This window comes from Lethenteron reissneri, chromosome 54 (assembly GCF_015708825.2).
Source record: "Lethenteron reissneri isolate LAM-NWPU_2019-01 chromosome 54, ASM1570882v1, whole genome shotgun sequence".
Classification (NCBI taxonomy): domain Eukaryota; kingdom Metazoa; phylum Chordata; class Hyperoartia; order Petromyzontiformes; family Petromyzontidae; genus Lethenteron; species Lethenteron reissneri.
Window position 1 is genome coordinate 2,950,426 of NC_083832.1, and position 286,811 is coordinate 3,237,236.

The 286,811-nt window shown below is 48.5% G+C and overlaps 7 protein-coding genes, 1 long non-coding RNA gene, 2 other non-coding genes and 1 pseudogene across 14 annotated transcripts in view; 3 read left to right on the forward strand and 8 right to left on the reverse strand.

The window, feature by feature from the left end:
* LOC133356435 (general transcription factor II-I repeat domain-containing protein 2A-like) overlaps positions 1 to 11,634 on the reverse strand; it is an 11,774-nt gene extending 140 nt beyond the window's left edge. The window contains exons 1-3 of one of the 2 annotated variants that reach the window (XM_061573964.1): positions 10,334 to 11,634; positions 6,020 to 6,090; positions 3,015 to 5,290 (exon numbers count right to left, since the gene is read on the reverse strand). In XM_061573964.1, coding sequence (XP_061429948.1) covers positions 3,285 to 4,760 — 1,476 coding nt within the window. In that variant the 5' untranslated portion in view covers positions 4,761 to 5,290; positions 6,020 to 6,090; positions 10,334 to 11,634 and the 3' untranslated portion in view covers positions 3,015 to 3,284. Of the gene's footprint in view, positions 5 to 3,014; positions 5,291 to 6,019; positions 6,091 to 10,333 lie in introns of those variants that run through there. The other variant, XR_009756848.1, reaches the window with a different exon arrangement.
* LOC133356622 (U5 spliceosomal RNA) lies at positions 1,088 to 1,203 on the reverse strand. The gene has a single exon (XR_009756872.1). It is a non-coding gene; the product is annotated as a U5 spliceosomal RNA (small nuclear RNA).
* LOC133356623 (U5 spliceosomal RNA) lies at positions 7,017 to 7,132 on the reverse strand. Its single transcript, XR_009756873.1, has one exon. It is a non-coding gene; the product is annotated as a U5 spliceosomal RNA (small nuclear RNA).
* Positions 11,635 to 18,367: 6,733 nt separating the features above from the next.
* On the reverse strand, positions 18,368 to 26,251 carry LOC133356495 (uncharacterized). The gene is made up of 2 exons (XR_009756852.1): positions 26,056 to 26,251; positions 18,368 to 22,316 (listed from the first exon to the last, which is right to left on the reverse strand). It is a non-coding gene; the product is annotated as an uncharacterized LOC133356495 (long non-coding RNA).
* Positions 26,252 to 29,224: 2,973 nt separating this feature from the next.
* On the forward strand, positions 29,225 to 61,383 carry LOC133356503 (ubiquitin-like modifier-activating enzyme 1). Of its 3 annotated transcripts, none has more exons than XM_061574046.1 (25): positions 29,226 to 29,661; positions 32,556 to 32,611; positions 33,885 to 34,053; positions 35,035 to 35,169; positions 36,103 to 36,209; positions 38,150 to 38,237; positions 38,875 to 39,007; positions 40,078 to 40,175; positions 41,284 to 41,424; positions 42,564 to 42,731; positions 45,180 to 45,290; positions 45,650 to 45,730; positions 47,851 to 47,991; positions 48,478 to 48,643; positions 49,328 to 49,524; positions 51,663 to 51,727; positions 53,255 to 53,417; positions 54,725 to 54,778; positions 55,191 to 55,296; positions 55,935 to 56,026; positions 56,654 to 56,740; positions 57,151 to 57,342; positions 58,044 to 58,133; positions 59,905 to 59,990; positions 60,461 to 61,383. In XM_061574046.1, exons 2-25 carry the CDS (start codon positions 32,562 to 32,564, stop codon positions 60,588 to 60,590), a joined length of 2,850 nt encoding a protein of 949 aa, XP_061430030.1. In that variant the 5' UTR covers positions 29,226 to 29,661; positions 32,556 to 32,561; the 3' UTR covers positions 60,591 to 61,383. The 3 variants fall into 3 exon arrangements, 2 of the variants coding, with proteins under 2 accessions (XP_061430030.1, XP_061430031.1); XM_061574047.1 differs by having other exon boundaries at positions 60,464 to 61,383; XR_009756855.1 differs by having other exon boundaries at positions 29,225 to 29,661; positions 58,044 to 59,990; positions 60,464 to 60,521.
* Positions 61,384 to 62,464: 1,081 nt separating this feature from the next.
* On the reverse strand, positions 62,465 to 95,162 carry DNAJC16 (DnaJ heat shock protein family (Hsp40) member C16). Of its 2 annotated transcripts, XR_009756856.1 has the most exons (18): positions 95,098 to 95,162; positions 90,669 to 90,803; positions 89,639 to 89,705; positions 88,702 to 88,862; positions 79,325 to 79,488; positions 78,014 to 78,198; positions 77,074 to 77,178; positions 76,536 to 76,694; positions 75,610 to 75,740; positions 74,514 to 74,676; positions 73,667 to 73,852; positions 72,419 to 72,495; positions 71,020 to 71,100; positions 69,824 to 69,907; positions 68,787 to 68,945; positions 67,770 to 68,038; positions 65,997 to 66,247; positions 62,465 to 63,378 (listed from the first exon to the last, which is right to left on the reverse strand). XR_009756856.1 is itself a non-coding variant. In XM_061574048.1 (17 exons), exons 1-17 carry the CDS (start codon positions 95,109 to 95,111, stop codon positions 66,051 to 66,053), a joined length of 2,337 nt encoding a protein of 778 aa, XP_061430032.1. In that variant the 5' UTR covers positions 95,112 to 95,162; the 3' UTR covers positions 62,465 to 66,050. The 2 variants fall into 2 exon arrangements, 1 of the variants encoding a protein (XP_061430032.1); XM_061574048.1 differs by having other exon boundaries at positions 62,465 to 66,247.
* On the reverse strand, positions 79,572 to 84,954 carry LOC133356506 (uncharacterized). The gene is made up of 2 exons (XM_061574049.1): positions 83,965 to 84,954; positions 79,572 to 80,147 (listed from the first exon to the last, which is right to left on the reverse strand). Exons 1-2 carry the CDS (start codon positions 84,937 to 84,939, stop codon positions 80,133 to 80,135), a joined length of 990 nt encoding a protein of 329 aa, XP_061430033.1. The 5' UTR covers positions 84,940 to 84,954; the 3' UTR covers positions 79,572 to 80,132.
* A 6,286-nt stretch (positions 95,163 to 101,448) lies between the features above and the next one.
* On the reverse strand, positions 101,449 to 136,359 carry LOC133356418 (endosome/lysosome-associated apoptosis and autophagy regulator family member 2-like). Its single transcript, XM_061573936.1, has 23 exons — positions 136,215 to 136,359; positions 134,564 to 134,824; positions 128,104 to 128,224; positions 127,301 to 127,499; positions 126,014 to 126,161; positions 123,882 to 123,971; positions 122,537 to 122,642; positions 121,602 to 121,754; positions 120,891 to 120,979; positions 119,979 to 120,159; positions 119,355 to 119,483; positions 117,645 to 117,735; positions 116,419 to 116,515; positions 115,498 to 115,635; positions 114,576 to 114,863; positions 112,664 to 112,837; positions 112,005 to 112,185; positions 111,176 to 111,272; positions 110,248 to 110,349; positions 109,510 to 109,636; positions 108,794 to 108,972; positions 106,695 to 106,866; positions 101,449 to 105,214 (listed from the first exon to the last, which is right to left on the reverse strand). Exons 2-23 carry the CDS (start codon positions 134,699 to 134,701, stop codon positions 105,152 to 105,154), a joined length of 3,063 nt encoding a protein of 1,020 aa, XP_061429920.1. The 5' UTR covers positions 134,702 to 134,824; positions 136,215 to 136,359; the 3' UTR covers positions 101,449 to 105,151.
* Positions 136,360 to 142,763: 6,404 nt separating this feature from the next.
* Positions 142,764 to 172,740, reverse strand: LOC133356493 (sodium- and chloride-dependent creatine transporter 1-like). Its single transcript, XM_061574024.1, has 14 exons — positions 172,598 to 172,740; positions 169,817 to 170,068; positions 167,996 to 168,127; positions 164,694 to 164,985; positions 155,247 to 155,379; positions 152,271 to 152,405; positions 151,254 to 151,357; positions 150,606 to 150,730; positions 149,862 to 149,974; positions 149,164 to 149,301; positions 145,547 to 145,649; positions 145,107 to 145,207; positions 143,851 to 144,021; positions 142,764 to 143,050 (listed from the first exon to the last, which is right to left on the reverse strand). The coding sequence occupies exons 2-14, from the start codon at positions 170,061 to 170,063 to the stop codon at positions 142,949 to 142,951; spliced, it is 1,896 nt and encodes a 631-aa protein (XP_061430008.1). The 5' UTR covers positions 170,064 to 170,068; positions 172,598 to 172,740; the 3' UTR covers positions 142,764 to 142,948.
* Positions 172,741 to 191,408: 18,668 nt separating this feature from the next.
* On the forward strand, positions 191,409 to 211,606 carry LOC133356441 (serine/threonine-protein kinase TBK1-like). The gene is given in 16 exon segments (XM_061573971.1): positions 191,409 to 191,677; positions 195,829 to 195,951; positions 197,340 to 197,480; positions 198,471 to 198,600; positions 199,088 to 199,269; positions 199,881 to 200,041; positions 200,616 to 200,726; positions 202,074 to 202,253; positions 203,595 to 203,806; positions 206,280 to 206,341; positions 206,596 to 206,640; positions 206,642 to 206,688; positions 208,472 to 208,573; positions 209,526 to 209,604; positions 210,446 to 210,567; positions 211,522 to 211,606. Coding segments are annotated over 15 exon segments (1,746 nt in total). The 5' UTR covers positions 191,409 to 191,677; positions 195,829 to 195,864.
* Positions 211,607 to 229,389: 17,783 nt separating this feature from the next.
* LOC133356413 (ras association domain-containing protein 1-like) lies at positions 229,390 to 266,203 on the forward strand (annotated as a pseudogene).
* Positions 266,204 to 286,811: the final 20,608 nt, after the last annotated feature.

Consider the following 286,811-nt stretch of genomic DNA (forward strand, 5'->3'; position numbering starts at 1 on the left):
AAATCTTTAGTAAAGTTTAGTTCCATCATTCGTAGGTACTTATCAGAGCACATTTATCCTATGGGACCTGTTCTTCGCGATTTTAGTAAAATTATAACGTCCTTTGATACAACTTAAAATCAGTGATGATTTAATTTCCATTCATGTTTTTACATGAGGGTTATTACAGTAAAGGTAATAGTATACTGCACATAGTATACTTCACATTGTGTTCATTGTACATAATTCCAGTATTGGTCCAATGGAGGACCCGTAAACATGGCCCAATAACTTGGTCAGCATCCGTTAGCTTTTTAAAATACTGTATATTTTAACAAATATATTTTAATAAATATACTGTATTGTCATTTATTATATGTATTATACATTCCAGCTGTCATCTATTATCTACATATGGTGCTACATGTTTTCTTTAAACACTAGCCTTTTGCCCATCCAAGGACGGGTGTATTGTAGTAAATCCGAAACGTGCAAGCGAAAGCAGACAGCAAAGTGATATTCATTGCATTAATGCGTGTGCAATTTGTAAGGGAGCGATGACAAATACCTATTTCATTTTAAGGTTATAATCCCTTGTTCATCATGACGTCCTTTTTACTCTGATGTCGCAATAGCGTTACGGAGATCGCATGACGTGAGGGTTCTGCCTTTGTAGTGAGGGTTGTAAGTTGACGCCGAGGAGAGGGGAGGGGGCCCCTTGGCACCCATGTGGAGTGACGTCAACCGCTAATAATTATGAATGGGGGGGGGGGTGTCCATTTGGAGGATGTCAGCTGCTCTTGAAAATTAATGAGGGTGGCTGGTCGATGTGGAGTGACTTTACGAGAGTTAAGGACAGACATTACTGGGTGATTATAGTAGGTATTCGGGGGGGGGATGCGTCAAGCGTACGTACGCAGGTGGGGAGGAGGGGTGTAAAAAGTACGCGTGCATACTGGGAGGGGGACAGGGGATGGACCCTTAACTGCAATACACCCATCCTTTGACGGGCTTTCAGCGCATCAGATAATAAATAGCTGCGTAACTTTGTCATGACGTGAAGAACCCATATCCAGCAAACCTCAATCTTTTTTTTATTTCAAAGGAAACCCTGCCAGAGCAGGGTTACGAAAAATAGTTTAAGACTCATTAGAGTGTTCCTCTCCACGGAAATCTTTAGTAAAAGGCGAAAGATTTATTCGCTCTGAAGAGAAACCAGAGTAAAGTTTAGTTCCATCATTCGTATGTACTTATCGGAGCACCTTCTCCATTTATCCTATGGGACCTCTTCTTCGCGACTTTAGTAAAATGAAAACGTCCTTTGATACAACTGTAAATCAGTGATTATTTAATTTCCATTAATGTTTTAAAACGAGGGTTACTCAAGTAAAGGTAATATTATACTGCACAGTATACTTCACATTGTGTTCATTGTACATAATTACAGTATTGTACCAATGGAGGACCCGTAAACATGGCCCAATAACTTGGTCAGCATCCGTTAGCTTTTTAAAATACTGTATATATTAACAAATATATTTTAATAAAGATACTGTATTGTCATTTATTATATGTATTATACATTCCAACTGTCATCTATTATCTACATATGGTGCTACATGTTTTCTTTAAACACTAGCCTTTTGCCCTTCCAAGGACGGGTGTATTGCAGTACATCCGAAACGTGCAAGCGAAAGCAGACAGCGACGTGATATTCATTGCATTAATGCGTGTGCAATTTGTAAGGGGGCGATGAAACAGACCTATTTAATTTTAAGGTTATAATCCCTTGTTCATCACGACGTCCTTTTTACTCTGATGTCTCAATAGCGTTACAGAGATTGCGTGACGTGAGGGTTCTGCCTTTGTAGTGAGGGTTGTAAGTTGACGCCGAGGAGAGAGGAGGGGGCCCCTTGGCACCCATTTGGAGTGACGTCAATCGCTAATTATTATGAATGGGGGGGGGGGTGTCCATTTGGAGGACGTCACCTGGTCTTGAATATTAATGAGGGAGACTGGTCGATGTGGAGTGACGTTACGACAGTTAAGGACAGATATTACTGGGCGATTATAGTAGGTATCCAGGGAGGGGGGGGGGTGGTGCGTCAAGCGTACGTACGCAGGTGGGGATGGGGGTGTGTAAAAGAACGCGTGCGTCCAGGGGGGGGAAAGGGGATGGACCCTTAACTGCAATACACCCGTCCTTGGACGGGCTTTCGGCGCATCAGATAAACAGGACCCTGCGGGGTGGGCTGGTAGGAACGAATAACCAAAGAATATAAACATAATGTATTATTACACTTGTTTAGCCAGGAAAGCCCCACTGAGTCTAAAGGTTTTTGTAGGGTCCTGCCAAGTGTTTGCAATAGGGGGCGATGTTGCTACACCGAATCGGACGATACGAAGGGAGAGTGTGAGGCCTAGTTCTAGGCTTTAGGCCTAGCTGTAGGCATTAGGCCGCTGTGAGTTAATTTGTAATTTAAATGTTTTAATTATTTAAGTAAAAGCTTTAAATGTAAATGTTTCTATTTAAAAACATCAGGGAATGTAACATTGTAAAACATTAACTCCCTTTCACACACGCGGGGGTACGATACGAAGGGAGAGGTTGAGGCCTACTTCTAGGCTTTAGGCCTAGCTGTAGGCTTTAGGCCGCCGTGAGTTAATTTTATAATTAAATGTTTTTATTATTTATGTAAAAGCTTTAATTTTAAATGTTTCTATTTAAAACAGGGGTCTCAAACTCAAATTACCTGGGGGCCGCTGGAGGCAGTATCTGGGTGAGGCTGGGCCGCATCAGGTATTCCACACAAAAAAACTTTGCTAAAAAAATCCAAACTTCTCAAATGTCATTACTAACAGTTATTTAACTTCAATGGGTTCTTCTGAACATGAATAGAATATTGAAGAACATGAACGGTTCTTCTGAACATGGTTTATCTTGCCTACTTCTTGCTGCCAGAGACCTGGCAGCGCTTCCTCTCACATAGCTGAGCCACATTTGGCTTGAGAGAGGAAGCAGTTGAGACCCTCAGTATGGCTTGAATATGATCATCAGTAAATCTGGACCTGTACTTGGACTTATTGAAGTTCAAGGTGGAGAAGTGCTTTTCACACAAATATGTGCTCCCAAAAAGGCACATGGTCCGCTTGAACATTCGGGAAAGCTCAGGGAAGTTGGGGTTCAATTCTCGCAAAAAATGCCCAAGCTTGTCTTCTTTTCCACTCACCTCCCTGAACTTGGCTTTGAGGTCAGAGTTGCACTGCAGGTCAATGAGCTCTATTTGAAGCACAGGAGGGGCATCTTACACATCAAAGGAGAAGGGATCCGCAAAAAATTGAAAAGTGGCTCTGTGCGTCTTGAAGTCTGCAAATCTGTGATCAAATTCCTCCTGTAGCCTCAAAATGGCAGCAACATACTTCTCACCACTGAATGGTGTGCCTGCATTCAGGAGTGCCTTGCATGCTGGGAAATGGCAAAGGTTTGTCTGAGAGAGCTGGGCTTTCCATAACACAAGTTTTGTGGAGAATGCTCTCACGTTGTCATAGGCAGCACTGACGAGCTGCCCCTGGCCTTGTAACTTCTTGTTCAGTACATTCAGCTCATGCGTGATGTCAACAAGAAAAGCTAAGTCCATGAGCCATTTGGGATCACTTAGCACAGGAACAGCCACCCCATCCTTCTCCATGAAGGCTTTCACTTCTGCTCTCAACTCAAAAAATATCTTCAAGACGTTTGCCCTGCTGAGCCAACGTACCTCGGTGAAGTAGAGCACATCCTCATATTCTGACTCCATTTCCTCTAAAAAAGTACGGAACATCCGGTGCTTTAAGCCCCTGGATCTGATTTGGTTGATGCATTTCACAACAACAGACATCACATTGTCAAACTTCAGGCATTTGCTGCAAAGGGCCTGCTGATGGATGATGCAGTGCAGAGCAATGGCCTCCTCCACACGCTCCTCTTCTAGTTTTCTTTGAACAAGTGCCACCAGTCCATTTTTCCTCCCTGTCATTGATGGCGCTCCGTCAGTTGTTATTCCAACAAACTTCTTCCATGGCAAACCGGCATTCACAATGGCATCACACAGCTGGCAAAATATCTCCTGAGCGGTGGTGTGGCCATGCATTGGAATTACTGTGAGCAACTCCTCCATCACTTCAAAATTGTCATCAACACCACGGACATATATTGTGAGCTGGGCAGTGTCAGTGATGTCTGAACTCTCGTCAAGAGCGACTGAGTATGCATTGAAAAATTTGGCTTTCTCACGCAGTTGATCATAAATGTCACTTGACAGGTCAGAAATGCGCTCTGCCACGGTGTTAGCAGAAAGGCTGATGTTGCTAAACTGACCTTTCTTTTCCGGACAGACTATACTTGCAGCCTGTAAGATGCACTTTTTGATAAACTCGCCTTCTGTGAATGGCTTTCCTGCCTTAGCTATCATCTCACTAATCACGTAGCTTACTTCGACTGCTGCATTATTCTCTTTGGTTGCTTTCTTGAAGACATTTTGTTGCCTCAGTAGACATGTTTTAAGATTGGCAACCCGGTTGGCTCTCTCATCTCCCTGGTATTTTGCATACTCCTCAGCATGTCTAGTTGAGTAATGACGTTTGAGGTTGTATTCCTTGTGCACCGCAACTTTTTCTATACAAAAAAGACACGTCGGGGTGCTCATGTGCTCAACAAAGAAATATTGCATCTCCCACTTTAACTTAAATTGTCTGTGCTCGTCACCAACCTTTCTTTTCACTGCAGGCTTTGAAAAAGACATGATTGGGGCTGTGTGACAAGATATATATTTATTCCACTTGCTGTCGCTCACGCAATAAAGTTTTAGTCAATTGTTTAGCCAACCAGCGACGCACGGAGACGTAATTTCCGCAAATGTACGTCATTTCCGCTTTTTCCGGTAACAACAGGTGCGTAGATTATGGGGGGAGGGGGGGTAATGCGTTCCCATCAGATTTCGTCCCCACACCCCACTCACAGGCAGACACAGCTGTAGCGGCTGCTACTATACACGCTTCTCTGTTCAAAGCACGGGGATCTGAGCCGGGATGAGCTGTGGATCTGCGCTTTGACGCGCTCCGGTGCGCGCACAGTGGAGAGCCGAAAGAGGGAGAGGAGAGGACTATATGAGGCAGCGTCATTGTGTGACCACGGGGTTCAAATGCTGCTGGCCACTGTCGGGGCTTTCGCTGCCTTCAGTCACATCACATTTTTCTATACATTTTTGTGCTTACTTTGTGCCGGCGTGTTGGCTTGCCTGCGTTCCGGGACTTATTTGAGCAGATCCGGTACCTCTCGTATCGAAAAAAATATGAATATTAAAAAAAGTTTTTTAATAAATGATTAAAATAAAATATAACAATATAATGTAATCACTAGAAAATTACGGAGCCCCTGTTGACATCGGTGGATGAATTACTAATTTGTGGCCACGCAATAACAAGATAATCTAATAAGTTATATATAAAGCTTTCTTAACAACAGCATCACAATTTCATAAAATAATAACAAATGCAGACTTCTAAGATGAACCAAAATAATGATGCACATCGTCATGTACAGTCTGTGGCTCGGTGCGTATATGTCACCACCAGAGGATAAGGGAATTTAAATCATTAAAATTCATCCACACATATCAGGTGTAAATAATAATGTAAAACAGCCCAGACTGTAAAATATTGATATTAGCTCAATGACGTGTTATAAACTGCTGCGGTTTAGAATAATCCGTCAGCGTAAAGAAGCTCCCAAAACCTCACAGCGCAGCGTGTGCGTAAAGGAGCCGTGGTGTCCCTTGAATTTGCCTTCAATTTAACAAATTGTGTGTGTGTGTTCCGTTCGTTTTCTCCGCTGGACACAGAAGTCGCCTTTGCTCAAGATGCCACTTTATTAATCACTGACACAAAGACTGATACCGTCACTGCAGTATAGCCTAAATAAGTCCCCCTGCATTGTAAGTGTCATGTGTGTGCTGTTTTAAGCGTCGTTTTACGTGCGTTCCGGGACCTGTGCTCGTCGTACCTGCGCTGTCATAGGTACTTAGCGTTCCGGCACCTTGTGATTTACAAATGAAGCACTGGATACATCATGATCTGCGCGAAAGAGGGCGGAAAACTATGAATTTCACCCTCCTGCTCTCCGCACATCCAAAGCCACTCTTTTCTCTCCCGGCTCTCTCTCTCACTCACTCTCACACGTACACAAACACACACACACGACCCCACCCCCCATGACACTCACATGCATGCCGCATTCACTGGACAGGCACACAGTAGGAAACCAGAGCATCATAACATTGTTCCACACAGCAGCTAACAGCGGGGTTGCTACAATATAAAACTCGCGGGCCGCACTAACATTAAACTTTCATATTAAGGTGGGGGCCACAAAATATCGTCCCGAGGGCCGCAATTGGCCCGCGGGCCGCGAGTTTGAGACCCCTGATTTAAAAGCATCAGGGAATGTAACATTGTTAAACATTAACTCCCTTGCACACACGCGGGGGTACGATACGAAGGGAGAGTGATAGGCGTAGTTCGAGGCTTTAGGCCTAGCTGTAGGCTTTAGGGCGCTGTGAGTAAAATTTGAATTTAAAAGTTTTAATTATAAAATTTGAATTTAAAAGTTTTAATTAAAAGCTATCTCAGGGAATTATAAGGGAATGTTACACTTGTTTAGCCAGGAAAGCCTCATTAATTTAAATGTTTTAATTAAAAGCTATCTGAGGGAATTATAAGGGAATGTTACACTTGTTTAGCCAGGAAAGCGTCACTGAGTCTAAAGGTTTTTGTAGGGTCATGCCAAGTGTTTGCAGTAGGGGGCGATGTTGCTACACGGTCGGAAGGACGGTCGGACGGACGGACGATATAATCTATTGTAGGCTGGTCCACTTCGTTCCTACCAGTATAAATAGCTGCATAAAGTTGTCGCCATGAACACAAAGTGTCCCACCCCTCTCGTTACATGACGTGAAGAACCCATATCCAGCAAACCTCAATCTTTTTTTATTTCAAAGGAAACCCTGCCAGAGCAGGGTTACGAAAAATAGTTTAAGACTCATTAGAGTGTTCCTCTCCACGGAAATCTTTAGTAAAAGGCGAAAGATTTATTCGCTCTGAAGAGAAACCAGAGTAAAGTTTAGTTCCATCATTCGTATGTACTTATCGGAGCACCATCTCCATTTATCCTATGGGACCTCTTCTTCGCGACTTTAGTAAAATGAAAACGTCCTTTGATACAACTGTAAATCAGTGATTATTTAATTTCCATTAATGTTTTAAAACGAGGGTTACTCAAGTAAAGGTAATAGTATACTGCACAGTTTACTTCGCATTGTGTTCATAGTACATAATTACAGTATTGGACCAATGGCGGACCCGTAAACATGGCCCAATAAATTGGTCAGCATCCGTTAGGTTTTTTAGATAAAGTCTCTTTTAATAAATATACTTGAATAAATATACTGTATCGTCATTTATTATGTGTATTATACGTACCAACTGCCATCTATTATCTACATATGGCGCTGCATGTTTTATTTAAACATTCGCCTTTTGCCCGTCCAAGGACGGGTGTATTGCAGTAAATCTGAAACTGGCAAGTGAAAAGCAGACGGCGACGTGCTATTCATTGCATTAATGCGTGTGCAATTTGTAAAGGCGCGGTGACACAGACCTATTCCATTTTACGGTTATAATCCCTTGTTCATCATGACGTCCTTTTTACTTTGATGTCTCAACAGCATTACGGAGATCGCGTGACGTGAGGGTTCTGTCTTTGTAGTAAGGGTTGTAAGTTGACGCCGAGGAGAGGAGGCCCCTTGGCCCCCCATGTGGAGTGACGTCAGCCGCTAATAATTATGAATAGGGGAGGGGGTGTCCATTTGGAGGACGTCACCTGTTCATGATTATTAATGAGGCTGGTCGACGTGGAGTGACGTCACGCGCGGGACACAGACATTCTTGGCTCATGATAGTAGTAAACTAGCTTTACTACTCGGCTTTGCCCGGGACTTGGATTCACCATGCCCGTCCGCCTTTGTCTCCCCCGTGGCGATGTTCACACACCACACCAGTTACTCGTTTGAGGCTGAGTCGACTTAGGGGAGGCCCAGGACCGGTTCAAATAATCGTCACCGGTGGTGGCCGTGAGTGGGAATCGAACTCGGGTCGCCGGGATCGTAGCGCAGCGCGCTAAGCACTGCACCACCGCTCCCCCCACACACACGCGCGTCCATAGGTACACATACACGCGCTTGCTGCACACACACAACTTTCAGGGTGTGTACGGCAGTAAGCGACTGAAATAATAAACCAATGCTGCGCGAAAAACACCTTAGACCTGCAACACATTTGTATTTCACTTTACCCGCAATCAGCAGGCACACTCCGTTACGCTTCCGCACACGGGTCACATGACAGATGTGACGTCACAGCTCACTTGCCGTGCAAAATATATGCATTATTGCGTCCCTCCCCCCCCCAAAATAAAAAAAAGTCCACTTTTATAATTTTTGCATGGTGTACAGTCTGGAAAGTACCCACATGGCAAATTGCAAGTTTGTTGCATGTCGGGAAGTAGGCTAAACATTTTGAACAGACACACATAATCACAACTTTGCCTTTTAAATATATGGAGATATGTGCACACAGAGGCGGAGACAGACACATGGATGTTAGCGTAGATACAATGAGATACACAGAGACACACGTCGTTGGAACACAGCAAGTGTCCTGCACACGTCCAAGGGACTTGCAGTAACTTAAAATATTACCCCCCAAGACTTTTGTGCATTCTGGTTTCTGAAACGGTCTTCCAATTTTATGGCCACATTAGTAAAATTAGGGGGTGTGGAGGAAATGTATCCAATTACCCAGCAGGGGTTTTTATACACGCGCTTTTTGTCCCCCCGGACGCAACTCCGCAATTACCCGAAACTGTTTGGCGAATATGAGTTGATGTAAAATCCTTTAATTATCCCCCCCCCCCCGCACGAATGTACGTCTGCTTTAGTCTCCACTACACATTACCACGGACAAGTGAAGTTTCGCTGTAGTTCATTTCATGGAGTCGTGCTTTGTGATCATTGGTGGGTAGACCGTGTTAGTAACTGTGTCACGGTTGACGATAGCCCTCTGGCATTAGTCAGGGTTCACTAAAATAAAATTATTAACACTTTGGCGTCGAATACATCCAACACTAATTTCGTTCACAAAAATAACACCGATGCATCGCACTGGTCCACACATCCAACAACAAGAAACCCAAGCATCCACACATCAGAACACCCACACACAAAAGACAAAGATCTCCTTACTCCATAGACTTTAACAGACTATTGGGGTAAGGGGCCATCCATTTAGTACGTACGCATGGAGGGTGGTTAACCCAAATGCGTACGCTTGCGTATGGGGGGTCTACTGACAAATGTACTCATAGGAAACGGGAGGGGGGGGTGAAGCCTCGATAATAGTTTGTCTACATTGGCCTTAAAATTAGTTAGATAGTCCGGCGGTGGACTGTTTGCTTAAACACGTTCATATTAATCCTTGATCGTTTCTGCGTGGATTAAATCTCGGCCGTTCTATAGGATTCAGGGCGTGTAAAAAGTCCGCGTGCGTTCAGGAAGGGGGTTAGGGGTCAAGTTTTGACAGATTTCAGCGTGGCTACTAAATTGATGGCCCCTAAGTGATTTTTAGCGAGCACCTGTCGTCTGGCAACACGCGAAGCGATGGACATGTGGTCAACACCACGCCCGGCCGCCTTTGTCTCCCCAATTGCTGATATTTACACACGCGGCACACCAGCTTACTCATTAAATCGTGAGTCTACCCAGGGATGGCCCAGAACCGGTTCAGATCCGTATTCGGTTACGGTTACAGGTTGTGCGCGTGGATCGAACTCGGGGTCGGTCGCGCAGCGTCCCAACTATTGCGCCACCGCTCCCCAGAACCCACAAAGACAAATATAACCCGTGTTGTATTCTAGATTTGAAGTTTTCGTGACTGCAATGATCCATACTTTGTTTTTATCGGCAAAGTCACGTAGGTAAAAAATTATAAAAATGAAAAAACTAAATTAAATCACAAATGAAATAAAAATATTAAAAATGGAAAAAAAAATTGTGATTTCATTTAGTTGTTTTCATTTTTCTTATGTTTTACCTACGCGACTTTACTTGGCCAACACCACGCCTGGCCGCGTTTGTCTCTCCCTCTCCCAGTGGTGATGTTTACCCACCACCCCATACCAGGTACTCATTTGAGGCCGAGTAAACCTACACACACACACTCACACACCAGACAGCACATCTCCCTCACACGCCACAATTCTCACCTGTCCAAGGCGGCTGGGGAATCCAGGCGGTCGTCCCTCGCGTCTCGACTCACTGAACGAGGAGGAAGGTCTTGAAGAAAACCATGCCCGGCTCGCGTGTACGAATCGCCACGATTATTACTGCACAGCTTCTCACCCCCCCCCCCCACGCCTTCGGGAAAGCGAGACAGTGCTCGTCCTGATTGTGTTTATTTATATTTTTAAAAAAAGGCTTTAGGAGAAAGATGTGCGATCGATGAAGAGCCGTGAGATTGTCGATGTGCGTACAGAGTGGCGTCGTTATGTGTACAGGAATAATCTAAGACAGTGGTGTGTGTGTGTGTTTAACATTACACAATGTCACTATAATTATCAAGTAGCTCGGAGTGTTAACTGCACCCCATGAAATATATCAGCAACTACACAACAGCTTGTAAAATAATTGTATACATTGGGTTTTTTTTCACGAGTACAGCATCTCGAAATATGCGTCAGCACCTCTACCGATAACTGTGACCACAACTATATTAGTCTATAATAATTTAAGAACTACACCAAGTACCTGTCTCCACCGAAACTATAACTATCTCTATGCAAGCCCTCCGTATCTATTCATGAGCACTGGTGTCTCTTATAAATGCAAATACATATTTAGCAGTATCTCTTATTATACCACATCTATTATACTCGACACATATCTACATTGGTGCCTGACAGTGATGTGTTTCTTTACAAATTTTCCTACGGTAACAGATTTACTCCCATCCCTATGTCGAATGCATCTACATAATTCTATAACAATATTGTCTGCGACTCTACACATTCCTACAAGTCTCCACTTCCATAAGCCTACAGCAATCCCTATATCACTGTACCCCTTTTCCCTTGTGTGCATAACCCTATCCATACATAACTTTACACGAACCCTATCTCTGTCTGCACCAACAGCTGCAACACATCTCTTAACCCAGTGTCCCCATGACTCTACACGTCACAATATACATCCCACACGCAGGAACGACACGAGGCTGTCCTGTGTCCAACTCTATCCACGCATTGCTATTGCATCTCTTGCGCACCACGTCTCTCAATACATCACCGCAGCACGCCGGTGTCATCTATCGCGCTTATCGATAACCTTCGATTAGCATCGGTTGTGCGACGTAGTGTGTGAGAACCAAGTTCAACGCACGTACGTAATCGTCTCTACGATAGATGCGCGTCTGTAAAACTGTGATCTATTTAATTTGTATCTCTCAACGCAAAGCCTCTCCCCTGCCACTGGGCCTCTCCCCCCTGTCAATGGGGAGCCGAAAGCGGAAGTCGAGCCGAACAACGCCGTCACCGTCCGCGATGACGTCGACACGTCGGCGCATGGATACTTACAGGCGGCGACGCACACACAAACAAAATTAACCCGTAAAAACCAAGTTTTTCACTATAAATCCTTTATATGCGTGGCATCGGTTTTATTTTATTATTCATTTCTGTTTTTCTTGAGTAAGAGTTTCATTTTTTATCACATTGGTATTTTAAATTAAATATGAAAAAATGTTTTCCTAAAAAGTGAAAATTTTGGAAAAAAAATTTCACGAAAATAAATTGTCACGCACAACGAGTCTGTGTGCAAAATGTCAGCTCGATTGGATCACGGGAAGTGGGTTAAAAAACGACCGAAAGATTTGCACGGTCGTAAGCACGCAAGCAAGTGAACTTAATATAAAGGATTTAATAAAAAAGAGAAAATAGTGCACGGTCGCGTACCACGTGATCCGCGAGGGCCAATCGCGGATTAGCGTGGGGGAGGGGAAAGCTTTAGTAGTAGGTTTTTACCCTTTTAAACTGGTACAAAACTGACACCTTTATTCAAGGCATCATGTTTGCAATAACCACAACACAAGTAGTCAAAAAAGCAAACAAAAAGAAGCAACTCTGATAATGATAATAATATGCACTGTCCTTGAAGTTGATTAGTCCACACCCGAGACGGCTTTCTTTAGAGCCTAGTCCCCATTGGTGTTGGACCAGATGACACCAGAAGGCGTACAACTCACAGTGCAATATCAGAGTATTGAGAGCTCGGGGTAAGCATTTACACTATGAGATCTCTTTTACCAGTGCTTTTTGGACTACTGCTTTTTTGACTACTTGTGTTGTGGTTATTGCAAACATGATGCCTTGATAATTGGTTCTTTACCCTTCTATCTGGCAACAAAACTGACACCTTTTTGCAAGGAGTCATGTTTGCATAGACCGCAATACCTGCAGTCATAATACAAACAAAAGAACATAACTCTGATAATGTGCACTGTCCTTGAAGTTGATTGGTCCACACCCGAGACAGCTTTCCTTCGAGCCTAGTCTCATATGGGTTGGACCAGATGACGCCAAAAGGCGCACAACTCAAGGACAATGCACCATCAGAGTATGAGAGCTCGGGGCAAGCATCTACACTATGGGGACCTCATTTGCCAGTAAAAATATGATAATTGGTTCTTTACCCTTCTATCTGGCAACAAAACTGACACCTTTTTGCAAGGAGTCATGTTAGCATAGACCGCAATACCTGCAGTCATAATACAAACAAAAGAACATAACTCTGATAATGTGCACTGTCCTTGAAGTTGATTGGTCCACACCCGAGACAGCTTTCCTTCGAGCCTAGTCTCATATGGGTTGGACCAGATGACGCCAAAAGGCGCACAACTCAAGGACAATGCACCATCAGAGTATGAGAGCTCGGGGCAAGCATCTACACTATGGGGACCTCATTTGCCAGTAAAAATATGACTCCTTGCAAAAAGGTGTCAGTTTTGTTGCCAGATAGAAGGGTAAAGAACCAATTATCATATTTTTACTGGCAAATGAGGTCCCCATAGTGTAGATGCTTGCCCCGAGCTCTCATACTCTGATGGTGCATTGTCCTTGAGTTGTGCGCCTTTTGGCGTCATCTGGTCCAACCCATATGAGACTAGGCTCGAAGGAAAGCTGTCTCGGGTGTGGACCAATCAACTTCAAGGACAGTGCACATTATCAGAGTTATGTTCTTTTGTTTGTATTATGACTGCAGGTATTGCGGTCTATGCAAACATGACTCCTTGCAAAAAGGTGTCAGTTTTGTTGCCAGATAGAAGGGTAAAGAACCAATTATCATATTTTTACTGGCAAATGAGGTCCCCATAGTGTAGATGCTTGCCCCGAGCTCTCATACTCTGATGGTGCATTGTCCTTGAGTTGTGCGCCTTTTGGCGTCATCTGGTCCAACCCATATGAGACTAGGCTCGAAGGAAAGCTGTCTCGGGTGTGGACCAATCAACTTCAAGGACAGTGCACATTATCAGAGTTATGTTCTTTTGTTTGTATTATGACTGCAGGTATTGCGGTCTATGCAAACATGACTCCTTGCAAAAAGGTGTCAGTTTTGTTGCCAGATAGAAGGGTAAAGAACCAATTATCATATTTTTACTGGCAAATTGGGTCCCCATAGTGTAGATGCTTGCCCCGAGCTCTCATACTCTGATGGTGCATTGTCCTTGAGTTGTGCGCCTTTTGGCGTCATCTGGTCCAACCCATATGAGACTAGGCTCGAAGGAAAGCTGTCTCGGGTGTGGACCAATCAACTTCAAGGACAGTGCACATTATCAGAGTTATGTTCTTTTGTTTGTATTATGACTGCAGGTATTGCGGTCTATGCAAACATGACTCCTTGCAAAAAGGTGTCAGTTTTGTTGCCAGATAGAAGGGTAAAGAACCAATTATCATATTTTTACTGGCAAATGAGGTCCCCATAGTGTAGATGCTTGCCCCGAGCTCTCATACTCTGATGGTGCATTGTCCTTGAGTTGTGCGCCTTTTGGCGTCATATGGTCCAACCCATATGAGACTAGGCTCGAAGGAAAGCTGTCTCGGGTGTGGACCAATCAACTTCAAGGACAGTGCACATTATCAGAGTTATGTTCTTTTGTTTGTATTATGACTGCAGGTATTGCGGTCTATGCAAACATGACTCCTTGCAAAAAGGTGTCAGTTTTGTTGCCAGATAGAAGGGTAAAGAACCAATTATCATATTTTTACTGGCAAATGAGGTCCCCATAGTGATGATGCCTTGAATAAAGGTGTCAGTTTTGTACCAGTTTTAAAGGGTAAAAACCTACTACTATATTTTGCCACTGTTAAAAGAGATCTCACAGTGAGGGGAAAGCTGTTTGCGATCACGTGACCGCGCGAGGTAAAATAAGTAGTGCGCGCCGGGGGAGAGGAACGGGGTGGGGGGCGATCACGTGATCCGGGGCTTTAATAGGGCCACGTGATCGGCGCGCGCGTGTGTTTGTCGGCGGTCACGTGATTGTGGGAAAAAAATAACATTCGTGCCACGTGGCCAATCAAATGGCGCTCAGGCTAATTGGTCATCTTCCTTCGAACGACTGATGCATCAGAATCAGTATTTATACCGGAGAGAAATCCGATGAGCTGAAAAGCTTTTCTTTCCACAGATGTCCAGTAGGGGCGGGTCAGAACGTTACAACAACAAACAGCACAAACAAACGATTGGAGTGCAACGTATAGGAAAGGTAAACAAATAACTGAAACAAAATATACAAATAAAACGAAACTATTTTTTATTTTACCAGGTAAGGCCCACTGAGCTACTGTGTGGCTTTTTTCAGAAGCGATCTGACCACAAATGATAGCTCAACAAAGGGGCCGTCCTTTTATGACGTCACGCGATTTTGGACGATTTCTGACCCCCCCCCCCCTTCCTAGTCACACGGCGTCACAAAAGTCAGACCCCCCCTCAAATATGACGTCACAAAACTCTGCCCCCCCCCCCAAATAAAACATGCTTCAAATCGCTTTAAACTATTGTCATTGTAGTGCATATTAAAAGTATATTTAATTAAGTAGAACGTGTTGTCTGTATTTATTTAAAGTTGCGCATTTTGATGTGACGTCACATTTCTCAACCCCCCCCCCCCTCCTCGTCACACATCGTCACAAATGTCTGACCCACCCCCCCTAGGTGCGTGATGTCATTTATGGACGGCCCCAAAGTGGCTTGTCATGTGGAAATTTATAGCAGAGCAACAACTGCAATTTCGCATTCTGGTGGTCAAACCAGATAACCGCGTCAGGAGCAACGATGTGTATCGCGATGATGTCTTCTTCGTATTTGTCGATCGGACACTGGAGATTTCTTTATTTTCCATCTGGCATCCGCATCTGTCATGAATTGTGCACATGCGGTTTAGGGTGGACCATGAATTTCGTGGAAGATCAAATCCAGGGATCTTCACTCAGGATGATGGCTGGACGAAATGGTTCTACTCCACCGTGTCGGGAGCAAGCTGTGTTGTCTCTTCTCCCATTTATGAACTGGCTTTGGCCCTCCCCTAGATCTACTCAGGCTAAAATGAGTACCTGGTGCAGTGTGAGCATCGCTACTGGGGAGACAAAGGCGGTCGGGCGTGGTGCTGACCACCCACCACCTCGTCCACCGTTCCAGCCTCTCGAACAGCACCTGCCCAACAGTTTGTTTTAGGCTATGTAACGTCACCTAAATTTGACTATATAAACCGAGAGAGAATGCTTGACAATCGTGTATGTTAGAACCCAAATGGATGGAACACAATGTCATAAAATATACTGCTTCAAAATTGGAACAATCGGTAACGCGAGAATACGTTTTCCCCTTTTTATTATTACACGCTTTTCATTAACCTCAAATCTTGTCACTTAATTTTTACCCACTTACCAATGTGGTATCGACTGCAAACATGGTATACTTATGTCATACTGATGACAATACTATATTCTATCATAAAAAATGTAAACATATATTTTAAACATTTGTTATATGTTATGTTTCGGCGTGGGTCTAATAGTCCACGCTCAACTGACGTTGGCTGTAAATCACCACGGTCCCTGACGTTGTGGCAAGCTTCGGGGACACTTCCTGGAGTCGTAGAGTTCTTCCATTACTAGTACGGTACATTTCAATAAAGCGTCTTTAAAAAAAGGTTTTAAAAAACATATTACTTATTATTCTGTTCAACTCCATTCATTGCCCCAACTGATAGCCTCGCGGCTGTCCGTCGATCACACTCCACGTCACACCCACGAGCTGCAGTGGCGGGTCTCTGTCCACATTCAGCACCACGAGTTGTGGAGTCTCATCCCTGCAGTTCGCCGTTATGGTGTTGCATCTCTTTTATCATATAGCCTCTCAATTTCTTTATACACGCGGCAATATCTTCATGAGGATTGTGTTTCACTACAAGCTATACACGGGGGAATCTCTGGTAGACGCGTATACAAACGCCAGCCATGATCTCTCCACTACTGGGCACGTATTGCAGTGAATCTGAAACTTGTAAGCAAAAAGCGGACCGCGACGTGATATAATCCCTTGTTCATCATGACGTCCTTTTTACTTTGATGTCTCAACAGCGTTACGGAGATCGCGTGACGTGAGGATTCTGCCTTTGTAGTGAGGGTTGTAAGTTGACGCCGAGGAGGGGGGAGGAGGCGCCTCGCCCCCCCCCCATGTGGAGTGACGTCACCCGCTAATTATTATTAATGGCGGGGGGGGGGGTGTCCATTTGGAGACGTCACCTGCTCATGATTATTAATGAGGGGGGTTCTTCATGCGGAGTGACGTCACCCGCTCATGATTATTAATGAGGGGGGGGGTCCATGTAGAGGACGTAACTTGTTCATTATTATTAATGAGGGGGGCTGGTCGACGTGGAGTGACGTCACACGCATGACACACAGACATTCTTAGCTCATTATAGTTGTTAATGTAACACATTCCTGCGGAGGGAGCTGGTAGGAACGTTGGGTTGCTCGGTCAATGGCCAGGGTCAACGGCGGCGTGGTGTATTCCGCAAATATGCCCGACTGTGAGGGCGGGCACAAGCCAGCGTGAGTAGGTTAAACGTTGAGTTTTATAAGGGCACCACGGGGTGACCAGCCCCTCCCCACCCAGCCCCACCCCCACCCAGCCCCACCCCCCACCCAGCCCCTCCCCACCCAGCCCCTCCCCACCCTCCCCACCCAGCCCCTCCCCACCCTCCCCTCCCCACCCAGCCCCTCCCTCCCCACCCAGCCCCTCCCTGCACGACGGGCGGACAGACACAATAATCCCCTGTGGGTTGGTGTAACCACGAGGTTCCTACCAGTAAAATTGTGTCCATGTGTAATGTAGCTCTCAGAGACACCGTCTTTCTTCATGAATATTCATTACGAATAAAGTCCGCTGGCAATTTCCCGCGTGACCGCGAGTGACTATATACACTTGGGTAATTAGACGACTATTTTGAGACAATGTAACTCTCGCCTCAAGACTACTCCCGTTGGGTCCCATGCTAACCCAACGTGACCCTGTAAACGCTTGTCTTATCAATCATTAGCACGTCAATTAGTAACCATAGTCCCGGGGAGCCATACTGTCACTCTATCGCCCCGTACTGTCTTTACACATGCAACCCAAACGATTAACCATATAGGAAACCATAGCAGTCTTCGCTCCTTCAATGAAAGAATAGCAAAACTGCACAAAACTCTTTCCTGAAGCCCTCTCGTGGCTTACAGACCTCAGCAATATTTAGCTCCTGAACACAGTCGTAAGCCTGAGTAGAATGCAATGTTTTTTTTCAAGTTTCATGCCTTCCAGTGATAATTCCCTTTGTTAGCTGCTGGATGAGAGGGGGTAAGGTTAGGGTAGAGTTGGGTAGGGAGGGGGGTCAAGACCGTTTCAGATATCACTAAAAGGATATTTTTTCCCTGGGTGGGATATAAACTCAAGTCTACCAGGTTCGCGGCAGTGTGCCAACTACTGTGGCACTGTTATGAAAAAACGTTGAAATCTGCATTGGTCAAACTAAATGATCCTCCAGCCCAACTGCAAGTAGAATTCATGACTTTAAGCATTTCGATGTTTACAATGTAATGTTTCCTATCCCAGCTGATAATTTTGTTTCAAGGTTTATCATCTTAGGGATAATGGGTTGATGAGTTTAATTACAGCAATAATTCAAGCCGAGTTCTTATACATTTCAACCGCTGTATATTTTATTTCACAAGACAGTACTGTGGAACACACATTCTAACACGCATTAGGATGACGGCTATGGTTATACAATAACAGTTCTCCATGGATAGGTTACAAAAGGTGTTAATACATACACTCTAAAACACAAACGAAAGCATTGGCGAAAACCACACTTAAGTAAATTAATCATTTCGATATCTAGCACTTGCTATGTACTGTATATCAAATGTGTACACTTCACACAAATATATCAAAAAGCTTGCATACCACGATCAACAACATGGTAACGAACTTTGCACTAAAAACACATTGGTATATTGATTGAATAAACATACATTGAAAATATTTCCGGCCCTTTCCCAAACTAAACGAAACTCATGTTTTTTTTACCACGTAAGGGCTACTGAGCTATGTAGCTCTTTTCCAGAAGCGAGCTGGCCACAAATGATAACTCAACGAAGTGGATTATCATGTGGAAATGTATATCAGCCAAATACTCGGAATGCACGTTGATTCTAAATGAGGGAACAATCGGAGGACGCGGAGAAAAATCCACGCGGTCATGGGGGGAACATGGAGCCCAGGATGGTGAAGGGGCTTATTCGCACGATTAGTGACCGAGGTGTCTGATAACACTGGTCAACAAAAAAAACATTTTTTCTGGCCTAGACTTTTGCAGCTGTTTTAGACTAATTTCAGGGTGCTGATTCCAAATCTGATCTCAGATTTTCTCTATCACATCTCATTTTATGCTATCGGCATACCCCATTTTCATTGATTTTACCCGAAATTAACTCTGTCACTTATGATTGCAAGTTGTTGCGAGTCAGTGACTGCTTTAGTGTTAAAATATAGTGCTGTATTTTTAGGATAGTGTGTTTATAATATAATTTTATGTAGATATCCACATTTATTTTATATTTTTCTTCTGCAGTTTTTATTGAAAATGCAATATTTAACATCTCAAAAACCTGATGTGATAGACAAAAACTGATGCCAGATTTGGAATCAGCACCCCAAAATTACCTTAAAACCGTTGGAATACCTTGTGCCAGAAAAAGTGTGTTGACCAGTGTAATGTGACCTGCCAAAGGTATTTTGCAGCACGTTTCATTTCAACCAATCAAACCCACGTACACACTGGACTCACAATGTCCACGGTGTCACAAATCCACTGTTAGATAAAGGCTGCTTCACATCGTAATTGTCACTGGGGGTTGTTGGGCCATACTTCACCACACTGGTCAGTGTGGGGATGGTGAAAGGGGTGGCCAGGACTGGTGCAGAGTTCACTCTCAAATGATGGTAACCTTGTCAAAGGTTAAAACTCGTCGAGTGTGCACACCACAGCAGCACCACTCCACACAGTTTATATCGGTATGATCATATTCAATGATTGTTGAAAATATATTATGAGCCACTTGAGACAAAATTCACACGATCACAGAATTCACCTTTAACTGTTGTCCAGAGGTCAGTTTGTCACCATCATTCTCATGACAGGATAATTCTTTATAACATTACCGCATGACAGGCTGCTCATATCTGCCATTACCTTGACTTTAACCAACATAACATGCAGAGGCAAACACAACAGAAACTGAAAGTGACCTTGGGGTAATAGGACTTTACGGAGAGCCTGTATATGAAATCAATACACACAATTCCCACACTGGGATGCACAAACACGTTCACTTAATATTGATAAATGTGTTAAACGATTCGCCAAAATTGTATATTAATTTAGATGCCAAAAACAAATACAGTAACTCCCCCCCGCCCCCCACTTACCCCCAAACACATACACAACGTGTCCTTGAAATTCCAGGCTAATTCAGTGGTGCAGTGCCATAGTATATACATTTTCTTAACAAAACCCTGGTATTTCCATGAAGACCAATTTAGCCCATTTAGAGCTTGGAACGCCGCATATCCAGTATTGCTCTTTTATTTAATAATATAAATAGAAATATAAAAGAGAGAAAAAAACAACACTGAATATCACAAGGCAATTCTGCACTGGACAAAGTAGCAGCTGTTAAGTACAAAACCAAACTGGGACTGCTTCGCTCGTGACATTTCTGCGCAACGTGGAATTGCAGCAAACGACTTGACATTGGTCTGCGCACTGTTCAATTTCAGCTTCGTGAGCGCGATTTTCAATTTCTTTTGACATAGTTGTCCCTAAAAACCCCTGCTCTATTTAGAGTCATGGTTTACCACATAATTTTGAGGACACACTGTGCAGTTATGCATTTTGCAAATGTGCCACCCAAAGACACCGATGCCAAACGTATACGTGTACAAATCCACATTCAATCTCTTAGACACACACACAATTTATGTACAAATTAAGGCAACGTGGAACGCCGAAGGCTTGAAAAGCCCAAGTATGGAGTGACTTGCACTCAATGTCTAGTCTCTACAGCCTACATTCTACTTTAGCAATATTACAACTCAACGATGTTTTACTTTACCAGACAAGGTGCACTGAGCTATATAGCTCTTTTTCAGAAGCGATCTGTCCACAAGTGATAGCCCAATTTATAGCAGCCAAATATTCTAAACGCATGCTGATTCTAAATGTGGAGGGGAAAACCGGCAGACCCAGAGGACAATACACACGACCACGGGGAGAACATGCAAACTCCAAATATACAGGTACCAGGGTCGGGATTGAACCCATGGCCTCCTGTATACCAGGCAAAGTAGTTAACGTCTCACCACCGAGGAGCTCAAATATTCAACTTCACGTCTATTAGCACACAATCAGTAGAACTCTTTGTCATTGATTGAAATGTCCATGCGTATTATTTACTTCTCATCTAACTTCCATATAAATGTAAATTATTTGTTTCCCTCGCAATTTTAGATGTAGTTAAAAAATCTCAAACCCACCCCTTCTCGCCAACTCTTAGATTTTTTATCCATCTGTACAACACCTTGAGCTGCAGTTGCATTTTGCTACTTTATAATTAAACATTTGCATTTATTTTTTAATAATGAATATACCAAAATTCACATGACATTTGTGTGAAATACTCCTTCACAAAAAAACGTAAATTGTGCCTCTGCATTAGGTTGCATGCCACCAGGGAGTCACATTTTGATTATTCTAGATTCTTCTTTTGTACCCCCCCCCCCAAATTTTGTAAGTGGCTGAAAGTTACCTTTTATTATTTTACGTAAAAAATATAAAAACTGCAAAGTCTGTTAATAATTAAGCCAGTGTCAATGGACTCACCAACAATAACTCTTCAGCGCCATCTATTGCCATTTTTGGGAAGTCCAGCCGGATTCAGGACGACCTGCAGGTACATTTGAAAAAACTGTGGCCCTTTAAACATCTATGGCAGTGGGATTCAATATGACAAACTGCCCACTAGTTTCACATTTACTAACGGTCTTTAGTGCAGCACAGCCCATGTGCATGAGAAGCCCCTTGGTTAATTCACTGTGTGATAAGGGCCTGATCTCCACACCGTGCGGGTCATGAGGGCTACGCCTTGACCATACTTCACCACACTGGTCAGTGCTGTGTGCTAAAGGCGCGGAGCATAAACGTGGGAGCACAGCAGCACAGTACAATTATGTTTTTTGCAACACTGCTCTTTGCTGACCACCACGTAGCACAACCACGCAGCCACTTATGGCAGACTGTTTGTGCGTGTGGTCGCCCATCCAAGCACTATCCAGGCTCAAATCTGCTTAGCTTTCGAAATCTGCCAAGATCTGACAATTGTATTTGGCTCAATGTTGGTATCACAATGTTAGTTGAGCCACATGTGACACACACACACACACGTGAATTGACGAGGACTTGGGTCTTGGAGTTGAGTTTGGAGCTGCAAATTCTGGAGGCGTAGCAGACGATTTATTCCAAGGCTCCAGACAGCTCAGACAGCTCATGGATCGATGTTATCACCATCACTTTCTTGCACCTCTTTAAATCTAAAATGGAACAAAACAGGGAAAGCAAAGTATATTCTCACAGGCAAGATTAACAACATATGCAATGGGACAAATATCTCAACAAGCTCTCGTACATGTATAGCCCTTTATCAATCCACTGCTGGATGAGGGCCTGAATGACGGCAGGTCGTGGACATTATTTGGCCATACTTAGTGCGTGTTGGTGAACGCAAGGAGTATAGATGTAGGAGCATAGAAGTACATGACAACAATAGATTTATGATAAAATATGAATAGGTTTTACCTTTTCTGGAAATAAAACAGGTGTTAAGATGTTCAAACACCAAATAGAAACCTTTTGCAAAGAAATCAAGGTCGAATTATCCACACTACTTGTAGTGAACATGCAAACGAACATGCTCTGATAACATAAGCATTGTCTTTGAAACTGATTGGCCTACACCAGAGACAGCCTTCTTTAGGGCCTAGTCTCACCAGTGTTAGACCAGAGAACGCCAAAAGGCGAACAGTCCAAAGACAACGCACTATCAAAGCATATATAGCTCGAGGTGAAAAATGGGACCTTTTTTCAGTATCAAAGAATGAAAAAATAAAGAGATTTGGCTGCAGTCCTCTAGTGCACACCACACAGCCCCACTACGCTATGGCAACCTGGCTTGCAAGGTGGTGGGGTTGCCCATACCAAATACTATCCAGGCTCAACCGCGCTTAACTTCCAAGATCTGAAGAGCGGTGTTGCATTTCGGGTGATTTTGTCATATTGTGCCATAATAGGAGTGTAACCACGTTACCATAAAAGCGTGGACTCAATCATCTCTGTAAGACGTCAGTGTGACATACCTGACAACCCCATATCAGTGCCGACCTTATCACATACAAATTCAGACCTTATTGGTCTCTCCGTGCCCTTATAAATCTCAATCGTCATCCTACAAAGTCCCATAACAAGGGTGAAACACAAACAAATAGACAAAAAGTGTGCCCATATTCAACTGGCTGTACGCCGTATGGACCTGAAAACTAAATTTCCCTGTACAAGAATATGGAGTAAACCGTATGGGTTGACAGCTATGAGTGTGTTTAACACGTAGGCTTTCGAGACCAATATCATCCATAACACAGATTTTTTTTTGGGTTAGATCGCGTAAATGAAAGATGCGTCGTTAAACTCGCCACCACCCGACAGCCAATTAGTAAGGTTTGTCACGTAAATAGAACATGCCAATTCGTCACTAGTACAGCACTCCGGTATGTTGGAGAGCAAATCCATAACATTTACAATCCGAGTACGACGTTTCGCCAGTAATTACAACTAGCTTCATCAGGCGACAGATTCGTGGAAAAATTATCCTGTTTCGTTCCTTGAATACATGGGTAGATGTGATGGCATCACTTGTGAGCACTTCTTGAGTGATGTTGGGGGGGGGTTAGTTAATGCATATTTATGACAATGGGTATACATTGCCGATTGGGTTATTTATATGGTAATCAACGTACGTTATGCATGCACAATATGCGAACCCATAGTTCTTGTACCTCCTGTCGATTGTGTGTACTAAGAGAGCCATACCAACAGTAATCCCTCTATAGGCATGCATTTAAACAATGTATTATTTGGTGATTCGCTTTCAAGCAGCATTAAGTCTGTAGCTACCCGAACGGTTAGAATGATTGTTATTGCTCTCAATTTCGATGAGTGTCCATCTTCCAACCGGCTAGCTAAAGGATATGCACCTATGAGCGCTGATCTATTAGCTGTATCTGGCAGGATAAAGTACTTTATAAGTGGGGCAAATTCTACAGGTTACAACATCATAGCTGTTAATCCTTGGGATGGAGATAGGGTCTTCCTGGTATACCTAATATACATAATACATGCATCATTACATTTGAAATGAGGACTGTATATAAAAGAAATCGGGCCTTTCGATTGAAAAATATTGTTAACTCGAATTGATACTATGTTCTCGGAAACATATAACTTCAACTGGAAACCCAATAGTGTTGCCATGGAGAATACACATTTCAGATGTGATGTGTTTACATCAGTGATTACTGTTATTTTGGCTCTTGACATCATTGCCATCAGCCATTACGAATACAATGTTGGATGACGTCCTCTCCAATCAATAATTCAGTAGAAATGACGTTGGGTGAACGTGGCTGTTTACCGTTGGATTAACGCAGGGATGGGGAACCTTTTTTCTGCCAAGGGCCATTTGGATATTTATAACATCATTTGCGGGCCATACAAAATTGTCAACTTAAACATTTGCCTGTTATATTTGGTCAAACATTTAATTAACTCACCCCTAATGCGATGGCCTGGAACTGCTTCTCTTTGGCGAGGCGTGTGATGTTAGCTGGTATTGATGATGTTGCTACTCGAAACTGCTTTTTCAGGTTTGCTCCTAGATTTATTGAATTTCGAGTCCTGCCTGCGGTTGCCTTGGCTGGGCCACACCAAATGATTTCGCGGGCCTTATTACGGCCCACGGGCGAGACGTTCCCCATCCCTGGACTAACGGCTTACCCAACCTTCCATGTTCACTGGGTAGACTAAGTATCGTAACATCTAGGATTAATGCGTTAGAATTACAGCACAGAACTTGCACAACACTTCCACGCGCGATCTTCGTCCATGTATCGTTTACAATCAAAGGTGGTAACTATAAATCACAGAGGTGAATCGTTATACGAATTGCAATCATCCAGGTAATCAGGTTGTAATATGGCTGGGCATTGCCTTGAGTGTTGAGAACAATAGAAGGCGTGGCTCATGTCAAACCCTCCACTGCAGCAATAGCCGCCATGCTTGGTGTCGCATTTAACAACCGCCACCACCGTGAACAATGCAAAGCACACTCTTTTTAAGTATTTACAATAAAACAACTCAACATCCTGACTTCACGTTGCCTGTGTGTGTGTTGTATATTACGGTGTGCTTCGCAAGACCAGCTTTGCATTGTGTGCGAAGTAATGTCAATAACAACAAAGGCACGTCGCGACAGTCGGTAACGTATACTAAATCGGGCGCACGGATTAATTTAAATCTAAGGGAATATTCAACGAAATTATATTTTAGACTTTAAATCCGTATGACGATATGGGGGGGGGGGGGGGGCTAGGATTCTGGATGTGGCATAGATTCGACTAGGGGGCGATCCATTTACCGATTTCTGACCATCGTCAAGAGGCGACTGGCCATTTTGTTAAAGAGATGTCCCCATATCACACAGAATTACACGACGTAATACGTGTATACAGTATCGGTAGATAGGTACAGGCTTTGCATTTAAATGTTAGGCTGTCTCTTTGTTTCACTAATGTAAGTGGGGTATCCGTAAATGGATCACCCTGTTTTTTCTTCGCTGGTGTAACTCTATGCCATCTCCAAACCCCAATAACCTCCCCCACCAAAAGCCCGACTAACCCTCCAAACCAGCTGAGCGAGCTCGAATCCTCGCTGTAACACAAAGTTCAAACCGTGGAGACAAATGGATTTGGGCAGGGCACGTCGCGAGAAGGGGCGATGGCCTGGTGACGGCGGCTCGGGAAGACCTCCATCCAACAGTGGATCGATTGCAGTGGGTTATCGATAAACGGATCACCCTGTACATTCTCATCCAACTGCCCAAACCAGCACCACCCCCATCCCTCCCCCCAATTCTGAACGGATTTGAAATTCCAGCGACGCAAGCACAAAACCCCGCGTCTCCTTCCACCTGTGAGTGTAAGGCGAGCGAGCCTCTCTTACCTGTCCCAATACACCTGTACTCGCGTTTCACCTGCTTCGTGGGGGGCTGTGGTTGAGGGAGTCTTGAAGGGGTGGGGGGGGGGGCGTTAGTGGGGGGCTCGGACACCCCCCCACCTTCTCCTACCCCCCCACCACCACGACTTCACTGCTTGATGAAGAGCTTGCGTGTCCGCACCTGTGTGCGTGTGTGCCGGTCTGGGTGATGGGGGCGTCATTGCCCAGGTGGGCTGGGACTCGGGCACGTCATGTGACTTCCACACGGACAATCGCCTGCCTGTCTTGCGGTTATTCATCAGAGCGACCCATCATCATGTGTAGATAACTCCCGTGCAAATAATATATATGTGTATACGTAAAACAGCTGCAGAGAGAAAAACAACGTTGTGTTTAAAAGCCTCGAACGTCTCCTTGTAATCTCATTTAACTTATGTAATTTTAACATCTCTGCATACCTGTCAACTCATACGGTTTACCCGTATTATTTCCTGTACATGGAAATTGAGTTTTCAGGTCCATATGGCGTACAGCCGTTTCAAAACGGGCAAAAAATGGTGTCTATTTCTTTGTTTCTCTCTTGTGATGGGACTTTGTAGGATGAACTTTGAAATGTATAAGGGCACGGGGTGACCAATAAGGTCTGAAATAGGTCTGTAATAAGCGAGGCACTGATAAGGGGTTGGCATGTATGCCTCTGTGTGATATACTACGCATTCGCTTCACAATACAGAACAGTTACTCATCAGGCACCTGTTGAGAAGAGGGGAATTCAGTGCAGTAAAAAACACAGTGGCCCGACTTACGAACCGTCCGATTTACGAACGCGGCCTCGGAACTGTTCCCGTTCGTGAATCGGGGAGCTGTATTATAAAAAATGGATCACCCTGTATATTTAAATTAATCGGTAAAGATCAATACAACCCCCCGCCACCACGACTATCTTTCGTGGTAACAAACCCACCCAGCCACCTGGACACGGTCTGATTTCATGACTCCATCTCCTCGAGTTGGGCGTCCCTCTCGGCTGCGTTACCATCCCCCTTTACAACAATTTTTTTGTCATCCACTGTTGGATGTGACGTTTTTATCCCACCACGCCGTATCTGTCAGTCGTGGGGGTTGTTTGACCATGCTTCACCACGCTGTATAGATCTTTTTCAAAAGCAGAATCAGAAAATGTATTTACACTGGAAGAATCCGAAGAGCTATCAAGCTCTTTTTCACGTGTCCAGTAGAGGCGGGTCAGAAAGTTACGACAACAATACACAACACGATAGGAGTGCAAAGGAAAGAAAACGTAAGCAAATTACAAAAAAACAAATAAAGATACACTATGTGTGCAGCCATTGGTGACCAAACTAAGACTGTTAATCTGAGAATAGGTGTTCCCCTTTTTTTCTGGCAACAAAACAGGTGTTAAGATGTTTAAACACCAAACTGAAACCTTTTACAAGGAATCACGTCTGCATTAACCACAATACTTGTGTTCAGAATGCAAACAAAAAACGTACTCTGATAATATATGCATTGTCTTTGAATCTGATTGGTCCACACCAGAGACAGCTTTCTTTTGAGCCTATTCTGAAAACGGTGTAAGACCAGAGGACGCCAAAATAAAAAAGGGGAAAACCTATTCTCAGATTTTGGTACTGGCAAAGGAGGTCCCATGATGAAATAAGACTGTTAACTCGCTACACTTGAGAATCCAGATTAAACTATTAAGCAACAACTATTTTTTATTTTACCAGGTAAATCCGACTGAGTTATTAGCTTCTTTTTCAGAAGCGACCTGGCCACAAATCATAGCTCAACGAAGTGGCTTATCGTGTGGACATTTATAGCACGGTAAGAGAGAGAGACACGCAAACTCCAAATATGCAGCATGCACCAGGGTCGGATTCGAACCCCAGACCTCCTGTACACCAGGCGAGGTAGTTAACATCTCTACGGGGAGAGAGAGAGAGAGATACAAACTCCAAATATACAGCAGGCGTCAGGGTCGGGATCGAACCTACGACCTTTTGTATAACAGGCGAGGTAGTTAACATCTCGCTATTGTGGCGTCACGACTCTCCATACTGATTAGGGGCCGTCCATAAATGACGTCACGCACCTAGGTGGGGGGGGCAGACATTTGTGACATCAAAATGTGCCACTTTAAATAAATATAGACAACACGTTCTGCTTAATTAAATAGACTTTTTAATAAATGTTTCTCCTACAACATCAGAGTGCAGCGCCACATTAAATACGCACTACAATGACAATAGTTTAAAGCGATTTGAAGCATGTTTTATTTTGGGGGGGGGGCAGAGCTTTGTGACGTTATATTTGAGGGGGGGGGTCTGACTTTTTGTGACGTTGTGTGACGAAGGGGGGGGGGGTCAAAAATCGTCTGAATTGGTCTGTGACAAGGAGTTGACAGCAAGGCCGTAATTATAATATATATTGGGGGGGGGGGGGGGGGACACATCACCCCACTATTCAAATATGCTCAAAATGTCCCCTTCCAATATATTGATATAAAAAAATTGTTATGCTATGTAAATAAAAAAAACAACAATTTGCTAAACCTTGGCCACAATATCTAGTCTTGTCTTCATATAACAATGTTTATATGATTGTGGTTATGGTTGTACTTTATGAATCCCTAATCTCTGTCATCACATACAATGAAACAAGAAAAGGTAAAAAAGTTAAAACAGAGCAATGTAATACAATACACTATTAGACATTATTGTAAAATATAAAAACTCCATCCCGTGTGTTAGTGAATTTTTAAAATATTTTAGGCAGGAAATGAGTTTTCAAATATAGATATTTTTTTGGGTTGGGACCCCCAGACCCCCTGGAAGATTTGGTCCCCCCCCAATGTTGACTCCATGCCTACGGCCTTGGTTGACAGGTATGTCGTGGTGAGTGTACTCGTGGTGAGTGTACTAGTCGTGAGTGTCTATTTGTGTTTCTCCCTTGTGGTGTGACATTGTAGGATGAACGTTGAGATTTATAAGGGCACGAGGGTGACCAACGAGGTCTGACTGATCTGTAATAAGGTGCTGACGGGCACGAATGCCGATAATTCGGCACCACCCGCAGTTCACCATCACTTCTGGGAAGCGACGCGAGGTGGGGGAGGGGTTGGGATACGTCACGGGGAGGCGATCGGAAGCGAAACAAAACACACGTCCCTCTCTCACGTGACAACACTCGGCATCCTCTCAAGTTCCAGAGGCTGTTCACGTCTCGTTTGCCCTCTCTGGACATCATCATCATCAACAACTTCATTACTCTCATCAACATCATTACCACCATCAACATCATTACCATCATCGACATCATTACCATGATCGTAAAGTTCATTACCATCAATATCATTACCACCATCAACATCATTACCATCATCGTAAACTTCATTAACGTCATCGTCACCACCACCAATTATCGTCGAAATAATTACCATCATCACCGTCATCCAAATTCATCATCAATAGAATCGTAATTTAATTTTATATCGCGTCATTCACACAGTATCCCACATATCGTTGCCATCACCATCAATATCATCATCAATACCGTCATCAATACCACCGTCAATATCATCATCACAAGGTGAGTGTGCTCGCGATCAAACTGCATGGCGATCCATTTATAGATACCCCACTTTGTTTAGAATTTTACCCACCTCGTTTTGGCCATCAGCAAGGCGATGGAGTCGACGTATCGACGACTTTGACAGGCGATGCGCCTCTGCTGTGTTTACGAGAGGAGAGTGCGAATAATAAACAGTTCGTAAGCGTATTGGGATCGGTGGGAGACTACGCAAATGCTTGGAAATACAAACATTTTACTGTAATACTGCACAGTTTCCATACTAATTTGGTGGGGTATCTATAAATGGTTCACCTGTACACGGACATGACTACATGTACATTACACATGGACACAATTTTACTGGTAGGAACCTCCTGGTTACACCAGCCCACAGGGGATTATTGTGTCCGTCCGTCGTGCAGGGAGGGGCTGGGTGGGGAGGGGCTGGGTGGGGTGGTGCTGGGTGGGGAGGGGCTGGTCACCCCGTGGTGCCCTTATAAAACTCAACGTTTAACCTACTCACGCCGGCTTGTGCCCGCCCTCACAGTCGGGCATATTTGCGGAATACACCACGCCGCCGTTGACCCTGGCCATTGACCGAGCAACCCAACGTTCCTACCAGCTCCCTCCGCAGGAATGTGTTTGTTAATCCACTGCTGGAAGAGGGCCTCCCCCCAAACACTCGGTGGGCGACAGAGAGAAATGGAGCAAAATCAGTTGTGCTGTATTCTATGCTCCCAGTGCTTCTCGCCTTCAACCAGCACTTAACCAGCGTGGTGAAGTATGGTCAAGTAACCCCCACGACGGCGATGACGTCCTCATTCAGCAACGGATTGTCACACAAGGGCTGGTTACATACAATTCGATATACTAAAGAGTCTGCACGTCTAAAGTTGTGGCTATGTTGACATGGGCTCGTAATTTTGTTGGCCACAATTTGATGAAGAGTTCACGTGTTTAAGCAGCGTTCATCACCAATTCTCAGGCGGGCGGCACTTTCGCAGATAAGGGACCGTCCATAAATTACGTCACGCACCTAGTGGGGGGGGGGGGGGGGAGGGTTCAAACATTTGTGACGATGTGTGACGATGGGGGGGGGGGGTTGAGAAATGTGACGTCACCTCAAAATGCGCAACTTTAAATTAATATAGACAACACGTTCTACTTAATTAAATATACTTTTTTTATAAATGTTTTCTCCTACAACATCAGAGTGCAGCGCCACATTAAATACGCACTACAATGACTATAGTTTAAAGCGATTTGAAGCATGTTTTATTTGAGGGGGGGGGGGTCTGACTTTTTGTGACGCCGTATGACGAGGGGGGGGGGGGGCAAAAATCGTCCAAAATCGCGTGACGTCATTTATGGACGGCCCCTAAGACATTATCAGTGTGAGAGCGTCCACACCATTTGAAACCATTGGGGGGTTTGACAGCAGCACGATGATCATGGGGAGGTGTCACAATGTGTGTATTTTGGGGGCCCCACTAAAGGCCACTAGGGGCCCACCAGTGAGTGGCCCGCGGTGTCCTTCCAATGAAGAAAACTGCTCTAGAGGTTTCGTACCTAGTGTGGGACCACCAACGCGAGAAATGCAGCGCCTGCCCTTGGGCTCTTGAACAACAGAGCCCCTGTGGGGGTCTCCTTGTGCCGCACAGGGACAGCTGCCACTTGGGGTGCCCCTTAAAAATGTATTGTTGGTGAGATGTGATGTCAAAAAAAGCACTATTGAGACACACCTGCGCATAGGAGGGGGCTATGTCTATATCACTACTATAATGAGCCAATAATGTATGTGTGTCCCTCGCGTGACGTCACTCCATATGCCGCACCCCCCCATCATTAATATTCATGAGTGGGTGGATTTTTACACTCACACAGAAGGTCGAGCGGAAATATTTTTTCGGAGCAAATTCAGTTTAAGTTTGACGTTTCTTTATTGAAAGTTAATCTAATAAATAATTGTACGCTGCAACAAAGTGGAATTGGTGTCTTTATTTCTTCAGCACTTGAGACAAAAGGTATGTCTAAATTATGCTTCTACATTATGGTAAAATAGACATTTCTCGGTGATTTTCCAGATATTGTATCGATTTCCAATTTATTTCAACCCCAGCGACCGAAAGCAGAAGAGAATAAAGTATTAGAGCAGTGAATTTGAACAAATTGAAGGTCAGTTATATACAGTGCTACAGTGACATGAAGTGAGGTGTTTTATGACGTAGTTTTGTGTAAGAATCCCTGCCATTAATCCAGTGCTACAGTGAACTGCAGTGAAGTGTTTTACGACTTTGTTTTGTGCCAGATTCACTGCCATTAATGCAGTGCTACAGTGAAATTCAGTGAAGTGTTTGATGACATACTTGCAAGATTCAATGCCATTAAATTTACACAAAATATTATTATACTTTGCAAAAAAAAATTCGTAAATATTACAGCTTCCGTCCATGGACGGCCAAACAAGCTAGTAAAGTAAATAATTTGGGTATGATTACGTTGGCTGTAGGTACAGAAGCCCTGCTTTGACACAAACGTTCTAACATGGATCGTTTGTAATGATCAACCCATACGGTTTACCCGTTTTCTTGTACAGGGAAATTAAGTAAAAAAACATGTTTTGTATATTTGTTTGTGTTTCTCCCTTTTGATGGGACTTTGTTGGATGAACTTTGAGATTTATGAGGGTACGGGCTGACCAATTAGGTCTGAATTGGTCTGTAATAAGGTAGGCACTGATAAGGGGTTGACAGGTATGTGATCATCGGCTTTTTAAGTTCCATGTCTGAAAAAAAACACAAGTAGCTGTCCAGCATTAACACACATATTGAGCGAGTGGGAGCCAAGTCGTTTGGACCATCACTTGAAGTTGCCTCATGATGTTAAACTGAATGCCATTTTTTTTATTTCAGGTCAACATGTCTGCCAATATAGAAGATATTGATGAAGAATATTTCTCCAGGCAGTTGTGAGTATTTGCTTTACCCTGGACATGGTACACATCTTACAAAGCAAGGAAGAAAATGTATGCATATGCATGGATTCGGAAGTATTGAATTATTTTGATTCATGTACTACCTGCTATGTGGATCAGAAATATGGACATTACCAAATAAAATTATATATTTTTTTAAAGTGCATAGCTTAATGGTAAAAGTAGCACGTGTAATAGGTAGCATATGAAAATTAGAGACGGCATTTTGAATTAGGAAAGTAAGTGAGCATGGGCAGGATGTATGAAAAAATAAGAATAGGATTTACCCTTCCTAGCAATATAAAAGGTGTTCAGATGTTCAAACACCAAATCGAAACTTTGTGCAAGGAATCAAGTTCTGCATTAGCCACACGTACTTGTGGTGAACACGCAAACAAGCATGCTCTAGTAATATATGGCATTGTCTTTGAACTGATTGGCGTACACCAGAGACAGCCTTCTTCAGACCCTAGTCTCACCGGTGTGAGACCAGAGAACGCCAAAAGGCGGACAGCACAAAGACAATGCCACTATCAGAGCATTTATAACTCGGGGTGAGCAGCTACAAACTGGGACCTTTTGCCAGTATCAATACTGGCTAAATAATACTAATACTTGCAAAAAGCTCCCATTTTATGGTTATGCTGCATGGCTAGAAGGGTTAACAAGACGTCAGAGTAACAGCCAAAGGAGACGACATGGTGCAGTAAAATCAGCTCGTGTGCAAGCGTTATATGGATCGTTCCATCACATTGTGACCGTGATTGATGGCGAAAGCTTGGAAAGACCTTTATCTATAGAGCTGATGAATTAACTTTTTCTCATGGACGCTTAGCATAGGCCCAAAGGTGCAAAATATCAAGCTTCCAGCAAGAACAAGCAGAGGGAAAAGAGACGATGGGAGAGAATTCCAAAGTCAAGCAGTGTAGGGGGAAGAAGCCAAAAGGGAAGTGATTTGAGCTGCAGTAACTCTAAATATGGAACTTCAGGCCAGTGTTGGATCAATGTTGGTCCAATGGTTTTAACCACATGCCAACGTTGGCCCAACGTTACATGTTTAGGGATGGTGATTGAACATATGATGATGATGGCTGAAATTCGGATTCAAACCGACGATCGCAGCAGTGCAACGACGATCGAAGCAGGCTCATGGCTTTTGAGCCACTTGGGGGACCACCTGTTGGGTTTGTTGGTTTGTAAACGTGCCTCGAGGTGAGCGCATCGCCTGCTGATGTTGCATTTCTGTCGCGCCACTCCTCTGCATAAGGTACGTGCTGGGGCACGAGGCCACGCGGCGGATACAGGAGACCCATGTGCTCGTGAGCGGGATGCATGGCCTCGGACTGGAGGTCGCTAAGAACGTGGTGCTGGTCGGTGTAGGGAAGGTGACGGTGCACGACACGCAGCCACTCACCAGGAGAGACCTCTCCTCACAGGTGAGGAAGGCATTGGGGGTGGAGCAGAGGTATCCGGTTATCGGTATCACCGTCAGGTGCATCGTGCTGGGAATGTTTGTTGCAGGTTTCCCACCTTCGAGAAGCAGAATATGGGGGCAGGCACCATTTTTAAGGAACCCGAGTAAATAGAACGCAAAAAAGTAGTCAATTACGTTTTTAGTCTGATGAATTGACCAATTATCCCAGCAGTAGTTTACTGACAAGGTCCCCTTCCTGTACAAGTATCGGCACAGCTGTGGACATCCTTGGTGAACATTATTTTGGCCGCGCCTCCATTATTGTTTACCATCGCCATCAACCCTCAAGAGACACTTAAAAACTCACCTCTATAACCATGCTTTGCGAACGACTCTGAGCTTTGCTCCGCGCCTCTGAGTTGCGGCCATTACGTCCACAAATTTGCGCGCGTTATAAATTGCATTATTATTAGCGACGTGCCCTGGCCAAACCAACCAGCTTTTCTTAAAAATTTGAATCGTGTCATTAATCAGCGTATATTCTCTCATCCATACGTTCCTCTTTTTGTCCCTCGGTGTAATTCCGATAATTACAGTATGCATCTCCATGCTTTTTGCACACTCTTATTAGTTTTTTTGTAGCGTTTACGGCAGTGTTTTTCACTAATTTTCAGAGGGGTGGCCACTTCCGCCGATAAGACATCATCAGTGGGAGGACTGTCACACATTTGAAACCATTGGGGTTTGACAGCAGCACGATGATTATGGAGCGTGTTTTCACATTTGCGTGTTGTCAGGGCTGCACATCAAGGGCCACACTAAAGGCCACCAGGGGCCGCCAGGGGCCCGTGGGCCTTGCAAGCCTTGCAATGATGAACACGAGTTTACACGAACGACCTTTGTATTCTAACGTATAAATGGAAAGGAATGCTCATGCTTCCACTTTGGAATCCCAGTTTAAAAATAATCTTTGTATTGACGCGGATGCTCTGTGCACTGGCAGTTTTATGGACGGGAGAAGGATCTGCAGAGGAATCGTGCTCAGCTGTCCCAGTCCCACTTGAAGCAGCTGAACGAGTTTGTGCGCGTGTCGGATTACAGCGACTCACTCACGGAGGAGTTTCTCTCGCAGTTCCAGGTGAAGAACCCCTCCCCTCCCCTTTTGAAAGGACAAACGGCAGATTTCATGTCGCTAGTGTAGACAATCCCAGCTGTATTTTTTTCATTGTCAGGGTGACAGCCACCTCGTCGGCAGTGTGGAGGAGAGGAAGAGGGGGTGGTGGGGGGGCGGCGGCACTGAGACCAACGTAGAGTTTGGTCAGGGGGCTCCCGTTGACAGTGTGCATCACGGTCTGTCACCGACCGCATCCACTCAGCTGTAAACACCAAACACAACAACAACCCCCATTCGTCACTAGGTGACGGCCACGTCACCACGGTGTTTGTGCCAGGCTATGTGCACTTTAAGGCCACGTGAAGTGTTGAACGCCCGCTGGCAGGAGGTTATGGGACAGACCCAAGTGCCATGGGTTGCCTGAATGACATTACTGGCACCTAGACACCCTGGCCAGTCACACTGCGTGGTAACAGAACATATTTTGTGGAGGTAATGTTTTGGGTAATGGCGATTTTAGTACAGAAACAAGTCAACCAGAAAATATTTTTTATGTGACTTTGATAGCAACAATGTTTTACTAGCATTTAAGATAATCATCGTGTCAACATAGAGCATTCTAATGCAATGTACAGCCCTTTCTCAATCATACATTACCACACTGCTCACTACAGATTGGTGAAGAGGGGGAGGCCTAGGACCAGTTCAAATATATATGTGTATAACTTCCACTCTTGTTAGCTGTATCCGGGAATAAAATTACAGTTACCGGGCTCATAGAGCAGTGGGCTAACCGCGGCGCAACCACTCTGGTGGAGGATTATGGGTAGTAAATTATAAATAAACAGACACCACGTAAAAAAAACAACAAGTTAATCCATCAGGCTTTGGGCCAACGTTTTCCACATCCACGTTTCTCAGCTCACGACGATGCCCGGTGTTTGCTGATTGGTGCAGGTCGTGGTTCTCACCAACTCCTCCTTGAGTGAGCAGCTTCGTATTGGGAGCATCTGTCGCGCCCATGGCATCAAATTCATCATCGCGAGCACCCGCGGCCTGTTCGGGTAACCCCCACACCGCCAACGGCAACACCCCCGTACCTCCGATTAGCACGGTCGACTATGTACGGTGTGAAAGAAATTGAACGTATGTACCACTCGGCTGACATGAAGCAGTGCGACCTTGCTGCACTAAACTTTCATGGGCGCACGTACCTGGCTCTTCCTGCTCGCTGCTTTCAAACTGTTTCCTAAAACCTTCCTCTTCAACCACGTCTTCATACCCCCTTAATTGCTTCACTTCTCTCCTTCCCTTGCGCGGTCAATCCTGCGTCCTCCGGCTCATGCCGTGTAATTCTGCGCTCTGAGATGTTTGTAACGCGATGGGCACATGACAGTCGTTCGGTGTTTTGCAATGCGTTGTGCATAACTCGAAAAAAATTAATCCGTTTTTGCAGCCACGTCGCTCATTGTTGAGCCATTACGACGAAGCATGGTGTATGTGGTAGTCCCTTGGTTAACAGTGACATCGGTTAACAGTCTTCCAGTTAACGTTTCGCCTCCCAAAGGACCCCATGGTTTTGACTAATATAAAAATGTTGGTTTAACGATATGTTTATGTTATGCACGCGGGTGCCAATTTGGCCAATCCGAGCGCTCGTAAGTGGGATGAACATGCCTCAGACAATAAATTAAGCCCATTTATGAGCGTTTAGACCGCGGCTGGATTTGTTTACATTATGTTTTCTGTTTTGGCAGTGGAAATAAAATCTAAACTATATTTTTATGGTCAAAAATATCAATTTCCGATCGTCTTGGAACGGATTCATACTTTCAACATGTAATTTCTTTATGCCATTAAAAGTAATTTCGGTTGACAGTAGTTTCGTAGAACGAATTAAAAACATTAACCGAGGGACTTTTGTATATGAAACAAGCTTGTATAGTGCAAGCCACGACTGCCCGCCCTTGCCTCTTGCTTGGACCATCCAGCCCAAAGAGATCGTTTAAATTAGGCAGGGCATCTGGGAATGCATTGGGGCCTGCTGAGGATAAGTAAACAACAAACCAATCCAACTAGCACCTACATCATGTACTGATTTCATTGTTACATCTCCTTAGCGGATGTAATCTCGGACATGTTCCTCTCCTTGGCTGCCACTCGGTTATTATTCTTGACCAGTGATGTACCTTAGCCAAGCCCAATTACTTTGCTTAATAGTTTGAAGGAATGTGTATATATGTGTTGCTAAAAACACAAGACGTGTATTCCAACCCATTTAAATATATGTGAACTGTGACTAAGCGGCAGTAATCGGAGTCGCGGACAAGTCGGGCTCTCCAAGTGGAATTCTCCATCACAGCAAGTGTCATGGTGTCTTGGTGCAAATTGTTCTTACGTCTGTCGCATAACAAAGCAAACCATTTCTTGTGAATTAAAATATTTGGCGACGCTGCTGTTGCTGCAATGGCATTCGGGCACAAGTACAACACAACCAACAAAAACACTGAACACATTCACCAATAAGACCGTGGCCATAAAAATAAATAAATACACGTGACATTTTGGGCAATGTGCTGTTAAGAATGGAAACTGTAAACCCTAATATATTTATTCTTTGAAGGCCGCAATGTCATTGACGAATGTGTGGAGTTAATTTCTGGTGAGAATAGTTGCGTTTGGAGCCATTGAACCTCCAATTAGCACGGTTGGCTACGTACGGTGCGAAAGAAGTATGTGTTAGCAGAGCTACAGCGGGACTATCCATATGTATGTGTGTATGTTACATTTTTTTCGCACCGTACGTAGTCAACCGTGCTAATCAGAGGTGCGGGGAAGGACAATGAAGTAAAAATTTCGTGTGTTACATTGACATTGTCACACATAATGGGTTGCTTCTGCCTTGAGATGTATTTCAATGTGAAACAAAAATCAATCTACGCCTTTGCGGATATTTATGATGATGATTGTGGTTTTGGTGATGATTATTTTTTGTCATTTGTAGGCAAATATTCTGTGATTTTGGAGATGAATTTGTTGTGGAGGACCCAAGTGGAAAGACTATCACCTCCACCGTCGCATCCATCAGCAAGGTATGGGAGGCTGCAATCACCAGTCTGTAGAGATGACCTCAAGTAGTTGTTTTTACATTAAATTAAAAATATATCGTGGCAATGCCATCACTTTGACCAATTAATTAATGCAGTAGTAAAGCGTGGCTGTAACTACTAATAAGAAAATCACTCTTTAAGCAATTGGCCAAATGATCCAATGTACAAAACCCTCCTGAACAACAAAACGTCTTCAGGTTCGACAATAGATACAAGTTATTGATGGAATCCAGGACAAAGAGTGAGAGAAGAGTTAGTGGGGAGATGGATACAGGACAGAGAGAGATGGAGCATTCAGAGAGAGGTTGAGATGAGCATCTTGCGATCAAGCGGAGTAATAGTCATGAATCTGTAATGGACCGCTTGATATGCTCAATTACACAGGCCCCTATAAAAACAGCAGCTTCCCCCGTCACCTTTCCTCCCGAAGGCAGGAAACCCCCTCGCAAATCCCCGCCCACCCCCACCCGAGCATCAACGCATTTGGAGCCATTTTTTGTGACGAGTCGAGCATCCGAACCGATAATCGATCGAGTAATTCGATTACTTAAATAATCACATAGTCTCTCTGTATCTCTGCTAACACTGACCCACTGTGGTGGGCTGTTTCGCACCATAGGAGAGCCCCGGTGTGGTGACGTGTGCGGAGGCTGAGGGCCACGACTTTGAGAACGGGGACCTAGTGGTGTTCTCCGGCGTGCGAGGCATGACGGAGCTCAACCGTGGCCGACCCCGCACTGTTACGGTCATCGGTAAGGGAGCTTCGTTTTATGCACCTCCGCGATCGGCACGGTAGGTTACGTACAGCGTGAAAGGAGTTCAACCTGCATACGTACGTAAACGCAGCCCATGGACGCGGCTAGTCCACGGTCTGGTTTGGAGAGCCAGGTGCAGTCAAGCTCTTGCCTAGTTGTGACACTCACCCATAGGTGATCACAGAGAACAGCATATATGTATCGTGATTGTTCTGTGTGTACATTTTTTAAGTTTAGTTGTACAACAATAACAAACACGATTTATAATGCGCGCATATTTCGGGAATCGGGATGCAAAGAACTCAGAGGCACGGAGCCAGAGCTCAGAATCCCTCATTTGCCAACCTGAACAGGTGAGAGCCTTTATAGGCGAGAGCGCCTGAACAGATGAGAGCCTGGACGGGTGAGAACCTGGACGTGTGAGAGCCTGAATGGGTGAGAGCCTGAGCGGGTGAGAGCCTGCACCGTTTGAGAACCTGAACAGGGTGAGAACCTGAACCGGATGCACCTTCAGCTGTTGCTAAAGGTGGGTGGTCATTGGATGCAGTGCTAGTGCAGTGGCAGAGAGTTTCCGATGGCTTCTGGTGAAGCTGCGGAGAAATAGCGCTCAGCCGGGATGGTCCTGGTTCTGAGTATGATGAGCAGGTTAATACTTCCAGCCAACTCTCAATTATCCGGGGTGATCGGGGGGGGGGGGGGGGGGAAGCCCAGGTTCCCCAGACAAAACAAAACCACGGATAATGCAAATCATATGTAAGTTAGGCTAAAATAAATATAATCTACTGAGCTGTATAGAATGGGACGGTACAGATGTAGAATGTCGTCATCTGTTTTTATTGCTTTTTAAAGTGATTGGTTGTTAGCGGTAGTGATACAGATTTGTATTTTTAGTGCATGGTGTACTGATATTTTGAAAAGGAGCATCGGGCCAATTGTGTTTCGACCGTCGTTTTCCGAGATTTCACGGACATTATATTCAAATTCAGGATTTTCCATGACTACACCGTGAGCTCCGTGTCCTCCTTGTCAGTGCTTAAGCCATCGTGTCTTGTGTGTGATGTGAACAGATGACAAATCCATCAGTGTTGGAGACACCAGCGACTTATCCGACTATACCGAAGGAGGGGAAGCGATCAAGGTTAACATTCCACAGACCATCAAGTTTGTAAGTTTATTTTTATTTACGTTTTATAAGGTGCAGTAGACTCAACAAAAGGGCTTCAGAGCGCCAAATAGTAAAATGTATACAAAATAAAATACATCTCCAGTTCACCTGACATTTCCTAGGAAATTAGTACATTTTTAGTTTCTTTCTAATTGGGAGTATCTCTGCAGTTCTACAAGGCAGAGCGTTCCAAATCTGAGAGCCAAGGACCGAAAAAGCCGGAGCTCTGAAATGTTTTATTCCGAAAGTGGCTGACAGAGGAGCCCGGTCAGAGAGTGAGAACCTCAAACTCCTGGAAGGATTGTAAAGCTGCAGAGTGCTTTGTGAATCAAGCACAGTAATTTTAATCATGCACGGAGCTGATTTGGAAGCCAGTGTAGGTGCATGAAAGTTTGGGAGATTGGGTCCCGACGAAAACGACCAGTCGGTCAAAAGTCGTGCACAGGAGTCCTGAATGTTCTGCAGTAGTTTAACTCGACCCAGTGGAAGACCCACGTACAGGACATTGCCAAAGTGGAGACCATATGTGACAAGGGCATTCAGGAAGGTAGCATCATTTCCATCAGTGAGCTTATTTCATATGTACATTATTTAACATGTAAGGGTGGAGTGGTGGTGCAGTGTATACCACACAGCGGCTACGAACCCGGCGACCTGAGTTCGATTCCAGGCAATGGCTAATGTCGGTGAATTTTACAACGTCGGTTTAACGGCTCTGCAATAATAGACAACATTTTTATTTATTTAACAAAGAACATGCTTTAACTTCAGCGTCCAACACAAGCCTGAAGCAGCTTTAATATATATTTAAGATAACAAATGTTAACCCTTTTCCGTTCCGAGACATCTGCAAGTTGTAGGGTGGGTATCCCGTTCACTGCTGAATCTTGGAACATGCAAGCAGTTAGCGTAATTTATTTTTAGAGAGGCGTAGCACCGTTGTTTTTAAAGATATTGTACTCACCGTAGATAATTTTAGCGACACCACCACGTTCTACGATAGACGACGTACACATAAGTCATCGGAATGAGTTAAAACACAAACCTACGAGTGATCACTTGAGCATCATCGCATTCAGAGCATTGTCCTTGCCTGTCCCCTGTGCAGTTGCCTTTGCAAGAAGCTCTGGTGAAGCCCAGGTTTCAGGAGGGATGTGACCAGACTGTGGCCCCCACCCTGCACAAAGCTTTCCAGGCCCTGCACAGGTTTCAGCAAAAGCATAACCGTTCGCCACGGCCGCACAACCAGGTGCGTACGGCAATCGCACGCAAGTCGCTCGCCTCATCTTTTCGCATCACCATCATCATTATTCTCCCGATTTTTTTACCCTCCCAGTTGCGGTGCTATCAGCGTCATGCCCGCCCCCCCTTTCCCGATCCCCACCCTGACGCCTGTATATTTGTAGTTTGCATGTTCTCCTTGTGGTTTGCTGGATTTTTCTCCGGGTCCTCTGGTTTTTCCCTCCACATTTAGAATCGACATGCGTTTAGAGTATTTGGCTACTGCTATACATTTCCATTTGATAAGCCACTTCGTTGAGCGATCATTTGTGGCTAGGTCGCTTATGAAAAAGAGCTACCTGGTAAAATAAAAAAAATAAAAAAAGTTTTTTGAAGAATGTTGAGTGGAGTGGTGTTACATTGGTAACAGTGGTAAGCGCGCTGCTGTGCTCTGAACCCGGCCACCCGAGTTTGATTCCCGGCCCCAACCAACATCAGTGGCGAGCGTTACCCGAACCCACCTTAACCAATACACCATGCGGCAACCTGCATTGACAAGCGTGGTGAAGTATGGTAAAAAAAAAAATAGCCAAACCGACACGGCATGGGGAGGCCTTCATCTGCTGGTGGATTGAGAAGGGCTGGAAGTAATTTGTATGATTTGACATTTGTAGAAGAGTTTAAAAAAAGGGGGGCTGAGCCCTCAGTATGGCGGGGAGCCACTGGAGGGGCACTAAGCCCCTCTATGAACTATAAAACTATATACTATTTTTATTTAATCACGTAATGCCCACTGAGCTATATAGCTCATTTTCAGATGCTACCTGGCCACAAATGATAGCTCAACGAAGTGGCTTATCTCGTGGAAATTTATAGCAGCCAAATACCCTAAAAGCGTGGTGTTAATTTTAAATGTGGAGGGTAATACCGGAGGACCCGGAGTAAAATCCACGCGACCACAGGGAGAGAGACACACAAACTCCAAATACACAGGCGTCAGGGTCGAGATCGAGCCCACGTCCTCCTATAAAGCAGACAAGGTAGTTAAAGTTTCAGCACCATGGCGCCCCCCTCCCTGCCCCCCCACCTCGACGCCACAGGACTGAAGGGGACCGTCTCAATCCTGACATAAACCAACGTGTTGTTGCCGCTCCCCTCTGCCCCAAGGCTGACGCGGACGAGGTTGTGAAGGAGAGTGCAGGGGTGGAGTTGGGGGTGGACGTGGGGGTGGAGCTCCAGGAGTGGCTGGTGCGACGATTGGCATTCACGGCCCAGGGAGACCTGGCTCCACTCAACAGCTTCATCGGTGGGGTCGCCGCGCAGGAGGTTATCAAGGTGGATACGTCTCTAGATTTGAAGCTTTCGTGACTGCAAGGATCCATACTCTTTGGTTTTTTCGGTAAAGTCACGTAGGTTAAAAAAGAGAGAAAACAAATAAATTAAATCACGTTTCGGAGGCAACACAAGCCTTCGTCTTCAGGTGGCACCGTCACAGCAAAAATCACTGTATCAAGGGACCTGAAGACGGAGGCTTGTGTTGCTTCTGAAACGTGATTTAATTGATTTGTTTTCTCTCTTTTTTAACCTACGTGACTTTACAGAAAAAAACAAAAAGTATGGATACGTCTCGTTTGCCTGCAGGCGTCCATCTGACTGCCTTTTAACTATCCCAAGAACAGGGATAGGAATAGATGACAAAGCTTTTGCCCCGTTGCAGCACCCACGTTTTGGAACAACCTTGTTTCGTCCCTGAACATCGTAAATCTTCCTTCGAAAAATATCCTAAAGCAGAAGATTAGTGCTGGATGCAAGCGCATTTTCAAATGTGATTTGTAACTTTTATTCTTACCAGTGTACTGATATGAGAATAGGTTTTTCCCTTTTTTTCTGGCAACAAAACAGGTGTTAAGATGTTAAAACACCAAACTGAAACCTTTTACAAGGAATCATGTCTGCATTAACCACAATGCTTGTGGTCAGAATGCAAAAAAAAAAACGTACTCTGATAATATATGCATTGTCTTTGAAACTGATTGGTCCACACCAGAGACAGCTCCAAAGAAAGCAGAGACAGCTCCAAAGAAAGCTGTCTCTGGTGTGGACCAATCAGTTTCAAAGACAATGCATATATTATCAGAGTATGCTTTTTTAGTTTGCATTCTAACCACAAGCGTTGTGGTTGATGCAGACATGATCCCTTGTAAAAGGTTTCAGTTTGGTGTTTTAACATCTTAACACCTGTTTTGTTGCCCAGAAAAAAGGGGAAAACCTATTCTCATATTTTGATACTGGCAAAGGAGGTCCAATGAAGTGTACTGATAGTTCAATTTTAATGTGCAGTTGTATTGCGGGACTGCGAGTTGTCTTGGTGTGGTTGTGAATGTTCTTGCTGTTTTGCTGCCTTACCCAAGTTTGGGAATCGGAGTACTTAGGCAATTTATACTTATTTTACGTATTTATTTTTAGTGATTTGTATTCCTTTCCTACACTTTGAGCTCTGATCGATGTTTTGTATTGTATGCTGTTGTAACTTTCTGACCCGCCCCTGCTGGACATCTGTGAAAAAGAGCTTTAGAGCTCATCGGATAGCTCAAGGATAAATAAAGATTCTGATTTAGCAGTCCACGGTTGGGAAAACTTCTTCCTTACTGAGAGCCGATTAGGACCTTTGGACACATTTGGTGTGCGACCATACGTTACCACATACCTCGGTCTTGTCCAACAATAATAATAATCTTCTTGGTTCTTTCGGTAAAGTCACGTAGAAGGGAAGTAATAAAATAATAAAAAATAAAACAAAATAAAATTATTCTCACGACGTTTCGGCCACAAGGCAAGCCGAAACGTCGTGAGAATAATTTTATTTTTTATTTTTATTATTTTATTACTTCCCTTCGACGTGACTTTACCGAAAGAACCAAGAAGATGAATCCCTGCAGTCACGAAAGCTTTAAATCAAAATAATAATAATAATAATAGTTTTTGAATTAACGTGCGTATTGACCGAGTGTAATTAACGTGCCCTTGCAGTGACAGAGGTGGCTTCACCTTATCCATGGGTGTGTTGGAATAGCAACGATTGCCAATGTAAATTCATGCCCAGCGTGTCGCATATGGTGATGCTGATAACTTCACCAAGCCCTGTCCGTTACCTCCCGTGCAGCGGCACACGTGGGGACAGGCGAGACCATTTTTTTTCCTCCTCCCCACTAATCTGTTGTTATCCGATTACACTGGTCAACTAATTTCAGGGTGCTGATTCCAAATCTGATCTCAGATTTTCTCTATCACATCTAATTTTTATGCTATCGGCATACCCCATTTTCATTGATTTTACCCGAAATTAACTCTGTCCCTTATGATTGCAAGTTGTTGCGAGTCAGTGACTGCTTTTGTATTAAAATATGGTGCTGTATTTTTAGGATAGTGTGGTTATAATATAATTTTATGTAGATATCCACATTTATTTTATATTTTTATTCTGCAGTTATTATTGAAAATGCAATTTTTGATATCTCAAAAACCTGATGTTGTGATAGACAAAAACTGATGCCAGATTTGGAATCAGCACCCAAAATTTCATTAAAACCGTTGGAATACCTTATGCCAGAAAAAAGTGTGTTGACCAGTGTTAGTCGAGTAATCGAAACCGATAATCAGTGGTGTGATCGATTACTTTTATCGAGGGATTACATTCCGGGTTTAATCAATTTGGGTTGCAGTTGGTCGCAGAGGTGAACTTAGAACTGTGCGTGTTTGCGGCAAACTCTCTGCATCTCCTAGGCCTGCACGGGCTCCTTCATGCCGCTCAATCAGTGGATGTATTACTCGGCGGCAAAGTGCCTTCCCGATGAGGGCACGGGCACCGTGGATATGGAGGAGGCCTGCAAACCGGTATGTTATCTGTGTGTGTGTGTGTCATCCACACTCGGGGGTTCTCAAAAATGTTCACGGTGCCTATCGCAATGGTGACAACCAAGAGTGGTTGGTGTTAAGCCAACCGTGGTCAGTGTTGAATGCACAAATGGTCGGGTGATGAAATACGAATGGCCCCTGTAGCTCCGTATCCGCCCTTGTAACTGTTGCAAGAGTTACTCTGGACCCTGTAAACACTACGTATGTACGTATGTTAAAGTTCTTTCGCATTATTATTATTATAACAAACTGCTTAATCTGGGGGTTCACAGTCCTTTGTTTGTTGACTCTGTTCTCTTTCCCCCACCCGTGCACCTTGATGCGTTTGTTCTTTGCAGACGGACAGCCGCTATGATGGCCAAATCGCTGTGTTTGGAAAGAAATTCCAGGAAAAACTTGCTTCCCTTAAGTACTTCTTGGTAAGATTCAGTGGAACGGTGACGGTAACTGTCTGGGTGTGTAAGCGGTACAACTAAACTTAAACTAAACTATTTTTCATTTTACCAGGTAAGGCCCACTGAGCTATACAGCTTTTTTTCAGAAGCGACCTGGCCACAAATGATAGCTCACCGAAGTGGCTTATCGCGTGGAAATTTAAATCAGCCAAATACTCTTAAACGTACTTTCCCAAATGTGGAGGGAAAAACCAGAGTCCCTGGGGAAAAATCCACGTGGCCACGGGGAGAGAGACATGCAAACTTCAAGTATGCAGGCGTCAGGGTCGGAATTGAACCCACGACCTCCTCCATACCAGGCGAGGTAGTTAACATCTCACCACCGTGGCGACTGCACTGGGGCCCACAGAACAGGGAGGGGGGGGGGGGTCCAGGTACCGGGCTACAAAAATAGGGAGGGTAAACTGGACAAGGGCCCATTTCATGCCTTGCAACGGGGGCCCATGCTGGCCATACTACACTACTGCGATAACAGGGATTGCCGGAGATAACTTCACTTACTGTGGAAGTTCCGTAACAACTCCGAAATGTTTATTCAGTTGATCGTATCAACATTTTTTTCTTTTTTCGTAAGCATTCAATCAAAGTTTTTTCAAGGACCCAGAATGCAGTTGGAACATCACAATTAGGGAGGGACAACACGTAGCGTATGACAGGCCGGCCGTAATGCACCCTCATAATTCGGGAACGAACGAGGGCATCCGGGCTCGCCGGTAACGATTGGGAAGAATGTATTCAAGGGGGAGGGAGGAAAATGTGAAAAAAGAGGGGGTGGTCGGGGACAACCCATGTTATATTAAATCGAGATGCAAGCCCAAGAAGAAAAAAAACACAAGCTACTTTTGTTTCATCAAAACAACATCGATCCACTTAGTGGCTCTCGTGATGCACCGCACGTTGTGACGGCATTGCGATGAGTTTTCAGCTTTCACTTCTTTTGAGGATTTTAAGTGATTTCAGCATTTTTTGTTACGGCTAACAGGTCGACCCTGGAACGACGTAGCCTGCTGCCACAGTTAACGGATCTATACTTCACGATGGTATCCTGTCATGGCGGCTGACTTTCGGATTGGTGACCTGCTTTGTTTGTAACGCGTGGTTGTCTTGGAGCTGCTGACACCATCTCGCGTCGTAGACGCATACGCCAACCCATATACTCATTAATTGGCTGAAAACATCTCAATCTAAGCGCCTCCACGTGTGCTGATTACGCTGCATTATGAGATGCAGTTGCATGAATGATACACTTTATTATTGTTGCGTAGTACTTGTTGACGCCAAGGGGAATTGTAGAACCAGACGGAGACGAGGATTCTTACTTAAGGCTGCTTGCCGTTTATTCACACTCTTACACACTCTGTCCACTGTACACTCACTGGTTGTTACACTCTCTGAACTCCACGCTTACACCCGTTATGGCGCACGTCAGAACTCTGTCCTTTACGCGGACAACCCTCCAGCTATCTAAGCCCCGGTACGGCTCCCCTTTGTCTACCCCCTCGTCTGCACCGGGCGGGGGATCATCCAACACTGCCCGGCGACGAGGTGAGACCTCTACATCTCGAGCCCTTCTTCGGCGGCTGGGATGTTTTCCACGTAGGCTCTCGTTCCTCTGCCAACGGCGACGACTTCACTCTCCCTATGGCGACCACCTCCCTCTCCCTATGGCGACCCCACCGTCGTCACGGGTCCCCCTTAAGTAGCCCTTGGCGGCTCCTCCCCCTAGCTCGGATCCCGTCTTTGTTTCACAAAGGCACCCCCCCCCCCCCTTACAGCACCCGTGACATGACGTCATTCTCCGCTGTCAACTCGCTCGCACCTCCCTGTGTACGCTCCCTCATGGTTGCTCACTCTACTCCTCTACATTATTATTAAAAAGCTTTTGCTGTCACCCCACCACTGCACGCTCCTTAACGCCGCGTGATTACTGCTTTCAATTATTGTTTCTCATTAACAGTTTGCGTTACACAACCTTGGTTCAGTGAGATGAGGGCCGTACGTATAAGTATTTTTTTCTGTGGTTGCATATTTCTTTGAATGCATGCCCACGAAACCCAATGCAAGGGCTCCCCTTTTTATCCCAGGTGGGTGCTGGGGCCATTGGCTGCGAGCTGCTGAAGAACTTTGCGATGATGGGACTGGGTGAGGTGACTGTGACCGACATGGACCACATTGAGAGATCCAACCTGCATCGCCAGTTCCTCTTCCGGCCTGGAGATGTCAAGGTGCCGTGCACGGCTTTTTGCGATGGACGCGTATGAAGTTAAGACCCACGACGTCTCTGGTTTCCCATTGCGCCATCGACGCAGAAAATTCGATGTAAACAACACAACCGCATAAAATAATAAATAATAAAAATAACAAAAGTCATACGTTAGTTTATATTGTACCCAAAATAAAATTACATATCTCAAAGCGCATTTTTTTTTTGCCGAGGGTATCCCCTAATAGCAGCTTGTCCCTTATATGGCACAAGGTGAACAGAGGACAGACGACATGTAGTAGACATCATAACGTCCATCCAAGTGACTTATAGCATCGCGCAGCCTGCAAGGACACGCTCATTTCTATTCTGTGGCCCACCATAAAAGAGGAGTTCCAGAACCCGCCCTGGTGGACACCGGAACATGTGCTCGTCCCAGAAGCTCGCCCTGCCCATGCCTCTGTGCGCCTCCGCCCCCGTGCCCTAACGCCCACGGTGTTGCCAACAGAAGCCAAAGTCGGAGGTGGCGGCGCGCGCCGCTAGCGAGATGAACCCCGATGTGCGCATCAACCCGCACAGGCTCAGCGTCGGTCCCGCATCGGAATCCGTTTTCGGCCAGAGCTTCTTTGACGAGCTGGACGGCGTGGCGACCGCCCTGGACAATATCGAAGCACGTGAGTGGAGGCTGGGGTCACTGTGAATTGTTTTATTGTTATTATTGTAAAGCAAAAATGTGGAGCTTGTCCACAAGGTGGCTCGAGGTGGTGTGATCTGCCTCACAATCAGAAGGGTGTGATTTCAAATCCCTGGTTGGGGGTTGACTCAGCCCATCACCTCTCCGGGGCTTGATAAAACGATGATCAATTTGTAGGGAAGTCAACGGTGGTTATTCTGTGGATATGCTCAGCCCTGCGATAGGAATTTGCAATTGCCACCAGTGGCTCTGCAGGGCTGTATACAGGGGATGAGCACTAATGCCTCAATGCTGCTCATTTGAGCAGGAAATCATCATTTTGACTTAACTTTTTTATTTCACCAGGTAAGGCCCACTGAGATGTGTAGCTCTTCTTCAGAAGAGACCTGGCCATAAATGACAGCTCAATGGAAATGGCTTGTCACGTGGAAATGTATAACAGCCAAATACTCTAAACACACATTGATTCTAAATGTGGAGGGGAAAACCGGAAGAGCCCGAGTAAAATCCACGCGACCACGGGGAGAGAGACATGCAGACTCCAAATATACAGCAGGCATCAGGGTCACGATCGAACCCGCGACCTCCTCTATACCAGGTGAGGTAGTTAACATCTCGCCACCACGGCGACTTCCACTAACGAGCGTGTGCGATCTCTTTCCAGGAGAGTACGTGGACAGGCAGTGTGTGAATCACCGCAAACCTCTGCTGGAAAGTGGCACGGAGGGGCTGGAGGGCAGCGTGCAGGTGGTGGTGCCATTCCTCACGCAGTCCTACGGCTGCGTCGCCAACCCGACAAAGAAAACCATCCCTTTGTGCAGCGTGCGCAGCAATCCCAGCACCACCGCGCACACTCTGCAGGTATGATGAGCACATCGTCATCATCGTCATTCTCATCATCATCCGGCCGGGTGGTTCAGCGGTAGTGGCTGGCATTCCGAAGGTTGCTAGTTTATATCTTGGATGTGGGAAGAGTTGGAGGGGGGGGTTGACTCAGCCCATCCTCCCTACAGGATTGCTGACGTAATTACCATTTGGTAGGAGAGGGCAACGGTGGTTGTCCTACGGGGAACCTCGCCACCGTCATAGGGATGTGGAATTTAAACTATTGAGACAAATTACCCAGTCCCTGTCCACTTCCAACAACACTCCACGTAATTGGCCGTACATCCCAAGCAAGGTTCTCTTGAAGAAGAAAAGTGCCACGATTTGGTGAGCCTTTTCTGGAAGACCGTTACAATTAGTTGATGAAAGCGGCTGCCAGGAGTGGTCAGGAGCCTGTTTGGAGCCTTGGAAATGATAAGAGAGCTTATAAATTACTAGCTGTGCTACCCGGCTTCGCCCAGGACTTGGATCCACCACGCCCAGCCGCCTTTGTCTCCCCAGTGGCGATGTTCACACACCACACCAATTACTCGTTTGAGGCTGAGTCGACCTAGGGGAGGCCCAGGACCGGTTCAAATAATCGTCACCGGTGTTGGCCGTGAGCGGGAATCGAACTCGGGTCGCGGGGTTCGTAGCGCGGCGCGCTAACCAATACACTACGTTGCGTTACGCTTCCACATGCGCGGGTCACGTGACAGATTTGACGTCACAGCTCAGTTGCCATGCAAAAATATGAATGCATTATTGAGCTCCCCCCCCCTCCCAAAAAAAAGAAAGTGTATTTTTATAATTTTTTCATGGTGTACAGTCTGGAAAGTACCCACATGGCAAATTTCCAGTTTGTTGCATGTCGGGAAGTACGCTAAACATTTTGAACAGACACACATTCACAACTTTACCTTTTATATACATGGAGATTATACATTATGGATGACCAGGTGGCGCAGAGGTCAGAGTGGTGAGTTATCACTGCGGAGTTCCTGGGTTTGAATCCGGGTTGGAGTTGCCACGGTGGCTAAGAGATGTTAACTACCTCGCCTGATCTACAGGAGGTCGTGAGTTCGATCCCGACCCTGACGCCTGCTTTATACTTGGAGTTTGCGTGTCTCTCTCCCTGTGGTCGCGTCGACTTTTCTCCAGGTCTTCCGGTTTTTCCCCTTTACATTTACAATGAACGTGCGTTTAAAGTATTTGTCTGCTATAAATGTGCACGTGATAAGCCACTTCTGTTGAGCTATCATTTGTGGCCAGGTTGCTTCTGAAAAAGACCTGTATAGCTCAGTGGGCCTTAATAGGTAAAATAAAAACATGTTTATTAAGTGTACTGAGTTAACAGTCTTAGTTCAGTCACCAATGGCTGCACACACAAAAAAAAAATCTTGTTAAATTTGAATTTTCATTCACGTTGGCTAAATTTACAAATATTTGTTTTTCAATTCGACAAATATTACTCTCTGTGGCAGGGTAGGTGGAAATTGCTGCGTCATTGTGTCGATAAAATATCACATTAACAGCTTTTGTAAGTTATTCTGTGAACATCCTTCCGTGGACAAATTCTATAACATGGGACGTTGCACTGCACACAAGAGCGTGACACCACTCGCACAGTCAGGATACAGATACAAATTGGGGACAAAAACGTGAAAAAAATTGTCTGCAGTGAAGTGCCGTTGAAAATGGGGTAGCTCCAGTGCCGGATGAAGCTAGTGCGGGGCCTGTGACATATGTTATAAAGGGGCCCTAAATTAAAAAACATAAATATTACAACACAAATTTGTAACTTGCATAGTAAAGTAATTATATTTTTTCACTTGCTGTACAGCCAGATAATACGACAAATCGCTAACCTTATACACATAAAAGTTGAAGGCAGTGTAGTACTATAGTAATAGAACGAGTTTAGAATTACTGAACCGGAATTTATAGCTTGAAAGCATTTAGTGCGGGGCCCTTGAAAGTGCGGGGCCCGTTGCATATTCTACTTTTGCTCCTAGGATAATCCGGCATTGGGTAGCTCGCAGGGATCGCGTCAGTGAGGGGCAGCCCTCTCTTGATCCCTGTCTCGCTTGCCACCCCTAATCCCCTCATCCTTGAAACCCCTTGAACCACTGCAGTGGGCGAAGGAGGAGTTTGAGGAGCTGTTTGCGGTCCAAGTGAAACATGCCAAGGAATGCGTCCAGTAGGTGGAGAGGCACTGCATTTATGGCATTTTACACAAGCACAATCATTACCTCTCGCACGCACGTGCAAACAAACACACACACATGCATAGTGCCCGAGCAAGGGCAGGGTATGTACATGTTTTGTTGAACTTCTTTCGCACTGTACATAGCCAACTGTGCTAATTGGAGGTGCGGGACAGGGTGGGGCAGGGTGGGGCTGGGTGGTGGTAAGGTGGGGTGGGACAAGGCAGGATGGGCATGGCTGGACAGGGTGGGACACGGTGGGATAGTGGGGCAAGGCGGGCCTGGCAAGGCAGGATGGGGCAGGGTGGGATGGTGAGGCAAGGCGGGGCATGACAAGGCAGGGTGGGGCAGGGTGGGTTGGTGGGGCAAGGTGGGACATGGCAAGGCAGGGTGGGGCAGGGTGGGATGGTGGGGCAAGGCGGGGCATGGCAAAGCAGGGTGGGGCAGGGTGGGTTGGGGAGGCAAGGCGGGGCATGGCAAAGCAGGGTGGGGCAGGGTGGGTTGGTGGGGCAAGGTGGGACATGGCAAGGCAGGGTGGGGCAGGGTGGGATGGTGGGGCAAGGCGGGCCTGGCAAAGCAGGGTGGGGCAGGGTGGGATGGTGGGGCAAGGCGGGGCATGGCAAAGCAGGGTGGGGCAGGGTGGGTTGGGGAGGCAAGGCGGGGCATGGCAAAGCAGGGTGGGGCAGGGTGGGTTGGTGGGGCAAGGTGGGACATGGCAAGGCAGGGTGGGGCAGGGTGGGATGGTGGGGCAAGGCGGGCCTGGCAAAGCAGGGTGGGGCAGGGTGGGATGGTGGGGCAAGGCGGGGCATGGCAAAGCAGGGTGGGGCAGGGTGGGTTGGGGAGGCAAGGCGGGGCATGGCAAGGCAGGGTGGGGCAAGGCAGTATGGGCATGGCTGGACAGGGTGGGTTGGTGAGGCAAGGTGGGACATGACAAGGCAGGGTGGGGCAAGTCGGCCACCCCGGGCACCCCTCTGACCTGAATGGGAAACCAAAATGTTGTAAAAGAAGACATCTATGGTGGTGCTGGTGCTACAGCAGCTGAGAGGGGCGAGGAAGGGGGCGTTGGAGGATGGCACATTGTCGCTGGCACCATGTCCAGCTATGGTTTTGCACACACACACACACATATAGCAATCAGTGGGTTTGTTATAAATATTAACAGCTGTTGTTTACCATTTTCCCTTAGTGACTGTTTGCTTGCTTGTTCATTAATTACATTTTATATGACTAAATCGCCCAGAATGTGCCCCATTCCATACAATCGTATAAGCTAAGCAGATGTGTAAGCCTGGATAGTATTTGGGGAGGCCCTCATCCAGCAGTAGAATTGACAAAAAACGGGTAGCTGTGCAGGTACACGTTGAATATTCTTTTTTTGGTTTAACACAGGTTTTAGCGACCAACATTATCCATAAGAGAGCTTTTTTTTACGGGTTAGATCGCATAAATATAAATGTGTTGTTATAAACCTGCCACCACCCAACACAGCCAATTGTTTTATTTTTGTTAACGTCCCATAGAAGTGTGCAGGCTCTTGGGGAGAGGGTACAATCCCTTTCACTTGGGCAGGCGAGCGGAGGCGACGCCAGCCTGGAGGGGTGTGTGGCCTGGGCTCGGCATCGCTGGCTACAATCTTACCACGACCACCGGATACCGCCGCCGCCGCCAGCGACGACGACGACGGTACCAGTTCACTCGCCCACTGCCTCTCATCCAATGATGCATCGTTCATTCATTCACTTCCTTTTCCTCTTCTTTCCTGTTTTTGTAAAAAAAATGCATCTGTTTTATTCTGGTTGTGCTTATAATATCATAGAATTACGTTGTCTAGGTGGATTTTAGTTTCTAAAACTAAAATAAAATGGGGTTTATACATACTCTTTGGTTCTTTCGGTAAAGTCACGTGGGTATAAAAATAAAATAAATCACGACGTTTCGGGCGCAACACAAGCGTCCGTCATCCCACCTGATGACGGACGCTTGTGTTGCGCCCGAAACGTTGTGATTTATTTTATTTTATACCTACGTGATTTTTTTTGGTAATTGTCTGTGGCAGAAAGGAAACTGGCAGCTAGCAAGGAAAGAGATGTAGAGGGAGACACAGACCATCATCCTCTTGTAGAGCAACAACTGCAATTTCATATCGACGTGGTTAATGAGCCAGATTATTGCGTCAGGAGTAGCGGCAGAGGGCATCGCTGTAGCGACGCCCTCTTCGTGTTTGCGAATCGGGCATTGAGTCGTTATAAGTCCCATGAACAAAGACCGAGATGGATTGATATTTTAAATAATGCCATTGATCACAAGGGCCCATGTGTGACTGAAGTAACATAGTAGTGTATCTGTCATTTTCTCTAAATGTTCAGAAATCTGACCTTTTCACCTATCCGCCTATACCCCAGTCTCCAGTCAGTCGGATATGGGACAATGTGCCATGTGTGTAATTTACTTGTGTGTGCGTGTGCGTGTGTGCATGTGTGCGTGTGTGGCAACAACGACAACTGCCATTCGCCACTAAGTGGCGGTGACGTCACCACGACGCTTGTGCCAGGCCATGTGCACCTTGAGGCCACGTGAAGTGTCGAACGCCCGCTGGCAGGAGGTCACGGGGCAGACCCAGGTGCCACGGGTCGACTGATTGAGATGACTGACAATGGCGGTTGTTGTGCATAGTGGCACAGTGGTAGAGCAGCGGATAGCATGCTGCGCCACGAACCCACCGATCTGAGTTTAATTCACCCTGATGGCCAACACCAGTGACGATTATCTGAACCGGTCCTGGGCCTCCATTAGTTCGACTCAACCTCAAATGAGTATAGCTGATGCAGTGTCTAAACATTGGCACTGGGGAGACAAAGGTTTGGTGGGCTGTAATATTGCCCACCCACTTGCTCGTGTGCCGTGCCGGCCTTCATATAAGTGCGACTCGCTAACAGCAGTTGCCCCAACAGGCTGTTAAAAACTATACCAGGGCCTCTTTGTCTTTGCAGCAAACCTCTTCCAGCGTACGCAGCCCCAAGTGTCTGGTGTTCAGCAACACAAATGTGAGTCCTCCAAGCGACCCGACAAACAGCAGACGCTCGAGCACTCGAGAACTCCTTGCTTGCAGACTCCCCTTGCTAAGTGTGGTTGATCATAAGACCGTGGTTTAGCAGTTACAATTATCGAATCCTAAATTATTGAGGGTGTATTGGGACTACGAATGTGGCACTCCTAGTTTTGACTTCCATTCACGGCTCGCGTCAGCGGCGAGTTATATCTGAAACCTGCACTGGGCCTCGCCCAGGTAGACTCAGCCTTTAGATTGAGTACCTTGTGCAGTGTGTAAATGTCGGCACCGAAGAGGCAGAGGCGACCATCGTGCGCGCCGTGCCGTCACTCCGCGGTGCTCGCTAGCAGCACTTGCCCCAATGGTCAGGGCGATACCGGGGCATCGTTGTCTCTGTATAAACACAGGCCCTGCACGTGGACTACGTGGCGGCAGCAGTGAAGCTTTACGCTCGTGTGTACGGGTTTCCGGTGCCGACGGACCGGGCCTCTGTGGAGCGGGTTCTGCGGGAGGGTAAGAGTGCACCAGCATATAGAGCAGTGTTCTTCACTAATTTTCAAAGGGGTGGGGAGGCCACTTCCGCCGATGAGACATCATCAGTGGGAGGGCCGCCACGCATTTCAAACCATTGCGGTTTGACAGCAGCACTATGATGATGATGTTGATGGGGGGTGTTTCCACATTTTGTACATTGTCAGGGAGTGGGGGCACACGTCAGGGGCCACACGTCAGGGGCCACACTAAAGGCCACCAGGGGCTGCCAGTGGCCCGCGGGCCTTGCAATGAACAACACCGATATAGACACTCGCGATTACCGGTACGCTTCTCTAACTTTTTTCCACTGCACAACCGAGCCATGCCGGGGCCGTGCCAAGCCAGCCGAGCACCGATCAGGAGGTCGATAAGTTTGCTTTTTTCCACTGAAACAAACCGAACTAGTCCTCCGACATCGGACGCAATGAACCGATATGCTCCCCACTGTCTATTCTCAATGCCTTCGCCAACCCGAACGAAACCGGCTCGGCAAAGCACGGTCAAACCAGTCCCATGCGGCGTGTGGGGAGGCGATCGTCCAGCGGCAAATATTAAAAGGGCGTGATACGTTGTACTGTACACACGTGCGTGATGGTGACGGCTTGCTGACCCAACAGATGGATCGGCGTCAGAGGAGGGGCTTGGTGCTGAGTTGCCAACCCATGAATCTCTGGGACAGCTCGGCATTCAACCACTCGTGTTTGACAAGGTGACTCCCTCTGGTGGTGTCAGCACTTAAGCATTTTACAATTCACATCACGACTCCATACTAATAACCCAACACCCGATTCACAAATCCGAAGGAGGCAACCCACCAATAACACTCCGCTATTGCTGATATAATTATCTACTCAGCCACCCGTACTCTTGGGTGTGCTCCTGTCCTGGGGGTGCTACGAGGTTGTTAGTCTCGGCCACCGGTCATCGACCCTGCAAGTGACATATTCCTGCTGAAGGCCACTGACTTCTCTTAGCAGTCCAAGTGAACTGGAAGAAAAAATTATATAATTTTATCGGTACCGAGGCTCCCGCAAGGCCATATGGCACAGTTTGGCGCCAGCTATCATAGAGTGCAGTTGTGTCACTAAAATTCTCTGCGGTGAGTGCAATGTCTTTTAAAAACAACGGCGTGATGCCTCTCTAAATAGAATTAACGCTGAAGCGCTTGCCCGTTCCGAAATTCAGCGATGAACACCGACTCTGCAGCTGCAACTGGAAAGGGTTAACTTGCAATGGAATAGATGAATGGACATGTGCAAAATCGTGCAAAAATCGTGGCGGAACGAAATCAGACAAGCGGTGTTTGCACCATTTTCTCGCCGCTCTGTGTTTCTAGGATGATGATGATCACATGAACTTCATTGTTGCTGCTTCCAACCTAAGAGCCGAGACATATGGAATCTCCCCAGCGGACAAACACAAGGTGTGGTTTCACATCCATCACTCGCAGGGGATCTCCGAGGAACTCTTGGTTGGGGGGAGGTTAACTCAACCCATCATCCCTCTGGGGTCAATAAAACGAGTATCACTTTGTATGTATGTTAAACTTACGTAGCCAACGGTGCTAATTGGAGGTGCGGGGGAAGGAAAACAAACAATAACAAAAAGCAGTTCTTGAATGAGTTATCAATTTAGATTGAAAAGTGCATAGCTCCAATGGCTCCCTAATACCGAAAGGAAGAGCGTTCCAGACGGCCGCAGAAGCGCATCTGAAAGCTCGCGATGCGCTGACCGTCGTCATTGTTCGATGGCCAGCCCGAAAGAAGCCGTCACTGCTGCCGCAAGGATGACTGGAGTTCGTGCGACGGTTTTGTGTTCTGTGCTCGCGCGCAGAGCAAGAAGATCGTCGGCAACATCATCCCCGCCATTGCCACGTGCACGGCGGCCGTGGCGGGGCTGGTATGCCTGCAGCTGTACGCGGTGGCGCAGGAGCGCGGGAACAAAAGAGATTTCCACAACGCGTTCGTTGACCTGGGGAGGTGCAAGTTCTCGATGGTCAATCCTGCAGGACCCACCGCTCACCAGGTGTCTCATCAGCGTTTTCTTCTTTCTTGTCGTACGGCTGATGTAGATGACTTTTTTTTGGTTAGCAGGTAAGGGCCACTGAGCCATATAGCTCTTTTTCAGAAGCAACCTGGCCACAAATGATAGCTCAGCGAAGTTGCTTATAACGTGGAAATTTATTGTAGCCAAAAAGTCAAAAACGCATGTTTCTAAACATGGAGGGAAAAACTGAACCCAGAGAAAACATAACCACGAGGAGAACACGAAACTCCAAATATACAGCAGGCGTCAGAGTCGGGATCAAACTCACGACCTGTATACCAAGCGAGGTAGTTAACATCTCGTTACCATAGCTGTTGCAGAGCAGAGCAACAGCTACAATTTTACATTCAGGTGGTCAAGCCAAATAACCGTGGGATGGATGATGTCAGCCTTCTCGTGGCCCATCCTGTTACGTGAACAAAGCATACAACGAAGTTCACAATGCCCTGTACGTAGACGACCGTGCTAATCGGAGGTGCGTGTGTTCCTGTCTGCCCCTCGGTGCAATTCCACGCGAATATCTCTCAACGATTCGTTTCAAACACCTCGACTTTTATTTCCTTTACTTAGGCCGTGTCCGTTTTCCTAATCCATCTGTTGTAGCAGGGTTAATATTCGTCAATTGAAAACCTCGTTTTTTTGCACCCTTGGTACGTTTCCTTGTGCTCGGTGTGCCACAGTATCTCAATAAAGAGTGGAATGTGTGGGATCGGATCGAGGTGGATGGGCGACAGGACATGACCCTACAGCAGTTCCTGGATCACATGAAGGTGAGATGGCGACACAAAAGAATGAGGCCAGCGGTGGCCAACCGGCATCTCCCGAGCCGCACGCGGCTCTTTAGTCCACCGCATCATGTGGCTCTATCGAAGGGGTATAACGTAGAGCGTACTCCTATGACAGTAGCAAAGAATAATGAATGTCTCCCGTGCTGTGCCGAAAACTGTCTATACATATACATACATGGCTCTTTGCAGATCTCACGGGGTTGGCTACCCCTGCTGAACTAGGGCGCTTATATAAAAATTAATGTTGAGTGACAATTGCGATCAATTCTTGGTGGGGGGAGGGGGTGCTTTTTGTTAACGGGGTATTTGTTTAAAAGAGCGCACACACACGGCTGTCGAGATCAGTGGCGTGGGCGTGATTGGCGTGTGGGCCCCGGGTTCACAGAATGAAATAGGGCCTTCTGTCCCAATTTCCCTTCCTCTTCGAAGCTCAGAGCCTGGGCCCTTTCGCCGGCCCTTGGGCCTCGGTGCAGTTATTTTCTTTTAAACACAAGTTTGCTGAGCACAGGTCCAAAGGTTTAAAATGCCAAGCAGACAGCAACAAACTGCACTGTCAAAGCTGCAATAGATAAAGAGCGGAACGCATGTTTGAAATGAGCGAGATTATTACGAGAGCTTGTCCGACCTGCTGTGTGGTGGATGAGTGAGTGGGTGAGTGAACCTGTTGTTCTGACCCGCATCGTGGTGTTGGTTACAACACCACATGACATGAAACGGTCTGTCTGGCAGACCGAGTCTTCAACATGGGTGATGGAGGAGGAATCGACGAGTGAAAGTTCACAGGAACAGTAACCATGGTCGTAGTAGTAGCGATAGAAGAGTGATAATGAGACGACTTACCGCCGGTGAGCGTATGACTGGAGTCAATCAGTAAGTGCTGGATCATCATTCAACTGGATTATTTTACGTTAAATTATATCAGGTGCGGTGAGGTAGGAATTGGGTCCTCCATCCCAGATATGAGAGCAGTTTTCTAACTTTGGCCGATTTGTGCTTTGTATAGTGGTATTAATTATTCAGAGTTAAAGGAGACTTTGGCAGACAAGAAAGCCAAAAGTTTATTCGATGCTGCCTTAGCCAGATTAGTAACACAGCCATTCCATGACAGGTGACATGAGATTGTTGCGCCAAATAGATTAATGACTTTACTATTATGGCTAAAAATATAATTGTTACATATGATGGGAGGTAACCGTGGAATTGGCAGTCTTACGTGATATTATCATTGTTGTACTGCCTGCATGCTCAACACCTATGCCACTGGTTCAGGCTCAAGTCAAAATCTGTCCGGAGTTTATCATGCTTAAACAAATGGTTACTGGCAAACATTGGCACAGAGAGGTACACACACTGTACTGGCGGTCTGCTCTCTCACATTCCTCACCTCCCAGCATGAGAGAAACTAATGCTAAACCGAACTATTTTTTATTTTACCAGGTAAGGCCTACTGAGCTATATAGCTCTTTTTCAGAAATGTATAGCAGCCAAATACTCGATAAAAGCATGTTCCTAAATGTGGAAGGGAAAACCGGAGGACCCGGTGAAAAATCCACATGACCACGGGGAGAGAGAGACACGCAAACTCCAAGTATACAGCAGCCGTTAGGGTCGGGATCGAACCCACGGCCTCCTGTATACCAGGCGAGGGAGTTAACATCTCTTAGCCACCGGGGCGCCCCCAAAGTTCTAGTTCACCGGTCTGTCGAGTGCGCAAAACCACCTCAGTAATCTGACTTTGAATGTCCCCTGACAGGCGGAGCACGAGTTGGTGGTGACAATTATACTCTGCTCTGGACAGTTGCTTTACCCGCCGTTGAACGATGATGACCTCTCAAAACCGTACGTATAATAATAGCCTGTTTTTTCGTAACGCAAATTTGATATACAACGCGATGAATGTTTTAGGGAACACATTGTTTGTAATTAGGGATGCGAATAGTATAAACGCGATTGAGTAAATGGAACTACGTCACGCGAGTAGGAATAAGCGGCCATACGGCTGCCTCGGTGTAGCGACCCACACGCCTCAGTCTTTGTTCGGCCTTTCATACGCATTTCACGTGTTATCGTGGACTGTGCTTTACCCTGCATGTCGCAGTGTTCTTCAGGAACGCAACCACCGCGTTATAGAACACTGTGGTAATAATAATGAGTTGCCTCTGATGGAGCCACCCTCCTTCAGGCTTGCGGCATCTTGAAGCGCTCTACACGGGATTAGCGACTCGCATCAACCTCCCGTCTCAAGACATTTGAAAGTTGGATCGTGGTGCCACGCGTGCGTTGTTGCTGAAGCATGTGTTTGTTTTTAGCAGGCTTTCTCAAATGCTGCCAATGCCGGCCGTGCCCGGTGCGAGATACTTGGAGCTCGTGGTGGCTTGTCACGGCATCGACAGTGAACAGGAACTAGACGTGCCACGCATCAAATACATCTTAGCCTGAGTTCATCAGGTGCGCAGGAGTTGCAGCAAACGGACAGCACCACTGTGTGCTTGTGTACAGCGAATGAATGATAGCGTCGATCGTGGTGAGGCTGCCAGGCCTGATACTGCACTAAAACAGATTAAAAGCACTCAAAATTTATTTTGCTGTAAATTTAACGAAATGTAAAATTGTGCACTTTTGTTATAATTCAAACATAAAAATGTGGGGTGCATTACAACAAACATCGCCGCCAAAGGTTTAATGTTTGCGAAGTACAACACGAGGACAGGTAGTCCTCTACTTATGATCGAGATGCGTTACGACGACCCCATCGTAAGTCAAAATATCGTAAGTCGAAGATGGCCTAGCCTACCCAGGAGTCTTAAAGAATGGTGATAATTTATCAACAGAGCAATTTACAGTACTGTACTGTATAAACTATATACTGTATGTATTTATTCATTACAATATTGTATTGCACAGTAAAATGTTAAGTAAAAAAAACAAGGTATATTCTTAGCCTACCTATATGAACTGCAACTTAATAGAAAGTTTTTTCAGGAAACAATCCTATCTGCGATAAAAACGTTTCACATGCATTGAACGTATCGTATCGTGGTAACCCTAAAATGAAATCGCTAAAGCTACGTATCATACATGCATTGAACGTACAGTATCGTACCTCGTACGTTGCTGTTTGCCTGCCACGCGAAATTTAAAATATTTTACAATTTTGTCATCGCTATCGCCATCGTAAGATCAAAATATCGTAAGTCGGACCATCGTAACTCGGGGACTATCTGTACATCGATTATACCATAATAAATATTAAAATACATAATGGTGTATTTTACTGCAGCGTTCACTTCAAGTTTTCACCATCCGACACTCGCCAACAGCGTGTGGTCCTTTTAAACAAATGCCGCTGCGTTTCCGCAAAACCCGCCTGGCGCAGTGCAGCAGCAGCACTTGATGGGAGCCAAGTTCACTGCGAGTGATCCCTGCACTTGTGCGGGGGGGGGGGGGGTGCACTTCCATGAATAAGTGATTCACCCTGCAGAGTCGTCAAGCACAGCAAGAGAGGGCTGACAGACCCCAGGTGCCGTTCGAGAGGAACCACCTTAAACAGACTGTTGGGGCAAGTGCTGTTAGCGGGCACCTATTTCATGTACGTAGAAGTTCTTGTAGCCTAGCGGACCGCCAGAAGTCCACGGACCACAGATTGGGAACCGTTGGTGTAGGCCAGTGTTGATAATTGTTTTTTTACCCTTTTATCTGGCAACAAAACTGACACCTTTTTTTACAAGGAGTCATGTTTGCATTGACCACAATACCTGCGGTCGGAATGCAAACAAAATAACATCAAAAAAGATAAAAGGGTAAAAAACCAATTATCATTTTGCTACTGGCAAAGGAGGTTCCAATGGTGTAGGCCAGTGTTCTTCATCTGTAAGGACTACGGGCCACTCGTGGCCTTTCGTACGGCTTCTGATGTGCCCCCCCCATTCCCAACAATACACAAATGTGAAAACACCCCCAATCATCAACCTGTCAAACCCCAATGCTTTAAAATGTGTGGCGGCCCTCACACTGATGATGTCTTATCGGCGAGAGGCGTACAGCTGAAAATTAATGAAGATGAAAACGGTGTAGACAAGTGAGTGGTTGACCGACATGCCTTGAATGCCGTGAATACACCGTAACATCGCCATCTACTGGCAGCCGAATGTGTAAATACCGTACCCTGCACAGGGATAGCTGCCGCTGAGGGCCCCCCCCCCTGGCTAGACACTGTAGCAGGGCATTGCGATGGTTGAGATGAGGCGTACTAAATCTAACATACTTTACAAAGAAGCACTAAGCAAAATAGACAACGGTGGTTTCATTAAAGCTTAAAAAAAACCGCAACACTTTATTTACAGACAGCGATTTCATTACGGATGACACACGGTTTTTGGATCGACTCTTTTCCACAATGTAAAATATACGATGTTAAATCACAGCAAACTTTGTTAGCAGACGAAACATCTACACCATGCACGAGGGATGAGTTGGACTGGAGGCTTCAAGGACGATCGTGCATGGTGCTGCCAAGCGGTGTTACTGGGGCAGTAGCTATTCCAGCGTAACTACCATTTGTGTTAAAAACATATACAGTAAACCTTGGATTGCGAGTAACTTGGTCTGCGAGTGTTTTGCAAGACAAGCAATTTTTTAAATAAATATTAATTTGATAAACGAGCGAGGTCTTGCAATACGAGTAGTACGTGTATACGTTGTCTACCGAGCATCACGTGATCACAACTGATATACGAGTGCTTTGGATTTCAAACACGTTTCCAGAACGAATTATGCTCGCAATCCAAGGTTTTACTGTATATATGTTGGATGCTTGAGATGAATTGACTGTAAAAGGGTGTTAGGGCGGCAGCAGCAGTAGGTTAATAACGGGCTGTCGAGTTATGTTGTTAGATGTACCAGCTGAAAGTCACACGCACGCAGCAGTGAGGCAGCATCACACGTTGTCGTGCGGACTCTCCACCAAGACTAAAACTGATCTCAGCCGGAGTCACCTTAGGTAAAGGTGCAGCCCTGCAATCGCGTACTTGCGCTACTGCTGGCGGGAAGGGCCTCCAACAATTGTCAATGCTCACGCGACGTACCGATTAACTGTGGTTGATCAGTTTTACACTGCCGCTTGGAAAGAAACTTGCCCCGTTGTTTGCAGCTGCCGCGTCGCGAAATCGAACCAGCGACCTCTGGATCGCCTCCGTGTGCGAACCATGACACCACAACGGCAGCATGCCTGGGGGGATAGGGGGGGGGGTTACCTCGCCACCGCACGAATGTCAAATTATCAGAATTTTGCCGTTAAAAGCAACCATACAATTACTGCTTGGATCTAATGGCCACGCTAAGTTAGCCACGGGTGCATGGTGTAGACTGACACTCAACCACGTTTAAGTTATTTACGTTCAATAAATACCATTTTTACCCATATACATTTATATTTTTCCATGTAAACATGAACACACACGGACACGTGACAACCTTCAAAGTGGATCGCAGGAGGACAGCGGTCAATTGTATCTGCAGAACGGCAATGGGAAGACTTGCGCCTGCCATTAACGAGGCAGGAACCACTGCAGCTACTTTTCTACGATGCTTTGTGCCCGTTCAATGTTTCCATGCTAACTGACCATATACCAACATCATTTTTTTACATCCAATTTGTATTTGCACACAATAATGCTCCACTAACAGGCTGCAGCTGGTGCAAGAACCATGACACAACACCACACCTGCCTAGTTCTCCATTGGCTGCCTAATAAGCCACGAACAAAGTAAACAATTCTGTATCTCATCATTCGACCTCCTTTGCCAGTACCAAAATATAATAGGGGTTTTCCCCTTTTTTCTGGCAACAAAACTGAAACCTTTTTACAAGGATTCATGTCTGCATTAACCACAATACTTGCAGTCAAAATGCAAACAAAAACACACTATGATAATATATGCATTGTCCTTGAAACTGATTGGTCCACACCAAGGGACGGCTTTCTTTTGAGCCTCGACCCAATTGGTGCTCGAGCCGTCCCTTGGTGTGGACCAATCAGTTTCAAGGACAATGCATATATTATCAGTGTGTTTTTTGTATGCATTTTGACTGCAAGTATTGTGGTTAATGCAGACATGAATCCTTGTATAAAGGTTTCAGTTTTGTTGCCAGAAAAAAACCTATTACACAATTCTGCTTCTCACCTACCGAGCCCTTCGCGACGTTAGCCCTGCATACCTCACTGATCTACTAACCCCACAAGCTCCTCCGTGGAATCCGAGATCCTCCGATTCTGGTGTTTGTTCCTCTTATCCTTTAAAGAGGCCTAAAAGAGGCAACTACCCTGGTTGTAAGTCTAAACTAAAGACGCAACTTGTTCTCTCTAACTTTCAATACAATTTGTAGTCCACCGCCACTCTGTGATTTTTTCACTTCATATCCTTGACCTCTACATTTATTCTCGTAATCTACTGTGCAAGGGTAGTAGACTTTGTCAATACATTTCTGTCTTTAGCCATTGCCACGACTGCTCTTATAATTTCCCCAAAAATTTGACTTAAAAAAGGGCATTCCATCGATAAAATGACTATGGATTAGAACACGTTCCTTCGGAGTGGGCAGGTAGGAACTTGGTTGGACAGCGCATTCGTGCGATCCGTGTCATGCGGCGCGTCACGTGGTGCCGAGCCCGCCCGAAGCGCTCTATGAATTACGAATCGAGGGTGTGGCTATGCATGACAGACAAATAATCCCTGGTGGGCAGTGTGGAACTGTTGCTCCTACCTGTAAAATTGTTCCCCTCTATCTTGCACCATTTGTAAGGAAGACAAGATAAGCTGTTGAGTCGCCACTATTTGAACAGCCACAGGTGACAAGACATGACATCGATTTCCCATTACAATGGACCGATGACAAACGTTTTGTCACTTGCTAGCGCAGCCCTCGCAGTAACTGGCTTGCCGAGTGATGGCGCCTTTGGAATTGTCGCCGTGATTTTTTGAACGCAGATGCTCCGCAAGCCACGCCAGGCCCACGGCGCTGGTGAAGCGCCTCGGTGAAGGTGTCCCTTGGGAGCGTGGCTGCATCCCAACGAGCCCCTATAATCGCGACAAACTTTGGCGTTCGTCTACTCCTGCATCGTGGCGAGATGTGCAAGTGGGACAGAGGAACGTCACTGACGCACATTACAATCGCGTTTCAAGCCCAGAAAATGACTGCGGCCTGGATACTTCCTCTGTGTACGTCACATTCCTCTGTCCTGTCGTACACCCCCCCTCCCCCCCCATATCTACCCAGTGGCAGACAAACACCAAGTTTTGTCACGGGCACTCAACTGCTCCGTCATCTCCGTTTAACCTCGTCAACCACACGTCATAACCTTCCACATTTGTCCGCTCTGCCAGTCCTGGACCGAGCTTTCCCCTTCCCTTTCCCTCTCTCCCCCACACCCGTCTCCTCTCTTATTATTCATATTATTGCTCATATTATTGCCCATCCCTCTAACTTCTTACAGCCTCTGTTGTTTTTGAAAAAAATGTTTGGATGAATCAAAATTTTTGCGGGCATTCCCTATTTATATATGACTGAGAGTAGTAAATCCCTCTGCAGGAAAATCGTGAGACTCAAAAACTTCCTTATGATGACCGAGTGTGCTTCTTTCTACAAAATAAATACGCACCGCCGTTTCCGTGGAGCATCTGGAGATGCGATGGCATGTATGTATGTTGAACTTCTTTCGCACTGTATGTACCCAACCGTTGATAATATGGACGTTAAATAAACCCACACCGCATTGTGTAACGGTACTGTTAAAAAAAATATGGGAGGCAATCACCATGACGAAAATGTCTGCCAAAAACATTCACCTGGTGATGTTAGAATGGAAAGACAAGAACGTTCGTTTGAAGTGTACTTCAAAACTACATGCCGGGCCAATTGGACACGTAGTATCTGGGCAAGGTTCCTTCAAAGAGACGCTCCATCCACGTGTCCAGTCCGGTCAGTGCCCACTCCGGCCGGAACAAGCTGCCTGCGGAGATGCCTGCCGACTGCTGACGAGCAGATTTCTCGTTTCCGGGTTCAGACGACGATGTGGAAGAGGAGCGACGACGTTCATCTGCGGACACAGGCGGCGGTGTTGATTTTCCGCTGGTAAAACGTGTAACGCACACGCGCGCGCACGCGTGCGGCATCAAGCTGAACAACGTCACTTTTCGTCAGAGTGCTTTGGGAAGTGCCCTCTGCAATCACTGCGTGCGTGGAACAGAGATCAGAGAGCTGGACGCCAAACTTAAGCGACATGTAAATGAGTTGTTGGTCGATGCAGAAGTCTGGAAGGGAACTTGTTAGGCAAGTTTTGTAGGAAAAAGTGGTTGCGCTTGGTAGGATAGTTCTCTTGCTTCACCAGTTAAGGCCCACTGAGCTATAGAGCTGTTTTTCAGAAGCGACCTGGCCACAGATTATAGCCCAATGAAGTGGCTTATCGTGTGGAAATTTATAGCAGGCAAACACTCTAAACCCATATTGACTCTAAATGTGGAGGTAAAAACTGGAGGACCCAGAGAAAAATCCACGTGACCACGAGGAGAACATGCAAACTCCAAATATCCAGGCGTCAGGGTCGGGACGAACCCACAGCCTCCTGTATACTAGGCGAGGTAGTGGACATCTCGCCACCGTGGCACCCACATGTTACCGTGACAGGCACGAGAGTGGTCTCCAGAAGTCTGGTGACCAAGGGGGAAGTCCTAGGAGAGAGGCAGTCAGTTATGGGCCAGAATAAGTGTGGACTTGAACAGGAGCAGGGAGTCAACAGCATGAATGGATGGGGGAAGGGGGCAACCAAGGAGTTTGAGGTGACCTCCCACTGGGCGAAGGTCGACTGGGGGCTTCGATAGAATGTCGTGTTTGCTGAAGCGTAGAGTGTGTGGAGGGGAGTAGAGTGAGATGAGAGGGGAGAGATAGGAGAGTGTCTGGAGGGGACTAGAGTGAGATGAAAGGGGAGAGACAGGAGAGTGTGTGGAGGGGAGTAGAGTGAGATGAAAGGGGAGCGACAGGAGAGTTGTCTGGAGGGGACTAGAGTGAGATGAAAGGGGAGAGACAGGAGAGTGTGTGGGGGGGAGTAGAGTGAGATGAAAGGGGAGAGGTAGGAGAGTGCGTGGAGTGGAGTGAGATGAGAGGGGAGAGGTAGGAGAGTGCGTGGAGGGGACTAGAGTGAGATGAAAGGGGAGAGACAGGAGAGTGTGTGGAGGGGAGTAGAGTGAGATGAAAGGGGAGAGGTAGGAGAGTGCGTGGAGTGGAGTGAGATGAGAGGGGAGAGGTAGGAGAGTGCGTGGAGGGGAGTAGAGCGAGATGAAAGGGGAAAGACAGGAGAGTGTGTGGAGGGGAGTAGAGTGAGATGAAAGGGGAGAGGTAGGAGAGTGTGTGGAGGGGACTAGAGTGAGATGAAAGGGTAGAGACAGGAGAGTGTCTGGGGGGGAGTAGAGTGAGATGAAAGGGGAGAGGTAGGAGAGTGGACGAAGGAGAGTAGAGACAAGAAGTGAGAGGTAGGCAGAAGTGAGTCCATAGGATATCCTGAAGACTTTGATGTACGTGAAGCAGTGCATTGACCCAAACTCCAATTCACTGGATTAAAATACCTTTCAAAACTTTATTCATGACAGCAAAAGCCATCTTGTCATCGTCCGTGCTGGCCTGCTGCGATATCCTCGACTCCAGGTTGGAGCGCATGATGCAGAAGTACCGGCGGTGCGGATTGATGGCGATCACGCACACGGGCGCGTTCCTCAGCGTGATCTCGGCAGGGTCACACCCTGGCAGGGACTCGCATCCCGCGGCAGAGAGAACCGCGTTCACCCAGTCGGCGTGCTTCTTCAGAGATACAAAGCCAAAGTGCAGGTAGCGGTTGCTAGGGTTGAAACACAAGACACAACGGAAGTAACGGTGAGAATTGCACATTTGCAACCGTTTATATTTTCGCAAGCGTCAATATTTTGCGTCTTCACGTGCGTGCAAAGCAATTTTAATTTAAGACGAGTAGGCATTTGCGACCAATATTACGGTCCACAGTTGATTTTCAGGACGGATCCCCATAAGGAAAATGGTGTGTCGTACAGCTTCAACCATCTGACACGGCCAGTGAATAACGAATTGGCATATTCTGTTTAAGTGACAAACCTTACTAATTGGCTGTGTCGGGTGGTTGTGGGTTTAACGACACATTTATATTTACGTGATTTAACCCCTCAAAAAAGAACCTATATTACCAATGAATAAAGTTGTCACGTGAACAAATGCTGCCAATGTATTACTGTTTCAGCACACCGGTGTGTCGACGAGACATTCACATACATATAAAATTAAGTTTTGTATATACATGCAAACTAGTTACACTAATGTTTGTGGCCCCCATATGCGAAGAGTTAGGAGAATGACGCCTTGATATGGCCTTGTATGGCTTTCAACAGTGGTAGAGTCACGGGTGACTTTTATCTGCGCACTTGCAAACGTACAAGAGCAGGTTATGAACGTTCTAACGGGAATGAGTAAACAAGGCAGAATATGGAAGGACACTCGACTCTTGACAATAACACTGTGTGTGGCGATAGCAGATTGCGTCACCGCTTGGATTTTTGAGGAGCAGTCCCAACACTCACCGGGAAAACGGTTTCATGATGGAGGCGAACACCGAGAGATAGTGATGCGGTGCCATGGCAATCAGTAGCACGGTCATATGACCCGGACGAAGGCCACCCAAGTAGCTCGAGCAAAGGTCGCCCGTCAGCTCCGTTAGTTCCAAGTTCTCTCCGCCTGGCCTGCGCATCAACCGTCGCAGTGAGCGCTTGTGACCAACAGGGGTAACAAAAGTAGCCGAGCATCGTCCCGCAAAAAATGGCACAAGAAGAGCACAGATGTGCACATCGTACCTCAAACTCAAAACTGTACTGAAAAAATCACAACAAAAATCCCGCGCTCAATTGCTTTGAGATGCGATTCAACATCTCTCTGGCGTCCCCCAAAGCAAACACAGAATTCAAGAGATGGCCGGGTGGTTCGGCAGTCCAAGTGCCGAGCTGACGCCGCTAGGATCTTGGGTTCGTATGCAGGTAGGCACCTGTGATTCAACTAAGTTGTCAGTCGTGGTGGAGTTTATTGTCTCGGTCTGGTCACTAAGTACACAACAAAAACACGTTTCTTTCTGCATGTAATTCGATTAAAGGCCAGCTCTCAGAATTCAACAAATATTGGGTTGACTATCATAAAACAAACTTTACTCTCAGTGGCAAAGTGCAAAGTGCTGCCCCCAGCTATGCACATTGAACTTCCTTCGTGAAAGAAGTTCAACATACATGCATTGAAGGGATCTCAGAAACAGCCCTGCGATATCCGCTAATGTGATGGATTGCACGCTGCGATAGGTCCAAGTGGATTTTTCTATCTCATGACACAATCTGGCAATCGTACAATCAGGACATCGTTTTGACTGTTAACATAAGTGGACTTGGGTAGGATGCATCGCTAGAAGGAATGACAGCTGGTGGTCGAGACTAACAAAGGAGTGGCAGCCAAAGGCCAGATCGCGCCCAAGACAAAGCAGCTCTCGTGCAGAAGCTATCTTGACCATTTCATCAAAAGACTGTGATACCTTGAGAAAGCCTTTATCCAGCAGTAAGTTGATCGTGTGGTAACTCACGGTGTTTGCGAGGAGGTTGCCGGCCGTGGTGAACTCTGAGGGCTCTGCCTCCGTTCCCTCTCCCTGCCACTGCTGGGTGTGTCACTGAGATACGCACATAGAAAACACGGCGAACAAATATACACAAAGGCACGTGTACAATCATCCACGCGCGGCCTTTACAGCACAATGGGCAAATGCTGTTGGTGACCACCCATTGTTGTCGGCAGAGTGCACGAAGGGGTCGCGTGGTCAACACCACGTCTGGCCGCCTTCGTCACCCCAGTGCTGATGTTTACACACCACGTCAAGCAAAGTACTAATTTAACGCCGAGTCGACCTAGGGGAGGGCCCAAGAGCGGTTCAGACATTCACCACTGATGGTAACCGTTGCCAGGAATTATACTTAGGTATTTTGAGTTCATAGTGCTAACCACTACTGCTCCATGCAAACACACACGTGAAACATGCATGCGCAAACCTTGAACATGTGGTCTGCTGGTCATGTGACGCATGGGTCGACTCACGTGTGAGAATCACTTGCAACTTAGAGCAAATTACGTACAACTCATATGCCTATGTTGCATTCATGCTGTAGTTCAAAAAGAGGTACAAATGGGACAAACTCCACCGCCCCCCTCCAACCCCTCCCTCAACCCCCTCCATGAAACATTACAAACGGTATGGCAAAAGTAAAACCGGACAAAATCCATTCTTGAACCAAACCGTGACCCCGAATCGTGACCCCAAAACCGTGACCCCAAAATCGTGACCCCGAATCGTGAACCCCAAATCCGTGACCCCGAATCGTGACAAAACATTGAAGCGCTGGAGGAGTGAATCGTTAACAACACTAAAACCAATTGGCGCTTTGTTCTCCGAGCGCACTGGCTCCCGTTGGAGAAATGGGGAATTTCCAGAACTGGCCCAGGAACTCCGGTCAAAGGTCAGTGGTTTACTAGAGCCTGGAGATGCACCTACACATTTCGTTAGAGAGCAGGCGTTTTATGACCCTGAATGTTATGTGAAGCAGTGGAGTGGGGACAGCACTCTTCTGTGAGCATACAGTGACAGCAGCCATGAATGAATCAGGATATTTATTCATACTGGAGGAATCTGATGAGCTATAAAGCTTTTTCACAGATGTCCAGTCAGACTATGCAGTGGCTTCCGTAATAGTATTGACACGATGCATGCCAAATGTGCTTGGCGAGTACCTGAAAGCATTGATGATGAAGGTTCCAAAGAGCACAAAGAGGACAGAGAAGACGAGAGAGAGCACTGGCATGAGCTCCCGCCTGAATTGGGACAAAGCACACACACACACACAACTTTACTTGTGTTGTCTTAGAACTAAACCACAAGGAGACGTCTGCTGGAGGCAACGCGTTTATTGTAACAACTCTTAACACTCTGTTAACACTACTCTGTTAAACACTACTCTGTAACACACTACTCTACAGGAAGGGGTACGGCCCCTTTCACCCGATAGCCTAAGGGAGAGACAGCCTCCCTTCTAGTGTCCTACACATGTCGGGCTACGCTACACGCCAGCTACGCTACACGCCGAGCTCTTGCGACGGCGGATAGCGGAAGACTGGACAGACCCATCCCGGGGTACGCAGGGTGTCCGAGCTACCTCGGCTCCGCTACAACCGGCTCCAACGAGAGCCTCGGTTGAGGGTCCCCGGGTGCTGGTCCAGTCTTCAGGTCTTTAGATGTCTTCAAGCTTGAGTTGGCGAACACTGCCCGGCCCGTCCAGAGGGCTGGCCTTGTATCCCCAGGTGGGGGTCAACCCTCCCCTCATGACCCCCCCTCCAGAACCTTCTAGAAGGTCTTAGAGGGCCTTAAATCTTAAGGGGTCTTATGAAGTGGTGGGGGGACCCCCCCCCCCTCAGCCCCCAGCCCCTGGGGGGTCTGGGGTGTCAACCTCCGGTCACCGGGGGGGGGGGGGGGGGGCGGGGGTTTGACCTTCGGTCAACCCCTACGCACCTCGCTCTCTCTCGGCTGCCCCCTGTCGGCCCGTGAGCAGGTCAGCTACCTACAGCACCTTATGGCGCAACACTTGCAAATGCATTTGACTCGTGCATCCGTGTCTGTTTATACATGAGTACAATAATCGCCCGTATCTAATCAAATTATTACCTTTATATAGCGTCGTTCGTGTAATCGCTGAGGAACCACAGACAAGAGCTGGAAGGCTGCCAGGCGGTGAGACGTCGCCAACAATTGTTTTTCAGTTGTCTATCTATGAAGTTATCAGCCAATTCGGGACAGATCCGCATAAGGAAATGTATAGATTTCAAGCCACAACTGGTGAGCATTTCAAAGGGATGTATGACCTGCAGGCCTGTGGCTGCTGGCAATCTTGCTGTTTGTATAATTTCCACAATTAATGACCTTTATGGTTTATTTTCAGAATTTTATTGTTTTACAAAGCTTGAATGTCAATTAATACTTCCCCCCAAAACATATTTTCGCGAACATTAATTTGACTAACACCAAATTTCTGCTGAAACAAAACTCTTGACTTATGGAATGTAGCTCACTGCCGCAGATGTACCAATAATTATAAAGGAGTATTATTGCGTGTGAAATAAAACAAAAACCACCTACCATCGGATCAGATGCATTTCTGACCAAATGTCCGAGAATATATCTTCAAGTGCACGATACCAACGAACTATTATATTCTGAAAGGCAGCATGTGCACATGAACACAACGATCGTCGGTTAGCCTTACAGAACCATAAAGGACAAGGTGCTGTGGGTTAAGCACCCATTAAGGATTGCACGGCACGCGTGAGTACGTACTGCAACAACACCATGCATGTCCCGCCGACCTTTAACCTCTCTCCAGTGCCGGTGTGATCCCACCGTACAAGGTACACATTTAAAGGCCGAGTTCACCTTCAGGAGACCCTAGGACAGTTTCAGACTCCGCTTGGCCAATGTTGTGGAAGGTAGGGGAATAAAATTTGATGGTTGGGATCATTGAACTAACCACTGCACCATCACTCCTTCAGGACGTACACAAAGATACAGATGGTCCGCCACGTACAGCCAATTACCCTGCAGGGGTTTATCCTTGTGTTTTGACCGCCGTGACTTGTGCAATTATCTGCATGTGTTTAGCGGATAAGAGTTGATACAAATTCCTTCAATTATCTGCAATTTATCCCCCCCACCCAGCACCCCACGAAAATTCTTGGCTCTCCCAGCAGATTCTAAGTTGTGTGATTTTATTTCCCCACCCCGTCCACATAACCAGTTCTGCTGTAGTTAATTTCATATCGTCAGTCATGCTTTGTGATCATTGGTGGGTAGACCGTAGTAACTGTCACGGTTGATGACAACCCTCGAGCATTAGTCAGGGTTAACTAGAATAAAATACAAAATTATGCATTTAAATTTGTTTACACTGATGCATCACACTGGTGCACACATCCAAACAAAACATACATCCACACTCATCAGAACCCACACACAAAAGACAAATATCCCCCCGTATAGACGTTAACAGACTGTTGGGGCAAGTGCTCTTAGAAGGAGCACCTGTGAAGGCTGGCCCTGCACGAGGACTTGGGTGGCCAGCACCATGCCTGGCCGCCTTTGTCTCCCTAGTTGCGATGTTTACACACCGCACCAGGTATTCATTTGGATCGACCTAGGGGAGGACCAGGACCGGTTCAGATAATTGTCACTGGTGTTGGCCGTGATCGGGAATCGAACTCGGGTCACCGGGCTCGTACCGCAGCGCGGTAACCTCTACTACACTACCGCTCCCCACCATAGCCCCAAACCACGCTGACACACACACAGCCTTTCCACAAATACAGCATGAGCAAGGAACACGGCACATACCGGAGTGTTCTCGTCGTGTAGATGTGGCAACGTGGCCAAGTAAGGGAGCTTTTTCATTCCTCTGCCGACGATGTCATCGACGCGTTCCAGCAGGAAGTGCACATCCCATTCCAGGCCCTTCCAGTGGTCGGCCACCAACTCGCAAGCAGCCCTGCCAGATGGACTCTCTCGCCAAACGGCAATTACCTGGCGGCAGGCGAGGCGAGAGAAAGCAGTGCAGAACGTGAAATAAAATTGAACGGCTTAGTAGCCCCGAAGAATGAATTACATCTAGGCACCAGTTTATACTGTTGTGGCTATTTTGTCAATCCACTGCTGGATGGATGAGGGGCCCTAACCCCGTCACGGTGGTGAGTGCGGGTTGGGGACGGCATTTAGCAAAGATGTGAGAGCGTGGTACAGTACAACTAAAATCTGCTGGCAACGTGGCCCCGGTCAAGCTACACGCATGAAACCGTATTCACGAGGATCGATCATTTACGACCTATTCAAATTATTATCGCCAGTTACACTAAATCCGTTACATTTCATCACGGTACAAACAAGACAATATCAGGGCTACTGGGCTGCAGGCCCAATGCTCTGACGTCATTGCACCAAGGCTTCATCAACCCGCACCGAGCTGCGTGGTGAATGACAGTGGCGCTGTAGGAGGGCTTCGTCCACAGCAGTGGATCGACAAAGGATCTGCGCATCATGGTGTTTGAGTATTGGCGTGTTCGCGTGTGTGCGAGCCTGCATGTGTGCGATTGTTCGCCTGTGCGCGTGTTCGGCTGTGCGCGTGTTCGAATGTGCTCGTGTTCGAATGTGCGCGTGTTCGCCTGTGCGCGTGTGCAAGTGTGCGTACGCTGTTCTCCCCGGTTGCGCCCACAGCGTTGGCGAGCGCCCTCGTGAAGTCGGGCTGCGTGTCCCGCGACACGTGGATGAACTGCGCCTTGGCCTGCATGGAGGCTGCATTGAGAAGCCCAGAGATGAGCGCCAAGTCTTCCGACACCAGAACCACGCACGGCCTAGAGGAAAGGGATGCATTCGTTAACTTCCGTCGAGAGAAAACGCACACAGCTGAATTTTAAAATGCTTTCAAGTTCAGGTTGAAAGCGGAATTTCATTTAGCTACGTCTGCCTGTCCGTCTGTAAAAAGGGGGTTACACAATAACTCTCATGAAGACGATCCAATATAATTTAAACTTATAGTGTGAAGTTGCAATAAAAAAACTTAACTAAAAGGATGGATTTGGCGTGCCAGGCCATAGCAGCCAAATGCTCTAAATGCATGTTTCTACATGTGGAGGTAAAAACCAGAGGACCCGGAGAAAAATCCACGCAACAACAAAGAGACATGCAAATTCAAAATATATAAGTGTTAGGGTCGGGATTGAACCCACGACCTCTGGTACATCAGGTGAGGGAGATAACATCTCACCACCGTGGCGCCCTATACATATATATGTAACGTGCCAAACACATTCCTGCGGAGGGAGCTGGTAGGAACGTTGGGTTGCTCGGTCAATGGCCAGGGTCAACGGCGGCGTGGTGTATTCCGCAAATATGCCCGACTGTGAGGGCGGGCACAAGCCGGCGTGAGTAGGTTAAACGTTGAGTTTTTTAAGGGCACCACGGGGTGACCAGCCCCTCCCCACCCAGCCCCACCCCTCCCACCCCCCACCCTCCCCACCCTCCCAATCCAGCCCCTCCCCACCCTCCCCACCCAGCCCCTCCCCACCCTCCCCATCCAGCCCCTCCCCACCCTCCCCAACCAACCCCATCCTCCCCACCCAGCCCCTCCCCACCCTGCCCCTCCCCACCCTGCCCCTCCCCAACCAGGCCCTCCCTGCACGACGGACGGACACAATAATCCCCTGTGGGCTGGTGTAACCAGGAGGTTCCTACCAGTATAAACTTCAACGTGTGTCTGGTCACATCTCCCCGTGTTAGGGAGGCACCTGTTCTGCTGGAAGGCCCCTCGAGCAGGGCACAGCTCCTCAAAGACCTTCTGACTGGTCAGTCGGGGAACCACCAAGAACTTGTTCCTCGAGATGATTTCATCCAGAGCCTCCCTGTTGATGTCTTTCGTCTGAAAAAGGGAAGGTTCAATTCAGGTGCAGTCCTGCAAATGCCTGCTCATGCCACTGCTCAGATCCTCAACTAAAGGGAGCTCTACGGGGTGCTTGGCCTACTCTTTCGCACGTTGGCCAGACATCTCGGAATGTGTGGGAGGACCAACGCTTTACCCCACAAATGACAAAACACCCCACCGTCCTGTCAGAACCAATGGTTTCAAATGTGTGGCGGCCCTCACACTGATGTCTTATCGGTGAAAGTGGCCCCCTTCTAAAAATGTGTGAAGAACACTGGTTTCGAGTATTTGGCTGCTATATATTTCCACATGATAAGCCTCTTCATTGATCTATCATTTGTGGCCAAGTCGCTTCTGAAAAAGAGCTACGTAGCTCAGTGGGCCTTACCTGGTCAAATAAAAATTATTTTTTTAGTTTAATAGTTTAAGGATTTTTGATGGATTATCGCATCGCAGGACCACGAGAGATGGCGGCGGTGGATCGAGCAGTGGATCGATCATGCCTGATCATGATGTAAATTGATGATGCTGATGAATAGTGAAATGTTAACACAAACTCGTCGAATCGGGACACCTGAGTGAGCAGCCTGGAGATGTACTGCATAGAAGGAGCATGCTGTGAGTAATCGATGATGACAACGATGACGGTGATGATGACAAAGACGACAACGATGACGACGATGAAGATGATGACGACGATGAAGATGATGACAATAATGAAGATGATGACAATGATGACGACGATGATGACAACGATGAAGAAGATGACAACGACGACGGGAGCGGCGAGACCTGCAGGATGTCGGCGGGCTCCACGGGGCTCTCTTTGAAGAGCAGCAGCGTCGGGGAGAACGCGTTCACCCCGAAGCGGCGCAGAGTCTCCTTGTGGTGTCCCCCGGAACCGAAGGCGAACCCGAACCGCACGTAGTCCCAGTACGCGAATGCCGTGAGCTGGCGGGAGAGGCATAGTCCGTTCGGTCACTGGCAACACCCGACTAGCCCTGGCATTCAAATCCGTGGTTGTACTGTCGTACGGCTCTCTCCCATGAGTTTCTTTCGGGCTAAATCGCGGTGTTGTTTAAAATAACGATGTTCGACGTTTCACTGAATAAGCTCTTGGCACACATTGCGGGGGGGGGGGGGGGCGCGCGAAACGTAGAACGTCACGCAGAACAACACGGGGTTTCAACCTGAAAAAAAAAATTCATCGGGAGAGCCAGCAGCGGGAGAGAGCTGACAAGAATAAAAAAACGAAGCGGATAAAACGTCGCGAAGGCCACAATCAACACGGGTCCTGGTGTGCGCGATGCACGGTGTAAACGTGGCCCACCTTGTAAAGCAGGGACGGTGTCGTGCGTGCGGAGAAGAGCAGAGCGCGCGGCTTGCTGTCACTCACGGCACCCTGCAGGAACGGCTCGATTGAGTCGGCATCAACCTGTGGGGCGGTGAACACGAACGTAGAGAAGGGTGAGTGGGGCTCGGGGCGGGAGCCATCACGACGAGGGATGATGGCCCGGCGGCTCGGCACTCAACGACGTGGAGTGGCGGACAGAGGAGCACGACGCGCCCGGCAGAAGGCCCAACGCGGAGATGGTGTGATAAAATCACGTCGCGTGCAGGAGCTAGACCAGCGGTAGGCAATCCCTAGACGAGTCGGTGGGCCACAGGAGCGGCCCCTCCTTCGCCTCGGTGGGACGCAAGCTTGACATCTTGCTTGTGCACTAATCATGACCTCACGCGACATCCTAGACTGGTGTTCTTCATTGCAAGGCCCACGAGCCACTGGCGGCCCCTGGTGGCCCTTGACGCGTGGCCCCTGACAATACACTAATGTGAAAACACCCCTTGCAGGCAGTGTGGCGGCCCTCACACTGATGTCTTATCAGCAAAAGTGCCCCCCCCTCTGAAAATGTGTGAAGAACACCATAGACATACTGACATCGGGCCACCACAAGGGGTTCCAAGGGATGCGTGCAGCCCGCTGGTCGCAGGTTGCCCATCACTCAACTACATGGATTGCTGTGTAGATCACATGCACCCACCCAACCACCCAATCCAACCACCCCAACCCAACCATCCGCAACCCACCCACCCCAACCAATCCCAACCCTCCCAACCCAACCCCACCCAACCAACCAACCCACCCACCCAACCCACCCCACCCCAACCAAATCCACCCCAACCAAACCCACCCCACCACAACCCCCCAACCCAACCCACCCGACCCCAGCCAACCCACCCACCCCACCCGAACCAACCGACCCACCCACCGTCTGCACGAGCTGGGACGGCAGCAGCGAGTCGAGGTAAGAGAGCAGCGCATCGCGGGAGAGCGTCCCAGAGAACACGTGGCTCTTCCCCGACAGGACCGCGACCACGGCGGGGACCGTGCGCACGCCCAGCCTCATCACCAGGCGCGCATCCACGTCCCCGTCAACCATGCCCACGCCCACGCCTACAAGAGCGAGCGAGCCACACAAAAGCGTTCTCGTGCAGCACGGCAGGGTCTCGGACACGGACCTCTCGGAGAGATCCAATTGGCTGAAGCGGGTTAACCCTTTTCTCGTTCCGAGACGTCTGCCAGTTGCAGGGTGTGGGTCCCCTGTTCACCGCTGAATTCTCGGAACGCGCGAGCAGTTCAGCGTTAATTTTATTTAGAAAGGCGTAGCGCCGCTGTTTTTAAAGCTATTGTTACTCACCGCAGAGAACTATAGCGCCACGACCGCACTCTATGATAGCTGGCGCCAAACTGTACCACAGGCCCATTTAGGTGTTTTCGGCCAATTAGTTAGTGTTTGCACATCTGGGAGGGTAAAAAGAGCACCTGGAGAAAATGCACGTGTCATGTTGTTGGCTGTAATCAGAAGGTATCATACCTTGGCTTGCCAGGAGAAGCCAGTACAGCAAAGATGTGAACGATACCTGTTCGGTTTGTGTGGGATACAGCATTTCCCCCTAACATGCATGGGTTTTCTTCTGGTGCTCCGGTTTAATCCCATATGTAAATACTCCAAAATTGGACGATAAAGCGTTTAAATATATAGAGGACAGCAGAGTTCGTGCAATTGTTGGCAAGGGTTCCCACTCGTCCGTGGTTCCTCGCGCATCCGAGTAGTTATCTCTCTACGAGAGTGAGCAATTACTGTGCGTCGCATTGTAAGTTATTATTATTAACTTCTGGGTTGCCACGGTGGCGAGATTTTAATTACCTTCTAGGTATACGGGAGGTTGTGGGTTCGATCCCGACGCTGACACCTGTATATTTTGAGTTTGCAGATCCTCCCTCTGGTTACGTTAATTTTTCTCTGGGTATTCCAGTATTTCCCTCCACTTTTATAAACATGCGTTTAGAGTATTAGGCTACTATCAATTTCCACGTGATAAGCCACTTTGTTGAGCTATCATTTCTGATGGCCAGGATGCTTTTAAAAAAGAGCTATATAGCCCAGTGTGGCCGTACTTGGTAATATAAAAATTTTGTTTAATAGTTGAGTTTATTATCATCAACAACAATCAAGAACCCGAAGCCATCAGGAATCCTAACCCAGGAAACCCACGAATGGGAATCCACTCTGCCTTACCATAGCCAAGCAGCGTCGGAGCTGTGCTCTTCCACATAGGCAGCATTTGCCGGCAGGCGAGGCAGGCTCGTGACGTCACACGCAGCATGAAAGGCCGCTGGGAGCTCGCCTTGAGCAGCCTCCCCTCGAACGCACGCCATCCGACCTGCTCCTCTCCGTCCAGCCTGTTCCCGTGCGACACGACGCATCGCTCAGACCCATTCAATACTTATGTTGTATCGTAGACGGAGGTACTCGGAGACGGAGGTTGAGTTAGGGGCTTCCGCCAGGGTTTATTAACACTTATCACTATCCCTGGTTCCCTCTTTACCCCTTCCACTATCCCCGTTCCTCCAGTGACCCCGCTTACGTTACGGGGTCTCCCTTATATACCCTCGGAGGGGTGATGTCGCGTGCACTGCCCAGCGCGTGCGACCCCACGTCCCGTGAGGTCACCGCACCTGACAGCGCACACGACGCCACCACTCTCCACTACTCCTCTACATCACCCCCCCCCGTAAAAAAAAAACAGCCGACCCGGCTGCAATCAACCTTAGGGCAGCACGGCCCTTCAAGCAGAACAGTAACAACAAAAAAACAAAACAAATAGAGCCCGAAGGCCTCATCCGCCGGATAGCGCCGAACGGGCGCCAGGGGCTAGGCCCGCTGAACGGCCATCAGGGCCGTCACCGGAGCCGCACCCCCCTCGAGCGGGTATGCGCTGCTGGCCCGCTCCCTCGTGCGGTGTCCGCCACCCGTGCAGGTGGGCCGTCAGCGGGCAACAGGCCCACCGCCGTGGCCTCCGGTGCCTGGGGGGTCTCTGTCGGCCTCACTCGGGAGGGGCCTGGGGGCACACACACAGGTCGGACGTCACCTCCGTCAACGAGACCCGGCCGGTCAGGCACGCCGGATACATCATCAGCCGGCCGCTCCGGAATTGGGGGTGGATCCCCCAGGGTAGATGGAACATAACGTTTGAGCCGGGACGGGTGCACTATCCACTGCCTGCGACCGAATCGAATCCGGACGCATTGCGGCCGGCGGACCTCCACAACCTCCACGGGTCCCTGCCAAGGGCGATGCAATTTGGCCGATGTGCCAACGGGGACCTGGGGACAATGCAGCCACGCTTTTTGACCCGCTACCCACGGGAGGCCAGCTGCCTGGTGTTTTGGCAGCCGCTCATTAGCCGCCTGCCGGCTTGCGGAATTCTCGGCAGCGGCCTGTCGCGCCTCGCGCAGCCGGTCAAGTGCGACCTTCAAAGGGGTCGGCACCGACGACCCCTTCTTGGAGGAGCCAACGTCCATCTGGACGTGCACCGGGGGCTCCGGTTCCCTACCGTACATTAAATAAAAAGGCGAAAATCCCGTGGAGGCATGAGGGGCCAACCGATACGCCGCCAAGACCCCCGGGACGAACAGGTCCCAGTCTGACTGGGACGTGTTCACCTGGTGGCACAGCATGGACGTAAGGGTGCGGTTCAAGCGCTCTACCATCCCATCTGACTGGGGGTGGTAGGGCGAGGTGCGGATTTTCTTGGTGCCAAGGAGGTCACACACCTCCTTGAGCAACCTAGACGAGAAATTCCGCCCCTGGTCAGTCAACAATTGTTCCGGCGCGCCCTTGTCAAACACGTATCCCTGGACGAAGGCCTCGGTGATAGAAGAGGCCAACTGATCGACCAAAGGCCATGCCATGGGCCAACGTGTGAGGTACTCAACGCCCACCAAGAGGTATTTGTGGCCCCGTTGGGATGCAGGGAATGGCCCCAAAATGTCGAGCGCCACGAGCTCATTAACGCGAGAAACCCGGATGGACTGCAGCGGGGCCCGGTCCTGGACAACTGGGGCCTTCCTCCGCGCGCAGTCGTGGCAACCCTTCAAAATCAGTGCTACGTCACCCTCAACACCCGGCCAGTAATAGTCCCGCTTAAGGGTCAATAAGGTCTTGTGGTAGCCAAGGTGCATAAGCTTCTCGTGAATGGCTCGGGTTAATTTACCACGCAGGCTAGTGGGCACAACCACACAATAGCGTTCCAATTGGGCATCCCAACGCATGAGTAGTCCGTCATGCACGGCGATCGCCGGGGCAGCCGACGAAGCTAAGCTCCGGGCGTTATGTCCGACACGGCGCCGTAGCTTCAGCAGAGAGGAATCCTCCATCTGCAAGCCGGACCATACCTCCCGGGGAAGTCCAAGGCCGAAATCTGCGGTCGACGCCGCACCTGGAGGGGTGTCCGCCTCGGCCGACGCGACCAACTGGGCCGCGGCGTCCCCTGGGGCCTTGCAACGGCTAGAGCCCAGGGCGCAAGCACACCCGCCGCCTGCCGGCAATCGGGATAAACCGTCCGCATTTCCATGCTGTGTCCCCTTCCTATGGATTACATCAAAAGGGTAATCCTGGAGCACTTCGAGCCAGCGAGACAGCTGACCCGAGGGCTGACTAATCTTCAGCGAATATTGCAGGGCCGCGTGGTCGGTTCGGACCGTAAACAGCCTACCGTACAAATATGGTCTATACAACTGAACAAAATAAACTATGGCCAAAAGCTCCCTCCGGGTCACACAATATCGCTGTTCCGTCGAGGACAGAACGCGACTGCCATAGGCTACCACCCTCTCAACCCCGTCGACCACCTGGGCCAGGACAGCCCCAATTCCCGTGTCGCTGGCATCGGTATCGAGCAGGAAGGGTTTCGTAAAATCCGGGTACCCCAAGGGCGGCGCATCCGCCAAGGCCGTGCGAAGCGCCGCAAAAGCCGCCTCCTCCTCCGCGCCCCAGTGAAACCTTTGTCCTTTGGCGGAAAGGGCGTGCAGTGGCTTCGCAATTGTCGCAAAATCGCGGACAAACCGGCGATAGTACGATGCGAATCCAACGAAGCTACGCACCTCCGCGACAGATGTGGGAGTCGGCCACGTCCGGACACAAGCCGTTTTATCCGGGTCCGTGGCGACACCTGACGTGCTAACAATGTGTCCCAAATACCTCACCGATGGTTGTAGCAAGTGGCATTTCTGGGGTTTGAATTTCAAGCCAGCAGCACGCACTTTGACGAACACCGCCTCAAGGCGTTGCAAGTGCTCGCCAAACGTACGGCCAAAAACAATAACGTCATCCAAGTAGATTAGACAAGACTCCCACTGCAGCCCCGCCAAGACCATCTCCATGAGACGCTGGAAGGTGGCCGGGGCCGAATGGAGACCCATAGGAAGCCGATTGAACTCGAACAACCCCTGGGGCGTGCGGAACGCTGTTTTGGGTCTAGAGGCCTCATCCAGTGGCAATTGCCAGAAGCCGGAGAGCAAATCTAAAGTCGAAAAGAACCGCGCGCCCGAGAGGGCGTCCAAGGAATCATCCATGCGAGGCAATGGATATGCATCAGCCACCGAGATCTTGTTCAATCTACGAAAATCGACGCAGAACCGGAGACTCCCGTCCCGTTTCTTGACTAGCACAATGGGGGCACCCCAAGGGCTAGTAGATGGGGAGATGATGTCCGCCGCCAACATTTCCTCGACAGCCGAGCGGACATGATCTTTTTCCGCTGGGCTAAAGCGGTGGGAATTAAGTCGAATGGGGGCCGCGTCGCCCGTGTCTATGTGGTGGTCCAAAAGAGTAGTGCGACCCAGATCAAACTTACTTTGGCTGAACACATCGGTGAACCGTTCGATGAGGTCGCGGAGTTGCCGACGTTCCCCGAAGGACAACGAGGCATTCTCGTCGCACAACGTGGCGATCCATGATGCGTCGGGGTCCCCCGTGCGCATCACGCCCGCCACGACCCCTCCATCCGGGGCAGCGCTCTCGGGTGGAGGAGCCGGGGTTGCGTGTGCCAGGACGGCGCCGGCCGGGACTATGACCGGCAAGGGTCCCGAATTGAGGACCTGCAAAAAAAGGTCCTGGCCCCCCGACACGGCTGTCAAGGCGCCCACCAACCCCTTCGTCCTTGAAAAGTAGCTTGACGGGGACAGGAGGATACCCGTCTCCGTGGAGCCCATTTCGAGCGGTTTGCGCAACCTAAGGGGTATCAGGATTTGTGACGCCGGTGGTACGGTCACCGGCACTTTATTCAAGGCCCGTACACCGGCGACCAAGGGAGACAGGACGGTAGGTGATTGTAGGAATTGCAGCCGCCTCCCTGACGGCATTTCCACACAGCCCTGGTCAACGAGAATTCGGATGGGCATCCTAGACAAAAAGTCGGTCCCCAAGAGGCATGGCACTGCCAAGGTCCTGGAGACCAAAATCGGCCCGGCCAACTCAATCTCGTCAACCCGAACCGACGCTACAACGTGGCCCAGGATGCCCAAACTGCCGCCGTTCGCGGCGACACAAGCCCCGCGAACCGGCCTTAATGGACCCACGCTGCGGGGTAGCAGCCCAAAAATGGCCTCAGAAATAATGGTGGCCGACGCCCCCGTATCCACCAGGAGGCGAACGTGCACCCCTTGCACATATCCTGCCACCGCTGAGGAGCCGGCAGCTGCCGCCACCATCCTATGCGCAAGCGCATCCCAGTGGCGGGTCTGTCTGGGCCATTGAGGGGGTGATGACGATGGTGCACCCGACCCTTCGAGGACAACCCCATGACGATGGGCCCTAGCCCCGCTAGATGCATGAGGTGAAGGGAGCGGCCGCGCAGATGATGCGTCGCGACTCGCCTGGGGCCCCGAACCCGATGCCAAGGAGGGTCTGGGAGAAGGTGGAGTCCCTTTTCCAAAGGCCCCCAGGGCATTCCGGCAGCCCCGCTCAATGTGGCCCCGCTGACCACAGCGGAAGCAGGCCACCGTGTCCGCCTCCTGTGGACGGGAAGGTCCCGGCCGCCCCCGCTGCTCCGGACGGCGACCACCCGTCCCCCTTCCTCGACGATCGGGCATCGCCAGGGCCGCGAGGGTGTCCCCCCCGTCCGGCGCCAGGATCCCCGCACACGCCGCCATCTGAGGCCGTTGGCGGAGGGAGAGGTGCGCCTGAATGTTTTCTGCGACCGCCAAGGATGTGATCTGCCGATCATTGTTGATCGACAGAGCAATTCCTAGCTCCCTTGCCAGGTCAAGCAGCTTCCCCAAGGCCATAGAATCAAGTGCCCTGCCGTACAGGTCAGGGTATGCAGCCTGCGCCAGGGCCAGGAGCGAGCAGCGGAAGGCCAGCGGCAGTTCCCCCTCCTCCCGCCGCCGCAATGAAAACTTTAGCTGCGCGGTGGACGGCGGCTCAAAAACGTTGGCCATTTGGATATAGGCCGCCGGGAGTGTAGCCCGATTGGCCGGATGGATGGACTTGAAGGCCTGCAGAGCCCTTTCGTCCAAGCAGGTCGGAAGCGCCGGCAAGGCCTCCTCCATGGACCAGCCGACCGACATGTATGCCGCGTCGAACCGGTCCTGGAAGGCCGACCAGTCGCCCCCTTGCGCGACAAACGGCGCAACGTCGGGTAACCTGCGCTGCCATTGGCCGCGCGGCGCCGCGAGATGTGGAAGCCAAGCGGCACCTGCGGGCCACCCAGCGGACGCGACGTGTTGCGGCGGTGGCAGCATTGCGGCTCCCGCGGGCCACGCCGAAGACGCGGAAAGGTGCGGTGGTGCTGCGGCCCCCATGGGCCACGCCGTAGGCGCAGCGAATTGTGGCTGAGTTGCGGCCCCCATGGGCCACGCCGTAGGCGCAGCGAATTGTGGCTGAGTTGCGGCCCCCATGGGCCACGCCGTAGGCGCAGCGAATTGTGGCTGAGTTGCGGCCCCCATGGGCCACGCCGTAGGCGCAGCGAATTGTGGCTGAGTTGCGGCCCCCTTGGGCCACGCCGTAGGCGCAGCGAATTGTGGCTGAGTTGCGGCCCCCTTGGGCCACGCCGTAGGCGCAGCGAATTGTGGCTGAGTTGCGGCCCCCATGGGCCACGCCGTAGGCGCAGCGAATTGTGGCTGAGTTGCGGCCCCCATGGGCCACGCCGTAGACGCAGCAAAGTGTGAAGGCGCCTGCGCTTTCGCGACCCACCGGTCAGCGGCGGCGTACGAAGCCACGGCGTCGTCCCGCGACGCGGCGAGGGACCACGGCGTTGTAGCCTCAACGGGCCACGCCGAAGACGCGGCGGTGTAATTCGGGCCTGCAGCGGCCCCCGCGGCCCACCCCGCCGGCGCAGCGAGGTGCGGGACAGCGGCCGCAGCCGCGGCAACCTCTCGCGATGCGGCGAGGCACCACGGCGTTGCGGCCTCCCCGGGCCACGCCGTAGACGCGGCGGTAAAACACGGAGCCGCGGTGGCCCCCGCGGCCCTCCCCGCCGGCGCAGCGAGGTGCGGGACAGCGGCCGCAGCCGCGGCAACCTCTCGCGACGCGGCGAGGCGCCACGGCGTTGCAGCCTCCATGGGCCACGCCGAAGACGCGGCAGAATAACACGCAGCTGCGGCGTCATCCATGAGAAGGGACGCAGGCACGGCGAGGTGCAGAGCCGCGGCATCGCCGGTGTCCGGCCCCGTGAGCGCAGCGACAGGTTGAGCCGCGGCAGCACCCGCGGCCCATTCCGGCGGCACAGCGATGTACGGGGCAGCAGCAGCCGCCGCTGCCCACCCCGGCGGCCCGGCGAGGACGGCACGCGCGTACTTACCCTGGGCCCCCCCGGCGGGCGCCGCTTGATGTAGAGCCGCGTCGTCGCCGGCGGCTGGTCTCGCAGGAGCGGCGTGCCGAGAAATCCCGGCCGCGTCGGTGGAGAGACGCGGCGTCGCGGTCGCCATGGCAGCCGTAGCAGCGGCCGCATATGGCTCCCGAGCCAACATGGCCGCCGCGGATTGCGTCGCAGCCAACATGGCGGCCATTTCCGGTGGAGCGGTCGCTGGGGCCCCCCCGGCGGGTGCAGCTTGATGTAGAGCCGCGTCGTCGCCGGCGGCTGGTCTCGCAGGAGCGGCGTGCCGAGAAATCCCGGCCGCGTCGGTGGAGAGACGCGGCGTCGCGGTCGCCATGGCAGCCGTAGCAGCGGCCGCATATGGCTCCCGAGCCAACATGGCCGCCGCGGATTGAGTCGCAGCCAACATGGCGGCCATTTCCGGTGGAGCGGTCGCTGGGAAAACTGCGGCGCTTTCAACGTTGGCAGTTGACAGTTGCTCCCGTCCCGCGTGCGGGGCGGTTGGCTGCGTCCGCGCCTCCACCTTGGCCAACCTGGCGGTCAGCTGCCCCACCGCCTGCAGGAGCTGCTGCAGCAGAGCTGCGGGGACGCTCTCCGTCTCTGGCGGCGGCGGTGAGCTGGCACTCCCCGCAGCCGACTCCTCCCGCTCCGGCCCGCTCGTCTCCACGGGAACCGTCACCGGGGTCCCGGGCTCCGGGGTCACTGCTGGAGCCTCCTCTCCGCCTTCGGCGCCCTCCAAGTCATGTGCCGGTGGGTTCCTACGCCGTGCGCCCGCTTTATACATGTTGGCGACGGTGTAAACTTCTGACACCAGTTGTTGTATCGTAGACGGAGGTACTCGGAGACGGAGGTTGAGTTAGGGGCTTCCGCCAGGGTTTATTAACACTTATCACTATCCCTGGTTCCCTCTTTACCCCTTCCACTATCCCCGTTCCTCCAGTGACCCCGCTTACGTTACGGGGTCTCCCTTATATACCCTCGGAGGGGTGATGTCGCGTGCACTGCCCAGCGCGTGCGACCCCACGTCCCGTGAGGTCACCGCACCTGACAGCGCACACGACGCCACCACTCTCCACTACTCCTCTACACTTACAACGAAAGTGAATTTTTGAACAAAAATCACAAATTTTAAGCAGTACGCGCCGCGTGCGCAACACGTGAGCCCCGCAGAGAGACAGCCAACCCCAAAGCTGCCCTCTTATTCCATGCAACTGTTGCTTCTATGAAGTAAGGTCAGCTGAAGACCGCTCAGGTTGTGGCGAGGTTAACAATCGAAGCCTCATTAAGGGGCCCACACCGCTGCTCCGCACGGCCTTGGGTCTGCCAAGAAAACTGTGGTGGCTCCTCCGTCAACCGCTGCAGAACATTGACTACTCACTGCTGCTGCAGCTGGTGTTGTGCACGTCTCTTGCACGCGTGGGATGCTAAAGAAGAACCCCACAGTGCCGGTGACCGCAGCTACCAGAACCACACAATGGGCCACGTCGCAGTGACAACTGCTTCGTTCCACTTGGCCTGCTCTCCGGCGGACTGCACAGCACTTGTTGCGCTACTCCCAAAGCTATAATCACATGGCTCACAAACTGAAACCTGCACGTATAATTTACACGTAACTTTACCATGTGCTAGAAGAATGATTGCGAATGGTTTCAGAAGCTAGATGCCAATGTCGAGGTCTGCTACTCGCCACGACGAGGAGGGTTCAGGAGAGAGAGTTTGTGTCGTTTTGCGGTTCCTCCTCCGTTAAAGAAGCACACACTACAGCGGTCCATAGTTTGGGTTGTTGCGTGGCCACAACTGCACAACTGTTACTTGTCTTTCATTTTCTATTTAGGAAGGAGGCGTGCGCAATGGCCTGTGGTGTTCTGGAACATGCAGCTGGCACGCATGTTGCTACGCTGCCGTAGCTGTGAAGGCAGCACCACTGCGCCGATCATGAAGCCCTCCAGCCAGGCAGGGTTGCCAAACAACAGAAATGAGATGCTGGCAGCAACCACGCCAGACTGCAGTTAATGTTAACCTACATGTCTTTACCAATCTACTGTTGGATTAAGGCCTTCTAATGTCATGCCTGTCTTGCCGTGCTGGCTGACCATTCTTCACCATGCTGGTTAGCGCGGGATGGTGAAGGGTAAAAGGGGTGGTGGGGGGATCGAGCAGGACTGGATTAAATATAATTCTTCACCAATCTATGAGGTTGCCAGGTTTTTTGAGCATTGCGCTAACCACTGCGCTGCCGCTCCGTTCAATGCAATCATCACAAGCGGCCAATCGCAAAGCGGGTCGGACTCGGATGTCACCGTGCCACCGGGAGGGATGCACGTCATTGGCTGGGCAGTAACTACAGGTACCGCCCACTCCGGTCTCAACCAATCAGCCCTTAGGGGCCGTCCATAAATTATGTCACGCGATTTTGGACGATTTTTGACCCCCCCCCCCTCGTTACACGACGTCACAAAAAGTCAGACCCCCCCCTCAAATATGACGTCACAAAGCTCTGCCCCCCCCCCCCCAAAAAAAAAAACATGCTTCAAATCGCTTTAAACTATTGTCATTGTAGTGCGAATTTAATGTGGCTCTGCACTCTGATGTTGTAGGAGAAAACATTTATTAAAAAGTCGATTTAATTAAGTAGAATGTGTTGTCTATATTTAAAATTGCGCATTTTGATGTGACGTCACATTTCTCAAACCACCCCCCCCCCTCGTCACACATCATCACAAATGTCTGACCCCCTCCCCCCCCAGGTGCGCTGATGCCACAGCATTCATCACCGGGAACTGGTGCCCCCCCCCACCTCTCATCCTCTTGGAAGAAGGAGCTGAAGTAGGGATGTGCGAAGAAGGAGGAGAACGGGTCGTGATGATGGAAGTTGCCGCCCTGCTGGAACTGAGCCCCTCCGCCATGTGCGCTGCCAAACCGGTCGTACTGCGAGCGCTTCTCCTCATTGGACAGGACCTGCAAACAATCAAAGCAGCCGTGAGAAAACGCCATCTTCTCCGTATGGTTCGTGTGACTAAACTAAAATTTGTAAAAAATTATTTTTTCTTTTTCGAGTTAAAGCTTTCGTGACTGCAGGCATTCATATTAATGGTTCTTTCGGTAAAGTCACATAGAAGCGAAATAATAAAATAATAAAAATATAAAACAATACAATTTTCACGACCTTTCCATTGCAACACAAGCAATCATCATCAGGTGTGAAAACCACAGCAAGAACATTTTTCAAAAAAATTCTTGCTGTGGTTTTAATAATTTTTATTTTATCAGGTAAGGCCCACTGGTATGCAGGAGGTCGTGGGTTCGATCCCGAACCTGACGCCTGCTATATATTTCCGTGGTCGCGTGAATTTTTGTCAGGTTTTCCCCTCCACGGTTAGAATCATCGTGCATTTACAGTGGTTAAGCTGCTATACATTTCCACATAGTAAGCCATTTCGTTGAGCTATCATTTGTGGACCGGTGGCTTCTGAAAAAGAGCTACATAGCTCAGTGGGGCCTCACCTGGTAAAATAAAAATAATTTTAGTTTTCAATCCATTGACTGATTCAGCACGCTTGGCTATGGACCTCTGAACTTTAACCCCAAACTTTGCACAATTTCACGCTCCCCTCCTCCCCCCCTCAGCATCATTAGCCAATTCAGACCTTGCTTTTTAAATCTTATCCGTTTTTGTCATGTGGCTCTTCGGCATCACTGCCTCACTGGTGGAAATGTGCGTACGTCTCTCTCACCTCGTAGGCTTTAGTGATCTCCACAAACCGGTCTTCCGCATTCGGATCCCGGTTCTTGTCTGGATGCCTGTAAATAGACGTACAATCATACGCCCGATTTACATCTTACCCTTTTTATTTCACTTCGCAACTACGTCATCAATTTTTTAATACCGCTACCCAATTTGCGTCGCCCCAACCACACACTTATATCACTGACAGCATCATCCGACCATTCTGGTATCCATCGCCTCAGCCTTCACCGCCACCTACCCTATACATGAGCTACTTTGCGTCGTGCAAAGTAGCTCGTGTAACTAACTATTTTTATTTTACCAGGTAAAGCCCACTGAGCTATATCGCTCTTTTTCAGAAGCGACCTGGCCACAATTGATAGCTGAACGAAGTGGCTCATCATGTTGAATTTGTATAGCAGCCAAATACTCTAAACACATGTTTCTAAATGTGGAGGGAAAAACCAGAGGACTGGGAAAAAAGCCACGCGACCACAGGGAAAAAAAGCAAACTCCAAATATACAGCAGGCGTCAGGGTCGAAATCGAAACCAGGCGAGGTAGTTAACATCTCGGCACGGCGGTCTCGCCACTGTGGTACTTTGCGGGACGCTGCCATGGAGAGATGGCTATCACGCCGGACTAGCAATCCAGACGTCACCAGTTCGATCCAATCGCCCGGCAAGGCAGTGGAAAAAAAATCACACAAAATTATCAAATCCCCAACCACAGCTCTGTCCCCACAGCAGCACAAATGGGTGCAACCCCAGTTTGTCGATTGGCAGGTCATGTGTGGCGAGTAGGCTGAACGCGAAGGCATCATATCCCCTGCAGAGGGGCACGACAGAGCTCCCTCTAGTGGATGGCCTTCCACCAGCAGTGGGGCACGAGCAATACATTGCAGGGCTGCACCTTCATCTCTTCGACTATAACTTCGTATCCAGCCTTGTAGCTGTGCTACGCTTGGCTTTGTATCCGGTCACAATGTGCCGCCGAATCGGTTCCCGTCTCAGTGCCGCTGCTGGCTCTGATGCGTACCACTCGCGGGCGAGCGCCTTGTAAGCCTTCTTGATGTCGCTCTGGGGTGCGGAGCGAGCCACCCCCAGGACGGCGTACGGGTCAAAATCCAGGCCAGAGACCCGGGGCAGAAGGCACAGGAATATCCACACGAGCCTACACACACACACACACGCAGATGTTTATATACCAATATGTCTGAGTAAGGATGGTTTTGAATGATGTATTCACGAGAAATATGGACACATTGAGAGACAGAAAGAGGCACAGAGGTTAAAGACATCATGCTGACTTTTAATATCCTCCCACATCTATACTTTCCGCTATCACCAACCCGCACACACCAGCGTGATGAAGTATGGTCAAACAGCACCCATCATCTGCGGCCTGTACGGCATGGGGGAGGCCCTCATCCAGCATTTGGAATTGATGAAAACGGTGGCCCCGTGTGTAAATACGACACTTTCCAGTGCAGTGCAATTCTGCTTCAGCCGCATTGGAGATCCAAGTGGTCCTCTGTGCTGAACAGGCCGTGCATAACGCTGAGCTCAGCGACGGTCCTGCACCGGTGAGTGAGGTTGGTGTGAAGATGACTGTGAGCAGTGAGTGGACCGCTGTGGAAGAGCGCTGCAGGCCTGGCGGCATAACATGGTCGGCAGGTCACCCTGGTGCAAATAATTTAACGCGGGTGGGAGAGGGCCTGCAGGATTAAATTTCCCCACCCTCTTCGTAGCCCGGCGCCCGAATCCCTTCGCTTTGCCCGTGGGCCCCGTTGCAGTTGCACCGCCTGCACCCTCGATATCAACGCCACACGGTCCCCTATGTTAGTCTACAGCTCCCATGCCAGTCTATAGTTCTATTTATGGGTCCAAGTGGTATAGGGTGATTCACATGGGCCCTGGTGTAACAAATGAGACCCATCCCCTGTCAAATTCCGCCCCTCCCACCACCCCAAACTACTCCCCTTTCGTGGCTTGGCACCTGGGCCAGCCCCAATGTCCCCTGGCGCAGTTGAACCGCCTTCAAACTGGGTCGCTCCAGCACTGCTGCAGGCAGCCACGCAGGAGGTGCAAATTCCTGCTGGAGTGAGGCGCGAATTTCTGGCATCTATTCGAAGAGACGAGCCGACTTGGCGGACATGGTCGTCTGCTTCGTACCAACGCGTGCACCGCACCATCTGCTACTTCATTACCAGGCTATATTTAACATTTCACAATTTGTTTCAACTGAGTACCACCTTGCCTGGCCCCAACATGGCTCTGAGAAATGAATGTGTGAAAATGTAAAATCAATAATGCACAATGAGTGCGACGGACTAAGACACATTTTAAAATCGCCTCACGTACCCCCTTGGACATTCTGGGTCCGCGTACCCATGATTGAGAACCCCATGTCCCACGGTGTACAGATACCGTGATAAGAAGCATTGCCCAACGTATTCCGCGTCCTGGATATGCATGGATGTACTGTAGTCTTTATTTGTGACCAGGTGCCAACCCACTGACACAAGTCTCCTGTTCAAGCGAAACGTGGATTAAAGAAATAAACAATAACTGGCACAACAAACACCATCTTGATCTGCAGCTGCATTTAGACACGAGGTCCACATGTACAGCCGTTGTCGATCCACTGCTGGATGAGGGCCTTTCCACGCCGTTGATGTCGGAAGGAGGGATATTTCACTCAAGCTTCACAACGCCGGTCAGATTGGATTGATTGAAAGGCAGGGAGCATAGAAGTGCAGTACAACCACTGATGTTGCTCCGGTGCCCTCTGCTGCACAAGGTTGCTTCGTAAGCATTGAATGTCTGTTTTTGAACGGTGGTCGCCCATTCAAGCACTGTCCATGGTCAAAGCCTAGAGCCACACTCGGATACCCGATAAATTATGAGGGTTCAGTGTTAATGCCAGAGGCTCATAGAGCCAGACTCAGGCTCACACAGGGTTCAGTGTTAATCACTGAGGCTCACAGAGCCAGACTCAGGCTCCTTCCATCGGGTTCGGTGTGAATCACTGAGGCTCACAGAGCCAGACTCAGGCTCACACAGGGTTCAGTGTGAATCACTGAGGCTCACAGAGCCAAACTCAAGCTAACACAGGGTTCAGTGTGGATCACTGAGGCTCACAGAGCCAGACTCAGGCTCCTTCCATCGGGTTCGGTGTGAATCACTGAGGCTCACAGAGCCAGACTCAGGCTCACACAGGGTTCAGTGTGAATCACTGAGGCTCACAGAGCCAAACTCAAGCTAACACAGGGTTCAGTGTGGATCACTGAGGCTCACAGAGCCAGACTCAGGCTCCTTCTATAGGGTTCGGTGTGAATCACTCAGGCTCACAGAGTCAGACTAAGGCTCACACAGGGTTCAGTGTGAATCACTGAGACTCACAGAGCCAGAACAAGGCTCACACAGGGTTCAGTGTGAATCCCTGAGGCTCACAGAGCCAGACTAAGGCTCACACAGGGTTCAATGTGAATCACTGAGACTCACAGAGCCAGACTAAGGCTCACACAGGGTTCAGTGTGAATCACTGAGACTCACAGAGCCAGACTAAGGCTCACACATGGTTCAGTGTGAATCACTGAGACTCACAGAGCCAGAACAAGGCTCACACAGGGTTCAGTGTGAATCCCTGAGGCTCACAGAGCCAGACTAAGGCTCACACAGGGTTCAATGTGAATCACTGAGACTCACAGAGCCAGACTAAGGCTCACACAGGGTTCAGTGTGAATCACTGAGACTCACAGAGCCAGACTAAGGCTCACACATGGTTCAGTGTGAATCACTGAGACTCACAGAGCCAGAACAAGGCTCACACAGGGTTCAGTGTGAATCACTGAGACTCACAGAGCCAGAACAATGCTCACACAGGGTTCAGTGTTAATCACTGAGGCTCACAGAGCCAGAACAAGGCTCACACAGGGTTCAGTGTTAATCACTGAGGCTCACAGAGTCAGACTAAGGCTCACACAGGGTTCAGTGTGAATCACTGAGACTCACAGAGCCAGAACAAGGCTCACACAGGGTTCAGTGTGAATCACTGAGACTCACAGAGCCAGAACAAGGCTCACACAGGGTTCAGTGTTAATCACTGAGGCTCACAGAGCCAGAACAAGGCTCACACAGGGTTCAGTGTTAATCACTGAGGCTCACAGAGCCAGAACAAGGCTCACACAGGGTTCAGTGTTAATCACTGAGGCTCACAGAGTCAGACTAAGGCTCACACAGGGTTCAGTGTGAATCACTGAGACTCACAGAGCCAGAACAAGGCTCACACAGGGTTCAGTGTGAATCACTGAGACTCACAGAGCCAGAACAAGGCTCACACAGGGTTCAGTGTTAATCACTGAGGCTCACAGAGCCAGAACAAGGCTCACACAGGGTTCAGTGTGAATCACTGAGACTCACAGAGCCAGAACAAGGCTCACACAGGGTTCAGTGTGAATCACTGAGGCTCACAGAGCCAGACTAAGGCTCACACAGGGTTCAGTGTGAATCACTGAGGCTCACAGAGCCAGACTAAGGCTCACACAGGGTTCAGTGTGAATCACTGAGACTCACAGAGCCAGACTAAGGCTCACACAGGGTTCAGTGTTAATCACTGAGGCTCACAGAGCCAGACTAAGGCTCACACAGGGTTCAGTGTGAATCACTGAGGCTCACAGAGCCAGACTAAGGCTCACACAGGGTTCAGTGTGAATCACTGAGGCTCACAGAGCCAGACTAAGGCTCACACAGGGTTCAGTGTGAATCACTGAGACTCACAGAGCCAGAACAAGGCTCACACAGGGTTCAGTGTGAATCACTGAGACTCACAGAGCCAGAACAAGGCTCACACAGGGTTCAGTGTTAATCACTGAGGCTCACAGAGCCAGAACAAGGCTCACACAGGGTTCAGTGTTAATCACTGAGACTCACAGAGCCAGAACAAGGCTCACACAGGGTTCAGTGTGAATCACTGAGGCTCACAGAGCCAGACTAAGGCTCACACAGGGTTCAGTGTGAATCACTGAGGCTCACAGAGCCAGACTAAGGCTCACACAGGGTTCAGTGTGAATCACTGAGGCTCACAGAGCCAGACTAAGGCACCCTTAGGGTTCTCAGGATTCTGTTATAAACACACGCGTTTAAAGAGAGGGCGCAGCCGACAGTATCCGCCTGGTTACATTGCTATAATGGTAACAACTAGCAGCAGCAACAATAATAATAATAACATCAAGGTTGATATGTTGCTAAGGTTGAATTAGTATTATCAATGACAGCCACCCACACCGCTTGCGCCACCCCCGCTCATCGTTGCCGCGAGCCTCTTCGTTATCTCGGCTCGGTGTGACAGGCGCAGGGAGGACGAAGAGGAGAGAGATAAGAGAGAGAAGAGGAGAGAGAAGAGAGAGAGAAGAGGAGAGAGAAGAGAGAGATAAGAGAGAGATAAGCGGAGCGAGAATGCTCACCTCATCACCTCCATCGCCGCCTTCTCCACCCCCCCCGCGCCCCGCCCCTTGGATCGTCACGTGACCCGCCCCGCCCCTTGGATCGTCACGTGACCCGCCCCGCCCCTTGGATCGTCACGTGACCCCCCCCTCCCCTTGGATCATCACGTGACACGCCCCCCCCCTCTCCCCGTGCCTCGAGCACAGTGGATGCCAGATTAGAGGGTCAGAGCTTTTCTTTATTTTAAACTTCCTTAACCACTCGAGGTTAAATAACATTCGAAATAACATTCGTGCGTCCCGCGGTCTGCCCACTGCTGGATGATGCACGCGTGGTTGAACTTCTTTGGCGCCGTACGTAGTCGAACCGGTTCATTTGACCGTACGTCGTCATCCTGCTTAGTTTAGGGGCCGTCCATAAATGACGTCACGCGATTATGGACGATTTTGACCCACCCCCCCCCCTTCGTCCTACAATGACAATAGTTTAAAGATTTTTGAAGCATGTTTTATTTTCAAAATGGAAATATGGTTTTGGGAGGGAGGGGGGGCAGAGCTTTGTGACGTTATATTTGAGGGGGGGGGGGGTCAAAAATCGTCCAAAATCGCGTGACGTCATTTATGGACGGCCCCCAATGTCTATCAACTGCTGGATTATGTAAAAATGTTTAATTTCTTTCGCACTGTACGAAGCCGAACCGTCTGGGAAGGGGTTTATTTGACCGTACGTCGTCACCCTGCTTAGTTTAGGGATGGCCAAATTCCAAGATTTGTTTGGAGTTTAAGTGGCTGTTGCCCAGTGAAGTAACGAGCGTGGGGGCAAGGGGTGCCATGACCCCCCCCCCCGCCCCTGGTGCCAAAGGCTCTGAGTTGGGGCCCCTTTGACAATCACCACGAGATATGTTTTCAACAGTTTAGTATTGGAAGTAAGTTTTTGTTACGTAAAGAAACGCAATGTGACGTAACAGAATTCGCTTTGAATGGCAGCATCTTGAGTAAAACAACTTTGGACATAGAACTCCGTTTGCTGTGATATTTATTGCATCAGATACGCGTCAATGATATTGCAATGAGGTACTACTACCTGGCTGAAGTGGAGCGCCCCTACAGCGTTAAATGTTCGAGACCGTAATGATGTGATTAGGCGAGAGCCGCGATATGTAACCTAACTAGGTGCGACCGTGCGAGACAAATCAAATATTTGGGCCCCACCTCACCGACTGCTGCACACCCTGAACTGTTAATGTCAGGGGTCCTCAAACTTTTTAAACAGGGGGCCAGTTCACTGTCCCTCAGACCGTTGGAGGGCCGGACTATATTTAAAAAAAAAACCATGAACAAATTCCTATGCACACTGCATATATCTTATTTTGAAGTGAAGAAACAAAACGAGAACAAATACAATATTTAAAATGAAAAACAAGTAAAGTTAAATCAACAAACTTTCCAGTAAAGTTAAATCAACAAACTTGCCAGTATTTCAATGGGAACTATGGGCCTGCTTTTGGCTAATGAGATGGTCAATGTCCGGTTCCATATTTGTCACTGCTAGTCGTAACAAGTGATGCAAGTGTGCATCCGTTAGTCTAAATCTGGTTGGAGATTTCAAATGTTTCATTCTGGAAAAAGTCTGTTCACAGACATAAGTGCTGCCAAAGATGGTTGCCATTTTGAGTGCATGGTTCCTGAGATAAGGATATGTCTCAGAGGGGAGAGATGCATAGAAATTATGAAGGCTGCTTGACTTGAATGCGTCTTTCAGAGAGTCAAAATTCTGCAGTTCAGCCAGTTCCATTTGGTAAATTGTATCCACATTTTCAATGTCAATAGAAAATGGGTTACGGAAAAGCTGTATGTCCTGTTCATGGAGATGAAGCTCTTTAAATCTAAATTGGAACTTCTTTTGCAATTTTTCCAGTGAATCCGCACATGTTTTGTTTGGGAATGCAACCAATGGTTTTTCCGCTAACAGATTTTTAGTTGTGGGGAGATGGCAGAAGTTTTCCTCCTTCACTTGTTTGATGAGGAGGCCTAATTTTACTTCAAATGCTTTGACATGTGATTGCATATCACAGATGAGCTTCCCCTTTCCTTGAAGGTGCACATTGAAACTGTTGAGTAGCTCTGTTACATCTGTCAGAAAGGCAAGGTGCCATTTCCATTCTGCATCATTGAGCTCTGGTACTTCTTTGTTTTTTTAAAGCAGAAAAGCTGTAATCTGTGGAAGTAAGTCATAGAAACGTTTTAAAACTCTCCCTCGACTCAGCCAACGGACTTCTGTGTGATACAGAACATCTTCATAGTCAACATTTAGCTCAGACAGAAATTCCTGAAATTGTCTGTGGTTTAGTGCATGACCTCTAATGAAGTTAACACAAGATACCACAAATTTCATAACAGAGTCCCACTTCAGTGATTTACTACACAGCGGTTGTTGGTGGATGAGGCAGTGTATGGCTATTGGATGAGAATGGTTATGTTTGTCCATCTCTTGGTTAATGCGAGCAATTACTCCTTTCTTAGACCCCACCATACTAGGAGCACCATCAGTTGTCACACTGGCTAGTTTAGCCCAGTTCAGCTCCAAACCATTCACAGTTTGGCAAACCTTTTCATAGATATCCTCTCTTCTTGGTTCTTTCGGTAAAATCACGTAGAAGGGAAGTAATAAAATAATAAAAATAAAATATAATAAAATAATTCTCACGACGTTTAGGCCACAACGCAAGCAGCCGTCCTCAGGTGAAAACCAGGTCTGTCGGGGAGACAGCGTCTGAATGAAACAGCACACGAGCTTGGAGCATATATAAGCTGGGTTGGAAACGGGGGAAAGAGCGCCCTGACAAAAGAATTTGCATATCAAGAGGAATTTTGCATATTTATGGGAAATGCAGGAATGTGATTAGTACTACATATGCAGCACGGGCATATGTAGTACTAATCACATTCCTGCATTTCCCATAAATATGCTAAATTCCTCTTGATATTGAAATTATTTTGTCAAGGCGCTCTTTCCCCCGCTTCCAACCCAGCTTATATATGCTCCAAGCTCGTGTGCTCTTTCATTCAGACGCTGTCTCCCCAACAGACCTGGTTTTCACCTGAGGACGGCTGCTTGCGTTGTGGCCAAAACGTCGTGAGAATTATTTTATTACTTCCCTTCTATGTGACTTTACCGAAAGAACCAAGAAGATGAATCCCTGCAGTCACGAAAGCTTTAAATCGAAAGATATCCTCTCCTGTAGTTGTTCCTTTGATGCTTTGCAGTGCAGCAAGCTCTTCTGTGACTTCGAAATAGTCATTCGTCGCACGAATAAAAATTTGAAGTTGTGCAGAATCACGAACATCATTGCTTTCGTCGAGTGCCAAGGAAAAATAGGAAAGTTTTTTTGTGGAGTTTTGCAAATGCTGATGCAAATTGTCTCCCATTTCTTCAATCCTCCGTGTAATTGTAGGTCCTGAAAGACTCACTGTACTAAATAAATCGGCCTTCTCTGGACACATCTCTTTGGCAACAGAAAGAAGGCATTCTTTAACAAATTCTCCCTCCACGAATGGTCTGCCAGTGCATGCTATTAGCTTGGCAACTTGAAACCTTGCTCGCAGTGATGAAATATTTAGCTGCTTCTGCTTCACAAAACTATTTCGCTGAGTTGTTAATGTATTTTTCAGTTTTAATATTTTATCTTTTCTCACTTCTCCGACCAAACAAGCAAATGTATCTTTATGTTGAGTTTTATAGTGTTGACGTAAATTGTATTCTTTGAACACAGACACTATATTCTGGCATATCAGACACACAGCTCTTTCCTTGTACTGCATGAAAAAATAATCATAAGTCCACTGTTCTTCCTACACTCCGAGTCAATTTTTCTCTTTCTTGACATCATTGTTTCCTAGGGAGTCAAAATTGCTATTAGTAAAATACCAATATATACAGCGCTACAAAAACAATATACCAGCAATAACTTTGCCCACACAGAGACATACAGACTGCACTGCCCATCAATGCAGTCTGATTGGGGGAAACTCCGCCCCCTCTCCCTCTTCCACCAATGACCGTCCTTCTCATGTAGAAAAAAAGTAACAGACAGGCAGCGGCGGCAAAAACACCCGGCGGGCCGGATAAATGTCCTCGGCGGGCCGCATGTGGCCCGCGGGCCGTAGTTTGAGGACCCCTGGTTAATGTCGTCACGCCACTGATCATATGGTCTATCCACACTGCTGGATGATGGGCTCCCCCAATGCCGTGTGGGGTCGAGGAGGGTTATTTGACCATACGTCATCATCCTTCGTTTAGGGATGACCAATTCCAAGATCTTAAATTTTGATTTAAAGCTTTCGTGACTACTTGATATGCAAATTGATATGCAAATTATTTTGTCAAGGCGCTCCTCCCCCCTCCATCCCAGCTTAAATAGTCGCTCCAAGCCTGGGGTGTGTCATTCAGACTCTGTCTTCTCGACAGTCCTGTTCTCCACCTGAGGACGGCTGCTTGTGTTGTGGCCTAAACGTCGTGAGAATTATCTTATGTTTTTATTTTATTATTTCCATTCTACGTGACTTTACCGAAAGTTCCAAGATCTTGTTGGTGTCGATTCCGAAATCGATGGATGTCGTTCCTGTCTGACAAAAGCTTTGTGTCATGTCTGTGGCTAAATATGGACAGTAACAATATTGTAGTGTCAACTGGCTCTGGTAAAGTCGCCCCGATGCCGGGATGTCACAGAGGCAGGGCCACGGGCCCACAACGATCCTGCACGCGGTAAAGGAGGGCATGCCGGACTGATAGGTGAGGAAAGTAATTGGTGGAAAATATTGGTTATGTTGCAAAAACGAAATGGCCACTTGCTGTCTTATGATTTTAATGAGGTGGGTAAAATTGGAACCCTCACCTCACAGCCAGCAGCGTGAACTCTTAGCATACAGATTAGAGAAACATCAAAGTAAAACAAAAACCTCTATTATGGTTGTTATAAAGAGTTCTAAGTATATGAATGCTTTTTTTTACAGATACTTAAGATGTGGTATATTTAGATGCTTTATAAATGCAATTAATATGACTATAAATGGTATGTCATGCAGGTTACATCATTCAAATATTTACATATTGAAATAATTATTTTACAAGTACATAAAGTACATCACATGGGAGATCCACTGATAAACCCATTATAAAATGAGTCTCCTTATGCACGCTGATCAGTCCTGCGAATTAAATATATGCACTTTATTTTTTGTAATACACTGTACAGTACATTTAAATAACACAAATAAAAAGCTTTTTTTTTTTTTCTAAAGCGATGTTGAAAAATATTTGGTGGACCAAAACTTCCATGACATTTACCACAACGAAGACCCAACAAAACTGACCGACTGCGTGTTTTAAGCAGGCCAAAAGACAATCCATTTAAATCTCCACTTTTGAAGTGCACAGCAGCACCTAGAGGCATCACCAACAGGTATCTATCTACACTATGGGAACCTCATTTGCCAGTAAAAATATAATTGTTTTTTTTTTGTGCGCCTTTTGGCGTCATCTGGTCCAACCCATGTGAGACTAGGCTCTAAGGAAAGCTGTCTCGGGTGTGGACCAATCAACTTCAAGGACAGTGCACATTATCAGAGTTATGTCTTTTGTTTGTATTATGACTGCAGGTATTGCGGTCTATGCAAACATGACTCCTTGTAAAAAGGTGTCAGTTTTGTTGCCAGATAGAAGGGTAAGAAACCAATTATCATGTATCTATCTCTGTGCACCAACCAGACAGTGCCTTCAACTCTGCTAGGACCAGATTCCATCTCGCTCTTGCACCGCTGATGAGAGTGGCGTGCTAAAGGCAAATTGTGCTAAGCCCAAATCTCCTCTTTTCTGTCTTATTAATTATAGGTCTTTTATCAACAGACCAAGAGACAAGAATCGAATTGACTTGCATGTGAACATGAGGAAAAATTCACCTGGATTGTGCCCAGTCACCTGATATCTCGGAAGTTAAGGGGCCATCCATAAATGACGTCACGCGATTTTTGACCCCCCCCCCCCCCGTCGTCACACGGCGTCAAAAAGTAAAACCCCCCTCAAATGACGTCACAAAGCTCTGCCCCCCCCCCCCCCAAATAAAAAACATGCTTCAAATCGCTTTAAACTATTGTCATTGTAGTGCGTATTTAATGTGGCGCTGCACTCTGATGTTGTAGGAGAAAACATGAAAAAGTCTATATAATTGAGTAGAACGTGTTGTCTACATTTATTTAAAGTTGCGCATTTTGATGTGACGTCACATTCCTCACCCCCCCCTCGTCACAAATGTCTGACCCCCCCCCCCCCCCAGGTGCGTGACGTCATTTATGGACGGCCCCTAAGCTAGCTTGAGTCTGCAAAGTACTTGCCTTGGCTGCTGACCGTGCAAAAAAAAATGGGTTAAATTATCAGCAATTGCGGGTTTACATTGTCGGCAGCAGATGGCAGTGCAACATCATCAATCGTACGATACTATGCTTCCACGTCCATGCTGATCGGCATTCATCAACCCCCACTGACCTTAGGTATGGTCAAATAAACCCCCTGGCCCACACGTGACGAGGCCTGCATCCAGAAGTGGATTAAACAAAATAATGCACAGTATGTAATTCCATTGTCTGTTCATCTATTGGATTGAGTGAACTAACAAATGCTGTACATCTGTTTTTTTCAATCCACTGCTGGATGAGGGCCCTCCCCATGGCCTCCGGGTCAAAAGGGGTTAATTTACCGTACTTTACCGTGCTTGTCAGCGTGAGTCGGCAGCATAGACATGGGGGCATATAAGTACAGTGCTGTACAAGAATGTATTGTGTTGCATTACCAAGCCATATGGCAATGTTTGTGCATGGTGGTCACTCACCCAAGCAATATATCCATTCTCAAGCCTGCTTAGCTTCCGAGATGAGGCGAGATCGAGTACATTCCGGGCGATTTGGTCATACGTGGAGCCCAAATCTATATAATATGGTTATAGCCTTGCCTCTCTAATGACATCTCACCGTTTACAGGCCCTGAAGGAATTACGCTAGAAACTGACCCAGAAAACAAAATCTGTTATAGCAATTTGCAAAAATTCAGGATCGCACGGCTTGAAAGGCTTGGCTGCCTTGTGGCCAAACCAGGCTGCTACACATATAGTCATATTTATAGAGATGATAATCATACTTAACATTTAACAAAGCACCTTTCTACAAGGCACTCAATGCACTGTATATCACAAACACTGATTAAATTAAGTTATTACATCGTTGGTCTCAGGCAGGGGTGGGGAACGTCCGGCCCGCGGGCCGTATGAGGCCCGCAAAATCATTTGGTGGCCCTGCCAAGGCAACTGCAGGCTGGACTCGAAATTCAACAAATCTAGGAGCAAACCTGGAAAAGCAGTTGCGAGTAGCAACATCATTAATACCAGCTAACATCACACGCCTCGCCAAAGAGAAGCAGTTCTAGCCCATCCCATTAGGGGTGAGTTAATTAAATGTTTGACCAAATATAACAGGCTAATTTTTAAGTTGATAATTTTGTATGGCCCGCGAATGATGTTATAAATATCCAAATGGCCCTTGGCAGAAACAAGGTTCCCCACCCCTGGTCTAAGGGGAGGAAAAACTAAGTTTTGGCTGGCTGTGACCAAATTTCATCTCGGAAGCTAAGCAGGTTTGAGCCTGAGCATTTCTTGGATGGGTCACCACGAGGCGTTATTTTTTGGATAATGGGAAACAATACAAATGAGACGACACGCATGACACAAAGCAGAATCGTTTTTAAATCAAAACGCAATCCCCCAAAGCCTCAATTCATCAAATAAATTGGGCGATAAATCATTAAAATGCCAACTTTTGATACTTCACGGAAACCTTTAATCAACATACATGGTAAATCATGCAGCAAAGTACCAAGTGACGATGAAGGGACAACGCGTTTCAATGGGCACTCACCTGGCTAAGGATATTTAACGATGACAAGGCAGTGCTCATGAAGTACGGTACTCAAACATCCCGATACTGCCCAGTCACAACTTAATCACAGACTCCTGCCTATCGTTTCACTACGAGTTTTGAGTCGCACATTACTGAAACCATAAGCAGGGCGATGATGAAAACACGTAAATTCAGATGCTTGAGCCATCTTCATGATAAATATAATGAGCAAGAGGTAGTGGTCATATGCTCTTCATAGCCCTGCCCTTAGTGATGACAATTCCACATTCACGCGGCAGGGACAAGTACATTCACAGGAAAATCACTTAACTTCCCACAGGGCAGTACTCGCAGAATAACGGACTGCACTGAACCCTTACCCGCATTTACCAATGCCACCCGGCCATCATTCTCAATAACTGCTCGCATGTCATTGCCGAAAGCTGTAAAAATAACATCCAGGCGGTCTCCCTGAATTTTGACTCCTTACTAAAACAGCCTGCGACGTTACAGGGAGTGTGCCTGAAATTCTCGGGTGAATGGCCTGAATCATGTTCAGTGTTGACTGCAAAAGGGCCCTAGACCACCTAGGAATGCCCTGGGAATCATCGGTGCTGCCTTGGCTGCTCAGGGTGTCGTCCTTGGGGCTCGTTGGCATTGTTGTTTTTGCTGGGGCCTGGGGCTGTATCGCAGAGATGCCCTCTCCTCTCTCCCCCGTGTGTCCCCCGTCTTAACCTCCTGCCCCTTCCTCCACGTCTACCAAAATGCTATAAGCTTAATTTTTGTCAAGTGTCTTGAGATACGACTGCTTTAGACACGCCACATACAATGAAATTGTCGTTTTATACACATTCACAACTAAAGTTCAACTCTAACAACTTTAAATAACACACACAAGTGCAAAACATAAATATTCACAGATTGTATGACAACAATAAATAAATCACATTCAGAAATACAAATAACTGCTGATAAAAAAAAGTTCAAATATTTGTCGAGAGAAATATGTAAAAATAACGTTTTATGGTCAAGACAAAGTCAGCAAATAAAGATGTGACGTCTTCTACATCTGTACGAGGTGATGCATTGTCACAGGGGACAGCTACGAAATTGGCCACCCAGTGCGACTCCTGGCCATGGCTAACGTCAACGGCGAGTGACATCAGACACCGGTCCTGGGCTGCCACCACCACAACCACTTACTTCCTCAACCTGCACTGGCCAGCGTGGTGAAGTATGGTCAAACAACCCCACGACTGACATGGCTTTTGATAGACCTTCATCCCATCCAGCATTGGATTTTCAAAGGGCTGTAACTTAGTATTGTTACATCTGCATCGGTAATCTAGACTTTTCGATTCTGAGTGCAGTATATTTAATGGCGGACATACTGTATTCTCCAGATTATAAAGACACACATTTTCCCTCTAATTTACAGCAAAAGTTGGGGGTGCACCTTATAATCTCATAGCTCATTAGATTCCTCCAGTCTAAATAAAAATTGGTTCTGAATCTGGTACGCGTGCGTTTGTGCATGCGTGCGTCCATATTTCTATAACTTTACTGACACAGGGCACAGGTTATGGTGGTGTGTCTTACTCTCCGGAGCAGCTTGCAATCCGGTGAGAAAACGGAATGTTGCGTCTATGAATGGGCGAGTGCACATGGGGTGCTACCTGCAGTTGAACGCTATCCTTGATGTAAGCGACCGCACAAGAACAGCAAACCGCCAGCGCTCCTCTGCGTCGCGAGACGGCGAAAGCCAAGCTACCACGCAGATATGGTGCAAAATCTCACTCAACTAAGAGCCGCATGGGTCATCACACTGTGGAGGACGCCGACGCCATCACTTCACCGACCGGTGGCCCTTTTGACTCGGTGCCCACTGGAGGCAATGTGGAATTTCCAACACTGATTCAGGCCCACCGAGTAAGATACACACTGCGCAGTGCTTGACTGAGCAAAAGGGATACTTTGAATGGATTCTGGGTGGCTCCTGTTGAGTCCACACTGATGGGAGATGCGGTACTTTTGGTTTGAATGTAACGAGAGATGGGCGATATGGAACGAGAGACAGGCTGGGTCCCACAGTTGTGGGCTCTTTTGTGTGGAGTGTTCATGCTGCCGCCGGCTATATTGGGCCCTGACTGTGGGAAGTCTTCAGCTGCACCGATTCAAAGTCGTTGTCTTTGTCCTGTGAACAGAAATTACGAGTTACGATAACAGTTATGCCCACATTTCGTAAGTAACTGTTTTTCTCCTTCACATAAAGCTTTGTTTCTTCGATACCATTCTAAGAAAATGGAACCAAAAGCTGAAAAGTGCGCAAAGATACGTCGTTGAAATGTGCGCACTTGGTATTACACCAGCAGGATTAGATTTGAGAACACATGCAAGTTCGAGACATCATATTGACCAGTAAGAAGTCGTGCCTTTGGCAGGATATAAACTGAACTAAACTATTTTTTATTTTACCAGGTAATGCCCACTGAACTATACAGCTATTTTTCAGAAGCGACCTGGCCACAAATTATAGATCAACAAAGTGTCTTATCACGTGGAAATTTCAAGCAGCCAAATACTCTAAACGCATGTGGAGGGAAAAACCAGAGGGCCCGGAGAAAAGTCTACGTGACCACAGTGAGAAAAATGCAAACTCCAAATATTCAAGCATCAGGGTCGGGATCAAACCCACAACCTGCTGTTTACCAGGCGAGGTAGTTAACATCTCAACACCGTCACACATATGTCATTCCACGGAGAAAGGAATGATGGCTTAGTGGCAGAGGTCGCTAACGGGTTTTGATTCCTTACCCATACCCGTACCCGGCCGCACCAGGGTCGCAAACCGGTACCCGTACCCGGCCGGGTAGGGTACGGCTACCCGTACCCATACCCGATACCCGGCCGGGTACGGGTAGCCGGGTATCGGGTAGGGTACGGGTATCGGATACCTGATTATGACCTCTGGGATGAAGCCATGTTGCAGGCGCGGGTGGGTTGATTCTAGGAACTTGAATTGTGAGAAGAGACAAGACGTTGGGAAATGAGTGACAAACGGTTACTCACCAGTGACTCATGGCCTACCTGTACCCGGCTGCACCAGGGTCGCAAACGGGTACCCGTACCCGGTCGGGTACGGGTAGCCGGGTATCGGGTAGGGTACGGGTATCGGGTACCCGATTGCGACCTCTGCTTGGTGGTCGACACTGAGGACAGAGTGGCCATCCGCCATGGAGAAGGAGCAGAGAAACCAGTTCGTGTGCGGCACGCTAGGTGGAGGGTTACGTCTCTGCACCGCGAGAAATGACGATGGCTTTGCGAGGGCACCTCATCCGGTCGGCAATTGATCATGGCTCTCACGACACCGACGACCACAGCTGTTTGTCACCTGATGAAGCTAGTTGTAATTATTGGCGGAACGTCGTACTCGGATTGTAAATATTGTGGCTTGGCTCTCCAACACACCGGTGTGATGTACTCGTAACGAATTGTCATGTTCTGTTCACGTGACAACCCTTACTAATTGGCTGTGTCGAGTGGTGGCGGGTTTAACGACACATTTATATATTTACGCGATCTAACCCAAAAAAAACCTCTATTATGAGCGAGACTTATGTTCGCGTTATGGTACACCCCTTGCACCGGGTGATGTGCCTGCATCAGGAACCCACCTTCCTGCCCATGGCCTTGAGCTTGCCGAGCAGCGACCGGGTGCCGTTGTTTGATATGAGAACCTCGTCCTCCATCTCCTCGTCCTCCATGACGCCGCAGCTGTCTGCCACGGGCAGACCTCCGTCCTTGGTGCCGGTGCTCATCACCAGCCGCGAATACTTGTGCTCCAGCCTGCAGACGGAAAAGGTCGCGTCGTAAATTCACGTGGTGGTGGGGGGGGGAGGGGCAGTTCAGAAATAGAATATTTATTTAGACTGGAGGAATCCGATAAGCTATAAAGCTCTTTTTCACAGATGTCCAGTAGGGGCGGGTCAGAACGTAACAGCAACAAACGAATCAAAAACACGATTTGAGTGCAAAGAATAGGAGAGGTAAACACTATCGCTTAAAAATATACAAATACAGTCATAGCTCGGTATACGACCGCTTTGGAATACGTCGAATTTGGTATACGTCGTGTTTTGACGAGAGAAAAAATGTCTTGGGATACGACGTCTTGCTTGGGATACGACGCGCTTGCTAGAACTTGTATGGGTCGGGATGAGTCACCGCGTAGACCCCGTTCACGACTGAAACAAAGCGCCGCTCCTCAGTCTGCCTGTAGATCTCGTTCAGTGCACAACCCTTGCTATAACTCTGTGAATTTTCACGTGTTTTTGTCATTTTAATTTATGTATGCATTTTAGTAATAAGTAGTGTCTAAATTATTTTATACAACCTCATTAATGTATAATATGCCATATAAAATCAAATTTCTCATACTCTGGAACGGATTATTTCCTTTCCTTTATTTCTTATGGGAAAAATTCGTTTGGTATACGTCATTTTCGGTATAAGTCCTACCTTCTGGAACGAATTAACGACGTATACCGAGGTACCACTGTACAACTAAATAATGTTTTATCTTACCAGGTAAAGCCCACTGAACGATTAGCTTTTTTTCGGAAGCAACTTGGCCACAAATGATTGCTGAACAAAGTGGCTTATCATGTGTGGGGCGCTCTTAGGGATAGCAACCAGCCAACAATGTCACCTTAACCCTTGTTCCTAAACGCCAACGCTGATAACACCGGGTAGTTGGAACAAAAACAGCGGGCAAATTTAAGGGTGAATTGCCCCCAACCACTTGCCCCACCCCGTCACTAACACGAGACTAAATGGGAGCCCATTTACAGCTCGTTATTTTGTGTATTGAGCATTCAAGACTTCATATTAAAACGCAAATAGTATATGATATTAAGATATGAAGTTTTTAAAAAATGCAAATGTAACTGCCCACCTCCCACCCTTCTTTCTCCCTCACCTCTAGCAGGTTTATTTTACGAAAGGTTCAGCCAGCCCTCTGACATCCCAACAATTAGCTCCGTGAATAAGCTGCAACGTCGGGCAGTGTGTCAAGTGTCGGAAAGTGCCACCCGTCGAACATTTGAATGAAGAGAATCTTTAAAAATAAAAGCAATACAAGAATTTGGTCTGGAGGTGTGATGGAGTGGTACTCTACTGCAGTTACTGTAGATTCCAGTATCAAAACTGAAAGATAAAATTCACACCCACTGGGCATCAAACAGATTTTTATTTATAAGAGCATTGTATTTCACAAATACAAACAAGACAGAGATCCCCCATATAGCCTTTAATAGACTGTTGGGGCAAGTGCTGTGGAGCAAGCGCCTATGAAGGTCGGCACGACACACAGGGGGATGGGTGATCAAGACCACGCCTGGCCACCTTTATCTCCCAAATGCAGATGTTTTTACACACTGCACCAGGTACTCATTTAAGGGTGATTCGACCTAGGGGAGGCCCAGGGGGGTGGCGCTTCGATATTTGTCACTGGTGTTGCCCATGAATAAGAATCATAGCACAGCGTGCTGACCGCTACACTCCCGCACAAAAACCCCTGTGTTGCCCTAAAAGACTGTTGGGACAAGTGCTATTAGCAAGCACCTATGAAGGCTGGTATGGCACACGAGGGGCTAGGTGGCCAGCACCACACACAAAGATCCCCTGTATAGCCTTAACACGAACACCGCAAGAGCAAGTGCTGTTAACACACACACAAAATAAAAAGCACGGCTGTTCTAAAAGGTCAGCGTACCTTTGATTTTTCTTCCAGAAGTGGCAGATCAAGGCGACGAGAAGACAAGCGGTGAAGGTGGCGATGGACAGGCCGACCTTTAACCAAAAGCCGATGAGCTCGCACGCGACCTCCAGCTCTGCGGGGAAGCGCACGCCGTCCCGACAGATGGCAGTCTCCCTCAGCACATAGTGCTTCTTCTACGAGGGCACGCGGGGGGGGGGGGGGGGGGAGGTGGGGTGGGGAAACAGGGACCACATTGGCAGGGCACGTCAAGCGCGAACGTAATGCACGCACGCAATTGATGTAAAACTATTGAAACTATATTTTATTTGACCAGGTAAGGCCTAATGAAGTGACTTATCATGTGGAAATTAGTAGCGGCCAAATACTCTAAACGCAAGTTTCTAAATGTGGAGGGAAAACACAAGGACCCGAAGAAAAATCCACGTGACCATGGGGAGAACACGCAAACTCCAAATGTACAGGCGTCAGTGTCGGGATCGAACCCATGACCTCCTGTATATCAGGTGAGGTAGTTAACATCTTTCCAGCGTGGCGCCCACGCATTTTGCAGGGGCGGTCAAACCACGGCTCCAGAGTCGCGGTGTGGCTCCTGGGAAGTTTAAGCGCGGCTCATATTGGGGACGCAGCCAGGTTTTAACTTTTCAACGTCACTTTATTCGGATAGGGGATTAAATCCACGCAAAAGCCCCCAAGGGGCGAGCGTCGCGTGCCTGGATGCCGTTGACACAGCTGCCGATGATCTCGCGGTAGTCGCCCTTGGAGCAGAGCGGGCAGGCCTGCCGACTCTCCCACAGGAGGTGGAAGCTGCAGCCATCACACGTCCCCTCCGGACACTTGCTGCGTCATAAAACAAGGAAAGAGAAAACATGCCTCGATGCTCATTTGAGCAGAAGGTCGCTTTGAATGGCTTAGACTGGTCCTGCTTGTGTACTTTAGCTGTTGTATTTAATGTTCTTGGTGACAAATTGCCTCCGTTGACTTATTTAAGAAGCAATGGTAACAGCCTACTGAAGTATAGAGTCACTGTTAATTGTATGAATTGTTTGTAATCAATTGAGTGGCACACTATCACGCTAGGTCACGAGTTAAATATCTGGACATCCATGAACCCGTAATATTATCTGTTGGGGGTTAAAAATGAATAGGAAGGCATTCGTTGTCAACGTTTTGTCTCGTGGAGACAATGAGTCCCTGTCATAGCAATGCATAATTTCCCCAGACTTAAAAAAAACAAAGACCCCTTCAAACATTTTTTGGCAAACATCCCAATGCAAGACCCCCCACCACCCCGTGTCTTGAGACCCAGGGAAGGCTCTCCGTGGTTTAATAAATCACGTTTCATCATTGGCCCCTGTCAATCTAACATCAGTTATTACTGCTCAGTGACTGAGTATGCAAAATACAGAGAGTTTGACTTTGCAATTGTGTGACTGAGACTGCATCCGTACCTGGGCAAAGACACCACTCCTTTTCCGGGCATCTGCAGGTTGCACCGGAGTTGGATGCTTGAGGCTCGTCCAGTCGGGCATGACGAGGTATAATCTGATGATCTATTCAAGCACGTCCGCACGTAGTTTTCAATGCATTCGACACCATCACCGTCATTAGTCATTATCGATCCACTGCACTGCTGGATGAAGGCCTCCCCAAGCTATCGTTAACTTTCGTGGTCCTGCAATGTAACAATCCACGCAGCACCTGTACACTCCTCTATGGGACGTCTGCCTAAAACATTACCAAGCTGCAGCATTTACAAAATTCCTTGGCACGTGTTGTGACGGGTACTGCAAGATCCGACCATGTACGTCCAGTGCTTGCCGAGCTGCATCTGATTCCGGTTGCCGAACAAATACACTAAGGCCACACTCATTACACAAAAAGCGCTTGCCACAAATAAACCACAATACCTTGTTGATCTCGTCAAAGAGTATAAACTGTCACGTGAACTCTGGTCATCCTCGCAGCGACTTTTTGCTTCTACGGCCGTCTGGAATGCTCTTCCTTCCGATATTAGGAAGCCACTGGAGCTATGCACTTTTAAATATAGATTCAAAACTAATTTTTTTAGAACTGCTTTTTGTGTTTAGTTTGTTGCCTTCCTCTCACACCTCCGATTATCACGGTTGGCTACGTACGGTGCAAAAGAAGGCCAACATGCATATTCATACACAGCCTGAGTGGCCAGCGTATTGAAGTATGGGCAAGTAACTCTCACGACCAACACCATAGGGAGAGGGACCCTAATCCAGCGGTGGATTGACAGAAGGCCTGGACAGGGATACACGCAAACACGAGATGCGCAGAGTGTAAACTCGTAAAGCCTTTTGGGCTGGCTTCGCATACCGACACGGAGGCTCGGGGCCTTCTGAACGTCACCTGAAGTAGAAGACGACGTCTGGCAGGTCCTGCACTGTGTCCGGAAAGAGCGTGGGGTCGGCCGTGATGTTGTCCAGGACGCGCCGGATGCTCACGCCTACAGCATAAGCACCGCAAAGAGAGTTCTTCGCCACATCTGTGCAACCCCCTGACCCTTGATGCCCCCAAAGCGTTGGATTACAGGACACGTGCAAAGCCACCTACCCCCCGGCAAATCAGGGTAAATGAGGGTATAGTAGGCCCCGGGTAACGTTTTTAATCCATTCCACGAGAAATACTGTGAATCGAAATAAACTGTTAATCGAATTCACTTCTAGGTTAAAAAATAAGTAAAAAATCACTGAGTCTGCAAGAGAGCTGTTTCCACTCCCAAAACCGAAAACAAAGTAAACAAAGTCAGTTGAGGTCTAAACACTCATACATAGGCGTCGCTGATTGGCTGAGGCACACTCAGCCCCACTTATGAGCGCTCGGATTGGCCAAAATTGGCGACCTGCGTTCATAACATAAACATACCGTTAATTATAATTTTTTACATCAAGTCAAAACCATGGGAGTCCTATGGGAGGCAAAACGTTAACAAAAAAAAACGTTAACTGATGTCACTGTTCACCGAAAGACGACTGTATTGATATTGGCTAAGGGCACGCAGAGGCTGCAATTTATCCTCATTGATTTAGTGGGATACATCTATACGTGGCTAGCCCTTCTTTCCGATGAGACGTTACACGGTTGGTGGGACCTCTTCAATACAATTCCCCAGCCGAGTATTTGCCTTCCGTGTACGCGCAAGAAGGAACCGGCCGTATCAGTTGGGGCGCCGTTTTACCTATGATCCTGTCGGCGAGGCTGACGGGGTGCGTGGACAGCATGGCGCGCGCGCCCATCAGCTTGGTGGGCATGAGCGTGGAGAAGCAGACATGCGCCATGACCTGGCTCTGCCCGCTCAGGTCAAACTGCAGCAGGTGGCTCGAAGTGACGTTATCGGCGCAGAGCGCCAGCTCCCGGGCCTGCACAAACGCCACACGCGAACAGCACCTCCCGGTCAATCGCGTACTGGGTGCACCTCGCCGTACACACGTACATGTGGAGTCCGCTCCCCTGCCACCCCCACCACTTTGTCAATACACATTTATGCAGACTCGTGAATCTATTGTTCTTATCTTCGGCACGTAAATTACTGTACTGGAATCTATGCAGCAATCATCACCCCCTACTACAAAGACTTGGCAGGGGAGAGGTAAGAGAGTGCGTGCAGGGGAGTAGAGTGAGACGAGAGAGGCGAGGTAGGAGAGTGAGTGGAGGGAGTAATGTGAGACGAGAGAGGAAAGGCAGGATAGTACGTGTAGGGGAGTCAAATGAGATGAGAGGGGAAAGGTGGAAGAGTGCGTGAAGGGGAGTAGAATGAAATGAGTGAGGGGAGAGGAAGGCGGATGTGAGTCCACGGAGGATTGCGAAGGCGGTGACTGTACGTACGCCCTCACTTACTGGGCCGCCGCACAGGCTGATGTTGAAGTGGTGGTAGTACGAGGTGCCCTTGGCGGTGAAGCTGGGGTGGCTGGTGACCGACGCGATCTCCCGGAGCTCTGAAAAGTCGTAGGCGTACGGCACGGCATCATGGCGCCAGGAGAAGGTGCAGTTGCTGTAGCAGTACGACCGGTCCTGCAAGCAGAGCATACTTTAGCAAGAAACCATGGCAACGGAGTTTGTGTTACACTTGGCTTGGGAAAAAAAACCTGCCGAAATGTATTAACAAATATTCAAATTAATGGAATCCCGCGGGGGTGAGGGGGGAGGTGAGGAGGGAGTTGGGCATAGGGTTGAGTGGTCTCTCGCCCAAGAGGACGTAGTATTGATGGAGATGGAACGATGAAATCCACTTGCGTGTGGATTGTTACAGGAATCCGAGGTATGGTGACAACTCGAGGGAGGCCTTAATCCCTCAGTGGAGTGATTGTGACTAACCCACATACTCCTCCTCCTGTCTCTCATAGAAACTACACCACTGATGAACGATCCTGTTCACGTGAATATAGTGTACCGTCGCATGTCTGACCCATTGGGGCCTGAGGCATAGGCGGATATGTGAAAAGGTCAGATATTTTTACAATTAGGGTTACACTAACAAGTCCACTGGACAAAAATAAACTGCAAACTACTCTCTGTCCTTTAGAAATGAGCAAATTTACACGAGATTGAGAATACATGACTGGACATGAAATTGCTCGGATTTGTGAACATCTGTGGAAACTCTGATTATATCACCAAGGACAGATGACTGCACTGAGTGTGGGTGGTTAATTGGTTAGGGCGGATATGTGATGGTCGGATATGCGGGGGGCTTAATGTCAGCCGGAACAGTCCAAGATGCTGTTCCGCGAATTATTTTCAAGCCCAGCCACATCCGTCTCGCTTTATGATGAAGAAAATGATGTACATGTCGTTCAGGACAGTACTGATATTGAACTTCCTTGTCTTTAAGATCAACGGTCCTTAATGAGGATGCGCAGATGTCCGACGTCAAATCACGCGGCGCAAGGGACGTCAGCCCATCAGCATTACGGAAAATATAACGTGAGAAATTGAGCCCTGGATACACGACATTGTACTGTTACGGAAGGAGGAGTGTTGATAATAATAATTTCAACTGTAACGTGCCGCCACCGCACAGTATTCACACTTTTGGAGACAGAAAACGACTCGGGGGCATGAGGGGGAAGCACAGACAAGCGGGAAGACAGCCACATGGCGAGCCGGCGCCAACAACTGCCCCAGCTCCACGGTCACCTATGCATCAAGGTTTTATCGGCCAATTAATAAGTGCTTACATGTGGGAGGACACCAGAAGATCTGGAGAAAACCCACGCGTACGAGGGGGAAACACTCTATCCCGTACAGACGGAATAGGTGGGAGGTCCACATATCTGCTGTACAGCCTTCTGCTGGCGAGCCAGGGGTACGGCTCAACGACGCCCACGCGAAGGGAGTTCCGCAACATTCGTCCAGAGATCCACACCAAACCTCGCTGCTGCCTCCACAGGCACGCTGGATTTACAGGCAGCGACATGCAGCAGCAACGTAGGGCACCACGGTAGCGAGATATTAACTACCTCGCCTGGTATACAGGGGATCGTGGGTTCGATCCCAACCCTGACGCCTGTTGCATATTTGGAGTTTGCGGTGTCTCTCCCCCGTGGTCGCTTGGATTTTTCTCCAGGTCCTCCGGTTTTACCCTCCACATATAGCATTAACGTTTAGAGTATTTGGCTGTGATAAATTTTCACGTGATAAGCCACTTCGTTGAGCTATAATTTATGACCAGGTCGCTTCTCAAAAAGAGCCCCAACTGGTAAAATAAAAAACAGTTTAGTTTAGTACACGCCACCGGTGATGGCCTCACCGGCGAGCTGACGGTGCCGGGCCCGCACCGCACACACGCCGCTTCTCCGCTCAGCCTCGACGCGCCGAGCGCGGTGCCGGCGGGGCAGGCGCGGCACGAGCTGCTCTGGCGGTGGACGAAGTGGCCGGGAGGGCACGCGACGCACGCCGCACCGCCGAGGGACAACGGCGACGATAGCGATGGAGGTCCCAGGGCGCAGGGCCGGCAGCGCGAGGCGACGCCGTCCAGCGCGCCAGTCACCTCCACCGAGAAGATCTGCGCAACGTCCCTGTGGAACTTGCGTCCCGTCTGGATGGTGGGGAGGGGGGGAGAGTCGCCATGCGGGAGGGCGAATGGGTCGCTGTACGGCCAGGACCGGAGAGAAAACCGCGCAACTTGTCACGTATAAAACTATAAGAGTGCCTCTCAAATGCTTTCACTCTCGAATATAAAATAAGACACATGGGAAAGGTAGCCAATGTTAAATAACCAAAATATATAAATTTTTATAGCCACAAAAACCTACGTGTTGCATAAAACTATCATTCTTTAAAAAAAAATGTTTTTTTAACTACGCCAAGCACCTCCAGGAAAATCCAGGAACTCAAAATAAAGTTCCACAAAGTCAGAATAACCGCATCACCTGATCTTGCTTGTTAAACAATCGTCATGACCTCACAGGAACCATCCATCAGATGTAAAATAGATAACAACCAGAACAAATAACTTTACTCTAATTTGATTCGAATGTATCTGGGCCAAGTGATTACAAATTACACTGCAATATGCACAATAACTTCTCGCAAACGAATATACCCGCCCCGTAGCAGGATAACCTTCATTGACGGCGCGGTGCCAAGTGGCGGAGACACGTGCAGCGAGATTGCCTGGGCTTTGCGCTGCGTGAACACGGAGCACAGCGTAATCGTAGGCTGGGGGATACCCGCGAGAGAGGCACCGCCGTGCGCTGGAAGGCCCAAGTGAAGGTGAGCGACTCGTTGCGCGTCACGATGTGCCGGTAGGCCTGCCTGGGCTGAGTCCCGCGCCACGACTCCACCACCGCCGTCTTCTTCCCCATGTCCTGGCGAGCAAGCGGGCCGGGTGTATGGCAAAGCCATTGGGGGGAAAAAAGTATCCGTTTGATCACTCAAGTGTCGTGGTGAATGAATTATACTTGTCAGTGATTAGAGCACAGAGCTCACACTTTGAATGTTGTGAGTTTCAATAAAATAAATTCCGCCAGTAAATGAGAGCACATTGCCCCAATAATCGGTTCGTTCCACTGGCTACCAATCCTGTACCAGATCAATTTTAGGATCACACTCACTGCCTTCATACTTCTTTACCTCTCAATCTACTACCATCCACGAGTTCTACCTCTCCCCTCTCATTCCACTCTGCTCCCTTCCACGCACTCTCCTATCTCTCCCCTTTCATCTCACACATTGAAAACCGGCCACATTGATCACAGGATTTCCCAAAATGCAAACCAGTGCAAAAATTATGATTTGCATATATGCACATGAAGTTTGCCCTGCCAGCTGTCTGTCGCCTTCCATACTACTAAGTATTGCACAGCGTTTCATGAACCACGCACACGTATGATATTTCTAAACTTCTCCAGTGTGAAATTGCCATGGCATCTCATATTGCGTTTGGGGCGCTCAATAAGATGCCTCGAGAAATGGTTCAGTAATATGACATTCAGGGGCTGTTCTTTGACACATAACTACATCAACGATCACAGCTAGAGTTCCAAATGGGAAATTTGTAGTTTCATAACAAGACACTTAAGGCACAATTCTGGAATGATTGCAGATTTTTCATAAACCTAACAAGTAAATGATGCGGCCATGCCTCTCACCAGCATAAAGTGGAGCTCACAATCCGCCAAGCACTGCATCTCAAACACAAACGTGATGCTCGCTATGTCCGACTGCCCGGCGCCGAAGCTCGGAGTCCTGAAACGCAAACACGGATCAATGTCTCTACTTCCGGTTGTCCACCGCGTCTCTCTCCGCTCTCCTGTCGCCCTGCACTACAGCTCATGGTGGAACTCTCTGCAGCAGCAGCAGCAGCATCAGCACAACTCACAACCTCCTCCTCCCCTATACACCAAGGACCAGGACCGTCACTGGCGGGCGTCATTTCTCCATGGTAGCCCCCTCCATCTGGAACACAGTGATCATCGTCCCACTGCAAATTTGCAGCAGCATCAGTCAATCCACATCGACTTGGAAGAGACACTTGAAGGCCCCACCTCTCTCGCCTGGCTCTCGACGTACACCGAGCTTAGCTCTGTGCCTCAAGAGTCATGGTCACTTATGTCCGTGAAATAGTAAGCAGGTTACATTTGAATTTGTATTACTATCGTCATCATCATCAGCCATGATCAATCCTCTGCTGGATTAAGGTCTTCCTAAGCTATTGCCATCTTTTACAGTCACGCGAGATAGATATTGGTGAGTATAATGTACCAACGAGTCCTAATAAGAACGAAACCGATCCACGGTTGTCTATCATTGCATCACATTTTCTCAAATTAGTTTTTTTCTAAGTGTTCAAAGACAAGAGGACCACAATGCACTTCTTCGGGAAGTGCTGATGGGTTTATTTTTTGCATAATGCACACATGCAGTGTTTTTAACATGTGCGTATATGTGCATTGTTTAAAATGTACTGCATACATGTACCTATGTTGACCTTAATTCGCACCTTACGTAGCCAACAGTGCGAATCGGATTTGTGGGGGAAGGACAACAAACTAAACACAAAAACAGATGAGTTTTAAATCTAGATGATTTAAAAGTGCATAGCTCCAGCGGGTTCCTAATCTCGGAAGAGCGTTCGGGACGGCCGCGGAAGCGCATCCGAAAGCGCGCAATTCAGTGACCGTCTTTGTTCGATGGCTAGCCAAAAGCCGTACTTAGTACGTATGTATATATGCTGAACTTCTTTCGCACCGTACGTAGCCAACCGTGCAAATCGGAGGTGCGAGTACGGTTCATCCACCGGGTGATGAAACCTGTTGATCACATCGCTTGGTTGGAACACGCTGCCTGCTGGGCCGTGGCCGGGTGGGACCGTCACCTGAAGCCTGCGACGTGAAGGAAGAGGATGAGGTAATCGTCATCATTACTGCCAGCCCCACTGTAGATGTGGTCTCCAGCCACCTCCCAGCCTAGGAGGGGGGGGGGGGGGTTAAGGTCAGAAACATAATCATCACCGTTATTTTCTTCATCGTGATTACCACCATTATCGACACCTTCATTCACACCATCGTCATAGTTACCATAATTGTGATTGTAGTGTACTAATTCACAGACACTAGTTGGAGGTAGTCTCTCTCTCTTTTATTCCGGCCTTCACAGCCTTAGGGGATAACTACACACCGGGTCGGGACAGCCAACACGCTGCCAGACCCACGGCTTGAAGAGGGCGAAGATCACGACGAGTTCCATTCCAGATCGCAGCAGCCCCAACTGTGAGTCGGAGCTCGCCTTTTATCCTGCCCAGCGTGGCCAGACTCCGACCCTCGGCCCTGCACCCCTCTGGATCCCACAGAGGGCTCCGTGCCTTGCCCACAGGTCCAACTGGTAGAACGAGCTGCTACCCCTAATTCCATTGTCTTATAATCTCCCAGCGGCACGCACTACAGTGACTCATTCAATGTCACTACATTATCACGATCAACATCATCCCGCACATCTCCGATTAGCACGGTTGGCTACGTGCTGTGTGAAAGAAGTTCAACATAAATGCATCATCATCATCCTCACTGTCACATCATATTGTGATCTTTTTCTCACCATCATCACCAGTCATCATAAAAATTATTAATTATATAGTGAATGATTAATCTGTTGAAATGTCACTGGCACAAATCGCGATAAAAAAAATTACGTAAAATATAACTGAAAATTTTTTAAACTTTTTAGAAATAGAACCGTTGTTATTTCTAATTTCTGCACGAGAAATATGAGTTTCACTCCATTATTTCAGAACCACAAATGTAAAATCACAGCTACCAAAATGCATTTAATTTCACAGACCATTACCTGTTAAAACATCAAGGGATTATGAAAAAGTCATGCAAGAGTTTAAGACAAATTATGAAATGATACAAACGGTATTCACAACTAACATGATAGTAAAACTGATTTGTTATACTGGCGGTCGTGTCAACAAGGTCAGTGTTTAACTGCGTAAATACACACAAAGTCTTTATCATTAACGAAGCTTCAATATCGCGATGGACAGCTCCCCGGATACACAACAGATCTGTAAATCTAAATCCCCTTTGAACAATCACCTCTGTAAATTACGAAAAATAATATTACGACATGAACGTTCATGCAGGCTGCAAACAAGTAAATTGAACAACATGCAAAAAGCGTGCAGCACTGCACGCGCTCTCAGCCTTATCCAGACCACCGGCTCAAAAGAACTGAACGCGTGGCCGTGCTGTGATTTACAATCAGCAAATCATAGGGTTGAGTCTGAAGACGTCTTCCACGTTAATGCGGGCACAGGTACCCTGTGCTGACACATCAAAGCCTTCATATAACCTCTCACATGTAAACACTCATTCGTTGGACGATAACACCTTCATACACAGAGGACCGCAGAGCTTGGGCAATTGTTGGTGCTGGCTCACCACGAGGCTGCCTCCCCGCTTTTATGTAGCTCCTCGTGCCTCTGAATTGTTCTCTCAAAAGTGAGTGGCTCCTATGCGGCAAGTTACAAGTTGAAATTATAGTAACTATTATTATAACGATCGGTAATATTTTGCGGCCTCACCGTTCATGCTGTCGCACCTCTGGTTGCCCACGTTGAAGCACGTAGTCTCCATGTTATCAGGCAGCATGTTCCACCACTTGAAATCAAATCCCAGCACGGGTTCCGTGCCAGCTGGGCACGGAACGCAATCTGAACACGCACACACGTACACGGTTCGCGATAAAAAAAAAAACACACACACAGGACGGGTTGGAGGAAAATCTCGGTCGAAACAGCGCCGGACAAAGAGAAGCGGAAAGATCACTGCAGGGAGATCGACCACCGGGGAAAGACCACTGTGGAGCTGAGGTGGCGAGATGTAATCTCTCTTGACTTATATGCAGGGGTGCAGGGGTTTGACCTCGACCCTGATGCCTGTTGTATATAGTTGGAGTTCATGTGATATCCCTGTTGTGGATTTTTCTCCAGGTTCCTCCGGTTTTGCCCTCCACATTTAAAACACATGGGTTTAGATTATTTGGCTACTGATGTAAATTCCCATTTGTGTGGCCAGCTCACCTCTGACAAAGAGCTACAAGCTCAGTGGGCTTTACTTGGTAAAATAAAACAGTTAGTTATTTAGTTACATGGGTGTAGAACAAGGTGCCAAGGGACTTGGGAAGGGAAGAGAGCGCCAGTGCCCACCACTGGTGCCGTTGGAGTAGGTCCCAGTGGGGCAGGGCACACACGTGGAGTTGCGTGTGTTGTAGAAGCCTGCGTTGCAGGGAGGGCAAGGCCGCTTTGCTCCCGAGACGGGCAAATGAGTTGCCCCCTTCAAATCCTCGCGGCAAATCTTGGGCTCAATCCACCTGAAAATCACCTGCGTCTGAAACCCACGCACATCACACGCAGCTGCACGATGGTACATAATGCACGATGCTACATGCAGCATGGTGCTACATTTGTCACAATGATGAAATTTATCGGTATACAACACTACAGCCTACGACCAAATCACACCCGATCTTATCACATCTCAGAGATTAAGCGAGGTCTGAGCCTGGATAGTGCTTGGCTGGTTTACTACCATGTGTAACAGGCGCTATAGACTCCGGGGCTACATGGTCGGCAGCAGGGGGGCGGAACAGTAAATTAATTGTTTACTGTATTTCAAAGGTCTCACGACTACGGCTCCCCGCCTTCACTAACCCTCACTGACCTCTTGTAAGACCTGACCTCTTGACCTCATGTCAGTGTGGGTGTATGAAGTCATCTTGTTCTAGGCCACCAACACATTTGCTCAAATTTATTTGGATGGCGACCCAAGACAAGAGGACCACAATGCACTGCTTTAAGAACTGCTGATGGCGTTTGCCACGCGGACCGAGGCCGCGAGCTTTTTGTACACGTTTGTGTGTGCGATGTCTTAAACTTATGGCTGGGGTTCGACACCGTCAACTTTGTGTAGCTTTAGTGGGCGAATGTAGCCCATCCTCACCATCCCTTGCAAAGCTCTCCAGCCTTGGTTGTACTGTTGGTTTGTACTTAGTTGTAACGTGTGAACAAAAGGCATTGTTAATGCCTGCGATGAAACACGGACACCGTGGACTCACTTACCTGCCCATTCTCATCGCAGCCGGTGTGCAACTGGAAATAGTCATTGTCGGTGCAGGGCGGCTTTAGAGCACAGAAGGCGGAACCGATCTCTGCAAAGACAAAGATCCCCTGTATAGCCTTTAACAGACTGTTGGGGCAAGTCACACGAGGGAGTGGGTGACCAGCTGATGTTTTAATTAAGGCCAAGTCGACAGAGGAGAGGCCCAGGATACGGTTCAAATATTACAGGTAGGAACAACAGTTCCACACTGCCCACCAGGGATTATTTGTCTGTTGTGCATAGCCCCTCCCAAACATGTACGCTCCCGGCTTGGTTGAAGTGCGTCACGTGACCACGAGCTTTCTGTCGTGGACGAATGCGCTGTCCAACCAAGTTCCTACCTGCCCACTCCGAAGGAACGTGTTCGCTCGCCACTGTTATTGGCCCCAAGTGGAAAACGAACTCAGATCACCAGGTTCGTAGCGCAGCACACTAACCTCGACACTACTGCCCTATACTGTGTTAGTGAGTAGTGAGTGTCTCTAAGCTGTTTAAGTGGCTGTATACTTTGTTAGTGAGTGAATGTCTCTAAGCTGTGTTAATAAGTGAATGTTTTTATGCTGTGTTCGTGAGTGTCTATGCAGTGATCGTGTCTATGCCATGATGATAGTGAGCGTCTATGCTGTGTTAGTGAGTGTCTATGCCTCGCTAGTGAGCGAGCAGCTGCGAACCTGCGTAGTGCGTGGTTGTGTTGCACGGGGTGCAGGCGTGCGCTCCGCGTGGGGAGAACATATCCCTGGGACACGCGGTGCAGGTGCCTGCGCCCGGCTCGGCGCTGCAGGTGCCCGGCTTGCACGGGAAGCACTCCGACGTGTACGACACCCCTGGGGCAGAGGGCACGTGGCACAAGGTCAGCACAACGCGAGGAGAGTTCATACGGCATCTAAATGCGACCACATCTCAGCCGGGAAATGCCACGTGGATTCATATAGCATCTAAATGCGACCGCATCTCAACTGCACAAATCGACGTGGGCTCATTCAGCGTCTAAATGCGATAGCATCAAAGACGCCGTATAGAATTAGAACATGTACATTTACAGGCTTTTGTCAATCCACCGCTGGACGAGGGCTCAGCACACTCTGTGTGGGTCACTATGTTTGCTTGACTGTACTTCACCACGCTGGTTCAGATGTCCAACACAGCAACGGATTTTGCTGTGCCATCCTCTGCTGCCCACTACTCCTCGCCTGCTACTGTCGATGAAGCTCGGGACGAGGTCATACGGAAAGCTCATCATGGATCAATGCAACGGACATTTTGTTACGATTGTGCGACAGCTGCTTCATCGTCAGTGTGGAGCGGGGGGGGCCTGAGATCACCAGGGGTCACTCGTCGACGTTGTGTGCGACGTCATAGTCTATCGCTCGCCACATCTACAGAGTGGATTGTGCGTGATCACGTGGTGGTCCCCAGGTGTGGGAGGGAGGTTGGCTGCACACGAACCCTAACCGGTAAGGAAACTGGCTGGCATGGACCCCCCTGACCGGTACAGACCTTGGCCTGTACGGATTCTACAGAGCAGGGCCCACAACTGGCGTGGCAAGTGAACTGATGGAAGTGGAGGCACCGGCTTCCACCTGTGCCCATGCGTGTGGCGCTTCACCTGTGATGTGCACGTTGCGCACTAGGACAGGGTTGGGGATCTTGGTGCCCAGGAGGATGCCCGTCGTCCTCCAGTAGAGGACGTTGTTACCGGAGTTTAGCTTCACCTGCATGACGACACGAGCCACTAAGAATCAACCACACAGAATTATAATAATGGGCAGGAGTGCGTCCGTGTGTTAGCTGTGGTCTGGTTGTTATTAATCTGAAGTTAAACAGATAATCACTGGTTTGAAGCTTTTGTGACTGCAGGAATCTATACTCTTTGGTTCTTTCGGTAAAGTCACGTAGGTATAAAATAAAATAAATCACGACGTTTCGGGCGCAACACAAGCGTCCGTCATCAGGTCTGTGAGTTGCTTGATGACGGACACTTGTGTCGTGATTTATTTTATTTTATACCTACGTGACTTTACCGAAAGAACCAAAGAGTAATGAATCACTGGTTCTCTTTTTTTTTGGTATGGTGCCCCCCACCTCCTCCTCCCCCAATAAAGACCAACCCTGCCCTTATGTGCGAGTGTGTGCGTGTCCATCTTCTATATGGGGAGCGGTAACTGTAGCGGTTGGCGCTATGGGGAGTGGTAGTGTGGCGGTTAGCGCCCTACGGTACGAACCCGGCGATCCGAGTTCCGATTCCAACTCACGGCCACCAACACCAGTGACAATTATCTCAAGCAGTCATGGGCCTCCCCTAGGTCGACTCAGCCTAAACTTAGTACCTGGTGTGTTGTGTAAACATTGCAACTAAGGAGACAAAGGCCAGTGCTTTCTTTAGAAATGTTTTCTATTTCATTTGTTATCCTTCCCCCGCACCTCCGATTAGCATGGTTGGCTACGTACGGTGCAAAAGAAGTTCAACATACCTACATACAGCTGGGCATGGTGCTGGCCACCCACCCCCTCATATGCTGTGAGCGGCCTCCAGAGGTGCTAGTCACTAACAAGCCTTGCCCCAACAGTCTGCTAAAGCTTTGTCTTTATGCATCTCAACACGTTTTAGGGGCACGGCTCGGCTTCTGCAGCGGCGATATGACCTGGCGCCTCATCGATTCACAGTAGGGGAATAAAAGAGATTTTAGTTTCGTCGACGCAATGTGGCACCGACGACGTTCTCCACGCACACGATTGAAATTTCTCCCGCACGATGATCACGCCGCAGTCTGCGGTCTCCCCCCACGCCACCGCCCCTGCTCCCCACCCATGCATTAGCGTTTCTGTTGTGATGTTTTTTTCTCGTCATGTTTATATTTTTTTAATGAGCACCACTAGAATACTGCCACGACGCCACGGGTGCGAGAGGCCACGCGGTTGTGACACCAAACCTCTCATGGTGCCCACCTCACCGTGTGGCTTCTCCAGACGCCACCTTTGGACTTGAGGAGGAATTTGTTACTGTCGTCATTCTCCGTCGCCTGGCACTGGTCGTTCTGGACCTGGGTAAAACACAGCCGGAATGGAAAAAAACACAGCCAAATTGGGCCACGGTGTGAGAGTCGGGCATCAACACTCATGGACCGTAACACTGCGAGCGACGGGCCGTACGTCATCACACTTGCGTGGCAGCGTCGTCATCATCAGCCGTGATCTATCCACCGCTGGATGAAGGCCTCTCCCAGGTCGTCGCTATCACTCACGGTTACACAATGCACTCGAGCCGATTTAATTGCTCCATCTCCGCGCTGTGTGTCCTATCGGGCGCGTTCCCTCGCATGGCATTCAATGGACATAATACTCACTCGTCAACAACAGTGCGGCCTTAACAAAAACAGGTAATTGGTGACGTTTCGGGCAATGGTCCTCCCTCATAGCACATAAAGAAAGCGGCCAGAAAGATGGAGTTCATTAATAAGGCTTGGAGACTGCACTTAACACCAGAGGTCCTGATGAGAAACTTTTTCTTCTTCTGATGACAAGTTTTTGAATGGGCTGATAGTAGCTATTTTAGCTGGTAGTAGTTATTGAGCGCCGGACAATACAATAGTAACGTTTGAAAAAGTAACCCAAGGCGGCGAAAAATCGACGTTGGTGATAACGCAGCCAACAGCGATTGGTGAGAAGCCATGGGGAGCTGTAGTTTGCACAACATGGGTGGTGAATAAAGAGCAAGATTAGAGGAAGGCGTGATCCCAACACGGCTCTAATCTTGTAGATACCCACCTAGACTGCCGAGTCCTGGGCTGTCTAACACAAGTCTGAAGCGTCGATAACGGGCAAAAAAACAACCCATTTCAAGTACAGGTCAGAAGCGTTTTGGCAGTGTTTTACCATGGTGATGTATTAGCGAGCATGGCAGTGAGGCTAAAACTAAACTACTTTTATTTTACAAAGTCAGGCCCACTGAGCTGTGTAGCTCTTTTTCAGACGCGACTTGGCCACAAGTGAAAGCGAAAATAAAGTGCCTTATCAGGTGGAAATGTTTGGCAACCAAATACTATAAACACATCTTTAGAAATGTGGAGGGAAAATATACTCTTTGGTTTTTTTCGGTAAAGTCACATAGGTAAAAAATTAAATAAATGAAAACAACTAAATTAAATCATGACGTTTCGGGCGCAACACAAGCGTCCTTCTTCAGGTGGGGACAACGTAGCGAAAGGAGGGAAAAACCAGAGGACCCGGAGAGAAATCCACGCGACCACGGGGAGAGAGACACGCAAACTCCAAATATACAGGCGTCAGGGTCGAGATCGAACCCACGACCAGGCGAGGTAGTTAACATCTCAAGCAACAGAGAGGTTACAAAAGCGTTGCTGACATTACCTGTAAAGCTGTTTTCTCATTAATGAGGGTTCACATTCATGTTCAACAGCCCAGGACAAGCAAACCTAACAAAAGAACTGAGTTTTTTTCTTGTTGTGAATAATCTGTTAAAATACGCAGTCTTTCCCCCTAATTTTATTCCCATTGTGATATCGGCATCACGCCATGAGACGAAGTATCAATTAGGAACTCTCGCAGAATAGGGCAGCCCTTAGCCTCAGAAAATGGCCCACAGAAGCAGATATCGCAGAGCTACCTCTGATATCCCTTCCAAACGACCGCTGTTCTACACAGTAGGGGGTAGCACTTTCCCACCCACGCTGCCACAGAGTAATTTTCGCCAAATGACAGACCGATACATTTTTTATTCTCAGCTGGAATTTATCCATATTAATTACAGGACCAAGTTTAATGAAATGTCTTTTGTGACCGTGCTGAGATTATCACCTCGCTGCATTTGAGAACCCGGTTACAGGCGGCTGCCTAAAGATTAAAAACTCAGTGATGCCAGCTCAGTACTTTCACCTATAAGCCACCCAGTCATCTCCAATAACAATAAATGTATCTGCTTTGTGCCATCCTTTAAAGAAGCTCGGAGAGAGAAGACTGAGAGAGAAGCTGAGAAAAAGGTGGACTTCAACACTGTCGGCAGAATTACACACCTAAAAAAATAACAACCATATATTGGTTACAGTACTCAAGATGTTTTTCTTACAAAGAACTCAAAGAGGATGCTGGAGTCCGGGTACTGGTATTCGAAGGAGACCTCGCCGGACGTCTTCAGAGTGACTGCATAGACAAGGGACGCCATGCATTCGTCGCGGTTGGACATGATGAAGTGTCTGTGTGGAGTCCACACCGACCTGCCGGGAGAAGAGCAACGAGGTTTACGAGTGAAGTCGTGGGGGGAGGGTGGGGGGGGTTTGCACGCAGCCCGACAATTCCTGTGCTCTGCCCGTGTGTGTATTGGTGGTGGACTGAAGCGGGATATTTCTGCCCCAGCTAAACAGAGATAACTAAATATTATTATTATTGAGATCGTCTTCCGTATGGGCATGTTGCGGAGATGAAAAACTGATTTTGACGTCTGAATTCTGCAGCCATTTGGCGGCATTGCCTGTGAGCTGGTGAATCGCTTCGGTGCTACCACTACATGGTCTTGACGGTCAGTCAGCAGGTGACCACGTGCTCAATCGTTTGTTCCGTTCCGCGGCTGCACGTGGAGCTATCGTTATCTTACACTTTTGTAGGAGATAAGCGCATCGGCCATGCGATGTCCAAACGTGATTCAACGTGGGAAGCAAGAAGCCAGGAAGGGGTTCGGTTGGGCTCACATATGATCGTTGAGATGATAGCGAGATAAACGAGTGAGAGATCAGAGAGCTGGAGACAACAGCTACACATCAGCGGTCACATTATAGAACCGTTAAGACCACGTGACACCACGTGACATCGTAACATCTGTACGTGTGACATTACGCCACTGTGTGGCCCACGGGCACGCACCAATGTCTTCATGCGGCCCATCGAAAAACACAGGTGAAGAACCCTGCTCTAAACTACAGCACATGCATGTATGGACTGCGTGCTTCGCTTCGCTCACTGGCTTGATCCGTTTTACCCCATTGCGTACCTACCACCCATAACTCACTCTTCTCTCTTTCTCTCCTCTCTCTCCCCGACTTGATATATTTAAAAATCAGCTTCATAGCTCATCGGATTTCTCCAGGATGAATAAAGATTCTGATTCTCTCTACTCCCTCTGCTTCTCTTCCCTCCCTTAGATCGCAACCCGGTTCCTCTCTAGACCCGTAACTCTTTTCCCATCTTCGGCGATCTCTTTGTGCACCCCCCGGTTCCGTGTTGCTACGTTTTTTTAAAATCTTTGCTCAAAATAAAAAGAGAACGAGCAAGAGGTACAAAACGATGTTTACCGAACGCACACCCGGCGGTGTACACAGCGCGATTGGTCGATCGCCGGCCCCGCTGCGGGACAACTCACTGGCGACACTTCTGTTGGACCAGCGCGGCGGGCGACTGCCCGCCCGAGTCCACCGTGCTCGTGTGGACCGCGAAGCCCGGGGGCAGCTCGTCCCACTCGTCGAAGCGCACGCCGCTGCCCAGAGAGAAGGTGCCAGCGGCACACGCGCTGCACTCCTGAGAGCGCAGGTCCAGGTACTCACCCACCCCGCAGGAAAACGCTGGGGGAAAAACGTAAACACCGTCAGCATCTCCGCCGCCTGTCGCTCCTGCGCATCAATGATTAAAGTCTTATTTTAAATATCGTCGTTCATGGAGCTTGCATCCCAAAACACTGTCCAACTCGTCACGTGCGTAGATTTTGTATGGGAGCGAGGGCAATCACAGGCAAGCGGGAAAGCAAAAACGGTGCCGATAACTGACCCAACAAGCTCTGTGGTCTTATACTGGCATATGGGGGCGCCGCAGTGGTGAGATGTTAACTACCTAGCCTGGTATACAGGAGATCGTGGGTTCGATCCCGACCCTGACGCTTGTATATTTGGAGTTTGAATGTGCTCTCCGTGGTCGGGTGGATTTTTCTCCGGGTTCTCCGGTTTTTCCCTCCACATTTAGAATCAACATGCGTTGAAAGTAATTGTTTGCAATACATTTCCACATGATGATAAGCCACTTCGTTAAGCTATCACTTGTGACCATTGTCGCTTCTGAAAATTAGCTATACAACTCAGTGGGCTTTACCTGGTAAAATAAAATAGTTGAGTTTAAATAGTTGAGATATTTGGACAACTCCAACTAACGAGCATTTATAAATGTGTCACTCACTGCACTCGGTGCCCCGGACGGGCTCTGGGAGACCCGTGCAGAGCCCCGGCGTGTGCGGCACGGCGACGCGCCACCGCAGCCCGCTGCTGTCGCACTCCGTGTACTCGAAGTAGTAGTCGAGCTGCAGAACCGTCGTGGCGGGCAGCGGTGAGGTGGGGAGGGGGGGGGAGGAACGATCAGACAGAGAGACATCGATGGATTGTGCTTTCTGTTGTGTCTGAAGATCACTACGCTGCTCAGAGTACGATATCGAACAGAATGGAAGGGCGTTTTAAAACCTCCAGCTGTAAATCTGATTTTAAGACAAAGGGAAAGATCCCCATGTTCAGGCCTTCCTTTAACTTTTAAGGCAAGTACACTTATGACGTTGATATGTATGACAAGATCACCCAGAATGTACCTGAACTCATCAGATCTTTAGAAGCTAAGCAGAATAGAGCCTGAATAGCGCTTCGATGAATGGCCACTAAGCTGCTGTGGAGCTGCATGTTAGCAACGAAGAGCAATGACGCAAAATTGTTGTACAGTACTGTACATCTATTCACCCTCATCTACGCTCCCTGCCTTTGCCCCACTAAGGCTTGGCTTGACCAGCATGAAGCGTGATCAAAATAGATCAACGATGAACCCGCATGGCGTGGACCAGTTCAAATATCACTCCCCACCGCTGATGCGAGCCATGGCAAAGAGTATAAAACTCAGGTCACCATGTTCAAACGTATTTTTGGATTGTATTTAAGAGAAATGTCGAGATAGGTTAACAACAACAAAAACACAGCACCAATACCACAGAAATTCACGAGTCAGGCCTGGGACTGCACTGGCGACGTTTCTATGCATCGTGGTGATGCAGCAATAGCATGGCAGCATTGATTTGCATGCACCTCTTCAGCTTCGAAAGTGCTATTTACATATTTGTTTTTATGCAATGTTTTCAAGTATGACCTCAAAGACTTTAACATCATCGTCAATGAGTGAGAAGCTCTGGTGAAAAAAAAAAAGGAAAACTGGCGCAACAGACTCTGGGTGGACCACACGGGACGAAGACGCGAGATGGTTTCAGAAGATCTGGGAGAAGTGCATGGTGCGTACGAAGTGGGGCACAGGCAGCCAATCAGAAAATCGGCAGCCATGACAGAACCAGAGTCAAGTACAGATGCGACAACTGCAGCGGTAGCGGCAGCAGGATCAGCATGCTCCGTTGTTCCAGGATCAACCTTTTCAGTCATGACAGGAAATGTCCAAGTAATTTTAATCCTCTTGAAAATATTGGAAAGCTGAAAACCCATCGTCTTCCTCTCAAGAACGGATGCCATGAATGACGCGTCCCCAATAATAACCCCCTTGTGTGCGGGTCACGGTATACCCGCTCACGTTTTTTCGAGGACACGATGAATTGTTCATGTTTTTGTTTATTGTGGTTGCACCCGATTCAAGAGCCGAATGGCTCACAGGGCTATACCAAATGAATTAAACTGAAAACTGAAACTGAATTCACCATACTGTGAAAACACGAACCCGTTACATTTGCAATTTTCAAAGCAGGGAACGCACTGTCCACGGTCTTGGCAGGAGGTGGGAGAGGCGTGGGCGGTGGTAGCCTTAAACAAAAAGGACGCCAGATGGCCGAATGAGTATTGATTTCAAGGAGAGATATTGGATGGGGGTGCTTTGTGGGAATAGACACTGCATTGTAAATGAATGCATAGCTTACGTCTGAGAAGCAGGTGTGCCCCCCATACAATGGAGCCACAGTTAAGTGAAGCCAAGAACAGAGAAGGGGGTAGGGGGAGGATGAAGACTGAAAGGTGGATGGGTGGACAAGCCAATGATTTAATGGAACGGACGCACCAGTGTGGAGAGACATACACGACCGCTTTAGAAAATATCAAAAGGCCCTTCAAAGGGGAATTGCTACGCATTGATGCTACTAGTCCAACGATTAGCTTCACAGGAGCGTATCTCGGTACATGACTAACAGGCTGTGTTGTACATCCCAGAGTCAGATAAACCTGAAATGAATCACAACTCATTCCATGAAAGATGAGAAACTCAACAAAGCGTGTGAAGGGTGGAAATAAATAAGAGTACTGTATTGTAATAATGATACAGTACTCAGGGTCCCCGACGCGTTCAAACTAAACCATGACGTTGAAGCACAGAGCCCCCCCAAACCGCGGGGCCTAGGGCAGTCGCCCCGATTCTCCGTACCCTAGGAACGGCTCTAACAATACTGCGCATGCAAGAGGTCATATATAGACTAAAAAAAGAAAGGAGCAATTGCGACTGTAGGATTGGTTCCTCCCAGAATCCCTTCCATGTCATGTCACATGACCAAACTGCGATTGAGTATAAACTCTTAAGAATTAACAAGAATGTTGAGTGTACAGGATGCTATGCTTTTCAGCCCTCTAGAATATTTCCAACTATTACTATAGTACAGTGGATCCAGAGGTCTAAACTAAGACATGTTCTATTTGACCAGGTAATGCCCACTGAGCTATATAGCTCTTGTAATTTAAAAGCGACCTGGTCACAAATGATAGCTCAACGAAGTGGCTTGTCGTCACGTTCAAATTTATATCAGCCAAATACTCTAAACGCACGTTGATTCTAAATGTGGAGGGAAAAACCGGATTGCCCAGAGAAAATTCCACACAACCACGGGGAGAGAGACACATACAAATTCCCAATATACAACAGGCATCAGGGCCGGGATCGAACCTCACGAACTCCTGTATACCAGTCGAGGTGGTTAACATCTCAACACTGTGTCGCCAGTTCAATCTCCTGCAGGCGTGACAGTTGAAACAATTGTGAACGTTTCTTAAACCCCCCACACCCCACTGCGTCTGTCCACCCAGACAGTATAAACAGGTTGATCACAGTCGATCGGTAGGTCACGTGTGGTGGGGTAAAGTAGGGGTACTAGCACCTCTTCCAAGGCTTCTGGCCAGCGTGGAAGAGGAGGCCAAAATAGCCTCAAGTGAAGGCCCTTTCGGCAGCAGCGGCGCGAGTTAGTAAGGCAGCACTAATTATGTTCGTGGCGTACTCTATGCATGGCTCAACCCCTGCATTGCCGTACGTTTCCATAAGTTTCCACGTACACGATGAACTTGCAAATGCGTTGTTATCGTGACGGTGGTGGTAAATGGACGTTGATAACGATGTTGACGTGAGCAGGTGTGAAGTGACAGTGTGTGCAAAGGAGGGAGCTCACGCGGGCTTCCACAGCGACACAATTCGGTCACCGTAAACACGAGCACGGTTCACTCGGCTGTCTGCAGGTGTCCGGGATAAAGCACACGATCTGCTTGGCCGTGAGAGTTATAATTGTCGCGAGGAGGTCGGCTGACCTCCTAAGCTTATCAGCGGCTGTGAGATTGCATTCTAGTCATGCAGCACACACACACACACATGGACTGGTGGCCCAGTTTAGAGCGTTGCAGTGGTTGGATGAAGCCAGCGTACTGTACAGCCTCGCTGCAATTACATTAACTGTAATGTAAAAGCAATATAGTAGCCTCAACAGGGCCTCTTATTAAATATTAATGTGAACAGAGCAAGCTCAACGGAATTAATTTCAAGCTGTAACTTTGCCACGGATGAGGCTTAAAAGCACGTGTGCATGTGACAGACATGTACAAGCCTTTGGCAATCCACTGCTGGGCGAGGGCCTCCCCACACTGTATGGAACGTGAGGATCAGTGGAATATACTTCACCAAGCTGGGTCAGTACGAGTTGGTGAACGCGAGGAGCATGGGAGAATAGACGTACAGAACAGAAATAGATTTTCCTGCATTCAGAATAACAGTATTTATACTGGAGGAATCCAATGAGCTATAAAGCTCTTTTCACAGATGTCCTGTCGACGTCTGTGAAATTGCCCTCTGCTGCCCAAAACATAGCCCCACATCCTAAAACACCCGTTACGCATGATGGTCGACCATCCAAGCACTGTCCAGGCTAAAAGCCTGCTTAGCTTCAGAGATCTGATGAGATATGGTTCATTCTAAATAATTTGGCCAAGGTCACAAATACACTGTGTGTCAGATATGTGCAGACGAAGAGGCTGTCCTCTACAGATAAGGCCCAATACAATAACCACAACACTCAACCTATACGGCCAGTGGACGTAATACTCTACAGTCCTTTATCAATTCGCTGCTGGACGAAAGGCTTCCCCATGACTTTCGATAATGGGGATTGTTTGACCATACTTCACCACGCTGATCAGTGCTGGTTGGTGCAGGGTGGGGGCCTCGCGACCGGTTTAGATACCACTCGCCGCTCATTGGGAGCCGTGGGTGGTAATTGAACTTAGGTCACCAGGATCACGGTGAAGTGTGATAACCACTATGCCACCGTGCCACCGATTAATACTGTTTCATTTATCCAGACAAGACCGCTCACTTGAAGTGGCAAAACCTTAGTGGTACCAGTACCTTTATATTGGCAATAAAACCGAATTATTCATTAACCAGTTTTAAATTGAGTGGTTCCTCACGTCATCATCTGTTACTGAATATATAAGCAAATTGGTGCCATAAAAACTCAATAACTAAGGCACAGCGTTTGCAATGGTGGACAGTACAATTAACAACTCATGACCATCTCATAGTATGTAATGCTTCATCATATAACCTGGACATAGGAACCATTTTAAAATAACAAACGAAAGCTCGCCTATGACAAAATCACCCATCAGATCTTGGAAGTTGAGCAGGTCTGAACCTGGATAGCACTCGGATGAGTGGCCACCATTCGTAAACCAGGTTCTCATGCGGCGCTATGGTCAGATGCATGGTTAGAGTGTAATTCTATGCTTCAACATCTACGCATTTCACCTTCACAAAACCTGGACTAACAAGTACGGTAAGATAACCCCCATAGCCCGCAGTGGAATGGGGTTGCCCTTACCCAACAGTGGATTGACAAAGGGTCATGTGTGCATGTACCAATACGTGTAATAATACTGACATCAACTTCATTCATATTTCCCACTGTTTGATTTTCAATAACTTCGCTCATCAGCCTTCTGAAGAAGTGATTCAAGGCATTAAACTAAGAGTTCTAATTCAATATGTCTGCCCTCGCCTCGTGAATAATGGTGGGGATTTTTTTAAATCCGTCTCACTAAAGTGTTTCCACAACAGGACACTACCACTGATTTCCACTGATGCCTGTGCACAGTTACGAGTGAAATGTAATGTATGTCTCCTCTATAAATTAAACATCATAAAAAGAAGCAGCCCCAAAATTAAGAGGATACATTTTGCTCAATATTTCCATGGAAGTGAAATACCTCAATCAATTGAATGATGCTTAAGTTATTATTTTGCTCGATAAAAAGAGATGATAAAACTGCATTGCCACTTCCTCTAAAGTCTCCTGTATAAATCGACGTCAACTAAGCGACATTTGACCCGAAGTGGCTTGATAGGCAACTGACCCGTCAGAACTACTGCTTAATTTCAGCCGGATTGGCAACCTGGAAAATATTTCCACGCCTGGCACACCGCATCCAGAATACTTCTCGCCTATGACTGTGGCCACAAATTACGTTCCACATCCCCAGTGGTCACCCAGAACGGACCATTAAAACACAAAACGACTCAATGCCGCATTTACAAACACGACGGAAGCATCACCACAGTGACACACGCCACTGTGCCACGTATGACGCTATTATCTGGCCCAACCACCTCAATGTGAAATACTGTATAGGTTTTGCTCGACATCAATATCAGCCATACGAAAGAAGAACCGCCCAGTCTCACCAGTGCTCTGTAGAATATTTAAACAAGTTGAGCGCTGGCCTCCTGTTAAAATTAGCATAACTGGCCAGACATCATCACCTCAGCAGTTATGTTAAACCAACCGACAGACACCAGTGTTTCCCAAACCTCTGCGAAGCAGCGGACTCCCTGATAACTCCAAAAATACATATATGTATATAAATTCACAAATCCATTGTTCGTGAAAACAAAACCCGTATCTGCAACAGTTCGGCGAAACCACTGTTGTTGCCACGGCCTTGCTGACCCACCAGCGGACCACAGGGGTTGGCAACCACCACCAACCACCACAATCACTGCCAGATTAAGCTAGTGCGGGGCCTATAGCATATGTTCTAAAGGGGCCATACATTTTCTAAAAACACACATTTTTAACTGGCATAGTAAAGTAATTGTATTTTTTTCATTTGCTATAGTCAGATAATACGACAAATCGCCAAAACACCCAGTCGTTCATAAAAGTCGAAGGCAGTATAGTACTATAATAATAGAGCAAGTGCAGAATCACTGAACCGGAATTGATAGCTTGAAAGCATTTAGCGCGGGGCCCGTAGCACAATGTAGTAGCTACTTTTGCTCCGAGCATAATCCGGCACGGACCACAACCCGACCATCACTGGGAAAGAAAAATGCGAAGCGACGACACCACAACGACCCTTGCCTTGCCGCAGGTCCGACGCCGCGAGACCTCGGGCTCGAACTTGACCCCGCGCGTAGCCGGGACCAAAAGAGGCTCCGCTAGCAACAAGAGCAGCACCAGGGACAGCAGCAGCAGCCGCTGCGGCTGTGGTGCAAACATGACGGACGCGATCAGCGGTGGGTGGCGGCTCTTCTTCCCCTCCTCCTCCTTCCTCCTCCTCGTCGTGCTCCGGAACAGTTGTGTCGCCCTGGAGATGAGCAGCGATGGGGCAGACGCGAAAGGCTGAGAGTGAATCCACGGACACACACAGAGAGAAGGGAGGGGGAGACACAACACAATGGAGTGGGAGCAGAATCAAACGAATCCGTATCCCTCTTGTAAATCCTAATCTGCCTGTCTCTCCCTCCACGAACATCTCTCTCTCTCTCCAATGTGTGGCTGCCTCTCTTACGGTCACCACCTCCATTCTTCAACTTGTCCTTCCCTCACCCCATCCCTCACCAACCTGCCCTCCCCTGCCAACTTTTACCCCCTGGCTCAGCCTCCCTCCATCAGCCAACTACCATCCATCCAGCTTCTCTCTCATCCTCACCATCTGCCGTCTCTTCCTCGCCCATCCTGCCTCCTCACACGACGTCGCCCATACCACACTCACTCACCTCCCCATCTACATTTTGTGTTTTTAAATTATACGACTCTCATCTCCAACCCTCATTCGTCTGCTTGCTCCTTTCCCTCACACCCCCTAGTCTTCATTTCTCTCGCTTCCATCGCCTCGTTCTCCCTCGCCACCTCCGATTAACACGGTCGGCAATGTACGGTGCGAAAGAAATTCCAACATACGTACAATGCGTATCCCCTCAACCTCTGCGACTCTCACACCTGTCATCGACCCCTCAACATCAATCACCCTGCCTCAGCTCCCTATCCTCTCTCATTCACCCTCACCTCCCTCTCGTCCCACCCTCTACTCACCCATCCCTCTCATCCCACCCTCTACTCACCCACCCCTCACCCCTCCTATCTTCCTCTCTCATTCACCCTCACCTCCCCCTCTCCTCACCCACCCCTCACCTCCCTCTCATCTCACCCTCTACCCCCCCCATCTTCCTCTCTCATTCACCCTCACCTCCCTCTCATCCCACCCACCCCTCACCCCCCTATCCTAATTCACCCTCACCTCCCTCTCGTCCCACCCTCCCTCACCCACCCCTCACCCCTCCTATCTTCCTCTCTCATTCACCCTCACCTCCCCCTCTCCTCACCCACCCCTCACCTCCCTCTCATCCCACCCTCTACCCCCCCCCCCCCCATCTTCCTCTCTCATTCACCCTCACCTCCCTCTCATCCCACCCACCCCTCACCCTCTACTCACCCCCCTATCCAAATTCACCCTCACCTCCCTCTCGTCCCACCCTCCCTCACCCACCCCTCACCCCCCCATCCTCCTCTCTCATTCACCCTCACCTCCTCCTCGTCCCACCCTCCCTCACCCTCTCCTCACCCACTCCTCACCCACACACTCCTCTCCCCACACCGTTGTTATGGCCGATGCAAGGCACTGGACGTCCAGCCACTCACCCACCGCCCTCTGCTACAGCTGCACCCCCACGGCTGCGGCGTATGCCACCCCCCTCCTTCCCCTCCTCCCCTCCCTCCCGCAGTTGAATGCCGAACGTGATGCTGCGAGTCCGTGGTTGCGATCGTCGAGTGTGGGGAAGAGAGAGGGGGGGTGGGGGGTGAATAAAGGCGCCGGATAGAGGCGATGTGGATGGATGCGATCTCTCCCCGCGCACGTGAGCGCAGTGCTCTCCTCCTCCTCCGTGAAGCTGCGGGGGGGGGGCTGCAGCTGCAACGGGCGGGGTGGTGGTGACGTCACCTCGGCGGGGCCACGACGTCAGGCGGATGACATCACAGCAAATACTCTTCGGTTTTTTTCGGTGAAGTCACGTAGGTAAAAATAATAATAATAATAATAAGTAAATAGTACAAATATATAATAAATATAGATATTAATATTAAATCATAACAATAAATTATAAAAATAAATATTAAAAATATCTAAAATAATAATAGAAATAAAATAATAAATCACGACGTTTCGGAGGCAACACAAGTCTCCGTCATCAGGTGGGACCGTCACAGCTAAATTTACTGTATAAAGTGAGGAAAAAATCCAAGAGACGGTCCCACCTGATGACGGAGACTTGTGTTGCCTCCGAAACGTCGTGATTTATTATTTTATTTCTATTATTTCTATTATTTTTATTATTTATTTTTACCTACGTGACTTTACCGAAAAAACCTAAGAGTATGAATCCTTGCAGTCACGAAAGCTTCAAATCTAGAATCACAGCAAATGTCTCGCTCGCTCGCTGACAACAATCAATTTCAGTTTAATTTATTAGGTATAGCCCTGTGAGCCATTCGGCTCTTGAATCGGGTGCAACCGCAACAAACAAAAAACAAAAATATGAACAAGAAAACATCTTAAAGTGACTATGTGACTAAGTGCAAACAGAAACCCTAAGAAAAGACAGCAAAATATTGCAGAAAAAGCACCGTACACCAACGCTGTGTGCAAGAATCCCAGTGGGATGCAAGTCAAACAACAACAACAACCACAAGACAACTTAGATTAAGGCCATCAGTCTAACTCCGTACTACAACAAACAAACATGGCCGAACCAAAAAACTTTTCGAAATCACCAAAATAAAGCCATAAAAGTAATGTAACAGTGATCATAGGAACTGTGACTGGAAATTTCACAATAAACGACATAAACAACATGTACCACCAAAACCCTGCAGCCATAGCTGGCTGCATGAGTCACTCCACAACAGCAGGAGCATCAGTCAAACGTCGAAGAGCAACACAAACAAGTATAACCCGTAAAAACAAAGTTTTTCACTATAAATCCTTTATATGCGTGGCGGCTAGAGTCCTCTCGTCCTCTGGCTTGAGATGGCTGCCACCTATGGGTCAGATGATTGCATTGCACCATTAAGCAATTGGTAATTAAATATAATATTTTTGTCCTAAAAAGTGTAAAATTTTGGGAAAAAAATTTCACGAACATTAATTGTCACGCACAACGAGTCTGTGTGGAAAATGTCAGCTCGATTGGATCACGAGAAGTTGGTTAAAAAACGACCGAAAGATTTGCACAGTCATCAACAAGCAAGCGAACTTAATATAAAGGATTTAAAAAATCGCACCCATCGCGAAGCCCTCTAACAACACCGAGGACTTTGTTGTGGTTGTTTGCTGCAAGTGCTGTTTGAGCGAGAGCACCTTTGGTGGCCGACATCCATGCCCGGCCGCCTTTGTCTCCCCAGTGACGATGGTTATACATTGCACCAGGTAGTCATTTGAGGCTGAGTTGACCTAGGGGAGGGCCGAGGACCGGTTTAGATAATTAATCGTTACTGGTGTTAGCCGTGAGCAGGAATCGAACCCGGGTCACCAGGTGCATAGTGCAGAGCGCTAACCACTACACTACCGCTTCCCCACCACTACCATCCCCATCCCACACACGCAAATATTCCACCCCACCCTGGTTCGTCTGTAACAGACTGTTTCGGGGGGGGGGGGGCAAGTGTTGTTTTGCGAGCACTTTGGAGGTCGGCACGGGTTGGGTGGCCAGCACCACGCCCGGCCATCCTTGTCTCGCTCGTGGCAATGTGTTTTTCACACGCTGCACCAGCTACTCACTTCAGGCTAAGTCGACCTATGGGGAGGCCCAGGATCTCGTTCAGATGTACGTCACTTGCTGTTGGCCGTGAGCCTCGCCGGGTTCGTAACTCACAATCTCATACTCATGTACTTGTGTTGCCAGAGTTGGGGGGGTATTTTTCATTGTTAAATATGTAGGGAGTCATGCACAAGCACATGTAACATTTTTTTTCCAATTGTGTCTATCACACTATGGCTTTAAATAGAAAAATATAAAAGATGACGTTTCGGGCAATGGCCCTTCATACCATTTATGATTTTTGATTAATTTAACCTATAAATTGCTAAAGTTCGTGGCCACCTACCTTACTGTCAACTTCATTCCTCTTCAAGTATTTCCCTCCCTCCCTCACCTGCTTCCCCCTCACTCCCCTTGCCTGCCTCCATCACCTCCCTGGCTCAGCTCTGTCCGTCACCACCCCACATCCCCCTACCCTCACCTTCCCTCCCACCCTTACCTGTAATGTCTCCTATCCTCATCATCTGCCGAATTATGAGGAAGCCACTGGAGCTATTCGGAAGCCACTGGAGTTCTGCACTTTTAAATCTAGATTGAAAAACTCATTCTTTAGAACTGATTTTTTTTTATTTTGTTGTCCTTCCCCCGCACCTACGATTAGCACGGTTGGCTACGTACAGTGCGAAAGAAGTTCAGCATACATAAACACACACGATGCCCCTTATTTATAATACATGCAGTAAATAATTTTTCATTAACATATATATTTTTTAATTTAAAAAAATATTAATATCAACATATATGCAAGGTTTTCTTTCTTAATTCATATGCATATCAAGCAACAATCTTTTGCGTGCTAGTGTTACATTTGTTTACCCAGGAAAGCCTGAGTCTCAAGCCCCCTTTAAAGAAAGGGGGCCTACCAAAATCTGTGCTGCAGTATACTGGAATAAAGTTCAACACAATACCAGATCTCAGTACAAATCAGTTCCTGCCACCCAAACACAAATTAAACACAATGTTTGTGGCAAGCCACCCAAACACAAATTAAACACAATGTCTGTAGCAACTCTATTTTAGATTGATGTTATTAAATCATATGTTAAGGATGTTTATAGAAGTTAGTTTTTAAGGTTCAGGTTTTCAAGATTAAATTATTTTTATCCATGGCTCGATATCAGGCAGACCTGCTGTGGACATGAGTTCTGGAAAATATTCCATGAAAATGTAACCTTGGCGATGCTTTGGAAACTGAATTGAGCATCAATGTATTATTTAGCATTAATGTTCGTCTCTTTGTGTAGTCGTATGTTTCCTCCAATAATTAAAGTCTTTCGTTTTTAAATTATATAAGTTTGTCTGCCCCCAGCATTAACATTGAACTTCATATTCCACATCTGGTAACAATTAGTGACCAATTGCAGTTTATTCACAAGTTAACTCTGTGCAATGGACCAGCACCTTCAAATAAGCATAACACGCATGTACACACACACATAGCCATATCCGAGTTATTTAATGTGCGTATGTAATGACACGCTTGATTGTCCACCCTGATGGAGACAGACTCGTGGATGTATCAACGCTGGCATTGGGTAATGTCGTACAAACAGAGGCAATTTCAGTCGTATGTTGTCTCATGCAAAATGTATTTATTGAGTAACTTTCTGTTGCAGTGGCCACTTACCTAGCCACACAAAATTATATCAAACGCGAAGCTCAAGGAAACCTAACTGGCATCGGGTTCTATCGCACGAGTGATTGTGGATATGTAAAGATTTGTTTTCCTGTCCGCAGAAACACAAAAAGTATTTCCCATTTAACAAGATTGAGTTTGGCGTCATAATGTGTGTACGTGGCCATCGGAGCTTCGAGGGAAAGACAAGAAACTAAACACAAAAAGCAGTTCTAAAGAAATTAGTTTTCAAGTCTAGGTTTAAAAGCGAATTGCTCCAGTGGCTTCCTAATATCGGAACGAAGAGCGTTCCAGGTCGGTCGCAGAGGCGCATCTGAAAGCCACGCGATGCGGTGACCGTTTTTGTTTGATGGCTCTAGCCAAAAGCCGCTGCAAGGATGGCCGGAGTTCGCGTGATGGTTTATGCTCATTGGCGAGATCAGCAAGGTATTGTGGTTCATTTGTGGCAAGCATTTTGTGTGTAATGAGTGCGACCTTAGAATGTATTCGTTCAGCATAGGCCTCGGCAAGGTTAAAGGTAAAAACAACAAGCCTACCTTTACCATATCTTTTACCTTACCACAATACAATCACTCTACCCTTACCTTTTACTCTTTAGCAAGGTAAGGTAAAAGGTCAAACGCAACGAGCCTACCTTTACCCTACCTTTTACTCTTACCCCATACAAATTCCCCGATTACAGGGTAATTACTGGGGTACTACACATGAAAAAGGTTTACAACCGGTAAATTCTAGGTAGAGCGCTTTATTCATATAGAATACTCTCAATGATTCCAATTTTAAATGGAGGGCCACGGACTGCGTCACGGAGTTTTTAGCGAGCGGTAAACAAGGTACCGTAATTACCGGGTAATACTTCGCGCTACCTTTACCCTACCGGGTAATTCTTTCGAGCTACCTTTACCCTACCCTTTACCTTACCCCTTGGCATGTCGACACCTTTACCCTTTTACCCGGTAAAAAGGGTAAATTACCTTACCTTGCCGAGGCCTAGTTCGGCAACCTCAGCAAGCTCCATAATCCTTGTCATACCACAATGCTGTACGTACTGACATGTGGCAAACAAACCCAGGAACAATACAAGTGTGATGAGTGGAGAGGGTTGATCCATGACAGTAACTCATCTGAAAACGTGACTCAACGTGCACACTCACCCCCGGGGTTGAAAATAAAAGCAGTGGGTGCGTCTTCCATCGTGAGCCACATAATTGTTTGAGTTAGAAAATACAAGACACCCAAGTTCATGAGTGTGAATTGGACTCCTTGCATCGCCGTGGCCCCGAATGAAGACGTCTTTTGGGACCTGCACCTGTGCTTATTACCTCCTTTAGGGGGGGGCAGAGGATAGCCACTGTTAGTCAGCTGGTCACTCATATTTTCACAAGCGTTCATTTGCTGTATTTAAAAGTATCGTGAAAAATGTTATTTTTTGCTGCGAATCCTATAAGAAAAAAAGTGAAAATAAATATGAAATCATATACACCGTACACACACGTGCGATCTAAACTGATACATAATGCGAACTATGATGTGTAACACCGGGTCTCCCATTGAAAACGCTTTTCACCACGCCGTCTATGAACGTGGCGGTGCCTCCCGACCTCCGCGCCTGTTTGTGATGACCTCGCGCCATTGTTGTTAATCTGGATGAGTTTAATTTACAACTTGCAATCAATTCCCGAATTGGGGGGAGGTGGTTTGGGGGGCATCTAAAGGTAATGGCACTCGTCAACAATAAAAATTTTCCCACCCAGCAGCGAGAATCATCTCTTATAATTTTTACCTCCAACATTTAACACGCTTCGTCACAGCCTGTATCACTGGTCGAGCATGAGGCCCGACATTTTTAAACAGGTCCAAAAAATGACCGATTTTCACAAATGCTTCGAGAAGCTGAAACCGGGACTGTCCCGGCCAAACCGCGACGTTTGGCAGCTTTAGAACTATGTCACCGTATTCTACAATCGTACAAATTGCCAAAGTCGCACATCGTTCACATGTCTTGTCGGTGAAGATCACTCGGGACAATTGCCCTGACATTGGCCCCGAGTGTCCCAGTTCACAGAAATGCCTCGGTTTACATCGGGGATGCATTCCTAAAAGGTGCGAGGACGAATATTGAAACGACGTACATCGAATGAATTTACAGGGTAGGTGGAGGCAAAGACCGAGAGGCGACGGATATATGAGAAAGGATGGATGATGCTGTCAGCGACGTATGTATGGGTTGAGGCGACGCAAATTAGATAATGGTATTAATAATTTGCGACAAATGAACCTTATGGCGGGACCCCGGGGTCCCGAATAAACGAAAATAAAAATCGTAATTTATTTATTTTTGGCGACTCCGTCCCACCGCGCAACATAAACGCCACGACCCACCTGGCGCGGGTCATTCTGTTGTCATGTCGTCCAAGCGCAGCGGCGAGGACGAATGTGCAGAAGAAACAACACGTTGAAAATGTGATTAGCGCATCGTGTAGAGCTCGTCGAGAGGAATAGATTGCCGTATCGTTCACCTTAAACAGACATAAAATGACGTCGCAAGGCAGTTAATGCGAGAGCCGGGGGCTTATGGGTCCCCGGGGTCCCCGCCATAAGATTCAAATGAACCACAATACCTTGCTGATCTCGTCAAGGAGCATAAACCATCACGCGAACTCCGGTCATCATCACAGCAGCGGCTTTTGGCTGGCCATCGTACAAAGACGGTCACTGCATCGCGGGCTTTCAAATGTGCTTCTGTGGCCGTTTGGAATGCTCTTCCTTCCGATATTAGGAAGCCACTGGAGCGAGGCACTTTTAAATCTAGATTGAAAACTCATTTATTTAGAACAGTTTTTTTGGGTTTAGTTTGTTGTCCTTCCCCCGCACCTTCGATTAGCACGGTTGGATACGTACGGTGCGAAAGAAGTCTAATATATATGCATACAAGAAAGTGACGACGATATTTCGCTAAACAACAGTACAAAAGAGGGGGAGATGTAAATCGGGGTATTAACTGCAGTGTGTCCTTCAGGCTTTAGCCGAGCGTAACAGAGGCAGCTCAGAGGGTGGGCTCTGATGGAAGTGGATGGGCAAATCTGCCGACTGAGGCGACGTTAGGTGGCGCCAGCGCTGTGGTGCACACAACCACGCAGACACACAAACACACGCGGCCCAATTAATACGGGCAACATTATTATCGGAGCAACTTCAAACGTGTTGTGCTCGTTAATTTTTGTTTTAAAAAGTGGCATGTTAATACAGCACACTGAATACACGGCACGTGAACAGAGACACACACAACGTTCGTAAATAACAAAATAATACAAAGCTTAGTAATTCATGGCTTGTCTTAGTAGCCCATACCTGTAATCCTGCAGGTTAAAGCAAGCCTAGAATTTCCCCCTGACAACAAAACGTTGCTGAATAATATTAGCCTAGAATGCCTGATAGGCTGATGAACTAAATCATTTCATTTTTTACTGCACTTTCATTTAACTCACTTTGTCTGTTGTCGTTGTTGTCGTTGTTGTATCCTCAAATCGTGTAACTCAATTCTAACCCACTTCCCAATGTGGTATCGACTGCAAACTTGGTATACTTATGTCATACTGATGACAATACTATATTCTATCATCAAAAAATATATATATTAAACATTATTTTGTATATGTTATGTTTCGGCTTGGGTCTAATTGTCTACGGTCAACTGACGTTGGTGCTTTGCCACGGTCCCTTACGTTATGGCAAGCGTCGGGGCCACTTCCTGGAGTTCTTCCATTACTAGTACATTTCATAAAAGCGTGTTCAAAAAAAAGTTTTTTTTTTATATAACTTTTTTTCCGCGCAGTCAAAGAGTGTTTATTAGGGTTGTTAATGTTGTGAATAGACGACAGACGTCTCTCCACCTTGAGCCCACAGGTGCCTCTCACCTGGGCGAGGCTGCCCCTGGCCCTGAGGAGTTTGAAGAGCGCCACAGCCGGGATGCACAGCATGGAGGAGAGTGCCATCAGCCAGCCCAGAGCCTCGGCCCAGCGTGGGTACACGTAGCGGTCGTTGTACGTGAGCCGCTCGTAGTGCACCAGGTGGAACAAGAAGATACCCTAAGCACAAAGACAAAGGCCCCCCGTATAGCCTTAATAGGATGTTGGGGCAAGTGCTGTTAGTGAACACCTATGAAGGCCGGTACGGTACACGAGGGGAGTGGGTGGCCAGCTCCATGCCCGACCGCCTTTGTCTCCCCAGTGGCGATGTTCACTACACACCGCATCAGGAACTCATTTGAGGTTAATTCAACCGAAGGGAGGCCCAGGACCGGTTCAGATAATCGTCACTGTTGCCCATGAGCGTGAATCGAACTAGGGTCGCCGGGTTCATAGCGCAGGGCACTGACCACTACACTACCGCTCCCCTATACGAGACTTTAGCACCTATGAAGGCCGGCACAGCACACAAAGGGGGTGGGTGGCCAATAGCATACCCTGGCACACACACACAACAACGCAGAGGTTGTGGTGTCATAACCACAGCCACAACCCATCCTCCGGCAACAAGACGAGGCGGAGGAGCAGGAGCTTCCATCTGCCAGCTGATACAGCAGAACAATATTATATTGGAGAGGCAGTGCGGCATGTGAGAGTTAGTTAGTGATATCATTCAGAAGCTCTGCTATGCATGATCTGTATTCATAGCCTACACAGCGGTTATGCACCTAAACTATTTAAAAAACTAAACGTGGCTGTAGGAATCCATACTCTTTGGTTATTTCGGCAAAGTCACGTAGGTATAAAAGAAATCACGACGTTTCGGGCGCAACACAAGCAGTCAGTCATCAGGTGGGAAAAGCTTTTCTGCGCCCGAAACGTCGTGCTTTATTTTATTTTATACCTAGGTGACTTTACCGAAAGAACCAAAGAGTAACCAAACGATTGTTATTTTACCAGGTAAGGCCCACTGAGCTATGCAGCTCTTTTTCAGAAGCGACCTGACCACAAATGATAGCTCAACGAAGCGGCTTCTCACGTGGACTATTTATAACAGCCAAATACTCTAAACGCGTGATGTTGATTCTAAATGTGGGGAGGGGAAAAACCGAAGGACCCGCAGAAAAATCCACGATTGACACCTAGCTTATCACGGGCAACATCGCCGTGGGTTGACGGTGGAGGGCGGCCGCTGTGGTGCGTACCAAGCACACGGCAGGGCTGACCACGCTCCAGCACCACCGCACCCATGCGTGCGGACGGAACCCGAGCATCGCCGTCAGGTCCTGCATGAACCGATTGGCTCCTGCACTCAACGGCAACAGCGACAACAACGGCATCACGCCTGCAGCGATGTTCCGGCATACGATGTCTCGGCAAGCAGAGTCCAGCGTTTGCTTGTCTTGAATCAATGCCGCTGAACTTATGCGCCTCCAAGAAAGGTCGTGCGGTCGATGGGTTGCGTAAGAAACGCTCTTTCATTATTTACGTGGAGAGTCGGATATGAGAGGGAGGCTGATAGTCCGCTCATCCGTTTTGTTATTGATGTTCTCCACAACGACGGTGATGATAATTGAGAGCTGTGCGTGGACAGGTGAGTGAGGAGTGGACGATTGAGTGGGTTGCCCGAGCGAGCCTGCTCTACCGTAAACCCAAGCCACAGCGATGCATTCCCAGCCCACGAGCCACAGCATGGAGATGCCGCTGGACGCGTAGTTGTCAAAAAGCTGGAACACGTACACGCCGCCCTGCAACACAATGCAACAATCGCCGTCAGAGTCACGTGGAGGGCTGAGTTTGTTAACGTCAGAAAGGAGATTAAACTGAATCCATCAATCTATAGGCATTCTTCTAGATCAGGGGTGGCCAACCTGTAACCGACACGGAGCCAAAACGTATCCATGAGTTCTGCAAAGAGCCAGGTGTTTAAACAAGTGTGTTGTATATTAACAGTTTTCGGCACACCATAGGAGACATTCATTATTCTTTGCCACTGTGATAGCGCGTTCTACGTCATGCCCCTTCGATAGAGCCGCACGTGGTGGATTAAAGAGCTTCACGTGGTCGATTAAAGAAGTGTACGTGTTGGATTAAAGAGCTGAATGTGGCTCGGAAGACGCCAGTTGGCCACCGCTGTTCTAGATTAACGTTACCTGAGAGAATTTACTTATCAGGCGAGGCGAGTACATTCATCGTTTTAACTTGACCAGGTCTCATCCAGCAAGGTGCAGTATAATTGTACGACGAGGCTGCAAATAAAGTACAGTATTGCACAATTGTCTATCTTAGTGTTGCTTGAAGTGAAGTGTGGAGTTCCACAGGGGTTTAATCCTCCGTCCAATTATCTTCAGTGTCTGCATTCTCTCTGATTATTTTTAGCACATATAATCTTGGACTGTCACTCTCGTGCCGCTGATACTCCAAAAAAACCTCAACACATTCGTTAATACGCGTTTTATTACTGAAGGGTTTGTCCACTACTCAATAGCTACTACTAAGTAATTATAATCTATGTGCCAAGTTAAAAACGTCGTCATTAAACATTTAAAAAATGTAATTCTTATCAAACCCCATGGTGCAAAATGCAAGATCCAACTCTTGTTATCCACTCTATCTCTCAGGCCCCTCTATCCATGTCCATTGGTTTCAAACAGAGGTCGCAACCGGGTACCCGATACCCATACCCTACCCGATACCCGGCTACCTGTACCCAGCAGGGTACCCAGCAGGGTACGGGTACGGGTAGGCGTTTGCGACCCTGGTGCGGCCGGGTACGGGTACGGGTAAGGAATCAAAACCCGTTTGCGACCTCTGGTTTCAAACGAGACACAAAATTGTATAGAAAGCACACCGCCTGTGTTTACATGCAAGCAAAACAACCCGTCAACATTTCCTAAATAAATGCATTATGGTCCTCAGGAAATGCTGATGGTTATATTTTGCATATGCTTTTGCACATTTTTGGTTTTACAACCCACACCCACTACGATTCTGTTACCGTGGGTTTTTCCGATCATTAACAGATTTGATGAGAAGGGGCCGTTGGCAGAAATGCCACCCATTTTATATTTTTGTCCTTGTAAGGCCACACTGTTAGTGACCCATTTGCCGAGTTTTTTTCCATGTGCTTGTGCTTCTGTACCACTGCCAACGCAGCAGCAGCAGCAGCAGCAGATAATTCGTTCAATAATGAACATCATCATTAATAATAACAAAATGATCATATCTTAGCCACAAACTGGGTGAAATACACCAATTGATGATGTCACGTTGGCAATGTTAAAAAGGTTCCTTGATGTTTCCCTGGCAGAGCATTTAGCTGGTTTAGTGGAAGTAATGGCATCATTCCTAGCAACAGCTTTTACGAAACTGAGAGTTATGATCTCACTATGACTACACTATTTGCATTGACTTACAATATGTTTTCTCTTATAGATTTTTTGCCCGCCAGACTTACAACTAATCTTAATCGAATGTTCTATACCCACATTATCTCTGTTCTAAGGTATGACTGCTCTGTTATCAGGTGCAACCACGCTTTTTATAACATGTGGGTATCCAAGCACAGATCTGGGGCCAGAGTACAGAAAGTTCACTTAAAGAGTTGTCATAAAATGTTGAGATGTTGGTTCATAATTTAGTTAGTTATTGGTTCGATTATTTTAATCCTTTGTTTATTGGCCTTTCCGATTCGAGAGATGAGGCAGCTCCAACTGGTTAAGAAAGCTGCAGGTGCCCAGTCAACAGCGCGCAACATTGATCCAATGTTAGCATATAGTAGGAATTGTTGGGCCAACGTTGGCTCAACATCACTGGCGGAGCCAGTGGGGGGGGGGGGGGGGGCAATGATCCGATCTAAATCCCTAATTTCGATCGGATCATTGGGGTTTTTTAGTAATAAATCGCCATTTTGCGACCCCCACTGCTGCCGTGTAGCATATTGTTGTGCGCCAGGGACTCTATGAGATGATAGGACAATATTCTGAGTCCATAATTGGCAATAAGTAACGGCAAAGCAGTTATAAGTGACTCAGAATTGTGCACCGTTGCGTATACAGTACACACGACTTCCCTGAAGGCGACTTCCCTTCAGCGAGCACGATGCCGATCACACACGGTTCGAATTCGACCCTTGATCGATGGCACACGAGTCAAATAAAAAGCAAGGGACAAGTCCTTACTTACTCACAACTCCTATCATTTTTCATTGCTGGAGGGGTTGCCCCCTCTACTTGAAAATCCTGGCTCCGCCATTGCTCAACATTCCATGTAAACTAAAATAAACTTTTAAATTATCTTTCATTTTACCAAGTAAGACCCCACTGAGCTGTATAGCTCTTCTTCAGAAGCGACCTGGTCACAAATGATAGCTCAACGAAGTGGCTTATAATCACAAGGAAATCTATATCAGCCAAATACTCTAAACGCATGCTGATTCTAAATGTGGAGTGAAAAACCAGAGGACCCGGAGAAAAATCCATGTGACCACCGGGAGAAAGAACATGCAAACTCCAAATATACAGCTATTAGGGCCGGGATCAAATCCACGACCTTCTGTATACCAGACAAGGTAGTTAACATCTCGCCACCACGGCGCCCATGTTAACTGGGTAGAGTGCTTACTCACATACACACACATCATGGACAACACAGTATTCCAGCTTTTACATCAATACAGTGGCTTCCTGTGAAATCCAGAACCGATTTAAACATTTCTAGTTACTACTTATAAGGCCATTCGGAGTCTTGAGCTCTCACTCACAGGATCGCTTGTGACACCATTTGCTCTTAAGTTGCACGTTGAGATCAGTGAATATTGAACTTTGGGTGGTTCCTAGAAGTCTTTAACATCACGAGACACAAGGGCGTTTGGTTGCCAACAGTATGTGGTCGGAAACCTTGGACCAACGTTGCCCCAACGTTCTATATTTACTAGGTCTCTGCCTCTGTTACTCTATCCCAAGTGTAATCAGGGGATGCTAGAACGATCAAATATTTGATGTAGAATGTTAAAATAAATTTGATTGCGTTGTTTATTTTATTAGCTTTATTTATTGATCAATTACTCTGAATCTTTATTTACTTATTGCAAATAACCTTTGGGTGGCAATGCTTGTTTCTACAGGCCAAATAAAATGTTGGCACCAACACATTTCTGGAAAATACATTACTTCCTCAATTCTTTTAAAATCTTCAATTAAAAGTCAATGAGTGTTATTTGCTGGCCCAACTCCAGGCCATAAAAAATGGCGTCCAATATACCTGCGTCACCATGGTGATGGAGAGAAGGAAGCTGACAAGGCAACACAGGCCCGTGAAGACCTCCCTCCGCATCTTGCCGCTCAGCTGGGACGGGAATATGTCCATGACCCCTGTCACGAACCCCTCCATCCCAGCAAACTGAAGCATAGTGAGATGAGGGACAGAATAAATGTCAGTAAACATGGAACGATGCAGTTCATAATTTAGCAATTATGTAACGGTAAAAGACTTCGAGTGTCACTCTGGAATGGAAGAGAATACAATTCAGCAGAACATTTCGCTTCTAAAAGTAAACATACCACCACTAGATCCAAATTTATTTAACATCTCACCACCCAACTTCAAACAGCAGCTCAAGACTCTCACCTAGTTCAGGCTCTCACCTGTTCAGAGTCTTACCTATCCAGACTCTCACCTGGTCAGCCTCTCACCTGTTCAGGGTCTCAACTGTCCAGACTATCACCTGGTCAGGCTCTCACATGTTCAGGGCCTCACCTGATCAGGCCCACACCTGTTCATGCTGCATACGAGGGACTTTGAGCTCTGGCTCCAAGCCATCCAAGTTCTCGATCGAACAATTGCGTCCAATTCCCGACATATATGCCCACGTTATAAATTGTGTTGTTTATTATTATTATTACTACAGCCAGTGGTAACGCGTCGTTTGTGCAAGGGACAGCTTGGGCATAGAAACTCACTTCACTGTCCACGCCGAGCAGGATGAGCATGATGAAGAGCAAAGCGGCCCAGACAGCGGGCACGGGCAGGAGCGATATGGCGCGCGGGTAAACCACAAACACCAGCCCGGGTCCTGCGCAGACAGCCCCCCATGGCCCACGCGACACAATTACACACGTGGCTGTGAAGGAGATCTCCGGGTAATCGCTTGATAGAAAAGGCTCGAATGAATTGCCCCGACCCTGGTTCTTTCACAATATTTTCGTGTGGGCCACATAATAGAATTTGCATGTGACGATAGGTCCCGTGACGTCATAAAGTTAGTGTAAAAAGAGACATTTTAATGACATATAGCCCGTACATGTGACAACCAATCTGTATCTCTTACCTCCAGGTCTGTCATATCTTGTTTATATTATGTTCATCTCACTATTCATGCCTTGTCTACAGCTCTATTATCAATGTTACATATATTTCATCCCACTAATCTGTATTTCTTGTTTACAGTCATCTCATCTCTGTCTCCAATTTCTCTTCCCTCTCAGTAATCTGCATTAATGTCTCTGCACGACAAATCACTCGGTGGGCCACTCCAAGGCCACATAGGGGCCCACGGGCTGCTAGTTAAAGGTATCCCGATAACCAGGCAATAACTCAAAAGAATGGACTCGGTTGAGGATCTGCATTAAGGTGGCCCATTTGTAAGGTAGTGTCTAGGAAATTGGATCTGTCTTCAGGGTCACTGGGGGATGACCAGGCCGCACCTGCTTCAGCAACGCTGGAAATGTCAACGCCTTGCTCCTGCGCCATGAAGCCCAGGAAGGAGAACACGACGAAGCCGGAGAAGAGGCTCGTGGCGCTGTTGATGAGCGTCAGCACGATGCTGTCCCTGAAGCCACCGCCGGGAAAGCACACGCACGCACACGATGGTCACCATCAGATGCTGTCGAGACCTTGTAAATGCAGCGCCGCAGGCCCCGGATGAGTCAGGCGATTCGGGCTCCGACACTGACCTTCAGGCCCAAACCAATCCCCCCATTCGTGCAGTGGATCCATCGAACGACACTTTTTTTAGGGACCGGGTTTGTGCCCCGTGGATGTCTCTTCATCATCATCGTTATCATGGTCCGTGGGCAGATGGCCCGTAGGTGCTCACTGCACATTTCGTCATTTGTTTCCACTGTCTTGTGCCGATATGCTCAAGTAGTGCACATTTTTCTGGCACCATTCTCTTATGCCGTCGTTAAACCATTCTCTGTTAGGTGTCTGTTGGGGGAATCGTAATGACTGTGTTCACACGCTAAGCCTGCAGCACTGGGTTATGGTCCTGTGGCCCCTCAATTCCTCTGTCGGGGCACTATTGCCTGATAGTAGGAGACCAGTCTTAGGCTCCACGCATCGCGCAGCCTCACCGGTAGCAGTTGTTGTGAAATTTGTTGTAGCTACCGAGAGCAGGCAGCACCCCAAGACCAACGCCATAGCAGTAGAACACCTGCGTGCTGGCCTGCACCCACACCTGTAGCACAGCGGCACACACGTTCACAGTGTGTGAAAAGGTCTATTCAGTCATTTAGTCTAAAGGTGTCACACCTGTTTCATCCCAGTGGGCCATTGTCATTTAGAAATGCATCAGACTCTGAAGACATGGACCGAGATACAGCACTTAACCGTGTGACGGTGTATCAATGGGAACACCACAATGGTGAGTTGTTAACTACCTCTCCTAGTATACAGGAGGTCGTGGGTTCGATCCGAATCCAGACGCCTGTATATTTGGAGTTTGCGTGTCTCTCTCCCTGTGGTCGTGTGGAATTGTCTCCAGGTCCTCACGTTTTTCCCTCCACATTTAGAAACAACATGCGTTTAGAGTATCTGGCTGCTATATATTCCCATCTTTTCTTTTTCAGTTGTCCCTTCCTTTTAAAAGCCAGTGTCAGGTTGTCACCAGGTTGTCACGTTGCCACAAAGAGCTCGTCGAGAGGAATAGATTGCCGTATCGTTCACCTTCAACAGACATACAATGACGTCGCAACGCAGTTTATGCGAGAGCCGGGGGCTTATGGGACCCCGGGGTCCTGCCATAAGGTTCAAATGAACCACAATACCTTGCTGATCTCGTCAAGAAGCATAAACCATCACGTGAACTCCGATCATCCTCGCAGCAGCTTTTGGCCGGCCATCGAATGAAGATGGTTACCACATCGCACGCGTTCAGATACGCTTCTACAGCTGTCTGGAACGCTCTTCCTTCCGATATTAGGAAGCCACTGGAGCTATGCACTTTTACATCTAGATTAAAACGTCATTGCTGTTGAACTGCTTTTTGTGTTTAGTTTGTTGTCCTTCCCCCGCACCTCCGATTAGCACGGTTGACTCCGTACGGTGCGAAAGAAGTTCAATATACACACACATACATACCAGCCGCTTACCTGCGGCGTGGCGAGCTTAGTCCAGTCTGGTTTGAGGTAGAAAGTTAAACCGTCCAGGGCGCCCGGCAGCGTGACTCCGCGTACTAGCAGCACCAGCAGCAGCACGTACGGCAGAGTGCCGGTCACGTAGACGACCTGAGGTCATGTGCACACAAAGACAAACGTCCTCCGTGTAGTCTTAACAGACCATCGGGGCAAGTGCTGTTGGCGAGCATCAGCGCTTAGGAAGGCCAGCACGGCGCATGTAGGTGGGTGAATCGCCAGCAGCACGCCAGAAAAAACGTAGGTCCCCGAGAAAAATTCACGCTGCTATGGGGAGAGATAATTAGATCTACAAATATACAACAGCCATCGTGAGGGTTGGGATGGAACTCACGACCTCGTGCATACCAGGTGAGGGAGATAACATCTCACTACTGTAGAGACTTACTACTCCATATTTTTTTGTTTCCCTCGAAGGTATAAAAAGTTTTCTCCTCTACTCACCTCACCGACTCCCACCAAATCCCAGTTTATCTCGGCCAATTCTGCTTCCAGTTCAGAATCAGAATCAGGTTTGACTCACGAGGTTTGATTCACCCGACAGAGTCTGCGTGTTGTACGTAAGCAATGGTCAAATCCGGGTGGCGGTGGTGGCTCAGCACGCGGCCCGTAATCCAGCACTGTGGACGCAGCGAGCGTTTGTGGATCACTGCAGAAATGTTGCGAAACTTCCCTCTCGTGGTCCTCGAGGATGAGCCATGCCCTGGATCGCCAGGAGAAGGCGATACAGCTAAAATGTTGGCTCCACCTGTTCGGTCTGTGTGGGATAGAGTGTTTCCCTCCTCGCACGCGTGGGGGAAAACACTCATTAATTTGACAATAAGACCTGAACACAGTGTGTTCTCATGTAACGCGGTAGTTGCGTTCCTGAAGAACACCGCGTATTGGAAAAACCGCGTTATAATAAATAATATACTCTTTGGTTTTTCAGTAAAGTCACGTAGGTATACAAATAAAATAGATTACAACGTTTCGATTGCAACACAAGCAATCATCATCAGGTGGGAAAACCACAGCAAGAAAAATTATTTTGCTGAAGTGGGAGAGAGATGCCAAAGAGTATGGATTCCTGCAGTCACGAAAGCTTCCAATCTATAATAAATAATATATAATGCATGGTCAAGCTGAACAAAGACTGAAGCACGTGGGTAGTATCTAGAAACATCCAGCAGCATCCCACCTTTTATGACGCTATGCCGAGGCAGCTGTACAACTGCTTATTCCCACTCGCATGACGTAGTTCCATTCACTCGATTGCGTTATGTAAAATTTGCATCCGCGTTATAAAAAATGTGTTCCCTAATACATTATGAAAACATGCGAATCGCTACAGGAGAACAAACTGTATAGAGAGGACTGCGGAGTTTGCACAATTGTTGGCTCATCGCGTGGCTGCCTTCTCTCTCCCCTGTGGTTCCGACAAGAGATAAAGTGACGAGAGATAAAGTGACGAGAGATAAAGTGACGAGAGATAAAGTGACGAGAGATAAAGTCATGAGAGATAAAGTGACGAGAGATAAAGTGACGAGAGATAAAGTGACGAGAGATAAAGCGACGAGAGATAAAGTTAAGAGAGATAAAGTTAAGAGAGATAAAGTGTTGATAGATAAAGCGACGAGAGATAAAGCGATGAGAGATAAAGTTAAGAGAGATAAAGTGATGCGAGAAGGTGAAGAGATAAAGTAATGAGATAAAGTGATCATGCGCAAGCATCATTATAATTTAAGGTAAGTGAATTTATAAATTACTATTTAATGTCTTATTTACGTATTTATTTGATGCAATTTATTCAAAAGATATCATTACGTATCCGCCACAATTTGCTATTCACGAGCTTGGTCTTGAAGCTCGTCCCTTCCCTCGAACGTCTCCTCCCCTCGTGCTCTCCCCTTTTATAGCTCTCGAGCCCCCTTTCTCGAATGTTCCCTTACTATACTCTTTGGTTTTTTCGGTAAAGTCACGTAGGTGAAAGCAAAATAAAATAAAAAAATAAAACAACTGAATTAAATCACGACGTTTCGGAAGCAATACAAGCATTCGTCATCAGGTGTGACCGCTCCAGCAAAATTACTGTAGCGTATGAAGAGACACGTGTTTATATAGGGTACTAAGGGGGGGAGGAGCCAAGGGGTGGGGGGGGGGCATGCGGCAGGTCGTGTGGCGTCGCGGGGGGTTGGGCAGGGGATTAGCTGAGTTAAGCCGATAGATAACCATCTTTTTTCTTTGTGATGCCAGGGGAGGGGAGGGTGCATGTACGACAAATGTGGGGGGGACGGGGAGGAGGGGGCAGGCGGGGGAGAGTGGGATGGGGGGGATAATTTTTGCACTATTGAAACACTGTTGTACATAAATATTTCCTAGTGATGGTGGTGTATCAGGCTGGGAATAAAAGGCTGGAAATATGGATATGGCTGTAAAATTATAAGGCAGCTAAAATTTGACTTGGTTGATGACATCCTTCCTAATGATTGCTTAATTTGAAACCATCCTCTTGGTTGAAGTTGTGTCTATGTTTGTATATCTGGATGGCTTCATGGACACATCTTTGGTAGTATCCAGACGGCTTGCAGAGTACTTTGGTATCGGAGAAAACAATATCATGAGAACCCGATGTGTTGAAACAATGATCAGCTACGGCAGAATTCGTCCTACCGTGTTTTAAATGTGACTTATGCACACATGCTTCCTTGTAAAAAGGTTTCAGTTTTGTTGCCATAAAAAGGGGAAACCCCTATTATTATTTTAAATAAACTTGCTAAACGGGCTAAAAAAATAATTTATTAGGCAATGCTCATTTCCGCCACCCCCTTTGCACTCAGACTCAGTTGGTCTCGACCCAGATCTCTGGGTGACAGGCGGTGGGGCGGAGGTGCACATTTATGAATGACCCCATTCGTTTCTTTACATTTCCAGCTCCCGAGTACGAACATGTACCTTGCCGGAGAACTTGATTCCTTTCCACACGCAGAAATAGACGACGATCCAGATGGCCAGCAGGCACAGCAACATCTCCCAGTTCACCGAGCCCAGGTCGTGCAAGCCCGTCGACATACGCAGCACGTTGCGCCTGCACGTGTTCACAGAGGCACGTGTTCACAGATGGCACGTGTTCACACAGACACGTGTTCACAGATGGCACGTGTTCACACAAGCACGTGTTCACACCGGCACATGTTCACAGATGGCACGTGTTCACAGAGGCACGTGTTCACACAAGCACGTGTTCACACCGGCACATGTTCACAGATGGTACGTGTTCACACCGGCACATGTTCACAGATGGTACGTGTTCACACCGGCACGTGTTCACACATGGCACGTGTTCACACAAGCACGTGTTCACACAAGCACGTGTTCACACATGGCACGTGTTCACACATGGCACGTGTTCACCATTCGACAAAATGGTTGCTCCGACGCCTTCCTGACCCGGTGGCGTCGCGTGGTTGGGCACAGGCTCGGGTCCAAGGAATTAAATGGTTCTCGATTTGAAGCTTTCGTGACTGCAAGGATTCATACTCTTAGGTTTTTTCGGTAAAGTCACGTAGGTAAAAAATAATAAAATAACATTATAATAAATGAAAATAAACCACGTAAGTGAAAAATAATCATAAAATAATAAATGAAAATAATGTAATTAAATAAAAATACATGGAAATACATCAATAATAAAATTAATTATTCTCATTCTTTTTTACCTACGTGACTTTACTGAAAAAACAGAAGACATAGGCGTAGCTAGGATATTTTGCGCCCGGGGACGAACTATAAAATTGGCGCCCCCCCCCCCCCCCCCCCGTTTAATTACATGGCTCACTCAGTCACTGTCGTAGACTGGTTGACATAGTCTAGAAAAGATTACTTTTTCTTGATTTCACTGTCGCAAACTGGTCAATCACGTAATAAAAATTTGTTTTTTCCAATGTTTCTCTTTCAACGCTAAGAAGAGCAAGATCGCTGAGACGATCTTGTCCCTTTGAAGCACGCAAATACGACAAATAAGTTTCAATTTGCTGAACGACCGCTCACAGCTTACAATTGAAACTGCTATTGTTATAAAATTTGCAGTGAAATTCGCAAATTCGGAAATATGTCGTCTCCATAAAATACAATAAAACCAAGAAGATCCAAAGGAGTTTCTGGTAGAACTTCATTCTGGTTACTGAGCAGCATTTTGCAATCTCCAATTTCTGTGAAAAGTTCGTGGCCATTGATGTCGGTGTCATCGAAATTTCCAAAATCTGTGCAATTTCCAGCAGAAATACAAATTTTGTGTTCAGGTCTTTTAGTCGTAAAAACCGTGTTGACATCTCCTGTTGAAGTCGATAAAATACGCTTTTCATAACGCGCAGAATTTCTTCTTCTGCTGAAAGTCTTGCAACTCTTGTCAGTTCCCCCTTGGCATCTTCCGACGTCGCCTAATTCTTCTGTCCACATCGATCCCCCAGGCTGTGCATCTTGTTTTGGCGTTTTCTACAGCAACTTGGCTAAAATCATCACGAAGCTTGACAAATTCATGCTCCAAAGATTCAAGATCAGTTGCTGCTTCCTTGAAATTCATAGTAGGATCCTGTAAGCGCTTCTGAACACGATCAATTTTTCCAAGAATGACATTCCAGAAATGTAATAAAACTAAAATTTAATACGCATGCCTGTAAGTGTTCTGCATCACTTCTGGTTTCAGGCGTCATAGTTACGTCCTCCGATATTTTGTCTAGCAGCCCTACTAGTTCATGCAGCCCTTCATAGATAGCTTTAACAGCTTCTGATCGTGCACTCCAGCGTGTTTCAGACTCACGCTTTACTGTGATGGGCACAGCTTTTTTTTAACTCTTCCCAACGAATTGTAGAACGAGAGAAAAACAAATATATACTTTCAACTGTTCCAAAAAATGTGACGATAAGTGGATCCTGTTTAGCTGAGTGTACTCCTGCTAAGTTTAAGCTGTGGTTGTCACAGTTGACAAACAATGCTCTGTGATTGTTGTCACATATTCGTTGTTGAAGGCCGGATATATGCCCAGTCATCACAGCAGCATTGTCATAGCATTGTGCCCGACAGTCGGCTAGAGGTATGTTAACAGATTTCAGTCTCTCGACGATGACTCTTTCTAGGCTTGATGCATCTTTTGCATGTGTAGGGGTGTTAAAGAGAGGGCCCGTTATGCACGGCGACGCGCTCGCCGCCCTCACATCGGCGCCGAGAGAGAAGCGGTCTACGTTACCGATGGCACTACAGCTGCTGGGCGGGGTCTATGGACCATCGGCTGAATGCCGACAGCAATTTTACGACCGCAAGCGGGGTGAGAAGGAGTCGCCCCTAGCATATCGGACGAGCCTCCTGGCGATGGCTAAGTCGGCCTTCCCTCGTATGGACGACGACGGCGTGGACGCGATGGTCACGGAGAAGATCCTCCTCCTGGCAGACGACCTTGACATCGCGGTCGTCGCCCGGGAGGACGAGGAGATGACATCGCTCCAGGCGGCGCGGCTCCTCCACGCCAACCTCCTGTCACTGCGGCGGAAAGCCAGCAGGGCATCGGCGGGGCGTGCGGTGGCTGCAGCCACCATTCCGACGGAGGAGCTCTACGCCGTCGACCACCGACCGCAACAGGCGACAGGAGCACGGTTGGGCCGGGACGGGCCGGGCCGTTTCAACCGTCCGTCTCCTCCAACGGCGCTCCCGCGGTGTTTCAACTGCGGCGTCCGGGGCCACGTCGCCTCGGGGTGCCGCGCTCCTCGACAGCGCGGGACGACACCTCAACGGGACGACGGGCCTCATCACAAGCTCCACCATCATAACCCGGCGAGTCGCGGCACCCCACATGTTTGGCCCACGCACACACCCGTCACGCACTCAAACACCGCAACGAGAGGGGGGCCGATATCGCGCACCATCGCACCATCACGCACCACCCCGGGTACTCATATCGAACCCGGCCAGTGGTCCGTGCTGGCCGATCGTATGGTAGCCGCATCGTCGGGGTCGTCAGCCGTTGTGGGGCACATCGACGGGGTTGAAGTGCGCATCCTGGTCGATACGGGAGCATCGGCGACCATTATTTCGGAGTTGATTTACAATATTCTCCCTGTCCGGAGTCGTCCTTTGATGCCTGTTAACGTACCATTCTATGCGGCTAACGGGGGCTCACTTGGCATCATCGGACAAATTCGTGCCCAAATTTGTATTGGGGAAATTAAATTGTCTGGGCCGATTTTTGTTTCCTCCTCGCTGGCGGTTCCGTGCCTGCTGGGGACGGACTTCCTGGCCAAAATGCCGATTAGGATATTGATCGACCAGGGATGTATTGAGCTCCCGTCGGGCAGACGCATGGCGTTTCTGCCATCGCCTGTTACGACTCGGACGGCGTTCGCGACGGTGCCGGCATTCGTAGAGAGAACGGTGCGCGTCCCTCCGGGGGCGCAAATGTTGATTCCCTTGAAACTTCGGCGGCCCTTCGCTAAGGGTGTTGGGGCCCAAGGGGTTCTGCTGGGGCCGTCTAGGGCCGGGGTTAGTGGACCTCATTTACTTCCGGCCCAGACCATAGTAAGAGGGGACGGTGAACCCTTCATCGCGGTCCTCAATGTGGGCTCGCAGACGGTGGTGGTCCCACAGGGGACCGTGCTTGCTCACGCAACGCCGGTGCCATGTGAGGAACCCGTCGCAAATCACGTCAGCGTTGTCCCTGCGCCGCGACCGCATTCGGACAGTGATGAAGGGTGGCTCGAGGCGCTTTGTGCGGGATCGACGGACCTGTCAGATTCAGAGCGTCAACAACTTAAAACTCTACTGCGGGAATTTTCCGACGTTTTTAGTCGGAATAAATACGATTTGGGTTGTACTCACCTGCTGCGTCACCATATTGACACGGGTGACAGCGCGCCAATTCGTCAAAATCCGTTTCGGTTGAGTCCCGCCGAAAAGGACCATGTCAAATCGGCTGTTGATGACATGTTGGCCGCCGACATCATTTCTCCTTCCACCAGCCCTTGGGGAGCGCCGATCGTCCTGGTTAAAAGCAGGACGGTTCGTTGCGGTTTTGCGTTGATTTCCGGCGTCTTAACAAAATTTCGGTTGCCGACGCATACCCGCTCCCTCGGATGGATGAATCGCTGGACGCCTTGGCGGGAGCGCGATTCTTTTCCACACTGGATTTACTTTCGGGATTCTGGCAGCTTCCTCTGGACGATGATTCAAAGCCTAAAACTGCTTTCCGTACACCGCATGGCCTGTTCCAATTCAACCGGTTGCCGATGGGCTTACACTCAGCGCCGGCAACTTTCCAGCGTTTGATGGAATTGGTTTTGGCTGGATTGCAACGGGAGTCGTGCCTCATTTATTTGGATGACGTTATCGTCTTTAGTAAAACTTTTGACGAACATCTCCAGAGGTTGCGGGCGGTTTTCCTAAAGATGCGGGCTGCTAATTTGAAATTCAAGCCCCAAAAATGCCATTTGTTGCGCGATTCGGTGCGTTATTTGGGGCACATCGTGGGACGCTCAGGTATTGCTACCGATCCCGCCAAAACGCAGTGTGTCAGCTCCTGGCCGACTCCCACCTCGGTGGGAGAGGTCAGGAGTTTCATTGGGTTCGCGTCGTATTACCGACGGTTCGTCGCTGATTTTGCGACAATTGCAAAACCCCTGCACGCTTTAACATCTAAAGGGGTTCGGTTCCACTGGGGTCAAGAGGAGGAGGCTGCTTTCTGCTCCCTTCGGGACGCCCTGGTAAAAGCCCCTCCCTTGATTTACCCAGATTTTTCTAAGCCCTTTTTGCTCGACACCGATGCGAGCAACACGGGTATTGGGGGTGTGCTTTCCCAGGTGGTTGATGGCGTGGAACGGGTGGTCGCGTACGGTAGTCGGGTGTTGTCTCCTGCGGAGCAAAGATATTGTGTCACCCGTAGGGAACTGTTGGCAATTGTCTATTTCATCCAACAGTATCGCCCATATCTGTACGGTCGGCATTTCACCGTCCGCACAGATCATGCGGCACTACAGTATGCCCTGCGAGTTCAACAACCATCGGGACAGTTGTCTCGATGGTTGGAGGTTCTCCAGGACTTTGATTTTGAAACCACCTACCGTAAGGGCGTTCGCCATACGAATGCGGACGCTCTGTCGCGCATGCCAACCACCTCCGAATGTGCATGCCTCCTGGGGTCGGGACGTTGCAGCCACCGACGACGACGAACCATTGGTTACTAATTCGATCGAACAACAGGGAAGAGATTCCCTGTTGGGGTTGCCCGTCACTGAATGGGGGCGCCTCCAAATGGAGGATACCTCCCTCCTCGGGTGGCGTCGTCGCGTCGGGGGTGCTGGGTGGGTGAAGGGTGATTCGGATGCATGGGAAATGGTGCAAGGTCTGCTGATGCATTGGGACGGCAAATCCCAGCGACATCGGCTGGTGGTCCCTTCTGAGTTGCGAGGCAAGGTGGTGTGGGCCGCGCATGAGCGCCTATTACACCTGGGGACCCAAAAGACTCTTGCACTGCTACAACTTGATTTTTTTTGGCCTGGTATGACGAGGGATGTTGGGGATCTATTGGGATCATGCCCTCGGTGTGCGCAACGGAAACCGCCGGCGCGGGAGTCTAACCCGCCCTTGCAATCGATCAAAGTATCCAGAATAAATGAGCTTGTCGCGCTGGACATTTTGGGCCCATTTCCTGCCACCCCCAGGGGCAATAGGTATTTGTTGACAGGTGTCGAGTATTTTACGCGCTGGCCTATGGCCTGGCCCCTTGCCAACCAGTCGGCAGCAGCCATCGTGGAGGCCTTTGTTCAGGGATACGTCCTAGACAAAGGTGCTCCGGAGCGGCTGCTGACTGACCAGGGCAGAAATTTTTCCGGTAAATTACTCAAACAAGTCTGTGACCTCTTAGGCACGAAGAAAATTCGTACCTCCCCGTATCATCCGCAAACTGACGGAATGGTCGAGCGCCTGCATCGCACCATTACGTCAATGATGTCACAGCAGGTCTCGGACTCGCAGACTGACTGGGACCTGCATATTCAAGGGGTCTTGGCGGCATACCGGATGGCACCCCATGCAGCTACGGGATTTTCCCCCTTTTACCTCATGTACGGTCGCGAACCCGACCCGCCTGTTCGCGCCCAGCTGCAGATCCCCGACCCGCAAGGGAAAACTAAATTGGTTGACCACGTCAAATTTAATCTGGCCAAATTAACAGAGGCGCGGGATGCTGCTATGCTAAACTCGGACCTCTGTCAAAAAGCGAATGAGCGCCTCAGGCTGGGTCGGGCGCACGTGATACAGTGGAAGCCGGGGGACAAGGCATGGTTGCACTGTCCCCAAGTGCCCCTGGCTACCTCCCCTAAGCTGGCGCGGCCGTGGCGGGGCCCTGTGGAGGTGGTCGAAGTTTTGCGACCACAGTGCGTGCGCATTAAATGGAGGAAGCGGCGATGGTTCGTGCACCCCTCTAGGTTAAAACCCCTCGTTGCGGTACACAAACCCACTTCACACATGCGTGGCCAAACGTGTGGGGGGTCGACCGACTCACTAGGTCCGTCTCCGTCGTTCTCACCTAATGCCTTGCCGGCCGTGCCACCTCCAGGTGCATCAGGACTGACGGGCTCACGCCCGACCACCCCTCCTGGGGATACCGACGGTCGCGCGGCATCGGATGAGGTCTCACTCCGGGACGGACAATTGCCACCTTACGGTCCGCCACCCGGGGTTACCCCGTGTGAGGGGCCCGCTGCAAGGACGCGCGCAAAAATGCGCAGACTGTTATGAGGCCGGAAGATGTGTACATAGGTTGTGTTCATCGTGTGTTGTGTGGGTGGTGTGTTCCCTGCCCATTGAAATGTACATACGTTGGGTTCACCTGGTGTTGTGTGTATGGTGGGTTCCCTGCAAATTGTATATAGGTTGTTTTTTTTACGGAATTCGTATTTATTCAAGGGGGGGTGCGTCGGGTTGTTTTCTCTTCTTGCTGTTGCATTTTGTTGTGTTCTTGTTGCTGTTCTTGTTATTGTTGAAAAATAGTGAGGCACACGCGCGGTCAAGGGGTAAATGCACTTTTATTGTCATTTTTGTATGTTGGCAGCCGGGACGGCTGCAAGCTATGCGGGGGGGGGGGGGGGGGGGTGATGTAGGGGTGTTAAAGAGAGGGCCCGTTATGCATGGCAGCCTATGGAAAACAAACACAGTGGGCGGGGCTACGTAAGTGCACGAGCAAGTGCTCTCTACGACGTCCGAGCCAGACACCCTGGGGGGGGGGCTGGTTCGAACGTTATGATCCCCCGGGGCCCCACCCCTCAGGGAGGGGTTGGGTATAAAAGGGGATGTTTCAAAGGGCTCGGCAGTTATGTTTTAAGCTAAAGGAAGAAGACTGAAGACGTCTTAGATAGAGCCCTGGACTCCCCTAGTTCGATGTCCTTTTCAGGGCCGGACAGGACTGAGCCAGCGGCGTGGTCCCGAAAGCCAGAGCCGGTGCTCTTGTAAGAGCTGGTCTGGAACTCCGGGTACCGGGCCCGACTTACCAGTGTCGGGCCAGATAGCCTCCCCTAGCCCATTAGTGGAGGACTCGGGGCTAGGACAGAGTCTGCTAGGGGTGTATCCCGAGTTATACGGGTGAGGGGGCCGATACCCCCTCGAGTGTTATATGCCCACTGTCGTATTGTGAAATAAATATACGTGTGCCTCAACCTCGGCGTCAAGCGTCTTCACCGGTACTTCACATGTATCTCGATATAACCTAAACATGATTCTTTGATAGTTACTTTTTTAGTTTGAAAATCTACATCCACAAATCTTATGACCTGAGAAAGCTGTTCCCGATGTCCTAGATCAGGAGTTGAGTCAAGTAAGATACCGTAGTACTTGTTTTTCCTGATATCACTCAACAATTGGTTCTTTACAGTCGACACAAGTACGTGGATAAATTCATTCTGGATTTCCGGTGACAAATAAGAAACTGATCCCGGATTTTCTCCTGCGTGCTGTGCGTGTTTTGCTAACAATGGGTCATACTGAGCAACGAGTTTGATCAGCGCGAGAAAGTTTCCAACATTTTTATCCTCATCCGCATTCAAATTTTCCTCATGGCCACGTAGTGCCAAATTTTGTGAAACCAGAAACTTAATACAGGTGAGTATTCAAATATAAGATACGAGCGACGTACATGTATAAGTGAGCCTTGTAGACATTGCTGCTAAATGAAGGCCACGCTACGTTGACGTGCGTGGGCTGCTCCGGCTGCTGCAGCCGCCTGGAGCGTGGTGGTGTCACTAATAAGAACTCAAAATAGGCCGTCGTAGTTTCCGCCACCAAAAAACAGGCCAGTGACTAAGGCTGAAAGACTGCGCCTGTCTGTTGTTTGGGACGTTCTTCCATGTAAGTTCTTAATAGGCGCGCGTACCAAAATGTAATTACATGACATGTACGCTGTGTGTGGCGGGATATATAAACTTTTAGGTTGAGGTGTAGATTTGTGCAGTAGTTTCAGGCTGCCGTGCCCGCCGCAATAAGTTATAATGTAACGTTGTAAGCCTCATTTTGGCGGCCCTTTACCTTGGCGCCCGGGGACATATGTACCCCCCTGCCCCCCCTAGCTACGCGTCTGACAGAAGAGTATGAATTAAATGGTGCTCCGAGTAGAATATGTAATATTAAAAACTTTTTTTTAAACACGCTTTAATGAAATGTACCGTACTAGTAATGGAAGAACTCCACAACTCCAGGAAGTGGCCCCGAAGCTTGCCATAACGTAAGGGACCGTGGTCAATTATAGCCAACGTGAGTTTACTGTGGACAGTTAGACCCAAGCCGAAACATAACATATAAAAAAAATGTTTAAAATATATATTTTTATGATAGAATATGGTATTGTCATCAGTATTACATAAGTATACCAAGTTTGCAGTCGATACCACATTGGGAAGTGGCTTAAAATTGAGTTAAAAGATTTGAGGATACAACGACAACAACAGTCAGAGTGAGTTAATAGAAAGCGTGTAATAATACACAACGTACATGGGGGTCCATTCCTAAACCTTAAAACAGTCAAATAACCTGAGCCCAGAACGGCAATAACCTGGCCAACCCCACCCCCCTCTCTCCCAAATAAATCCATTCCTCCCTCGCTCCACCTGCTCTGATGAGTCCTGTAATACAACTTGGGTATGTATGTACGTTGAACTTCTTTCGCACCGTACGTAGCCAACCGTGCTAATCAGAGAAGCGGTGGGTAGACAACAAACTAACAACAAAAAGCAGTTCTAAAAGATATAAGATTCAATCCTGGCTATTCAAAAGCACGTAGCTCCAGTGGATTTCTAATATCGAAAGAGCGTTCCAGACGGCCGCAGCAGCGCGTTTGAAAGCGCCGCGCGATGCGACGCTCCACTTACTCCCAGAACTCTGTGGTGGGTGAGCTCCTCTCGGGACAGACCGACTCTGCTGCCTTGCTCCCATTGCCGGCTCCCTGGCTCCGGGCGAGAGAGACGTTGCTCGCCGTGGCGTTGGTCGGGCACGACGAGTAGGTCTCTGAACAGGCGGCCGTCACCCACCAGCCCCGGCAGTGGGTCCAGGGCAGCTGAGCCGTGGTCAGGCTGTGCAGGAGGTAGTAGAGGGACCAGGCCAGGATCACGGCGTAGTAACTGCAGCTGAGGAAGATGATCACCATCGACGCCACGCCGATGCCTGAGTGGTTCAAACGTTAAGGCAAACAGCTCAGATCAGGATCAGATCAGAAGATGTATTAATACTGGAGAAATCCGATGAGCTATAAAGCTCTTTTTCACAGATGTCCAGTTGGCGCGGGTAAGAACGTTACAACAACAAACAATACAAAAGCATGATAATAGTGCAAAGTACAAGAAAGGTCAACAAATCACACAAATACAAATCAAACTAAACCATCCCCATCCTACCAGGCAAAGCCCACTGAGGTGTTAACTTATTTTTCAGAAGCGACTTGCCCACAAATGATAGCTCAACAAAGTGGCCCATCATTTGGACATCTATAGCACCAAAATAATCTAAATAATCTCAATGCACGTTTCTAAAAGTGCAGGGGCAGTCACAGAGGGTTGGAGATTTGGTTTGCCCACCTGTACCTAACTGTAGATATTCACACAATCTCAACACACGCATTAATAACTCTGCCCTGAAGAGGAAAACAAAAGATCTATAATCGGTGACGTTTTGGGCTATAGCCCGTCTTCCTCACAGAGCGATAGGCCAGATATATTTTAGTGAATAGGTGATGGAGACTGCAATATTACACCATGGGGCCCTGGTAACACGTTCCTTCGGAGTGGGCAGGTAGGAACTTGGTTGGACAGTTGGACAGCGCATTCGTGCACGACAGACAGACACATAATCCCTGGTGGAGAGTGTGGAACCTGTTGTTCCTACCTGTATAAGTGTAGTGTATCGTGTATAGCGTAGTGTGTAGGTTAAACGTTGAGTTTTATAAGGGCACCACGGGGTGACCAGCCCCTCCCCACCCAGTCCCACCCCTCGCACCCCCCACCCAGCCCCACCCTCCCCACCCAGCCCCTCCCCACCCAACCCAGCCCCTCCCCACCCAACCCAACCCCTCCCCACCCTCCCCTCCCCACCCAGCCCCACCCCTCCCACCCCTCCCACCCCTCCCCATATGCACGACAGACAGACAAATAATCCCTGGTGGGCAGTGTGGAACCTATTGTTCCTACCTGTATTAATTTCATTTGAAATGTCTCTCAAATAAAAGTTTTTATACTGGCATGTGGGCCATTAGAATATGTCTAGAAACAGACACATTATTTAAAAGTACACAAAATATGAATTAACTAACTTGTATTAAAATTATCAACATATTCTGACATTACATCATGGGGACCGGTGTTGTGGTTTGGAATCGTCTTGGAGAAATAATTAATTGTCTACTTGGTGACTCATTCCTGGGCCAAGCATCTTACTTAGTATTATAATTGTTTCAAAATAAGCTTTCAAAGCTTCCACTGCACGAACACAGTTCGACATTCTCCACACCTCCGATTAGCACGGTTGGCTACGTACGGTGTGAAAGAAGTTCAACATACATATATAACTAAAAAAAGTAATAAGTAATATTAAAAAAAACTTTTTTTTTAAACACGCTTACATGAAATGTACTAGTAATGGAAGAACTCCACGACTCCAGGAAGTGGCCCCGAAGCTTGCCATAACGTAAGGGACAGTGGCCAATTACAGCCAACGTCAGTTGACCGTGGACAATTAGACCCAAGCCGAAACATAACATATAAAAAAAAATGTTTAAAAATATATATTTTTTATGATAGAATATAGTATTGTCATCAGTATGACATAAGTATACCAAGTTTGCAGTCTATACCACATTGGGGAGTGGGTTAAAATTGAGTTACAAGATTTGAGGATACAACAACGACAACAATAACAACAGATAGAGTGAGTTAAATGAAAGCGTATAAAAAAGAGAGACCTCAAAGCCGCCAATCTCAAGACTGTCACAAACACCACTGGCTTGCCGCCTAATAACCACAACTAAATATTGTAATCACCATCCGTGAAGACCTGCAGTTGTCAGAGGCAGAACATTCAGTATTATCCAGTGGTCTAGGCCCTAGGGTATTACGTTGACTCGAGCATCCGAATCATTCCCTCGTTTTAATTATGAATATTCACATTGGACTCCACTGGAGGGACAGTTCGCATTTCATGATTCGTTCATTTATCTTTGCCATCAGCAAATCAATCACTGTCCGGCAAATCGCAATCATTGCATCGCCGAAAACGGACATAGGCCAACATTCACCAGGATGCCATCGTTATGAAAAAACAGTCAGTAAACAAGGTTGCAGTGGCTGTCTGGCACAGATCCGTGTAGGCAGAAAAGACTCGATGGTGACCTCGTTTTTACCTCGTTTTACCGTGAAGTTGGTCATGACTTCATAGCAAGCCACCAACGAGCAGTCAAATACACCGTACAATCAACAAACCTCATATATCAAACCCATTGGACAGCAACCATCTATTTATTACAACAGTTAACGCAAAGCCAACAATCCAGGTCATCCTCTAATTTGAGCCTGTAATCTCGCCGGACTAATCTATCTATTTGCTTAGGGGCCGTCCATAAATGACGTCACGCACCAAGGAGAGGGGGGGTCAGACATTTGTGACGATGTGTGACGAGGGAGGGGGGTTTGAGAAATGTGACGTCACATCAAAATGCGCGACTTTAAATAAATATAGACAACACGTTCTACTTAATTAAATATATTTTAATACATGTTTTCTCCTAAAACATCAGACTTCAGCGGCACATTAAAGCGATTTGAAGCATGTTTTGGGGGGGGGGAGAGGCAGAGCTTTGTGACGTCATATTTGAGGGGGGGTCTGACTTTTTGTGACGCCGTGTGACGAGGGGGGGGTCAAAAATCGTCCAAAATCGTGTGACGTCATTTATGGACGGCCCCTTATCATCGTGCATTTCCAACCTACAGTCAAAGACACCAAACCGTGCACTCCAGTTCTTTGAACACCTTGGATTTAGTGGTTCACCGCGTTTGTTTCTGTTTTAACAGCGGACATCAGTTGTCTCCACGAATCGAGGCCGCAGTCGATACCCCTCTGGCGGGGGCCGTATGATAGACCCCCCCCCCCCCCTCCTCGGACCACGCTACCATTGAAAACGCCGTACCAGTGAAAAGTGGCGCGATCTTCCACGCTCCAATGCCACCCTGTTGAGTGAGCTGCCCCATCGCCACCTCCAAGAAGAAGAGGGGGATTCCGGTGCAGATCATGGTCAGGCCATACGGGACGAGGAAGGCTCCTGGCAGAGACGCACAAAGACAGGAAGCACGGGGAGACGCGTGGATTTTGTTTATTTTTATTACACGCTTTTATTTAACTCACTCTGTCTGTTGTTGTTGTATCCTCAAATCTTGTAACTCAATTTTAACCCACTTCCCAATGTGGCATCGACTGCAAACTTGGTATACTTATGTCATACTGATGACAATACTATATTATATCATTTAAAAACAAATTTAAACTATCTTTTTTACATGTTATGTTTCGGCTTGGCTCTAATTGTCCACGGTCAACTGACGTTGGCTGTAATTGGCCACGGTCCCTTACACTATGGCAAGCTTCGGGGCCATTTCCTGGAGTCGTGGAGTTCTGCCATTACTAGTACATTTCATTAAAGCGTGTTTTAAAAAAATTGTTTTTTAATATTATTTATTTACGGGGAATGACGCCCGCCTCTGTAAGTAATTTGTGCTCAGGTGAGGTCGTTACCATCTCGCCACTTTTACCGTCTGCGCACTCGACATCCGTGGAGTCGACTACAGAATAAAAAAAATATATAGAAATAATAGAAATAAAATAATTGTTATAATTATTATAGAAATAATAGAAATAAAATAATTAATATCATAGTTATTCTTATATAATTATTTCTATTATTTTTAATAGTATTATTATTTTTTCCCCTACGTGACTTTACCGAAAAAAACCTAAGAGTATGAATCCTTGCAGTCACGAAAGCTTCAAATCTAGAATCGACTACAGAAATCGAATGGAGGATACAGGCGCTCGATTGATTGTAAATTTCCCCCTGAAGACTGTTTGCTGATGATAGACTTGAGAATTTGCATCATCATTTAATCTCCAGCACCTTTCGCTCCAAGGACGCAGGGTGATTGGCTGATTGCAACAAAAACCGAACGTGCAAAATAAACTTGTGAGTGAGTAGAGCATCAAAGGCACGACTTTGTGTCACAACTCTGTCGAAACAAAGAATGGCATTGCACAATGAGCATTCAAACACTGGTGATTAATACACTGTGGAAATGTCGTAGATTCAACAGGAGCCAGCGATTAGCACGGTTGTTTACGTACAGTGCGATATAAGTTTAACAAAGACAAAGATCCCCCGTGTAGCCTTAACAGACTGTTGGGGTAAGAAGGGGTGGGTGGCCAACACCACGCCCGACCGCCTTTGTCTTCCTCACAGCGATGTTTTACACACCATTCGAGGCTGAGTCGACCTAGGGGAGGCCCAGGACCGGTTGCAATATTCGTCACTGGTGTTGTCCGTGAGCGGGAATCAAACTGGGGTGACCGGGTTCGCAGCGCAACGCGCTAACCGTTACTCCACTACAATATGGGACCTTTCTTGGCAGTATTAAAATATAACAATGGGGTTTCCCCTTTCTGGCAATAAAACACGTGTAAAGATGTTAAAACACCAAACAGAATCCGTATTCAAGGAATCCTGTCTGCATTAACAGCACGTACTTGTGATGAACATGCAAACAAAAAGCATCCTCTGATAATATAAGCATCGTCTTTTAAACGGATTGGCCCACACCATACGTTACTACACTCCCGCTCAAGCTCAACATACACAATCAGAGTCAGAATATGTATTCATACAGGAGGAATCCGATGAGCCACACATCTCTTCTTTCACAGACGCCCACATCCACACGTACAACAGGCCACACAAGCTCACCGCCGCCGTTCTTGTAGCACAGGTAGGGGAAGCGCCAGACGTTTCCAAGACCCACACCGAAGGCCACCCCGGACATCAGGAAGTCCATCTTGTGGCGCCAGTTCTCCCTCGTAGGCAGCGCCCGTTCGGATGGCTCCTCCAGACCTCCCTCAGCCAATCTTCCTTCTGCGTTGTAGTCCACCGTAGCTGGTTGCTCCAAGCTCTTGGCGTGTGTCCTTGCGGCCGCGGTGTTGCACGCGGCCAACATTTCTCCTGAGGTTCAACGAAAGAAAAACGAATTACAGACGCCATTAATTCAGCTGCGCCACGTGCTGTGAGTGAAGTGGCCATCACACAGCACACGGCTTCACATTGTGCTGGAGAACCAACCAACATCGCAAATTGTCAAACAGCGCACACTTTACACGTGAAATTAATTCCACAGATAACCCTTCATTGGGCTTTTTCGACATTTTCGTTGTCCTGCTTGGGATGTCACTGTCCGTTCATTTTTAAGATATGTTCACGTTAGACAACACCAAGTTTGCCTGGGATTTTGTTTAAGTTTGCCAGTTTTTGACAAAACTGTCATTTTAAGCCCGGTGGATATGCACGTGGATCACCGCACGAATGTTGTGAAACACCCTTCCCGCGTGCGTCGAGGAGGTGCCAAGTAGACTAGTTGCCATCTGTTTTCATCTGTACGGGGATAAAGTGTTGTCCCCTCGCACTGGGCGTGGCTAGGTTCTGCAGATGCTCATGTTTCCTCTCGTATAATAACAAATACGACTCATCATTAATTGGGCTGAAAACATCTTACAAATACAAATTCAATACAGGACCCTTCCTGAGGATGAATCTCGTGACTGTATTAGAAAGATAACTTAGTGAAGTCCATTTGCACAGATCCAGGCAGAGGCGCTGACCATACATCAGATGTTTGGGTACTTAGGTAAAACAAACCCGACACAAAATATCTGTGGGACCTTTATTCCAGTATCAAAGTATGCAAAAATGTATAAAAAAAATTTGTTTAATACCAAATAAATACATTGCTACCTATTTTATTGCCAGAAAGGGTAACACCTATTTTTATTTTACATTATAACACAAGATGTTTAAACAGTTTAAAGTGACCATATTTATCACCATGCCCTTCTCTAACCTACCATGTTTTATGCTCCTTTCTGCCTTTCCTTCTCTGGCTGTCCCCTGCCCTGACTGTCTCTCTCGGCGTGTCTTTTGTTTCTTTTCTCTCTCCTCGTCTCCACGCCCCGATCTGTTCGAGCCCAAGTCGTGGAGGTCCACTTCTTTCCACCTTGCGATTAGGCACGGTTGGCCACGGCGCACGGGTGCGAAACAAGTTCAGCATACACACGTAAGGTGGACGTGTCTCAAAAAAGCGATTGCTCCAAATTAAAATGATTGGCAATCGTTTTCCAGCCGCTCGGCTCCACCCGAACCCTCTTCCACTGTCAGCCGCTTAGCGAGTGCCCAAATGGGTGCAGGAGGGCAGGATGGCCCCCGTATGTAATTGTCAAAAAAAAACAAGGCTGATATTCCTCCTAAAATTACCGACGTTCCATCAAAAAATGTGGAATAGTCACAAAATCTACACGAATCGAGGCCTGTGTAAGTGTATGTCTGTATGTGCGTCGAGCTTCTTTAGTACCGTACTTAGTCAACCGTGCTAATCGGAGGTGCGGAGGAGAGACAAGAGACTATACACAAAAAGCGGTCCTAAATCAATTAATTTTCAATTTAGATTTCAAAGCGCACAGTTCCAGTCGTCTTCTGTCATAAGGAAGAGTGTAGCGTTGATCTCCATTCATCTGCCTGTTTCTTTCCGTGACTTTTCGCGTCCCTGTATCTCGATCGAGATACCATGAGCAAGCGCCGAGGTGGCGAGACGTTCACGACCTCGGCTGGTCTGCATGAGTTTCAATGTCTCTCTCCCCAATTGTCGCGTGGATTTTTCTCAGAGTCCTATGGGTTTTTTTCCCTCCACATTTAGAATCGTCACGCATTTAAAGTACGCGGCTGCTATACATTTCCACGTGATGATAAACCATTGCGTTGAGCATTCCATTTGTGGCCAGCTCGCTTCTGAAAACGAGCTTATATAGTTCAGAGGGCCTGACCTGCTAAAATCAATAAAATAATCTGGTCTCTTCGTGGTTCTCTCACCGTATCTCTCTGCGTATTTGCCTGCTGCGTCTGTCTCCCCATATCTCTCTCTTCATATCTCTGTGCATCTTCCTCTATATTTCTCTCTCCGTGTAATCCTTTTTTTCCCATGCTGTTATTTTGTAGTGCATCTATCTGTGTGTGTGTGTGTGTATGTCTTGGTGTGCTTGTTCATCCGTGTGTGATTTTTTTGTTTTTCTGTGTGTTTGTGTCTGAGCATGTGTATATATGTATCATAAAATGTAGTTTTTGTGTGATCGTCATATGTTGTCCCTCTATTTATGCGTATTTACGTCAGTTTAAAATGTATACCGTGAAAGTAGAGAGATGGTGCGATATTAATTAGACCTAACCCTAATTAAGCTCGTATTTAAAAAATATCATTTATAGCTGTTCAACTTTGGTTTAAAATGTGCATGCTCTCATATGCACCCCATCTCTCTCGAAGAGGAGGAAAGTAATGGAAAGTATATAATATAAACCAATGGCTAAATGCCTGAATAGAAATTGAAACGATCAGCCATTCTAAAGTATAAACAAGAGTGGTCAACGATAATAACTTTCCAATACGGTAAATGCCACACTTCTCGAAACACGAGTGCCCAGTTGACTTACTGCGACTGTGCTGCGCCTCGCAATGAGAGTTCAAGAGGCACCACGAGCACGGAGGACAGCTTCAACTCTGTCGCAAAAACAAAAATACGTGGATTCCAGGAGTCCAACTCGCGCGCGATGAACTGGGTGGCCGAGGTGAGACGGTCGAGAGAAGGAGGGTGAGGGAGGGGTGTTGGCTGGCCTTGTTTATATATTCTCGCGCATTAAAAATATTTACATTTGACAATGAACGATGAGCTTCGTGGCCTTGTTCTAAAACCCTAGGGGGGGTAGTGTGACATGTTGGTTCACGTCCTCGCAGAGGCCGGTGCCTGGATTGACCCGTCCACTCTACACACCGCCACCTTTGTTAATCGGCGTCGTTTATTTGTGGCACAAATTCAAGGCATCCAAAGCGAAATTCCAAGTTTGCACTTGTTAAGGTGGTCACTAATTCTGTACATAGCGTACTTATATGCTGGCTGTACACAGGGTGCTTCAAACACATGTGTAGTGGTGTATTCACACCAAGGCCGTAGCCATAGAGTCAACATTGGGGGGGACCAAATCCAGGGGGTCTGGGGTCCCCCCCCCCCCCCCAGAAAAATAAAATCTAAATTTGAACGCGAATTTCCTGCCATTTCCTGCCTAAAAGATAAAAAAAATCACTAACACATACGATGGACTTTTTATTAATTGTTTTAGAATATTGTCTAATAGTGTATTGTATTACATTGCTCTGTTTTTTATGTTTTACCTTTTCTTGTTTCATTGCATGTAATGGCAGAGATTAGAGATTTAGAAAGTACAACCATAACCACAATCATATAAACAGAAATCTATTTTATAGCAATATATTGGGGGGGACATTTTGAGCATATTTGAATATTAGGGGGGATGTCCCCCCCCCCCCACATGGGGGTGTGAGGGTCACGTGACGTGGACCCAGGGTCCCTCCCGAAGGATCTGGAAAGGGGCGTGGCCAAGGGCAGAGCCGGCCACGCCGGAGCGGTTATAAGCCAAGTCCCGGGAGGGAGTGGGGCTGTTCTGCTGGGTCAACTCTGGTAAGGAAGCCGCCATCTACGGTCCTCGGTCTCCGGTCTCCGCTAGTGGACCAGGCAGCGTGATGAGCTGTCCTGGTACGGTAATATAGTATCCCCCGTGTGTTAGCTAAGTTAGGAGCGGTGGTTACCACCCTATGTCGTTATCCTGTTAACGTTAAGAGTAGCTGTTGTGTTATTTAATCAACGTGTTGCCCCCAGTTCTAGTGTCGGCCTCAATCGAACCCACTACATTTGGTGTCAGAAAATGTGAAATTGCTAGGTGTTAGCCGAGTGTAGTAACATGCGCACATGTAGAAAACAACTGACCTGGATGCCGTCATAAAACGAGGACGGCGTGACGATCATTCTCCAGACAGCCCCGGGGATTGCAGCCCCGGTGAGAGAGAGCGAGATGGCGCTGCAGGCAGAGCGGCGGGACAGGTCATCACGCCGCTGCTTCGCCGCCGTCGGGGAGGGAGCTCCGGAGCCGCGGGGAAAGGACGCCGCCGCCGCCGCTGCTGTTTCCCGGGTGGGAAAGCCCGGGCGAGAAAGCCCGGGCGTTGCCTCCAGTTCTAGTGTGCGCCCCAATCGAACCCACTACACATGTGTAGTGGCATATGACGTCACTACTATGTCGGGACTGTACGAGCATAGGGACATATGACATCACTACTGTGGCGGCTCGGTATGGGGGCTGTAGGTGTGTGTCACGGGGGTCGTGTCAGGTCGTGGCACTCAACAGGACACGTGACCGGATAAAGGGGGATCAGGAGCCCCAGGGGAGCAGCTTGGGGGTCACGTGGTTGGGGGTCCGGACCTTCCCAAAGGATCGAGAAGGGGGGCGTGGCCGGGGGTGGAGTCGGCCACGCCTGAGCGGTTATAAGCGGAATGTGAACAGTGAGTGGGGCTGTTCTACTCCGGGATGAAGACACCATAAGAAGTCGTTCGTGACCAAGCAAGTTCAAGTTCAAGTTAATTTATTAGGTATAGCCCTGTGAGCCATTCGGCTCTTGAATCGGGTGCAACCGCAACCAACAAAAAACAAAAACATGAATAAGAAAACATCTGAAAGTGAATATGTGACTGAGTGCAAACAGAAAATCCAAGAAAAGACAGCTAAATATTGTAGAAAAAAACACCGTACACCAACGCTGTGTACAAAAATACCAGTGGGATGCAAGTCAAACAACAACAACAACCACAAGACAACTTAGATTAAGGCCATCAGTCTTACTCCGTACTACAACAAACAAACGTGGCCAAACCAGTAAACTTTTCGAAATCACCCAAATAAAGCAATGAAACAGTGATCATAGGAACTGTGACGGAATTTTCACAATGAACGACAAACAACATGTACTACCAAAACCCTGCAGCCATAGCTGGCTGCATGAGTCACTCCACAACAGCAGGAGCATCAATCAGAGTATTATAATTTTTCAATGCACCTTTAAGATCAGCACACTAAATAAAAACACAGGTCATACTTTGCAGCGATCATCCGGAGCGAAACATTTTATTTTAGGCCACTGAATAGCACTGGCAGCTCGGGGTGTACAACTCCTCTAGAGCAGTCCCCCTGCCATGGTCACGCTATGTAATGCTCCCGAGTGTTAGTGAGAGTAGGAACGGTGGTCACCACCGTATGTATAGTGTCCGTGTTAATGTTACGTGTTAATAAATAGTGTTGCCTCCAAGTTGAGTGAACCCATTACACATGTAAACATTTCTGAGAATTTGCAACAACACCACGAGAAATGTGCCTCCGGGCTCTGGAGACCACCTGGAGAAGATTCCAGGCGCGCGTTGACAACGATGGCGAACAAGTGGAGACTCTTTGACTTTTTGAAGCCATTCAAATTACGTTTGTTATAATTTTACAGTGTATTATCCGTTCTTTTTCTATTAAAAACGGTAGTCCCATATGCACTTGTTAAGCTGGTAACTAATGCCAGAAATGCCCAGAGAATATGAATCCCATATAAGTGTTAACATTATTTTTAAGCACCCTGTACAGATACCGACCACGCTCATTTGAGTTTCATCCGACGAAGGCAAATTCTACACTCGCGTAGTTGGCCACATTCTCGACGCGTTTAAGAGTAAGATTGAAAAAGAGTTCGCACGTTAAATACTGCACGTTCAGTCACGAGCAGTTGGCTAGGGGGTTAGGGGTTAGGGGTTGGGTGGGTGGGTGGCAGCATCATAGCTTAACCCCACGTAACGATGATCCCCAACATGAATGAAACTCTATCGTGTCGATGCTGTTGATCAAAGCGGTGTCCACAGCTCCCTACAAACACCAGCGAATAAAATCATTTTTCAAATTATCTTCAACTATATTTTTATGGAGGGTCCAGCAACGCTTTCGCAGAAAGGGCCGATGTTGCTACGCTGTGTGTCATTCCACATGAGTAATTTTCACGTATTTTTTTTTGCATTGTGATGTTTTTTGACCAATTCCAGTTACAGTGTATTGTTTTGTTTTGTCATAGCAATGGGAAGAAAGCAGATATCCGGGAGAAAACCCATGCAGGACGGGGAGAGAACGTACAAACTCGACACGTTTAATGCGCCCGAGTCAGGAATCGAACAGAGGCCGTTCTCGCTGCGAGGCGGCTCACTGAGCGAACCACCCTGCCGCTATGGTCACCATCGCCGTCGATTGTCGAGGTGGCCTGGTGGCTCAGCGGGACGCCACGAGGTCAGAGACGCTGAGTTCAACACCGCTGAGACCCTGGGCTCCAATCAGTAGGGTAACCAAAACGTTTTTTTTTTATTTTAGCAGGCAAGGCCCACTGAACTATGTAGATCTTTTCAGAAGTGACCTGGCTATCGCAAATGATAGCTCAACGAAGTGGCTTTTCATCACGTGGGGATTTATAGTAGCAGCCAAATATTCTAAACGCGCGTCGATTCTAAGGGGCCGTCCATAAATGACGTCACGCAATTTGGGACGATTTTTGACCCCCCCCCCTCTACGTCACACGGTGTCACAAAAAGTCAGACCCCCCCTCAAATATGACATCACAATGCTCTGCCCCCCCTCCCGAAAATAAAACATGGTTCAAATCGCTTAAAACTATTGTCATTGTAGTGCGTATTTAATGTGGCGCTGCACTCTAATGTTGTAGGAGAAAACATTTATTTAAAAGTCTATTTAATTAAATAGAACGTGTTGTCTATATTTATTTAAAGTTGCGCATTTTGATGTGACATCACATTTCTCAACCCCCCCCCCCTCGTCACACATGTCTGACCCCCCCCCCCCTAGGTGCGTGACGTCATTTATGGACGGCCCCTAAATATGGAAGGGAAAAACCGGAGGACCCGGACAAAAATCCACGCCACCACGGGGAGAGAGAGAGACATGAAAACTCTAAATATGCAGGCCGTCAGGGTTGGGATCTAACCCACGACCTCCTGTATACCAGGCGAGGTATTTAACATCTCACCACCGTGGCGCCCTCTAGCGTGGGGGGCAGGTTTTGCCTTGCCCCACCCCTGGTGGCGAAAGCACCATGAGATTTGTTTTCAACAACAATGTAAGAGAACACAAACTTGTACTGGTAGGGACGTCCTGGTTACATCAGCCCACAGGGGATTATTGTGTCCGTCGTGCAGGGAGGGGCTGGGTGGGGAGGGAGGGGCTGGGTGGGGAGGGTGAGGCTGGGTGGGGAGGGGCTGGGTAGGGAGCGGCTGGTGGGAGTGGGAGGGGGCTGGGTGGGGAGGGGCTGGTCACCCCGTGGTGCCCTTATGAAACTCAACGTTTAACCTACTCACGCCGACTTGTGCCCGCCCTCACAGTCGGGCAAATTTGCGGAATACACCACGCCGCCGTTGACCCTGGCCATTGACCGAGCAACCCAACGTTCCTACCAGCTCCCTCCGCAGGAGGAATGTGTTTTTAAATATTTCTTTTTGTTGTTGAGGCAATGTGCGGGCCCGAGACACATCACGTGGTGACGCACGTGCGCACACCGCCAACGTGAAGCCAGACCGGTTATGAAAAGCAGCGGATAGAAAGATGGGGAACGGGCTGGCTGCCCCACACCGTACAAGGGAACCTACCCCACCGCGAGGGGAAGAACAAAAACCCGTTTAAAACGCGGTTTAAATTCATCTCGTGAAACATTTTTGCTTCCGAAATAATTTGCCTTGAACCGCAGTCACTTGAGTAAAATAACATTGTACGTAGAACGCCGTTTCTGGGGTATGATATTTATTTAATTCGATACGTGGCAATTATATTGCAAAGTGGTACCAACTACGGAGCTGTAGTATCTGCTACTTTTGCTACTAGGATAATCAGGCACTAGTAAATAACAAGTACTGTACTCTGTTTTAGTGTCTTCAAAGTTAGCCTTCATTGCGCATTGCATTTCCCGCCATTGATCATCTACGGCAGGGGTCGGCGACCTTTGAAGGCAGAAGAAGAGCAAATTGTGTTTTGTTTTAGTGTTTAGGGCCGTCCATAAATGACGTCACGCACCTAGGGGGGGGGGGGGGTCAGACATTTGTGACGATGTGTGACGAGGGGTGGGGGGTGTGAGAAATGTGACGTCACGTAAAAATGCGCAACTTTAAATAAATATAGACAACACGTTCTACTTAATTAAATTGACTTTTTAAGAAATGTTTTCTCCTACAACATCAGAGTGCAGCGTGTTGTATGTGTTGTGATTATGAAATTTTGATAAAAATAATAAAAATTAATAATTTTCCGAAAAATGCGCAAATCGCATTAATTATGATAGTGTGTGTATTAATATGCATAAATTATGATAATGCGTGTGATTATATGCATAAATTATGATAATCGTAGTAATTTATGCGGAGGCTTGCGATTATGTTAATGTGTGAAGTTATGATAATTTGCTTAGTTTCGTTTATCCAGAGTTATCAATCAGGATAACACGATTATCATAGATTCATTTACCGATTATCCTAGTGTGTGTTATAATATTTTAGGTCTCCATTTTCATATCTCATCACAGGATACAGTTGTCAAGAATAAGACAGTTTTGCATGGACTTGGAAGGAACACTCGATATGCTTCTGTGATAACAATTTTATTCTAACAAGCACGTGACATTCTATCATGCAGGTCAAACATGCGTCAATAATTCATGGGCAAGATTATGCAATTAACTAATATGAACGACAAAAACTTATGCAGTTGCGAAATTATGCAATTATGCAATATGAATAACGAAAACTCTTATGCATTTATGTAACTCGACGGCAGCAACTGCTTTGCACGATCAGTTGATATTGAACGCACCACCTCGAAATGGCAACCCTTTTTGAAACGCAAAGATCACTTTTTGAAAGTCTTATTCGTGTGCGTGCTGTGTGTGCGTTGTCCTCTCGTAATATTAATTGTGTCGTTAGCTTGTGTGGTGTGGGAGGATACGAACAGCTCCTGCTGCTCCCTCGCTCGGCGTGTCGCTCGGCTTTTGCTCTCTCTCTCTCTCTCCACTGCTGGATTGAGCGGCGTTGGCACGATGTTCCTTGAAGAAACTTGCTTGCTTGGCGCTTGATGGTTCCGGGGGCTTGGTGCTGCTCGTGCGCTCTCTCTTTCTACTGCTAGATGACGAGTTGGCACGATGCTGTCCTTGAAGATGCTCGGTCGCTCGTGTCGCTCGGTGTCGCTCGGTGGCGCAAGGTGTCGCTCGTTGTCGCTCGATGGCGCGCGGTGGCGCACGGAGGCGCAAGGTGGCGCACGGTGGCGCAAGGTGGCGCACGGTCAGCGCTCGTTCAGCGATCTCCGCCTTTCCTGCGGGTTGTTCGCTGGTCGTCACTCTGACGAGGAGCGGTGCTTCGTTCGTGGCAGGGTGGACGTTGGCGTCTTTGTTGGCTTCACTCGCAGCTCTGCGACTCAGAGTAGCGATTCTTCTCAGGTGGTGCAGACCTCGGCTTTTAGCTACGCGTCGCTACTCCGCAAACCTCGTCATTCTGAATGACAGGAGCTTCTTCGTTGGCGGCGACAAGGAGAGATGGAGCCACAGCCCTGGAGATCTGTGATGGGGGCCAGAGCCCCTGTCGATCTGTGGTGGAGCCAGAGCCCCTGTCGATCTGTGATGGAGGCCAGAGCCCCTGTCGATCTGTGATGGAGGCCAGAGCCCCTGTCGATCTGTGATGGAGGCCAGAGCCCCTGTCGATCTGAGTTGTATGGATTTTCCCTCGGTTTATATCGGAAAATTCCACTCGGCTTCCCGAGTTGTTCAAAAGCTGTGTCATAAAACCTTCCTGTGGGGGTGGACCATCTGCGTCCGTGTGTGTGTCCGTCCGTGTGTTTCGCGTGCGTGTTTGTCCGTGTGTTTCGCGTGCGTGTTTGTCCGTGTTGTGGGGAGACAAAGGCGGTTGTTTCCACGGTGGGAGCACCCAGTGCATGCGCTTATTTATTCGAAGACGTGTTAATTTCCTTTGAGCCATTGCCCCCTTTATGGGTGTCATTTCCTAGCTTTGTGCCTGCGTGTGGAGATCCTCTCGGAAAGACAAAGGCGGCCGTGTTGCTCGCTTCCCATGGGTTGTTGTGTTTGGTTAATTTTGAGAGCCTTCTCCGCCCTTGATTCCTCTTCTACTTTAATTCCGTACTTATTATTTGACTTCTTGTGATTATTTAATCTGATATCCCGGCTAGGAATTTTGTTTTGGAGCGAAATCGATGCCATAATTATTCTTTGATGCTTCGGCCCGGCCGTGTAGATATTCTTTAAAGGTAAATAATGTCAGTATTTATTAACAATGATGGGTCGCGATTCTGGTTCAGATTGTCGTCTGGTTTTCAATTGGAGTGAGGATGGATACTGTTTGCTTAATCTTTATGGTTAAGTTGGTAACTTGTGTATTTAACATGGTTCAAAGACCCATCTGTGCTTTTTGTCGTCGATGCTGTTTCTTTGTTAAGAATATAATTATCTCTTCCTCCGTGTCTCCTGGTTCTGCAACCCCCCGCCTGCAATTCCCCCCCTCCCTTGTTCCTCTTGTGTGAATTTAGGGGAGTTTTTTTTTATTACCTTATTGCCCCCCCTTTCATGTCCTCTCTCCTTTGAAATGAGGTATGCGCGCATCTGTGGAAGTGTGGGGGCCTCTGTGGAAGTGTGGGGGCGTGTTCGTTCCCACGTGGCCGCGTCTATTAAAAAAAAACGATATTATCTATGTTGGCAGAATAATTCTTAAAAAAAAAATAATATTAAAAAAAAATAAAAAGGGGGTACATACACAACAGTCCGCCCTTTTGAAAATTATCAGGGGTCGATTTGGCCACTGGCGAATTTTCAAACAAAGTAATGCCCCCTTTTTATGTCATGCATCCCATCAGCCGCCCTTACTCTCGGCGGTTATTTCTTACGACGCGCGTGCACGTATTACGATCTTAACCTGGTTACATCTGAAATAAGCAAAGAAAATAACAACACGTTAACATCGATATTGCGTTACATCGGTTCTCATACATCATAACTCTGACGAACATTCATTTTTGTTTTTGTTAAATCCTGGTTACATTTGAATTAAGCAAAGAAAATAACACACGTTAACATCGATATTGCGTTACATCGGTTCTCATACATCATAACTCTGACGAACATTCATTTTTGTTTTTGTTAAATCCTGGGAAACGCTAGGTAGCGGTTTCGAACGCATTTATGCGTTACCTTCCTCATGTTGCCTGGTTTACCACTTATCACTTTGATAATTTGATCACGGTTTTCGGGTTCGTTTTTGTAGTTTCCTCTCTCACTCTCTCGCGTCGTGGGAGTGTGTGGTGAAAAATTGTGCTGCACGTAACCAGAATTCGCGCACACGACCCACTTTGACACTTGGTTCGTGGCATTCGCTCTCTCTGCGATTACATGCACATTTGCCGAGTCAGTGTGTCGATTTAATTCTGTCCTTCGTAATGTTGCCCTCTTTGTTTTTACGAGTGTGTTGGATTTCAACACCATTCCCGATACGTCATGGATATTCGTCTCCATTTTAGCACTCCGATCCACATAATTTTTGGTTTCCCTTGGATATTTTCCATTCAAAGGCTCACGCCTGCGCTCCTCAGGGCGTGTCTCTGTGTTCTCTCTTTGTCTCTGCTGTCTGCTATCCACCGTCCGATCACTCTTCCATTCAGCCCTGTCACTTGCAGCCTGCTCAGGGTTTAACACCTCAGCGGGTGGGGCGCGTGTTGGCCGCTCGCTCGCACTCACTGTGGATGGTTCATCACGTATTTGGACCGCATTCTGTGTTATTCCTCTATTCCCTCCTGGTATAGCCGGTGGAGGAATTGGTCGGAATTGGATCGATTGTGTTTGACCTCCCATCCTGCGATTCTCCTGAATGTTCGCATCCATACCTCCGCGGTCTGTGTAACACCTTCCCGCTAGGTGGTTATCTTCCCATCTCTGTGCGTAATTTGAACCTTGCGTGTGTCGTGGGATGGGGTGTTGATATGGTTCTGCTCTGAACCTCTCCCTCCTGCGATTCTCGTACATTTTTAGCCCAGTATTTCTCCCATTTGGGTGCCAAATTTTTCCTGGATTGTTACCTCGCCATCTTTGTGGGTAATTTTGATCTTGTGTGTGTCGTGGCATGGGGTGTTGGTATGGTTCTATTCTGAACCTCCCCCTCCTGCGATTCTCCTGAATGTTCGGCTTTGTGCCGCTCTCATTCTCGTGCCAACCTCTCTCTGGGTTATTTTGCCATGGGTGCGTGCGTTTCTGCTCTGTCCTGCATTGTGGGACTGCTCGGTGATTTTTATTCCTCTCTGAGAGGCTGGGTTCCTCATCCCTCTCCCTGTGTTCTGGATCCGAATTATGATTCTTAGCTCTGTACAACCATGCCATGTACGCCTTGCTCTCTATGCGGCGTAAGGATGCGGTTTCTGGATTCAAAACCATCCTCACCCTTTCTGTAATCTCTGGGCTCAAGGATTCAAAAAACATAATTTTGAACATTTTATCTCCTTCGTGGTATTGATTCACATCGCCTGCATAATACGCTCTTTTAAATTGGACGAGGTAGTCACGTGGATCTTGGTCCATGCCCTGGGTCATCGATTTTACAGCATAAAACCCCTCAGTGAGTGTCGAATATTCTCCAAACTTCCGAATCACTGCCAGGCTCAATTGTTTAAAATCATTTCTAACCTTGTGTGGTAGTGACTTTACCCATGGAATAGATTCTTTATGTAAGGTCCGTTTCAACAAACTCGCTTTTTCATCCCGTCTCCTCAGCCCTCTAATCATTGCCTCCTCTTCTACGGTTGCGATATGTGTGTGGATATCCATAGTCTTATTGTGGGGGTCAAAATCGGGAATTCTGACTAGAGCCTTGTCCATCAATTTAAGGGTTTTACTGGTGAATAGGTATTCCGAAAGTTGATTGCCGACAGCGTCATCATCAAACAAGTTATCATCAGGCAATCTGTCACTTTGGTCTGTGCTGTGTCGCTTGTGTTTAAGTGGTGTGCATTTTCTGTGTGCGCGCCCAGTGCCGTGTCGCTCGTGTTGCCATTTCCCTTCAGTTTTTGCCTCTGCCCTTAGTGTACCATGTCCTGGCGATTTTACTTTAACATTTTTCCTCCCTCTATCTGTGAAGTTGTCAGTCTCACATGTTTTTGTTTGCATATGTATCTCTCCATCCCTTCTCTCGAATTGTGAGGGTTTCCCTTTGTCAATGATTTTTTGTTCGATATCCATAATTTTTGTGCGATCAATCCCTGGACTCTGTCCACGTACCCAAGAGTGTGATTTAATGTCACTTCCATATTTATTCTGTGGATCCACGTCTGTGAGTTTCGCTGGTGTCGCGAGCACTGATTTCTCTCCCGTTTCCTTTCCAAATTTTCCCTCATTCCACAATCCCTGTCTGTATGCCTGTGTGAGAAGGAATGAGTCCTGTCCTGCCTTCTCTGCAGTTTTTGCATCGTGTTCGCCTTCGTTACCTTTTATCCAGTCAATTAGTTTCCCCCGAGGTGTGTTCGTGTTATCGATACAGCTCCCTTCCCATATGTCTCTCTGACTGTACTGCTTTGTAACAGATTGGTCGGTACGTTTAAATACGAGCTCCCCGTATCCCGTAACCCATTCAAAAATTATTCTCAATCCTAGCATCTTAGGTATGGCGGAAGTTACTTTGACATTTCTTTTCAGAGTGCATATAAAACAATTATCTCACAGAGTGTAGTCAATTTGACTCGAGCTATCTGTTATTTTCCGATTCAGAGTGCGTACCTCTAACACCATTTATCAGAGGATGCAATTGGTTTGATACGATATTATCTTAATTCCACTGTCTCTGTTTTAACCTGCTATTCTGGGTTTTAACCTTAGAGGGCGTTTTTTTGTTTTCCGCCCGTTCACAATCACCATGCAATGTTCGATCCTGATATTCTGGTTAACACGAAGTGATTCATTCCATCATCCATGCAAAACACTGTCTGCGAGAGATCCCGGACGGGCCACCCATTATGTTTTATGTGTTGTGATTATGAAATTTTGATAAAAATAATAAAAATTAATAATTTTCCGAAAAATGCGCAAATCGCATTAATTATGATAGTGTGTGTATTAATATGCATAAATTATGATAATGCGTGTGATTATATGCATAAATTATGATAATCGTAGTAATTTATGCGGAGGCTTGCGATTATGTTAATGTGTGAAGTTATGATAATTTGCTTAGTTTCGTTTATCCAGAGTTATCAATCAGGATAACACGATTATCATAGATTCATTTACCGATTATCCTAGTGTGTGTTATAATATTTTAGGTCTCCATTTTCATATCTCATCACAGGATACAGTTGTCAAGAATAAGACAGTTTTGCATGGACTTGGAAGGAACACTCGATATGCTTCTGTGATAACAATTTTATTCTAACAAGCACGTGACATTCTATCATGCAGGTCAAACATGCGTCAATAATTCATGGGCAAGATTATGCAATTAACTAATATGAACGACAAAAACTTATGCAGTTGCGAAATTATGCAATTATGCAATATGAATAACGAAAACTCTTATGCATTTATGTAACTCGACGGCAGCAACTGCTTTGCACGATCAGTTGATATTGAACGCACCACCTCGAAATGGCAACCCTTTTTGAAACGCAAAGATCACTTTTTGAAAGTCTTATTCGTGTGCGTGCTGTGTGTGCGTTGTCCTCTCGTAATATTAATTGTGTCGTTAGCTTGTGTGGTGTGGGAGGATACGAACAGCTCCTGCTGCTCCCTCGCTCGGCGTGTCGCTCGGCTTTTGCTCTCTCTCTCTCTCTCCACTGCTGGATTGAGCGGCGTTGGCACGATGTTCCTTGAAGAAACTTGCTTGCTTGGCGCTTGATGGTTCCGGGGGCTTGGTGCTGCTCGTGCGCTCTCTCTTTCTACTGCTAGATGACGAGTTGGCACGATGCTGTCCTTGAAGATGCTCGGTCGCTCGTGTCGCTCGGTGTCGCTCGGTGGCGCAAGGTGTCGCTCGTTGTCGCTCGATGGCGCGCGGTGGCGCACGGAGGCGCAAGGTGGCGCACGGTGGCGCAAGGTGGCGCACGGTCAGCGCTCGTTCAGCGATCTCCGCCTTTCCTGCGGGTTGTTCGCTGGTCGTCACTCTGACGAGGAGCGGTGCTTCGTTCGTGGCAGGGTGGACGTTGGCGTCTTTGTTGGCTTCACTCGCAGCTCTGCGACTCAGAGTAGCGATTCTTCTCAGGTGGTGCAGACCTCGGCTTTTAGCTACGCGTCGCTACTCCGCAAACCTCGTCATTCTGAATGACAGGAGCTTCTTCGTTGGCGGCGACAAGGAGAGATGGAGCCACAGCCCTGGAGATCTGTGATGGGGGCCAGAGCCCCTGTCGATCTGTGGTGGAGCCAGAGCCCCTGTCGATCTGTGATGGAGGCCAGAGCCCCTGTCGATCTGTGATGGAGGCCAGAGCCCCTGTCGATCTGTGATGGAGGCCAGAGCCCCTGTCGATCTGAGTTGTATGGATTTTCCTTCGGTTTATATCGGAAAATTCCACTCGGCTTCCCGAGTTGTTCAAAAGCTGTGTCATAAAACCTTCCTGTGGGGGTGGACCATCTGCGTCCGTGTGTGTGTCCGTCCGTGTGTTTCGCGTGCGTGTTTGTCCGTGTGTTTCGCGTGCGTGTTTGTCCGTGTTGTGGGGAGACAAAGGCGGTTGTTTCCACGGTGGGAGCACCCGGCGCATGCGCTTATTTATTCGAAGACGTGTTAATTTCCTTTGAGCCATTGCCCCCTTTATGGGTGTCATTTCCTAGCTTTGTGCCTGCGTGTGGAGATCCTCTCGGAAAGACAAAGGCGGCCGTGTTGCTCGCTTCCCATGGGTTGTTGTGTTTGGTTAATTTTGAGAGCCTTCTCCGCCCTTGATTCCTCTTCTACTTTAATTCCGTACTTATTATTTGACTTCTTGTGATTATTTAATCTGATATCCCGGCTAGGAATTTTGTTTTGGAGCGAAATCGATGCCATAATTATTCTTTGATGCTTCGGCCCGGCCGTGTAGATATTCTTTAAAGGTAAATAATGTCAGTATTTATTAACAATGATGGGTCGCGATTCTGGTTCAGATTGTCGTCTGGTTTTCAATTGGAGTGAGGATGGATACTGTTTGCTTAATCTTTATGGTTAAGTTGGTAACTTGTGTATTTAACATGGTTCAAAGACCCATCTGTGCTTTTTGTCGTCGATGCTGTTTCTTTGTTAAGAATATAATTATCTCTTCCTCCGTGTCTCCTGGTTCTGCAACCCCCCGCCTGCAATTCCCCCCCTCCCTTGTTCCTCTTGTGTGAATTTAGGGGAGTTTTTTTTTTATTACCTTATTGCCCCCCCTTTCATGTCCTCTCTCCTTTGAAATGAGGTATGCGCGCATCTGTGGAAGTGTGGGGGCCTCTGTGGAAGTGTGGGGGCGTGTTCGTTCCCACGTGGCCGCGTCTATTAAAAAAAAACGATATTATCTATGTTGGCAGAATAATTCTTAAAAAAAAAATAATATGAAAAAAAAATAAAAAGGGGGTACATACACAACAAGCGCCACATTAAATACGCACTACAATGACAATAGTTTAAAGCGATTTGAAGCATGTTTTTTTGGGGGGGGGAGGCAGAGCTTTGTGACGTCTTATTTGAGGGGGGGTCTGACTTTTTGTGACACCGTGTGACGAGGGGGGGGGGGTCAAAAATCGTCCAAAATCGCGTGACGTCATTTATGGACGGCCCCTTTCACCAATATAGTGTGGGAGCCGCATCACACGCAGAGCCACACAACACACAGCAGCAGATGACAAACACACAATTGTGACAAACAAAATCGGTGATGGAATAAACTTCGTATATTTAGTCCCCCCACCCCTAGTTAATATTTAACAATACGGTGACTGTACTGTTCATTTTGTTGCCACCAAGACATTCCATAGTGACACCCCATTCTCTTCATGCAATTATTTTGAGACGTCATTTAAAATAACGTCTGGCAACAAGGGGGGTGGTCAAAGAGCCACGAGGGGAGTGGTCAAAGAGCCACGAGGTGAGTGGTCAAAGAGCCACGAGGGGAGTGGTCAAAGAGCCACGAGGTGAGTGGTCAAAGAGCCACGAGGTGAGTGGTCAAAGAGCCACGAGGGGAGTGGTCAAAGAGCCTCAAGGGGAGTGGTCAAAGAGCCACGAGGGGAGTGGTTAAAGAGCCACGAGGGGAGTGGTCAAAGAGCCACGAGGGGAGTGGTCAAAGAGCCTCGAGGGGAGTGGTCAAAGAGCCACGAGGTGAGTGGTCAAAGAGCCTCAAGGGGAGTGGTCAAAGAGCCTCGAGGGGAGTGGTCAAAGAGCCACGAGGGGAGTGGTCAAAGAGCCTCGAGGGGAGTGGTCAAAGAGCCACGAGGTGAGTGGTCAAAGAGCCACGAGGTGAGTGGTCAAAGAGCCACGAGGGGAGTGGTCAAAGAGCCACGAGGGGAGTGGTCAAAGAGCCTCAAGGGGAGTGGTCAAAGAGCCACGAGGGGAGTGGTTAAAGAGCCACGAGGGGAGTGGTCAAAGAGCCACGAGGGGAGTGGTCAAAGAGCCTCGAGGGGAGTGGTCAAAGAGCCACGAGGGGAGTGGTCAAAGAGCCTCAAGGGGAGTGGTCAAAGAGCCTCGAGGGGAGTGGTCAAAGAGCCACGAGGGGAGTGGTCAAAGAGCCTCGAGGGGAGTGGTCACAGAGCCACGAGGGGAGTGGTCAAAGAGCCTCGAGGTGAGTGGTCAAAGAGCCACGAGGGGAGTGGTCAAAGAGCCTCGAGGGGAGTGGTCAAAGAGCCGCGAGGTGAGTGGTCAAAGAGCCACGAGGGGAGTGGTCAAAGAGCCGCGAGGGGAGTGGTCACAGAGCCACGAGGGGAGTGGTCAAAGAGCCTCGAGGGGAGTGGTCAAAGAGCCTCGAGGGGAGTGGTTAAAGAGCCTCGAGGGGAGTGGTTAAAGAGCCTCGAGGGGAGTGGTTAAAGAGCCTCGAGGGGAGTGGTTAAAGAGCCACGAGGGGAGTGGTTAAAGAGCCACGAGGGGAGTGGTTAAAGAGCCACGAGGGGAGTGGTCAAAGAGCCTCGAGGGGAGTGGTCAAAGAGCCTCGAGGGGAGTGGTTAAAGAGCCTCGAGGGGAGTGGTTAAAGAGCCACGAGGGGAGTGGTCAAAGAGCCTCGAGGGGAGTGGTTAAAGAGCCACGAGGGGAGTGGTCAAAGAGCCTCGAGGGGAGTGGTCAAAGAGCCTCGAGGGGAGTGGTTAAAGAGCCTCGAGGGGAGTGGTTAAAGAGCCACGAGGGGAGTGGTCAAAGAGCCTCGAGGGGAGTGGTTAAAGAGCCTCGAGGGGAGTGGTTAAAGAGCCTCGAGGGGAGTGGTCAAAGAGCCACGAGGGGAGTGGTTAAAGAGCCTCGAGGGGAGTGGTTAAAGAGCCACGAGGGGAGTGGTCAAAGAGCCTCGAGGGGAGTGGTCAAAGAGCCTCGAGGGGAGTGGTTAAAGAGCCTCGAGGGGAGTGGTCAAAGAGCCTCGAGGGGAGTGGTTAAAGAGCCACGAGGGGAGTGGTCAAAGAGCCTCGAGGGGAGTGGTTAAAGAGCCACGAGGGGAGTGGTCAAAGAGCCTCGAGGGGAGTGGTCAAAGAGCCTCGAGGGGAGTGGTCAAAGAGCCTCGAGGGGAGTGGTCAAAGAGCCTCGAGGGGAGTGGTCAAAGAGCCTCGAGGGGAGTGGTCAAAGAGCCTCGAGGGGAGTGGTTAAAGAGCCTCGAGGGGAGTGGTTAAGAGCCTCGAGGGAAGTGGTCAAAGAGCCTCGAGGGGAGTGGTTAAAGAGCCTCGAGGGGAGTGGTTAAAGAGCCACGAGGGGAGTGGTCAAAGAGCCTCGAGGGGAGTGGTCAAAGAGCCTCGAGGGGAGTGGTTAAAGAGCCTCGAGGGGAGTGGTCAAAGAGCCTCGAGGGGAGTGGTCAAAGAGCCTTGAGGGGAGTGGTTAAAGAGCCTCGAGGGGAGTGGTTAAAGAGCCACGAGGGGAGTGGTCAAAGAGCCTCGAGGGGAGTGGTTAAAGAGCCACGAGGGGAGTGGTCAAAGAGCCTCGAGGGGAGTGGTCAAAGAGCCTCGAGGGGAGTGGTTAAAGAGCCTCGAGGGGAGTGGTTAAAGAGCCTCGAGGGGAGTGGTTAAAGAGCCTCGAGGGGAGTGGTTAAAGAGCCTCGAGGGGAGTGGTCAAAGAGCCTCGAGGGGAGTGGTCAAAGAGCCTCGAGGGGAGTGGTTAAAGAGCCTCGAGGGGAGTGGTTAAAGAGCCACGAGGGGAGTGGTCAAAGAGCCTCGAGGGGAGTGGTCAAAGAGCCTCGAGGGGAGTGGTTAAAGAGCCTCGAGGGGAGTGGTTAAAGAGCCTCGAGGGGAGTGGTCAAAGAGCCTCGAGGGGAGTGGTCAAAGAGCCTCGAGGGGAGTGGTCAAAGAGCCTCGAGGGGAGTGGTCAAAGAGCCTCGAGGGGAGTGGTTAAAGAGCCTCGAGGGGAGTGGTTAAAGAGCCACGAGGGGAGTGGTTAAAGAGCCTCGAGGGGAGTGGTCAAAGAGCCTCGAGGGGAGTGGTTAAAGAGCCTCGAGGGGAGTGGTCAAAGAGCCTCGAGGGGAGTGGTTAAAGAGCCTCGAGGGGAGTGGTTAAAGAGCCACGAGGGGAGTGGTCACAGAGCCACGAGGGGAGTGGCCAAAGAGCCACGAGGAGGGGGGGGGGGGGCAAAGAGCCGCTGGATGCTCCGGAGCCGCGGGTGGCCGACTCCTCGTGCCATGGACATTCACGTATCTCGTCACTTCCCCGCACAGCCCCAAGTCACGAGACGTGACAGCCACTGACTGCCACTGCGAGCAGTGCGCGTGCAGTGCGCGTGCGCGGTCGTCGTCGTCGTGGGTATTTTCCAGCTGTATAAATAGAAATCCCTGCCCGGGGTACATTGCTGCCAAATCGGTCTGCGGTCTGCGAGCCCCCAAGTTGCGTGAACGTCGGCGGTGGGAAATCCCCCACGGCTTGAACTGCCGAGAAACTGAACTCCTCCCGCTTGTCACACAGAGTTCCTCGTTACTGTGTGACACCGCACGTCCAGGCACGCACGTACGTACACTTCGTTTCGCGATCCACTGCTCGATGGAGTTGCCACCCCTTCCCCTCCCGCCGTAAGCATGCCAACGTTTGGGTTGTAAGGGTGGCATGCGATTGACCCCGTTGCATCAACGCCGGCCCCGACGTTCCATGTTTATTGGGGTGGCAGTGCTGGATGAAGCAAGTGCGGGGCCTGTAGCATGATGTTATCACATTTTTATTTTAACTTTAATATTAAAACACACATTTTTAACTTGCACCGTGCAATAATTGTATTTTTTCATTTGCTATACAGCCAGGTAATACGACAAATCGCTAACCTTAAACACCCAGTCGTTCATAAAAGTCAAAGGCAGTATAGTACTATAGTAATAGAGCAAGTGCAGAATCGCTGAACCGGAATCGATAGATTGAAAGCATTTAGCGCGGGGCGCCGTAGCATTTGCTACTTTTGCCACTCGGATAATCCGGCGCTGTGTGCATGGATGTTGAACTTCTTCAAGTGCGATGATCCAGCAGTGTGGGGGGGGTGGTTGATTTTCGGCACTGCGCTCAGCTGGCCGCGACGCAACAGCGGCAGGAGGCGTGGGCAGTGCGTGGTTTATAGGGTTGCAGACCGTATCGCCGAACCCCTTTAAAGTTTAATAAAACATCAGCGGTGTAACTGGTCTCAGCGTCACTGAACTTCTGAACTCGTCGGTTCGATTCGCTTCGATCTCCGGGCGCGGCAGCACGAATGGGTTCGCCACGGTTGAAGAGTCGGCCGATGTGGTGGGGTAGCATGTGGTGGGGTAGCATGTGGTGGGGTAGCATGTGGGTATGCTCCCTTAGCCATCCTGCTTCAGACGTCTGGGCCATGGTGGAAGAGTAGGCCAAAAATTACCACTTAGGATGTGGGGTGAGGGGGTCTCTATCGGACGCTCCCTTGAGTGGCAGCATTTTCCGCGAGCAGTGGCGTGAGCCCAGCAATTGCAGGGCTGCACCTTTATTTTGTTTACCCAAACAACCAACAACAACAAGAAGCGTTGATGGCCAAAGATAGAGAAATCTAGCGAACAGTGTAAGTTGGTGGCTTTCTTTGTTGAATTGCGACACGGGCTGTGGTACAAACAAACAAGGAAAAACCCAACAGATGAACAGGAAACAGACGTGTGTGTGTGGCCGGGTAAGTCGCCCTCTAAACCGGTTGGTGGAGTTTGTGGCTCGGAGCCGAAGCGATCAATCCAAAACCTCCCTCGGATGAGGAAGTTCCATCGTCGGTGACGCTTTCGGTTTGGAAGGCGAAGTGTCGCCAAAGTCCATCTGAACGGGTCCTTGGCAGTGTCACAAAGTCCATGATTGCGACACTAACTCAACCAGCAGTGTTCACGCACGCAACTGACCTCCCCCCCCCCCCCAGGGACCTAGAGTCGAACCTATGCCGACAGTGTATCTTCTCTCCCTTCAACTCGCAGACGTCGTCGCCTGCGTCGTGTGTAGAGAATAAGAAGAAGAGCTGCCGGCGATCGGTGAGTAAAGAGCAGAGGATGGATGGGAAGGAGACCCGCCGCGTTTGATGAAGGTCTCTTCGAGATTGGTCGGGCACGGGGCTTCTTCGTACGAGTAGATAACGCGGCGAGGTGCGTGTACCGTAAGCCGCAATAGATTGGACTTCACCGCATGTCATTAATATGGGCCGTTGCGCGAAACGTCGCCTGTAATGTGGTTGTACGTATGTACGCGTTTGAGCAGTGTTAATCGCAGGTGCCCTGAAGGTTCATACCACGTTTAGGGCAGTTTGTTAATGGACGTAGTGTTAAGTTGTTGTTTGTTAGCAAGGCAGTTTCACGCGCAACGAATGTTGTCACCAGTCGTGCGTGGAGCGGTGGCGCAGCGGTTAGCGCACGGCGCTACGTTGGATTCAGCCCGGCTTATTCGTGATTCCATTGCCGGGCACGGCACGCATCTGAACCGCTCCTGGACGTTAGCCCCGATGGCAGGGGTGGAGAACCTTTTTTTATAACATCATTCGCGGGCCATACAAAATTATCAACTTAAAAATTAGCCTGCTATATTTGGTCAAACATTTACGGTAATTAACTCACCCCTAATGCGATGGGCTGGAACTACTTCTCTTTGGCGAGGCGTGTGATGTTAGCTGGTGTTGATGATGTTGCTACTCGCAACTGCTTTTCCAAGTTTGCTCCGAGAATGTATTGAATTTCGAGTCCCGCCAACGTTTGCCTTGGCAGGGCCACACCAAATGATTGCGTGGGCCTCATACGGAGGATACGTGATTTGTGTGCAGTACACAAATACTCTCTCTGCAGTACACAAATACTCTGTGTGCAGTACACAAATACTCCGTGTGCAGTACACAAATACTCTGGTAACCGGCAGCGGGAATTGACACGATATTTTTGGCTCGGCTTTGTTGTTGAACCAAGGCCGTAGCCATGGAGTCAACATTGGGGGGGACCAAATCTTCCAGGGGGTCTGGGGGTCTCCCCCCCCCCCCCCCCCCCCCGCCAGAAAATAAATACATTTGAAAACTCATTTACTGCCTAAAATAAAAAAAAATCACTAACACATGGGATGGATTTTTTTTTACAATAATGTCTAATAGTGTATTGTATTACATCGCTCTGTATTTACCTGTTTACCTTTTCTTGTTTCATTGTATGTAATGGCAGAGATTAGGGATTAATAAAGTACAATCATAACCACAATCATTTCAACATACATCTACGCATTGATTTATATGAAGACAAGTCCAGATATTGTGGCCAAGGTTGAGCAAATTGTTATAGCATAGCAAAACATTTTTAATAGCAATATATTGGGGGGGGGGGGGGCATTGTGAGCTTATTTGAATATTGGGGGGGGATGTGTGTCCCCTAATATATATTGTTATTACGGCCTTCTTTTGAACATCTTTCGCACCCTGTACGTAGCCAACCGTGCTAATCGAAGGCTTTGGCGTCACACTCACTCCACGGGAGGCGAATTACTCGGTCCACCGTTGAAACGTGGCTTGCTTGCTTGTCATCAGTTGTTGGCGCGAGACTTGTAGCAATGTGGACCTTCAGGCAAAGCCAGGGGTCCAAGTTTTATGATGTTTCTCCCGCCCGATGTGTCTGTATTACCATGATGTTGGCGTTGATGACGCTGATTGTGGTGTTAACATTGATGACGCTGATTGTGATGTTGACATTGATGACGCTGATTGTGATGTTGACATTGATGACACTGATCGTGGTGTTGACATTGATGACACTGATCGTGGTGTTGACATTGATGACGCTGATCGTGGTGTTGACATTGATGACACTGATCGTGGTGTTCACATTGATGACACTGATCGTGGTGTTGACATTGATGACACTGATCGTGGTGTTGACATTGATGACGCTGATCGTGGTGTTGACATTGATGACGCTGATCGTGGTGTTGACATTGATGACGCTGATCGTGGTGTTGACATTGATGATGCTGATTGGGGTGTTGACATTGATGACACTGATCGTGATGTTGACATTGATGACACTGATCGTGGTGTTGACATTGATGACACTGATCGTGGTGTTGACATTGATGACGCTGATCGTGGTGTTGACATTGATGACACTGATCGTGGTGTTGACATTGATGACACTGATCGTGGTGTTGACATTGATGACGCTGATCGTGGTGTTGACATTGATGATGCTGATCGTGGTGTTGACATTGATGATGCTGATCGTGGTGTTGACATTGATGACACTGATCGTGGTGTTGACATTGATGACACTGATCGTGGTGTTGACATTGATGACACTGATCGTGGTGTTGACATTTATGACACTGATCGTGGTGTTGACATTGATGACACTGATCGTGGTGTTGACATTGATGATGCTGATTGGGGTGTTGACATTGATGACACTGATCGTGGTGTTGACATTGATGACACTGATCGTGGTGTTGACATTGATGACACTGATCGTGGTGTTGACATTGATGACGCTGATCGTTGTGTTGACATTGATGACGCTGATTGTGGTGTTGACATTGATGACGCTGATTGTGATGTTGACATTAATGACACTGATTGTGGTGTTGACATTGATGACGCTGATCGTGATGTTGACATTGATGACACTGATCGTGGTGTTGACATTGATGACGCTGATCGTGGTGTTGACATTGATGACGCTGATTGTGATGTGGACATTGATGACGCTGATCGTGATGTTGGCATTGATGACACTGATCGTTGTGTTGACATTGATGATGCTGATTGTGATGTTGACATTGATGATGCTGATCGTTGTGTTGACATTGATGACACTGATCGTGGTGTTGGCGTTGATGACACTGATCGTGGTGTTGACATTGATGACACTGATCGTGGTGTTGACATTGATGACACTGATCGTGGTGTTCACATTGATGACACTGATCGTTTTGTTGACATTGATGACACTGATCGTGGTGTTGACATTGATGACGCTGATCGTGGTGTTCACATTGATGACACTGATCGTGGTGTTGACATTGATGACGCTGATCATGGACGGGGGCGATATTTACCAGATAAAATACATAAATATGTTTCTTTCTGTTCATGTAACACCTATTTCTGTCATTTAGTGTTCTCATTTATTCTGTAATCTTATGATTATTCACTGTCTCATCTTCTTGCATCCTTTTCTTTATGTGTTTGTATTACTTAACGAGTGTTTTTACAAGATTTGTCTGTGTTAATGTTTTGCTTTATCTCAACTTTGTGTGATGTGTCCTTGAACCTTGTGGTAGGAAAGGCACTCTATGAATACATATTATCTATTCTGATGATCTTTTTTTCAAAGCTTTAAATTTCTGGATCACCTCCCCATGGACAGTTTCTTGAGCCACTCCTGGGGAGATCGAGATGTTAACAATAATTGGGACCATGATGGTGCTCATGAAAGATCATGATTACAGTGATCTTAAAGATAGCGACCTTGTCTATAACCACCTAGCATATCACCAGCATTGATTGAAGCAAAGCTTGACTCTGCTGATGAGACCGTGTGTGTCAATAACTTGGTCCAGAGCTTTGCTCGTCTTGAATCAATACTGCTGAAATTACATCAGTCTCAGAAGACATTGCAGCCGATGGGTTACACAAACAATAATAATAATGATACCAACTTGGGACTTTGTCTGCTTATAAGCCAACAAAAAAGAAAAAAAAATTCCGGCCTGGACTTTTGCAGATTTTCTCTATCACATCTCATTTTTATGCTATCGGCATACCACATTTTCATTGATTTTACCCGAAATTAACTCTGTCACTTATGATTGCAAGTTGTTGCGAGTCAGTGACTGCTTTAGTGTTAAAATATGGTGCTGTATTTTTAGGATAGTGTTTATAATATAATTTTATGTAGATATCCACATTTATTTTATATTTTTCTTCTGCAGTTTTTATTGAAAATGCAATATTTGATATCTAAAAAACCTGACGTGATAGACAAAAACTGATGCCACATTTAGAATCAGCACCCCGAAATTACCTTAAAACCGTTGGAATACCTTATGCCAGAAAAAGTGTGTTGACCAGTGTTATCCTTGGTATTTACATTCTCTGCAATGATGCAAACGTATAATTTCGAGTTTACGATAACATCGACGGCGATCGTCCACATCTCCCCAGCAGTGTGCTTGAGAGGTGCGCGGAGCTCCGGCGAGGATGCAGCTCTCCCAGAACTACACGTGGTTGCTGACGGACGTCCTGGGACGAGGCTCCACGGGATGCGTTTACCATGGGCGCCATCGCGTACGCACGCACGCCCCCACCAACGCCCCCCACTAACTAGAAACTACACAAACCAGTAAACTACTTGTTATTTCACAATTGGAACCTCATTTGCCAGTCAAAAATATGATAATTGGTTTTTTACCCTTCTATCTGGCAAGAAAACTGACACCTTTTTTTACGAGGAGTCATGTTTGCATAGACCACAATACCTGCAGTCATAATGCAAAAAAAAACATAACTCTGATAATATATGCACTGTCCTTGAAGTTGATTGGTCCACACCCGAGACAGCTTTCCTTAGAGCCTAGTCTCACATGGGTTGGACCAGATGACGCCAGGTACTCAGGCCCACTGAGTTATGAGCTTCTTTTTCAGAAGCGAACTGGCCACAAGTGATAGCTCAACGAAGTGGCTTATCTATTCATAATCAACGTTTTTGGGGTTTAGATCGCGTTATTTATAAATGTGTCGTAACCCTCCACCACCCGACACGGCCAATCAGTAAAAATGTGTCACGTTGACAAAGACAAATAGTTCACTGCTTTAGCCCACCGGTGTGTTGAAGCCACAACATTTACAATTTTTACTGATTGGCCGTGTCGGGTGGTGGAGGGTTACGACACATTTATAAATAACGCGATCTAAACCCAAAAACGTTGATTATGAATAACATTGGTCGCGAAAGCCTCCGTGTTAAACTGGCTTATCTATGTATGTTGAACTTCTTTCGCACCGTACGTAGCCAGACGTGCTAATCTAAGGTGCTAATTAACATGTTGAAATGTATAGCCACCAAATACTGTAAACGTGTGATGTTGATTCTAAATGTGGAGGGGAAAACCAGAGGACCCAGAGAAAAATCCACACGAGCATGGGGAAGAGACATACAAACTCCAAATATACAGCAGCAGGCGTCAGGGTCAGGATCGAACCCACGACCTCCTGTATAGCAGGCGAGGTAGTTAACATACCGCCACTGTGGCGCCCCAAAAAAGAAAAACGCCGAACCAATGTCTGCCCCTTATCACCGTGCGTGACTGTGCGATCGTCATATTAACATCGCGCAGTGCCAGTTTTCAGTTGGAACAGCCATAAAAGCTGCTCTGAAAATGTATTTAGGCCACGTCGCATACATTATACCTAACTTTGTCCTCAGCCTGTTTCAGAGGATCATAAGAATATAGGCAGGTACAAATGTATACGGTGATTATTGTGAATAGGCTTATTTAGTACTTCACTGGAAGTGCTTACACCGACGACAACCCCTACTCTCAAGCCGGCGTGGCAGCATTACAGAGTGGGAAATTTGGCCCCGATCTCAGGGCGCTGTGTTGGCTTGCGTCTGACAAGGACGCTCGTCAGAGGCACGTTTCCGGCGGTGGAAACCTTTTGCCTTTTCGCTGCAGACGACGGGAGCGCCCTCGGCCATCAAGGTGCTGAGCGTGGACGGGATGCGGCGCCCCCCGGAGCTGCAGGAGCGGGAGAGCCGGGTCCTGGCCGAGCTGGACCACCCCAACATCGTTCGTCTCCTCGCCGTCGAAGAGGAGGTGGGTAGCGGTGAAGCTGCGAGTGTTCGGGCTGCTGCTGTACATTTCCACGTGGTGATGATGATGATGGTGATATCGGCCACGTCGTTGCGATATCATTTGCGATGGCCGGGTCACTTCTGAAAAGAGCTGTATAGCTCAGTGGGGCATTGACCTGGTACCAGCAGTGGCGCTCGGGGGAGGCCTTCGTCATCCAGCAGTGAATCAATCATGGCTGATGGTCAGGCGCAGTGGTGGTGTTGGCCCGCTATGGGGGCGAGATGTTAACTACCTCGCCTGGATTGCAGGAGGTCGTGCGTTCGATCCAGACCCTGACGCCTGTATATTTGGAGTTTGCATGTTCTCCCCGTGGTCGCGTGGATTTTTCTCCGGATCCTCTTGTTTTTCCCTCCGCATTTAGAATCAACATCATGCGTTAAGAGTATTTGGCTGCTATTAATTTCCACATGATGATAAGCCACTTCGTTGAGCTATCATTTGTGGCCAGGTTGCTTTTGAAAAATAGCTCTATAGCTCAGTGAGGCCTTACCCAGTAAAATAAAAATAGTGGAGTAATAGTTTATATACTCTTTGGTTCTTTCGGTAAAGTCACGGAGGTAGAAATAAAATAAATAAAATCACGACGTTTCGGGCACAACACAAGCGTCCATCATTAGGTGGGACAACCACAGCAAGAAACAATTTTGCTGAAGTGGGCAAAAGGGGCTGCTGTAACAAGAGGATATATAGGTAAGAGAGGGGGAGAGGGGGAGGGGCAAGGGGGGAGAGATAGAGAGGAGGGGGGGCACCTGATCAGGGATGCTTGTGTTGCGCCCGAAACGTCGTGATTTATTTTTTCTACCTACGCGGCTTTACCGAAAGAACCAAAGAGTATGGATTCCTGCAGTGACGAAAGCTTCAAATGAAAATTTACGAGTTTATAGTTTTTTCTTGTTCGCTTACGCCTTGCGCCGCGGTGGTGAACAACACCGGCTGGCGATGTCTCCTCAGAGCGTGACGCGGCACCGTGTGGTCGTGATGGAGGTGTGCTCCGGTGGGAGCCTCCACTCCATCCTCAACGAGCCCGAGAACGCCTACGGGCTGTCCGAGGACGACTTCCTGCAGGTGCTCAGTGACGTCGGTGAGTCGCTGCCCACTTGCTTTCCAACTACGGGGCAAGGATTTTCACTGAGCGCTCAAATGCCCTGATAAAAGACAAAGATCCCCCGTGTAGCCTTAACAGACTGTTGGGGCAAGTGCTCTTAGCGAGCGGGGCCTATGAAGGGCGGCACAGCACGGCAGACAAGGGAGTGGGTGGCCACCACCACGCCCTGCCACCTTTGTATCCCCCAGCGGCGATGTTATACACACCGCACCAGGTACTCACACATGCACACGGACAAGCACGTTCTCCCTCCCGTGTTATTACGAGGTCAGCCGTGCGGCAGCCAGCGGGGCTGGCGATGGGAACACGTTACTGGGGGATAACCCATCGATGCCCCATCCCTACCACGCAAGACGTGAACCCTACCGACTCAGAGACCCCGACTGAGACTCGGCGACTCCCGATAGTGGACCTGTTCCGTCGATTATCTCCGCTGACGCCGGTGCCGCCGGTGCCGCCGCAGTGGCGGGGATGAACCACCTCCGCGAGAAGGGCATCGTCCACCGAGACCTGAAGCCCGGCAACATCATGCGAGCGTTCCGCGCCGACGGCAAGGCCACCTACAAGCTCACCGACTTCGACACGGCGCGCTGGCTGGAGGACGGCGAGCAGTTCGTGTCGCTGTGCGGCACGGAGGAGTATCTGGTGAGCGGCGTCACATGCAGTGCGGGGGGGGGGGGGGGGGAGGGAGGGGCGATCTGCCGTCCCACCCCAGCAGAGATCGGAGCCTCGATGCTCATTCAAGTAGCCATCTTTTTTTTTGTCATATATCTGGTTGGTCTATCTGCCTTTATCATTCTGTCTTCATCAGACCTCCCGTGTAGCCTGCAGTCTTCTGTCTGTCTAAAGACCTAGCAAGTTGGCACTGTGTGGAGCGCAGTTGGGGCATGGGCCGGTCGTCTCAGTCGGTCAACCCACGGCACCTGGGTCTGTTCCATGACCTCCTGCCACTTCACGTGGCTTCAAAGTGCATCTGCCCTGGCCTGGGTGACGCCACTGCCACTTAGTGGCAAACGGCGGTTGTAGTTGTTGTTGTTGCTCACCCGAGCAAACCGCTAGGGTGAGCAACGGTGGGTATAAGTGTAAACTCGACACCGACATCCTTCCTTGGCGCTCGTTCTATCAGTACGACCTGGACCCCAGGAATCGACGGTGATCAGTCGCTGATGTCGACCCGACACTACGGCTCTGACATCACCTGCTGATGATGATGATCGTGATGGTGATGTGAACGATCCTCGCTCCCCCCCTCGCAGCACCCGGACATGTACGCACGCGCCGTGCTGCGGACGTCACAGCCGCGCGCGTACCACGCCACCGTGGACCTGTGGAGCATCGGCGTGACGATCTACCACGTGGCCACGGGCTGCCTGCCGTTCCGCCCGCACGCCGGCCCGCGGCGCGACCAGAAGCTCATGTAAGCGGCGAGCGCGCAGTGGGGGACGTAGCGCGTGTGCGTGTGTACGTGTGTACATGTGTGTACGTGTGTACGTGTGTTTACGTGTACACTAGGGAGACAAAGGCGGCCAGGCGTGATATTGGCCACCCACCCCCTCATGTGCAGTGCCGGCCTTCATAGCTGATCGCTAACAGCACTTACGCCAACAGTCTGTTAAGGCTATACCTTTGTCTTTTGTGTGTGTGCACCTGTGTGGGGAGCGGTAGTGTAGCGGTTAGCGCTGCGCTATGTGCCCGGCGACCCGAGTTCGATTCCCACTCGTGGACGGAACCAGTGACGATTATCTGAACTGGTCCTGGGCCTCCCCTAGGTTGACTCGACCTCAAATGAGTACCTGGTGCGGTGTGTAAACATCAGGACGAAGTAGACGAAGGCGGCCGGGCGTGGTGCTGGCCACCCACCCCCTCGTGTGACGTGCCGGCCTCCATAGGTGTTCGCTAACAGCACTTGCCCAAACAGTCTGTTAAAGATTATGCGAGGGGCCTTTTTCATTTGCGTGTGTGCGTGTGCCTGAACATGTCTGTGTGTTCAGGCATCAGATCACGACAAGGAAGCCGAAGGGCGCCATCTCGGGCGTGCAGGAGCAAGCGAACGAGAAGATCACGTGGAGCGACACGCTGCCCTCCTCCTGCCTGCTCTCCGAGTGAGCGGCATCATCATCATCATTGTCATCATCATCGTCATCATTGTCATCATCATCATCATGATCGTTGTCATCATCATGATCATTGTCATTATCATGATCATTGTCATCGTCGTCATCGTTGTCATCGTCGTCATCGTTGTCATCATTCTCATCGTCATCGGCTGCAGCATCATTGGCATCATCATGGCCGTTGTCATCACCGCTACCATCATCATTATCATCCTCATTTGCTTCATCTAACGTAATCATCATTATTATGGTATCCATCATCATAATCATCATCAAAATCTGCTGCTGGATCAACACTTTTTACATGCCCTGCAAATAGCGTTCACCACACATTCACGACAAGAGGAATTTAGTCAGATTTAGTTTTTTTTTTATTAGCACAGTCATTGTTTTAGCAACAGGTTGAGAACTCCACCTCGCTACACTTAAAAACCCAGTTTAAAAACTCAGTCTGTGAGTCTTTGGGCCTTCATGTGAGTCTATGAGTCTCTATGTAAGTTTATGGGCCTCTATGTGAGTCTATGGGCCTCTGTGAGTCTATGCGTCTCTATATACTGGCGACTGGACTGAGACAATCAACTCACCGCTTGAGTAACTCGGACTCGTCAGGGTCGCGTGGCTGAACCCAGGAATGGAGCGCAGGGTCTCAGCGGTGCTCACTCAATGTCTCGCTGAGCCACTAGGCCACCTCGACGATCGATGGCGATGGTGACCATGGCGGCAGGGTGGTGGCGCAGTGAGCCGCCTCGCAGCGAGAATGGCCTCTATTCGATTCCTGACTCGGGCGCATTAATGAAATATATCTAACAATGTTGGGGGTGACCAGACCCCCCCACGAGCCCCAGGAAACCCATGGTGGCTGTGCCCCTGCCCCACGCGATCGCGGAGCCGCTGCGTCGTTGATAACGCTCGGTGATCACCGCCTCTTTCATCTCCTTCCTTCCTCTTGCCCCACTCCCCCTGCAACCTCCACCACGACCGCCACCACCACCACTGCCTCCACCGCCACCACCACTACGACCACCACTAACACCGCCACCACCACTACTACCGCCTCTAAAACTGGCACTACGGCCACCACCACCACCGCTGCCAACACTGCCGCCACCACCGCTACCACCACCACTACCACCACCACTACCACCACCAACATCTCCACCACCGCCACCAACACCGCCACCAACACCACCACCACCACCAACATCTCCACCACCGCCACCAACACCGCCGCCACCACTGCCACCACCACCGCCACCAACACTGCCGCCACCACTGCCACCACCACTGCTTCCACCATCATCGCCACCGCCACCATCATCGCCACCACTTCCCCAGGTGCTTGAAGGCTCTGCTGGTGCCGATCCTGGCCAGCGTTCTTGAGGCCGACCCGGGGCAGTGCTGGAGTTTTGATCAGTTCTTTGCGGCGACCAAGGACCTGCTGCAGCGAGAGCTCCTCCACGTATACAGCCTGCCGCAGCACACGCTGCACCGCGTGTACTACCACGCCCACGACACGTACGTGCTCACTCGCACTCACTCACTTACTCACTCACTTACTGATGCATGCACACACACACACGCTGCACCGCGTGTACTGCCACGCCCACGACACGTACGTGCTCACTCGCACTCACTCGCACTCACTCACTTACTCGCACTCCCACTCACACACTTACTCATGCATGCACACACTCACACGCTGCACCGCGTGTACTGCCACGCCCACGACACGTACGTGCTCACTCGCACTCACTCGCACTCACTCACTTACTCGCACTCTCACTCACACACTTACTGATGCATGCACACACACACACGCTGCACCGCGTGTACTGCCACGCCCACGACACGTACGTGCTCACTCGCACTCACTCACTTACTCACTCACTTACTCGCACTCTCACTCACACACTTACTGATGCATGCACACACTCACTCACACTTACTCACGTACACTCACTCACACACTTACTCATGCATGCACACACTCACACACTCACCCACACTTACTCGCGCACACTCACGCACACACACTCACACACTCACTTATGCATGTGGGCCTTAATAAACATCCCCCCGTGTAGCCTGTAACAGACTGTTGGGGCGAGTGCTGTTAGCGAGCACCTACGAAGGCCGGCACGGCACACTAGGGGGTGGGTGTCCACCACCACGCCCGACCACCGCACCAGGTACTCATTTGAGGCTGGTTCAGATAATTTCCACGGGTATTGGCTGTGAGTGGGAATCGAACTTGGGTCGCTGGATTCGTAGCGTAGCGCAGCGCACTAACCGCTACACTACTGCTCCCCACACACTCACTCACACACTCACACAAAAAAATCAAAACCTCCCGTGTAGCCTTAACAGACTGTGCTGTTCGTGAGAACATGTGAAGAATACGCAATGTATGTGAATATGAGACAGTGGGCCTTAATAAATGACATCACGAAGCGGTCGTTAAAGAGCCGCATGTGGGTCCGGAGCCGCGGGGCACTGACCCCTGCCCTAGGACCAGGGCCAGGGGAGGTGACAGGGCAGACCTGGAAAGAGGCGACACTGGCACTGCCACCACCACCCTCTTCCACCACCGAGCCGCACTCCCCCCAACCTCTACGCCGGTCGGTGCGGATTGGTGAAGGGGAGGCCCAGAGCCCGTTCGGGTGTCGCTCGCCACTGACGTCAGCCATGAGCGGGATTCCAACTCGGGTCGCCGGTTTGGGGAACGGCGCCCAACGGGGCCAGCGCGGCGGCGATGATAAACGCACCGGCGAACGGATTAGTAACGTGGCCGTCGGGTGCACCGCGTCTGGCACCTGCGATTCCCTCCCCCCTCCCCCACCGCCCGCCCCCACGCAGGTGGGCCCAGCTGCAGGAGCTCCTCTCGGGCCTCACGGGGGTGACCCCTGACCTCCAGCTGTTCTTCAACGAGGGGCGTCCACTGGCGGCGACGGCGGCGGGGGCGGCGGCGGCTGCCAGGGGCCACCTCCCGGCCACGACCCCGCACGACCCCGTGGTGCTCGCGTCCGCGGGGACTGGGCAAGCGCAGGCCGCCGCTCCCCGGCAGATCGGTGAACGGCGTGAGAATGCGGGACGTCGTGACGATCGCGGGGGGTTCTTGGTGGGGTGTGGAAGAGGAATCTGCGTTTACACCGGGGGGAAATCCGACGGGCCGCGAAGATCTTTTTTTTTCACCGGTGTGGGAAATAATAAGTTCATTCAGACGCTGTCTTCCCGACAGACCTGTTTTTTACCTGAGGACGGCTGCTTGCGTTGTGGCCGAAACGTCGTGAGAATTATTTTATTATGTTTTATTTTTATTATTTTATTATTTCCCTTCTACGTGACTTTACCGAAAGAACCAAGAAGATGAATCCCTGCAGTCACGAAAGCTTTAAATCGAAATTTATTTGTCTTTTGTCAACGTGACACTTTTTTTACTGATTGGCCGTGTCGGGTGGTGGAGGGTTACGACACATTTATAAATAACGCAATCTAACCCAAGAAACCTTTATTATGAATGGTTATTATTATTATTATCGCTGTGGCTACCACGGGGTACAGTAACAGTCAGCGCACTGGACAATCCCGGGGTCGCCAGTTCGATTCCGTCATCTCGGAGATTGCAACGACGGTGCAGCTTGTTCCTAAATCTGCCTGCCGGCATTTTGTTCCACCCAGCCATAGCAACAACAAAAACAATGAGGTATGCCATGTACGGTGGGGGAAAGCGGGGGTTACTCCCAACTCTTTGTTCTTTCGGTAAAGTCACATTTGCCTTCTATGCTTGGCTCCGCCCCCCTCTCCTCACCTATATAATCCCCTGATTATTGTAGCTCTTGACGGACGCTTGTGTTGCATCTGAAACGTCGTGATTTTTTTTTTCTTTTATTTTCTTTACCTACGTGACTTTACCGAAAGAACCAAGAGTATGGATTCTTGCAGTCACGAAAACTTCAAATCTAGAATTACTCCCAACTGTTCCAAGGAAATTGTTGGCCAGCGCGGAAGGATAGGCCACAGTACACCCCTGGAGGTGCTTTTTCCCTCTCTCTAGAACAGGGGTGGGGAACGTCCAGCCCGCGGGCCGTATGAGGCCCGCAAAATAATTTGATGTGGCCCTGCCAAGGCAACCGCAGGCGGGACTCGATATTCAATAAATCTCGGAGCAAACCTGAAAGAGCAGTTGTGAGTAGCAACATCATCAATACCAGCTAGCATCACACGCCTCGCCAAAGAGAAGCAGTTCCAGCCATCGCATTAGGGGTGAGTTGATTAAATGTTTGACCAAATATAACAGGCTAATTTTTAAGTTGATAATTTTGTATGGCCCGCGAATGATGTTATAAATATCTAAATGGCCCTTGGCAGAAAAAAGGTTCCCCACCCCTCTTCTAGAGTTTCGATCAAGCGGAGGCCCCCTTCCGCTAGCAGTGGCATGAGCAGGCAATTGCAGGGCTGCGTCGTTTTGCTTTGCCCTGCTCTGCTCGTTTATAAAAAAAAAATCCACGCCCCGTCAGCATCTCATCACGACGACGTCGTCGTCGGCAGAGAGTAGCGTGGCGTAACCCATCATTGTGTTTGTGCTACGTTCCAACGTGTACGCTCCCCGCCTTCACCACCGACCAGCGCTGACCAGCAGTGGTGAAGTATGGTCAAGTAGCCCTCACGACCGACACGGCATTGGGGAGGCCGTCATCCAGCGGGTGGCTTGATAAAAGGGGCACGAGAAAAAAAGAGGCATTTCCAGTCGCAAAAATGCATCACCCCCATGTTAGACAACGGGCCTCTGGAAGTTAACGTCACAGAACTACTTCGGAGGTCCCGTTCAGTTGCCCCTTACCCACACCTTCTCACGTGCCCTGCCGCTGCAGAGGTGTTCGCCGCATGGCACTCGTGCCGAAACTTTTTTTGTTGTAGCTTGACACGTAGGAGGCTTTCGCAGACAACGCCGTGAGTTGTGATTGATTTTTCGGGTTAGGCCGCAAGTAATGAGCCCTCCATCACTCGACGCAGCCGAAGCAATCGAACCGTCACGTGTAACGAGCCTTTTAACAACCGCGCCGATCGCTACCGTGTCGGCTAACGCCGCTAAATAGAAAGAAAACTCCGGTCATCTTCGCAGAAGCAGGCTTTTGGCTGGCCGTCGAACAAAGACGGTCACCACATCGCGCGCTTTCAGATGCGCTTCTGTGGCCGTCTGGAACGTTCTTTCCTTCTGATACTAGGAAGCCACTGGAATTATGTGCTTTTAAATCGTCTAGATTGAAAACTCATTTCTTTAGAACTACTTTTTGTGTTTAGTTTATGGTCCTTTCTCCGCACCTCCGATTAGCATGGTTGGCTACGTACGATGCAAAAGAAGGTCAACATGCATACAAGTAAAATCTCATAAACCAGATTTGGCAAAAATATATAATTTAAAAACACCTGAGACTGGGAAAACCCGAGGTGCACTTCGTTGCCTCCTGAACCCAGAACCAGTGAGCTGCCACCAGCGCCTCCTCACCGTCGGAAGTTTTGTGCCGTCTTCTATCCCCGCAGAGCTCCACATCCCCACTTTCAGCCGCAACACGGACATGCTGCAGGACGTCCACACGGCACAGGTACGCGTGGCGGACTGCCGTGATTCAGACCTCCATCCAGGAGTGGATAGACCCTGGCTAGAGGTGATGTCCGTTATGGTGGAGGCTTTGGCGAGGCCTTAATCCAGCAGTGGGTAGACCCTGGCTGGAGACGATGGTGGTGGGCGTGGTGGCTCAAGACGCAACATCCCCCTGCACTCAACGCTCGCGCGACAGACGACAAAACGCGCGGTTTGTGCACGTGTGTCTTTTTTTCCTCCCTTTCCTCCCCGCAGGACGCGGCGAGCGCCGCGATCCAGATCCACCGCCTCTCCGACCGCAGTTGCGCAGGAGCAGGTGGTCGCGCGCAGGGCAGCGTCGTGGATCCGGTGAGCCCCCGCGGCCGGCCGACCGCCCGTGCAGCAACGACCTCCCAGGGTTCATCGGCACGCACACACACAAGCCAGCCAGCTAGCCAGCCAACCAATCAATCAACCAATCTTTATCTGACGTGCCGATATCGCCCTCGACAAATGTGGGCATTGGCGCGCATTTGCGGCGGGAACACGAACGGTGCAGGGGGCACGGAGCACCGAGGAGGTGGGCATAATATTAATTTGAACCCCCCCCGCCCACCTCCTACGCATTTTCCATATGCTAAATTCCTCTTGATATGCAAATTATTTTGTCAAGGCGCTCTTCTTCCCACCTCCCCCCCTCCAACCCAGCTTAAATATACGCTCCAAGCTTGGTGGTGTTTCATTCTTCACCTGAGGACGGCTGCTTGCATTGTGGCCGAAACGTCGTGAGAATTATTTTATTACTTCCCTTCTACTGTGACTTTACCGAAAGAACCAAGTAAAAAAAAGAGAAAATAATACATTTAAAAATACCATACGACGTTTCGAATGCAACACAAGCAATCATCATCAGGTATAAATGAAATAGAAAACAAACCTAGTATACTTTGATATATAATGCAATACAACACAGAGAGTCGGCTAACATAACAGTCAACACCCTACCTGGTCGATTACGTTCTTCCAGAGAATGCTAAATTTGAGAGATAAAACACAGAACCAGAGACATATAGACAGACATTAAGCAGAGAGATAACACAGAAACACATAGAGAGACACATACAAATGTTTAGATTACCTTTATTTTCTGCGTGGAGAGCAGGTTTTGCAGGAGACATCGCTTATCTATTTTGTTATTTATATTCTCCACAATATCGCGTGCGATTATTTGTTGTTAAATATTAATTAAACTTTCGTACGATTATATTGTGCAAGGCTCTCATGGACCTGCCCTGTAGAATCCCATCCATGTTGATAAAAAAAAGTGTGTTCTGTAATGGGGGATTCACGATAACGCTCATGACGACGATCCAATATGAACTAAAACTTTTGTATAAAAACCTCATTGCTTTCAGAGACGCAACCCTATGGAAACCCCATAGAAACCCCATAGAAACTCCATAGAAACCCATTAATCAAACTGTGTCCGAAACTTGGGAGACCCAAGCCAGGCATTAAAGGACACTTTCTCGATGTGCAAACGCATCACGCGCCCTGCAAATCAGCTGTCCTACAGCTTCTTCACCGCTGATTAAACAGACACGGGGCGGAAAGGGTTACAAAATTCATGCGGAACCGCGCTCCATCCTGACCAGCTGTAGCTTAATGCCGGCGTTTCCATCTTCTTCTTCCGTACGGCTGCTCATGTAGATGCAGAGCAACATCTAAAAGTTCACATTCAGCTGGTCAAGCCCCAGATAACCGCGTCGACACCAGCAGTGTATCATCGCTGCGATGTCTCCTTCGTATTTGTGGATCGGGCATTGCGTCGTTAGATGTTACCTGGTCTGTTGTGGATGACCACAGTCGCACACTACTGGAGAGCATTTAATTTTCCATTTGTGCATCAGGTATCCGCACCTACCGTGGTTTTGTGCAGTGGATGCGATTTAGGATGGCCCATGGAATGCTCGTGGAAGATCAAACCCAGGCATCTTCTGCGTTTCACGAAGTTTCCATGCGAAGAATTCACACTTTTTTCCGTCTCGACAAACTCTCCCGACCGTTCACGGGGGGGACTCTCTCTCTCGTCGTTAAAGAGTTGCTTTTCAAACGTCTCGAGACGCTGCCCTTTCCCACCGCGATCTTTCAGCTCCAAGTTCGAGGACGAAACGAGGACGGCGCTGCAGCGGCTGGCCGAGGTGAAGGTGAGACGCGACGCCGCTGGGGACTTGCTGCACAAGACCCGCAGGCTGTGAGTCTCGTCCCGCGATCTCTTCACCCGGGGTAGGGCCTATGGAAGTGGGGGTTTGGGGGGGTGGGTGGGGTGTGGGGGGCGGGTTGGGGGGAAGGGGGGACGGGGGGGGAAGTTCTCTTGTATCGCATTTGGAAAAAAAGGAACAGCAGGCTACCGTATTTTTCATTTTGTTTTTAGCCATTCCAAGGGGGCATCCAAGTTGGTAGCTGAGTGGAGTAGTTCCCTTGTTCCACCAGAACACCGCGTGGTTGGTTGTACTGGGGTAGCTGAGTGGAGGAGTCTGCTTGTTCAACCAGAACACCACGTGGTTGTAGTTGGGTAGCTGAGTAAAGTAGTTCGCTTGTTCCACCAGAACAACACGCGGTTGTAGTGGGGTAGCTGAGTGGAGCAGTCTGCTTGTTCGTCCACGTGTTGTTGTGGTGACACGGGTGTTGTTGTTGTTGTGACACGGGTGTTGTTGTTGTTGTTGTGGGAACACGGGTGAGAGCAGTCCCCACTGTCGTCGAGGTCGCAGAGAGAACCCCGGGGGGGGGGGGGGGGGGGGGATGAAGGGTGTTAAAAAGAGGATACAGAAAACTGAAACGGTGAAAACGTAAACTGTGACGGCGAAACAATTTGAGAAGTCAAAATCCACCACAACAGCCGCAGCAGCAGCAGCTTGAAACTTAGACACAGCCGTACGGTCAGCTGTCGAACAGTGAACACAAATAGACAGTGGGCATCGTGCAAGCGGCGATAGGATCTGCAGCACAGGAGGACCTGGCTGCATCACCATCACCCCGCCGACATCATTTCTGCTCCCAGAAATAAATAATGTGCAATGAAAAAAGTATATCCACTCGTGGATGAAGGCCTCCCCCCGAAGCTGAAACCACCATAACGCGGAGCTCAAACGCGTCTCCTTTTAAAGTGTTTGTGAATTTTGCTTGACATTTTATTTCATCTCCAGGTGCACACTTGCGACGAGGCAGGAGCAGCTCACGTCCGCTCCGTGCGGCGTCACAGAGGTTGAAGCGGCCGTCCGCTCGGTGAGTGGAGCAGCAGCGGCGGCCGCGACGGCGGCGGTGGCAGCGGCGGGGACAGCGGCGGGGACGAGTCGTCACAGCGCCTGAAACGCAAACCGCGCCCTTGAGACGTGAACGTCGTGTGGAAAGGATGACGGCGATTTAACCCTTTCCTGTTCCGATGACGTACGTGTATGTACGATGACGTACGCGTACGTACGTCATCAAAACGAAACTGGAAGAAAAACTAAAATAAAATAGCTTAATCGGTAGCGAGGCTCCCGCAAGGTCCATGCGGGAGGGCGTGTGGCACAGTTTGGCGCCAGCTACCGAGGAGTGCGTCGGTCGTGTCGCTACGACTCTCCGCCGTGAGCACGTCTTTAAAAACAACGGCGTTACCACGCCTCTCTAAATAAAACTCAGGCCGAGCCGCTTGCGTGTTCCGAGATTCGGCGGTGAACGGGACACCCACCCCGCAACTTTCAGACCGTCTCGGGACGGGAATAAGCATCTAATAACGAATCGCCAACTTATCACCGCGATTCCAGTAATAATCGTCATTCGGGGACCTCTCCCCCTCCTGAGTTAATGGCAGCGTTATCAGTGACATTTTAGTAACTCGCCAATATGTTAATCTCGTGAAATCCAGAACTCGCACGCAGCGCGGGTTTACTGTACACGCGTGCATACTGTACAACAACAAAAAACATCAACTTTGCAGAGAGCGAGTACAGCATGGCCCTCGAGGAGTAATTGCACGACTGAAATACAAGTCAAATTGAGGAGTCAAATTGAAAAATAAACAGATGAATAATTGCACAAACGTGGGGGGTTGGGGGGTGTGCAATCGTCGTCGCTGTTGCAGGCGTGCGGGCGTCTAGAGGAGCTGGAGGGCCGCTTGATGGAGGTGGATGCATCGTGCGCCCCGGGGGGCGACCTCTCGGCCAGCTGGTGCCAGTCCGTGGGCTTCCAGCCGAGCGACTGCTCGTGAGACGACCGCACACGCACGCGCACACGCACGCGCGCATCAGCACCGGGGCTAGAGCAGTAACGGTGCCCAGGGTTCGGTGGTCGTACGGGTTCGGCCGTGGAGCAGAGGTCGCAAACGGGTTTTGATTCCTTACCCGTACCCGGCCGCACCAGGGTCGCAAAGGGGTACCTGTACCCGTACCCGGCCGTACCCATACTTTACCCGTACCCAGGCGGGTATGGGTAGGGTACGGGTATCGGGTAACTGATTGCGACCTCTGGGATGAAGCCATGTTGCAGGCGTGGGTGGGTTGATTCTAGGAACTTGAATTGTGAGAAGAGACAAGACGTTGGGAAATGAGTGACAAACAGTTACTCACCAGTGACTCACGGTCTACCCGTACCCGTACCCGGCCGCACCAGGGTCGCAATCGGGTATCGGGTACCCGGTTGCGACCTCTGCCGTGGAGTAGAGAACATCTCTGTTGCCGTGTCGAGGTTTTGCCACGCACTGCTGTTCACCGTGGCGCGCGACGATAGGGCGGTAGGAATAATAATATAATAGTTATTTCTAAACTGAACTATTTTTTATTTTACCAGGTAAGACCCACTGAGATATGTAGGTATTTTTCAGAAGCGACCTGGCCACAAATGATAGCTCAACGACGTGGCTTATCACCGCTGCGCTACAAATCTGGCGACCCGAGTTCGATTCCCTCTCACGGCAAACATCAGTGACGGGCCTCCCCTAGATCGACTCGGCCTCAAAAAAGTACCCGATATGATGTGTAAACATCGCCGGTCGGGAGACAAATGCGGCCGGGCCGGCACGGTGCTGGCCACCCCCCACCCCCCCCCCCACCCCCGTCGTATGCCGTGCCGGCCTTCACAGCTTATAACTCGCTAACAGCACTTGCCCCAGCATTCTGTTGAGCCTTAAACGGGGGGGGGGGATCTTTGTCTTTGTGTCAGCGTGGAGCGACTGGCCGTTCTCGCCAAGCTGTCCCTCGACACCCTCGTTCAGTTCGACCGGGACCTGCAGCAACGCAGTGAGTGATTACGCACGGTTTACATTGTTTTTAAAAATAATAATAACAACCAATTATTTATTCATCCTCCCCCCCCCCCCCCCTGGTGTTATCCCAAACTTGCAATCGATCTCACGAGATGGAAGTCTACGTTCGTGGCTGTCGCAAAGAGAGCGCAGCCTATCCGCGTGAGAGTATGTGTTCGCAGCCGAATGACGGACGGACGGACTGACAGACCGATGGATGGACTGACCGACAAACCAAATCGTTAGGACGATGGCGGTGTTTGTGCCATTGGTGTTATTTCGTGAAATCAAGCCCTTGGTATGTTAAGCTCCCGTACGATGTGGCGCAGCGTCGCCCCATGTTAGAGAACAGCCTGTGGATGATGACAGCACAGCACGATCACTGAGGTGCCTTTAATCGAAGGTTAGAAAAATAACCAAAACACACGTGCACCTTCTGCAGTTTTGTAATGAACTTGACGGTAGTGTGTGTGTGTGTAGGTCGACTCAGCCTCAAATTAGTACCTGGTGCCTAAACATCACCACTCGGGAAACAAAGGCGGCCGGGCATGGTACTAGCCACCGACCACCTCCTATGCCATTCCGGCCTTCATAGGTGCTTGCTAACAGCACTTGCTCGTACAGTCTATTAAGAATATATGGGGGATTTTTGTCTTTGGGGAGCGGCAGTGTAGCGGTTAGTGCACTGCTCTACAAACCCGGCGACCTGAGTTCAATTCCCGCTCACGGTCAACACCAGTGAAGATTATCTGAACCGATCCTGGGCCTCCCCTAGGTCGACCCAGTCTCAAATGAGTACCTGGTGCAGTGTGTAAACATCGCCACTTGGGAGACAAAGGCGGTCGGCGTGGTGCTGGCCACCCCACCCCCGTTGCCTGTAGCATTGATGCAACAAAGCCTGACACTGCTGATGAGAAGCTGCATTGTCAAAAACCACTTCAAAGTTTCGTCACTGAAATCACGCACTCCCAGAAGTCCGTGGCGGCCGCTGAGTTGCATAAAAAAAAAATTTACGTGGAGGGACAGACGGACATTGCGTAATTATTCCGCTGAATTTTTATTCTTCCCAACGACGCTAACGGCTAATCTGAAACGTCTTCGTCGTGTCCGTGTGTTGCAGAGATGTCGGCGATGGACGTGCATATGCATAACCTTGAAAAGTGAGTTGTGACTGCTGCTACAACGTATGTTGAACATCTTTCGCACCATATGTAGCCAACTGTGCTAATTCGAGGTACGGCAAAAGGACAACAAACTAAACATGCACACAAGAAAATCGGTCGATTAGTAGCACCAGCACATAAATGAACTAATAACCAGATCCATTAGATGTATTATCGATCGTCTGGAGTCCATAATAGAGGTTTTTGGGTTAGATCGCGTAAATATATAAATGTGTCGTTAAAACCCGCCACTACCCGACACAGCCAACTAGTAAGGGTTGTCACGTAAACAGAATGTGGCCAATTCGTCACTAGTGCAGCACACCGGTGTGTTGGAGAGCCAAGCCACAACATTTACAATCTGAGTACGACGTTTCGCCAGTAATTACAACTAGCTTCATCAGGCAACAGCCATATTTGTCGCATGATGAAGCTAGTTGTAATTACTGGCGAAACGTCATACTCAGATTCTAAATGTTGTGGCTTGGCTCTCCAACACACCGGTGTGCTGTACTAGTGGCGAATTGGCATGTTCTTTTTACGTGTTGGGTGGTGGTGGGTTTTAACGACACATTTATATATTTACGCGATCTAACCCAAAAAAAACTCTATTATGGATGATATTGGTCGCGAAAGCCTGCTACGTGTTAAACTGATTTTCTGGAGAGTTGCATCTTCGTACGAGAGCATAACGGGGTCCTTTAAACCGGGCCGCACGACACCGTGTCGTGTTTTCATCCAGCAGTGGATCGATCATAGTGTCCCAGTGACGACGACACCACCGACGGTGTTACTGACGCACGCACAACACACGCGGCGTTGTCCTCTCGCAGGCAGAAGCTGGAAGCCAACTTGCAGGAAGCGCTGGCTCTGTTTAACGACAAGGTCAACTCGCAGCACAGCGCCTTCGAACAGAAGTCGTTGGCGTGGCAGCGGTAAGGAGAGATGTGTGTGTCAAGGAGATGTGTGTGTCAAGGATAGATGATGTCCATAATATAGGTTTGTTGTGTTAGATCGCGTAAGTAGAAACGTGTCGTTAAACCCGACACAGCCAATTTGTAATGTTTAGCACGTAAACAAGACATGCCGATTCGTTACTAGTACAGCACTAACCTGTGCGTTGGAGAGAAAATCCACAACATTTACAATCTGAGTACGACGTTCCACTAGTAATTATAATTGCAGCCGGCATGATCAGGCAGACAGCCAGATCTGTGGAGAAATCCTCCTGTTTCGTTCCTTAAATAGAGGGGTAGATGCGATGACGTCACTTGTGTGAGCCCTTCACGTGCGAAGGGCTGTAATAATGAATGCATATAAATTACAAGGCATATCCATTGTCGTTTGGGTTATTCATATGGTAATCAACGTACGTGACCAATTTTATTCCTGATTTTAAGTTTGTTGGGCTATATCATGGGACCTTTTTGCTAGTATCAAAGTACGAAAAATAAGAATAGATTTTACCCTTTCTGTCATTGTCTTTGTATTGTTCGCCTTTTGGCATTCTCTGGTCTGACTAGGCCATGAAGAAGGCTGTCTCTGGTGTAGGCCAATCAGTTTCAAAGACAACGCCATATATTCAATATCAGAGCATGTTTGTTTGCATGTTCATCACAAGTACGTGTGGTTAATGCAGTAATTGATTCCTTGAAAAGGTTTCTATTTGGTGTTTGAACATCTTAACACCTGTTTTAAAGCTTTCGTGACTGCAGGGATTAATATTCTTGGTTCTTTCGGTAAAGTCACATAGAAGGGAAATAATAAAATAAAATAATAATACAAATGTGGATTTCACACATGATGATGATTGCTTGTGTTGCAGTCGAAACGTCGTGAGAATTTTTATAGTTTTATATTTTTATTTTATTATTTCCCTTCTACGTGACTTTACCGAAAGAACCAAGAATATCTTAACACCTGTTTTATTGCCAGAAAGAATAAAACCTATTCTTATTTTTCATACTTTCTTGGGTTAGATTGCGTAAATGTAGTTTTGTGGTCTTCACCCGACACAGCCTAATCAGTAAGGTTTCATGAACAAAACTTGCCAATTTGTTGACTGGGCTACTTTGGCACACCCGGTGCGTTGGTGAGTTAGTGGGTGAGTGTTGTTGTGACCTGCTGTGTATTGAGCTAGTTAGTGGGTGAATATGTTGTTGTGACCTGCAGTGTGGTGAGTGGGTGGGTGAGTGAGTGTTGTTGTGGTCTGCAGTGTGGTGAGCGGGTGGGTGAGTGTGTTGTTGTGACCTGTAAATGTGGTGGTTGAGTGAGTGAGCGGGTGAGTGTGTTGTTGCAACCTGCAGTGTGGTGAGTGAGTGGGTGAGTGAGTGGGTGAGTGAGTGTTGTTGTGATCTGTAGTGTGGTGAGCGAGTGGGTGAGTGTGTTGTTGTGACCTGCAAATGTGGTGGTTGAGTGAGTGAGCGTGTGAGTGAGTTGTTGTGACCTGCAGTGTGGTGAGTGAGCGGGTGAGTGAGTGTTGTTGTGATCTGCAGTGTGTTGAGTGGGTGTGTGGTTGTAACCTGCAAATGTGGTGGTTGAGTGAGTGAGCGGATGAGTGAGTGTGTTGTTGCGACCTTCAGTGTGGTGAGCGAGTGGGTGAGAGTGTCTTGTTGTGATTTTCAGTGTGGTGAGTGAGCGGGTGAGTGAGTGTGGGGCGAGACAAAACGGTCAGTCTGGGGAGGCTCCCCACGGCCTGGCGTAGACTGCACGGGGGATCTCTTTGCTCTGTGCCTTGTGTAGCGACGTCAGGAGGCGGGTGGTGTGCAAGTGTTTTGCGTCCTGTGTGTTTTTTGAACGACAGCGAGCTGATGGAACGCAAAGCGGAGGTGCGGGTGATCGGCGCGGACATGGACCAGCTGGGATCTCAACTTAAATCCGCGCAGGAGCAGCTGAGTGCGGTGAGCAGCTGGGGCGGCGTTGCGCCACCGGTGTCACCGTGCATTCTGTTGTATGTATGTGTGTACATTGAACTTCTTTCGCACCATATGCTAGCCAACCATCCGAAATGGAGGAGCTGAGGAAGGACAGCAAACTAAACACAAAAATATTTTGCAGTGATGGTGCGATGATTGCTGCATATTGCGTTACGACTGAGTCACTTTGGGGTGTGGTTTTTAAAGTATCGGCAAAATTCGGACCGCGATGCCGGCACACGACGCCCGCCTCTTCCGAATGATGTCGCGGGATCTTTAACGTGCGCGGTGAAGCGGAGAGGCGCGCAGCATCTGTTTTTGTTACCGCACCTGCGCAGTATTAACCAGGGCGGCCGCTGAAATCGAACCACGAACCCCTTCAACGAGCGGCGAATGCGCCACCCGCTAGTCCACGTCACCATTGACGAGGGCCTCCCCATGGCCACGTCGGTCGTTGGGGTTACCCGACCGTGCTTCGCCACGCCGGTCAATGTGTGCTGGTGAATGCAGGCGGTGTGGACGCAGGAACACCGCCCTCTGCTGCACCCTCCATGTAGCCCTGCGGCAGCAGCAGCAGTAGCCTGTGAAACCTGTGGTGCATTGTGGTTGGAGCGGTAGTGTGGCGGTTAGCGCAATGGGGAGTGGTAGTGTAGTGGTTAGCGCAATGAGGAGTGGTAGGGTAGCGGTTAGTGCTATGGGGAGCGGTAGGGTAGCGGTTAGTGCTATGGGGAGCGGTAGGGTAGCGGTTAGTGCGCTGCGCCACGAACCCGGCGACCCGAGTTCGATTCCCGCTCACGGCCACCAACACCAGTGACGCTTATCTGAACCAGTCCTGGGCCCACCCCTCAGTCGATTCAGCCTCAAATTATTACTCGGTGCGATGTGCAAACATCGCCACTAGGGAGACGAAGGTGGCCGGGTGTAGTGCTGGCCACCCTCATGTGCCGCGCTAGGCCTTAATAGGTGTTACTCGCGAACAGCACTTGCCCCAACAGTCTGTTCAGGCTACACGTGGGCTCTTTCATGGTGGTTGCCTGGCCTAGGAGCTATATTCAGGCTCCATTCCTGCTTAGCTCCCGAGATGTGACGAGATCGAGCGCATGGCGGGTGATTGGGTCGTGAGCGGCGGATTAATGTAGCCATGGGCGAGTGTATGCCAGAGATAGAGTGGTGGCGCAACGGTTAGCGCACTTCGCTATGATGGCCCGGAAACTTGAGTTAAATTGCTGGCCACGGCTAACATCAGTGGCGAATGATAGCTGAAATGTTTCTAGGCCTCACCACTATCGTTGGGCCAATGGAAATTGCTCGGTGATGATGGCTTTTGGTTATTACGGGCAGCAGGTGTCGAGCAATGGTTGACACTTGTTCCTCGCAGCAAGGAGGAGTGCCTGGGTTCGATTACCGACTCTGGCACCTTTCTGCGTGGAGTTTATACGTTCGTTCTCCCCCTTGTTCTGTAGGGGTTTCCTCCAGGTTCTCAGGTTCCCTCCCGTAGCAAAAAAAAACTGGTATCGGCTCAAAATCACATCCCGGTGCAGAAAAATTGACCAGAAAATTACTCAATTGGGATTAAACACACAGCAGCTAGCAATACCCCCCTTCTCTCTTCACCACTGCAAAAACATGGCAGGTACCCTCCTGACAAAGCATCTTGAGACTCGGCGATGCTTTCCTGGGTTAAACAGCATAGTAATTATACGAACAATAAATAGTAACGATGATGGCGATGTTGTGATCGTAATAGCTATGGCGATGATGATGATGATGATTGTCATGGCAATGATTGTCATAATTTGCCCGCCGCCCAACAGCTTCAAGATCGGTGTTTTGAAAGTCTCGAGAAGATGGCGACGATGGCCCCACCGTCCAAGCACCTGGCGGCGTACAAGGACGTGTCGAGAGAGTGCGTCGCAGCGCACAGTCACACGTGCCCAGCGGAGACACAGATCCCCCGCCACGTAGCCGACACGCAGGATGTTGGGGGCGGGTGCCATTCGCGAGCAGCGTCCAAACGAAGGCCCCACGCGGCGCGTGAGCCGGTGTGGTGTGGCCAGCCACCACGCCAGTGCTGATGTTCACACACCGCCCCAGGTTTCTTATTTGAGGCTGAGTCGACCTAAGGGAGGCCCGGAACCGGTTAGGATGCTCTTCACCGATGTTGGCTGCGAGCGGGAATCAAACTAGGGTCACCGGGTTCGTGGCACAGTAAGCTAACCCCTGCACCACCACTCCCTGAGCAAAACAAAGACAAGATAAAGATCCCCCGTATAGCCTTGACAGACTTGGGGCAAGTGTGGTTAGCGAGCACCTATGAAGGCTGACACGGTGCACAAGGGGGTGGGTGGCCAACACCACGCCCGGCCGCCTTTGTTTCCCCAGTGGTGATGTTTACACACCACACCAAGTACTCATTTGAGGCTGAGTCGACCTAAGGGATGCCCAGAACCAGTTAAGATAGTCCTCACCGGTGTTGCCTCTTTTTAGGAATCGAACTCGGGTCACACACATGCACAGGCACACACACAGATGCAAACACGCACGCAAGCTCAGATTTGCACACACCAACTAAAAGCCAATAAAAAAAATCATGACTTCTAATGTCAGTGAATATATTGTGTTTCAGGATCAAGATGCATAAGCAGAAGGAAGGACTGAAGGAAAGTTGCGAAGATATGTTGGGCGAGCAGGTGGATCTGCTTAAACGGCGAGTAGCTTCCACGCGCGATCAGAGGTTCAGTTCCAGGAAACGTGAACTCTGAGTGAAGTGTGTACGCGTGTGTATGTATGTTGAACTTCTTTCGCACTGTACGTAGCCAACCTTGCTAATCGGAGGTGGACAGCAAACAAAACACAACGATGAGCAGGTCCGCTGCTGATAATAATAATAAGCGGACAAATCTGCCTCCTTCACATATCCGTCCTTCCACGTCGAAAAATAAAAGCATTTTTATTTTTCTTCTTGGTTCTTTCGGTAAAGTCACGTAGAATGGAAATAATAAAATAATAAAAATAAAACATAATAAAATAATTCTCACGACGTTTCGGCCACAACGCAAGCAGCCGTCCTCAGGCTGCTTGCGTTGTGGCCGAGGAGACAGACCTGCTCTCCACCTGAGGACGGCTGCTTGCGTTGTGGCCGAAACGTCGTGAGAATTATCTTATTATGTTTTATTTTTATCATTTTATTATTTCCATTCTACGTGACTTTACCGAAAGAACCAAGAAGATGAATCCCTGCAGTCACGAAAGCTTTAAACCATTTTTATTTTGTTGACACATCCCATCAGCCGCACGGCTACCTCGAGCAAAGAGACTGCAGGTTTAACCTTGGAGGGCCCTCCCTGCTCAAGCGCAAACACACACTGCACAGTTGTTTGCCGCTTTGGCAATTATTAAAGAAGTAGAATGTGGAAGCCGCAGGGAAGGTGCTGCTTGCAAGCAGTGTTATTGATCCTCAGCTCGTCTGTTTCTTTGTGAATGATCGACAGACTCGTCGTATACTGGGTAGATTTGTCAACTTTCCAGAGGGTGGTGGGCGAGAGAGGGGCGGGATTTGAGAATGAAGGGGGCCTACACAAAGTAATGGGCTTTCACAACCAATGTGATTCACAATTGATTTTCGGGTAAGTAAAATATGGCATACCAATGGCATGGTGCTGCTTTGTAATCTTTGTGTTACAGAGTTCAATTACGGGTACGTCTTGAACTTAGGCTCAATTATGTCTTAAGCGAAGCACGCAGGGAATTACTTCAAACCCCCTTCTATCTGCTCCTTCTATCCTCTTCGTCGTCCTTTCTGGAACTTTCCCTGGCTCTCCACCAACCCCCCTTCGTGTTATTTTGGTTGCTTTCCCCCGGGCTCTTTAAACAATGACCCCGACGACCAATCAGATTTCAATGGTTCCCCACCTTCCAATCAGATTGTGCGCCCTACATCGAATCCCCCTGCCCCACTCCCCCCGTGATATTTCCTGGCCAATGAGAGTCGGGCGCGTGATTTGAACTCGCAAGCCTATAGGCCCCGGTGAGCGCATATTTGCGTGTTTCTTAATAGGCGTTGTCTCTCAGGTTTACATGTATTGTGTATAAGCATTATTTTAGATTATTTTGAATATTTTTTGCTGCTATGAATATCCACGTGATTAAGATGGATTTTTCTCCTGGTCATCCGGTTTTTCCACACACATTCAGAATCAACATCTTGCATTTAGAGTATTTGGCTGCTATACATTTCCACGCGATCAATCGCTTCTGTTGGGCTATCATTTGTGGCCAGGTCACTCCTGAAAGATAAACTGATAGCTCAGTGGGCTTTACCTGGTAAGATAAAAAAAAGATATGTTTTTATTTGTATATTTTTTGAAGTCATTTGTTTACCTTTCCTATACTTTGCACTGCTATAGTGTTTTTGTATTATTGGTTGTAACGTTCTGACCTGCCCCTACTGAACATCTGTGAAAAAGAGCTTCATAACTCATCGGATTCCTCCAGTCTAAATATTCTGATTCTGAAACTTTGTTGAGAGAGACAATGTGAATGAGAGAGAGAGAGAATCATCACATTTCCCACGTTTCCCCACGAGTGTCTGTTGTAACCCGGTGCCTCTCGTCTCTCTGCAGGTTTAGCAACATCACCAACCTGACCCTGGACCCCGAGCTGCCAGCGACTGCGTGAAACCCGAGTAACCACGTGACCAAAGCATTTGGCAAAAAAACAGCCAAAACAACGCGAAGCTGTCACAACTGTCCAGGGTCATGAGAACGTTTTGGTCAAATCATTCCAAGTTGTCAGCACCTCCTCACAACACAGAAACTGTTAACTCTTTCCCGTTGCGATGACATACGTGTACGTCATCAGTTTTTCTTCCGGTTCCGTTCTGATGACGTGCACTAACTTTGTAACTCCATCGGTAACTTTATCGGTACCGAGGCTCCCACAAGGTCCATGTGGGGAGGGTGTGTGGCACAGTTTGGCGCCATCGTAGAGTGCGGTCGTGTCGCTACGGTTCTCTGCGGTGAGTACAATGTCTTTAAAAACAACGGCGCTACTACGCCTCTCTAGATAACATTAACGCTGAACCGCTTGCACATTCCGAGATTCAGTGGCGAACGGGGGACCCACCCTGCAACTTGCAGACGTCTCGGAATGGGAAAGGGTTAACAATGTGAAATACAGGGTGTTTGAAAAAGATGGCCCGATTTGAAATCGCTATATCACTGCAACCACAAACCGCCCATGAATAAAACTCTTACCACTTGAAAGGGCGGGGCATAGAGTTTCAAATGATTACTGCGAAATGCCTCTCTCAGCGCACAAACAGCCCCTAACCTCAGTCATTCACAAGACAGTGACACCGCAACACAAGCGTTTTGCGTTCTGCATTTCAGCAAGACTGAATCCGTAATTACAGTGCAGCGTGCGTTTCAAAGGCGTTTTGGCATTGATTTGCCAATGTCAAAGAGCATTCGTCGTTGGTACCGACAATTTGAGGAAACAGGCTGTTTATGTAAGGGGAAGAGCACAGGGCGACCACGCACCTCAGGAAAACGTGAGAAGAGAGGCGTTTGGGACGAATTCAACTATCGTCTCGATGTTGTTCTTACAGCTGGTGGAGGGCACATAGAGCATTTATAAAATGGTTAGTGAAACTTGATAACTCATTAAACCGTTTTGAACTTGTTGTGTAATTGGAACATGTTGCCATTGTGAAATATACTGCTTTGAAATTGGGTCCATCTTTTTAAACACCCTGTAGTTCTAACCCGGTTCAGTATGTTATATAATTAACCGGGTTCAAGCCTAAGTTCGATTACCAGCCATGGCTAATATAAGTGGAGCGTGCTTGTCGGTGAAGGAGGAAGGCCAGCAGCAGGTTCAGATGATATTGCTCGACACTGATGTGAGCCATAACGGGAAATCAAATTCAGGTCGCCGGGTTCATGGAGCAGTGTGGTAACCACCGCTATCGGTGGACCCCACAAAGATTGCAATGTAAATACGTGTGCGGTTGTACAATCTGTGTTTATATGGGTGTGCATGGTGTATGGTAGGGAGCGGTAGTGTAACGGTTAGCGCCCTGCGCTACGAACCCGGCGACCCGAATTCGATTCCCGCTCATGGCCACCGACACCAGTGACCATTATCTGAACCGGTTATGGGCCTCCCCTAGGTCGACTCGGCCTCATGTTTATCTAGTGCGATATTCAAACATCGTCACTAGGGGGATGGTTTACACATCGCACCAGGCAGGCCGGATGTGGTTCTGGCCGACTATCCCCTCGTGTGCCGTGCCTTTCATAAGCGCTCACAAGTGGCACTTGCCCCAACAGCCTTTTAAAGGCTATATGGATCGGCCTTAATAGGTGCTCGCTAACAGACTGTTAAAGGCTGCAAGGGGGGTTTTAGCCTTTTACCTTTGTGCATAGTACTGTAAGAATGTATTTTGAAAATGTGCTTGTAATTATGGAAGGGGAGGTAAATTGAAAGTGTCTCGTGTCGTTTAGACAGTGTGCCACCTGAATGTGCACCTGTTAAATCGTTCTTAATCTCATTGTTTTAAAATGTTTTGCGGTTTATTTTCGTCATCTGTGAATATAACACTTGCAGCCCACGGGCCAATCCACTGCTGGGTGAGGACAACCCACGCCATACGCTGGAAGTGAGGATTAATTGACCATACCTCACCACGATGGTCAGACGGACGGGGGTTTGCAGAACAGTAATGTATTTTGCTGCATTGCCCTCCATCACCTAGATGCTTATACTGGTAGGAACCACCTGGTTCCACCAGCCCACAGGGGATTATTGTGTCCGTCGTGCATCCAAAAATGGAAGGGGTGGGGCTGGGTGGAGAGGGGAGGGTGGGGAGGGGCTGGGTGGGTAGGGGAGGGGCTGGGTGGGAGGGGTGGGGCTGGGTGGGTAGGGGCTGGTCACTCCGTGGTGCCCTTATAAAACTCAACGTTTAACCTACTCACGCCGGCTTGTGCCCGCGCTCACAGTCGGGCATATTTGCGGAATACACCACGCCGCCGTTGACCCTGGCCATTGACCGAGCAACCCAACGTTCCTACCTGCTCCCTCCGCAGGAATGTGTTTACACACGTGTGTTTTACGCATCCAAGTATCCTCCAGGCTCAACCCAGGCTTCTTCGATCTAATGAGATCAGGTGCATTCTGGTGTGATTTGGGCCACCAGCCAATGTTTAGACATCTGAATTTTTGGAGATATATATCCCCCCCCCCAAGAGTATTCAAGCTCTTGGTATCGTCTGTGTTGCAGGGTCCGTTGTGGGGGAGCGGTAGTGTTGTGGTTAGCACACTGTGATATTAACCCCGCCGACTTGAGCTGAATTCGAACTGGTTCTGGGCCTTCTCTAGGTGGACTCGGCCTTGAATGAGTACCTGGGACGTGTACATAAGCATTAGCACTGGAGAGACACAGGTGGCCGGGCAGGGTGCTGGCCACCCACCTCTTTGTTTGCCGTGCTGGCCTGCGTAGCTGTTGCTCGCGAACAGCACTTGCCCCAACATTCTGCTAATGGCTATGAGGGGTACGTTTTGTCTTTCATGGTCAAACGTGTAAATGACGTGAAAAATCCATGGCAACAGAGACTTCTCGTCGTTTACAGAGTTGATCGTTGTCAGCGTCAGCCGAGTGAATGGGGGGACCCCCCGTAGTGGAAGTGGGAACTCCACATTCATGATTCACAGAGGCCGACTTTGCATCCCTGTCCAGAGGCCAAGGATCCGTCGAGAATTCTTGCAGGGCAGTGTCCCCCTAATCGGCGAAACGGCCGACACAAAGTTGTATTTTTCACGGAACTTCTCATTAAATATTCTTTCTCACACACTCTGCTATGATAAGAGAACATTTCAAGACGTTACGTCAATAAACACCGTGGCCTTCAATGGGACAAAAAATTAATAGGCGTCGTTTTGGGTAATGGCCCTTCTTCAGAGCAGAATGTTTCGTATGTTTGTTATTTGTGCAACTTTGCTCTAAGATTTTTGCATGATGGTATAACCAATATATTTCATCCTCAGAGATAGCATGTCAAATTACGTGTATAAAACTAGTTTAAGGTGATGGATGGGTTTACTTTGTACGGTCATTGTCGATCAGGCCTGGGCCAACAGCTCCGCCACTTGAGGACCCGAGTCGGTAATGAACAAAATAATCTGATGATGCTGCTGCTGCTGCGTTGGCAATGGTGCACGAGCACAATCAACACAACTCAACACAACTCAACACATCACTAGCACTGGCCTTAAACATAAAACTAATAGGGGACGTTTCTGGCAATGCCCCTTCATTACATATAGATAATGCGTTTTGAATGTGTGTGCGTTGTGAAGACCATTATTGCCTGAATCGTCACCTAGTACACTATATACTCTTTGGTTCTTTCGGTAAAGTCATGTAGAAAGAAAATAAATTAAATAATAGAATACAACAGTCTCTGTGTTGTCTCTCTCTCTGCTTGTGTGTCTGTCTGTGTCTGTGTTTTGTCTCTCTCTGTGTGTCTCTATGTTGTGTCTCTCTGCTTGTGTGTCTGTGCGTCTATGTTGTGTGTCTCTCTCTGTGTGTCTCTATGTTGTGTCTCTCTGCTTGTGTGTCTGTCTGTGCGTCTATGTTGTGTGTTTCTCTCTGTGTCTGTGTTGTGTGTGTCTCTCTGTGTGTCTCAGTGTTGTCTCTCTGCGTGTGTGTCTGTCTGTGTGTCTCTGTGTGTCTATGTTGCGTGTCTCTCTCTGTGTGTCTTGTGTTGTCTCTCTCTGCTTGTGTGTCTGTCTGTGTGTCTATGTTGTGTTTCTCTCTGTGTCTGTGTTGTGTGTGTCTCTCTGTGTCTCAGTGTTGTCTCTCTCTGCTTGTGTGTCTGTCTGTGTGTCTATGTTGTGTGTCTTACTCTCGGTGTGTCTCTGTGTTGTCTCTCTCTGCTTGTGTCTGTCTCTCTCTCAAATGTAGTTCTACCTCATGACGATTGCTCGTGTTGCAATCGAAATTTCGTTATTCTATTACTTAATTTATTTTCTTTCCGCGTGACTTTACCGAAAGAACCAAATAGTAATTCCTGCAGTCAGGAAAGCTTCAAATCGAGTTCAATACACTACAGGTGTCCCTTTTAAGGCCACGCAGTCATCTTTCGGATGGATTAATAGCAGCATATTAAATATCATTTTAGATTTGTTATCCACTCGATTATCAGGTTAACTTATAACTGGCTGTGATGTTTAGTAGTTATTTTCGATTCTCTGGTGTTACATTAACAGGTTAAATGTCTCACTAACACAGCCACCGTTGCTCGTTTTCCTTGATGTGGCAGTGGCTCTACGATCTAACATTGACATGCTAATCTCTCACACAGAGCCGGCCCAGCCACTAAGCGACCCTTGCAATTGCAAAGGGCCCCGTGGCCAGCAGAGGGCCCCCTAGAGTCACTGCTTGCTCGTGGGTGAAAAAAAATCATACATCAAAGGGGCCTCCAACCAAATTTTGCTTAGGGCCCCCAAAGGTCTAGGGCCGGTTCTGCTCTCACAATACAATGGCCACCTCCACAGCTTCGTCGTCGTGGAGGTAGCTCAGCTCTCCGATCTTACATATTTATCGTGGAGGTAGCTCAGCTCTCCGATCTTAATTTTACATGCTAATGTCTTCACTAGCCCCGCCCACTTCGCTAATGATCTTTGGGCTACACCCATCTTAAACCTTTATAACATCCTGCCTCAGCAGCTCTCTCGCTATTTTTTTCACCCGATGCCGATTGCTTGTGTTGCGATCGAAACGTCGTGATATTTTTTGTAAAAAAAAATTCTATCTACTTGGCTTTACCGAAAAGACCCAAATAATGTGAATTCCTGCAGTCACGAAAGCTTTAAGTCAATGAATAACGAGCTTATCTGCGTTTGCCCTAGTTCTCCGCCCCGTCTGTGTGTGTGGAAATGATGATGGAAATTACCGCCACGCTGGCGTTGAATATTGTACAAACAGTTTTCTTTACTACTATACCAGAATTTCTAAAGGGGAGGCTTTGAGCATTTAAGTAGGGGCCACACGTGGCTTTGAAGTCGTCGGGTGTTTATAATTCCAATCTACGAGGTCTGGCCATGACCACTCATCCATGTCGTAACAGTGGAGAATGTGCGTGTCCCGAGCTGTTTATTTGGGGTAAGGGGCAATCCATGGCTGTTGCTACTGGATTCCAGTGAGGTCCCAAGTTGTTCATCTTGTGCCAACTGCCCAGGACAAGAGAAGACGTTGTTTCAGGTGGACACGACACCCAACCCAAGAACAACCACACATTTCTTATGTTGCAGCTACACATCTAACACCGAGTGTCTCGTCATTTAGGCTGCCCAAGAAGTTTGAAGCTTGCTTTGCAGAGGTGTAAATCGTTGCTTAATTTCCCACCTGGTGTGTAATGGTCTATTCAGGGACTACGAATAGGGTATATGTACCAGGCATGCCTGTCAATAATAATGCTATATTATTGTACCCTATCGGAGCTTGCTGCCAGAAAGATGTACACTTACTTGGAGAATATTGGCCACAAGACAGAGGAAAGTGGAAACAAATGAGGAATGTGCAGCTGACACCTACGGGCGATCTGCCCGTGCACGGATCGTTGTGGTGATGTCCTTCTACATCAGGGGTGGGGAACATCCGGCCCGCGGGCCGTGTAAGGCCCGCGAAATCATTTGGTGTGACCCTGCCAAGGCAACCGCAGGCGGGACTCGAAATACAATAAATCTAGGAGCAAACCTGGAAAAGCAGTTGCGAGTAACAACATCATCAATACCAGCTAACAGAAGAGACAGAATGAAACAGCACGGACAAGATACCACACAGCAAGCACTGAGGCAGTACACATACAGCCAGCACAGATATAATAATACTCATTTAGATTTGTAAGGCGAATTTCATCCAAGGATCCCAATACGTTGTACAAACAGTACAGATTGTACAGATTGTACACGATATCATCCGGTGTCAGCCCATACGGTTTACCCCGTATTTTCGTAGAGGGAAATTGAGTTTTCAGGTCCATACGGTGTGCAGCCGTTTCAATACGGGAAATTTGTGTCGTCTATTTGTTTGTGTTTCTCCCTTGTGATGGGACTTTGTAGGACGATAGTTGAGATTTATAAGGTCACGGGGTGACCAATAAGGTCTGCATTTGTCTGTAATAAGCTAGGCACTGGTAATGGGTTGACAGGTATGAGCTATTTCAGTTTTCAGTTTCATTTATTTGGTATAGCCCTGTGAGCCATTCGGCTCTTGAATCGGGTGCAACCGCAACAAACAAAAAAACATGAACAAGAAAACATCTTAAAGTGACTATGCGCAAACAGAAAAATCAAGGAAAAAACTGCAAAGTCTTCCAGAAAAAGCACCGTACACCAACGATGTGCAAAAATCCCAGTGGGATGCAAGTCAAACAACAACCACAAGACAACTTCGATTAAAGCCATCATTCTATCTCCGTACTACAACAAACAAACGTGTGTACTATTCTGTTCCCTCCATGTGAACAGACATATAGACAGTAAATGTAAACAGCACAAACAGCACGGAGAGTAAACACATTCCTGCAGAGGGAGCTGGTAGGAACGTTGGGTTGCTCGGTCAATGGCCTGCAGGGTCAACGGCGGCGTGGTGTATTCCGCAAATATGGCCGACTGTGAGGGCGGGCACAAGCCGGCGTGAGTAGGTTAAGCGTTGAGTTTTATAAGGGCACCACGGGGTGACCAGCCCCTCCCCACCCAGCCCCACCCCTCCCACCCCCCACCCAGCCCCACCCAGCCCTCCCCGCCCAGCCCATCCCCATCCAGCCCCTCCCCACACCTCCCCTCTCCACCCAGCCCCACCCCTGCCATTTTTGGATGCACGACGGACGGGCGGACACAACAATCCCTGTGGGCTGGTGGAACCAGGTGGTTCCTACCAGTCTCACACAGTATATCCGGTATAGAAGCAGTACACAGACTGGTCACATGGAGGGAACAGAATTAGCACGCACGGGACGGCACACATTTCGAGACCAGAGCGATGTAATCGTCGACTGCGAACATCCATCCGTGTGACCCTCCAGAGAGAGAGAGAGAGAGTCAAGAAGACTCCCTTGGGGCCACCACGGTGGCTGAGAGATGTTAACTACCTCGCCTGGTGTACACGAGGTCCTCAGTTCAATCCCGAACCCTGACGCCTGTGGCATGTTCGGGGTTTGCGGTGTCACTCTCTCTCGGTCAACTCGTGGTCGCGTGGATTTTCTTCGCTTTACTCCCACCTCCACCACCACCTCCACCACCACCTCCACCACCCCCGTCCACATTGAGAATCAACATCACGCGTTTGGAGTAAGGGGCCGTCCATTAATGACGTCACGAACCTAGGGGGGGGGGTGTTTGAGAAACGTGACGTCACATAAAAATGCGCAACTTTAAATAAATATAGACAACACGTTCTACTTAATTAAATAGACTTTTTAATAAATGTTTTCTCCTACAACATCAGAGTGCAGCGCCACATTAAACACGCACTACAATGACAATAGTTTAAAGCGATTTGAAGCATGTTTTATTTTCAACATTGAAATATGTTTTTTGGGGGGAGGGGGGCAGAGCTTTGTGACGTCATATTTGAGGGGGGGGGTCAAAAATCGTCCAAACTCGCGTGACGTCATTTATGGACGGCCCCTAACATTAAAAAACACAATAGTTTTCGTGCAAAGCCAGAGCATATGCGACCCCTTATACTCGCGAGGCACCAGCTGGGTTGAGCCTCTGACTCGCTACTGCTGCTGCTGCTCCTCCCCGCGAGTCGCGTTTCCTTCCCCACCCACAACACCGCGCCCCTCCGCAGCTGATTCTCATCATCATCATCCTGATCCTGCTGCTGCTGCTGCTCCCACTCACTCTGCTCCCACTCACTCACTCACTCTGCTCCCACTCACTCACTCTGCTCCCACTCACTCTGCTCCCACTCACTCTGCTCCCACTCACTCACTCTGCTCCCTCCCACTCACTCTGCTCCCACTCACTCTGCTCCCACTCACTCACTCTGCTCCCACTCACTCTGCTCGCCTCCACTTCTCCCGCTGATTCTCTCGGCTCTCCTCCTCCTGTCGCCTCTGCTGCTTTTCCGTCCACAGCTCCACGTCTCCTGCTGCTGCTGCCTCTCTCAGCTCCACTTCTTCTCCTGCTGCTGCTGCTTCTGGGTTCTCTCTGCCCGGCTTCCCCTACTGCTTCCACTGATTCTGCTCCCTCTGCCTCTCTCCGCTCCACGTCTGCTGCTGATTCTCCTCCTGCTGCTTCGGCTGTCCTGCTGCTGCTGTTGCTTCTCGAAGCTCTGCTCCATCTACTGCTGCTGCTTCTGCTTGGGTTAGTTCCGCGCCTCTTGTTGATTCGGCTGTTAAAACTGTTGCGCAACATTATCACCACCATCACTGCTGCGTATCTACGTAGGCTGTTACTGCTGCTGCTGTAAAGTACCCTGCTTCAAGTTGTGCCGCTTCTCCAAATCCGTACGTCTACAGGACTGTACCTCTGTTGCAAGTCGCCGTCAAGTTTTACTGCTGCTTCTGTTGTGAGTTTCTCATCTGTCTTCCAGTGTTGTGCCTGCTGCTACTGCCGCTGCTTCTGACTGCTTCACATGCAGCAGTAGCTTAACCTGCTGCTTCTGACTGCTTCACGTGCAGCAGTAAGTTAACCTGCTGCTTCTGACTGCTTCACATGCAGCAGTAAGTTAATCTGCTTCTGACTGCTTCACATGCAGCAGTAAGTTAACCTGCTGCTTCTGACTGCTTCACATGCAGCAGTAAGTTAATCTGCTTCTGACTGCTTCACATGCAGTAGTAAGTTAACCCGCTGCTTCTGACTGCTTCACATGCAGCAGTAAGTTAACCTGCTGCTTCTGACTGCTTCACATGCAGTAGTAAGTTAACCCGCTGCTTCTGACTGCTTCACATGCAGTAGTAAGTTAACCCGCTGCTTCTGACTGCTTCACATGCAGCAGTAAGTTAACCCGCTGCTTCTGACTGCTTCATATGCAGCAGTAAGTTAACCTGCTGAGACTCGACATGGACATGGTGGACCTCCAGACGAAAGAAGAACGGAAGAGGTCGCGACGAGGGGACGACGGGAAGAGGAGGCGAGGTAAATGGCAGCTACCCCCTCCACCCACCCCCAACGAGGTGAACGAGGTGGTGGTGATCGGGTGTAGATGATGATAGCCGTGATAGAGTTGGAGGTGTGGTGGTGGTGGTGTAGGTGGCGGCGATGATGATGATGATCGTGGTGGCGGTGGTGTAGGTGGCGATGATGATGATGATCGTGGTGGCGGTGGTGTCGGTGGTGATGATGATCGTGGTGGCGGTGGTATAGGGTGGCGATGATGATGATGATGTTCGTGGTGGCGGTGGTGTCGGTGGCGATGATGATGATGATGGTGGTGACGGTGGTGTAGGTGGCGATGATGATGATGATGATCGTGGTGGTGGTGTAGGTGGCGATGATGATGATGATGATCGTAGTGGCGGTGGTGTAGGTGGCGATGATGATGATTGTGTTTATTGAGCTGGTGGTAGGTAGCACGGCTGATGGGTGACAGTGGTGGAGATGGTTGATAGCGTTGATGGAAGTGGTTGTTGGAGATGGTGTAGGGAGACAAAGGCGGCCGGGCGTGATGCTGACCAACCACCCCCTCGTGTGTTGTGCTGGCCTTCATAGGTGCCCGCTAACAGGACTTGCCCCAACAGTCTGTTAAGGCTACACGGGGAATATTTATTAGTGGTAGTCTTTGTGGAGATGGTGGTTGTGGTTGTGGAGATGATGGTTGTGATTGCGGAGATGGTGGTAGTGTTGATGGTAGTGGTTGTGGAGATGGTGGTAGTGGTTGTGGAGATGGTGGTAGTATTGATGGTAGTGGTTGTGGATATGATGGTAGTGGTTGTGGAGATGGTGGTAGTGTTGATGGTAGTGGTTGCGGAGATGGTGGTAGTGTTGATGGTAGTGGTTGCGGAGATGGTGGTAGTGGTTGTGGAGATGGTGGTAGTGTTGATGGTAGTGGTTGTGGAGATGGTGGTTGTGGAGATGGTGGTAGTGGTTGTGGAGATGGTGGTAGTGATGATGGTAGTGGTTGTGGAGATGGTGGTAGTGTTGATGGTAGTGGTTGTGGAGATGGTGGTAGTGTTGATGGTAGTGTTTGTGGAGATGGTGGTAGTGGTTGTGGAGATGGTGGTAATGGTAGGAGAGATGATTGTAGTGGATGTGGTAGTGGATATGGTAGTGGATATGATGGTAGTAGTGATGGTTGTGGAGATAGTGGTGTTGGTGGTATTGGTGGTGGAGGGCGGAGACTCAGCCTCAAATGAGTATCTGGTGTGATGTGTAAACATCGCCACTACGGAGACAAAGGCGGCCGGGCGTGGTGTTGACCACCCACCCCCTCGTGTGCTGTGCTGGCCTTCATAGGTGCCCGCTCACAGCACTTGCCCCAAAGGTCTGTTAAGGCTATACGGAGGATCTTTGTCTTTGGAGGGCAGAGAAGCGATGCTCACAAAAACGAGTGGCGCACCGGGCGGCTAAAATGCAGCAATTTGGCAAAGTAGGGGGCACTGGTGGTACATCTACCAGTCATCTCAGTCAGTCAACCCATGGCACTTGGGTCTGTCCCGTGGCCTATCAGCGAATCTTCGACACTTCACCGTGACCTCGGAGTGCACCTGGCCTGGCACAAACGCCATTGAGACGTCACTGCCACTTATAGTGGCGAATGGCGACTGTTGCTTTTGTCTGAGATGATATTCGTGTCGATGGTAGTCCCCGATGTTGGTCGTCGTGAAGATGACAGTGGCGGAGGATGTGTCGGGAGTTATAGTTGATGGTGATGTTGGTAATGTAGATTTGCTGGCTTCGGGGAAATTGTTGGGGTGAGACAGTGGCTTGTTGGGGTGATATGGTGGTGTATTGAGGTGAGATGTGGTCTTCTTGGTTCTTTCGGTAAAGTCACGTAGAAGGGAAATAATAAAAATGAAACATAATAAAAATACAATTCTCACGACGTTTCGGCCACAACGCAAGCAGCCGTCCTCAGGTGAAGAACAGGGCTGTCGGAAAGACAGCGTCACCTGAGGACAGCTGCTTGCGATCGTGGCCGAAACGTCGTGAGAATTTTATTTTATTATGTTTTATTTTTATTATTTTATTATTTCCCTTCTACGTGACTTTACCGAAATAATCAAGAAGATGAATCCCTGCAGTCACGAAAGCTCTAAATCGAAATTTGAAATGGTGGTGTGTTGGGGTGAGATGGTGGTGGTGTTGGGTGAGACGTGGTGTGTTGGGGTGAGGTGGTGGTGGTGTTGGGGTGAGGTGGTTTTGGTGTTGGGGTGAGTCGTGGTGTGTTGGGGTGGGGTGGTGGAGTGTTGGGGTGAGGTGGTGGTGGTGTTGGGGTGGGGTGATGGAGTGTTGGGGTGAGACGTGGTGGTGTGTTGGGTGAGTGAGACGTGGTGTGTTGGGGTGAGGTGGTGGTGTGTTGGGGTGAGACGTGGTGTTTCGGGGTGGGATGGTGGTGGTGTTGGGGTGGGATGGTGGTGGTGTTGGGGTGAGATGGTGGGGTGTTGGGGTGAGGTGGTGGTGTTGGGGTGGGATGGTGGTGGTGTTGGGGTGAGACGTGGTATGTTGGTGTGAGATGGTGGTGGTGTTGGGGTGAGACGTGGTATGTTGGTGTGAGATGGTGGTAGTGTTGGGGTGGGGTGATGGTGGTGTTGGGGTGAGATGGTGGTGTGTTGGGGTGAGATGGTGGTGGTGTTGGGGTGAGATGGTGGTGGTGTTGGGGTGAGACGTGGTGTGTTGGTGTGAGATGGTGATGGTGTTGGGGTGGGGTGATGGTGGTGTTGGGGTGAGATGGTGGTGTGTTGGGGTGAGATGGTGGTGGTGTCGGGGTGAGACGTGGTGTGTTGGTTTGAGATGGTGGTGGTGTTGGGGTGAGATGGTGGTGGTGTTGGGGTGAGATACTGGTGTGTTGGTGTGAGATGGTGGTGTGTTGGAGTGAGATGGTGGTGGTGTTTGGGTGAGATGATGGTGTGTTGGTGTGAGATGGTGGGGTGTTGGGGTGAGATGGTGGTGGTGTTGGGGTGGGATGGTGGTGGTGTTGGGGTGAGATGGTGGGGTGTTGGGGTGAGATGGTGGTGGTGTTTGGGGTGAGGTGGTGGTGTTGGGGTGAGGTGGTGGTGGTGTTGGGGTGGGATGGTGGTGGTGTTGGGGTGGGACGTGGTGTGTTGGTGTGAGATGGTGGTGGTGTTGGGGTGGGGTGATGGTGGTGTTGGGGTGAGATGGTGGTGTGTTGGGGTGAGATGGTGGTGGTGTTGGGGTGAGACGTGGTGTGTTGGTGTGAGATGGTGGTGGTGTTGGGGTGGAATGGTGGTGGTGTTGGGGTGAGATGGTGGTGGTGTTGGGGTGAGACGTGGTGTGTTGCGGTGAGATGGTGGTGGTGTGTTGGGGTGAGGTTGTGGTGTGTTGGGGTGAGATGGTGGCTCTGGCAATGGTTGTTGTGGTGACCACGGTGATGAGGGTGGTTGGACGTCGTGGTTGACATCAAGATATTTAAAGAGCTTTTGAATTAACTGCTTTGACAACATGAACGTGAATACTTTTGCACATTACCACACATTCAGAAACCACATGTTAAAATTATGAAAGCAATGGTGCATTTACATTTTTAATCACATTTAAATGCAGTGACTATTGTTGTTGATACTGTATCCTTTTCTGGTATCGATGGATTAATGCTTGCATATTTATTTTAATCTCACTCTGGAACATGTTGCATATTAACCCAGGCCTCTATTGATAAAAAAATAACCTTCCTGATCGGCGTTTCTCTGGACATTACAACCAGCATCCTCGAGCGTTAACAAATGCTGAGCTCTCGCTGATTTGCAGTCTCCGAATAATAACAGCTGTTACCTGGTTTTAACTAAATGCAGTCTGTCAATCTGTCCAGGTTGTGAAGATACACGTGAACGTGAAGGCCCTGGTGGAAGAGGTGTTGGAGATGACACATCTGTTAGTCGTGGAACTGCTCGAGTTGGTGATGGAAGCGCTGGAGGAGGAAACATTGGTGGTGGTGGTGGTGATAATGATGGTCACCAAGCCAGAGCAGACAAAGTACATGGACGTGGCATTGCTGCGAACGACGTTGACTGCATTGGCCACGCAGTTCGACACAGACAGTCAGAGATGGTCAAGGGAGCCTCCCTGACAAAATCCAACCACAGGACACATCGTGCCCTCCACCTCGCGGAGGGCCCTGATAGCGCGGTGCAGGACGTTGAGCAGCCGGGCTGCGTCCTCCTCCTGTCAGCCGGGGCTGACCACGCCGCCTACTACAACCCCATGGGCCACAAGGGCGGCCTGCGCAAGGTAGAGTCTCTGCAGGCGCCGCAGATGGGCCCACAGGCCGCACCATGCGAGCTCCGTCGCCAGAAGACGACGTCCTGGTTGCCCGGCAGCTGGTCCTCATGGTTCAGCAACAGCGGCAGCGGAGGTGCCAGCGGCGACGACGTTGCTGACAGCTCAGCGAGCGTTGCAGACCATGGCGAGGCCTGCTCGAAGCAGGCTCGGCTGGGGGAGGTGCAGGAGACAGCGCTCAGGGAAGTTGAGGATGCCCAAGAGGGAGGACACGAGTTCCGGGTGTGCGCACAGCCGACGTGGTGTGACCTGTGCGGGGAGTTCATGTGGGGTGTGGCGCGCCGCTCTCTCCGATGCCAGCGTGAGTGATTTACCGAGATCGTCGTCGTATATTAAACTATACAATTTTCATTTTACCAGGAAAGGCCCACTGAGCTAGAGCACTCTTTTCTGGCCCCCACCCCCTGATATGTAAGATAAATTAGAAGGGACTGAAACCCAAACCACTCTGCCAAAACAACTGTCGCGGGAATCTGTTGCGCCGCACGGCGTCTGTGAACGGTAAATGGAAGCACCGGATTAAGGTTAACGCTGCGAAATTCCCTTTAATTGGATTTGACGGGCGCGGGGCGAGTTGCACCCGGTGCGGATTCAACCTTTGAAAAGTAGGGCAACTTTTCACATCTGCCGTCTGGGCTGCTGTCAGTGGCGCAGATGTCAACGGCATGGCGGCAATGTTGGCAATGTTCTACTGGGCATTCCGTGTAGCATGGCTCGCCAATTTGCATTATACGATAGGTTCGGTGCAGTCTTCTTCACCTCCGATTAGCACAGTTGGCTACGTACGATGCGAAAGAAGTTCAACATGAATTCTCTCGTACGGCAAGGCGAAATTTGGCACATCACGTGTGTACAGTATATTGAGGTTATTAAGCCATTGAATAGCCTCCTTGGAGGCTTGGCGAGGCTTCGCGGCGATTGGTGTAGTGCAGGGTATCCAGAAAGACCTCATCCATTCTTTAAATAATTATAGTTGATTAAACGGTCGGTTGAACTACATCGACAGAACCAACAACAACAACCGCCATTCGCCACTAAGTGGTGGTGACGTCACCACGACGCTTGTGCCAGGCCATGTGCACCTTGAGGCCACGTGAAGTGTCGAACGCCCGCTGGCAGGAGGTCACGGGGCAGACCCAGGTGCCACGGGTCGACTGACTGAGATGACCGAGATGATTGGTTGATGCACCACCTGTGCCCCCTACTGTGCCAACTTGCTGTGCTTTCGACAGAACCACACACACGCACTCACGCACATCGTTGGCTCGCACAGATTTAATCGTTTTCCGTTCCTTCCCTCTGAAACCTCCGCACGCCCGCAGTGGCGTTGGCGACGCATCGTATCATTGGGCTTTGAGAGAGTGGCCCGGTTTTGTTTGCCAGCGTCTCGATTGCGACCATGTTGATGCCCGCGGAAGGTCACCCGCCTACGTTAGCGCGCGCGTTATCTCTCCCCGCGTTACCGCAAGCGCTCGACCACACAGTTCAAAATGTTTCCCCGTTGTCGAATCCGTGATATTAAGTTGAGTTTATTTGATTTGTTACACGGATGACGATCCCGTTTGGCGAGCTGCCCGGCTATTTTACACGGGAGATTCGTGGTTGCATGAGCACAGCGAAAAAGCAACCCTTTGTGTTTGACATCATTGTCGTGAATGAGGAGTTTACCCTTCGCAGCTGTGGTCATTATTGTATAGATGTTTTTTCTTCTTCAATTTTAGTCATCGTTTTCGCCAGTTTTAACCCAAGTGTGCGCTAATGCAGGAATTTAGCAAGAGCAACTTGGCTCATGCTTTTAGATGCATATAAATTATCTGCCTGCATTCCTCGATCAGTAAATTGGCACATGTTTTAAGACCGCTTTAAATTTCCGTTCACCAGATGCACACATGATATTAATAAGAGGTCCTTTAAAATACATTTTCGAAATTTGACTTACAAAAAAAATATATCCCAATTGCGCTCTCGGGTATTACGTGATGAGACGAATAATCCACTGGCATCTCTCGCAGAGCAGGGTGGGCCCCCTATGGGGCCGTCCATAAATGACGTCACGCACCTATGGGGGGAGGGAAGATTTTTTAGACGAGGGGGGGGAGTTGAGAAATGTGACGTCACATCAAAATGCGCAACTTTAAATAAATATAGAATTGTTATAACAACACTCCTACAACATCAGAGTGCAGCGCCACATTAAATTTTCACTCCAATGACAATAGTTCGCCAAAAGGCGTACAGCTCAAAGACAATGCACTATCAAAGTAATGAAGGCTCGGGGTAAGCATCTACATCATGAGACCTCCTTTGCCGGCACCGATTGGGACGAGGCTCAAAAGAAAGCCGTCCCTGGTGTGGACGAATCAGTTTCAAGGACAATGCATATATTATCATAGTGTGTTTTTTTGTTTGCATTTTGACCGCAAGTATTGTGGTTAATGCACACGTGATTCCTTGTAAAAGGTTTCAGTTTTGTTGCCAGAAAAAATTGGAAAAACCCCTATTATTATAATATGATTTTATTTTGGTACTGGCAAAGGAGGTCTAATGATAACGCAGAACCTGTCCAGGATATCCCGGGGTGTGGCGGCGCGTGTGTTTGCTTTCCTGAATACACCGGCCGCCTGTAGCGGGGGACAGTGGAAGCCAGAGACGAGCGAATGTGGAAGGGCCCCGCTTGGACGCCGACCATCGCTGGCGTCATTTAATTCCGAGGCAGGGAGGCAAGGCCGACTAACGAGCTACGGGAAAAGTCTGGTCATCCGAGACGTATACCATACGCGCTGAAGACAGAGACCACATGGGGCTTATTCGGAGACTTCACATTTAGCGAGAGCTCAGCTTTTGTTAACAGAATCAGAATATTTATTGATACTGGAGGAATCCGATGAGCTATAAAGCTCTTACTCTTAGGTTTTTTTTTCCCCCGGTAAAGTCACGTAGGTAAAAAATAACAATAAAATAATAATTATAATATATGAAAATAACTCAATTAAATCACGACGTTTCGGAGGCAACACAAGTCTCCGTCTTCAGGTGGGACCGTCACAGCCAAATTTATTGTATCAAGTGAAGAGAAATCCAGGAGACAAGATCTTATATACTGGTTCAGGGGAGGGGGGAGGAGCTTATCTAAATGTGGCAGTCAGGGACTGGGAGGGTGGGGGGGGGAAGTGGGCGGGGCTAGAAGGAAGGTACAGCTCATACACCTCGGCAAGGTACCCAGTAGTTTCACAGATGACCAGTGGTTGGTGCTGGTTGTAATCGCCGGAGAAGCGCCGTACAACATTTTACTTGAACTTTTCAACGTAGCCGGTTTTTCTGAAAATTTAAAATCAACTGCCATATTTGCCCATCATGTAACAACTCGATTCGATTGCCTATGTCGGGTGGTGCATTGTGATCGATAAACATCAACATTATACTTACAAACCTAAGAAAAAAGTACTCGTGAATCAGATCAGCTCCGTAGCCGCAAGGGGATTTTAAGTCCTCGAGGGTATGGTGACGATATGGGGAGGTCTTCATTCAGCAGCGGACAGAACATGGCTGATTGTGATGGCGGGGTTAGGTGAAAGGATGATATAGAGAAGGCAGATTAATTTTCCGTTGCCAAGTTATGAATGTGCGGTTTCACGTTCAGCCATGTGTTGTGCCAACTGAATCATCGATTACCGATTATATACCCAATCTAATTTATACAGCGCCTTCACTCAAGGCGCTTAACATAGCTCACAAAACGATGACAGAACAGAATAAAGTAGATGACAGGGGCATGCTACAAGGGTTGAGGAATGAGCGACAGCGATAGAGGGGCACTTAGGGATCACAAAAGGGCTATAGAGAAGGGGACGGGGAGGAGTGGAGGGGCGAGGGGAGGGAAGAGAATTGGCAATGGACAAGAGGTGAGGCTTTTAGAGAGGAACAGAAGGAGGTTAAATAGGGGGACTGCTTAATGTACAGGGTAAGTGTTGAGTCTGTGGGCAGTGTGGAGTCTATGGGTAGTGTTGAGTCTATGGGTAGTGTTGAATCTGTGGGCAGTGTTGAGTCTGTGGGCAGTGTTGAGTCTATGGGTAGTGTTGAGTCTATGGGCAATGCTGAATCTATGGTGCAGTGTTGAGTCTGAGGGTAGTGTTGAGTCTATGGTGCAGTGTTGAGTCTGAGGGTAGTGTTGAGTCTATAGGGCCGTGTTGAGTCTATGGGCCGTGTTGAGTCTGAGGGCAGTGTTGAGTCTGAGGGTAGTGTTGAGTCTATGGGTAGTGTTGAGTCTATAGGGAGTGTTGAGTCTGTGGGCAGTGTTAAGTCTATGGGTAGTGTTGAGTCTATGGGTAGTGCTGAGTCTATGGGCCATGTTAGTCTATAGGGAGTGTTGAGTCTATGGGCAGTGTTGAGTCTGTGGGCAGTGTTAAGTCTATGGGTAGTGTTGAGTCGGTGGGGAGTGTTGAGTCTGTGGGTAGTGTTGAGTCTATGGGCAGTGTTGAGTCTATGGGCAGTGTTGAGTCTATGGGTAGTGTTGAGTCTATGGGCCATGTTAGCCTATTAGGGTGTGTTGAGTCTATGGGCAGTGTTGAGTCTGAGCGTAGTGTTGAGTCTATGGGCCATGTTAGTCTATAGGGAGTGTTGAGTCTGAGAAGTGTTAAGTCTATGGGTAGTGTTGAGTCTATGAGCAGTGTTGAGTCTATGGGCAATGTTGAGTCTGTGAGCAGTGTTGAGTCTGTGGGCAATGGAGAAGAGGTGAGGCTTTAAGAGAGGAACCGAAGGAGGTTAAGGAGGGGGACTGCTTAATAATGTCACGGTGGATAACATGAAGATAGTTGGGAAAAGCTCTCTCACCTCTGTTCCCATGTGTGCCGCTGGACGGGAGGTGGTGAGTGGGCCTTGGTGACATCAAAAGCATCATCAGCCGCATCATGCTCGCTGTGGCTTCTAGGGGGATTTCCAGCCTTCAGGAGGTGACCATTTTTAAAGGGACACTGATAATCGACCACAAAAGAGCAGTCAATTGCAATGTTTCATTTGTTACTAGAGTGCAAATGCACGACATGCTGGTGTATTGCCTGTGCCTTGGATGCACGGACACAGGAAGCACAGACGCAGGAAGTGAGTTTAATATTAATGCAACATGACTGCCTCAAACATGTACAGCGGCGACCATGGAAATCCTGCTCAGAGCTCCAGTGTCTCCGAGCCAGGCCAGTGAAGTGAGTGCAGTGAAATGCCTTTTATCCGGGCGGAGGTCCTATTTGTGTTTCACCACCACATCATCATCATCGGCCACGATTCATCCGCTATTAGGCTTTTGGCTGGCCATCGAACAAAAACGGTCACCGCATCGCGCGCTTTCAGATGCGCTTCTGCGGCCGTCTGGAATGATCTTCCTTCCGATATTAGGAAGCCACTGGAGCTACGCACTTTTAAATCATCGAGCTTGAAAATTCATTCTTTAGAACTGATTTTTGTGTTTAGTTTGTTGTCCTTCCCCGGCACCTTCTGATTAGCACGGTTGGCTTCGTACGGTGGAAAAGAAGTTCAACGTACATACATACTGGATGAAGGCCACCCTAAGCCGTCACCATCTCTCACGGTCTCTGTGATGCAACAATCTAGTACGCGTCCTCTGGGCATGCTCCCTCCTTTGGCTGCCACATTTGTTAGTCTCGACCACCGGACATCGTCCTGTCTAGCCATGTGTCCTAGTCCAGCTCCGTTATGTTTTTTAACCATTTCCCGTTCCGAGACGTCTGCAGGTTGCAGGGTCGGGTGTCCCGTTCACAGATGAATCTCGGAATTCGCGAGCGGTTCAACTGTTAATTTTATTTCGAGAGGCGTAGCACCACTTTTTTTTTTTAAGACATTGTAATCATCGAAAAGAACTGTAGTGCCACGACCGCACTTTACGATAGCTCGCGCTAAACTGTGCCACACGCCCTCCCACATGGCCTTGTGGGAGCCTTGAAGATGCACCCAAGAAAGTTATTTATTTTTTCTTCCGATTCGGTTCTGATCGGGATGGGAAAGGATGAAACGGTCAATGTGATGTACGGATCAGAAACATCCACATTGACAAAGTTATGGATATATTAAGGCAGAAAAGAAGGGTGGACAGGTGCATTGTTGAAATTGCACTGAGAGACGGGTTAGAGCATCGTACATTTTAGAGAACATCCGCATTTTTTTTACGCAAGTTAGAGACGCCGTTTTATTGACTGTTAAGAAAGTGAGCTGGCTTGGGCTGGAAGGGACGATGTCCTGTGGACGAGACTAACAACGGAGTCACAGCCAAAGGAGGGAAACTCGCCCAAGAGGCCCCATCCACTTTGGAGATGGAGCGACCAAGTCGGCTCCCGTGTGCGGGTGAATGTCGGATCGTTCCATTGCCGACCGCGAGGAGACAGCGGCGGCTTGGGGAGGCCTTCATCCAGCAGTGGATAGATTATAACTGACAATTACAATGATGACAATGATCTATAAGGCTCAGATAAAAAGGAGGATCGTCATGCGGACAGAAGGTTCTTGCACGGATCGATTTGGCGCCATGGTAAATGGGACAACCAGATCGTGGGATTATTTCTGTCCGGCACTGTGAATGACTCCCTCTGCAATGTCCTTTGCTCCGGCAGACTGCAAGTTCAGCTGCCACCAGCACTGCCAGTCCCACATCCAGCTCGAGTGCCAGCACGGCTGGAGCCAGAGCGAGGAGCCGCTGCTGCAAGACGTCAGCGTCGTAAGTGCCGGAGTCGCACGCGGCCAGATCGCCACCCTCGCCATGATCGCCGCGATCACCGTGATCACCGTAATCACTACAATCTCCACCCTCGTCACGATCCCCACAATCGCCAAAATTGCCACGCGGCGTTCGCTTTCACCACCGGGCTGTGGTCGGTAGGTCGAATGCTGACGCGGCGTGCGGTGAGCTTCATCCAGCAGTGGAGTGGCAAAAAAGGGCTGCACACGCACGCGCACGTCGTCCCCATCCGTTTTAATTTCACAGCATCGTTTGAGATGCGTTGGCATCAAAGGCACCCCTGCAAATCCAAATCGTTTCTCATGGAATTACAAAGTGTTGACACTGAACGCTGAATTATACAGACGGGGCCCCTCTGCTACAGTGTGGCCTCGGGGCTCAGAACGTCTCTCGACTTAGCCAAGCCCCCCCCCTCCCTCTCCGCCAAGGCCTTTACTCTCAGCAAGCGGGGGATCCCGCTGGGCATTTCGCGTAATTACCGCGTGACCACGTGTCTGAATCGGCGGTTTTCAGCCAGGATTATGAAGTACACTTAAGTCGCCCGATCGAAACGAATTTTCCACACTTCGTGCCCGGGGTAGCTGCGTGCTCCTGTCTGTCCACACGAACGTACGTGCGTATGTATGTTGAACTTCTTTCGCACCGTACGTAGCCAGCCGTGCTCATCGGACGTGCGGGGGAAGGAGAGCCAACTAAACATAAAAAGCGGATTCTAAAGAAAATACAAAAAGCAATGACTGAGCACACGAAAATCAGGAATTGCCATGTCAAATTAAGATTTTCTCCAACCAGTACCCAATTAGTGTGGCTAAGATGCTTGCGGAGATGGTGAAATTTCACTTGCAGGCCATTGCGCAATGGTAGGCCTTCGTGTGTAGCCACGGAACCCCGACCTCATCTGTTTGTGTCAAAGCACGTGGCGTTACGTACACGTTACGTACACGCTACGTATACGTTACGTACACGCTACGTATACGTTACGTACACGCTACGTATACGTTACGTACACGCTACGTATACGTTACGTACACGCTACGTACACGTTACGGACACGTTACGGACACGTTACGTACACGTTACGTACACGTTACGGACACGTGACGTACACGTTACGGACACGTTACGTACACGTGACGTACACGTTACGGACACGTTACGTACACGTGACGTACACGTTACGTACACGTTACGTACACGTGACGTACACGTGACGTACACGTTACGTACGTTCCGACCACGCTGCACTTCATTTGCCGTGCTCGGACTTGTTTGTGTTCTTGCTTTCGTCATTTCTGTGAGCCCAGAGTCACTCTTGCACCTGAGACGTATTATCCGTGAGTTCTCACCTGGTTAAATTGTCGCCACGGTGGCGAGATGTTAACAAACCTCGCCTGGAGGTTTGTGGTTCGATCCCGACCCTGATGGCCTGCTGTGTATTTGGAGTTTGCGTGTCTCTCTCCCGTGGTCGTGTGGATTTTTCTCTGGTTCCTCCGGTATTTTCCTCCACATTTAGAATTGGTGTGCGTTGAGAGCATTCGGCTGCTATAATTTCCACGTGATAAGCCACTTTGTTGAGCTATCATATGTGGCAAAGTCGCTTCTGAACAAAGACTTACATGGCTCAGTGGGTCTTACCTGGTAAATAGAAAAAAATGTTTAGTTTTAATTTAAACAAACGCACAATTGCGCACTCGGATATAAAACGCCAAACATTGTCACGAAGTTCCTTGGGAATGCGTTTTGCTGTGAGCAGAAATCGTTGGCTTGGTTTTGGTCACTTGCCAGTCGTAGAGTTTTGGCCTCACGAGAGTTACTGTACGTTGCAATGAAATTACGTGGGAAAATAAAATTCTGATTTAAAAAAAACAATTCTAGAATTCACAGCCATTTGTGGATCCACTGCTGGATGGCGGTCTCTCAACACCGTTTATGGTTGTTTGCTGTTCTTTTAATGTTTTTTATTGCAACAAAACGTGAGCCGGTGCGATATGCCGTCCGACATTGGTGGGGGGGGGGGGGGACAGAAACTCTTCGAAAACTCGAATTCGGCGCGACGGCACCACCGCACGTAGAGGGGTGGGGGGGCAGGCGGTGGGGGAGAAGTTGGACTCGCTGCCCCAGCCAAGTGGGGAACACGCGTAGTGGGTAGGGGGGGGGTAAATATTTGTGTGGGGGATGGGGGAGGGAGAAGGGTGCATGGGGATAGGTAAGTGAACATCTTGAGGGAAGACCAAGGGGGCTGAGAGAAGGGTGAGGGGGGGGGAAGGTTGTTTGTTTGACAAAGGTCAGCGCACTCCAGAGGTCAGGATGAGTCTCATTTGCACGAATGCCCCTGGAGCAAAGGTCAAAATCAATCGGAGCAAAGACAACAACAACGGTACATGAGAAATTGAAAATACTGTACAAAACAAAATCGATTAAGTTGCGGGTCCTGTTGAATTGTTTGACCATACTTCACCATGTTGGTCAATGCGTTTTAGTGAACGGAGGATGGGTGCCACGGTGCATAGAAGATGTTAACTACCTCGTCTGGTGTGCAGGAGGTCGTGGGTTCGATCCCGACCCTGACGCCTGCTGTATAGTTGGAGTTTGTGTGTGTGTCTCTCTCCCCGTGGTCGCGTGGATTTTTCTCCGGGTCGTCCGGTTTTTCCCTCCACATTTAGAATCAACATCACGCGTTTAGAGTATTTGGCTGCAATACATTTCCGCGCGATGATAAGCCACTTCGTTGGGCTATCGTTTGTGGCCAGGTCGCTTCTGAAAAAGAGTTCGGTGAGCCTTACCTGGTAAAATAAAAAAAATAGTTTAGTTTATTTATCATAGCCGTAGCCGTAATCAAACTCAAGTAGCCAAGTGAAATGCAAAAAAATACTGAATATGATTTAATTCATTAGCTCGTGAGGAAATGTGTTTTTTTTTCTCCAGTGCAGGATAGTAACAGCTGCTTACCATTACCACCCATCCAGTCGTGATCTAGGGGCATAAACCATCACGCGAACTTTCGGCCATCCTCGCATCAGCGGCTTTTGGCTTGACATCGAACAAAGACGGTCGCTCCTCTGCTGTCTGGAACGCTCTTCTTTCCAATATTAGGAAGCCACTGGAGCTATGCACTTTTACATCGATTGAAAACTCATTTCTTTAGAACTGCTTTTTGCGTTTAGTTTGTTGTCCTTCCCCCACACCTCTGATTAGCACGGTTGGCTACGTACGGTGCGAAAGAAGTTCAACATGCATACAGTACCCACGTGGTCCAGTACTTTTGAGGCAAGGGTTGGTGGATCAAGGAGGGATTCGTGAGATTGCGAAACTCCCTTGGCAATGAGAGCAAGAGGGCTCGTGAAACCCATCTGTTCGAACCTTTTGTGCACAATCGCCTTTTGTGACATTCGGGTCTACTTCCTAACGCAAACAACCCTCATGGACCAATGTCTCAGTTTAGGGAAAGGCGCAGCCCTGCAATTGGTTGATCGCACCACTGTTGGTAGAAATGCCTCCACTAGAGGGAGCTCTACAGAACCCCTCGTGATGGTATTTGGCCTACTCTTCTATTCTGGCCTGATGGACGTACTGGCAGAGGCGGAAGTACCCACACTTTACCCCACCGCACGCGACGTGCCGATCGACTAACTGGTGCACCCATTTAATACCGGTGAATAAGTTAGGGACATCATCATTGTTTGGTCAATCGTGATATGTAAAACTGCTAAAAACTGCTATTTTTGTAGGGGCTGATTCCACCCATCAAACCTTCCCTGCCATGGCCAATAGAATAAAAAAAACTAAAAATGCTTTGAGATAAAACATAGTGCGCTTCTATAAAAACTATAAACTCTTTTTTTTATTTCACCAGGCAAGGCCCACTGAGCTATGTAGCTCAGCCAAGTGGCTTATCACGTGGACATTTATATCAGCCAAATACCCAAAACGCACGTTGATTCTAAATGTGGATGGAAAAACCGGAGGACCCAGAGAAAAAAATCCACGTGACCACGGGGAGAACACACAAACTCCAAATATACAGCAGGCGTCAGGATCGAACCCACGTCCTCCTGTAGACCAGGCGAGGTAGTTAACATCTCCTAGCCACCGTGATGATAATGAGAGAGAGAGACACGCAAACTCCAAATATACAGCAGGCGTCATGGTCAGGATCGAACCCACGTCCTCTTCTAGACCATGCGACAGCAGGCGTCATGGTCAGGATCGAACCCACGTCCTCCTGTATACCATGCGAGGTAGTTAACATCTCCTAGCCACCGTGATGATGAGAGAGAGAGAGAGACACGCAAACTCCAAATATACAGCAGCAGGCGTCATGGTCAGGATCGAACCCACGTCCTCCTGTAGACCATGCGAGGTTGTTAACATCTCACCAACGTGGCGTCCTCTCGCCACCGCGGTTCACTCATCGGCGCAGTGCACTCTGTGTTCAAAAACTATTTCCAGTGTGCAGTGAGCATTCACTCCCTTGCAGCATGGGTGAGTACCCAGTCTTGCGTAAGCAAAGTCTGTGAAGTGTTCCGTGCTGACATCATTAGGCCCCACAATTCTGTCTCCCTTGAACAATCAGTGGGCTTTTCCTGGTAGGATGGGGAGGGTTTACTTGTATGTGTTTGGGTGATTTGTTTACCTTTCTTGTACTTTGCACTTCTATCACGTGTTTTTGTTTTGTGTTTGTTGTAGTAACGTTCTTACCCGCCCCTACTGGACATCTGTGAAAAAGAGCTTCACAGCTCATCGGATTCCTCCAGAATAAATATTCTGATTCTGAAATGGATAGCAGCCTATTGAACGTTGATTCCGAACATGGAGGGAAAAACCGGAGGATTCGGAGAAATACCCACGCGACCATGAGGAGAATGTGCAAACTCCAAATATACAAACGTAACTGGTTGGGATCGAACCCACGACCTCCTGTAAATCAGGCAAGGTAGTTAACGTCTCACCTAACGTGGTACCCACTCAAGGACCAATAGGCACCCTCGCATCTTTTAGCGATGCCTATGACCGAATCTCTCAGATTTCTGGTAACTTCCTGATGATGCTGCTGGTTGTCACCACTGGGATTTCTGCACACAGCGTTGGTGTACGGTGCTTTTTCTGCAATATTTTGCTGTCTTTTCTTGTATTTTCTATTTGTACATCGTCACATAGTCACTTTAATATGCTTTCTTGTTCATGTTTTTGCTTTTTGTTTGTTGCGGTTGCAACCGATTCAAGAGCCGAATGGCTCACAGGGCTATGCCAAATAAATGAAATTGAAAAAAAAAACCTACCAGCAAAACCTCGTACCCAATAGGGGCCGCGCAGGCAAATTGCCCCCCCCCCTCCTCCCTCGTTGACCGCTGTCAAACGCCAACCGTTACCGCAAACATCTTAGTCACACTAATTGGGTGCTAGAGGAGAGAATCTTAATTTGACTTGGCAATTCCTCGCTCCTGATTGTCGTGTACTCAGTAGTCACTGTTTCGTGTGTTTTCTTTAGAGCCCGCTTTTTGTGTTTAGTTTGTTGTCTTTCTCCCACACTATACGTACTGCGCGAAAGAAGTTCAACGTACATACGTGCAGGTTCAACGTGCAAACTGTATGTAATGTTTAATGTGCGAGCTTCGGCCACGCCGCTACTCACTGTGGCTGTCTTCGGGTGCTGAATTAGGTCATCCCCTATTTAAGGCGTTGACAAAAACGAATAATCATTAATTAAGACGGTAGCCACGTGTGTTCAGAATTAATATATGTAATATCAGAGCGTGGCCGTGACGAATGGTGCCGCCGTCACCGCGCGCGAGGTCACGGCGACTCTGGCTGCACTTCGCTGTGCGTGCGTGTGGGTTGTGTTTTACAGTATCTCTGAGAGTACCCGGCATGGATGAGTTAGCACAGCTGGATGGCAACCGGCTGAGTTAGCACGGCTACGTTGACACGGCTGGGTGGCACCCGGCGAAGTTGACACTGCAACGTTGGCACGGCTGGGTGGCACCCGGCGAAGTTGACACGGCAACGTTGGCACGGCTGGGTGGCACCCGGCGAAGTTGACACGGCTACATTGACACGGCTGGGTGGCACCCGGCGAAGTTGACACGGCAACGTTGGCACGGCTGGGTGGCACCCGGCGAAGTTGGCACGGCTACATTGACACGGCTGGGTGGCACCCAGCAAATTTGGCACGGCTGCGTTGGCACGGCTGGGTGGCATCCGGATGATTTAGCACGACCACGTTGGCACGGCTGGGTGGCATCCGGATGATTTAGCACGACCACGTTGGCACGGCTGGGTGGCACCCGGCTGATTTAGCACGACCTCGTTGGCACGGCTGGGTGGCACTCACCTGAGGTTGGCACGTATGGGCGGCAATAACGCGGCCGTGTGCGCCGGCGTGATGAGCAGCGGATACAGCAGCTGCGATGACGACTCCGAGCTCGATTTGTTCTTCACGGCCAAATCGACTCTGCCACTGCCCCGCCAGCGACACGACTCTGCCGGCTTGCGTCCGGTAAGTCGTGCGTCATTTTCTATGTGACCTCGGTATGTGTGTGTGTGTGCGCAATGTTGTTGTTTTTTACGTGGCCTCAAGGTGCACATAGCCTGGCACAAGCGTCGTGGTGACATCACCGCCACTTAGTGGTGAATGGCGGTTGTTGTTGTTGTTGCGCAATGTTGTATATCTCGATTGTCTGTGGGCAGGCTCAGGGCAGTCCGTAGGTTCCGGGAGGCTGCGGGCAGACTGTCACGCGTGGTGGGAGCGGGGGGCCCTCTCAGTCATGAGTGACATGAATAAGATAATATTTAGATTCATATTCTTGGTTCTTTCGGTAAAGTCACGTAGAAGGGAAATAATAAAATAATACAAATAAAACATAATAAAATACAATTCTCACAACGTTTGGGCCACAACGCAAGCAGCCGTCCTTGAGGCCGAAACGTCGTGAGAATTTCTCTTATTATGTTTTATTTTATTATTTCCCTTCTACGTGACTTTACCGAAATAACCAAGAATATGAATCCATGCAGCCACGAAAGCTTTAAATCGAAATATTTAGATTGTTCTGCTGCTGTCAATTTCCGCGTGATGATAAGACCACTTCGCTGAGCCATTTGTGGCCAGGTCACTTCTGAATGAGAACCAAATAGTTTAGTGGGGTTTGCCATGGGTTTAAGCGATTTGTTTAACTTTCCTGTATCTTGCAGTCCTATTGTGTTTTTGTATTGTTTGTCGTAAAGTTCTGTCCCACACCTCCTGGACGTCCTGTAAAAAAAAGAGCTTTGAAGCTCATCGGATTTCCTCCCATACAAATAATTATTCTGATTCTGACAAACGCACAGGCGTGTTTTGTGTGTGTGGGGGGGGGGGGGCTCTTTTGTGCGATGCCCCGGGGCAACAGCCTCCCCACCCCCCCTCTCTGAACAGCCCTGGGCAGGTTATACGGGTCGCGGGTTAACCATTCTTTGGCGAAAAAATAAATGAAACATCTTTCCGTGCATTTTGGTTTAATTGCTGGCTGCTCCTCACTCGTCGAGGGTCACTGACTCGATGCGCACGTGGCACGCCAACTGTGCATCGGTAAACAATACACGTGTTGCTGTAGCTAGATGAAGCTACAGCTTCATATATAGATGGGGTTTGCTTCATACGTGGTTATGATTTTTCTGTGGCCTCCGCCTCGCCCCTCAGACCGATTATTCGGGATAATCAAGATTTGACTGAGTGTGTGTGTCTGTGGAACGGTGGGGGGGGGGGGGTGTGGAAGCTCGCTGTGCACTGAACCGGTCCTGGAGCCTCCCCTAGGTCGACTCAGCCGCAAACGAGAACCTGATACAGTGTCTAAACATCGCCACTACGGAGACAAAGGCGGCCGGGCGTGGTGTTGACCACCAACTCCCACGTGTGCTGTGCTGGCCTTCATAGGTGCCCGCCAACCGTGCTAATCGTAGTCGCTGGGAATCTGTCTTTTAACACTTCGAGTGAGCGGGTACGTATGCAAGGCAGCCCGGCTTTAGCCTCTCTCGATTGCTTTTCCCCGCTCAGCTCGATTTAATTGGGGCGTCCCTATCATCCGCGTCAGCTGCCAATCGCAAGCCCTTGCTACCTACCATCACCGGTAGACGCCGACGACGACGCTACCGCGGCGTCGGCCCGCAGGCGCCTCGCGCGCTCTCTCGGGAACCGGCCCAAAGCCACCTTGGGGCACCGTCGGCGAAGTTGCCTTTCCTGTTCGTCAGCTCTGACAGATTGGGAAACACCGGGTCTGATTGGCTGTACAGCAAAGTTCTCGCTTGACATGCGTGGTGGTGGTCACGCCGTAGCGCGTTTTTGCTGTAACGCGGTTCTTCCATTCGGGAACACTTTTCGCACAACGCAGAACACGCCGCTATAACGCAAAACACACCGCTATAACGCTGAACAAGCACGGCTATAGCGCGGGCCCCACACTGTTGTATAGCTGAACTCACACGGTTTTAATGCGGAACGCGTGCCGGTATAACACGGGATACGCGCCATTATATAGATTTTTCCAAGCGGTCGACGATGAACTACTTTCTTGAGATGCACGGGCACACAGCTGAACGTTACGATCTAGAGTGATACAGTAACGCGGTGGTGTACCCTCAGTTATTTATTTTACCTTCACATTATTTACGGGCAAATTTTTTCGCTTAACGCGGCACATTTCAGGAACGCATCTAACCGCGTGAAGCAAGGACTTGCCGTGTATTCATTTGAATGTTCTGACTTTTACGTGATTGCGGAAGAAAAGGCCCACGGAATGGGCATGTGGGATTTCCAGCACTGGCTCCGGGACTGTAAACTAATAATACAAATTTTTACTTGTGTAGTGACAGAACGGTCACTACTGTGTTGGCCCGTACGAGGGCTGGGGGCCCCAAGGGGGTGCCTGGGGGGTCACGTGCTGGAGGGATCCGGACCTTCCCAGAGGTGGGGGAAGTGAGGCGTGGCCTGGGAAGTGAGGCGTGGCCTGGGAAGGGAGGCGTGGCCTGGGCGGAGCCGGCCACGCCAGAGAGACGAGATATAAGGGTGGTGTGAAGGCAGAGCAGGGCGGTTCCTGAGAAGAATGAAGACACCTCGTGAAGATGCCAGAAGAGAAGACCTACAGTGAGCGGACTGCCAGCAGCCACCTGGCTGGGTCACGCTGGAGCGGATAAAATACAATTGTGTGTTAGCTAGTGTAGGTCGGTGGTCACCACCCTATGTGTAGAGTAAGAGTAACTGTTGAGTAAACGTTGTGTTAATTAATAAATGAGTGTTGCTTCCCAAGAAGTGTGTGCGCCTAAATTGAACCCATTACATTTGGTGTCAGAAGTTGTGGAAAAATAAATATTGCTAGGTGTTATCCTAGGGAAGTAAAATGGGCACACGAAAAACAAATATAAAACTCATCTGGACGTCTTCGTACGACGGGGATGGTGTGACGACCATCCTTCGGACAGCCCCGGGGATGGCAGCCCCGGTGACAGAGAGAGATGGCGCTGCACGCGGAGCGGCGGGACTTGCATCGCACTGCTGCTTCGCCGCCATCGGGAACGGAGCGACGGAGCCGCGGCGAGAGGACACCATCGTCGCTGCGGTGGCTGGCGGGGGAGGCCCGGGCATGCGGGCCACGCGGTGGGCCCGCCATTTCGGCGGCTGGTCGGGGCACGGTTCCCGCCAAAACGCCGTTCCCGCCATTTCGGCGGCTGGTCGGGGCGCTGTTCCCGCCAAAACGTCGTTCCCGCCATTTCGGCGGCTGGTCGGGGCGCTGTTCCCGCCAAAACGCCGTTCCCGCCATTTCGGCGGCTGGTCGGGGCGCTGTTCCCGCCAAAACACCGCTCCTGCTGCCGAAATGCTGCTCCCGCCGACATCAACGCCTGCAGAGGGGGAGTTCCAGCCTTCTGCTCGAGCGTGAGAGGTGGATGGGTTCGCAAGAGCAGGCCGTGTTCACCATCAAAGATTCTTCAGGCCGTTCCAGTGCTCCACCTTGCCGCCCTCCGCTATTCACAGTTTGCCAGGCGAGTTGTGACTTGACAAGCACCCGGCCCCAATAAAAATAATAATAATAACTTCACCCATCTTACGTGTGCCGGGTTGCGATCGCGGGTGGTTTTTTTTTTTACTCGCTGGGTTGCGGAACGTGTTCGTCCGGTTGTGTGCGTGAGAAATTGACGCGGCGACCAGTGTTTGTTGTTAATTACGGCGTCGAGATCGGTATCTTCTGGGGGTAGTTAATGATTAATTCGTTGTTGGTGTCCCGAGCTCCGTTGATATCCTGTATGTTGCCGTGTTAATGACTCGTGTTGTTACATCGTTGTGTTGCGAAATCGCCATTGTTATTGTGTATACTGTATGGAGTTTCGCTCGTGATTGTCACTTGCAACTGTCAGAAACTTTGATCGTCATTGTTAACAGTGTATGGAATGTTGGGTACTTGCTTGTGATTATTTACTATGTACGGATTGTCTGGAGTATTGATTGTGTGTGTTGCCATGTGGGGACTGGATGGTGCATTGTGCCAAATGATTGACTGTACGAACTTCGTATACTGCATATACTGTATTAATCAATTCGGCGATTCTTGGGGTTTGTGTACAGTTTTTTTTTCTCTCAAAATTCGAATGCCCTGAGTCCCATGGTTAATGTTGAAGGGGATTTTGAAGTGACAGGTTCGGTTTGTTTCAAACTCACTGGTTGGTTCCTGTCCGTTGTTGCACAGATGATGTCTTTTGTGCGGGAATGCTCCTTGTGTTCTACATGGATCGGGGGTGCGTTTCCGTTAATTGCCGTCAAATTGCATTGCTCTCTCCACTCGGTTGGTACAGCTGCATTGCTGCAATGCGAGTCTCGGAGATGATGTGTACGGATACGGGATGTGAGGTGTATTGTTGTGACCATTGAATATTCGGGATCGTCAAAAAAAAAAAAATTGTGCGTACCTGTTCGGCATTGGATTAGTTCTGTGGGGGATCATAATTCAAATTGTATGTGTTGTGATGGTGTTAAATTGCGATGGTGACATGCTGCCAGGGATTTGGAATTGTGCTGCTGGCTGTCACTATCTTGGGGCGCAGGTCCTGACCAGGATGGCCCAGTGAGTGTTGCGTGTCTAACATGAACGTTGTGGTCCCGTCATGCTATGGCTGACGGCTTGACCTGACAGCCCGGAGATTGAAACACTCCGTGGTATGTCTAGCCTAGTGGGCTGTGCGCTCACATGGCTCGGAGAGTGTGGTCCCGTCATGCTATGGCTGACGGCTTGACCTGACAGCCCGGAGCTTGAAACACTCCGTGGTATGTCTAGCCTAGTGGGCTGTGCGCTCACATGGCTCGGAGAGTGTGGTCCCGTCATGCTATGGCTGACGGCTTGACCTGACAGCCCGGAGCTTGAAACACTCCGTGGTATGTCTAGCCTAGTGGGCTGTGCGCTCACATGGCTCGGAGAGTGTGGTCCCGTCATGCTGTTCCTGACGGCTTGACCTGACAGCCCGGAGATTGAAACACTCCGTGGCATGTCTAGCCTAGTGGGCTGTGCACTCACATGGCTCGGAGAGTGTGGTCCCGTCATGCAATGGCTGACGGCTTGACCTGACAGCCCGGAGAGCGAAACACTCCGTGGTATGTCTAGCCTAGTGGGCTGTGTGCTCACATGGCTCGGAGTGTGTGGTCCCGTCATGCAATGGCTGACGGCTTGACCTGACAGCCCGGAGAGCGAGACACTCTGTGGCTTGTCTAGCCTTGTGGGCTGTGCGCTCACATGGCTCAGGGAGGGTGGTCCCGTCATGCTATGGCTGACAGCTTGACCTGACGGCTCGGAGGTTGAGACCCTCTGAGGCGCGTTGAAACAGTGGGCTGGAGATTCGTAAGGTTCGGGTGGAGTTGGCCTGTTACGTTGAGACTGTTTCCCTCAGTTGTTAGGGTGCATGTTGTGCAGTGAGTGAACGATGGGTCGTCTCAGCTCGGTCGGTACAGCTATATGCTGCGATGCGAGTCTGGGAGAGAGACTGGGTCATCTCAGCTCGGTCGGTACAGCTATATGCTGCGATGCGAGTCTTGGAGAGAGACTGGGTTAAAATCCCACCGATATGGCCGACGTGTGCTACTGGTTGTGACGCCGCGTCGGAAAGGCGGTGGGGGGGTAACATGGAAATCCCCCCCCCCGATATGGCCGACGCGTGCTACTGGTTGTGACGCCACGTCGGAAAGGCGGTGGGGTGGTAACATGGAAATTCCCCCCCCGATATGGCCGACGCGTGCTACTGGTTGTGACGCCACGTCGGAAAGGCGGGGGGGTGCTAACGGGTGACTGTCATTGCATGCGTGATTCTAACGGTGGGGGGGCTGTGCTGTAGCGTAAGTGGGTTAGCCAGTTTTCATGTATATTTGTTGTTAATTCCCCGTTTTCTATGCGGTTCCCTTTTACCCTCGTCGATTCTGTATATATTACGTGATTGTATTTCTTATCGGTCGCCGGTCATTTATTGATGTTGCTGGTTCGGAGGCACACCTTTTCGATGTTCACAGTTGTGTTACAGCCGGGGACGGCTGTGTGTTTATACAGGAGGGGGTGATGTAGTGACAGAACGGTCACTACTGTGTTGGCCCGTACGAGGGCTGGGGGCCCCAAGGGGGTGCCTGGGGGGTCACGTGCTGGAGGGATCCGGACCTTCCCAGAGGTGGGGGAAGTGAGGCGTGGCCTGGGAAGTGAGGCGTGGCCTGGGAAGGGAGGCGTGGCCTGGGCGGAGCCGGCCACGCCAGAGAGACGAGATATAAGGGTGGTGTGAAGGCAGAGCAGGGCGGTTCCTGAGAAGAATGAAGACACCTCGTGAAGATGCCAGAAGAGAAGACCTACAGTGAGCGGACTGCCAGCAGCCACCTGGCTGGGTCACGCTGGAGCGGATAAAATACAATTGTGTGTTAGCTAGTGTAGGTCGGTGGTCACCACCCTATGTGTAGAGTAAGAGTAACTGTTGAGTAAACGTTGTGTTAATTAATAAATGAGTGTTGCTTCCCAAGAAGTGTGTGCGCCTAAATTGAACCCATTACACTTGTAACCCTGCGCCACGGTGTTCACTCACTCTTTGACGAGAGCGAGAGAGAGAGGACGACTCAAGAGGGGCGCGAGAAGGAACCACCGCCAATCGAGAAGGCGATGGACTGTCGCAAATCATCCCAACCCCCTCCTCCCCAAGCTCTGTAGTCCTCTACATATTAACCCTTTCCCTTTCCGAGACGTTTGCAAGTCGCAGGGTGGGGTGTCCTGTTCACCGCTGAATCTCGGAACGCGCAAGAGTTTCAGCGTTAATTTTATTTAGAGAGGCATAGTAGCGCCGCTGGTTTTAAAGACATCGTTAGTCACCACAGAGAACCGTAGCAACACGACGGCACTCTACGATATCTGCTGCCAAACTGTGTCACATGTCCTCCCGCATGGCCTTGTGGGAGCCCTCGGTATGGCTTCTCACCTGAAGACGTACCTGTAAAGTTATTGTTTTTTTTCTTTTCCGATTCCGTTTCGATGATGAACGGTACCCGTACGTCATCAGAACGGAATAGTACGTCATCAGAATTGGAAGTAAAACTGATGTAATACATGCACGTCATCGGAATGGGAAAGGATTAAGGTGTTATTGACCAATTAATGATTGTTTACCGGTGGTGCAGTGGTTATCACAATGCCCTCTGAACCTGCTGACCCGAGTTCGATTTCCAACCATGGCTTAAAGTGGTGGCGAACGGTATCTGGACTTCTAGCGAGCGCCCTGCCGTTCATCAAACCCGCATTGCCCGACACGCAATGGGGAGGCTCTCATCCAGCAGTGGATCGACAAAGAGCCGTATGGCGTTTGTGTTATCGGTTCTGTATTAATTCCCAGATAAGTACGTTTTTGTTACCGCGATCGGTCCGCTAACGCGAGTTCATTTAAGGAACACGACGGCGCGTTCATTATCGCAGCCCCTGCCACATTTGGCCGCACGACAAATTGCCGTGGTTACAACGACACGTGGCAGCATTGAGCACGCCTGTTAGTGGGGGGTAATAATGGTCGCCCACCCACCCTCTCACCCCTTCTGCATCACCCCAGTTCACCAAAACCTTCACGCGCCGCGGAGAGTAGCACTCATCACCCGGCACAGTGTAGCCACGCTAAGTGGAAAACAAGCTCCCCGGTGTACGACGACGGATTTTTGGATGCTGCGTCGGCATTGGTTGCGCGAGTATAATTAGCAACTTGACACGTGTTGCCGATGACACTGCCTTGGAAAAAACGAACAACGTATCATGGCCGATGCGATGCATGTCAACTCGCAAACCCCATCATGCCGCGGCACTTCAGTTGGCGGTTGCTACCCGGAGCGGATTACGACCGGTGCCGGGCCCCCTTCCCCCTGTCATGGTCGCCATGGCAACCACGGATCGGATAAATCGCCCACGACGCCAGATCGGCAGTGCAAGTGCAGCCTTTGCTGCTGATGTGCTGCCATAGGAGGTCACGTGACTGGCGAGACAGTCAGTTTGCCGACTCTGCGTAATGGTTGATTACGGCCAATGGTTGGATCTTGCAGTACCCGGCACGTGTCGTGATGTGTTCAGCAAGATCCGACCATGTCCGTCCAGTGTTCGCCCGGCTGCATTGGCTTTTGATTGCCGAACGAACACACTATGAGCTCGAACTCATTACACACTAAGCGCTTGTCACAAATGAGCCACAATGCCTTGTTGATCTCTTCAAGCAGCATAAATCATCACGCGAACTTTGGTCATCCTCGCAGCAGCGGCTTTTGGCTTACCATCGAACAACGACAGTCACCGCATCGCATGGCGCTTTCAGATGCGCTTCTGCGGCCTCCTGGAACGCTCTTCCTTCCGATATTAGAACGCCACTGGAGCTATGTACTTTTATAATCAAAACTGAAAACTCATTTCTTATGAACTGCTTTTTGTGTTTAGTTTGTTGTCCTTTTCCTGCACCTCCGATTAGTATGGTTGGCTATGTACGGTGTGAAAGAAGTTCAGCAGTGTCGGGCAATGGTCCTTCTAGATAGAAAGGTAAGAGAGAATGAGAGTGATTGAGAAGGAAGGATAGCTTCAGCCTGATCGATCCCCCGTGAAAAACAGTGTCAGTTTCTTTCATTTCACTCTGCGTTCACATTTCCTGTAACTGAACGCGGGGGTGGGACGGCCGGCGGAAGCTACTCACTGTTTAAGCAGATCCCCCTGTTTGCCCAATGACTTTCCTTCAATGCTTCCTCCTAACAATGAAGAAGTGCCGCTGAGCGAAACGTTACCCGTTGCACATTTGTTCCCTTGCTAGGGCCGCAGTGTTTTTGACGAGCGTCTCTTATAGACTCTGATGGGTTTGTTTTGGTGCAGTCGTCGTTGACCGGGCGGTTTTGTGACTCAGTGATGAGGCCTTCCTTGGGGGCACCACGGTGTCGAGATGTTAACTACCTCACCTAGTATACAGGAGGTCCTGGGTTCGATCCCGACCCTGACGCCTTTATATTCGGAGTTTGCATGTTTCTCTCTCTTTATGTGGTCACGTGGATTTTTCTCCGGGTCTTCCGGTTTTTCCCTCCACATTTAGAATTAACGTGCGTTTAAATTATTTGGCTGCCATAAATTTCCACGTGATAAGCCACTTTGTTGAGCTATCAGTTGTGGGCAGCTCACTTCTAAAAAAATAAATGAATAGTTCAGTGGGCCTTACCTGGTAAAATAAAACAAATTTTCTTTAGTGTGATTTCTTTCTTTTATCCTCCACCTCTTTCTTTTTTTGTTTTGCTTGCCCAGGGTTCATCATCAGAAGAGGACCCACTGCGCCCTCTCACCCCCGAGGAACTGTGGCAGAGGATTGCGTGGTACAACGAGCAGGTGGACAACGGCCTCAACATCACCCTGGTGGGCGACGTCGGCACACGCGGAGGCATGAGGCCACGACGAACAGTCCCTCCCGATGTCAGGGGTCGGAAACTCTTTGGCTGCCCCCTTGTGGCTCTTTGACTGCCCCCTTGTGGCTCTTGAGCCACACGTGACTCTTTGGATGCCCTTTTGCGGGCAGCCATTTTTTTTAAACACTGAATTAACTTCATTTGCTTCTTTACACTCTATAATGCAGTTTATTCAATCACCTAATTTGTTTAAATGTGTTTGTCATCTGCTGTACAGCTGCTATGTTTGTGTACAAGCGTGTGATGCGACTCTCAAAATATTTTGCTCTTCTTCTTTGAAAGGTTGCCTACCACTGCCCGATGCTAACGTGTAACCCTGTAAGAAAATGACGTTTAAAAAAAACGAATCTGTAAATGCAAGACAGGAAAGAAAAGCAAGATAGCATACGAAGTAGGTGGTTTAAAAAAATAGAGAGACAATGAAATGGAGGCATGGAGTCATCGAATCTCAGATTATGAATTGTTACTGGGGCGGCGAAGACAGGGAGAGGGGGCAGATGATCCATTATTGCCCCCCCCCCCCCCCAATTCAGAACGGTCGTGCTCAGTGTTGCCACGTGTCGCGGTAATCACGGCGATTTGTTCTGCAGCAAAATCTGGCAAAGATTGCGATGATTAGCAGCGCTTCGTGCACCGTAAGTGAACCCTCGTTTGACGACCAGTCATGGGAATGGAAAAGTACTTGGCAGAGAAGTCCATTCCGTTCTTCGTATGGCAATGCAGTCTGTTCAAGAGCTGAATCGCAACGTCCAAGTCTGCAGCTGGCCACGATGAAAGGGTTTCAGGAAACAGAGAGAGAGAGAGTTCGTGTCGTTTTGCTGTTCCTTCTCTTCTGCTGAAGGAGCGCAGACCACAATGTGGCTTGTCTTTAATTTATCTATGTATCTCTATGTGTCTTTATGTATCTCTGTGTGTTTCCATGTATCGTTATATATCTCTGGGGGTTTACAATATGGTCCATAGTTTGGGTTACATGGCCACAATAGCACTGCTGTGGCTTGTTTAAAATGTTACGTTTACGAGGATGTGGAGGATGGAAGACGGTAGCCTCCTCGCCATGGCTTATCTGTAATGAGTTTTCACGTCATCTTGAATACCGTCGTCAAATAGGCCAAACAGACTTGATTAATTTTAATCCAGATATTAATCATTGGGAGTTAATCCCATTCCGATGACATGCATGTACATAATTAGTTTTTCTTCCAATTCCATTCCAATGGTGTACGTGTACTATATCAGAACGGAAGACGTACCAAGGCTCCCAAAAGGCCATGCGGGAGGGCGTGTGGCACAGTTTTACGCCAGCTATCATAGAGTGCGGTCACTACAATTCTCTGCGGTGAGTGTGATGTCTTTAAAAACAGCGGCACTACGTCTCTAAAATTTCCGCTCAACTGCTTGTGCGTTCCGAGATTCAGTGGTGGACGGGACACCCCACCCTGCTGAAATTTGTAGACATCTCGGAATGGAAAAGGGTTAATATGGCACCAATAACAATATTGCATGGCTCTTTTGTCAATCCACTGCTGGATGAGGGCCTCACCACACTGCGCGGGTTATTTGAGTATGGGCAGTGTTAGGTGGTGGAGAGGGGGTGAGGCCTAGGACCAGGACCGGTAATAGGCTATGAGGGCCCGAAGGCTAATAGGAGAGATTGGCCTAAGTATGTATTCATATTGTAAAAACAATTATAAAGTTTTTTACGCCATTGGAACCTCATTTGCCAGTAAAAAATATGATAATTGTTTTTTTTTACCCTTCTATCTGGCAACAAAACTGACACTTTTGTTACAAGGAGTCATGTTTGCGTAGACCACAATACCTGCAGTCATAATGCAAACAAAAAACATAACTCTGATAATGTGCACTGTCCTTGAAGTTGATTGGTCCACACCCGAAACAGCTTTCCTTAGAGCCTAGTCTCACATGGGTTGGACCAGATGACGCCAAAAGGCGCACAACTCAAAGACAATGCACCATCAGAGTATGAGAGCTCGGGGTAAGCATTTATGCCATTGGAACCTCATTTGCCAGATAGAAGGGTATCATGGTAATGAAATAATGCAGGTGTTAACACTTGCACTCGCTGCTTCACCCGAACTATGAACGCGTTGTCGTTTGCATCGTCCTTGTGCTGTTCGCCTTTTGGCGACATTTGCTCTCAGGCAACAATAAGACAAGGCCATGCAGGAGGCTGTCTCTGGTGTAGACCAATCTGTTTTAAGGACAGTGCATACGTTATAGAAGCATATTTACGTGCACGTGTTGTTTTTTGTACTCCCCCCGCACCTCCGATTAGCGTGGTTGGTTACGTACGGTGCGAAAGAAGTTCAACACATACATCACATCAACATACTTTTCACATAGGTGTGTCTATTTGGTGTGTGAACATCTTGACGACACCTGCGTTATTACCAAAACAAGGGTGGTATAAAGCCCGTCATTCTTCTTTTTCCCGCCATCACAAAATGCTGTCGATTGAGAGCCGTGTGCGGCTGTGACCGTGTTGGTGTCGTGTGCAGCACGCGAGCGGCCGTTACACCGGCTTCATCCGCGTCGAGCTCAAGCTGTGCCGCCCGGTGTCCATCCGCGGTGGGCCCCCCTCCTCCAACTTCTCTCCTCCGGCCCATCCCTCGTCGCCCCGTACCCCGTCGCCTCCGCCGACCCAACTGCCGCCCTCCCCGGGTTGTGACGCCGCAGCCACCGCAGCCACCGCCGATGACGCCGACGACGTCTTCGCCACGGCCACGAGCTGGACACCCTGCTGCTACCTGCCCAAGGGCAGCAGCAAGCAGCTGCACGTGGGCAGCCTGACGACGGCGCGCGAGGTCGTGCGGGCGCTGCTGCGTCGCTTCGCTGTGCTGGACGACGCGCGAAAGTTCGCGCTGTTCGCTCGCACCCAGGCCGGCGGGCAAGGTGAGACGGCGCCGGCCCACGGAGCGTTGGGGGTGGGACCTACTTGCTGTGCTGCTGCTGCTGCTACCGCAAAGGCACCCGTACCGCCTGACTGTGCGTGGATTCTGTCTCGCATGGGGAGCGGTGAGCGCGGTGGTTAGCGCAACACTGTGCTACGAACCTGGCGTCCCCAGTCGCTTCATCCCTTTTACCCGAACACAGCTTTCTGAAATATTTGTAAAGCATCTTGAGACATGAGGGATGTGCATTGAATATCTCGTATCAGTAAACCCATGTTTGCGGGTTTTATAATTGCGGTTTTGCATATTCTCGACACATTTATTGTAGTGCGGTTTCAAATTCACGGGGTTGTGTTTTAAATATATTGACTACCCGACAAGCAGTACTGCACGTACTGTAGTGAGGCATGTATGTTGAACTTTTTTCGCGACATACGTAGCCAAACCGCACTGATCGTAAGGAAGAGCGTTCCAGACGGCCGCGGAAGCACATCTGAAAGCGCGCAATGAGGTTTATCTTCCTAATAGAGTTCATGAGGAAAATAGGTTTAGGGAGCATAAAAATATATTAGTTTAAACATGGACATCTAAACTGTATATACAAGAGTTGATCAAAAAGTACTGGGACTAGTTTTATTTAGACAAACCTAAAGGATGACAGACCTAATCAAAATGCATCTCCTTCAAACGTAGTCTCCTCCTCAAATATTAACGTTTGTGGATTTCATATCTGCGGTGTTCTGGAACGTATGTCACCCGCGAATAGCAAGGACTTTGCCATGTTCGCTCTCGGCCGTGCGCTTTTGTTGCCTTTTTCAGTTCGCTTGAGGAAGCTGCCCGACGGGGAGAAGCCTCTGTACCTGCAGCTCCTGGCGGGGCCTGACTCCACGACCCTGAGCTTCCTGCTGAAGGAGAACGAGAGCGGCGACGTCCTGGTACACGTAACCCATCGGCTCGGTTTGACGCTGACGCGGGCTGGGGGGGGGGGGGGGGAGTCGAGCGTCGCGCACGGCGCGCGGAATATCGGATAAAAACCGCTCTCGCAACGTGCTCGCGTTCATCCTCGCAAGTTACATTCGCGTGACAGTAACGTTTTGTACGTACTGTATGTACGTTGAGCTTCTTTCGCACCGTGCGTAGCCCACCGTAGCCGCACAGCTTCGAAGAACTTTTATGCACGGCAGTCACCCATCCCAGTGCAATCCAGGCTTTGGCCTGCTTAGCTTCCCAAGTTCTGTATGTGTGTACGTTGAACTTCTTTCGCGCCGTACATAGCCATCCGTGTGAATCGGAGGTGCGGGGGGGGGGGGAAGGACAACAAACTAAAAGCAAAAATAAATTCTAAAGAAATGAGTTTTCAATCTCGATTTCAAAGTGCATAGTTCCAGTAGTTTCCTAATATCGGAAGGAAGAGCATTCCAGACGGCCGCAAAAGGATATCGGAAAGCGCGAGATGATGCGGTTACCGTCTTGCTTAACACATTCCTACAGAGGGAGCTGGTAGGAACGTTGAGTTGCTCGGTCAATGGCCAGGGTCAACGGCGGCGTGGTGTATTCCGCAAATATGGACGACTGTGAGGGCGGGCACAAGCCGGCGTGAGTAGGTTAAACGTTGAGTTTTATAAGGGCACCATGGGGTGATCAGCCCCTCCCCACCCGGCCCCACCCCTCCCACCCCCTGCCCAGCCCCACCCTCCCCACCCAGCCCCTCCCAACCCAGCCCCTCCCGACCCTCCTTCCAGTAAATGGCCAGCCAAAAGCCACCAGTGCTGCGAGGATGACCGGAGTCTATGCACTGAGATGTTGGGTCCTGCCAAGTTTTGCGTTGGCGTGCAACGTTTCCCGATTGGGTCATTTGTGGGTGATTTCTTTTTTTTATTTGTCCTAAGCTGCCAAGTGCATCTCTTAGCAATTTAAGTAATGCATGATGAGCATTACTTATTTATATATATTTGATTTGGGTGTTCTCGCCGGCTTACCCAAAGTTCTGGCTTAGTCGAGTCCAGCTTGGAGAGGTTTTACTGTACAGTAAGTGTTCAATTGACGTTTTTATCGCCACGGTGGTGAGACGTTAACTACCTCACCTGGTATACAGGAGGTTGTGGGTTCGATCCCGACCCTGACGCCTGCCGTATATTTGGAGTTTGCATGTCTCTCTCCCCGTGGTCGTGTAGATTTTTCTCCCGTTTTTCCCTGGACATTTAGAATCCACATGCATAAAGAGTATTTGGCTGCTGTAAATTTTCACTTGATAAGCCACTTAGTTGAGTTATCATTTGTGGCCAGGTCGCTTCAGAAAAAGAGCTACACAGCTCACTGGCCCTTACCTGGTAAAATAAAAATAGTAAAATAGTGTTTAACCTGACGTCGCATTTTCCGCGGACGCATCGCCACTATAAACAGAGGACTTCCTTGTCTGCAACATGATCTTGTTTGAATGATGTCCTTCAAATCCTCCTGAAAGTGGTTGCTTCTGCATTTTCTTGTGTGTGTGTGTGCGCGTTCGTGTCTTGCGTGTATGTGTTATGATTGTTACACTTGTTTACCCAGGAAAGCCTCATTGCCGAGTCTCAAGACTCGTTTTCTGGAGGTCCTGCCAAGCTTTCTCAGTCGCGGGCAATCTTGTTGCTGCTTTGTATAACTCCGATTGAGTACTTTGCAGGTACATTTACGGCATGACGATGTTTGGTCAATACCGGCATGACGATGTTTGGTCAATACCAGTTGCATTGTTTTGTTTTTTTTTAGCCACGGAAGGAAACCGGAGAGCCTGAAGGAAACCCATGCAGAACAGGAGGGAGAGAACAGACAAACTTCACAGTTGTGACCGCTGCACCACCCTGTGCGTGTGTGTGTGCAGTGGGAAGAGAGGAGGCAGCTTTGTGGTTAGCGCACTGCACTTCGCTACGAACCCGTTGGCCCGAGTTCAATTCCCGCTCGGTCAACAGCAGTGGCAAATATTCGAACCCGTCCTGGGCCTCCACCCAGGTCGACTCTAACCACCGGCACAGGGGGAGACAAAGGCGGCCGCGCGCCTGATTCTAGCCACCCACCTCCTCGCGTGCCGTGCCGGCCTCCTCAGGCTCTACTCGCTCACAGCGCTCGCCCCAACAACCCGTTAAGGCTACAGTGGTGGGTGTCGGGGCGGGGAGGGTGATCAGATCTTTGTTTTTGCAGTGGGAGGCATTTTCCGTGCCGGAGCTGAACAACTTCCTGCGCATCCTGTCGCGGGAGGAGGACGAGCACGTGCGGCTGGTGCTGCGGCGCTACACGGCGTACCGCGAGCGGCTGCTGCAGATGCTGGGCGGACGCTCGCCGGGGTGAAGCGGCCCGCACCTCTCTCAGCCACCACCCCACAACCACCGCCGCCACCACCGCCTCTCTCTTTCTCCGTCGCCGCCAGTCGCCGGCCTCGGTTTGTCCAGCTGCCCCCCCCCCCGCCATCCGTGCAGCTGGCGATGATTCACGAAGTTTTATTTCACAGAGAGGTGGCCCACCCCAAAGGACGGTTTGAGTTGTCGGGTTACTTTTTTTTTTGCGTGCGTTCTCCTTCATGCGACATGAGATGAGGAATCTGTCTCGCAGCGTCGTGTCAGAGATTGGCACCCGGAAGCGGATATATAACAGAACCCCTTCTGAGCTCCCTTTCAACGGCAACGACTTCTGCCCCACGCAGTAAGGGGCAGTACTTTCCCGCCTGTGATGCGCCGGCGGGGGCATGGCCTGGCAGGGCCCTGGTGGGGACGGAGGCCCAATTCATTCCTTACACCATGGCCCATGCCAACTGCGCTACGCTATTGGGCAGCTGGGTTGCAGGTTTACCCTAGACAAAGGCCCAAAGGACTGCCGACCGCCAGACCGTCACTAGTTAGCTTTTTAAATAGTTTATCCGTGTGCATTGTGTGAGGCCGACACTTCCGTTTACGAAGTTGCTCGGAAAAAACTACTTGGCCAAGATACGAGCAGCTTTGTTTTTGTTGGGTTGCATCTTGCGTGTTTTCGAGTAGGCACATCTGATCATTCCTCGCCAGGAGCAGCCACATGGCACGTTGGTTGGTACCGGGACCAGGCTCCTTGCATTATGCTAAGCAGGCAACAATCAATAAATTAATCAATCCCAAGATTTGTAATCTGCCACATTCATCAAAAAGCTGAGACAGAGGTGCGAATAGCATATAGAAAAATTTTACAAAGAAAAGAGCAATGGTTTTTTTAAATCCGGTCTTTAAAGCACCGACTGTCACAGCTGAGCAGACTTCAGTCGGCAGAGGCTGCTCCAGATCAAAAGAGCTGCAGACGGACAACTCCGATCTGCTGTCCAAAGCCAAGTGGATCTCACACACAGCAGGTCCTTACCAGGTTGAGCGTAGGCTTTCGTGACGTACCTATGGGCGGATGGCATCGCTCGGATAGCGTGGTTGACCAGCTGACTGCTATAAAAGCGAGCGCTGCGACCTTGAAACCGGCAGCTCCTTCAAAAGGTTTCGGGAGCTTTTGTGAGAGGTAGGGCTAGACATACGACTTCTGGAGAGGGGGGTGTTTTTGGCAGACGCTGGAGATGTTCGCTAAGGCGATGGTTTACTCCGCACAGCAGAGAGGCGTGTGGCAACTCAACTTTGTGCGATGGCATTTGCGACATCATCTGTCTCGCCGATGCGTGGTGCATGGTTCGAAGGCTAGGTGTTTGTCCAGTGTAATAGCCAGCAACTTGAGATTGCTACGTGTTTTTACGGAACTGCCCACCACGATGATGGAAATTGTCACGTTCAGAGGTCGTAACTTGTGGTGAGTTGCAAGGATCTTGTCCCTCGGACTTTAAGGAGGTCGACTTGCGGCTTGTTGAAGATCAGCCCGTGTTGTAGCGATGGTGTACGTTGAGAGAAGGTTTATTTCTATCTGAGCCAGACGTTTTCAAAGTGGATATAGAGCATTGTGTCACCGGCGGATTGATGTACGGATACACTGAGACTCTGTACGAGCCTGGCTCCTGGAGGCGCGTGAGTTGCAAAGAGAACGGGGCCGAGAACGGATCCCCGTGCGACGCCGAAGAGGGGGCGGGAGGACGATGGTGGACATGTCGTGGCCACGTTTGGTGAAGCTGGATCGGCCGGTCGGGGGTTGAGATTCCATCGAGCGGATGGCATCAGCGATTCCCCAAGTCTCTCAGCAGGCAGTGCAGGAGGACAACTTGGTGGTTCGATGGTATATCAAAAGCGCCCGAAATGCCCAGTTCGACCAGTGCTACCACCAAACCTGGAATCGAAAGTTGCCAAGAGGTCGTTTGATTATAGCCACGACACGGTCTCTAAAAACTAAACTATTTTTCAGAATCAGATTTTTTTATATATATACTGGAGGAATCCGATGAGCTATAAAGCTCTTTTTCCCAGACATTTAGAAGGGGCGGGTAAGAACGTTACAACAACAACGTACAATGCAAACGCAGGTAAGGGCCACTAAGCTACACAGCTCTTTTACAGAAGCGACCTGGCTATCACAAATGATAGCTCAACGAAGTGGCTTATCACGTGGAAATTTAAAGCAGCCAAATACTGTTGCTTCTGAATCTGTAGGGAAAAACTGGAGGATCTGGAGAAAAACTCCACGCGACCACTACGGGGAGAAAGACATACAAACTTTTAATATACAGCAGGCGTCAGGGGTCGAGATCAAACCTACGACCACCTGTATACCCCGCGAGGTAGTTAACATCTATAGGGGGAGATATAGAGAGATGCAAACTTGAAATGTACACGGGTCAGGATCGAACCTACTGTCTCCTGTATACCTGGCGAAGTAGTTAACATCTCTATGGGGAGAGAGATGCAAACTCCAAATATACAGGCGTGAGGGGTCGGGATGGAACCTACGACCTCCTGTATACCCGGCGAGGTAGTTAACATCTCGCCACCGTGGCACCCTGTCTCAGTGGAGCGGAGCGCTCTGCATGAAGACTGGACAGGGGTGAAGTTTATTGAGCCAGTTGTATGCGGTAGTAGCCACGCCAGCAAGAGCCACTCAACTAGTTTTGAGTCTGCAGAACGACTGATAATTTGCAACCCGTCAGAATTGTAGTTTCTTAAGGGATGGAGGTGACCTGGGACCTGCATCTATGTATGTTGAACTTCTTTCGCGCCGTACGTAGCCAACCGTGCTAATCTTCTTGCAACGGAACGAATGTGGCAGCAACAGACAACACCAAAGAGACAAGCGAGAGGACAAATGGGACACTTGCAGGCGATCTAGCCAAAATAATTCCTGAACCAAACCGTGATCCATTTTAACCGCGTTGCGCTGGTTAGGTGCCGAATCGTTACATTCGCAGAGTTGACAGTTGCCAAGGCAACGATTGAGTGAATTGCATCGTTGATGTCGCCATGTTAGAAGAGCTACTGTCCGCGCAGAGACACGTGGCGCCGACACGGATCGGACTTTAGGGGCCGTCCATAAATGGCGTCACGCACCTAGGGGGGGGGGGGGGGGTCAGACATTTGTGACGATGTGTGACGATGGGGGGGGGGGGGGGGGGTTTAAGAAATGTGACGTCATATCAAAATGCGCAACTTTAAATAAATATAGACAACACGTTCTACTTAATTAAATATACTTTTAAATAAATGTTGTCTCCCACAACATCAGAGTGCAGCGGCACATTAAATACGCACTACAATGACAATAGTTTAAAGCGATTTGAAGCATGTTTTATTTGGGGGGCGGGGGGGCAGAGCTTTGTGACGTCATATTTGAGGGGGGGTCTGACTTTTTGTGACGCCGTGTGACGAAGGGAGGGGGGGTAAAAAATCGTCCAAAATCGCGTGACGTCTTTATGGACGGCCCCTTATGACGTCACGACACCATGACGTCATGCGGCCCGCCAGCACGCGCAGGTTTTTATGTTGTATGTATGTTGAACTTCTTTCGCACCCTACGTAGCCAACCGTGCAAATCGGAGGCTGCGGGGGAAGGTCAACAAACTAAACACAAAAAGCAGTTCTAAAGAAATGAGTTTTCAATCTAGACGATTTAAAAGTGCATCGCTCCGGTAGCTTCCTGGTATTGGAAGGAAGAGCGTTCCAGACGGCCACAGAAGTCCAATCTGAAAGCGCGCGATGCGGTGATCGTCTTCGTTCGATGTTGTTTTTATTATTACGTGGCCCGCTGGGAAAATCAAGTTGAAGAACCTCTTCCCCCCCCCCCCTCCGATCTAGATAGGGCAAATGGGAAGTTGATGCTCGTGTTCTGCCAAATACCCTCTATGATGGTACCCTTTGTGATGAGCGTCATACGGTGTTATTGCGTTGGTGCGTACGCTGTTCGCACGGAACGTACGCGCGTCAGCGAAATGTAATGAATAGCCAAAAGTGATATTACGTCGTCGGTACACTGAGCTGCGAATGTACACGCGGACAGGCGGTTTGTCAATTTGGGTGTTTGACTGTTTACAGTATTTATGCATTAAGAATATATAAAGAGCGATCGGGGAAGGAGACATTAAAGTGCACGGTGACTGAATCGATGTCTTGAGAATTCGGTGACGTTTCGTGTTTTCAAAACCAATGCTGGTTTGTCGACGATGAGAGAGTCCGTCATCACCACAGCAGGGGAACGTGTGTAACTTGTCAACAACAATAGAAATTTTGATTTAAAGGTTTCGTGACTGCAGGGATTCATATTCTTCGTTCTTTCGGTAAAGTCACGTAGAATGGAAATAATACAATAATAAAAATAAAACAATACAATTCTCACGACGTTTCGATTACAACACAAAAGCAATCATCACCAGGTGTGAAAAACCACAGCAAATTTTTTTAAAAAAAAGTGGCGGTTTTTTGCTAGCGTTAAGAAAAAACCGCCACTTTTTCAAATTTTCTTGCTGTGGTTTTCACATCTTGCCGCATCCATCCGGTTCAGCCACCAGATGGATGCGGCAAGTTCAAGGGTGAAGCTCAAGGGTTTTTGTGGGTAACCATCCAGAAAGTTCGTGAGTGGGCGTGGCTATAGGCGGGGCTTGGTGACGTGGTGAAGGGTTATAAGGGGAAGCAGGAAGCAGCTCGGGGTCAGTGTGTGGAGTCTCGAGGCGAGACCACGGCTCGCGCCTCCGGCAGACCGGCACGCCAGCGGCCACGTGGCGGGCCGGAGGCTGTCTCCTTGCACGCCGTCTGCGGGAGCGAGGCGGGGGCGTGAGCGAGCTGTGCGCGGAGCGACAACGCACGGAACGAGAGTGGAGCGGTGTCGGTGTGAAGAGAACGCAGAGCTGTCCAGCCGACGATAAATAAATAATAAAGATAGGAAATACAGATCGTGGTCGAAGTGCTTTTTAACACGTAGGCTTTCGCGACAAATATTATTCATAATATAGGTTTTTGGGTCAGATCTCGTTATTTATAAATGTGTCGTAACCCTCCACCACCCGACACGGCCAAACAAAAAATGTGTCACGTTTTTCAAAGGACAAAATAATTAACTTCTTTAGCCCACCGGTGTGCTGAAGAGAGAACAACATTTTTAAATTTGAGTATGACGTTTCGCTGATAATTACAATCGGCTTCAGAAAGTGTATATTGGATTAATTGTCTATGTGGCAGATGCTATATTGGACAGACGGGACATAACATTAAAAGAACACCAAAGAAACATTAAATATCTCAAACACAACTATCGGCAGTGGCAGAGCATGCTTGTCAACAAGGACACTCAATTGATTTTGATAACGTTGAAGTGTTGTGTAAAACGAATTATTACTGGCCAAGACTAATTAGAGAATCCATTGAAATTGAGAGAAACGGAAATAACTTCAATCGCTTTGACAGCTACAGGCCTGGAAGCGTATTATGAAATAAATACAATTACAATTCCTTACAAGGGAAACATACCAATGAATAACAATTGAATGATTACCCATCTATATAATTACAATACCCTCCCCCTTTGCCTCAAATCACTGCACCAGATTGAATTGAATTAAATGATGACGTCACCCTGATGCTGCTCTATTTAAGACCGGAAGCAACAGGAGAGCGTCACCATTCTTGCCCGATGAAGCTGATTGTTATTATCAGCGAAACGTCGTACTCAAATTAAAAAATGCTGTTGATTCTCTCTTCAGCACATCAGTGGGCTAAAGAAGTGAATTATTTTGTCTTTTGAAAAACGTAACACATTTTTTACTGTTTGGCCGTGTCGGGTGGTGGAGGGTTACGACACATTTATAAATAACGCGATCTGACCCAAAAACCTATATTATGAATCTAAGTGCTTTATTACACTTTTGTAATGCGAGCGTATGCTGGGTTTCGCCGCCCCCGCCCCTAAGCCAACCAGGCGCCATGAATCATCGGGGGCAAGGTTTAAGGGCGGAGCCCGCGGGCGTGAGGGGGTGGTATTATCTGGAAAGTTCTTAAGGGGTGTGGTGAAGGGCGGAGTCTGGGTGACATGGGAAGAGGATATAAGGCGGAGCAGGAAGGGGCTCGTGGTCAGTTGGTGGAAGCTGGAAGCTGGGCCACGTCGGGGGTCTCCGCGAGCCATCGGCCACGTGGCGACGCGGACACGGCTCCCAGCGCGCCATCTGCCAGCGGTGCGCGGGAGCGGAGAAGCGCGAGAGCGACGCAAGAGCGGGACGTCAGCTCCCGCGACGTGCCGCGGAACGACCGGGAGAGCGGAACGAGAGCTGTCCAAATATCGAAGCAATAAAGAGACGGAGACACAATCGCTTGTCGTTGACCTGTTTTATTACACTTCTTATAATATACAGCAACTTTTGCCAGTCGTTGGGTGAAGGCATCCCCCTGTCGTTTGGTCAGTGCTGGCAGGGGGATATCATAGACATGGGGAGCATATAAGCACGTAACATTTTGCGCCACGTCCCTCTGCTGCCCACCACGTAGCCCCACAGCTGCTAACAACCTTTATGCATGGCCGAAATGCTATTAAGGCCCTAACCTGCTTCGCTTCCTGAGATCTGTCTGTATGTTGAACTTCTTTCACACCGTATATAGCCAACCGTGCTCATCGGAGGCGTGGGGGAAGGACAAAGTGCATAGCTCCAGTGGTTTCCTCATATGAGAAGAGCATTCCAGATGGCCAGCCAAAAGCCGCTGTGTGGATGATCGGAGCTTGCGTGATCTGACGAGATGGGCACATTTTGGTCATAGGCTGTTCGTCTAAACGGGGTTTTATTTTTCTTCATTCTAAAAGGGAAACCTGGTTAGGGGTTTAACGCCGGCATATTCCACCGTGGAAGAATGACGCAGTAACGAACGATTATAATTGACAAGTGCACGAGCACACATTTTCTCCGTCTTTATTGAACCCGTTTGCAAATGCAGTCAACAGTTCATATTCTTAAATCGAATAAAACTTCAGTTAAAGAGTGTGATTATTTAAATCTCATAGTATATACAGCACACAACGTCCAGGGAGCAGCTGCAACAAATAATATACATCACGTGCATTTCCTTCACGCGATTATAATGACCGATTAAAGCAACGCATAATATTTATGGGGTAACGCTGATATGTTTCTAATTTCACGCACACTAACACCATATACAATTCATCATCTCATTCTATCTGCAAAGTGCTACACAACACAGCTGCGGCAGTTTGAAGGCGCGTTAATTCCGCACGCGTTTATGGCAAAAAAAAGTTACGCCGTAGTACAGCAGGGTTCTTCAAAGTGGTGGAATGCAGACCCACATGTGGCACACGTGGGCTCTTTCTATACCCCTTTTCCAATGGCACATCCGAGCCGAGCCAACACGGGGCAATCAAGATATTGGGTCCATTCCCACCGGCTATTTGCCGAGCTGAGCCATAATCAAAACCACAATATGCTGGGCCTCAGAAAGGAGACATCTGAAATTTGGTCAGGACCCAAGCAAGGATTAGTGGGGGGGGGGGGGGGGAAGGGGGGGGTGAGGATAATGACATATTTGATGGGTTCGACATCGCTCCCAAGATCGGATGTTCCAGTTGAAGCGAAGCAAAAAAAAAGAGAAGTAATTGAAGTGGCCCGCTTAGCTATGGGCCTGCCAATAGATGACACCGAAAGAGAAATGAGACGTAAACAAGATAAAGGCATGGGAGACCTGTAGACAAGAAATAGAATAGTGAGATGAGATAAACGAGCGAGAAGGATGGGGACTGGAGACATGAGAAACAGATTGGTGGTCACGTGTGCAGTCGTTATGACAAGATGTGTGTTGAACTTCTTTCGCACTGTATGTAGCCAACCGCGTTAACTGGAGGTGTGGGTTACGGACAACAAACTAAAGAAACTAACAACAATTCAGAGATGTAGGCAAGTGACACCATCACACGGCCTGCCAGCACGCCTTATATCATCTGGCTCGCCGGGAAATATAGTTGAAGAACTCTGCTGTAAAAAAAAGGATAATTTATCGTGGCTCTAAGGGTAGTGAACGGGAGAAATTATAAACGCAAAGTACATCCATTTCTGCTTCGTCTCAACGTTCCAATGTTGCTGGACAGAGTCAACGTCGGCCGAACGCTTTATGCGGAGAAACGCTGTGGATGTCAGCAGGAGGCCTCTGATATGGTCACGTCTTCGAAAAGGGGTCAAAAGTCTTCTTGAAACCGTTCCATCCCACAATTTTGTGACCGATGACAAAACAGACAAACTTCACAGTCTTATAAATTAATTATGCATTTTAATACGTTAATAACGGATCAGTTACATGAACTAGTGTGATCTCTGCTGCAGCCCAGTGCAACAGGATGGAGTGCGTACAGATTGCTGCCCATCCGCAAAAGTAAAATCGTTGTAGGTAAAAGCCTATTAACAAGTCACCCGCAATGCGCCCGATCGCGACATATCTGGTAGGAAGCGAAGCCGAATCAAGCCTGGAGAGTGCCCGTGTATGGGTGACCGCATTGCAAAGCAGGTGTTATTATAGGCTGCTGCGGTGGCTATGTTGTGGGCAGCATGAGGGAACACAGTAACATCGGTGAATGCTCCCATATCTGTACTTCCCGCCTTCACCGACTCACTCTGATAAGCGTGGGCTATGATCAAATCAACCCCCCCCAAATTTGCAAGGCGGGGGTGGGGGGCATTAGTGCTCATTCAGCAGTGGATTGACCAAAGGGCTGTACAGGTGCATGTAGGTTAACAAAAAATCTACTGAGATGCAGAGTTGAGCACCAGCATATACTTGCAGGTATTAACTTAATTACTAGAATCGTTTTTTCTTTAATGTATTAACATTACACGCAACGACTACCGAACGATTTTGGTTGTTTATACATGACGTCGGGTTTTCCTACGCGGAACACATCTCCAACCAAAGACAACACAGCACCACCACCACCATCAGTCACTTGCATTCCACGGCGAGCAGTTTTTCTGGAGGCTCTGTGGCACAAGGGAGGTGCGTTGTGTTGACGATGGCACCCAGCCGGCAGCGACGAGTCACAGATGATCACCCCCCCCGCCCCCAGTCCCCCTGCCCCCCCCCCACCCCTTCTATCCACCCCCACCGGGGCCGCTCGGTGGTCGCAGAAGAGCGCATGTACAAGAGTCCGTGTCGTGGCAACGAAGCTTGGCTCACACCTCACACAAAACCACCGGGAAATCCGCGTGGATCCTGGGGTATTTCAACTTCACGCGGCCCTGAGAAGGAGAAGATTGCAATGTGACATTTGTTCAATTCCATCAAATAAAAAGTACTTTTTTTACCGTAATTTGTGCTATCGGCATGAAGTCAAGAGACGAAAAATTCATTTGGAAAACCCGCAGAGCAATGCGACCCTCTAATTTAAGTGGAAAACCAATTCTTACTTAATCTTTAAAAAATGTTATTGTCTGGCCACTCATGGCCGAGTTGAGACCATGAGCTTACAATGCTTGTGGGAATCTGGTTTAATCCCAACGCAGCCGATATGAAAAAAAACATTTGTAGAAGGACCATTGCCCAAAATATTGCCAATGACATATTTATCCTTTTCAGGCTATTGACAAAAATGTTGAGTTTTTGTTGTTGTTGTTGTTATGTGCTTGGACACCACTGCAAACGCAGCAGCACTGAATGTGTTTCTATGAGAAAGGGTCTTTTCGTTAGTCTGTGGGTCTCTTATGTGAATCTATGAGTGTCTGTATAGGTCATTGGTGACAGTGCTGAGACCATCAACTCAGTACACTTGAAAACCCGATTTAATCAGCTCAGTCTGTGTGATTCTATGGGTTTCTGTAGTCAATGGGTCTCCATGCGAGTCAATACCGATAGTGCTGAGACCATCAACTTACTACACTTGAAAAGTCGATTTATTCACAGCCGGTTGAAAGCTGGATTCAAACCCAGGATCTCAGCGGTGCAACCTAAATGGTCTGACCTCTGAGCTACGAGGCAATTCCTTTTTGGCTACCTCATAGTCCAGTTCATTTTGGAGTTTCAATAATCGACAAACCCTTGCCTCTAAATTGCTGGTTCAGAGGCATGCGCCACTACATCTGGCCAAAAAGCATTTATAAAACGAAACTGAGCCCTACAGTGAGTTGAATGAGGCAGGGCTTCCCAAACTCCAGGTCTCTTCCCCCTACAAAGGTACACATCCCCTTGTTAACAACGGCAAGATACAAAGTGAGTGTGTAATAACTTAAATGGAAAAAACTGCTAAACACACAAAGGCAGATCAAGGATTTGGGAAGCTCTGATAAAGGGGTATGTGCATGTGGGTCATTAAACCCACGACACCTGGGGCGGTCCTTTGACCTCCTGCCAGCGAGCCTTCGACACCTCACGTGAGGGTCTCAAAGTGCAACTAGCTTGGCACAAACGCTGTGGTGATGTCACCGCCACTTAGTGGTGAACGACAGTTGTAATTTTAACAAGATTGTTTATCAAACATTAGAACCTTGTGGTTGTGTGGTGTGCAATGGATGGGACGGACCTCAGCGCGTATGAACTATGACAGGAATTTGATCTGGTTTGGTATGTACGTTGAACTTCTCTCACACCATGCGTAGCCAACCGTGACAATCGGAGGTGCATTTTACAGTTTCCATACCTGGGGCCGCAAATTATCCAATATTCTTCGTAAAGAAGCCGTCTGTCTGCCGTTGATGTAAATTACTATTTCTTCATAGAACTCATTCGCCAAGTCGCCATCTTCATCAACGAACAACGAACTAGGAAACAATAAATCACAGGTGTTAAATTATATTGTACAATACAACCAGGGGTAGGGAGATGACAGCACGGGTGACTGAGAGAAGGGAGTTCCACACTGTGGAGGCAGTGGATGAGAATGAGTGACATCCTACCTTCCAAAGGTTGTCAGGGGGCTTTTACAGAAAGCCTTGGTTTCCTGGAGCGGAGATTGCATGGAGGAAAGTAGCGCGAGATGATTGGGGAGTGGTAGGCAGGGGAGAGTCGATGGGATAATCGTGAAGATGGTGAGGGCGATCTTGAAATTGATGCTGGACATAATTGAGTAACTGGAATACTGGGGTTACGTGATCTCATCTGTGTGCGAGTGAGAAGGCTGACAGCGTAAGTGCTCTTTGTTGATTATATTTTATGTTGAGCTTCTTCTCTGGAGGCAATGATTCAACACAACAGACACAATTACTCATGATAAATGTTTTACCCGTTAGACATTTGAGTATGGTAACAGTAGTTATAAAGGTGCTTTCTGTATTAGTAGTGTAGGAAGTTCACATCTAACATAATCATGCACGTAAATAACACAAATCACATACATGCTATCCGTTAGAAAAGAGTGTCAATCATTTTCATTAATGTTGCTGTTGTGACAATCTGAAATGCACTCATCATCAACCATTATCAATCCACTGCCGGTTGAAGGCCTCTCCAAGCCACTCTTATTTCACGTAAGCGGAGATCATGTAAACCAACTACGTAAACGGCAGAGGCCATCTGACCAAAGCAAACTGGGTTCAGGAATGTCTTTTTCCCCATCAACCACATACATCAACTACATACATCAACCACATACATCAACCACATACATCAACCACATACATCAACCACATACATCAACCACATACATCAACCACATACATCAGCCACATACGTCAACCACATACGTCAACCACATACATCAGCCACATACATCAGCCACATACGTCAACCACATACATCAGCCACATACATCAGCCACATACGTCAACCACATACATCTGCCATATACGTCAGCCACATACATCAACCACATACATCAGCCACATACATCAACCACATACATCAGCCACATACGTCAGCCACATACATCAACCACATACATCAGCCACATACATCAACCACATACATCAGCCACATACATCAACCACATACATCAGCCACATACATCAACCACATAGATCAACCACATACATCAACCACATACATCCATTACACTCTGAAATACACTGTCATCGTCAGCCTCTCGCTCAGGGTCCTATCATGTAATACTCCACCGAGCACCTGCAAACAAGTAATTTTCATCATTAAACCTCCAAAGCAGATGTGGTAGAAGGCACGTTTTATCCTCTGGCTGCTACTCCGCTGTTATTAAATCCTTTATATTAAGTTCGCATGCTTGCTTGCTTGCGTGCTTGCTTGCTTGCTTGCGACCGTGCAAATCTTTCGGTCGTTTTTTAACCCACTTCCCGTGATCCAATCGAGCTGACATTTTCCACACAGACTCGTTGTGCCAGACAATGAATGTTCGTGAAAAAAATCCCAAAATTTTACACTTTTTAGGCAAAAAAAATGTATTTTACATATATTCAAATAGAACTCATTCATGGCTTTGGCTGAACGTCACAGTATAAGAGCCCAGAGCGTAACCCCTCCACAGGCCGTGGCGGAGTAGCGCAGTTGGTAGCGCCCTCGCTTCCCATGCCAAAGGTCGCGGGATCGATCCCCGCGTCCTCCACAGGCGAATATATTTTTAAATCCTTTACTAGCTGTACTACCCGGCTTCGCCCGGGACTTGTATCTACCACGGCCGGCCGCCTTTGTCTCCCCAGTGGCGATGTTAATACGCTACAGTAGTTAAGTTACTCGTTTGAGGCAGAGTCGACCTAGGGGAGGTTCAAATAATCGTCACCGGTGGTGGCCGTGAGCGGGAATCGAACTGGGTTTGCCGGGTTGGTAGCGCAGCGTAGCGTTAAGCACTACACCCACCGCTCCTCACACACCACACACGCACAGACACACACACAGACACACACACAGACACACGCAGACACACACAGACAGAAACACACACACAGACAGCACGCTAACCACTACACTACCGCTCCCCACACACCACACACGCACACACACAGACACACACACAGACACACACACACAGGCAGCACGCTAAGCACTACACTACCGTTCCCCCTACACAACACACGCGCGCGCGTCCATAGGTACACATACACGCGCTTGCTGCAGACACACACGACTTTCAGGGTGCATACGGCAGTAAACGACTGAAATAATAAAGCGGCAATGCTGTGTAAGGAACGCCTTAGACCCGCATTATACATTTGTGTAATGCGAGCGTAAACACACAAACACACACAAACACATACACAATACACACACACATACATGCAGACACACAGACAGACACATAACACACATACATACACACACATACAAACACAGAAACACATGCACACACATACATAGACACACACATACATACACACGAACACATCCAGACGTACATACATACAGGCACGCAGACATACACATAAACACATACAAAAAAACCCACATACATACACACACACATACATACACACAAACACATGCACACACATACATACACACATGCATACAGACACACAGACATACACATAAACACATACACACATACACATGACCCGGCTTCGCCCGGGACTTGGATCCACCACGGCGGCAAAACCGACATACATACACACACAGACATACACACAAACACATACACACACATACATACACACATGCATACAGACACACAGACATACACATAAACACATACACATGACCCGGCTTCACCCGGGACTTGGATCCACCACGGCGGCAAAACCGACATACATACACACACATACAAACACACATGCATACAGACACACAGACATACACATAAACACATACACATGACCCGGCTTCGCCCGGGACTTGGATCTACCACGCCCAGCCGCCTTTGTCTCCCAAGTGCCGATGTTAATACGCCACACCAGTTACTCGTTTGAGGCTGAGTGGACCTAGGGGAGGTACAAATAATCGTCACCGGTGGTGGCCGTGAGCGGGAATGGAACTGGGTTCGCCGGGTTGGTAGCGCAGCGTAGCGTTAAGCACTACACCCACCGCTCCTCACACACCACACACGCACAGACACACACACAGACACACGCAGACACACACAGACAGACACAGACAGACACACACACACACAGACAGCACGCTAAGCACTACACTACCGCTCCCCACACACCACACACGCACACACACAGACACACACACAGACACACGCAGACACACACAGACAGACACAGACAGACACACACACACACAGACACAGACAGCACGCTAAGCACTACACTACCGTTCCCCCTACACAACACACGCGCGCACGTCCATAGGTACACATACACGCGCTTGCTGCAGACACACACGACTTTCAGGGTGCGTAAGGCAGTAAACGACTGAAATAATAAAGCGGCAATGCTGTGCGAGGAACGCCTTAGACCAGCAACACATTTGTGTAATGCGAGCGTAAACACACAAACACATACAAACACATACACACACATACATACACACACATACACACAAACACATACACACAGACATACACATACACACAAACACACACATACATGCACACAAACACATACACAATACACACACACATACATGCAGACACAGACAGACACATAACACACATACATACACACACATACACACACATACATAGACACACACATACATAGACACACACATACATACACACAAACACATGCACACACGTACATACACACATACATAGAGACACGCAGACATACACATAAAGACATAAAAAAAACCCACATACATACACACACACATACACACAAACACATACACACACATACATACACACATACATAGAGACACACAGACATACACATAAACACAAACACACATACACATGACCCGGCTTCGCCCGGGACTTGGATCCACGATGCCCCGCCGCCTTTGTCTCCCCAGTGACGATGTTCACACACGACAGCAGTTACGCTTTTGAGGCTGAGTGGACCTAGGGGAGGGCCAGGTCCGTTTTATATAATCGTCAGCGGTGGTGGGCGTGAGTTGGAATCGAACTGGGGTCGCTCAAGCAGCTTAATGACTGTTTGTACAAAGAACATATAAAGAATCGATTATAATAACCAGGCAAGAGTCCACATTATAGACTGCCAGTACACGCACTCAGCTTCATAAGCAGGCTAGAGTGTACATGATAGAGTGGCAGTACGCTCACCGAGCTTAATAAGCAGGCTACAGTGTACATGATAGACTGGCAGTACGCTCACCCAGCTTAATGAGTATTTGTACAGTGAACATTAAAGTAATCGATTGTTGGCGCGTTGGGTTTAAAAGTAATATTAATAGCACACATTGTGGTGGGGGTGTAGTGAAGAGTAGGAAAAACTTTGATGAATTTACCTCAGAGTGGCGTGGTGGGTGTCGAGGCCTAGTAGCGTGCAAAGCCTGCGGCCTCGCCTAAAATTGTCGGCTTGGAAGAGGCAGGGTACGGGTGGCGTTCCTTCCCCCCCCACCCTAGCGCTCCAACAATACTGTGTAATGGCTATTATTTAATTAAATACGGAGCTTATGAAAGTGGCGAAGGCGTGGCTAGCCGTTGGCAGGGGCAACCGCCGTCCAATGAAACTGCAGCCCTTGGCGAAGGCGTGGCTAGCCGTTGCCAGGTCCAATGAAAGCGGCGAAGGCGTGGCTAGCCGTTGCCAGGGGCAACCGCCGTCCAATGAAAGTGCGTATGGGCCAAAGTCCACACACACACACACAGACAGACAGACATGAACGATTTTATATATATAGATATTAAGTTCGCTGCCACGCATATAAAGGATTTATAGTGAAAAACGTTGTTTTTACGGGTTATACTTATTTTAACCCTCCAGCTATCATTCCATCGAGCAACGTGTCCTGCCAATGTCCACCTACTTGTGTTCACAGTCAAAATTATGTCATTAACCTGTGCGTGTTCGTCAGTGCACGTGTTTCTCTTTATCAGTCTAATCCCAAGCATGCATCCCCTCCAAGCTTATATGTGCACTTTAGTGCCTTTGATTGTTTATCTTTCATCAGTGTCCATTGCTTCTCATGCACCTTATAGCAAGGACTATGGAATGATTAGATACTTGTCTTTCATCAGTGTCCATGCTTCTCATGCACCTTATAGCAAGAACTATGGAATGATTAGATACACTGGCTTATATTTTAGAAACATTGAATTGCTCCCGAATGAGTACCTAGTTTTTATGCACTCAAATATACCGGTAAAAGGTTTATTCAAATAAAGAAATCCACCACATCACATTTATTTAATTTTAAGCTGCGCCTAAGAGGTAATTCGCTTCGATAATGCAATACAAATATTAATGACGATAGAGCATGTGTAGTAATCATTATGTAAGATGTTTTCAAAATATTCACTAGTAGAGTACTGTGTTGGGGTGCCAAGCACTATGATAATACTGGTAGGAACCTCTGGTTACACCAGCCCACAGGGGATTATTGTGTCCGTCCGTCCGTCGTGCAGGGAGGGGTTGGGTGGGGAGGGAGGGGCTGGGTTGGGAGGGGAGGGTGTGGAGGGGCTGGGTGGGGAGGGTGGAGAGGGGCTGGGTGGGGTGGGTAGGGAGGGGCTGGGTAGGGTGGGGCTGGGTGGGGGGTGGAAGCGGTGCGGCTGGGTGGGGAGGGGCTGGTCACCCCGTGGTGCCCTTATAAAACTCAATGTTTAACCTACTCACGCCGGCTTGTGCCCGCCCTCACAGTCGGGCATATTTGCGGAATACACCACGCCGCCGTTGACCCTGGCCATTGACCGAACAACCCAACGTTCCTACCAGCTCCCTCCGCAGGAATGTGTTAGCCAGTGAGGTCAGTACCCATGGAAATGCCATGACAGCCAAACAGGCAGGACCATGTTACATTTAGGTGCAGCAATACTGGATGTCTAACATATTCTATGTATTTTAGGTAAATTATTTTGTGTGTTTTTTTGTATACCAATTTCATCCCAATTTTTCCATCGGTGGCATGAGACAAGGAGAGAATCCAGCGCAACCCTTTGTTAGAGAAGGGGTCTACGGAACCGGATATCACAGAGCTACCTCTGAGATCTCTGGCCCACAGAGTAGGGGGCAGCACTTTCCCACCTACCCTGCCAAACAGAGTAATGTTCATCACCTTGTAATCATGACGGTATCGTAAAATGTTCAGAGCTGTACTTGAGTGACTGTAATGAGAGCATGAACCCACTATACTTAAAAAAAACTGCTTTAAACACAAACGACAGCATGAATGTATGATGATCCACCCAGCATCTTTCTTCCTATTCGATACTATTTTATCGACCCTAGTGTGATGAAAAGTTGAGCCCTTAGCCAGTGGTGAAAATTCTGCAATATCAAGAAAGTAGTTAATTCAGAGTTATCCACCATTACTTCCTTCCACAAGATGATACCCCATGTCTCGAGCCAATAAGGTGTGCAGGATGGTATGTGTTATAAATTACGTCTCTGTACCTGTTATATAAGCACGTTTGTAATTAACTCCGAAAATTAATCAAAGGGTGTGAAATCAGGTACCAATTTGTGGTAAGTCAACAGAGGTCATTATACCGCTTAATTCAATCCCGAGAGGGATGAGGGCTGTGGCCTGATCCAGTTGTGGCAATTCCACATTCGTATGACAGACTTCATTATCTATAACCAACAAAAACCATACAGAAATTCCCACAAAGTGGGTCACCTTTTATCGTCTCAAAAAGGTCACATTATGATGGTATACCTACTATAATCACCCAGTAATAATGCCTGTCCTTAACGCTCGTGACGTCACTCCACGACCATCCCCCCGCCTCATTAATATTCATGAGCAGGTGACGTCCTCCAAATGGACACCCCCCACCCCTCCTAATGAGCGGGTGACGTCACTCAATATGGAGTACTCCCCCCCCCTCACTAATAATTATTCATGCGCAAGTGACGTCACTCCACATCTAACAGCCCCCTTCATTAATAATCATATGAGCAGGTGACGTACTCCCCCCCCCCATTATTATTTACTACTATATTCACCCAAGAATGTCAGTGTGTAACGCGCGTGACGTCACTCCATGTCGACCAGCCCCCCTCATTAATAATCATTATAAGGTGCCGTCCTCCAAATGGAAATCCGCCTCCATTCATAATTAGCGGCTGACGTCACTCCACATGGGGGCCAAGGCGCCTCCTCCCCCCTCCTTGGCGTCAACTTACAACCCTCACTACAAAGGCAGAACCCTCACGTCACGCGATCTCCGTAACGCTGTTGAGACATCAAAGTAAAAAGGACGTCATGATGAACAAGGGATTATAACCTTAACATGAAATAGGTCTGTGTCACCGCGCCCTTACAAATTGCACACGAATTGATGCAATGAATATCTCGTCATGGTCTGCTTTTCGCTTGCAAGTTTCAGTTTAACTGCAATACACCCGTTCTTGGAGGGGCAAAAGGCGAGTTTGTTATAAACAGAGATACGGTTCTGACCTCTGACCCAGTGATAACAATTCTTCATTGAAAACTATATAAAAAAGATTTTTATTTTACCAGGTAAGGCCCACTTAGCTATATAGCTCTTTTTCAGATGTGGCCTGGCCACAAATGAAAGCTCAACAAAGTAAGTGGCTTATCGTGTGGAAATGTATTTCAGCCAAATACTCTAAATGCAAGTTTAGACAGACACACAACCTCCAAACATAGAGTACATGCATCAGAGTGGGGATCGAACCCACGTTTTCCTCTTTACCAGGTGAGGTAGTTCACATCTCGCCACCGTGACACCCCTGGCAAGGCCGACCTCCAGCGAACTGGTACCTATGGGAACCTCATTTGCCAGTAAAATATGATAATTGGTTCTTTACCCTTCTATCTGGCAACAAAGGTGTCAGTTTTGTTGCCAGATAGAAGGGTAAAGAACCAATTATCGAACTGGTACCTGTTTTATCACCCCCAGGAAACGTGGGTGATGACATTTACGCGAACATCATGTTACAACCCTGACACCTGACACACCCAACAACCCCTACAACTCTTCCACAAATTGGTACAAATTTCATTGCCCTCAGGCCAGTGGATGTGTAATGGTATGTAGTGACGATAAACTCAACCGGTCCTGGGCCTCCCCAAGGTCCACTCGGCCCCAAATTATTTCCTGGCCACCCACCCCATCGTGTGCCGTACCGACCTTCAAAGGTGCTACTCGGTGGCAGCTCTTGCCCCACAAGTCTGTTAAGGCTACACGGGGGATCTTTGTACAGTATAATTGCAATCAAGGAACGTGGCTAGCCCTGCGCTGGACACACGATGGCTCTGGACGTGATGATGGCCGAGTGACGGAATGGGAGCCGTGAGCGAATAGACAATGACGGCCAATTATGACATAAAGAGTCCTCACACAGCAGTGGATAGACCATGGCTGATGCTGACAGACAAAATATAATTTAGAACCATGACGATGCCATTTTGCTGCTGCTGCCTAATGATAATATAATACAGCAGCCGTGGGATTTCGCACTTCACGTGTCATGTAACAGTGGATAGGTCATGGCTTGTGGTGGTGGTAACAGAGGCCCGCCTTGCAGCAGTGGACAGAGCCTTACCCGTGTCAGTGGTTATATGGATTTGAAGTTTTTGTGACTGCAAGGATCCATATACTCTTTGGTTCTTTCGGTAAAGTCACGTAGATGAATTAAAAAAAAAATAGAATTGTTATTTTCATTTTTTTTATTTATCTACGTGACTTTACCGAAAGAACCAAAGAGTAGTGGTTACACGGTTACACGTCTACGTCTGTGCACATATACGCGGCGAGATATTCTGCAGTGGAAATAGCGACATCTGCTTCCGAGGCGTGTGATGTTGTTTAATAACTCAGCCTTAACGGAGTACTACTCCAGCAGATCAGCACATCAGTACTGGGGGAGACAAAGGCGGTCGGGCATGACATCAGCAAACACCACCCACCCGCGTGTGTATTATTGGCCTCAATAGGCCCTCGCTAATTAGCACTCGTCCCCAATGGTGTGTAAATGTTGTGTAAATGGTGTGTTTCAAGGGTGAAGTGTAGCGCGTTATCTTTGTTACTACGGCTGGGGGTTATGGGCGAGCCGACGAGCACACCACCCCCGGCCATGTGGACACAGACCAAGGGTGGCACAGTCGGGTTTATTACAATCGGGTTTAATTGTCTTTTTATATTAAACCCGACCATCTGAGATTGTGAGAAATCCGGTTTAATTGATTTTAATTGCAGAACCGCACTTCGCAACGATGGGCTTCATCCATTCCAAGCGAAGGAACTCACTGGCGGCGCCCACGATTGTGGAGGAGAAGCTGCTCGTGTTCATCACGACCAACCTGCCCGCCGCATTCTACGACTACCCGGTGCCCGACGGCAGCACCGACTAGGAAAGCAGCCTAAGAGTTTCGTATTCATTAAACCAGGTTTTAATTCCCCGAAATCGGGTTTAATTGTATTAAACAAAAACCCCGATGCCTGCTGCTGGGAATCATCGGGTTTTTTCCCTCACCCATGATACACAGGCTGCCTGCCTGCCTGAGAGAGCGTTACCCGCGTCTGGAGAGGACCCAGGGGCTTGCCAGGCCGCGACGCGACGGGGCCTCCTCCTCCTCGTCGCCTGCTGATCCCCGATCGCCCGGGGTCGCGCCGAACACCCAGCTCCTAAGGGTTTTGGACGCATCGCCTCCCATCGCGCCTCATGCCAAGTCACGAAACAGAGTGTTTGTGTGTTGTTATTGTTGTTGTTGTCGCGAATCAGTGGCCGCGTTATTAATCGCTGACAGGCGAAGCGTCGCTTTAGCCTTAAAACGAGCGGACGAATCTAGGTGCGCCGCATGACGTCACGGCGGACGAAGCGCGGACATGACGTCACGGCGGAAGGAAGCGACTCTCCCTGCGGTGACGTGACGTCACATCTCACTGTGTAAGGAAGCGACGCTCGTGGCGGTGACGTGACGTCACATCTCACTATAAGGACACGACGCTCGCGGCAGTGACGTGACGTCACGTCTTATCAACAGCCTCCCGCGTCGCGAACGCGAGGTAGTGAGTGACGTCACGGTGGATAAAAGTAGCGTGCGCATGACGTCACTCTTGTGTACAACGCTCGTTGACGTCACGAACGCATACCGTAACGAAAAGACGACACTCTCGCGAGGACGTCACGCACACTGCAACCTTCTTGAGATGACGCCTTGTTGCCATCGGTCGCGCGCCACGATGGAGCAGAGGTCGCAAACGGGTTTTGATTCCTTACCCCTCGTACCCGGCCGCACCAGGGTCGCAAACGGGTACCCGTACCCGGCCGTACCCGTACCGTACCCGGCGGCTACGGGTAGGGTACCTGATTGCGACCTCTGGGATGAAGCCATGTTGCAGACGCGGGTGGGTTGATTCTAGGAACTTGAATTGTGAGAAGAGACAAGACGTTGGGAAATGAGTGACAAACGGTGACTCACCAGTGACTCACGGCCTACCCGTACCCGGCCGCACTAGGGTCGCAAACGTATCGGGTACCCGGTTGCGACCTCTGCGATGGAGGCCACATGCCTGTGGTGATGTCACAAGACGACCCATTGATGATGGAATTTTAATGTATTTAACGCGAATGGAATGTTAACGAGTTTACTTTCAAACTATTTAAATGTAATCTCACTGTCGACTCTTGCGAGTGGATCGCCAGAGCGCCCTCTGGTGGAGGCCCCTTCAATACCTGTCAACCCCTTTTCACTGTCCTACCCAATTACAGAACAATTCAGATTTTACTGTTCTAGATTTGAAGCTTTCGTGACTGCAAGGATTCATACTCTTAGGTTTTTTCGGTAAAGTCACGTAGGTAAGAAATGAAATAAAAATTAATAGAAGTAATAATAGAAATAATATTAAAGTCACGTAGGTAAAAAATAAAATTAATATAAGTAATAAAATAAATAAAATGATTACTTCTCGATGTAAAGCTTTCGTGACTGCAGGGATACATCTTCTTGGTTCTTTCGGTAAAGTCACGTAGAATGGAAATAATAATAAAAGAAAACATAATAAAATATATTACTTTATACAATTTTATGTTTAACTTTTATTATTTTATTATTTCCATTCTACGTGACTTTACCGAAAAAACCTAAGAGTATGAGTATCAGACTTTCCCGGTCACGCCGTGACCTTATAAACCTCAATGTTCATCCTGCAATGCCTCATCGCAAGGGAGAAACACAAACAAATAGACAAAAACAATTCCCCCCATTGAAACGTATGCGCGCCGTATGAACCTGAAAACTGAATTTCCTGTACAAGAATACGGGGTCAGGGGCCGTCCATAAATGACGTCACGCGATTTTGGACGATTTTTAACCCCCCCCCCCCCCTCGTCACACTGCGTCACAAAAAGTAAGACCCCCCTCAAATATGACGTCACAAAGCTCTGCACCCCCCCCCCCCCCCAAAATAAAACATGCATAAAATCGCTTTAAACTATTGTCATTGTAGTGCGTATTTAATGTGGCGCTGCACTCTGATGTTGTAGGAGAAAGCATTTATTAAAAGTCTATTTAATTAAGTAGAACGTGTTGTCTATATTTATTTTGATGTGACGTCACATTTCTCACCCCCCCCCCCCTCGTCACACATCGTCACAAATGTCTGACCCCCCCCCCCCCCCAGGTGCGTGACGTCATTTATGGACGGCCCCTAAACCGTATGGGTTGACAGCTTTGCCCCTTCCGCCAGCAGCGGCGTCAACCTCGCAATTGCAGGGACTGCGCGCCAAGAGGAGGGACCACAGACGAGGAGCAGGCCAAGGCAGCACCACCAAATTCCGCCCCCCCCCTACCCAAAGCGCTGCGGTCCGCTACATATGTATTCAGGTGTTGTTGGCCATTGCATCTTTCCGTGTGATTGGAAACTGGAGCACTTGGACAAACCCAACGCGTGCGAATGTAGCAAGGCCGTAGTCGTGGAGTCAACTTTGGGGGGGGACCCCCACACCCCCTGGAAGATTTGGTCACCCCCCCCAAGCAGAAAAATAATCAAAATTTTAAAACTAATTTCCTATATTCTTGGTTCTTTCGGTATAGTCACAGAGAAGGGAAATAATCAAATAAAATACATATTTTTAGAGAGATAATACAAATATTTTATTATTTCCCTTCTACGTGACTTTTTCGAAAGAACCAAGAATATGAATCCCTGCAGTCACGAAAGCTTTAAATCAAAACGAATTTCCTCCCTAAAATAGAAAATAATTCACTAGCACATAGGATGGACTTTTTATTTATTTTTTACAATAATGTCTAATAGTGTATTGTATTCCATTGCTCTGTTTTTTTCGTTTTTACCTTTTCTTGTTTCATTGTATGTAATGTCAGAGATTAGGGATTAATAAAGTACAACCATAACCACAATCATAGAAACAGAAATCTATTTTATAGCAATATATTGGGGGTATGGCTCTTTCTCGACGCCCACGTGAAGGGAGTTGTATAGCTGTCAACACGTACGGTTTACCCCGTATTGGTTTATAATAAGGGGCCGTCCATAAATGACGTCACGCACCTGGGGGGGGGGGGGTCAGACATTTGTGACGATGTGTGACGAGAGGGAGGGTGAGAAATGTGACGTCACATCAAAATGCGCAACTTTAAATAAATATCGACAATACGTTCTACTTAATTAAATAGACTTTTTATTAAATGTTTGCTCCTACAACAGAGTGCAGCGCCACATTAAATACGCACTACAATGACAATAGTTTAAAGCGAACGCACGAAGCATGT

Bases quoted from the DNA above. Each gene is read 5' to 3' on its own strand.
- LOC133356503 (XM_061574046.1), top strand. From the start codon at position 32,562: ATGTCTGCCAATATAGAAGATATTGATGAAGAATATTTCTCCAGGCAG. The intron at 39,008-40,077 runs GTAAGGGAGCTT...TGATGTGAACAG, and splicing joins CCGCACTGTTACGGTCATCG to ATGACAAATCCATCAGTGTT. The intron at 45,291-45,649 runs GTATGTTATCTG...TGTTCTTTGCAG, and splicing joins TGGAGGAGGCCTGCAAACCG to ACGGACAGCCGCTATGATGG.
- DNAJC16 (XM_061574048.1), bottom strand. The intron at 78,199-79,324 runs GTAAGGCAGAGT...TCGCTCTTGTAG, and splicing joins TCCGACGCTGCTTGGCTATG to GCGTGGGCGTGGGCATGGTT. The intron at 71,101-72,418 runs GTAGGTGGTTTT...GTCCCAATTCAG, and splicing joins GAAATGCATCTGATCCGATG to GCGGGAGCTCATGCCAGTGC.
- LOC133356506 (XM_061574049.1), bottom strand. From the start codon at position 84,939: ATGGGGGCCGCAACTCAGCCACAATTCGCTGCGCCTACGGCGTGGCCC.
- LOC133356493 (XM_061574024.1), bottom strand. From the start codon at position 170,063: ATGTTGGCCGCGTGCAACACCGCGGCCGCAAGGACACACGCCAAGAGC. The intron at 168,128-169,816 runs GTGAGCTTGTGT...CGTCTCTGCCAG, and splicing joins GTGCTACAAGAACGGCGGCG to GAGCCTTCCTCGTCCCGTAT. The intron at 149,975-150,605 runs GTGCGGCCTGGT...CTGTCTGCGCAG, and splicing joins TTCCAGCGTTGCTGAAGCAG to GACCCGGGCTGGTGTTTGTG.
- LOC133356418 (XM_061573936.1), bottom strand. From the start codon at position 134,701: ATGTTTGCACCACAGCCGCAGCGGCTGCTGCTGCTGTCCCTGGTGCTG. The intron at 110,350-111,175 runs GTGACGTTCAGA...GTGCTTGAATAG, and splicing joins GACGTCGTCTTCTACTTCAG to ATCATCAGATTATACCTCGT. The intron at 106,867-108,793 runs GTACGCTGACCT...TTCCGTCTGCAG, and splicing joins TTCTGGAAGAAAAATCAAAG to GCTGGAGCACAAGTATTCGC.